At 40.6% G+C, this 288,358-nt stretch overlaps 3 protein-coding genes and 1 long non-coding RNA gene across 10 annotated transcripts; 1 reads left to right on the plus strand and 3 right to left on the minus strand.

Moving 5' to 3' along the window:
- Positions 1–97,123: 97,123 nt before the first annotated feature.
- On the minus strand, positions 97,124–104,565 carry RPS15A (ribosomal protein S15a). 2 transcript variants are annotated; one of them, XM_064295639.1, is made up of 5 exons: positions 104,465–104,562; positions 103,112–103,249; positions 102,471–102,550; positions 98,194–98,279; positions 97,124–97,257 (listed from the first exon to the last, which is right to left on the minus strand). In XM_064295639.1, exons 2-5 carry the CDS (start codon positions 103,242–103,244, stop codon positions 97,164–97,166), a joined length of 393 nt encoding a protein of 130 aa, XP_064151709.1. In that variant the 5' UTR covers positions 103,245–103,249; positions 104,465–104,562; the 3' UTR covers positions 97,124–97,163. The 2 variants fall into 2 exon arrangements, with proteins under 2 accessions (XP_064151709.1, XP_064151710.1); XM_064295640.1 differs by lacking the exons at positions 97,124–97,257; positions 98,194–98,279 and adding an exon at positions 98,313–99,025 and having other exon boundaries at positions 104,465–104,565.
- LOC135232973 (uncharacterized) lies at positions 104,522–120,163 on the plus strand. Its single transcript, XR_010323645.1, has 2 exons — positions 104,522–107,237; positions 108,158–120,163. It is a non-coding gene; the product is annotated as an uncharacterized LOC135232973 (long non-coding RNA).
- Positions 108,457–116,894, minus strand: ARL6IP1 (ADP ribosylation factor like GTPase 6 interacting protein 1). The gene is made up of 6 exons (XM_003418796.4): positions 116,842–116,894; positions 114,642–114,775; positions 113,637–113,756; positions 111,217–111,334; positions 110,599–110,683; positions 108,457–110,164 (listed from the first exon to the last, which is right to left on the minus strand). Exons 1-6 carry the CDS (start codon positions 116,875–116,877, stop codon positions 110,046–110,048), a joined length of 612 nt encoding a protein of 203 aa, XP_003418844.1. The 5' UTR covers positions 116,878–116,894; the 3' UTR covers positions 108,457–110,045.
- SMG1 (SMG1 nonsense mediated mRNA decay associated PI3K related kinase) lies at positions 116,759–220,914 on the minus strand. Of its 6 annotated transcripts, XM_023558796.2 has the most exons (64): positions 220,509–220,913; positions 199,782–199,839; positions 196,461–196,618; positions 195,812–195,967; positions 193,238–193,374; positions 191,838–191,896; positions 190,590–190,803; positions 189,648–189,773; positions 188,971–189,043; positions 187,956–188,053; positions 186,172–186,345; positions 184,223–184,447; positions 182,582–182,683; positions 181,649–181,918; positions 179,941–180,071; positions 179,669–179,830; positions 178,942–179,060; positions 173,929–174,016; positions 173,740–173,841; positions 173,116–173,256; positions 169,161–169,360; positions 168,527–168,723; positions 168,177–168,341; positions 167,302–167,456; positions 165,449–165,591; positions 165,109–165,310; positions 162,063–162,172; positions 161,117–161,264; positions 160,568–160,727; positions 159,637–159,757; positions 156,302–156,550; positions 155,659–155,958; positions 154,097–154,241; positions 153,841–153,979; positions 152,581–152,811; positions 152,298–152,475; positions 151,614–151,775; positions 150,851–151,068; positions 150,376–150,530; positions 149,736–149,958; positions 147,425–147,671; positions 146,754–146,983; positions 145,319–145,567; positions 144,744–144,882; positions 144,547–144,656; positions 144,203–144,421; positions 143,395–143,585; positions 142,499–142,671; positions 142,072–142,351; positions 141,346–141,618; positions 140,890–141,124; positions 140,346–140,572; positions 138,530–138,680; positions 138,241–138,430; positions 137,400–137,869; positions 134,948–135,085; positions 130,280–130,432; positions 128,998–129,177; positions 127,969–128,196; positions 127,083–127,294; positions 126,813–126,919; positions 125,853–126,032; positions 125,666–125,772; positions 116,759–124,210 (listed from the first exon to the last, which is right to left on the minus strand). In XM_023558796.2, the coding sequence occupies exons 2-64, from the start codon at positions 199,793–199,795 to the stop codon at positions 124,133–124,135; spliced, it is 10,917 nt and encodes a 3,638-aa protein (XP_023414564.1). In that variant the 5' UTR covers positions 199,796–199,839; positions 220,509–220,913; the 3' UTR covers positions 116,759–124,132. The 6 variants fall into 6 exon arrangements, with proteins under 6 accessions (XP_023414564.1, XP_023414563.1, XP_023414562.1 ...); XM_023558795.2 differs by lacking the exon at positions 199,782–199,839 and having other exon boundaries at positions 190,590–190,800; positions 220,509–220,914; XM_023558794.2 differs by lacking the exon at positions 199,782–199,839 and having other exon boundaries at positions 125,853–126,029; positions 220,509–220,914.
- Between the last annotated feature and the right edge of the window lie 67,444 nt (positions 220,915–288,358).

Genomic DNA, 288,358 nt, shown 5'->3' on the forward strand with positions numbered 1-288,358 from the left:
ATATACATTGCTCAAGCCCTGAATTTAGCCATACCTGAAGTGAGATTTACTCTTGGACTTGCCAGTAAAGTAAGCTGGTAAATTCTTTTCTTAAGCCACCTGAGTTGGATTTTCTGTTCCTTTCAACTAACAGTCCTAGCTGTTACATAGGCCCTGTCTTTTCTACTTTTATATCTCCAGGATCAAGGAGCCCTGGTGGTGCAGTGGTTAAGTACTCAGCTGCTAACTAAAAGGTCAGCAGTTCAAACCCACCAGCATCTCTGAGGGAGAAAGATATGGCAGTTTGCTTCCGTAAAGATTAAAAAATCCATTGTCGTTGAGTCGATTCCAGCTCATAGCAACCCTATAGGACAGAGTAAGACTGCCCATACAGTTTCCAAAGAGGCCCTGGTGGATTCAAACTGCTGAACTTTTGGTTAGCAGCCTAGCTCTTAACCACTACACTGCCAGGGTTTTTGGTATCTGTAAAGATTACAGCTTAGGAAACCCTATAGGGCAGTTCTACTCTGTCCTATAGAGTCACTATGAGTTGGAATGGACTCGATGGCACACAACAATAATCCCCAGGATCTAGGTTTAATGAGATTGTTACAACTCCCTCTCTCTCTCTCTCCTTATCCCAGGAGCTTCTCAGGGAAGGAATACCAGGTCCAAAGGACATGCTCCACTCCTGGCTCTTCTTCTTTGGTGGTGGTGAGGTCCCCTCCTTCCTGCCTCTGGGGTGGCTCATTTTAACCATAGTGGAATGGCAAAACTGACCAATCCCTTTGTTAGGGTCCCATAGACCTTATTTGCATGGCCCCACCCCCACTCGGGGGCCATGAACTTTATTTGCATTATTATCAAGCTATCTAGTCCCCTTGGTGGGCCACAATTACCTTATTTGCATAGTTCCACCCGATCACTTAGGGGGAAGTTACAAGATCATGGCAAGAAAGACCATATAAAAGCGATCCCTCACACCGCAGTATGGTGTATGCAACATTCCCCCTCTCTTCTGCCCAAGACAGTCACCAACAATCACCACATCCTTCAGTAAATATGGCTACAGAGATCTTCCTAACATGGTGAAGTACTTGCTCTTGTTACAGACCGAAATCCTTCCTACTCCTTCTCTTTAGCAAGCTCATTCTAAGATGTCCCCTGGCGATCCTTGCCTTCTGTGTAATTCCTTTCCTTTTAGCATAGAGAGGACCTGTGACTTACTTCTAACAATGGAATATGGAAAAGGCGATGGAATATCACTCTGTGATTAGGTTACATAAGATTGTGACTTCTATGTTGCTAGAGGACTCTATTGCCCACTTGGCTTGCATGCTTTGATGAAGCAAGCCGCGGTATTGGACACACCCACATTGCAAGGAACTGAGGAAGGCTTTCAGCCAACAGCCAGCTAAAAACTGAGTCTCTCATTTCGACAACTCTTGGGGAACTGAAGTCTGCCACAACCACGTGAGCTTGGACAGGGATTCTTCCCCAGTTGAGCCTTCAGATGAAATCCAGCCCTGACTGACACCTCGATTGCAGCCTGTGAGAGACCCTAAAGTAGAGTACCCAGCTAGTTTGTGCCTGGATTCCTGACCCACAGAAACTGTAGGACAGTAAATGTGTGCTGTTGTAAGCTGCTAATTTGTTTGGGGAGGGGAGGAAGTAGTTGTTATGCAGCAATAAATAATTAATAACACTCCCCCATCACAAACAATTTCAAAAGACACAGGTAACTATGCACCTCACAGAGAGAATGCTTCATAACATTTTTTAACTGTACGTTTATCTGATAATTATTAAACCTCACTTTGCTGACCTGACTGAGGCCTCTAAGTTTTGTCCTAAATAACTGTGAACTTATTTCCTCAAACTAAGCAAAGAGTCTCTAAACACATTTTATCTTTTTCTTGCTTTTTTTTTTTTTTTCTTGATACCCTAATAAAATAAAGCAAGCTAATCTCTGGGAGCTAAGTGGATAATTCTTGTACTATAGATTAAAATTAATTCAGCTTGCCTTTTTATCGGGAGTGTCTGGCAAGTTGTACCTGGAATGCCATGGTAACCAACACCATTTTACTGAATCCCTCTCTTAACCCCATTTGTTAATGTAGAAAATTTGCCATCTCTATTTTCCCTCTTTTAAAAAAAATGAGAAATAAAAAAACAGAGGTAGTTGGAATAGAAAAGTAAAGCTGGGTTTTGTCTTATCATCCTTATTACTTCACACACCACAGCTCTTTTTTTCTGCCCATTTCTAACTTTGAGCAAAACATGCTTTGCATAGAGAAGTGTTTATTGCCCTGGTATTCCTGGGCCCATCTGCCCCTCTAACACTCTAGCTGGGGATGTTATAAAGCAGGGACCAACAAACCACAGCCTAGAGGCCAAATCCGGCCTACTATCTGTTTTTTTAAATAAAGTGCTCTTGAAACACAGCCACATCCATTCATTTGTATATTGTCTATGGCTGCTTTCGCATGACAACAGCAGAGTTGAGTAGTTGCAACAGAGGCCACATGACCCACAAAGCCTAAAATATTTCCCTTCTGGCCCTTCACATAAAAGTTTGCTCAGGGGACATCTAGGTCAATGGGTATAACATAGTTCACAAAGAAAATGATATACATCCTACTTCACTAAGTGGTGTCTGTGGTCCCAAAAGCTTGCAAGCGGCCATCTAAGATACATCTATTGGTCCCATTCTGTCCAGAGCAAAGGAAAATGAAGAAAACCAAAGACTCAAGGAAAATATTAGTCCAAAGGACTAAGGGACCACATGAACCACAGCCTCCGCCAGCCTGAGCCCAAAAGAACTAAATGGTGCCTGGTTACCACCACCAACAGCTCTGACAGGGATCACAATAGAGGGTCCCAGACAGAGCGGGAGAAAAATGTAGAACAAAATTCAAATTCACAAAAAAAGACTAGACTTATTGGTCTGACAGAAATTGGAGGAACCCCCAAGACCACAGCCCCTGGACACCTTGCTAACTCAGAACTGAAGCCACTCCTAACGTCCACCTTTCAGCCAAAGATTAGACAGGCCTATAAAACAAACAATAACACACGCAAGAAATGTGCTTCTTAGTTCAATCAAGTATGCAAGACCAAAGGGGCAACACCTGCCCAAAAGCAAAGATGAGAAAGCAGGAAAGGACAGGAAAACTGGATGAATGAACACGAGGCACCTGGGGTGGGAAGGGGGAGAGTGCTGACATATTGCAGGGATTGCAACTAATGTCACAAAAGAATTTGTGTATAAATTTTTTAATAAGAAACAATTTGCACCATAAACTTTTACCTAAACTACAACAAAATTAAAAAAAAAAAAAAAAAAAAAAAGGGTTTGCACTCCTGTCATAAAGAAAGTGAAGCTTCAGAGAGTGGCTGGATTTCTCCACCTGGCTGCAGGACATTTGCGAGGAGCCCTGAACAGGGATCAAATGTGCGTGCTAGTTCCAACTCAGCACCTGTGTGACCTTCCATTAATCAGAGCCTTGGTTTACCCATCATAATTTCAGTGGGTGGAGTAGACTAAGTTTGTTCTGGTTTTAAATAACAGATAATGAATGCAAGCAACTTTGAGCATGACATTAATACAAATAGTCCAACTGTTTTTATATGAAACATAATAGTTTTGTTTTCTTCCCTTTGTTTCCTGCACTAGACAGCTTAAACATGAAGTCTAAACTCGTCCTAGCTTCCAGGAAAAATAAGAACTAGTTTCCATTTAGTTAGGGCTTTGGGACTAAATGGGCCATTAACATTTAGTGCAAAAGAACCAGAAGGGAGGAGTGGGTTTCTGTAGAGTAACGCTTATCATCATCATCATCATCACATACATTGCACTTAAGATGTACCAGGCACCGTTCTATGCACTTTACATGTTTTAATTCATTTAAATCCTTACAACAAACCTATGAAATTACACCATTTTACATATGGAAAATTGAGAAGGGTACAGAGAATGTAAGCATCTTGCCAAAGGTCACAAAGCTAGTAAGTAGCAGAGCCACTATTAACTATTAACCGTGGTCAAAGAAGAATTGATGCCTTTGAATTATGGTATTGGTGAAGAATATTGAATATACCATGGGCTGCCAGAAGAATGAACAAATCTGTCTTGGAAGAAGTACAGCCAGAATGCTTCTTAGAAGCGAAGATGGCGAGACTTTGTCTCTTGTACTTTGGACATGTTATCAGGAGGGACCACTCCCTGGAGAAGGACATCATGCTTGGTAAAGTAGAGGGTCAGCAAAAAAGAGGAAGACACTCAGCAAGGTGGATTGACACAGTGGCTGCAACAGTGGGCTCAAAATGGTAACAACTGTGAGGATGGCACAGGACCGGGCAACGTTTCATTCTGTCGTATGTATGTAAGGCTGCTATGAGTCGGAATCAACTCGACGACACCTAACAGCAACAACATTAACCATGAGAAGGAGAGAACATGAGAAAGACATGGAAGAATTAAGAGGTTTGGCTGGACCATAAGCAGCCTCACTAAGATTCATACTTCCTGAGTTGTGGCCTCACATCTTTAAGGGAAGGTTTCGAGTACCCCAAGTGATCTGTGGCCCGTAGATGGCCTCAATCGAAGGACCCTCCCAGCTGTCCTCTATGGGTGTCAGCAGCCAGGGCCCCACCTAGGAATTTCTCATTCATGCCAAAACTTTGCTCAGTCACTATCTAACTCACCCAAATGTGGGCACACTCCTTGGACACCTAGAGGTTCGGAGTAGGAAAGAAACCCCTGCAGTGTACTTCTGGGGGTTTGAATGGAAATAGTGCTCCTCTCCAAGCAGGACAGTGGTCCCTGAATCCCCAGGACTTCAGCAGCTGTGATTACAGCACAGTTGATGATTCCCAGGCACAAGAATGAAGTTCTCACAGTGAGTTGGAACTTAATTCTTGAGCTGAAAAAAATAAGTAGAAGAAGTAGAGGTGTTTAAGGAACGTTCGTCCTTACCATGAAAACAAGATAAAGGGGGCTGATGTATGTAAAAGGATGACTGTTTTACCTTTAGTAAACAATGTAAATGGTAGCAAACACTAAAGAGATTATCAGGGATTTTTATGTCTTAAATTAGCAGCAATCGGTACCATACAACTCATTTTCCATTTTCTGCCTCAAGACTGCAGGAAATGTCTCAGGATCTTCCTCTCCTGCTTCTGCAATAAGAAGCTTACAAATTTGTTTTGCTTTGTGCAGATAACATGCATGCTAAAAGGCATTTTTTCCTCACTATCACTGTATATCCATCCAAATGTGCCTTTTCTGATTTTATGACTTCAATTTCTTAACATACGGCCCCCTCAGGGTCTCTCTTGTGTCCCAGAGACACAGAGCTTGTAAAATCCTCTTCATTTGATGTCCTTAATAGCAGCTGACATTTATTAAGGCATAGTATGTGCCAGGCATCGTGCTATGTGCCCTAGGGCTTTTACATCCTATAATCCTCACAGCCCCGCTGTGAACCTACAAGCTGCTGGGAACACCCCTTCTGTGGCATTTATCCCCAGATGACAGATGAGGAAATGGGCTCAGAAATATGAACATATCCTAGGACACCCAGCTAGCAAGCAGTAGAGCCAGTATTCGAGCCCAGGGCTGTCTGACTCCAGAGAAAGAGCCTCCAGCTACAAATCTGTATGGCCAACTCCACTTGACCCAGGCAAGTAGCTCTTCCTCCAGCTCAGGATTCTAGAGCTTTAGCTGTGCTGCTGATAACTTAGGCCAGGCAGTGCTCAAGGCGTCAGTCCCTGTTACACACAGCTCAGGAGCCTCCTCCCACAGACCAGGTTCAATGCCAAAACACTCATAGGCATAAGATTGCTTTCCTCTCCAAGGCTCATTCCAGAATTTCTGCTTCTGCTCCACCACCTTCATCACCTTCCCTTTCCACTCACCACCTGCTGTTTTCCCTTTTTGAATTACATCCAACAGAAGGGGCTTGCATCCACTTAACCTAGAACCAAGATTCCTCCTCTTCCAAGAAAATGTTCGGTGCCTTTGCAGTTTTATGACAAAGGCATTAATTCACACTGTGATCTAAGAGAGGCAAAGATGGGACAATCTCTGGGTGGCATTACACATTTGACCCACTTAGTACCAGATAACATTTTTAAGCACTTACTATGTGCTTACTACTTATTCAATCTGCATGCTGAGCAAATAATCTGAGAAGCTGAACTATACGAAGGAGAACTTGGCACCAGGATAGGAGAAAGACTCACTAACAACCTGTGATATGCAGATGACACAACCTTGCTTGATGAAAGTGAAGAGGACTTGAAGCACTTACTGATGAAGATCAAAGATCAGAGCCTTCGTAATGGATTACATCTCAACATAAAGAAAACAAAAATCCTTACAACTGGACCAATAAGCAACATCATGATAAACGGAGAAAAGACTAAAGTTAAGGATTTCACTTTATTTGGCTCCATAATCAACACCCATGGAAGCAGCAGTTAAGAAATCAAAAGACATTGCATTGGGCAAATATGCTGCAAAAGACCTCTTTAAAGTGTTAAAAAGCAAAGATGTCACCTTGAGGACTAAGGCGTGACTGACCCAAGCCATAGTATTTTCAATCACCTCATATGCATGTGAAAGATGGACAATGAATAGGGAAGACCAAAGAAGAATTGATGCATTTGAATTATGTTGCTGGCAAAGAATATTGAAATATGCCGTGGGCTGCCAGAAGAATAAACAAATCTGTTTTGGAAGAAGCACAGCCAAAATGGTCCTTAGAAGTGAGGACAGCGAGACTTCATCTCATGTACCTTGGACATGTTATCAGGAGAGGTCAGTCCATGGAGAAGGACATCATGCTTGGTAGAGGGTCAGCGAAAAAGAGGAAGACTCTTAATGGGATGGATTGATGCAATGGCTGCAACAATGGGCTCAAACATAGCAACGATTGTGCGGATGGCACAGGAATGGGCAACATTTCATTCTGTTGTACATGGGGTCACCATGAGTCGGAACTGATTTGATGGCACCTAACAACACAACATGTTTTCAACTGGCCATAGTGCTTTTCGTACATTAGTTCATAGAACTCTCCGGACTACCATGGAGTGTTGGTACTCTTATCGACCCACTTTACAACGGAGGAAATTAAGGCACAGAGTCCATAAATAACTTGTCTACAGTCCTTTAGCTAGCAGGAGGCAAGGAGTGAAAGAATGGATAACCAGGAAACAAGAAGTAAAACTGCTATTCTCCACCACAAAGTTGATGCCGAAGGGATTAGTCTCTACTTGTGCAGTCCTTTAAAACTCACGGGCCAGCCTTGGGGAAACGATTACTCTCATACATCACTGGTGGAAGTGAAAATGGGTGCCACCACTATGCAGGATGATTTGGCAACACATATCAGAATTACAAATGCATACACACTTTGACCTGGCAATTCCACTTCTAGAAATTTATCCTAAATATATGTATAAATGTGCATCTACAAGGTTATTCACTGTAGTGTGTTTAGCCTAACAGTTGGAAAAAACTCAGTGTCCATCTATAACCAGTTGCCATTGAGTTGATTCCAACTTATGATGACCCCATGTGTGCAGAGTAGAACCTTTCGAAAGTAGGTCACCAGGTCTTTATGCGAAGATGCCTCTGGGTGTGTCTGAACAGCCAGTCTTTCAGTTCATAGTCAAGTGCTCAACTATTTGCACTATCCAAGGACTCCCAATGTCCATACATCTATATTAGTATGGTTCAATAAAGTATGGTACAACCAAATAATAGAGTAGTACTATGATGCAGGAAATAAAGAACGGGGAAAGCTCTCTATCTATCTCCAGGGGATATTAGTAAATAAAAACACCCAAGATGCAGAACTTTGTGAAATAAATAAGAGTTGAAATTTATATTTGCTGACATGGGCAAAGACACTCTGGACAGATGCATGAAATTGATGGCTGTGGTCACTTATGCAGGGCCGCAGTGTAGAGACAGAGGTGGTGGTATGGATTAAATTGTGCCCCCCAAAAATATGTATTGTAAATACTAAAACTCTATACCTGTGGATGTAATCCCATTTGGGGATAGGATGTTTTTTGTTATGTTGATGAGATCATATCAGTGTAGGGTTGTCTTAAACCAATCGTCTTTAGGATATGAAACGAGCAGTTTAGGCACAGAGAAGCAAGCACAAAGGGAAGGTACATGACACATGAAGATCACTAAGGAACCGAGGAACAGAAGCTAGAAAGAGACAAGGACCTTCCCCCAGTGCCAACTGAGACAGAAAGCCTTCCCCTAGAGCCTACACCCTGAATTCAGATTTCTAGCCTCCCGAATTGTGAAAAAATAAATTTCTGTTTGTTAAAGCCACTCACTTGTGGCATTTCTGTTATAGCAGCACTAAGACATTACAGCAGATGAGAATAAAAATTTTCTGCCTTTTTTTTTTTAGTTGTTGACCCATGCAAATGTATTATTTACATTCAAAAAAATAAGGAAAATAAAACGTGCTTAAAAAAAAAAAAGTTGACCTGAATTTGACCAATAAAAAAAAGCATGCAGCTCCTGTATTAAAGGCAAACTTTGGTTTTGTAGGAGTCCTACTCCTGCCTTGGCTAGCATCTTGATCAGACACTTTCTACATCTGCCTGGAATTTTACATCCCTCTCCTTAACCATGACACCTTTAAAGACAGATCCTCCAAAAATTTTAGCAAAGGGAACATGGCTGTATTCTATTTTGTACATCAGATGGTTTTAACTAGCTTAACATCCCATTCCAAATGCTGGTGCTACTGAAACGTAAAGAATTACATTAATAGCAACTACATTTTAATAATTGATGATCTGTTTGCTTAACATTCAGCTATTACTTGATGCAAAAATCTCTAGTGCGAAATATTCTCCGCTAATAACCCAAATAAAATTGATCAAGTGAGGTTGAGTGGTTTGTTGTTCACTTGTTTTTTTATTCAAATGCCACAGCATTTGCCAAGTTCTTTATCTGTGGACAAGAATATTCCAGAATATGCATATGTGACATGCTTATGGTCCACAGATGAAAAGTGCCCCACGAAGAAAATATTTGTATCCTTCAACAAAACGTAAAAGCCTACGTCTGCTTGAGCTACAAGAGTCCAGATCTTAGATTTATGACAGAACTGTCAAATTAGACATGGGAGAACATTGCCCAGATAAGAAACATGAAGAGAAACTCCCAAGGGCATCAAAAGAAGATGGCTTAAGCATTCCAAAAAAAAAAAAAATACTCTCCAGGAATTCGGGTCCTGAAATTCTTTACCCACATACATGCATCTGGAGAACAGGGGTCCCTGTTCTTGGTACTTCTACCACTCAGGATCCAGAGGCTAGCACTTCACAGCCTAATCCGTTACCCTAAAGATCCTCTCTCCTGAGTAATACCAGTCAGGCCCCAGAGAAACACTTCTACCCATATCTTGACCTGTGTCCTCAAAAAAAAAGGCAACTGCGCCCAAACACCTTGAAGATTTATGTGTGGTGACACTTGCCCGAGAGAGATGAGCACTCCTCCACAATGCTGGGATGGTTTGAGTGGCAGAAGTGCTTAGGAAAGAGGAAAGACAAATTAACTTGTCAAATACTGCCTCTCGGACAGTGTGAATGTAATAGATTCTTGCATACAGTAGTATCATTTTTCGGTAGTGCTGACTGCCTATTTCTTGCTTTTCTTTGTGTTCCAATTGTGGTTCTGGACCTACCCAGAAATTAGTATGGTATTTGCAACAGTTGCATTTTGTGGCTGAGGAAAAGGTTGCAGTATTAAACAATTCACAACCCATTGCTGTAGAGCCAATTCTGATTCATAGTGAATCTACTCTTAATTTTGTGTATACATAAGTCTAGGCATCATAACACACTCACATTTCTCAAGCTGAAAGAACTGAAGAAAAAATTCAAGCCTCGAGTTGCAATATTGAAAGATTCTGTGGGGAAAATATTAGACGACACAGGAAGCATCAAAAGAAGGTGGAAGGAATACACAGTCACTATACCAAAAAGAATTGGTCGACATTCAACCATTTCAGGAGGTAACATATGATCAGGAACCCATGGCACTGAAGGAAGAAGTCCAAGCTGCACTGAAGGTATTGGCGAAAAAAAAGGCTCCGGAAACTGACTAAATGCTAATTGAGATGTTCCAACAATCAGATGCAGCACTGGAACTGCTCACTCATCTATGCCAAGAAATTTGGAAGACAGCTACCTGGCCAACGGACTGGAAGAGATCCATATTTTTGCCTATTCCCAAGAAAGATGAGAACTGCCAGAAATTCAAGCTGGATTTAGAAGAGGACATGGAACCTGGGATATCATTGCTGATGTCAGAGGGATCCAGGCTGAAAGCAGAGAATACCAGAAGGATGTTTACCTGTGTTTTAGTGACTATGCAAAGGCATTCAACTGTGTGAACCATAACAAATTATGGATTACATTGTGGAGGATGGAAATTTCTGAACACTTAATTGCACTCATGAGGAATCTGTACATGGATCAAGAGGCAGTCCTTCGAACAGAACAAGGGGATACTTTATGGTTTAAAGTCAGGAAAGGTGTATGTCAGGGTTGTATCCTTTCACCACACCTACTCAATCTGTATGTTGAGCAAATAATACGAGAAGCTGGACTATAAGAAGAAGCATGGGGCATCAGGATTGGAGAAAAACTTATTAACAACCTGCGTTGTTAATAACAACCTTTCTTGCTGAAAGCGAACAGAACTTGAAGCACTTACTGATGAAGATCAAAGACCACAGCCTTCAGTATGGATTACACCTCAACATAAAGAAAACAAAAATCCTCACAACTGGACCAATAAGCAACATCATGATGAACTGAGAAAAGACTGAGGTTGTCAAGGATTTCATTTACCTGGCTCCACAATCAACACCCATAGAAGCAGCAGTCAAGAATTCAAATGAGGCACTGTATTGGGCAAATCAAATCGACTGCAAAACACCTCTTTAAAGTGTTGAAAAGCAAAGATGTCACCTTGAGGACTAAGTTGCACCTGACCCAAGCCATGATGTTTTTAATCGCCTGATGTGCATGCGAAAGCTGAACAATGAGTAAGGAAGACTGAAGAAGAATTGACATCTTCGAATTGTGGTGTTAAAGAAGAATATTGAATATGCCATGGACTGCCAAAAGAACGAACAAATCTGTCTTGGAAGAAGTACAACCAGAATGCTCCTTAGAAGCAAGGATGGCGAGACTATGTCTCACATACTTTGGACATGTTATCAGAAGGGATCAGTCACTGGAGAAGGACATCATGCTTGGTAAAGTAGAGGGTCAGCGAAAAAGAGGAAGGCCCTCAATGAAATGGATTGACACAGTGGCTGCAACAATGGGGATAGCATAGCAACAATTGTGAGGATGGCACAAGACCAGGCAATGTTTCGTTCTATTATGCATAGGGTCGTTATGAGTCGGAATCGACTCGATGGCACCTAACGACAACAGGCATCATAAAAGGAGCCCTGCGGGGGTTTGGGGACTATGGCTTAAGGGGACTTCTAAGTCAATTGGCAAAATAATTCTATTATGAAAACATTCTGCATCCCACTTTGAAATGTGGCGTCTGGGGTCTTAAATGCTAACAAGCGGCCATCTAAGATGCATCAATTGGTCTCAACCCACCTGGATCAAAGAAGAATGAAGAACACCAAGGTCACACGATAACTAAGAGCCCAAGAGACAGAAAGGGCCACATGAACTAGAGACTTACATATCCTGAGACCAGAAGAACTAGATGGTGCCCGGCTACAACCGATGACTGCCCTGACAGGGAGCACGATAGAGAACCCCTGAGGGAGCAGGAGATCAGTGGGATGCAGACCCCAAATTCTCATAAAAAGATCATACTTAATGGTCTGACTGAGACTAGAGGAATCCCGGCGGTCATGGTCCCCAAACCTTCTGTGGGCACAGGACAGGAACCATTCCCGAAGACAACTCAGCAGACATGAAAGGAACTGGACAGTGGGTAGGAGAGAGATGCTGATGAAGAGTGAGCTAATGATATCAGGTGGACACTTGAGACTGTGTTGGCATCTCCTGTCTGGAGGGGGGATGGGAGGATAGAGAGAGTTGGAAGCTGGCAAAATTGTCACGAAAGGAGAGACTGGAAGGGCTGACTCATTAGGGGGAGAGCAAGTGGGAGAACAGAGTAAGGTGTATATAAACTTATATGTGACAGTCTGACTTGATTTGTAAATGTTCACTTGAAGCTCAATAAAAGTTAATAAAATAAAATAAAAAAATTGAAAAAGGAGCCCTGGTGGTACAACAGTTCAGCACTCGGCTGCTAACCAAAATTGGTGGTTCAAACCCACCCAGCAGCTCCGTGGGAGAAAAATATGGCGATCTGTTTCTGTAAAGAAAATTCTGTGGGGAGAAGGAAGGAAGAGGCAGGAAAACTGGAGGAATGGAAATGGGGAAACTGGGGTGGAAAGGGGGACAGTGTTGACACAGTGTGGGAATTACAACCAATGTTACGAAACAATTCGTATATAAATTTTTGAATGAGAAACTAATTTGCTCTGTAAACTGTCACCTAAAGCACAATAAAAGAAAATAAACAAACCCTATGGGGAAGTTCTACTCTGTCACATGGGGTCACTATGAGTCAAAAACTGACTCAATAGCACCCAACAACATCAAGTATCATAAATGATACGTAATACTGACTCTTGATAGGGACAACTAAATGGATATATTAAGCTAGACCTATAAGTAATTTTTAAACAAAAAAATGTAATTAGACTTGATTAAATTTTCAAAAATTAAAATTTACAACTTGATTTAAGTTGTTAAGATTTATTACAATTTGCATTTTGTCTTTTAATTTTAAGAGGTTACCGTTGCCCACCCACCCCCTCCCCCAGCTGTGGGTTCTGCATCGATAGATTCAACCAACCGCAGGTTGAAAATACCCGGGGCGGTGGGGGAGCAGTAATGGGAGAAGTTCTAAAATGCCAAATTTGAATTTTCCAAGTGCCAAGCACTATGCTGAATGCATGAGAATGAAGAGACGTGTAGGCATCCCCTGCGGCTGCCTCCCGCCATTGCATAGATGCTCAGTCTCTCTCCAGCACTTGTTCAAGCATTTTTGCCTCGTGTCTTGTTCATTCATTCGCTACTTGTGTTGCATACACCCTTTGTTTCTGTGAAAAATGGCTCCTAAAAAGCCATGAAGTGGTCAAAGCAATCCCTCAAAGGCTGAGAGGCAGCATAAAGTGCTATCTCTGGATAAGAAAATAAAAATCTTATATCTTTTGACAAGTGGCATGTTGCTTGCTGAAGTGGGCCATAAGGTCAGTAATAACGAATGAAGCATTCACTCAATAAAGCAGAAAGAAGCAGAAATTCATGGAAGTGTTGGTGCTGCCCCTGCAATGGCAAAAGTGGTCTCTCTGGTTAGTGATAAAGTGCTTGCCAAGACGGAGAAAGCAATGAGTGTTAAGTGTAGGCATTAACACCTATTTGCATAGCATTTACATTGTATTAGGTATCATAGTAATTTAGATGTGATTTAAAGTACATGGGAGGATGTGCCTAGGTTCTATGCAAATACTACACCATTTATACAAGGGACTTGAGCATCTGGATTTTGGTATTCACCGGGGTCTTGGAACTAATTCCCCATGGATACAGAGGGACAACTGCATTTTAAATTTTTAGAAGGAAAAAACTGTTTTTGAAAACATAAAGAAAAAATAATTCTAGTTTAAAATTTTTTGCCTTAATATACTTTTTTATTAAACTATATCCAAATTTTTAATACCTTTAGTCTAATTACACTTTATTTTTTAATCATTAAATCATTACTGTCAATAGAACACAAATGTGTGAAAATTTTTATTATACCAACATTAAGGTGGATTTATTCAAATGAAGACAAAAAAATTTATAACATATAATAATTTTTGAATTATGTATATATTTTATTCATCCAAACACTGAAGGCTCATCAACAGAATATCCAGAAAGTACCCAATAATGATTTAATTGAGTGGTCTTTGATATTGTGCCAACTTTCAGTCACATAAAAAACTTATCTTTATTTGTATTTTTTAATTCTGTCATTATGGAGGTATATTTGTCAATGTGGAAGGATAGAACATTTATTCTATGGATTTATAATTTATAAATACGTAAACATAAAGTATGTGGGCCTCCGTTTGTACTATTGCCCCAGATTCCATGGATAGTAGGTAAGGGCCTGCACATCTGGACCGGTAATACAGTTGAAAGAGACAAGGTAACTTTGCATTGTTGAGCACATTTTCCAAAAATGTTCCCTTTTCAACAATTTACTAGGAAATATGTTGATGGAATGGTCAATAAGACCATGGTAAGCACATATATACATATATATATAATGGGAAGCAGTGGAAAGACAAGAAACAGCATGTTTATTTCCTTTGATGTCTATTTATGGAGCAACTACTACATGCCAAGCACTGTTTTAGATTCTGAAGATATAATAGTGAAATAGGCACAGCTTCTGCCCTCATGGAAGGCATCTGAGTTGGGAAGGCAAGAATAAGATAAATAAGTAAAATGCATATTATGCTGAATAATGAAAAGTGTTAGGGTTAAAAAAACAAGGAAGGATTAAAAAGGAAGGAGGAGAGGAAGAGTTGGTGAGGGAGAAATTTTAGGTAGGATACGTAAAGAATCCCACATTGATAATGTGATTTTAGAGTAAAGACCAGAAGAAAGTGAAAGAGGGAGCCATGAGGATGATATGACCTTCCAAGGCAGAGGGAACAGCAAGTGTAAAGGCCCTGAGGTGGGAGTGCTCTAGGTTTGTTTGAAGAATAGCAAGGAGAAGACCAATGTGGCTGGAACAGTGTGAGTGAGGGAGATTAGTAAGAGATGAGGTCAGAGAGGGAACTGTGGGGGAGAGGGGGCAGAGGGCAGATCCCATAGGGTCTCTATGTCATAGAACTTAAGATTCACTTTGAGTGAGAAGGGAAGCTATTAGAGGGTCTTGAGCACAATATTGAAATAATCTGATTTAAAGTTGTATGCCTCTCTCTCTAACTGCTGTGTGTGGAGAATAGACTGTAGAAAGATCGAGGGCAGAAGCAGGGAGCCCACTGAGAGGCCACTGCAATAATCCAGGCAAGAACTAATGGCTATTGGAACCAGGCTGGTAGCAGTGGAGGTAGTAGGGAGTGCTCAGGTTCTTGATCTATTTCAAAGGGAGACCTGGCAAGATTTGCTAACAGACTAGACACGAATTGGGAAAGAAATGGGTCAAGAATGGTTTTGGCCTGAACAACACGATGAATGGAGTTATCGTTAATTGAGATGGTGACACGAGACTGAAACATCAGTTTCAACAAATGGTGCAGGGACAACAGGATCTCCATATGCAAAAGAATAAAGTTGGGATCCCTACCTCACGCCATATATGAAAATTATGACTCATAGACCTAAATGAGCTAAACTATAAAACTCTTAGAAGAAAACATAGGAGTAAATCATCTTGACCTGGACTTAGGCTAAGCCTTATGATACCAAAAGCACAAAAACAAAAGAAAAAATGGATATTCTGAACTTCATCCAAATTTAAAATTTTCATGGTTCCAGTGATACCATCAAGAAAGTGAAAAGATAACTCATAGAATAGAAGAAAATTTTTGCAAACTATGTATCTGATAAAGGACTTGTATTTGGAATATATAAAGAACTCTCACAACTCAACAACAAAAAGACAAACAACCAAATATTTAAAGTGGGCAAAGTACTTGAAAAGACATTTCTCCAAAGAGGATATATAATGGCCAATAAGCATATGAAAAAAATGCTCATCATTCATCATTAGAGAAATACAAGTCGAAACAAGTCACACCCACTGGGATGGTTATAATCAAAAAGACAAAAAACATATGTTGGCAAGGATGTTGAGAAATTGGAGCCCTCATACACTGCTGGCTGGAATTTAAAATGGTACAACAATCTTGGAAAACAGATTGGTAGTTCTTCAAAATGTTAAACATACAGTTACCATTAAAAAAAAACAAAAAACCAAACCCAGTGCCGTCGAGTCGATTCTGACTCATAGCGACCCTATAGGACAGAGTAGAACTGCCCCATAGGGTTTCCAAGGAGCGCCTGGTGGATTTGAATTGCCGACCCTTTGGTTAGCAGCCGTAGCACTTAACCACTATGCCACCAGGGTTTCCAGAGTTACCACAGAACTCAACAATTCCACCCCTAGGTATATACAAAAACATAAATCCACACAAAAACTTGTACATGAATGTTCATAGCAGCATTATTCATAATAGGCAAAGATGGAACAATCCAAATATGCATCAACTGATGAATGGGTAAATAAAACGTAGTATATCCATACAATGGAACATCATTTGGCCATAAAAAGGAAGGAAGTACTGATTCATTCTACAACACGTATGAACCTTGAAAACATTATGGTAGGTGAGAAAAACCAGTAGCAAAAGGCCACGTAGAGGCCAATCTCTAGAGATAGTAGATTAGTGGTTGCCTAAGGCTGGAAGGTTGGGGAGGAATGGGGAAATTTCTAATTGTACAGGATTTCTCTTTGGCTTGATGAAAATGCTCTAAAATTGACTGCGGTGATGGTTGCAGAGCTCTGAATATACTAGAAACCATTGCATTATATACTAGAAGTGGGTGGATTACATAGTATGTGAATTATATCGCAATAAAGCTGTTTAAACATCAGCAGGAGACATAGGAGCAATCGAATGGTTTTGTCTTTGTTACAGGCTGGGGCTCTACCAACTTCGTCCTTGTCCTGCCCCCTCAGCTGGCTTCCTCCCCCAATGGTGGAACCCCACCACCCCAGAAAGAGTGGGGAAATTCCACTGTAACCTCACCTCAATTTAACAGGGAATTAACCTGAAATATATGTGTGAGCATTAAAGCTAGCCTGGCACATCATCCCCCACAGATTAGAAAGAGCCAGTGAAAATGAAATATTGGTCTCTAAACTAATATGTAATCTTCATAGATACCATCTTATTAAAGTTTGAGGAGCCATGCCTTTAGGACAAGCCCACCTATCGATTCCTGAGTCTGGCTGGGTTTCTCATTATTAGTTCTCTCATATTTGTTTTCCTCCAGTCTCCAGACCAGTATCGTCTGCCTCTCCTTCCCCACCCCCAAAGCTGGTCACCCCTAATTCTCTAAAATCCTCCTGGTTGGATGGGGGTGGGGGATCACTTTCCTTGCCAACTCTAGGCCTGTGTGTATTAACGGGGCCACGTGCTTGGATTTGATGGAAGTGGCGGCTTAGACACGTAAGCTCCTCACATACGGATGAATAATCACAGATAAAAACTACTTTCAAATATGATTAGGCTCTAGCGGAGGCAGACAGAGGCCAGAGAGAGCACAGCTCACAAAGAGCAAGGAGCTGTGGCCTCCAAAGCTGAGGATAGACGATTAATGCTCCTAAGAGAATCCCTGGGACTTTCCTAGGGAAAATATTACAGTGATGCATGGCACCCTTTGCTGTCCTCTTTCCTCAGGCCACGGACCCACCCTCCTCCCTAAGCTTTATGCCTCTTCTTTCTGCAGGTTGTCGTTTTCCTCTGGGAATGAAACAGCTCTTCCCACTGTGATAACTCTTTAATCCAGGTTGCCAGTAACTGACACATGTGGGAATCCAAAAGGGCTTTTATTTGCCACACTTTCATCTAGCTGAGATTAGCCTCTGTTTCCTTACTCATTCACATGTTGGCAGCGATATCCAAGCCCCACAACAACAGCTAAAACTGAGTGAGAATTATATGCCAGCCATTATAAGCACTTCATGTATATTAGCTTCTGGAACCTTCATAATAATCATATGAGTTAGGAACTGTTATCCCGTTATACAGTTGGGGAAACTAAGCCACAGAGAGATAAAGGAACTTGCCCAACATCACATAGCTAGTAAGTAGAAAGCTGGGATTTGAACCTAGACATCTTAGCTCTAGAATACATGATCCTAATCACTAGGCAATATGGCCTCTCCACGACAACCGTCAGCAAGTATTGATTTTAATTACATGCCTGGCCCCATTCTAAGAGATTTATGTGCATTAGCTCATTTAATCCTCTCAATAAGCCCATGAAGTAGGTATACTCACTGCCCTACTTTTACAGATGAGGATATTGAAGCTTCCCCATGACGGCAGGCATTTTGCCTTGCTCGCCTCTGTTCATCTTCTGGAGCAATGTATAGTAGGGTCTCCATACATATTTGCTAAATACTAGAATGAATATTAGCCCATCCTACCACCACCATCCCCAAAGCTCCTTAAAGCATTTTCTTTCTTTTTTTTTTTTATGAAGGATTTTAGGCAGGTAGACCTGGGTTCTAATTCTGGCTCTGCCAATTCCTATGTGACTTTGGACAAGTCAGTTTACCTTTCTGGGCTTCATTGTGCTCATCTGTAGAACAGGGATCATAATAGTACCTACCTCAAAGGGTTGGAATAAGGATTCGATGAGATACAGCAGGCAAGGGGCTTAGCATCCTGCATGGCACAGAGCAGATGTTCAGTAAATGTTGGCTGCTATCATTATTCTTATTGTGGAATTATTTTTCAAACACTAATGCAAAGCAGAATTAATTTTAAATAGGCTCTTGAAAGTAGGTGAAGGGAAAACAAGGGACCTAAGTTCTTGAAACACTCTCAATTGGCTTCCAGATTACCCATGCTCCTGGTTTTCCTTCCCACCTAATCTGACCTAGATTTTCCCAAAAATCAATGCCTTATACTTCAATTTAAAAAGAAGAATTCTAAACTGATGCCATATTAAAAAAAAAAGGGGGGGGGGCGGGGAGCTGTGCCAGTTCAAGAATCAGCAAACTACAGCCTACAGGCCAAATCTGGCCCACCACCTGTTTCTGGCAATAAAGTTTTATTGAAACACATCCATTAGTTTATATACTGTCCAGGAATGCTTTCACACTACAACAGTAGAGCTGATTAATTGCCACAGTGACCATATGGCCTGCAAAGCCAAAGATATTTACTAACCAGCCTTTTACAGAAAAAATTTACTGCTCCTGGAATTGGAGGATATGGGATGTGTGGCTAATTGCCTCCATAAACAGCTGCCTCCTTTGCCATGAGACCAGAAGAACTGGATGGTGCCCAGCTACCATTACTGAACATTTTGATCAAAGATTCTATAGCAGAATCCTAATGAAAATGGGGAAAATGCAGAACAGAATTTCAAATTCTCATGGAATCCAGACTTTCTGGAGCCATGAGGGCTGGATGAACCCTGAAACTATTGCCCTGAGATCATCTTTAAAACTTAAACCAAAAATATCCCCTGAAGTCTTCTTAAAACCAAACAATAGATTAGCTTAACTAGTAAAAAAAAAAAAAAAGTCTGCCTTTGCATTATACTCTTTAAGAACTATCTATATGGGATCAGAGTGACAACAGCAACTTGAAAGATTAGATAGGAACCTTACAGGGGCAGTGAATTTATGTTAATGAGGGAGAAACAACTCAGAAAAGGAGGGTGAGAATGGTTTCATAACTCAAAGAATGTAATCAATGTCACTGAATTGAACATGTAGAAATGGTTGAATTTGTGTATGTTTTGTTGTGCATATTCTCAACAAAATATATTAAAAAAAAAGTTTACTGACCCCTGTTCTCAATTGTGACTAAAAAGACATAATAACAAAACACAACGTGTATACCTTGATTGAATCCAGGTTCAAAAAGAAAACCAGAAGGACATTTAGGGGCCAAATGGGAAAATTTGAATATGAACTATAAAAAAGATTACATTAGGTAATTATGGTTAATTTTCTTAGGTGAGAAATGGTATCATGATTATACTGTAAAAGATATTAGAAGGTGCATGCTGAGGTATTTAGGGGTGAAGCACCATACAATCTACTTTTGAATGGCTACACACACACACACACACACACACACAGAACAAATATGGCAAAACGGAAACCGGTGAATCTAGGTGGAGGGTATGCAGGTTCATGGTACTATTCTTTCAATTATCTGAATGTGTTGAAACCTTTCATAATAAGAAGTTTCATAATAAAAACTTTAATGTGTAGATGAATCACCTGGGGACCTTGTTAATACACAGATTCTGACCCAGGAGTTCTGGAGTGAGGCCACAGGTTCTGCACTCCTAACAAGCTCCCCAGCAGTGTCAACGCTGCGATTCTGTGAACTGTAGATTAGTAGGAAAGTTTATGATGTTCCCAAACATGCCTGATTATAAAAATCACCTGGGGTGTTTGTCAAAATGCATATTCCTGGCTTCCAACATGATTGGGTCACATTTTAAGTGTTGCTAGTTTTCCAAGTCAGAACCCTGGTGGGTCAGTGGTTAAAAGCTAGACTGCTAACCAAAAGGTCGGCAGTTGAAATCCAGTAGCCACTCTATGAAAACCTTATGGGGCAGTACTACTCTGTCCTATACGGTCACTATGAGTCAGAAACACTTGACGGCAACAGAGGTTTCCAAGTGGGCACTTACGTCTAGGCCCAAAGGCAACATAAACCAGCCTACTGAGAGGCTTGGTAAAGATGTGGACTCTTCCTGGGTTAGCGAGAGCACCAAAGCCTGAAAGCACCTCTCACATCCTTTCCCAACATTTCCTCATGTCAATACCAGTGACTATTCTTGGTTCAAAAGCAGCTGGCAAGGCATTAAAAGAAACCAAGGGTTACAAGAGAAAACATTCATTTAGTCGAACAATTCTTAAGAGAATGTGATTTTGACCCCTCTTCCCCAAGAGCAGACATTTGGCAATGTCTTTTTTTTTTTTTATATTTAGAGACAGTTTTGGTTGTCACAACTAGGGGTGGGGGGAGCGCCACTGACATCTAGAGGACAGAGGCCAGGGATGTTGCTAAACACCCTACAGTGCTTCACAACAAGGAATTTTCTGGCCCAAATGACAATAGTGCCAAGATTGCGAAACCCTGATTTAGAGACTCCTAAGAGGTCCCTGGGTGCCAAAAACAGAAACCCTGGTGGCGTAGTGGTTAAGAGCTATGGCTGCTAACTAAAAGGTCAGCACTTTGAATCCACCAAGCGCTCCTTGGAAACTCTATGAGGCAGTTCTACTCTGTCCTATAGGGTCGCTATGAGTTGGAATCAACTCAACGGCAATGGGTTTGGGTTCGGTTTTTTTTTTTTAACTAACCTAAAGGTTGGCGATTTGAACCCACTCAGCAGCACCACAGAAAAAAGGCCTGGCGATCTGATCTTGTAAAGATGACAGCCAAGAAAACCCTATGGAGCAGTTCTACTCTGTAACACATGGGGTTGCCCTGAGTCAGAATTGACTCAACGGCAACGGGTTGAAGGCAAAGGGCTCCCTGAATCAGATATACCTACACATGCCCCGCCTCCACACTGAACTAGATCAGTCAAGATCTCTGGGTCTGAGTGTCCCCAGCCTCTACACATCATCTCCCACAAATCTTATGAAATAATGCTAATATCTGAATGTCACCAAGGACTCACCTGGCCCTCTTGCTCAATGCTTCACATGTATTTGCTCATTTAACATCCACAACAACCTTGTGGTAGAAGTACTATGATGCTCTTCTTAAGGTGCCCTGGTGGTGCAGCGACTAAGCGCTCAGCTGCTAACTAAAAGATTGGAGTTTGGAACCAACCAGCCGCTCCACAAGAGAATGATGTGACAGTGCACTTCCATAAAGATTACAGCCTTGTAAACCCTATGGGGCAGGTCTACTCTGTCCTATTTGGTTGCTATGAGTTGGGATCAAATCGACGGCAATGGGTATGCCCTTCTTGTAGATGAGGAAACTAAGTCTAAAAGAAGGGACGTTCCTTGCCAATTGTCACACAGCCAGAAAGCGAAAGAGCTGGAACTGTAACTCAAGCAGCCTACACCGGGTTCACACTGTTCTAGCTGAGACTCTAAGCCAGCCCCAAGCTGGCTGCACGAAACCCCGGCTGGGGAAGGCCTGCACAGTTGCTCTTCGGCCTCTCCTTCCCACCCAAGTTCTGCTTTTATCCCTCTTGGAGCTGATGCTTCCTGATGGAATCAGAGCATTTCTGTGGCTCCACGTTGCCTGAGGGCTCTAACTTCACACTCCACTTCTGAAATCAAGGAGGGATGTAGGGAAAGTATGAGGATGGAAAAGCTTTTTAGAGGCACTGGGAATGTTGCTGGATTCCCTGAAATCACAGCATAAATGATACAACTTTATTCCTTAAATACATCACGATATTATCTCAGGTAAATGAGGCATTGCCTTCCTAACCACTGGCATCTTAAGTTGAGATGGGCGGTTCCTTAAAGAGTTAAACATAGAATTCCCATATGACCCAGAAATTCCACTCCCAGGCATTTACCCAAGACACTTGAAAGCCGGGACTCAGATATGCATACACCAGTGTTCATTGCGGCACTTTTCACAACCACCAAAAGGTGGAAACAACCTAAGTGTCCATCAACAGACGAACTGATAAACAAAATGTGGCATATATGCCTAATGGAATAGTATTCGATGATAAAGAGAAATGGAATTCTGATACATGGATAAACCTTGAAAACATTACACTGAGGAATAAGACACAAAAAGACAAATATTGTATGAACCTGCTTATATGAAATTTCTAAAACAGGCAACTAACAAAAGCAAAGATGACCAGTCCTTGCCCCTTGTTCCTGGAGTAGCCAAGATTCCAGAGGGAATGCTAACAATACTACTGCTGCTGACTGGGGGTCAGGTTCCCAGGCAGAGAACCCTGGGAATGAAGCCACGATGGGTGGATTCCACTCTGGACCTCAGTTTGGGCCTGGGGGACTGAGATTGCTAACAACCTCCATTCTCTTAAGTTTAGTTTCCTCTTCCTTATTCTTTACTAATATAAACTTTTGAAGAGGGTATCGCTTTGGGGATGTTTAGAACAGCTGTAAAGATCTCTATTAACCATCCTTTATCAGTGAGATAAAGACCAGCTGTTTCACTAATTGCCTTTAACTGCTTGGGCTTGATTATTAATGAGTGCCCTTGCCTTGAGTTCAAACAGCTTAATTAGCTAAAGTTAAGTGTTCCCAATAAATGTACTAACCTATGATAAGCTTTGCTTTAATAGGAAACGTGCAGTTCTTAATTAAATAGAATAATTTACAACTCCACGTCTATTATAAGTAATGGTTGCCCAGTTACCATGTTACCTAATTAGGTGATATTGAAATTCCTCCAAAGGGGAACTGAGGGTACAGTTAAACGTGCCCTTGGACAAACCAATTTGTTATTAGCCCATCAGTTGCGTGCAGCATGACGTGGTGGACAAATCTTGGGGTGGGAGTCAAACACCCTGTTGGAATCTCCTCTCTGTCGCTGGCCAGAAGCCTGCTCCTTCATCTGTAAAATGGGGACCTCACTCCCTGCAGAGATTGTGGGGAGTGAGTTGGAGAGCATTTGCAATTGCTTAGATAAAGAAGAAAGAGACAAGTTCATGCCTTCTTTAAACCCCTCTGGGGTCACATCTTTTTTGGGGGTCACATCTGTATAAGCAAAATTATTCCAGTTGGGATTAGTCTGGGTAGCATGTACAAAGGACAAACTGCTCCAGTGTAATCTTGAGAAAAACATCAGACAAACCCAGATTGGGGGGCTTTCTATAGCATAAAAAAACACCAAATCTGCTGCTGTCAAGTTGATTCTGACTTGTAGCAACTCTATATGTCAATGTAGAACTGCCCTATAGGGTTTCCAAGGCTGTAATCTTTACAGAAGCAGACTGCCACATCGTTCTCCCCCAGGAGTGGCTGGTGTATTTGAACCGCCAACCTTTCAGTTAGCAGCTGAGTGCTTAACCACTGTGCCACCAGGGCTCCTTTTTCTGCAGGATAACTGGCCAGAATTCCCCAATACTATCAAGGTCATGAAAAATTGCCATAAACCAGGGACGACCAAGAAGTCATGACACTTAAATGGAATGTGGCACCCTGGATTAGATCCTGGAACAGAAAGAGGACATTGGAAAAACTGGTGAAATCCAAATAAAGCGATATACCAGTGTCAGTGTCTGATTCTGACAAGTGTCCCCTAGTGACGTGAGATGTTAACAGTGGCGGAAATGGGGTGGGGGTGGGGAGGTACATGTAAACTCCCTGCACTATCTTTTGTAACTTTTCGGTAAATCTAAAATTATTCCCCCCCAATTTTTAAAATATTGCTTACCTCTTTAGACAAGCTTAAAAATAGGTTTGTCCAACAGATGAGTGGACAAACAAAAAGTCATCTATCCGTACTATGGAATATTATTCAAAAATAAAAAGGAATGAAGCACTAATACATGCTACAACATGGATGAACCTTGAAAACACGATGCTGCGTGAAAGAAGCCAGACACAAAAGACCAGGTATTGTATGATTCTATTGATAATATGAAATACCCAGAATAGGCAAATCCGTAGAGACAGAAAGCGGATGAGTAGCTGCCAGGGGCTGAGAGGTGGGGAGAAAGGGCATGACTGCTAATAGGTACGGGGTTTCTTTTTGGAATGATGAAGATGTTCTAGAACTAGAGAGTGGTGATGGTTGTACAACACTGGCAATGTACCAAATGCCACTGAATTGCAGTTTGGTTAAAATGGTAAACGTTATTTTATGGGTACTTTACTACAACAAAAAAATAAATGGCTTTGTCATATTATTGGGATGACTAGCACATTAAGGACATTTCCTAGGGCTTTTCGTTGTGAAACCTCGCTTTTTTTTTTTTTTTTTTTCCTTTAAGGAGAGCCTTGAGCTCATCCTCTACTGGAGGCCAGTGACCCCCCCAACTCCAGCGTGCAGCTGGGTTTCTGTCTGGTGGGAAGTAGAGGAGGCTAACAGACACTGGCTCTAAGCACGACCCATGGCAAGTTTGAGCTCTTCCATGAAACAGTTTGCCCGTCTGCCGGGAGCAAGGAACGTGCAGTCTGGAGGTCCTTGGTTGAAACTCTCTATTTGCTTAAAAACTAGTCTGTGCCTGCAAGTTCTTTGTCTCCAGAGTCCTCTTAGTTTTAGAGTTCATGCTTGCTTGCTTTTCATGTTTCTGCAAAAATTAAGGAAAACCTTACTCATCAGGGTATCACATAAGATCAAGAAAAATCGTGATGAGACGTTGCCATCAGTCCATAGTTTCTGCTCCAATTAGAGCAGTAAAAGTTCTCAGACCATTCCGCCCCACCCTTCCTCCCTCCTTGGAACAGTGGCTTGGTCATAATCACAGGTATCAGCTGCAAATCTCTACAATAGGCAATGCCAGCCCCAGGGCTCTGTGAAGGCTCCCCCCACCTTCAGGCAGAAGACAGGGAGCAGCAAATAAAGAGAGAGTAACAGCCACTCATGCGTCAATGTCCTCCACTGCCTGGTGACTACCATTTCACTGTGATCAAAAGAACCCAAGCGTGGTGTGGCCTGAGAGTCTATATCCCCTGTGTTGGCAGGATCAATAATATTGAGCTCTTTTATTGTGGTAAATATATATATAACATAACAGTTGCCATTTCAGCATTCTTCACATGTACGATTCAATGACATTGATTATGCAACCATCACCTTATCCATTTCCAAGTTTTTCATCACCCTTAACAGGAGTTTAGTGTCCCCTAAGCAAGGACCTAAATGTTCATCAACAACAATATTATATTAAAGGTGGGGTGGGTGAAATGCCGAAGGAGAGAATGATGTAGTCAGAACCAAGTGGATCATGCTGTGGCTTGCATCATGGCGGAGCACTGTGCATTTAATAATGTACAAACCTACAGGTATCCGGACAGACTAGTTCACCTGGAAGGACACCAGCTAGTTATTATTATTTCTGCTAATAGGCAAGACCTTATGAGGCCCAGAATAATCAAATTATTTGCTCAAAATCACATCACTATTATAAACATCATTTGCACGTTATAATAAATTCACCATTGCACATTTGGACAGAACCTTGAACGTTTCCAAAAAAGCCTTTTTGCATTGTCCCATGGAATCCTCACACAAACCCTGGGACATAAATAAGAAATTTCTATCCCTGTTTTTCTGATAAAGCAACCAAAGTCCAGGCGAGTAGTATTTTTTTCTTCCTCTTTTTGCTTGTTTTCCCAATCCTCTCTCCCTCCACACCACACCACCTGCCCTCTCTCTGGTATTCCCTGTTAACAACCTAGAATATATTCTTCCAAATTTGTCTTCACACTCATATGATCGTATACAAATACATGTATTTGCACACCAGGAATGAAACATGGGCGTTTGTCATTTTGTACACAGTGTCCTGGCTCTCGTCTCCTCATTCTGCAATATGCCGTGGAAATCCCTCCAAGGCATCTGGTGTTGCTTTAATTCATTGTTTTTTAATGGCTGCGCAAAATTTCATGGTGTGGATGTCCTGTCATTTATTCAGTCATTAACAAGCATTCACTCGTTTCCCGTCCTTTGCTACTACAAACAATGCTGCAATAAACATCCTTTCCACAAATGTCCTTGGGTATTGTCACTTTTATTTCCAAGAGGTGGAGTCCAAGGAAAGGGATCACTGCATCGAACACTATATGTATGTCTTTGTAACTATTTTTAAAAGAACAAAACAAGAGAACAGTACAGTGGTTACTCCCGGCTGGGGTAGGCAGAGGGAAGGGGCTGGAGAGGAGCTTGCAGGAACTTCAACAGTACCGGTGAGGTTTTAGCTCTTAGGTTGGAGGAGGGCTCATGACGGTTTATGCTATCATTATCCTTTATCATTTGGATGTGTTATTACCTCTATTATTTGGTGTACGTCAAGTACTCTATAATTTTAAATAATGTGTGTGTTTTAATTTTAATAAGTAATTTATTATATTTTAATCTTCAGCCAGAACAACTGAAATCATTCCCATCTTCACCAGCAATGTAGTAGAGTAACCCTTTCCCTATTTTTCCATGAGCAATAGGTGTTATCAGTCTTTGCCATTTTTTTGTCTAGCCTGAGAGATAATATATCGCGTTACCTTAATGTGCATTTCTCTGACACAGGTGAGTCTGAGCATTTTTCATACATCTGTCGTCCACTTCAATGGATATAAATGGCATCTTCATTGATCTATAAGCTGTTTCTCATTATGTAAAAAGGGGAAAGCTGATACTCAGTCCCTACAATCTAAAAGATAAAGTTCAGAGAATCTTGAAATGCCACCAATGAAAAAAGTTAATCCGCATGAATTGGTTCTCTCTCACCTGAGTTTCATGTGCCATGATGACAAAAGCAATCCCCAGGGAACCACCCAAATGGGACACAAAATGAAACACTAGGCACAAATGTTTCCTCCCTGTGGGAATCGACTAGCAGGTCATGGCCACTGCCAGGCTTGGGGTGTCCTTTCCTGTGTCAATCCATCTTGTTGAGGGTCTTCCTCTCTTTTGCTGACCCTCTGCTTTACCAAGCATGATGTCCTTCTCCAGGGACTGGTCCCTCCTGATAACATGTCCAAAGTACGTGAGGCTAAGTTTCACCATCCTGGATGTACCAAAATTTATCCAGTCACTCGCTATGGATGGACATTCGGGCTGCTTCCAATGTGTTTTGGTTTTCATTGTTACAAACAATAAAGTAATAAATTTTCTCGTACGTGTATCTTTTATGATTCTAGGTCAGATTCCTCCCCCTCCAAACATGTAAATGTATACACACATTTATATAAATTTTAATATATTAAACATATACACATTAAGATTTATAGAAATAAATTTTGTTTTTACATATAAATGTTAATAAATCTTGCCAGATTACTTCCCCCGAAACTAGTCATTTGCACTGTCGTCAGCAAGGTTGCCCTTTTCACCACTCTCTTCAGCACCAGATGTTACTGATTTTTTTTTACTTTTGGCCAAAATCTGAAGGGTTAAGGTTAAAGGGGGGAACGCCATTGTAGTATTAGATTCTTTGGAGCCCCTGGGTGGTGCTCCACAGGGTTTTCAGTGGCTGATTTTTTGGAAGCAGATTGCCAGGCCTGTCTTTCAAGGAACCTCTAGGTGGATTCAAACCTACAATCTTTTCTTCTGCTTAGTAGCCAAGTGTGTTAACCATTTGCACAATCCAGAAACTCCATCTCTGTGGGATGCCTCCCAAAAATCCATAACCAGAGTCTAAATCATGAGAAAAACATCAGACAAACCCAAGTTGAGGAACATTTTACAAAACACCTGACCAGTGCTTCCCAAAACTGTCAAGGTCACGAAAGACAAGAAAAGAGTGAGAAACTGTCAGAGTTCAGAGGAGACTAAGGAGACATGAGGACTGAGTACCATGTGGTCTCCAGGATGGGATCCTGGGACAGAAGAGGGACATTAATGGAAAACTGGTGCAATCCAAGAAAGTCAAGAGCTTAGTTTGAAAAATAAATAAATAAATAAAGTTGGACAAATACTATAATGAAAAAATCACAAGGTGCAATGGGAGACACAAAGATTTCAAAGAAGAATAAAAAGCTGGTGTCATGATTAAACTATGCCCCCCAAAAACGTGTGTCAACTTGTCTAGGCCATGATTCCCAGTATTGTGTGGTTGTTCTCCATTCTGTGATCTGATATAATTTTCCTATGTGTTGTAAATCCTAATCTCTGCCTATGGGTGATGAGGCAAGTTTAGGTTATGTTAAAGAGGACTAGGGTGGGGTGCAACACCCTTACTTGGGTCACAGCCCTGATCTGAGGTAAGGGGAGTTTCCCTGGGGTATGCCTTCATCACCTTTTATCTTACAAGAGATAAAAGGAGAAGCAAGCAGAGAGAGAAGGACCTCCTACCACCAAGAAAGAAGAACTGGGAGTGGAGTGTATATTTGGACCCAGGATCCCTGCACTGAGAAGCTCCTAGACCAAGAAAAGATTGAAGATAAGGACCTTTCCCTAGAGCCAACAAAGAGAGAAAGACTTCCCCGGGAACTGGTGCACTGAATTCGGACTTCCAGCCTCTGAAGCTGCGAGAGACTAAACTTCTGTTTGTTGAAGCCACCCACTTGTGCTATTTCTGTTGTAACACCACTAGATAACTAAGACACCTGACTATAATTTTTTTCAAATGAAAAACTCTGAGGTGTAGAATCTGCATCTAGAACCAGGCAACCATTACCAGGGTTAACTGATTTTTATTATTTTTTCTCTCTTTATTGTGTTTTCGTAACTAAAATATGACCTTTGCTCATTAGGACTAGTCAAACAATACAAAGGGGTACAGAAAAAAACTTACACTTTTCCCTCGCCACCACTCTCTAGTCAATCCCTTGCTTCTGAGGACATTTTGTGTTGGTTTCCACAATCTCTCTGTGTTTATATTAAAATATACATGTTTTTCCCCCCCTTTTTAACTACATAAGTGGTATATTTACTCATTGCTCTGCAGCTTGTTTCTTTCATGCAAATGTATGTCTACTGCTATGTTATAAATATCTCCAGGCCAAATATATATAAATCTAACTTGTTCTTCCTTAAATCAACTTTAAAAAAAGAAAAAAGTTGCCATCAAATCGATTCTGACTCATGGCGACCTTACGTGTCCCAGAGTAGAACTGTGCTCCGCAGAGTTTTCACTGGCTGATTTTTTGGAAGTTGATTGCCAGGCCTGAGGCTCCTCTGGGTGGATTCGAACCTCCAATCTTTCAGTAAGCAGCTGAGCATGTTAACCATTTGCATCACTCAGGGACTCCAAATCAACTTTACTAGGGTGTAATTCATATAGAATAAATACTCATTTTAAATGTACAGATTGATGAGCACACTTATTGTGTATGCATACATGTATATATTGAGCAACCACCAGCACAAAACCTATTCCTTTTAAATCATGTTCACCAATGGTCTTGCCAAATCCTGGATCTTCCTTTGGGGTGGGAAGCAAGGGGAGGTAGAAACATCCATGTAACAGTGGGGAATGACCAATGCAAGAAGACTTGCTCCTCGCCATCAGGATATATTTCAAGAAGATTCTGATCCACTGGAATAATTCTCCATAATGGTGCTGAGAGAGGCATTTTGGCAGAGACTTGGATGGGGAGCCCATGTGGTGTCCCTGAACCAACATGGAGGCACATGGAACTGAGGAGAAATGGCGACACAGCATCCTCACCTTCTGGAAGCTTCCTTTACAACTCCTCAGTGGCCAAGCCTGCCAGATCCCCAGGGACAAGGCCAAACCAGCCACACTGCTGAGGACCAGGGAAGACCCTAAGGATAAAGTGAAAAGTAGAAGCCTCTCCCCAAGCTCTTCCTTGAATCCAGACACCATCTTTAGAAAGCAGATAAGAAGGGTAGAAACAGTCCCTAAATGGAGTTGAATCTTTGAATCAACTAAATATTTTCCTGAAAAAAAGACTATTTCGTGTATAAAACAAAAAGACTAAGCTGGAAAAGGCTAGCATTTTCCGTTACTCACCAGGATGGGCACCTGAGGAAATTTGGTTCAGTTAGACCAGCACTATCCAATAGAAGTATAATGGGAGTCACATACATAATTTTAAATTTTCTAGTTTTTATTAACAGGCACTGTCCAGTCGATTTCAACTCACAGTGACACTATGTACAACAGAACGAAACACTGCCCCTTCCTGTGCCATCCTCAAAATTGTTGCTACGCTTGAGCCCCTTGTTGCAGCCACTGTGTCGGTCCATCTCGTTGAGGGTCTTCCTCTTTCACTGAACCTCTACTTTACCAAGAATGATGTCCTTCTCCAGGGACTGGTCCCTCCTGATAACATTTCCAAACTATGCTACATTTAAAAAAACAAAAACCATGTGACCCAGCAATTCCACTCTTGGGTATATGCCCAAGAGAGATAAAAATGTTTGTCCAAATAAAAACTTATACATGAATGTTCGTAACAGCATTATTCCTAATAGCCAAAAAGTAGAAACAGCCCACGTGTCTATCAGCTGATAAATGGATACATAAAATGTGGCAGATCCATTCGACGGAGTATTATTCAGCCATAAAAAGGAATGAAGTACTGAATCCTGCTATAACATGGTTGAACCTTGAAAACATTAAACTAAGTGAAAGAATCCAGTCAAAAAAATCATATATTGTATGAATCTATTTATATGACATATCCAGAAAAAGTAAAACCATAGAGACAGAAAGTAGATTAGTGGTTGTCTAGGGCTAAGGGGTGACTGCAAATTGGTATGGGGTTTCTTTGGGGAATGATGAAAATGTTCCAAAATTGATTGTGGTGATAACTGCACAACTCTATGAATATACTAAAAACCATCAAATTGTATATTTTCAATGGTGAATTACATGGAATGTGAATTATATCCCAACAAAGTTGTTATTCAAATTATTAGCGATATTTTGCATTTTTTAAAATCTGATGTATATTTTATACTCGCATCTCAATTCACAATTAGGGTGCTAAATTTTCATCAGAAAAATTTGATACATATTTAGGTTTCATAAAGTTTACAGTTGAAAAGTAAATTCACATATCCAAGTTGTTCCAAAAATACTTAAAAATTTTCCAATAACTGAGTTGGGTAGGATTAGACAGTAAGATAGATGATAGATAGATTGATCGAGAGCAGACATACACACGTACATAACCTGAGGTTGGTGTGTTAAAATTTCAATCCCTACTATGTACACAAGAACAAAACTAAACTCCTTACACGGCCTCAAAGCTACATAATATAGCCCCACCTCATGTCTAATCTCATGTCATGCCACTATCCTCCTCCCCCACAACGCTCCACCCACACTACTCTTTCTATTTCTCAAACCCTCACTCCTACCTCGGGGCCTTTGCACTTGCTAATCCCTCTACCTGGAGCACATTTCATCAAGATCTCATACTTGGCTCATTCCCACCATCCTGGTCTCCCCTGACCACTTTATCCAATGCTGTCCCCATCAAGTCATTTTCTAGCCCACTATCCTCCTTTTGGAGCCTTGATGGCACAGTGGTTAAGAGCTCGGCTGCTACCCAAAAGGTCAGCAGTTGGAATCCACCAGGCCTTGCAAACCCTATGGGGCAGTTCTACTCTGTCCTATAGGGTCGACAACGAGTTTCGGGTTTTTTATGCTCCTTTTATTTTCTTTGTAGCACTTATCACCATTTGAAATTATTTTCCTCATGCTTATCATTTCTTTCTTGCTACACACACACACACACCATGAACACAGTAGTAGCATGAAAGTTTCATGATAAAGAGACCATATCTATATTATTCACTGCACTATCTCCAGTGCCTAGGAACAATTCCTGGTACATAGCAGAGCTCAAAAAATACGTAAAGAATGTTGAAATGGCAAAGGTTTTGATACATACATATTTACCATAATAAAAATACATATATATGTGAAGAGTGAGTGAATGGATACTACTCCGCAGAATCAGAGGCGCCATAACATATTCAGCTGTTCCCCTTTTAACAGACGTTCAGGTTGTCTCCAGGTTGGTTTTGTTGTTGCTGTTCTCCAGTGCTGTAAGGACCAACATATCCTTGCCATTATCGTCAAGTCGATTCCAACTCTTAGTGACCCTATAGGACAGGGTAGAGCTGCCCCATAGGGTTTCCAAGGCTGTAATCTTTATGGAAGAAGATTGCCCCATCTTTCTGTCCCAAAGTGGCTAGTGGATTCAAACTACCAATCTTTCATTTGGCTGATGAGTGCTTAACTACTGTGCCACCAGTGCTCCTTTTCCATAAATATTCCAAACCAAAAACCAAACCCATTGTTGTGGAGTCGATTCCGCCTCATAGCGACCCTACAGGACAGAGTAGAAGGCCCTGGTTGCACAGTGGTTAAGACCTGGGCCGCTAATCAAAAGGTCAGTAGTTTGAATCCACCAGCTGCTCCTTGGAAACCCTATGGGGCAGTTCTACTCTGTCCTATAGGGTCGCATGAGTTGGAATCACCTTGATGGCAACAGGTTTAATCTTTACAGAAACAGACTGCCACATCTTTCTCCCACGGTGCAGCTGGTGAGTTCAACCCTCCAGCCTTGGCCTTCGGTTAGCAGCCGAGCTGTTAACCATTGCGCCACCAGGGCTCCTTTGCTAAGTAAAAAAAAAGTAAGCTGACTTTCAATTCTAAGATGAACCTTCGCTACTCAGACATCTCACTTGGCAGGTCCCAAGCACAGCCCTTCAGGCACGAGCCATAAATTCACTACCAGGCATTTCAGAGGCCATCTTCCCAAAGGGTCTGTCGACTTCTCTTTCCAGATGGACTTGGAGACACATTCTTTGGCCACAGTGTGTTCAATGCCAATGATGCCAACACCTTTGACCATGAAAATCTGAAAAAGTGATTGCCACCAGTGCTGCCGTTTACAGAGAAAGAAATCGATGGGAAAAGCCTTTTTTAAAGCTGAGGGCGAATTGAAACCCCCTTGCTATGACTGGGACCACACAGAAACAATTTTTTCCCAACTTTTAATTTTTAAAAACTTCAAACTTAAAGAAAACTTGTAAGAATAGTACAACAAAAAACTATATATTCATTATTAGATTTATATTTGAGTAATTGTTAACATTTTCCCCAATTTTTAATCACTTTTCCTCTATACACACACATATAAATAAACATGTGTGTGTACTTATTTATTTTGCTAAACCATTTGAAAATGCGTTGCAGATACTTCAATCCTACAGACATCAGCATGTATTTCCTAAGAATAATGACGCTGTCCTATAAAACCATAGTACACTTATCACACTTTGGAAACTTAATATAGATACTAAATTAGATTATTAAACTATTATTCTACTATTATCTAATAATCAGCCCATATTCAAATTTTCTCAATTGTACCTATAATGTGCTTTAGAGCAGAGGTGTTTTTTTTTTTGGTCCAGAATCCAATCAAAAATCACACATCACATCTACTCGTCCTGTCTTTTTACTCTCCTCTCATCTAGAATAGTCCCCAAACTGTTTTTTGTTCATTTTATGACATTGACATTTTTGAAAAGTCCAGGCCAGTTTTTTGCGCAATGTTCCTCAATGTGAATTTCTCTGATTGTCTCCTCGTAACTACAGTTTTTCAGGCAGGAATGTTGCAAAGCTGATGCTACGATGTTCTCAGTACCTCACATCACCAGGCACGTGGTGGTAAATCTGATTTCTCAGCTAAGGTGGTGCTTGCACATTTCTCCATTCTAAAGGTACCTTTACTGTGAATTAATACATGATCTGCAGGGGGATACTTTGGTACCGGGTACCATACTGTTCCCAACAATATTTTACCTAATGATTTTAGCCTATGTGGAGGATTCTTGCAGGGATTGAGTACTTCCATGGTGGTTGCAAATTATGAGTATTTAACTCTACCATTCTTTCTGTTTATTAGTTGGTGTCTTAATTATCTACTCCTGCTATAACAGAAATACCACAAATGAGTGGCTTTAACAAACGAAAAAAAATTTTTTTTCTCACAGTTTAGGAGGCTAGAAGTCTAAATTCAGGGTTCCAGCTCTAGGGGAAAGCTCTCTCTCTGTCAGCTCTGGAGGAAGGTCTTTGTCTCTTTTGAGCTTCTACTCCTGGGCGGTCTTCATGTGGCTTGACCTGTCACTTTCCCCATCTCTGCTTCCTAGCTTCTTTGTTAAATCTCTTTTATATCTCAAAAAGATTGTCTTAAAACACATCCTACACTAATCCTGTCTCATTAACCTAACAGAAACAACCCATTCCCAAATGGGATTATAACTACAGGCATTGAGGTTAGGATTTACAACACTTATTTTGGGGGGACACAATTCAATCCATAACACTTGGCATTCTTCAGTAGAGAAGAGCTTTCCCTTCTCCATCTCCCTCCCACCTCCGCCTTTTTTTTTCTCAGTATTAGCATAAATTCGTGGATTCTTCTTTTAGTCCATGTGTTACATTACTATCATGACTAATTTTAATGCTCAGATTATCCCAGATGGAGCCAGGTGGAGCCCGTTCAAACTGGCTTCTGTATCATTGTGACATGTCCCCATTATTTTTTTTAGCATTTCATACTTTCTGGGAAAACGGATGCTTCAGACATACCTTGTACCTTTCCTGCCCCAGCCCTGGAATCAGCCATTTCTTCAAAGAGCTCTGATCACTTCTAGTGAGCGATGATATTTAGGAGCCAAGATCTGGGTATGAGAAGTGCTTGTTGTTTCTGGGGTGTCATTTCTTCAGCAGAACAAATGCACTTTTAGCAAACAGACATGGGAAGTCAAGTCGAGACCATCTGAGCAGCTATGACATCAACAGAGGCTGAGTTTCAATACTGGAATGAAATGTTAGTTCTCTAAATTCAGGGGGAATTTGTTGTTTTCAATTGCCCAGCATCCACTTCACATTCTTCTGGTAACAGCATCCCTGTTTCCTTTTGAGGAGTTATCTTCTTCCCCTCTCTGAACAGATTTGCTGAGACTGTAAATCCCCATATCTAAAAGGTGGAGACAGTCCCTACATCAGACAAGTGCCCCTGAAGATTACTGAGACAGATATGAGAAGAAGAGGGTTTGACCACACATCCAGACTGACAAAGCCAAGTGCTCTACAAGTTGAAATTGAATGCTCCTTTCCAAGGTCTGTTGGTTTCTCATTTACGGCAAGACTTTATCTCACACAGCTAAAAGCTTCCCTGTCTTTTTGGAAAAATCCTGACACAATAGAGCCCATTTTGAACTTCTTTCCCAAGGATTGGTTCTTTCGTTCATCCTTTCCACTTCACAGAATTCAGTTGTTTTGACAAATGTCTAGATGGCCAGTGATACATTTTCATCTCCTTCCAAATCCTTACAACAGACACCCTGCTTGTAAATCAGCATGGGTTTTCTTCTGAAGAAAGGCTTTTAAAACTTTTCTCATCTTGCATCAATCCCTGCAGGGTTTCTTTATTTTCCTGTGTGCTTGTTTTTGTGGGGAGTGAAAGAAAAGTCTGAAATCCTGGTACTCCTACCTTCATAAATTATAAAATCTGTTTACCTTCCATTTTCTTTACCTTGAATCCTTTTTCCCTTCTCTGCCTTGTTATTGTTCTTATCTCCAACATATGGTTATCAAACAAAATGGCAGATATAAGTGAAAAGACAGAAAAATTATGGAAGGAATTATGGAAAGAACTATAGAAGGAAGGAAAGAAGGGAGGGAGGGGAGAGAGAGAAGGTAAGGAAGAAAGGAAAGGGGAAGATCAAAGAAAGGAAGATTCTTAAATTCCTCAGTGCTTCATAATGTAAAGACACAATAAATATATCTTTCAGTGCATGCTTTTTGTTTGTTTGATTTTTGTTTGGAGTCACTCAATGCTGTGACAATAGATTTTTCATAGCAAAAGGAGTGTAGTCATCGTGTAATGCTACTGCTCTGGGAGACGGGGGCAAGTGGAAGTACAAGGATGCTCAACTTGTGAAGGCCACTTGCCCTTCCAAATGAACCGAAGACTTGGACTTTGATATGAGCCTTGGGAATAAAAGTGGTAATAAACACAGTTATTTCAGGGTTATAGCAGATAGCATCTGCCAGAGCCTGAGGGCTTCTCTGTCTGTCCTGGCTTTATAAATCTGGGCTTATAAGACAATGTTGGTGAAAGTTCAGTGTTGGGTGATGATTTCAGATATATATGGAAAGAAATAAAACAGCATTAATACAATTTTTGCCAAGAGCCTTAGGGAGTTGGGGAGGAGAGGTTTGTAGAAGTTACAGTCAGGTTTTCTGAACCTTGGGATGATATACAGGCCTCCAACCAGGAAGGCTGTTTAATTTCCTTCTCGCTTAAGGCACTTTAGCTCAACAAACATTTATGGACGATCAGTGCCCTCTGGCAAGATAAAAAGGAGCAAGCTCTTGAATTTCTGCTCCTAAACTAGCAGTGGAAATGGCCATATACACCCTCATCAATGTAACAGCTTACATTTATGCTGTGCAAAGTTTACAACCAATGGTGTGCTACAAACCCTTCACAGGTGCACTGCCAAGTTGTGATCCCTGTGCAGATGGTATTGTTTTTTCCTATAGCTGGGGATTCTTAGAGTTACCATGATTTCTGTATGATTTCTGTCTAGCTGAATAGGTCATGTGAGACTATATAAGGTGCAGTATAACTTGAGGCAAGTAAGCAGAAGTGTAGTATAACATCAAGAGAGCTCCAAGGAAAGATATCCTACTTCCTAGGCTCTTGCTATTCAAAACGTGATCTTCAGGCCAGGAGCGTGGGCATGATCTGGGAGTTTGTGGGAAATGCAGAATCTCGGGCCCCGCCCCAGATCTACTGAATCAGAACCTGCATTTTCACAAGATGCCAGGTGATTCATGTGCATATAAAGGTTCTGAGAAGCAATGGCCTAGAATATGGAAGTTTTTTTTTTTTTTTTCTCATATGAATGCGTAAGAGACTTCAGGGCATTAAACAGGCCAACTCACATTCAAGATGTTACAGATTGAATTGTGTTCTGCAAAAATACATGTTGAAGTCTTAGCCCCTGAAATTGTAAATATGACCCCATTTGGAAACAGGGATTTTCTTTTGTTATGTTAATGAGATCATACCAGAGTAGGGTGGGTCCTAAAACGAATCCCTTCTGAGTGGTATCTTATAAAAAGACCAGAACAGACATAGACACACACAGGGGGAAGAGAGACTCCAGGTGAAGATACATCTACAAGCAGCCAAGGAATGCCAAGAAGTGCCTGGGGCTATAGAAGCTGAAAAAGAGAGAGCCTAGCCCTGCCAATGCCCAGAATTCAGACTCCTAGCCTCCAAAACTTGAGACAATAAATTCCTGTTCTTTAAAACCACCCAGTTGTAGTATTTTTTATTAAGGCACCACTAGGTAACAATGACAGTAGGGTACAACAAATGATTAGTAGATAAAAATATAACATTTGTGGTTAAAATGTAACCCCTTTTTGTGTGCTGCCACAATTTCTAATATCTGAAGGCACAGACACAAACCCAGACAGTTGAGAATTACAGTTTACCCAGAGCATACATTACATTACCCCCTTTGATACCCAACACAACCCTTGAGGTAAGTAGTACAGCCTCTAGTGCCTTTCCTATTTTACACGCGGAGAAATGGAGCTTCTAAGAAGTGAAATGGATTGCCCAAAGCTCACAACTCTCATGAGGTCCAGCTGGGACCTGAATGTTGCCTGCCTGGCTCAAAGAAGGCACTTCTTCTTCTGAACTAGTGTGATAAAGACCAGGCTAGTTGTATGACTGAAATGAAATGGATGTGGCTTAAGTTTATAAGAACCTAGGATTTCTTTACTGAAGAATGGGGAAAAGCAGAAAATCTGACACAATTCTGAGGCTTCCGATTTCAGTTCATAGGGTCTGGCTCCATGAAGAATCCATCTCCGCATTCATGGCCTTCCTGGCTGAAGATACACAGGTTTGAGATGATATCAGCAGACCATCCCACTGAGACCTTGAAACCACCCAGGACAACTCACATCCCTGAAATCTAGGACAGGTGCCTTCTTTGGTGATAATGGCCTATTTTTCTCCTCAGCGTGACTGACTCTTGCCTTCATCGACAAGCAAGGCTGAAAAAGAACTAGATTTAGGGCTTCTTGCTGATATGAACTAACTTGAATGGAAAACCCATTGTTCAGCCTTGTTTCCTCAGCTGCCTGCCTAACCTGATTGTAGTCACTTAGAGAGAAGTTCCCTGCAGAGAAGCTGAAGAGCTTTGCTTAAAGTAATCAACAGAGACCTTGGGGGCTGTTGCAGACCTCAGAAGACATTTTAGCAACTGTGCCCGGGTACCTTTTTTTCCAGTCCTAATCACTCCTCCTGACGTCATCTGCAAAATTCTGGATCCTGATGGGCTTCAATAGAAGGGTCCATGTGGACTCAAGAAATAGGTTAGCTAGGACAAGGATGAAGAGCTAAGGGCATTTGTGTCAAAAGGTCACCATTTTGTGGGCAGTGTAGCTTAGCACTTAGCTTGCATACATTCTGGGGTCACTAACTTCATGTGGGAAGCCAGGGTAGGAGAGAAAGAAGCAGAATTCCTGGATTGGTTGATGCCCAATTAAATTAATGCAGTATATCACTGGTTCATTTCAGCCTGTCTTCAGGACAAAATAGAAAGTAAAAGTCCCAAGGAAAGTCTTAGAATCAATTACCTGGAATCCTATTATTATCTAATTACCAATTATCATTGAGCAGCTGTGTTCAAAGCACCAATAATAATAAGTAATTAATACAATTTGGGGCCCTCCTGGGCCTGTAGAATTAAGGTTAGCCAATTTCTTTCTTACACATAGAAATGGGCAATTTCTCATTATTTCCCTCTTCCTATCCACCCCAGGACACATGGTTTCCTATGCTCATGTTTCAGAAAACGATGGTACACCAAAGTAGAAACTACTCTAGGTATTTCAAACAAAGGAATTGGTTATGAGAGTTAGGGGTGGGTAGAAGAGCAATTGGAAGAAGAGGTCTGGGGAGCAAAAATGAAAAAAGGGTGATAACGAAAGATCAGAAGCTTTAATGCCCCTAGGCTGGAGCCCATGAGTCCCCACCTAATCTTGCACTGTTGGAGATTTGCTATAGTCAGTTCTGGATTTAACAAAGAGGAGCCACCTCAATCAGGGCCAGGACTACATAAAAGGTGCTGCCTCTGCCTGGGCTACTGGAGTCTGGAATCACACCACCCCTGCTGCTTCTACAGCTACAAAAATTTTCCTCTTTTCCTAACTTCTGATTTCCTGCCAGGCCACTGTATTGTCAGAACCTAAGAGAAAGCCAGCTTCAGAAACTCATGGGGAATATAGTCTGCAAACTCCCAGCCCCAACAGTCAGAGCAGATTACAGAGGGGCAGATGTTTACAATCAGCACAGCAACCAAGCTGTCCTAGGTTGATAGCGCCACCTGATGGCTAGCACTGGTAACAACATGTCCCATCGCCTTTTTTCTTTCTCTTCAGGTAACAGAGACGGCCAGCCATTCACTCTATGTCTCCTATCATTTTTTAAAATATTCCTAATACAGTACTTGCCATTCATCAAATTCCTAATATTGGGTGAGTTACTTCACTTTTCTGAACCTCAGGTTCCTGATCAGTAAAAAAAGGTGAATGATAGTCCTACTCTCCTAGACTTATTATGAAAATTAAACAAGAGAATGCATATAAGGTGTTTACCACAGTTCCTATTACATGGCAAATGCTCAATATGTGGCAGTTAGCATCAATATTACATTTTACTTTCATTATTTGTTTCTGTCTTTATCACATATATAACTGTGAGCTCCTTGAGCAAAGGACCATAATATTCATCTTAGCACCTGCACCCAACAGATGTTCAAACAAAGAATGAATCCCACATTTATCTTTCTCCCTCTTTTTTCTGTTTTTTATCACTCATATTGTAGGTCTCCGTCTCACTTGAGCTTACACGTAAATCCTCTTTTTCCTCTTTCCTTCTTTTCCTCTCTCCTCCCATTCTTGCTTATATTGCCTCAGGGGAAAAAATACCTCCCTCCTTCTCATGGTTCAGTTTGTGAATCAACAACAGACCCAAGCTGAAGAGACAACATATAGGTTGAAAGAAAAAAATTGGAAACCGTATATGAGATAAAAGTTTCATATCCAGAATATATAAAGAACTCTTACAACTTAACGACGAAAAGACAAACAACCCAATCAAAGAATTGGCAAAGGAACTGAAAGAAATACAAAAATATCAATAGGCACATGAAAAGATATTCAACATCATTAGTTATTATGGAGAAGCAAATCAAAAACCACAATGAGATATCACTTCACACTCACTAAGATGGCTATCATTTTTTTTTTTAAAAAAAGAAGACAATGTGTGTTGACAAATATGTGGAGAAATAGAAACTCTCACCCATTGCTGATGGGATTGTAAAATGGTACAGCCCCCTGTGAAAAATAGTTTGGCAATTCCTCAAAAAGTTAAGCATAGATCCAGCAACTCCACTCCTAGGTATAGACCCAAAATAACTGAAATCAGGAATGCAAACAGATACTTGTAACCAAGGTTCATTGCAGTACTACTCACAAAAGATGAAAACAACCCAAAGGACCACCAATAGATGATGAATAGATATGTAAAATGTGGTACATACATACAAGGAAACATTACTCTGCCTGTAAAGAAAAATGAAGTCCAGATACATTCTACAACATGGATGAACCTTGAAAACCAGTGAAATGAGTCAGTAACAAAAGGACAAATATTGTATTTTTCATCCCACTTACATGAAATATCTAGAAGAGGCAAATATATAGAGAACAGAGTTTATCAGTGGTTGCCAGGGGTGGGAGGGACAGAGGAGAAAAGAAGGTCTCAATGCTCAGGGGACACTGAGCTTCTGTTAAGGGTGATGTTATAATTTGGGAACGAATTAGGGTAATGGCTGAACAACGTGGTGAATATAATTAATGTCACTGAACTGTACCTGTGAAGATTGTTGAAATATCAAATGTTTTGTTACATATATATTTACCACAATTAAAGACTGGGGGGCAAAAAAACCACCCAGACCTAAGTCATGTGTGGGGACATTCAGGAGTGATCCTGGATTTACAGCAACAGCCATCTAAACTGTCTCATCACTACCGTCCCTACTTCCTCCTTTGAATTCTCCAAAGAGCAACCAGAGGGGTCTTTACCAAACCATAAATCTGATCCTTTCACTCCCCCAGCTTAAACCTTTCAATGTCTGTCAGTTGCCCCTCATACAACATTCACGCTTCTTACTATGGTTTACGAAATCTTCGTGGCCTGGCTCCCGACCCTCTCTTAGTTCCATTTTGCACCATTCATCCACTTGTGCTCTTTGTTCCAGCCACTGTGGGTTTTTATCAATGTGCCTCCAGGCCTTGCACAAGCTCTTCACTCCCCCAGAACACTGATTTCACCCCTACCCAGCTAACTCATACTCATCAGCCAGGCCTTAGCCAAAATGCCCCTTTTTCAGAAAGATCTTCCCTAACACTCTGTCTTAGTTATCTAATGCTGCTGTAACAGAAATACTACAAGTGGGTGGCTTTAACAAACGGAAATTTGCTTCCTTACAGTTTAGGAGTCTAGAAGTCTGAATTCAGAGCGCTGGCTCTAGAGGAAGGCTTTCTCTCTCTGTCGTCTCTAGAGAAAGGTCCTTGTCTCTTCAGCTTCTACATCCTGGTTCCTTGAAGATCTCCATGTGTCTTGGCATCTATCTTACCCCATTTTCTGCTTGCTAAACCACCAAAAAACCAAACCCAGTGCCGTCGAGTTGATTCTGACTCATACCTACCCTATAGGACAGAGTAGAACTGCCCAATAGAGTTTCCAAGGAGTGCCTGGTGGATCTGAACTGCTGACCTCTTGGTTAGCAGACATAGCACTTAACCACTACACCACCAGGATTTCCAGCTTTAGTTTAATCTCTGTTATATCTCAAAAGAGATTTACTCAAGATACACCTTACACTAATCCTGCCTCATTAACATAACAAACATAACCCATTCCCAAATGAGATTATAACCACAGGCAATGAGGTTAGGATTTAGAGCACATATTTTTGAGTGACATGATTCACTCCATAACACCCTCCTAGGTGGGAATGGTCCTTAGCTAAATACCTGTGATCCTGGGCAAGACACTTAATCTTTCTGAGGTTCAGCGAGATTATCTGAAAAAGTGGGTAAAATAGTAATATTCACCTCTTGGGCTGCTGTCAGAATTAAATGAGGTAGTGTAGGCTGCAACAATGGGCTCAAGCATAACAGTGATTGTGAGGATGGTTCAGGACTGGGCAGTGTTTTGTTCCGTTGTGTACAGAGTCACTATGAGTCAGAACCGACCCGACGGCACCTAACAACAACAACAACAGTGTAGGCTAGGTCTTGGCACATGGTGTATGCCCCCAAAAGTCGGTTATTATTGGTAAATGTGTGGCCTCAAACAATTTCATCACTCTGAACCTCAGTCTCCTTGTCGAACTTGCAGTAGTATTGTGACGGTGCAACAAAACCGTACGTAGGAATACTAACACAGGGTTAATGTACAATAAACGTGGCTTGCTAGCTTTCTTATGTACCCTGGACCCAGTGTGCCATTGCCCAGGCACGTGGAAGAATGGCATATTCAAGCTGCCCACACAAAGCACGTCATGAATGAGGAGGACGTATGAGGTCTCAGTCTCCTCTTACAGCCTAGAACTTGATCTGCAGGCCTGGCCCAAGATGGCAGACTGAGCACATGGTTATACTCTCTCGCCTGTCCCAAATGATATGGAAAGACAGAAAAGGCTGAGGAAGAAGAAACAGAAATCCCTGACCTTGCTGAGAAAAAACGAAGAGTCCCATCAATAGACAAGAAATACTAAGGAATCCCTAACAGATTGAATGTAAGTAGGATCCAGTCTCCTGAGAATGAAAAAAAATTAAACAGACAGAAAAACTAGCAATGCCTGAAATGGCAAATGACTTGTTGCATATATATTTACCACAATAAAAAAAAAAAACCCTAGCACTGAGATTGCAATAAAAAATTTGAAAAAAAAATTTCTATATATAAATATAAAACACACACATATATAGGCTAAGACAACTTAGGGAAAACGACTTGGCAATCCACTTCTGAAATAAATTAGCCAGTGAAAACCTTATGGGTAACAACGTGGTTTAAAATCGGAAAAGGTGTGCTCCGGTGTCATAGTCTTTCAGCATTCTTGTTTAATCTGTATGCTGAGCAGATAATCCTAGAAGCTGAACTATATAAAAAAGAACATGGCATTGGGGTTGGAGGAAGACTCATTAACAACCTGTGATATGCAGATGAAACAACCTTGTGGGTGGAAAGTGAAGATAACTTGAAGCACTTACCGATGAAAATCAAAGACCACAGCCTTCAGTATGGATTATACCTCTACATAAAGAAAACAAATATCCTCACAACTGAACCAATAAGCAACATCATGATAAATGGAGGAGATTTAAAGCTGCCAATTATTTCATTCTACTTGAATCAACAACCAATGTCCATGGAAGCAGCAGTCAAGAAATCAAACAACACATCGCATTGGCCAAATCTGCTACAAAAGACCCCTGTAAAGTGCTAAAAAGCAAAGTGTCACTTTGAGGATTAAGGTGCACCTGATCCAAGCCATAGTATTTTCAATCTCCTCACATGTATGTGAAAGCTGGGAGACCGAAGAAGAATTGATGCATTTGAATTATGCTGTTGGCGAAGAATATCGAATATACCATAGACTGCCAGAAGACCAGACAAATCTGTCTCGGAAGAAGTACAGCCAGAATGCTCCTTAGATTTGAAGATGGCGAGACTTCATTTTGCTTACTTTGGACATGTTACCAGGAGGGACTAATCCCTGGAGAAGGACATCATGCTTGGTAAAGTAGAGGGTCAGTGAAAAAGAGACCCTCAACAGATTGACACAGTGGCTGCAACAATGGGCTCACATATACCTACCATGGTGAGGATGTCACAGAACCAGGCAACATTTCGTTCTGTTATACACAGGGTCACTATGAGTCAGAGCCGACTTGACGGCACCTAAAAACAACATAACTTAAAAGTTTCACAAAGCAATACTTATTTACCCATATTATATGCAATGCACTCTGATATGCACTTTTTTTCATGCTTGTCACAACCTGGAGCTCTGGTGGTGCAGTGGTTGAGAGCTTGGCTGCTAACCAAAAGGTCGGCAGTCCAAATCCACCAGCCGTTCCTTGGAAACCACGTGGGTCAGTTCTACTCTGTCCTATAGAGTCACTATGAGTCGGAATTGACTCAATAGCAACATTTTTTTTTTTTTGGTCATGACCTACTAAATTGATTGCATAACCTACTAATGGGCCATAGTTTGAAAAAAGGCTAAAAGATGGCCACAGAGGTAGCACCAAGTTTAGCAGATTCAGGAACAGGAGGGAGCCCTTGGGCATTTGTCAGAGTGATTGATTAACTGGAAAAATGCCCAGCCTGGAGGAACCTGTCTCCACCTGCAGGGGCATCAGCAGCAGCAGTGTTTGTATCCAGAGGAAGTGATGAATGTGGGCACTGGGGCCATGGGATCTCCAGAAGGAAAAGATAGTCACACACAGAAGACAGACCACAGGCCAACTGCCCTTCTCCACGGCATCTCATCTGGTCTCTGCCTCACCATCATCAGAGGAAGTAGAAGGATCCAAAGACAGGCTAAAAGAGAATCTAAAATACAAAAGTGCGCACCAGCAGAGAATCATCAAACATTCCAGGGAAGCCGAGGCCATGAAAAAGACACACCAGATAAACAAAAAGAGAAAAACACCGAAGGAGCATGAGTATTACCCTGCATCCTAATGTGTTATTCCAGAACCAAAACCCGTTGCTGCCAAGCCAATTCCAACTCATAGTGACCCCATAGGACAGAGTAGAACTAACCCATGGCTTAGCATACTTCCATTAATGAAAACACATCATATCAAAAGAAATTCAAAGCAGAAAATAAAAGGTCTTGAAATGAAACATAAAGCTACCATACCCATTGCTGTCGAGTTGATTCCAACCCCAAGCAGCCCTACAGGACAGAGTAGAACTGCCCCATAGGGTTTACTACTGTAAATCTTTACCAAAGTGGACTGCCACATCATTCTCCTGCAGAGTGGCTGGTAGGTTTGAACTGCCAACCTTCCAGTGAGCAGCCAAGTGCTTTAACCACTGCACCACCAGAGCTCCTAAAGCTACCACACAACCCAGCAATTCCACTCCTGGGAATCTACCCAAGAGAAATGAAACATATGTCCACACAAAACCTGTACGCAAATGTTCAACGCAGCATTGTTGATAACAGACAAAAAGTGGTGACGATCCAAATGTCTTACTGACTGGTAAATGAAAATGCAAAATGTGATACATACATACAACAGGATGCTATTCAATAATACAAGGGAATAAATGACTAATACACGCAAAAACACAGATGTACCTCTGGGAAGTAAGAGAAGCCAGATTGAAAAGACCACATACTGTATGATTTCATTTATATTTGAAATGTCCAGAAAAGGTAAATTTATAGTGACATAAAACAGACTAGCGGTTGCCGAAGAGGTAGGAATGGAATCCCTGGGCAGTGCCAATGGTTAACAATCTCTGCTGCTAACAGAAAGGCTGGAGGTTCAAGTCCATTCAGAGATACCTCGGAAGAAAGGCCTGGCAATCTACTTCCAAAAAAATCAACCATTGAGAACCCTATGGAGCGCAGTTCTACTCTGACATGCGTGGGCTTCCCATGAGTCGGAGCTGACGCCATGGCAACTGGTTAGGGGTAGGAACGGAGATTCAATGCAAATGAACATGAGGGATTTTTTTTCTGGAGTAACAGAAATTCCTAAAACTGGATTGTGGTGATAGTTGCATGACTTTGTAAACTTACTAAAAGTCATTAAAAAGTATGCTTAAAATGGTGAATTCTAATAAAATCTAAAAAGGATCTGGATTCAAATCCTGGCTCTACCACTCACTAGCCATGTGACCTAGGGCAAGTTATATAGTGACATAACCTCTCTGAGCCTCAACTTCTTCATCTGTAAAATGGGGACACCATAGCCCCCACCAAGAGGGCCGTTAGGGATCAGTGAAATAATGCAGGTGATGTTCTCAGCACACGGCCCGACATGCATCTGAGAAGCTGTTGTAAACTCTCCACGTCCCATCCCAAGCCCAACGTCCAACCCGTGTTTTTATTTAAGTTGTTTTATTAAGTTGTTCCCAGATACCCTTGGGAATAGACTGATCTCTGCCCTGTCCCCAAATCCCTGGTTCAAGAACTACTCAGAATATTTCTGTGCCAGAAATAAGGATATGTCAACTTCATCCAATTGGCAGCTCCAGAAATCAAGACACTTCCAGGCTACTAACCTAAAGTTTGGTGGTTCGAATTCACCCAATGGTGTCACAGAAGAAAGGCCTGGCCTGGCATATTTCCATAAAAGATTACAGCCAAGAAAACCCTATGGATCGGTTCTACCCTGTAACACATGGGGTCACCATACGTCAGCATCAACGTGACGGCAAAGCGCTTGATTTTGTTTTATTTTGGGTATTGGTATGAAAGAGCCCCTACCAAACACACACATTACTTCTCCCCTTTTTGTTTTACCTTTTTTTTCTTTTTAAAAGAAAAAAACCTTGGCTTAGTGGGCCTGGACAACTTAGAGCTGATCAATGCTCTAAGCAGGTCGCAGGCAATATCCCAGCCCTTGGAGTGGACCTTTGAGGAATGTGCCCCAGTGAGAAGAGGATTTACTTTGAAGATTACTTCCTGCCGAGGGCTTGAACCAGCTGCGGGCTGAGAAGGCTCAATAGAAACCATAAACAAAAGGGCACGTGGGTGTGAGTGCTCCACATGGTGTCCGGAGGTCCCAGAAGCCAGAAAATGAGATGATAAGTCTGAGTTGGCTATAGGTTTGTCACTGACACTGTAAAAGGTACAGACCTCATCTGCCAGGGACACTTGTGGTCCCATGGAAACAGATTGTGCCTGAGAACCAAGTGGAGGGGGGGCATTCCTTGGATTCCTCAGGCCTGGATTTGTGCGGAATGGGGGTTGGGGGAAGGTTGCCTTCCCTAATAAAATAAATTTCAGAACCTCCGAGGATGACCCTGGATAAGGACTCTTCTGGGAGCCGCAGCTGGATGCCTCACCTTTCCAAGCGCCTGGCTTTCCACCATTAAATCCCCGTTTGGAACTTAATGCTTTGTCTTCTGATACAACGTAACATAGATCATCATGGTGTCCTCTCACTCACTCATTTAATGCCTCTGCCTCCTCTTAGTGCCAGTATCATTAATTCCACTGGGCTCGGGTCCCCTTTGGAAATAATACAAACTTCAAAGCATTCCTGTGATGCTGAGGATTAAGTGAGATAAAATTAAACAATGAAAACAAAACAGCAACAACAAAACCAAGCACCTTAGCACATGCCTGCTACTTCATAATGCTGCATAAGCAACAGCGACATAATTTCTCACTAGCTAAGCCTTTTCTCATGAAGGGATTTAATACTCACATAGTACTGTTTATAATAATAAAATTAATAGTAATATTTATTACTATTATTAATAATGGTAAACTGTTTTGTGCCAGACACAGTTCTAGGCACTCTTGGGGAATTCCTCTCATTCAGGGGATTTTGATGCTAAAAACATATATATATAGGTTGTTATATATATATATATATATATATATATATATATATATATATATATATATATATATATATATATCAAGATGGGGTCCTGGTGGCACAGTGGTTAAGACAGTTTGAATCCACCAACCACTCCTTGGAAACTCTATGGGGCAGTTCTACTCTGTCCAATAGAGTGGCTATGAGTTGGCATCAACTCAACAGCAACGGGTTTGGTTTTACACATCAAGAGAGTATACAGTAAGAAGACAGAAGTGATAGGATCCGTAGGGGCAGTAAGTTTATATTAATGGGAAGGAACAACTCAGAAAAAAAGGGTGAAAATGGTTGCACAACTCAAAGAATGTAATCAGTGTCACTGAATTGTACATGTAGAAGTTGTTGAATTGGTGTATGTTTGCTGTGTATATTCTCAACAACAACGACAAAATAAAAATAAAAACTTTGGCTACTACATGGAGAGTGGATGATAAAGAGGTGGGGGAGGGTGCAAGGAGAACATTTAAGAGGCTACTGCTGTCATCCAGGCATGCAGTGATGGGCCTGTACTAGGGCACTGTCTCAGTCATCTAGTGCTACTATATCAGTAGGCTAGAAGTCTGAGTTTAGGGCACCAGCTCCACAGGAAGGCTTTCTCTCTCTGTCGGTTCTAAAGGAAGGTCCTTGAGATACATTAGTCTTCCCTCGGTCTAGGAGCACCTCAGCGCAGGAATCTCAGGTCCAAAGGACACGCTCTGCTCTTGGCACTGCTTTCTTGGTGGTATGAGGTTCCCAACTCTCTTGAGAGATAAAAGGTGGTGCACACCATACCCCAGGGAAACTCCCTTTACATTGGATCAGGGATGTGACCTGGTAAGGGTGTTACAATCCCACCCTAATCCTCTTTAACATAAAATTACAATCACAAAATGGAGGACAACCACAGAATACTGGGAATCATGGCCTAACCAAGTTAACACATTTTGGGGTGGGGACATAATTCAATTCATGACAGGCGGTGATAGGAGATGCGGAGAAATGCATGGACCTGGGCCGAGCTTCAGAGGCAGAACCAATAGGACTTTCCAAAGCATTGGATTGGGGAGCATGGGGGTGGGGAGGAACAATGGTGACTCCTGGTTTCTTGGCATACAACCCAGGAGGAGGTTGGTGCCATTAAGTGAACTGACGAGAAGAATTTCAGGGTTAAGGGGGAAATTGTAAAATGTAAAATAATATGAGTCTAGGTCATAATTTAAACCTTATCTGTCATTTATTTCTCTATGTGAATAATTGCTGTTGTTATTAGGTGCCTTCAAGCTGATTCTGACTCACAGCTGCCCAACATGACAGAACGGAACTGCCCCACAGGCCTCTAGGCTGTAATCTTTATGGGGGTATATCACCAGGTCTTTTCTCCTGCCGAGCAGCTGGATGGGTTTGAACCACCAACCTTTCGATTAGCAGCTCAGTGCTTAGTCATTGCACTACCAGAGCTTCTATCTTCTATTAATTATAGCTTTACAGTTTATAAGAAATTTTCATCTCTACTATATTACATTGATATATTGACAGTACATCCCGTTGCCATATTATATAGTGTATGTGTGGTATACATACTATAAAATATACTATATGCAATATAGTATAGATGAAAAGTTTCTTATATATTAAAATACAATTATATGGTGAATATATAATAAATAAAATAGGACATATTAGTATGTTTTATAGAGAGAGAAAGAGAATATATTACATTTAGTATAAACCAAAAACCAAACCCACTGCCATCGAGTCAATCCCAACTCATAGTGACCCTATAGGACAGAGTACAGCTGCCCCATTGAGTTTCCAAGGAACACCTGGTAGATTTGAATTGCTGACCTGGTAGATTTGAACTGCTACCAGGGTTTCCTGCATATAGTATACTATACACTATTTCTTTGGGCCTGAAAAATTCCCCACTCTTCCCCCGGCTTCTCTTCCCTGCCAAATTAACAGGAATCAGTGTCTCAGACAGAAAAATAACTTCCCCCTATGTCCCAAAGGTGGCCAGATGAAAAGATGGAGCCAAGTCTGTAGGACTCCACGTCCCTGCACCACTGTATGAGCTTCAGAACACTTTCAAAGGAAAAAGTTGTGATGCTAAGAAATTTTTCCTCCTATTTATAGAACATAAATATGCTCCAGACACCATGCTAAGAATCATTAAATTTTATCTTATTTAATCTTCCCCACCAAAATAACTCCATAATGTGTGTGTGTGTGTGTGTGTGTGTGTGTGTGTGTGTTTCTTTTCAGGGTCCCCTTTCCACAGACAAGGAAGCTGGTGCTCTGAGAGGTCAAGTACTTGCCCAAGGTCACAGAGTTGGTGAGCAGCAGAACTAAAGCTCTCAACCCATCACAGTCTTCAGATAAGAACAGAATCCTCGTGGATCCTTTCCATTCCTCTGGATGGAAAAGTTCCAATGCCTGTTACAGATCTTGCTTCTGCTAAGTCTCTGGAAAGAAACGTGCAATTTTTCTCCAACGTTTTCCTCCTGGACTATCTTGTCTGCAGTGAGAGATTTCCAGTTTGGGCTTCAGTGCATTGTTTACGTTACAGAGTTAAACTTTCTTCCTGGGGAAAAAAAGAAAACATTAAAATTAAGCCTGAGAAAGAAATGACTAGAACCCAGGCAGCGAAGTTGGAGTTAAAGCCTTCAAAGATGGAAATTACAGAAACAGCAGCGTGCATTCCTAAAACGTCCATTTGTCCTATCCAGGTTCTTCCAAATCTCCAGAGACTTGAAGGGAAACACCCGTAAGTAGACGTTTGTTACTTATTTTCCCCTCATTGCCTAGGCAAACACATCCTCCTAAGTGACATGGTCCTTTATCTTCCCCTATTCTCCAACACGTCAGTTGCCTGGAGCCTGTATTTCTCCATTTTTTATCTCTCAAAACTGCACAAAGAATTTCTTAAAGCAATCGCCCAGTGCCTTTGGCTTGAGACTCATGTATGTTCTGAGCTACTGGCTAAAACAGGGAGGGAGGTGGAAGGATGAGGAGGCAAAAGAGAGGAAGAACACAAGCCTTCCCCACAAAGACCAGAAAACTGAGCATTTGTTTAGATGGGCCGATGTGTGGTTGCGTGAATTTTAAGGGTGGTGTGATGCCTCTTTCTAGAAAGAACTTAGTCTCTTGGAATTGGCTCCAATAGTTCTTTCCTGCATATATAACGAGACTTCTTGGGAGACAAAAGAGATCAGGAGCCAACATTTATTGACCACCTACTATATACCAGGCACAGGTTTCCCTACTCTTTACAGCAAGCCTGAGAGAGAGGTAGAATCATCTCCTTGTACAGATAAGAATAGTAGACTGTATACACCATTACAGCAGGAGTTTTGTCTGCCTTATTTGTCCACACCACCAGCATAGTGCCTAGAAGCTAGTAGGTGCTCAGTAAATAATTGGTGAATGAATGAATGATGAAACTAAGAAACTACAGTAGCAATGAAGAACAAGACACTAGAGGAGAGACCTGGGTTTGTGTCCCAGCTCTATCCTTCACTGGCTGTATAATTTCTGAGTTTCATCTACAGAATGGATATAACAGAGATACCTATTTCCTAGGTTTTTGTGAGGATTAAATGAGACAATGCTCGCAAAAGTGCTTGGTAATTAAGTCCTCAATAAATGGTAACTATCTTTATTATGGAACCCTGGTTGCACAGTGGTTAAGAACTTGGCTGCTAACCAAAAGGTCAGCAGTTCAAATCCACCAGGTCCTCCTTGGAAACCCTATGCAGCAGTTCTACTCTGTCCTATAGGGTCGCTATGAGTTGGAATCAACTAGACGACCACAGGTTTGGATTTTTTTTCTTTTTTAGTATCTTTATTATGATATTAAGACTTGGTCAAGTCCACATTTGAATTAAATTTATGTTTGATGATGATGACTATGATGGAGGAGGAGGTGGAAGAGGGAGAAGAAGAAGAGGAAGAGAAGGAGAACAAGGACATAGAGAAGATATAGAGAGTCTCAGAATTGAGTATCTATGGAAATAAAAGAAGACCATGGCTTGAAAGCTCATGGAAGATTTGTGGGTTGGTGAAAACTTCCCAGTGAGTGCCCAATATATTCTTATTGAATTGAGTCAGTCTCTATAAGAGCCACCATCTTGAACATTCCAGGGACCTGGAATTCAGGCTTCTCCTTTCCCTGCTTCAGTCAAGTGGAGCCAGATGTGAGTTTTTCCTTTCTTTATCCCTTTAGGAATGACTTCTCAAGTTTTGCCTTTACTCCCTTTAAGGGCATTCCACACAGAATGTCTGGATTAAACGCTTCTCAATTACAATGGCTTTAAAGTGTGGTTTCCAGACCAGTACCATCACCCATGAACTTGTGAGAAAGGCAAATACTTAGGCCCCACCCTAAACTTCTTGAACATGAAACTCTGGGGGTGGAGTCCAGAAATCTGCCTTTTCACAGACTCTCCAGGTGGCTCTAATGCCTTTGAAGTTTGAGACCACTACTCTGATGAATGGTAAGCAAGGAGCCAAAAACTAGTCCCCAAGAACTTTCCTTTTTTTAGTTCCTTAGGAAGAGTGAAATAGAAGCAAGACTCCCAACAGAATGAGTGTCTTGTCCAGCAAATTTTAAGGAAACTTTACGTGGAAGGAGCCAGGAAACTGTGTTGCTGTTGGTCAATCAAAAAGATTTGAGCATCTGCTATGTTCTAGGGGCTGTGCTAAGTACCAAGGAAACAGTGGTGAACAAGATAGATGATTTCATCTCTTCTGGATCAAACATTTGCTGAGAAAGACCTGCATTTCACACACATCAAACTAGCAAAGACTACAAGTCTGACAAAACCAAATGTTGGAAAAACAGAAACTCTTATGTACTGTGGGTAAGAGTATAAACTGGTACAACTGCTCTGCAGAGCAATTTGGTGAAATCTAGTAAAGTTAAAGATGCATGGAGTCTATAGTCCAGCGATTCTGCTCCTGGGTATATACCCTGTGCCTAGAGAATCACCATCAGTGTGCACAAGAAGAAAGGTACAGCGATATTGACTGCAGCGATGCTCATGACAGCAGAAAAAAGAAACAACCTAAATGTCCATCTACAGAATGGATACATAAATCACAGTAGAGCTGTATAATGAAACACTAACAGTAATGAATTAATTCTAGTGTAAAATAAGTTAAACAACTTATATCAACGCAAATAAATTGCAAAATGACAACACTTAGCTAAAGACAAGCAAGTCCTGAAATGATATGTACGCTGGGATTCTATCTAAAGTTTAAAACTATGCAACACAATTATTGTTGTTGCTAGATGCCGTTGAGTCGGTTCCAACTCATAGCGACCCTACGTACCACAGAACGAAACACTGCCTGATTCTGCGCCATGCTCACAATCGTTATGCTTGAGCCCACTCACTGTTGCAGCAACTGTGTCAATCCATCTCATTTAAGGTCTTCCTCTTTTCTGCTAACCCTGTACTTTGCCAAGCATGATGTCCTTCTCCAGGGACTGATCCCTCCTGACAACATGCCCAAAATATGTAAGATGCAATCTCGCCATCCCTGCTTCTGAGGAGCATTCTGGTCGTACCTCTTCCGAGACAGATTAGTTCGTTCTTTTGGCAGTCTGTGGAGTATTCAATATTCATCGCCAACACCACAATTCAAAGGCATCAATTCTTCGGTCTTCCTTATTCATTGCCCAGCTTTCACATGCATACGTTGTGATTGAAAATACCACAGCTTGAGTCAGGCGCACCTTAGTCTTCAAGGTGACATCTTCACTTTTCAATGCTTTAAAAGGTCCTTTGCACCAGATTTACCCAATGCAATGTGTCTTTTGATTTCTTGACTGCTGCTTCCATGAGTGTTGATCCTGGATCCAAGTAAAATGAAATCCTTGACAACTTCAATCTTTTCTCCAGTTATCACGATGTTGCTTATTGGTCCAGTTGTGAGGATTTTTGTTTTCTTTATGTTGAGGTGTAATCCATACTGAAGGCTGTGGTCTTTGATCTTCATTAGTAAGTGCTTCAAGTCCTCTTCACCTTCAGCAAGCAAGGTTGTGTCATCTGCATATTGCAGGTTGTTAATGAGTGTTCCACCAATCCTGATGCCCTGTTCTTCTTCATATAGTCCCCCTTCTCCGATTATTTCGCTCAGCATACAGACTGAATAAAAAAAAAATAGGTATGGTTAAATGATACAACCCTGATGCATACCTTTCCTGACTATAAACCATGCAGTACTCCCTTGTTCTGTTCAAACAACTGCCTCTTCATCTATGTACAGGTTCCTCATGAACACAATTAAGTGTTCTGGAATTCCCATTCATCATAATGTTATCCATAATGTGTTATGATCCACACACAATGCCTTTGCATAGTCAATAAAACACAGGGAAACATCCTTCTGGTATTCTCTGCTTTCAGCCAGGATCCATCTGACATCAGCAATGATATCCCTGGTTCCACATCCCCTTCTGAAACCAGCCTGAATTTCTGGCAGTTCCCTGTCAATATACTGCTGCAGCTGCTTTTAAATGATCTTCAGCAAAATTTTGCTTGTGTGTGATACTAATGATATTGTTCTATAATTGCCACATTCGGTTGGATCACCTTTCTTGGGAATAGGCACAAATATGGATCTCTTCCAGTCAGTTGGCCAGGAAGCTGTCTTCCATATTTCTTGGCATAGATGAGTGAGCACCTCCAGCATTGCATCTGTTTGTTGAAACATCTCAATTGATATTCCATCAATTCCTGGAGCCTTGTTTTTCGCCAATGCCTTCAGAGCAGCTTGGACTTCTTCCTTCAGTACCATCGGTTCCTGATCATATGCCACCTCTTGAAATGGTTGAATACTTTTCGGTATAGTGACTCTGTGTATTCCTCCCATCTTCTTTTGATGCTTTCTGCATCGTTTAATATCACAACACAATGCTGTGTGTTAATAATCATAAGCAATAAAAGTATAAAAATATGCATGGCAATAAAAGACACCACTTAAGGATAGAGGTCACCACTGGGAAGAGAGGGAAAAATGAAGGGGCACAAGACTAGAGAGGAGGCCACAGGGGATTGCATTGGGCTTGTTATATTTCTTAAGCTGAGCAACGTTATTCTTTGTGGTTTTTTGTATGCCTAAAATAAATAAAGTAACTTTAAATAAGTCATTTCAAGTAATGAGTCAATAATCATAAATATGCAAAGCATGCAAAGCAGGGCTCCAGGGTATCCTAAAAAGATACATAACAAATTATCACTTCTTTATCTCAACCCTGGAGTTCCCAGGTGGTGTAAAAGGTTAACATGCTCGGCTGCTAACAGAAAGGTTGGAGGTTTGAGTTCACCCTGAGGTGCCTAGAAAGAAAGGCCTGGTCATCTACTTCCAAAAACTCAGCCATTTAAAACCCTGTGGAGCTCAGTTCTACTGAGACACACTTGGGGTTGCCATGAGTTGAACTTCAACTCCGTGACAACTGGTGTTATGTTTTGTTTTAATCTCAACTCTACTATTAACCTGCCTCCTTAAAAATCTTACTGTTGGCCCCAGCCAATCATACATTTTGTTTTATTTTTGCTTGTCTGTATTCTTTCATTTTCCTACCAAGAAAACAGACCATCTGCCTTTCAAAATATCTAATTAATATTTTTTAGCAAGGCAGTCAAAATCAGCTTATAAAATTTGCCTAGGATATTCCAGTGTTCTAAATGTTTAATGCATGCTTATAAGTATAAATACATTTGTGTGTGTGGCAGGGGAGGGAGGGTAAGCCTGAAAGGATTTACATCAAGAAGTCAACAGTCATCATTTATGAATGGTGGAAGTATTGGCAATTTTTATTCACTTCTTAGAGTGACTCCCATTGTTTTTGTTAATTCATCCCCTTCTCTTCTGGAACAGAATCCTTCCTTTCTTGGGGAAAGCTATTCTTTGTATTTCAGTTAGGACTCACCTTGATCTCACTTCCAATGGCTCACTGACCTGACCAATCAGAGCACCTCACTCCTAGCCTTAGGGATTGGCTCAGAGATATACACGTGATATACACCCAACCAATCAAGTCCTTTCCTGAGATTTTTCTACCTGAGCACTGAGAAAAAAACTTTTCTAGTAGAGTTGTTTAGTTGATAGAGATTAGTCCAGAGTTAATCATGTCCATCCTGTCCTTCATCTAGAGAAGGCCTATTGGAGAAATGGAGAGAGAGAGAGAGCACAAGATGGTGTCCTGCCAGTATTGCTTGAGGCCTGGATATAGCCATACCTGATTCACCCCTAGAACATCCCTCTGATATGAGCCAATGTAATCTCCTGAGTCACTGAAAAGGTTCGAGATTGATTTCTGACACTTACAACTGAACAAGTTCTGATTTACATACCTGCATTCTGTTCTTCTCTGTCTTCTAAGCATTATCACATGTAGAACATGTTTCAGATTTGAAAAAAAAAAGCAAGAAAGGAAATGAGGCAGATCTGTATTTGTCTGCAGATGGCTGACTCACGGTCCTCTAAGACAAAGAAGGAGCCTCCCTAATTTGGGAGAGGCCATGGTTTGCCTCTAGCTCCATGATTCCCCCGGTTCTTCTGAGGTCTCCAGGCTTGACTCAACACCTCCAGATGAAAGACTTTACTCCCCCCAGTCACAAGCATTGCCAAATCCACCTTTTTAAGCATTCCCCCCACCCAATTGATCCCTGCTTTAAAGTGATGTTTCATGTAAAGTTGGGTGTCGTTTTCCCTCTGGGAGAAAAATTGTTTAACAGTGTGAAGTAGAGCGGAGTGTGGGTGGATTTAACAAGGAGGTAAGGAAGCTTATGTAAGTGGCATTATTATATATGATTATATCACCGGGGTAAGAGAAACTCATTCCTGTTTGGGTGTTAACACTGATCATTAAGTTTTAAGCTTATGTGAAATAAAATCAGAAGGAAAAGCAATGAGGGCCTCTAGTAGCCCAAATTTGCTCTCTCTCTCTCACCCAACCCTAAAATAATATCAACATTTTTTCCACCTTACTAAGCCTATGCACTGTTCTAAGCTTCTCCCATTTATTAAATCCTCACAGCAACCCCATGAAGGAGGTATCATTACTACCCCCATTTTACAGATGGGGAAACTAAGTTCCAAAGACATAGCTAGCAAGTGAGAGAGTTGACATCCCACTCCATGAAATCCAGCTCCCCAAGTCCACATTCTTAACCTGTTAGCTAAACCAACACAGAAGTTGTGTATAAAGCCAAAAATCAACCAATCAGATCTCTCAGTTTAGTCAAATAAACTATAAATTAGTTATGGGGTGGGGAGGGGGAGATCAACCCAACTGTTTTGTTGTCATTTTAATTAAATTCACTTCCCAATTTATGTAAACTCAGAATACCAGGAATTACTATTGTTGTGGATTGAACTATGTCCCCAAAAATAAAACAAATAGGTGTTGTAAATCCTGATCCCTATACCTGTGGTTACAATCCCATTTGGGAATGAATTTTCTTTCTTAAATTAATGAGACTGTATTAGTGTAGGGTGTGTCTTGAGTCAATCTCTTTTGAGATATAAAAGGAGCAGATTAAGCAAGGAAGTGAAGGAGCAGAGCTGGGAGAAGATAGAGGACAAGGACTTTCCACCAGAGCAAAGAGAGACAGAAAGCCTTCCCCTAGAGCTGGCACCCTGAATTCAGACTTCTGGCCCCCTAAACTATGAGAGAATAAAAGTTTCTGGTTGTCAAAGCCACCCACTTGTGGTATTTCTCTTAGAGCAGCACCAGACAACTAAGACATTAGACCTGTAAGACAGAGGTTTCAAATTGAGGGCCAGAGGCCAAATTGAGCCTACAATGTGTTTCTTTGGCTGCATCAGGTTTTTACTTTGCAAACATTTTTAGACAGGGCCTGTGCTCGTTAGTTTACCACAGTCCCCACCACTTCCTAATGTCTTATGCAGCCCACTTCACACATTTCCAAGGCATCTGAATTAGCAGCCTCTGATATAAGGAATGCTTGGTAACAGAAGGATAAGGAAAACTCTCATCTGTTGGGTCCAAAAGAGTATCTGGGTAATGATAAGAGTTACAATGTGTTGCATGCTTTCTCTATACCAGGTGTCATACAAAGTGCTTTGCACACCTTGCCTCATTTGACTGGAGTAACACCCTGTGAGAGTTAAATGGTAGCCAGGAGAACGCCCCTGACAGACCTCCTGCTACAAGGAGGGGCTCTGGCTGCTGAGACGTGATATCCATCGCACTGCCAACGACTGAGTGCAGCAGAGGTACCGAGGTTCCACGAAGGCCTGGGACACCCCTAATAGCTGACTTTAGCTTAAGGACGTCCCACCACCCTTAGACTGCATGATAGTCCGGGACACCTCCACCCAACCTTTTCTCCCTCCCTCCTTCACTCGGGTCAGACTTGAATCATGTCTGACTCCTTTCGCACAGGTATCCGCCCTAATAAAACCCTTGCATGTTGCTGCTCAGAGCAACATCTGCTTCTCGGAGGACCCACACTGACATAGTGGCTCTCCTAAGGCCACACGGCCAGCAAGTGACAGAGCCAAGGTTTGGACCCATCCACCTGACTGCACAAGCGAGCGCTTTTAACCACTACTATGGACAATTATTTTATCTGAGTTCTTATTTCTGCAAGTCTCTTGGTCCAGAGCAGCTGGAAATCACCATGTGAATCCAAGAGTGAGCCAGGGACAGGAGGGGCACAGTTTTAGGATTGATGCTCTTGCCTGAATTCCTAGCAGTCTCCTTGGTGACCAGGAAAGAATCTTGGCTGCCCAGAGCCCAAGGAAGAAAACAAACATGACTGGGAAAGGGACATATAATGTGCTTTTCTATAATGTGCTTTTCCCTTTTTCCTGCTAAAGGTTGGTGGTTTGAACCTACCCAGCAGCCATGAGGAAGAAAGGCCTGGCGATCTCTGTGGAGAAGTTCTAATCTGTTAACACATGAAGTCGGAATTGACTTGAGGGCAATGGGCATTTTTTGCTTCTACAGGCAAGTTGGAACCCTGGCGACACAGTGGTTAAGAGCTCAGCTGCTAACCAAAAGGTCAGCAGTTCAAATCTACCAGCCACTCCTTGGAAACCCTATAGGGCAGTTCTACTGTGGCCTATCAGGTGCTACGAGTCAGAATCAACTCCATGGCAACAAGTTTGCAGGCAAGTCAGTCTCAGGGCTGTGGAGAAACATAAAGCCACACACCGTAAGAGAGAGCACTTGACTAGAGACACACCCAGACTACTCCACAGAGAAGCACCAACAAGCGTCATGTGCAACCAAGGGTTTTGTAGTCCATGAAGCATTTTAATGTCTACCATCGTCACATTAGATCTTAGGTCATTTTACGTATAAGGGCTTAAATTTTTTAAAGCATTTTCATGTTTAGTTTCACCCCTGCAAACTGAGGGAGAATTACTATCATTAAGTAAATCTCTACAGCAACTCCTCCTGGCACAGTCATGTAGAATTGCCCTTGTGAAAAGTAGCTGGATTGTAAATCAATTTGGCAAGAGTGTCCTAACAACTTTTGTTGTGGGATCATATTTATCACCATCCTTTGACTTCTCTGACCAGAGCAAGTCTCTCTCCACAAGCAGTCACACTGTCCTCTCCTTGTTCCTCATATGTCAGCACCTTGAGAGAGGGACTGCCTTTCTCAAGTCCCCCCCCCCAAAAAATAAAAATAAAAACAGGTGCTGTCCAGTTGACTCTGACTCACGGCCACCCCACATGTGTCACAGTAGAACTCTGCTCCACAGGGTTTTCGATGGCTGAGTTTTCAGAAGTAGATCTCCAGGCTTTTCTTCTGAGGTGCCTCTAGGTGGATTCCAACTGCTAACCATTGGGTTAGCAGCCTTACGCTTAACCGTTTGTACCACCCGGGGACTCAGTGTTCCCAGGGCCCCCCAAATTTACTGTCACTTTTGCCTCAGAGTCCATGTTGTAAGTAACATCCTCAGCATTTGATGAAAATCCATCTAACTATTCTCCCATGATATGGTATAATTTCATTTTATGAATTTGATCCTAAATTCTTATATGTTACACGAGAAAATGTTATCTGCCCTCTTGAACCAATACAGATACTTAGGCCCAAAAAGTTTACAAGGACTTGCCCAAAGATACCTCCTGTCTTCCCAGACTCTTTCCCTCCAGTCCGTTCTCACAGCTGCCAGGATAAGCATTCTAACCTCCAAGCCTGATCTTACAACCTTCTGTTTAAAATCCTCTTGATGCCCCATAACCTATACCAGTTATCAACCTCTGCTTTCTCCAACAGGACATACATGACAGGTCACGTTTATATGACCAACACCCTCTTGTGGGTGTAGCAATGGGAAGGTACAATTCCCAGCATCCCAATTCCATCTCTTTCTCTCTCACTCCAGGAAGCACATTGAAATGCAAGCAGAAGAGAGGGACATTATCACGGGCATAAGTAAACACCCATTCCATGTGCTTACTACTTGTTGGCAAGCTTCCTTCCAGGTACCATTATCACTCGTGAGACGCTTCCTAACGGGATGCTGTGAGCTGAAGTTCAGTCTTTGGCCCAGCACCCAGTAGGTGCTCAGTAAATGTGGGTTGAACAAATAAAGGCACGAACATCAGAAGAGTGGAGACAATGGAGTATAATGGGCTTATACACTATGACCTAGAGATGACAGTGGCTTCTTGGGTTCACAAAGACCCCAATGATGCCAGATGCAGAGCTCCCAGGACCCAAGGGAATCACTCAAATTGCAATCACTCAAGAGCCATCATTTGCCATGCCTGAGTTTCACCTGTACAATTATTTATTTCTGAGCCCTGGTGGTGAAGTAGTTAAGAGCTCAGGCTGCTAACCAAAAGGTCCATAGTTCAAATCTACCAGTTCCTCCTTGGAAACCCTATGGGGCAATTCTACTCTGTCCTATAGGGTTACTATGAGTCAGAATTGACTCGATGGTACACAACAACGTTATTTACTTCACAGGTTTATTTTTACGGCAACGTACTTCCAAAAAATTAAATATATTTATTCCAAATGGAAGCTTTATAACACCAATAAATAGAAAACATCATTTGTCATAAATTGTAGGCAACCATAAACAAATACAATGAAGATGCCAAAAAAGAGAAATCAAATTCTCAGTAGAATTCTCTGCTGAAAGCTCTATGCCTTGAGGTCTCCTCTTCCTTTGCTAAAATAAAAAGGGGGGGAGTGTTAGAGACATACTAGTAACAAATTGAGATAGTCTCCTTGGTATAATCAGGTTAAAAGACATTGAAAAGGGACTGACAGCTTCACTTCAAAATGCATCCCAAACAAGACTGCCTTAACTTCTGCATTGATTCCACCTGCATCTGTTTCCTAGCGTTGCCATAACAAAGTACCACAAAGTGAGTGGATTAAAACAACAGAAATTTGTTGTCACACAATTCTGGCATCTAGAAGTTCTAATTCCAGGTGTCAGCCAGGCCATACCACCAAGAAAGCAGTGCCAGGAGCAGAGTGCGTCCTTTGGACCCAGGGTCCCTGCACTGAGAAGCTCCTAGTCCAGGGGAAGATTGATGACAAGGACCTTCTTTCCAGAGCCTACAGAGAAAGAAAGTCTTCCCCTGGGGTTGATGCCCTGAATTTGGACTTCTAGCCTACTGGACGATGAGAGAATAAACTTCTGTGTGTTGAGACCATCCACTTGTGGTATTTCTGTTATAGCAGCATTAGATGACTAAGACAGCTGGACCATGTTCTCTCTGAAGGCTGTAGGCCAAGATTCTTTCTTGCCTCTCTCTAGCCTCTGGTGGCTCCTGGCAATCCTTGGCGTTCTTTGTCTTATAGATGAATCACTCCAATCTCTGCCTCCAACTTCCTCTCTCTCTCTGTATCTCCTCTCCTCCTTTCATAGGACACCACTCATATTGGATTAGGGCCCACCCTGCTCTAGAATGACCTCATGTTAACTGATAACATCTTCGAAGACCATATTCCCAAACGAGGTCATGTTCACAGGCATCAGGGGTTAGAGCTTCAACATATCTTTTGGGAGAGAGCACAATTCAATCCATAACACCATCTTAGTGCAAGTCCCACCATCTCCTAGCCCTTTGCTCCTCAATGTGTGGTGGGGCCACCAGCATCAGCATCACCTGGGAGCTTGTTAGAACTACAGACACTGGGGTGGGGCAAGGAGTCTGTGTTTACTAAACGCTCCAGGCAATTCTGCTTCATGTTTAAATTTGCCAGTCACTGCCCTAGATTGCAACAGCCTCCCGACTGATCTACTTGATTCCCTTCTGCCACCACCTCCTCCACCCAAACTCCCTTCTCTACAGAGTGGGCAGTCATCTTTTTAAAAATGTAAATTCATATTGCTTTGTTTCCCTGCTTAAAATCCTCCAAAGCTTCCACTCAGTTTAGAACAAAATCTAAATTTCTTCTCCTGCAAGGGTTAGGAGCTAACCCCTACCCCACTCTCTGAAACCCACCTCCTACCACTCTCCTCCTCGGTCCTGTGCTCCAGATACCCTGACCTTCTTTAAGGCCCTAAAAACCCCAGGAATACTCCTGCCTCAGGGCATTTACACAAGATGTTCTCTCTGCCTAGAAAGCTACTCTGCAGATATTCCCATAGTTCACTCCTGTAATGAGGAGTCTGATTCCATTATTTAACATTTGACTGCTGACAACTTTTAAGCTCTGCCCTCTGTGGTGAAATGAGTTCCTTTATGTGGCCTTTTGCCTTGGTTCTTTGGGAAAACTGCTTGGGAGATTTTTTTCTCTTAAACCTTTGCCCTAGTTCTTTGGAGAAACAACTTGAGGCAGGAAGCTCCTAGGTTGTTTTCTACCCCAGAGGGTTTCCTTTTGTCCAGGTTGATTGGCATCTCCTGGGAAAGCTGTAAACAACTTGAAGGTTTGATACGTTTTGTCTAGCTCTGGGCTGCAGTCTGCCACGTGATTGGTCTATTTTATGAACATTGTAGGGACTGGTCCCTTTACTATGGAAATTGAATGACTTGCAGTCCACCAAGGGAATTGGGGGGTGGTTCGTGGTCCTTGAAACTGACAAGGAGTTTACTTATATAAGCAGCCAATCTCACAGAGGTTTTCCAGAGGCAAGGAGAGAGAAGAGAGATGTAGAAGCAGAAGCAGAGAGAGAGAGGAGACAAGGAACCTCCTAAAAGAGCTGTAACATGGGTCAAGGACTGTAACACTGAAGACAGTGAGAGGCCTAGAAGGAGCCCTGCAGCACAGCCAGTGGTGATGGCAGAAAGCTGCTGCTAGCAAGCAGCTAAGAGAGCTGAGCAAGCTGCTATCCTGGCTATAAGCAGGGCCAGTTAACAGTGGAGAGGCTGACGATGGGGATGCCAAAGGCAAAGAGGCCTGCACAGCTGAGAGGAAGCCTGTCCTGAGGGGGCTGAGAGGAGGCCTGCACAGCCAGGAGGAGATATGCATGGCTGAGAGCAGGGATACACAGCAGACAGAAGGAGCTTTTTGGTTGCATGGCTGAGAGAAGCTGAGAGAGCTGTCCTGCACTGAAGAAAGGAGGGTATGTGCTCTCCACTTCAGGGGAGCCTTCTGAATCTCACCTATGTGATTTCTGATCCTGATCCCAAGTTGCTCCTGTTACTTCCAAGTTATAACCTGTTACTTTCTTTATAAATCACATAACTGTGTATGGTCTGTGAGTTCTGTATGGCCATTGCAACAAATTATTGAACCCAACAGAGAAGTAGAGAGTGCCATGGATGGGGTGACTGGTGTCAGAATCGGTAAAAAGTTTGAGGAGTGGAGGTATGTATAACCTCCACCTCATAGGAACCAGCTTTGTGCTAATCCTGATTTTTATGCCTCAGAAATTAGGCAAGTCCAGATGCTAACTTATACCCTTCCCTTGGGCCCGACATCTGAACAGGCTGATAAGAAAGCCTGGGTGTCCCTTTTTGCTGCATCTACTGTGAGAATGAAGACCATTCTCAGCAACCAGACCATTGACGTTCCAGAAAATGTTGACATCACTCTGAAGGGGTGCTTAGTTATTGTGAAAGGCCCCAGAGGAACCTTGTGGGGTTACTTCGATCACACCAATGTAGAACTCAGTCTCCTTGGAAAGAAAAAGAAGAGGCTTCGAGTTGACAAATGGTGGGGAAATAGAAAGGAAGGGGCTACAGTTGACACTATCTGTAGTGATGTGCAGAACATGATCAAGGGTGCTACACACTGGACTTCTCTTACAAGAGGAGGTCTGTGTGGTCACTTCCCCATCAATGTTGTTATTCAGGAGAGTGGATCTCTTGTTGAAATCCAAAACTTCCTGGGTGAAAAATACATCTGTACGGTTCGGATGAGACCAGGTATTGCTTGTTCAGTATCTCAAGCCCAGAAAGATGAGTTAATTCTTGAAGGAAATGACATTGAACTTGTATCAAATTCAGCTTGTTGTGACAGTTAAAAACAAGAATACCGGAAAATTTTAGAATGGTATCTGTGTCTCTGAAAAAGGAACTGCTCAACAGACTGATGAGTAAGACCTAAGAGTTGTCCAGTTATGGAAACAAGCCTGGATGATTCCTAAGGCCTATGGGTGATATTTTTAAGATGCAATAAAATTCATCCATTCAAAAAAAAATAAAAAGAAAGCCTGGGTGATCCCTCCTTTGGCACCAGTGGGAGATTCAAACCACACAAGCCCTACCCCCTACCCCCAATATAAATCCAGGCCAATCTCCTTTCCTGGCTCTCAACCAGTTTTGGACCTGCTTGAAAGGCCTGCACTCTCCCCAGAGAGCTCCATTATGTAAGTAATAAACCTTTTCATGCCCTCTTGGCATGTGTGGCCTCATCAGTCTCTCCGTGTTGTTGATAGCTGCTGTCGAGTCAGCCCCCAACTCGTGGCAGCCCCATGTCACAGAGTAGAACTGCTCCATAGAGTTTTCTTGGCTGTAATCCTTAAGGAAGCAGTTCACCAGGTCTTTCTTCCACAGAGCCCCTGAATGGGTTTGAACCACCAACCTTTGGGTTAGCAGCTGATTTCAAACCACTTGCACTGACATAGAAACCAAATTTTGGGTCAGGGACCATCTACCTCTGCAGGTAGCCCTAACAACTCCTCAGCTTCATTTGGTCCCTAGTCAAACACCACCTCCTAAAAGAGGCCATCTCTGACCACCCCATCAAAGGGCTGTCCTTCTTAGGGTGACCAATTCATCCCAGTTTGCCCAGAAACATCCCAGTTTTAAAACCGTTAAGTCTCACATCCTGAGAACACCTTCAATCCTAGGCATACTGGATGGCTGGTCGCCCAAACTGGGAAGGAAGCCACTCATTGGCATCTCCACCATATAATCCTACTTTGTTATTCTTCTTCGTATTACACATTCATATCTTTGCTGATTCACTTTCTTTCTCCCTCACTAGACTGTAAGCCCCATGAGGGAAAGGAGTTTTATACGTTTTGTTCACACCTGTATTCCTGGCACCTAGAACAGGGCCTGGCACACGACTGGCACTTAATAGATATTATTGCAGGGGGTGTATTCAAAAGAATGACCCCCATGACTCATTTAATCTATTGCTTAGAGTTTGGTTGTTTCTACTGATTGGCTGCAATAAATAAAGCTTTCTCCAGATTTAGAATTATTTCCTTAAGCTAGGTTGCCACAAATGGACTTACTGGGCCAATGAGAATACCCATATTTAAGGTTTGATACACAGCCTTAAATTGTTTTCCCAAAGGGCTGGACCCCCCAAAACCTACAGCCACCAGGGCCCTCGGGACCCTCACTCTACCCTGGCCAAGGCTAGGAATTACTATTTCATAAATCTTTACCTGGTAAGAATGTAGCTGTTTGTTGTTTGAATTTGCATTTCTTTGATTACTAGTTAGGCTAAACATGTCTCCCATGTGCATAGCGAATAGTATTTCCCTTGTTGTGAGTTGCCTGTTCACACTCTTTTCCTTGTTTTTCTACCCAGTTTCAAGATTTATCTTATTGATTTGTTTGAGCTCTTTGACAAATAAACATATTAGCCCTTTCCCTCAAATATTAAAGGCTTAATTCTTCATATTTCCTGAGTCCTCCATTCATTTATGTCTTTTCCGTATTCCTTTATTCCCTTTTCACGTGTTCCTCCCCTCATTTTGAATTTCTCTTTTCATTTGTTGGTTTTAGAGTTTGCTTTTTTTAATAGCCAGTTATTAAACATATACTTGGAGAATCCCTCCAGTAGCTTCCTATCTCATTCAGAATAAAAGACACATTTCTTAAAATCATTCACAAGGCCCACCGTGATGGGCTTCCCACCTGTATCACCTCTCTGACCTCAGTTTCTACCATTCGGACCCTGGATCTCTCTGCTCCAGTCACCCTAGTTCCCTTGCTGATACTCAAAACACACCAGCCACACTCCTACCTCAGGACCTTTGCACTTGCTGTTTCTTCTGCCTGGAAGGCTCTTTCCCCAGATATCCACATGACTCCTTCCCTCACTTCTTTCCAGTCCTTACTCAAATGTCATCACAATGAGTCCTTCCCTAGCCACCTTATCTAAAACTTCAACCCCCGATACCTCTCATCCTCCTTGTCTGCTTTCTTTGTTTTTCCGTAGCATTCGCCACTCTCTAAATTACTCTGATTATATAGATTTTGCTCTTTTTATTTTTGCCTCCCGTGATGGAGAATGTTAGCTCCATGAAAGCAGGAATTCGTGTCTGTTTTGTTCACTGCTACATGCTCAGTACCTAGAAAAATGTCCGGCACATGTCAGATAGTCAATAACCACTTGTTGAACAAATGAATGGATAAAGGAATGAAAATGAAGGAACTTTTGTCCTCCTATGAAACAGAAACTCTTGGTCATGTGAAGTGCTGGAAGGTCATCGCATTCAAATAGGCCATTCTGGGTAGAAGGAAATCTTGGTGAAGATACCAGGCACAGAAACAAAATGAGTCTGATATTCCAGGGAACTCCTTGGACCTGCTCCATCCTCCTCACTCCAGATAGGAGTGTGGAACACATCTCAGCATCAGCTCCAGACTCAGACACCTGGGTTCATACTCTAGCTTAGCACAGTCCACTCTCATTCTATTGCAAATCACTTGTATAATTATAAACTTTCTAGTAACCACATTTAAAAAGTAAAAAAGAAAGTGAAATTAATTTTAGTAATACATTTCATTCAACCCAGTATACCCAAGATATTATCATACAAAAAATTATTGAGATATTTTACATTCTACATTCTTTTTTTTTCAGACTAAGACTTCGAAGTCCCGTGTGAATTTACGTTCTCAATTTGAATGTTAGTTTTTCAACAGTTAAAGTGAAAATCAAGTTGTTTTTCAAAGAAAAAAAAATATTTTGTATTGGCTTGGTTTTAAATTTTAAATATAAATTAAAGTTAAATAAAATTTAAAACTCACTTCCTCCACGGCACCAGCCATATTCCAAGTGCTCAAGAGCCATGTGTGGCTGGTGGAAACCATACTAGAGCCCTAGCTCCATCACCTGTGAGCTGTGTGACCTTGTGTACATTAATTAGACTCTCTTCCTTCATCTACAAAACAGGGGCTGGTAACGGTAGCTATTTTTGAGAATTAAATAAAAGCTCAGGCAAAACTAACCAGTACACAGTAAACACTTTATAAAGTGCAGGTATTGTTACCATAGAGCAATTTCTTATCTTTCCGAGGGAGGAGCCCCTGTTTCCAAAAGAGGACACTGAACTGACATTTACTGAATGCCTCCTGTGTGCCCGGCCCTGAACTTCAGATCTGAGATCTGCTTTGAATGTCACAACAGCCTTCAAGGTGGCAGTTATCACCCCACCTGCCCACTCCACCAAACTGCCCCAGCCAATCTGGTAGAAGCTGCCAGTTTCACTGCTGCGGGTGGGAGGGTGGCTGTCTAACAGAAAACCTTTGGGGAGATACAGCTATGCATTTCAGCTACCTTCAAAGAAGTCTGCATGGGAGGCTGTCTGCTGGCTCCTCTGCTCTTTCCCACTCTCCCTCCCTTGCTCCCTTCCTCCCACTCCCTCTTCCTTCGTTTCTCTCTCTACCCCTTAGCCTCTTCTTGTCTCCCTCATCCTTTGCCAGAAGATCCTGGAGCTATTTCTCCAGTCTCTTTAAACCCAGCCAAAGCCCTGTCTCAGAGATTTCTCAACTCGGTGCTTCTCCCGCAGGGAATGGGTAATGGTAGATGCCTGCGAAAACCCTCACTGAAAGGAGGAGGGCCACCTCCCACTGCCACTCCAAGTCTAGACTCCAGCTTCCCGAGCAATGAATAATCAGAGAAACCCAACAATGGAATGCCAGTAAAAACCCAGCTGATGTCTTCAGCATCCAAACTGTTGTGGCAGAAGGTGGGGACAGAGCTCCTCCTGCCTCCCCCAAAGGTCAGGGTGGAAAAAGCTTAGATGCTGGAGTCCAAAAGATGGGGCCCAAAGCCTGACCCCACCACTTAACTCTGTGACCTCAGGCAAATTGCTTCATTGCTCTGAGCCCGGTTTCTTCATCTATAAAATGAATATAACAATCTCCTCTTGAAAGGTCTCTATAAAGATCAAAGAAAGCATCACTAGCACCATGCCTGGCATGTAGTGTGTGCTCAATAAGTGGTAAGTCTGTAAACTCCTTGAGGGCAAGGACTATGGCTGTGAACATCTCTTCCCAGCTCCATCTCCAGCATCCAGAGCACAAGTATTTTTTATAGATAAGATACAGATGGAAACCCTGGTGACGTAGTGGTTAAGTGCTACGGCTGCTAGCCAAAAGGTCGACAGTTTGAATCCACCAGGCACTCCTTGAAAACTCTGTGGGGCAGTTCTACCCTGTCCTATAGAGTTGCTATGAGTCGGAATCAACTCGACGGCAGTGGGTTTGGTTTTGGCTTAAGATACAGACATAGACATTGACGTAGACATAAACATATAGGCAGACATAGACATATAGACATAGTTTTTTGTTTTTTTTTTTTATAGACGTATAGACATAGATACAGATATAGACACTTGAGTGTTGCTTACTTGGTGCCAGGTACCAGGGCTGGGACTAAGATGAGGCAAGTGAGGCACTGTCCTTGGGTGCAAAATGGAAGGGCACACCCAAAAACTCAGTCATCAAGATACATAAAATTTTAATGCAATATTTTAAAAAGCTGAAATGAATGCCAAAAATCCCATGATAAAATATCAAAGCTTTCCATAAAGACGGGGTCCAAAAAAAAAAAAATACTCAACCCACTGGTGTCAAGTTGATTCCGACTCATAGTGACCCTGTAGGACAGAACAGAACTACCCCATAAAGTTTCCAAGTAGCAGCTGGTAGATTTGAACTGCTAACCTTTTTGGTTAGCAGCCAAGCTCTTAACCACTGGTTATCATCGCTAATTTGTCCTCTTGCCTCAAGCTCCACACGGCACTGCCAGGCACCCTCTAATACCTTTCTGATTTCATCCTTATCGCCCCCCAGTGAGGTAACAACTGTTGTTACCCTCATTTCTCAGGTGAGGAAAGGGAGGCACAGAGAAGTGAGACAACTTGGCTGAGGTCATTCAGTGAGTAAGTGGCAGAGCTGGGATTTGAACCTAGGCTGTCTGGTTCTAGAATCCATGTTCCTAACCAAGAATCCGTGCTAGTTTTCGAGGCTGCTCAGCCATGAGTATATCTATCATTAGGTCAGGTACTCTAAAGGAAGCTTGGTAGGTAGGCAAGGCCCTCTTCTACCATTCAGATCACAGACATTTGGGACCCCACCTTGTACTAGCCCTTGGGCTATGCTCTGCAGACCCAGAAAACTAGAAGGCAGTCCCTGCCCCCAGAGTGCAGAACCCCAGGCCAGCTGCTCCTAGAGACTGGACAAGCGCTCTGAGAGGCTGCAGGAGGGTGTGCCTAACTCCTGTGTCCAGGAGGCCGCTTGAAATGTGAGGAGTTTCCTGCCTCCCGGTCCTGTGAAAATTGATGTGCCTTTGAGAGATGAGTAAGAGATTGTCAGCAGGAGAAAGCCCAACATCACTGTCACCATTTGACATACATGGAAACCTGGCTCACAATGGTATTTACCAAAGGCACACAGCTTAAGTGGTGACAACCTCACTGTCTTCACTCCCTGTTCTTCACTGGTTACCAAATGACCCTGAACTCTTGCACCAAGAAGGGCTGAACCTTAACAAGCAGCATGATATGACGGGCCCAGCTCCCCACCCTGCTATGGAGTGACTGTGGGCAAGTCACAGAATCTCTCTGAGCCTCAATTTCCTCACCAATAAAATGGGGGTGCAACCCCACAGTTGTTGAAGGGATTAAACGCCATAATATATAAAGTGCCTAGCACAGTGCCAGGCATGAGGAAAGTACTCAGTAATTACTACTATGAGCTTCAAAAATGGGTTGCCATGACCACTGCCAAGTGGAGCCTGTGTTTACAAAACAATCCAGCAACTCAATCCCTCTGTGATAAATGATCAGTGAAACAGCCTGCTCATTGCAATGGAACGGTGACTTCACTGAAAAACCCAAGCACAAGGACAGCATTACCCGAAAAATCAGGAAAGCTCACTGAGTCTCAATCCTGACTGCATGTGAGAATCACCTGGGCCCCACCCAGGAGTTCCGTTCTAATTGATCTAGAGGGAGCATGGTATTGTTGTTTTTTTAAGTTTTCCCAGGTGATTCCATGGGCAGAAAACTACCACCGAGAGAGTGGGAGGGAAGGAGTTAATTTGGAAAAGTACTTCTGGAAGACGGGTAGTAACCTAGTAATAGACACACACTGTTGGCTTGAATAATTATTCCTTCGCACTATGTTCATGTTTTATGCGTTTTCCACATGAATGTTATATTTCATAGTTTTAACTTTTTATTATGGAGAATTTTAAGCATACACTAAGTAAACCCCGGTGGTACAAACAGTTAACACACTCAACTACTAACTGAAAGGTTGGTGCCTCAGAAGATCGACTTCGAAAAAAGCAGCCACTGAAAACCCTGTGGAGCACAGTTCTATTCTGACACACAGGGGGTCACCATGAGTCAGAATTGACTTGACAGCAACTGGTTTTAAGTAAACAAAACAGTATATTGCATCTCTGTGTGCCATGACCCAGTCCCCAAACCACCTACCCATGACCAATCCTGCTCCATTCAAGTACTGACTCCTCCCACTTTTTTCAAACAAATGCCAGATGTCAAATCATTTAACCTGTAAACGCTTCCATGTGTAACTCTAAAAGATAAGGGCTCTTTTTTAATACAACCACACTACCATGATCACACTTCTAAAAATTCATAAATCCTTAACGCCATCAAACATCCATTAAATGTTCAAATTTCTTAATGTCTTATCAATACCAGGCACTTTTTTTTTAAGCTTTTCTTTAAATCAAGATTTAAATAATGTCTGCATGTTGGCAACTGGCTTGTTTGTCTCTAAGCCTCCTTTCACCTGTCTGTTCCGTTTCAGCACTTCTCACGCAGTCACGTGCACATGATCCTCCTGGGGTCTGGTTAAAATGCAGATTCTGAGGCAGTAGGTCTGGGACGGGGCCTGAGGTTCTCCATTTCCGCCAAGCTCCAAAAAAAAAAATTTTTTTTTCTTTTTTTCCCAGGTGATGCTGATGCTGCTAGTCCATGGACAGGTTTCAAAAACAAAAAATACTAGCATATTCGGACAGACCCGGCCTGGTATAAAATCCTGGGACTCAAACCACTCCCAGCTGGGAAGAAGGACCCTCATCTTCCCAGGGTGTGCTCTTGATCACACCTGCTGTAGGTATTCAAATGCCAGAGACAACCTCTGAGGCCTCCAAAATTGGCACCTGACACTCTGGCCACCCCAGGGTTCATCCTGGCAGAGCCTGGCCCTCCGGAAGCCACAGGCCACCTCATCAGGATCCTTGCGACCCCGGGAATGCATGAATTTGTTCAATCCCTGGCAGGCAGACAGAAACGCAAGCTGCAGAAATAAGAGTTACCTTTTCTCACTATTACGGGTTTAATTAAAAAGCCCCGTGCTGCCAGATTCCAAGCACCCTCCACTGATCTGTGAGACCTATTGATTGCTTAGCTCTCCCCTCAAGACACAACGGAGAGAAGACTTTATCTTCCTTTAATCAGACCTGCTTCTCTCAGATCTGGCTCTGACAGGGCTGCTGCCTCCTCTTCTCTGGCTTCCATAGGCCAGCCCGCAGCCAGTTGAATCAGGGGACAGAGCCGGCACAGTGAGGAGGGAGGAGGTCTGCACCCCCAGGGAACTGCCAACCTAATGCTCCCATCGTGGTGATCAGTCGGCATCAACATCGTCATCACCATCATCATCACAGCCAACATGTACTGAGCATACAGAACCAAGCCAGGCACTGTGCCAAGTACTTCAAATATATTATCTTATCTTCCACATTGCTGTCATTGTTAGCTGCTGCTGAGTCGGCCACAACTCATAGCGACCCCATGGACAAAGGAATGAAATGCTACCTGGTCCAGCACCATCCCCGTGGTAGCTTGCGGATTGGACTGTTGTGATCCACAGGGTTTTCACTGGCTAATTTTTGGGAGTTGATTGCCAGGCCTTTCTTCCTAGTCTGTCTTCATCTGGAAGCGCCACTGAAGCCTGTTTAGCATCATAGCAACACACAAGCCTCTACTGACAAATGGGTGGTGGCTGCACATGAGTTGCATTGCCCAGGAATAGAACCTGGGCCTCCCACATGAAAGGCGAGAGTTCTACCACAGAGCCACCACTGCCTTCCCTTCCCACACATTAATATCATTAATTTCTCTGTATGTTATTATTTCCTGACTACCTGATCTAATGTTGCCTACACCAGACATTTGTTCTCTATCCTATCCCCTGTTTTGTTTTATTTGTAGCCCTTGTTATTACCTGAAATTATATTTACTTATTTGCCTACTCATTCATTGTCTCTGCTCCTACATTAAGCTCCATGATGGCAGGTGTCTTGCTTGTCTCATTCAGGACAGTATCCCTAACACTTAAAACATCGCTAAGCACATAGAAACTTCTCCATAATGTGTGCTGACCTTGATTTATCCCATTTCCTCCTCCCAGAAGCCCTATGAGGTGACCAGTCTATACCCATTTTACAGATGAAGAAATTGAGGCTCAAGCAATTTACTCTAATACACCTACTTAGGGAGATGCATGGCAAAGCTTAAAGCCCAAGTCTGTCTTAACTCCATGAAGGGATTATAATGTAAGGTAGGTGAACTTAAATGGGGAAAAAATGACCTCTTAATTTTACCAACATCTAATGGAAACCCTGGTGGCGTAGTGGTTAAGAGCTATGGCTGCTAACCAAAAGGCTGGCACTTCGAATCCACCGGCGCTTCTCGGAAATGCTACGGGGTAGTTCTATCCTGTACTTCAGGGTCGTTATGAGTTGGAGCCAGCTCGACAGCAACAGGTTGTTTTGTTTGTTTGGTTTGGTTTTTAACTGAAATGTAGCATTTCCTTCCGTTATGAGCAAGCAATAAACTGCAGTAGTGTTGGCTACACCCGTGACTGCCACCAACGGGAATCACAGCTATTTTCAGGCCCTGTTCCATCAGCTACAGATATCTTGGAATATCATTTACACTCATCACTGATTTGAAATTGCAATCGTAATTACATCACCGACCTGCCACCACATCCTATTATTTAGTATGTCAATAAAGAAGCACACGTATTGCTATACCACGATTTTGCTCTTAACATTTTGATGCGTGTATTTCAATAGAACTGGTTGCCTTTGTAATCCTATGGGTTTTATATTTAAAAACAGTCCTCTGAGGAGGGGCGTGCAGGCTCCCGCAAGTGCCAAAGGGGCTCACTGCATGGAAAAGGTTAACAACCAGGCTCCGGAGCCCAAGTTCTAACTACCTGGGTACGAATAACTCGTGACTTAAAGACTGAAGGTGAGAGTTAAAAGGAACCCTGGACACTATTCCTGCTCACCCGATGTCAAGGATGGGCACGCCCAGGCCAGAGGGGAAACTCTCACAGCAAGGAGGAGACTGGGTCTGGACTAGACTCCAGGCTTGCCCAGCCCAGCCCAGCCCCTTAACAGCTGTACCACGCTGCCACCTAAGGGCACATAGCATTTCATACCTGTCACAACCCAGCGTTTGTGGGGTGCTGGCTGGAGTGCTGGGCCACAAGGAGGCAGTTTGCACAGTGGCTAGGAGCTCTGGCTCACCGTCCTAGAAGGACTGGTGTTCTGCAAACCAGTCACTACTTGCTGACACACTGCTGGTGGGGGTGCAAATCCATCCAGGCCCCCTGAAAGACAGTTGGGCAACGCCTGGTAAAAGTGAGGTGTGCACACCGTTTGAGACGTAATTCCGCCACCACCCCACGGATCTCAACCCTGGATACACATTCGAGCTCCCTGGGAGTTTTTGAACTACTGGTGCTCAGGCCTTACCCCTGACCAAGTAAGTACCAATCTCTGGGAGTGGGGTCTAGGCACTGGCATTATTTTAAAAGTTTCCAGGTGATTCTATCTGCCGCCAAGTTGAGAGCTGCTGGCCTAGGGAAGCTCTCCACATTAGGCATGAGGATTCCCGTACCATCTGCTCATTGACGTGCTGTGCTGTTGGCAATAGCAAGGAAGCAGACACAAGGTAAATGCCCACCAACACAGCAATAGCTTGAAAAAAGAAACAGCAATGACTGACATGGTGAAATGCTATGCGGAAGTGAAGAGGGATGAACCAGCTCTCCACGAATCGGCAAGGACTCACTTCAGAAACACACTGCTGAGTGGGAGAAAGAAAAAAAGCAAGCTGCAAAATATATATATGGTGCGCAGTACGGCTTTGCGTTTTTAAAGACAATACTAAAAATACAAGGAGTTGTATGTGAGAGTATTTTAAGTCTTTAAGGCTACAGATCAAATTCGTAACAGTAAAGAGGGGTGGGAATTGGGACTGCTGTTTAAAGGAATTTTTAGTTTTATGGTCTTTTTTTTTTTTAAAGGAGAACGTATTTTTATTTTACACGAGCAAATAAAATTGATTCTATCCCGGACAGAGTTGGAGAAAAATGTAGAACATAATTCTAACTCACAAAAAACAGGACCAGACTTACTGGTCTGACAGAGACTGGAGAAACCTCGAGAGTATGGCGCCAGATACCCTTTTAGCTCAGTAATGAAGTCATTCCTGAGGTTCACCCTTCAACCAAAGATTAGATAGGCCCATAAAACAAAATGACTAACGGGGTACACCACCCCAGGGGGAGGAACCAGAAGGCAGAAGGGGACAGGAAAGCTGGTAATGGGGAACCCAAGGCCAAGAAGGGAGAGTGTTGACATGGCGTGGGGTTGTTAACCAACGTCATAAAATAATATGCGTACTAACTGTTTAATGAGAAGCTAATTTATTCTGTAAACCTTCACCTAAAGTTCAATTAAAAAAAATTGATTCTAAAACTTAGTATATGCTAACTTTTTCCAGTGCCTTCTATGCATTGCACTAGGCTCTGGAGAAATGAAGCTGAATATAAGACTCTACAGAAGTTACAGTCTAGAGGAGGAGAAAGATAAGTAACGGGTGACTCGAATTCAGTGTTCTCAGTTCTGCAGTAGGGGAATGCTGGGAAAATTACAGTGCTCCTATCTGTACTGGCCAGCAAGTGCTGTGTAACAAACCATCCCATCAGTTAGTGCTCAGGGACTCTGCAGGTCTAGGATTTAGGCAGAATGCAGCAGGGATGCTCCATGATGTCTGGGACGTCTGCTGAGCAGATACAAAGGTTGGGGGCGGCTTGACAGCCATCTGGAATCATCCGGAGGCATCGCACTCACATCTGCTGTTTGATGCTCTCTGTGGGTTAGGACCTCAGCCAAGCTGTTGTCCAGGACGTTTATACGGGGTCTGTCCATGTGGTCTCCAATGTGGGCTAATTTGAGCTTCCTCACAGTGTGGGATTGGATTCCAAGAGGAAGCATCCCAAGAGAGCAAGATGGAAGCACACGGTGATTTTATGTTCTAGCCTAGGGGTCACACAGCATCACTTCCACTGAACTCCTTGGGTCAAGGCAGTTACAAAGCTATGCCCAGATTCGAGGGCACATGGATCCCACTACTCAACGGGAGGGATGTCAAGGTCACCTTTTAAGGACAGCATGTAGGCTGGGAAATAGCAGCCATCTTTGTGAAATTCAATCCTTTGTGAGGGGAGAGGGAGGTTGGAGTCAGAGAGGGCTTCCTGGACTTAAAGGATGACTAGGAGTTGGCCAGAGTCCCTGGGTTATGCAAATAGTTAATGCACTCGGCTGCTAACTGAAAGGTTGGCAGTTCATGTCCACCCAGAGGCATCTCAGAAGAAAGGCCTGGCAATCCACTTTGAAAAACTCAGCCATGGAAAACCCTATGGAGCACAGGTCTACTCTGACACACATGAGGTCACCAGGAGTTGGAATCAACTCCACGGAAACTCTTAGGAGTTGGCCAGACAAAGGACGACGAAGAGCATTCTACGGGAGGGAAATAAAAAAGGCAAAGTCCTACCTAGAGTCAAGAGAGAGGGCACAGTCCACGTGGCCTAGTTAGGACTGATCATTCACTTGGGCTGGAGAAGATGGTGACAGATGAACCTGAGAAGTAAGTAAGGGCCAGATGCTGTAGAATCTCTTAAGTCAAGCTAAGGATGTTCTGGTGTTGTCCCTCACGGCAATGCGGGGCCACTGAAGAGTGTTACACAGCAAAGTGTTGCTATTGCATTTGTAGCCTGTCATGCGGGGAACAAAGGCAGGGGGTAAGAGAAGAAGCAGGGGGCCAGCTAGGCAGCCACCGTGGCCACCAGATGAGAGCTATGAGGCAGTCAGGGAGGACAGAAGTGGACAGATTTGAGGGATGCTTTGGAGGATCAATGTAAGGAGTCCATGAAGATGCCCTTTCAACCAGGCAGCTTCTAGCCCTTCTGGGGCCCAGTCAGAATTCTGAAGGCATAAACCCAGGTTGCATCCTACCCTCCCCCAGATTCTGGCCAGGGTCCCTCCAGATTAATAACACCCTGGCTGAGAAGGAGCCTTCCCATAAGAAGGAGGATTCTGAGACTCAGCACATCACAGATCAAAGATCAAAAATGACACTCTTGGCTCTCCACATCCTAGTCCCTTGTGCCCCAAACCTCATTATCCTGCCATGGCACCAGGTGACAATTAGGAGGAAATTGTATCGACAGCTCCTGATTGGATGTACTTTTTTTAACAGGAAGCATTGTGAATCGATTACTCTCGACTTTAACATCTTTGACTCTCCACCCCCATAAATACTTCTTTCTTCCCAATGAATAAATTTTGAACTGTTTGTTTATAGGGACCAGGCTGTTTCCATCCATGATTAAAGAGGCAGGCCCGCTCCCCCAACTAGTGGCGAGTCATGGATGATTCCAACAACTGGGGTGAAGGGCTCCAACACCCCAGCATTGGTCCCAGACACTGCCCAAGGAGTGGAATATCCCCTCGCCCGCTCGGGTCCTGAGAGTCCACAAAGCCAGACCCCCTCAGAACAGAGCTCCGAGTCATGGGAGACACTGTCGCTTCAGCCCACCATTCCAAGGCGTGTAGCTTCATCTGGGATGACTTCATTCAAGAGCACATACGGACGCCAGCTCCATGCCAGGCACTGGGGACACAGCAGTGAACACATCAAAAATGCCCCACTCTTGTGGAGTTTACATTCATGTACAGGAAGGTACACAACACACAAAAATATACAGCACGAAGGTAGTGAGGAGTTCCGTGGGAAAATTTAAATAAAGGGGGTAGACAGGGTTTCCCGGGGGGAGGAAGAGAACGGATGTTGCAAATTTTCAGTAGTGTCATCAGACACAGGCTTGTTGAGAAGGTGACCCTTGAGAACAGACCTGAGGGAAGCGAAGGGCAAGCAGGAAGGTGACTAGGAAGAAAGCACTCCAGCATGTGCAAGTGTCCTGGGGTCTGGCTTGCTGGAGAAACAACCCAGAGGCCAGAGCAAAGGTAAAGCAGGGAGGGAGAGGAAATTAATAGAGGTAAGATCAGAAAATTAATGGTAGGGCAGAGAGCATGGGACCCCTCAGGCCACTGGGAAGACCTTGGCTTTGACTCTGAGTGAGATGGGAAATCATCAGAGGATTAAAAGACAGCTCTAATTAAAAAAAAAAAAAAAAATTTTTTTTTAATTATGCTCTTTTAAGGTGTATCTTAATGATGCTGGAAGCTAGGAACAATTGTGAGGATGGCATAGGACCAGATAGGGTTTCCTTCTGTTGTACATAGGGTTGCTATGAATCGGAACTGACTCAACATCACCTGACCACAACAAGATCTATCCACGTGGGATCAAAGCGACAACAGTGACTCAAAACATTAGATAGGAAGCTTAGGGAGCAGTGAGTTTATGTTAAGGAAGGAGAAACAATTCAGAAAAAGAGTGTGAGAGTGGTTGTACAGCTCAAAGAATGTAATCAATGTCACTGAATTGTAGAAACTGGTGTACGTTTTCCTGCATACATTCTTAAATAAAATTTTAAAAATTATTTTAAAAAAAAAGATCGCTCTGCCTGTTGCTGCTGTTCCTGATGATAAAGACGGTGGTGGTAACAATGGTTGTCACGGGCTTTGTTGCTATCAGTCGGAGCTTTGGCTTTCTTTTTTATATATATTTTGTCCAGTATCTTATCTTGTAACCAGATGGCTCCTCTGGGAACCTCCATTATGAACGGCTTTGGAAGATGGTGGCCTCCACCCACCATTAGGGAAACCAGAGCACCCCAGCACTCTCCTCCCCAGCCTTGCCCAGCCAGGGAAGGTCAGGTGAGTTAACTGGGTGGGTCGGCAATTCTCTCTGGGCTCTGTGTCATCGGCCAGTAGCTCAGGGCAGCAGGAGGTCTGCTGCATCCTGGTGTTGTGGCTGTTTAGGACCAGGCTGCTCCTGCCAGGGCCTTTCCTGTGATTCCTGCCACTCAGACCTCCACAGCCTCCTTGGCTCCCACCTCCTTTCCTAGCCTGGACACCCCCAACCCCTGGCCCCAGCCTCCTGTCAGTTCTGTGGACCCCTAGAGTTTTCAAAATTCCCTTTTTGCTGAAGACAGCCCAAATTTTCTGTTGCTTGCGACCAAGAACCATGACTGACGTGATGATGATGCTGACCAGCCAGATGCTGATGACAACTCCTATATCCAGGTCTCCGGTCCAGATTGCTCCACTGGACTCCAGACCCATACACCCAAAGTGCCTCCTCCACACCTCCCACTCAGCATGTCCACCACACTGCTGACCCTGAAGAGCTCCTCCTGAGGTCCTTCCCATCTGAACTGACAGCGACTCTGTTCTTCCCAGTGCTCAATCCAAAAGCCATGACTCCCCTTCCTCTCTCCTCGCCCTATCAACTCTCCTTTCAAAATATACCCAGAATCTGATCACTTCTCATCATTCCTATTGCCACCACTCTTGTCTAAAACACCCGGATTACTGCAGTAACCAACTGCCTAATTTATCATCCTGCCTCCGCCCTCGCCCGCTTTGTCCTATTCTTAACACCACAGCCAGAGAGAGCCAATAAAAGCCTCTATCTAATTGTGCCACACCTCTGCTGAAACTCCTCCGGTGGCTCCTTTTCTGACCCAGAGAAAAAGCCAAAATCCTTCTAGTAGCCTACAAAAAAAAAAAAAAAAACAAGGCCCTACAAATTCTATCTCATCCTCACCACCTCTGACCTCATCCCCTCCAACTTCCTTCCTCCCTTACTGGCCTCCCGTCCTACTAGCCTCCACACTATTTCACAAACATTCAAAGGCAGGTTTTGGCTTCAGGGCCTTTCCACACTATTTTACAAACATTCAAAGGCAGGTTTTGGCTTCAGGGCCTTTGCACTTGCTGTTCCCTCTGCCTGGAATGCCCTTCCCCCAGGAATCAACATGCTCTGTTCCCTTACCTACTTCTTTATTCAACAATCAACTTCTAAATGAGCCCTTCAAAGGCTACCCTATCTGAAATGTTACCCTCCTCTTCTCTGACACTGAATATTATGTCTTTCCTACTTTACTATTTAGCATACTCTATACTTTCCTTGTTTGGTGTTTTTTTTTTTAATACTTTCCTTAGGGAGCCCTGGTGGCACAGTGGTTAAGTGCTCAGCTACTGACAGAAAGGTTGGCAGTTCGAAACCACCAGCCACTCCACGAGAGAAAGATGTGGCAGTCTACCCTATGGGGCAGTTCTACTTTGCCCTATAGGGTCAGTATGCATTGGGATCTACTCAGTGGCAATGGGCTCAGTTTGGTTTTACGCTTTCCTTATTTGTCCTACATATTGTCTCTCTCCTTAAGGCCAGGGACTGTGGTTCATCTGGTTCATGGCTGTACTCCAAAGCCTAGAGCTTGCCACATAGTTGGCACGTAATAAATATTTATTGAATTTAATCATCCATCCGTCCATTTATTGAACATCTGTCCTGGGCTGGGCGCACAAGTAAGTTTACAACTACCCAATAAGGGAGGTATTATCATCTCCATTTTCAATGAGGAAACTGAGGCTCAAAGAGGAGACGCTGGCCAAGGTCATCCAACCAGTAAGTGGCAGGTCCAAGACGGACACCAAGGTCTGCATGCCTCCAAAACCACTCCCTCCTTCTGTACAGCCTCTCAGGAAGGACTTCTGCAGATCTGACTTTCGGCGGAAACCTGCTGTCTCTGACTTGCTTTGAGGCCCTGTTCTGAGGGAAGTGGACGCGGTGTGCCAGCAATGGCTGCTCTCTCCCTTTCTGCACATGGTGACAACACAGTGAGACCTGGTTGGAGATTCATCTCATCAATCCAAAGTGTTCGAGCTGTCTCCAGATCTAGTCACCAGGTGAATTTAAGACCTTCTTCTGAGAAATAATCACATTTATTCGGGGACTTCCTGTCCCACTCTGCGCACAACTGCTTCCTTTACAAATTCTGCATTCACTCTACAAAGCAAAGCCTTATTTCCTTCTGGTTTTCAGCTGAAGGAGGGGTCATTGGTACTTTCCAACTTCTAACCATAATCTTGAACTCCTGTGGTCCCAGGTGAGCGCCACTTCCCTTCTCAAGAAACTCAACAAAACAGAATGGGAAAAAAAGGGACCAGGATACAAATTCTTAAAAAGTCCAGGCTTATTGGACTGGTTGAGACTAGAGAGCTCCTCAAGACCAGCACTGTGAACCGAAACTATCTCCTGAGGTCACCTTTTAGCTAAACAACCGATTAGCTCATAAAATAAAGCATATCACCTGTGAATACTATGCTCCTTTAAAAAATCATCTATGTGTAACCAAACGGTCAACAATTACTCTAAACCAAAGATGAGAATGTAGAGGGGCAAGGAAACTAGAGTACTGGAAGTGGAACAACCGGAATAGAAATAATGAGAACGTTGACACGCTGTGAAAAATGTAACCAATATCACTGGACAATTTGTGTAGAAACTGTTAAATGGGAACCTAATTTGCTGTGTAAACTTTCACCAAAAACACAACAAAATATTTTAAAAGAAATTCAATAAAGACTCCCACCCACCCCACCTACCTCTTTTTCCCAGCAGGTAAACGGGAGCCCCCTGACCAGGGCCCTCTTGTCAGCCCAACCCTCTCCAGTCTTGGGTCTGTGTCTCAGTTTGGAGGCATCCCCTGACATTTCCTGACCCCAAGACCCCATGGGATCCACCACCAGCTTTCTGTCTTAACCAGTGAGCTCCTCTCCCTGTTAGCATCATCCACCCCCCGTTTTTCTAGAATAGGTGTGTGGGGCTGGATGAATCCCACACTGAAAAGAGCCCAACATCAGGTCAGACACACCTGGGTTCAAGTCAGGCAAGTCACTTCACCTCTCTGAGCCTGACCACTACTGGGTTTCATATTTGATAGTCTAATAGGCCATGATGAGACCCCTCAGTGCCCCAAGCCAGACCACAAAAATCCTAGATCTCCTAGATTTTACATACCAGATTATGGGAAATATTCTTTACCTGTCCCGCTCTGCCTTGTTCATAGAGGCTCCAGTGACTGTGGGCAGAGTTACTGAACACGTGATCTAAGTCAGTTAGCTGTGGAAGAGAGAAGCAGAGGGGTACTGTCATTCAGATGCTGGGTCCTCTCACCACCCTGATTTAGAACATCTAAGGGAGCAAGGAGCCCTGGTGGTGCAGTGGTTAAGTGCTTAGCTGCCAAATGAAAGGTCAACGGTTCAAACTCACCAGCCACTCAGAGAAGGAAAGATGTAGCAATCTGCTTCCTAAAGATTACAGCCTTGGAAACCCTATGGGGCAGTCCTCCTCTGCCCTACAGGGTCGCTATGAGTCCGAATTGACTGGAAGGCAGCGGGTTTAAGAAAGAAGCATATTTGTCTGAGGGCTCAGACCCCATCCAGGATCACCATCAGACCTCTTGCTGTGTGTCAACAAAGGCACCCAACCTGACCAAGCCAAGGGGGGTGAGGTAAGCTTCCAAGGGATGTAAGGCAGGAGTTGAGAAGCAAAGGGGGCAGGGCGGACATGCACTACAGCAGTGCCGGGGTCAGTGGGCTCTCCTTTCCTGAGAGGTGGACCAGCAAAGCCCACAGACACCCGCTGACCACTGATGGTGACTCCCAAGGCTGCTGCCTGCACTGGCCCCTCCCTTGGACAACAGACCTGTGCACCCCACATCTCCTTGCTGATGTCTGCTTGGCCTCCCAAACTCCACGTGGCCACAGCCAACTCCTGATGGTTTTCCTTCCTGAAACTGTCCTTTCTTCCCCATCCTCTCACTTTCTCAGGTCAAACATTTGGCTTCACAGCCGACGCGTTGATCTGCCCACGTGAGCTTCCAGAGGGCTTGCTGCCCCCGCTTCCAAGGAACTCTGGTCCTCCATGGGCAGGGCGGCATACGGAGGCAGAGGAGCAAGAAGGGGGAGGAGGCCAGAGATGGGCTGCAGAAAAGTGAGGGTCACTGGGGCGGCAGAATTGGAAGGATGAACAAACTCACTACTCCTGTCCTCCAGCCCTCAAATAACTCGAACACCCCATTTTCCTTCTTCGGCCCTGCTACATTCTCCTTTCACTCTCCTCAAGTAAACGTTCTACCCCCAGGATCTTACAAACCCTCTGTAGTCCTCCTGAGATCAAGGAGCACTATTCCAGGACATTCGTGGTCATACGCTGCCACCTACAGGGTGTCCTTGGTACTGCAGCATGGAGCCCCCATTTGAGTCCTAAGTGTTCTCACCTATTCTCATACCACAAGAGAAACGAAGCTCTAAAAGGGGAAAGGATTTGGTGAAGCCCATAGTCGATTAGTAGCTGGTCTAGGCTTAGAATCTTCTTCCACAGGATGAAAACATTCGGCTACTTTCTGTTTTCATGGATTTGCAATTCTGGACATTTCAAATAAATGGAATCATGCAATGTGTGGTCTTTTGTGACTGGCTTCTTTTGCTTAGCATTAACATTTTCAGGGTGCATCCACGTTGTGGCATATATCAATGCTTCACTCCTTTTTGCTACAGAATAATATTCCGCAGTGGTTAGGTATATGTGTCAGCTTGGCTAGGCCAGTTACTTGGTCAAACACTAACCTCGTGTTCCTGTGAAAGTATTTTGTAGATGTGGTTAGCATCTGCAATCAGTTGGCTTTAAGTAAAAGACATTACCCTCAGTGGTCAGAACTCAACAAATCAGTTGGAGGTTAAGAACAAAAACTGAAGTTTCCCAGAAAAAAATTCTGTCTCAAGTCTGCTGTGTCAACTGCTGAGTTTCCAGCCTGGCAGCCTGTCCTACATCCTATCCTATCCTACATCCCACCCTACAACCCACCCTATATCCAACTCTACAACCTTCCCTACATCCTATCCTATCCCACATCCCACCATACAACCCACCCTTCATCCTACCCTACAACCTACCCCACATCCTACCCTCTCCTACATCCCACTCTACAACCCACCCTATAACCTATCCTATCCTACCATCCCACCCTACAACCTTCCCTACATCCTATCCTATCCTACATCCCACTCTACAACCCACCCTACTACCCACCCTACATCCTACCCTACAACCTGCCCTACATACTATCCTATCCTACATTCCACCCTACATCCCACTCTACAACCTACCCTACATCCTATCCTATCCTACATTCCACCCTACATCCCACCCTACAACCTACCCTACATCCTACCTTACAACCCATCCTACAGTCTACCCTACATCCCACCCTACAACCCACCCTACATCCCACCCTACAACCCACCCTACATCCCACCCTACAACCTACCCTACATCCCACTCTACAACCCACCCTACATCCCACCTTACAACCCACCCTAATCCTACCCTACATCCCATCCTATCCCACATCTCACCCTACAACCCACCCTACATCCTATCCTATCCTACATTCCACCCTACGACCTACCCTACCCTACAACCCACCCTCCATCCTAGCCTATCCTACATCCTACCCTAAAACCCACCCTACATCCTACCCTATAACCCACCCTACATCCTACCCAACAACGCATCCTACATTCTACCCTGCATCCTACCCGATATCCTACCCTACATCCTACCCCATAACCTACCTTACATCCTATCCTACATCCTATCCTACCCTATTCTACTCTATCCAATTTATCCTATTATGTTGTTTCAGTTCTGTTTCTCTGGAGAGCCCTAAACATTGTCAGATATGCCATTTTGTTTATTTCTTTATCCATCAATGGTAAGCATTTTGATTGTTTCTACTTTTTGGCTATGAATATCGCTGTACAATTTTTGTGTGAACACGTTTTCATTTCTCTTGTTCTTTTCGCTTTTTTTTAATGGGGTTACCAGGAGATTTAAAATTACATGTGTCGTTTCCATGATAGAAAGACAGGAACATGGACTTTCCCTCCCATCAGGACAGCACACAGCAGGGGTGGGGGTGGGAGTGGAGGTAGGGAGGGCAAATAATTGCCCAAAAGGAAAGAGAAAGGATAGTAAACATGGAGGCACTACAAACCCCTACATGGCCTACTATGGTGAAGTTGAACTGCGTTCAGTGGAATGAAATCCAACCTCATAAACATCGGCCAAACATCTACTGTGTGTTCCAGGCACAATGATCAGTCTCCTCTTTTCCTGCTTCCCCCAATCCCAGGCCATGGCCTCTCTGGGCTTGCAGCAAGAACCTAGTAAAGACCACTTTTGCCTAGAGAAGCTTGGGGAACTTCTCTGACCTAATGATGTCCGCTGGGATCATGACAAGACTCCAAGCACAGCTAGGTGACCCAAATTCATAAAGACCACACCCTCTCTGCTCATTAACACCTTTTGCAGCCTTGGCTCACTCCAAACCCTCCCATCACCATAACAACTGTCATCCCATAATAAGCCGTGAGGGCCATTGCCAAGGGAGGTGAGAACAGAAGGTTAAAAATTCTCCCTTTTCTCCTAACCTCAGAGGGGTTTGTTCTCAGGGTTCTCATTCATTCACTTTGAATATGCCAGGTTTCCCCTTGTCATGATTTATGTCCCCTAAAAAATATGTGTATTAATTTTGGCTGGCCTGTGATTCCCAGTATTGCATGATTTTCCTATATGTTGTAAATCCTGCCTCTATGATGTTAATGAGGGAGGATGGGCGGCAGTTGTTAGTGAGGCGGGACTTAATCTACAAGATTGGGTTGTGTCTTGAGGCAATCTCTGGAGACATAAAAGAGAGAAGCGAGCAGAGAGATGGGGGATCTCATACCACCAAGAAAGAAGCACCAGGAGCACAGCGCATCCTTTGGACCAGGGGTTCCTGCGCAGAGAAGCTCCTAGTTCAGGAGAAGGTTGATGAGAAGGCCAACAGAGAAAGAAAGCCTTCTCCTGGAGCTGACACACTGAATTTGGACTTCTAGTCTACTAGACTCTGAGGAAATAAATTTCTCTTTGTTAAAGTCATCCATTTGCGGTATTTCTGTTACAGCAGCACCAGATAACTAAGACAACCCTCAAGACTGAAGGCAGACAGCATACCTAGTTTGCTCCGCGCTGTGCCCCTAGATCCTAGCACAAAGCCTGCTGCCTAATAGATGCTCACTGTTAAGATTAATGAATGAGACAGGAGGCATGGGCCAACCTGCATTGGAAGCAGTCTGTGTGGCACGGCCTCTTTAATGCTTGGCACTAGGGATGTTCCTCGGAGCCAAAAATGCCCTGCCCATCCACTCAGATACCCAGCATCAAACAGTTAACACCCACATCCAGATGGCACAAACTGCACTCCTCTTGCTTCATTACAAAGAGAGATTGTAAAACGCTCCAAGATAAGAGGGAATGCTGGATGTGGCTGAAAGATGAGAGATGTTCTCCTCAAGGGCAGCGATGAGGGATGCAGGCCAAGCAAGCTTCAAATCTCCACTGACCACTGACTTCTACCCCTTTGGGTGCCCAGAATAGCCCAGCCCAATTCTGTCTGCACATCCTACTTTTTAGACCTTCCCAGGATATGGGGTAGGCACTGTGTCAGGACCTTTGGGGAACAGGTAGGATCCAACACACAGGGCCAACTGGGCATGTAGTAGGTACTTAACAATCTTTGAAAAGATGGATATATCAGTTGGATGGATGAATTATTGAATTATTACATGGACAGATGGATGGATGAGTAGATGGCGTAAGGGGAGAAAGCAAGGGAGAGAGGGGTAACTGGCTGACCTGCCTTCAAGAAGCCTACAGTCTGATGGGTTGAATGAGACAGAAGGGAGAGAAAATTCATTGAATCTAATCATTTGGCTTCCTAGATATGGCCCTCCTCAAAGCTCTACCTCCAAGGCAGCAAAGTTTGTTTCTAATCAGTCCAAGCTGAGCACACTGGGTCCGACATACTGTTCTGTTCTCTTCACATATTGTCTCCACTGACCCCAGGCCCAAGATGTTTGAAAGATGTGGCTTGTGCGACCATGTGCAAAGCTGATGGATTGAAGAGCACGGGTTGGGAGCAAATTTTCACCCCAGAGCTGGTAGACATGCATTCATCCTTGCTCACAAGGACAAGGTCTACTGAAGTGGTTTCTGATCCAGGAGTGAGTTTTGCTTCCTCCTGAGATAGACAAGGACAGTGGAAAGAGAGGACATGAGAGGGATCAACTACTCAGAGAATCCAGATGCCTTCCACAGAGGAAAATCCCACTTGTAAAGATAAGAGGATTATTTGGCTGTGAAATTTGCTTAACAATTGAATAGGAAATGTATTTTGATTCCCAATGAAAAAAAAACAAACATTAAGTAATGCAAATTCCTATTCAGCCAAGAGCCAAATAAGCAGAAAATATGAGTCACTGGTTTCTTTTCCCACATTCCAGATACATATTCTATTTCACCAGAAAGAGACAAAAAATAAAATTCTCTGACACCTGGGTTTTGCTCTAACAAGCAAACTGTCAGGGTGAGCTGGAGAGGGGACTGCCCACATTTGCCCACTCTCTTCATTCTCCCTCTACACGAGGGCCCCTCTGAGTCACCCCAAAAGGACCAGCCAGACCCTGGGTGTATCTCCTGTGAGCCACTCGGATCTTTTCAGGGTTAGTGGGAGAGACTGGCTCATGACCAGAAAGTTACACAAATGCATGGCCAATGTCCAAAAAGGGGCAACACAAGGGCTTAGGAACAGAGAATGAGATCAAACCACCCAAACAAGTAGGGCTGGGACTGGGTGGAATGAGGGAAGGCTTAAGCAAGTTTTATCGTCCACACAGCACAAAGGTATTTGGATCTGTTCTAGGTAAATATCTGAGTTCAGTTCAACACAGTTTAGTTGAAAAACATGACATTCCCCATTCCCGTTTAAAAGTGGCTGAAAATACAAGTACATTTGCTATGAGATATTAGAGTTGGAGAAAGCCCCACTTGTATGTTTGGTTTCTGATAGAGATCATAACAGCTATTACAATTTTCCAGCACTTACCGTGTGCCAGACACTGGAATAATCACTTAACTAACATATTCACTCATTTAATCTCATGACAAGCCCATGAGGCAGGTGCAGTGGTTAAGACAAACATCAGAGTTTGAATTTGTCTCCTCCAAATACTAGCTGTATGACCAAGTTACTTGACTTCTCTATGCCTGAGTTTCCTCAGCTGTAAAACAGGAATTATACCCAATGCATAATATTGATATGAGAATTAAATGAGTTATTACAGGAAGGGTGCCAGGCACCTAGGATACACAAGGGTGGCTCTTATTGTCGTCATCGTATCAAGCTCAAAAGAAGGTTAAAAATTTCCCCCAAATCCCACAGCCCCCAGTCCGCTGTCAGGGTCTGTGTCAAGCCTCTGCCCACCCACTCTCCCACTCACACAGCAACTCAGTCACACTCAACTAGCTTCTGTCATTTGGACACCTCAGGAAGCTGAGGCATCATATCTGCCGTCTGCTTTGGGAGAAATCATGCTGGAACACAGCTGGGCATGGACCTCCTCTCCTTGGACACCTACTCACCTGCCTGTTAGCACACTCCTGGGAGTTCAATCAGTTCCCGTTGCCATACTGCACACTTCCCTATAGGATGTGGACCTGAGCCCCATCTCACTCAAGCCTGTGCTGTTACTTTGGTGTTTTTTTTTTTATTGTGCTTCACGTGAAAGTTTACAAAGTTAATTGCTCATACAAAAATTTGTACACATATTGTTACGTGACAGTAGTTGCAATCCCTATAACATGACAGCACACTCCCCCTTTCTACTACGGGTTTCCTGCATCCATCCAACCAGCTCCTATCCCTTCCTGCATTCTCAGCCTCTAGTCAGGGGCCACCCATTTGGTCTCTTGTTGAGCTAAAAAGCACACTCTTCATGAGTTTTATAGTCCAGTCTAATCTTTGAAGAGTCGGCTTCGGGAATGGTTTTAGTCCTGGGTTAACAGAGCGTCTGAGGGCCATGTCTTCAGGGGTTCCTCTTGTCTCGGTCAACCACTAAGTATGGTCTTTTTACGTGAATTTGAGTTCTGCTCCACACTTTTCTCCTGCTGTGTTAGGGACTCTCTGTTGTGTTCCCTGTCAGGGTGGTCACTGGTGGTAACGGGGCACCATCTAGTTCTTCTGGTCTCAGGCTGATAGAGTCTCTGGTTTATGTGGCCCTTGCTGTCTCTTGGGCTCATATTTTCCTTGTGTCTTCAGTGTTCTTCATTCTCCTTTGCTCCAGGTGGGTTGGGACCAATTGATGCATCTTAGATGGCCACTTGCTTAGTTTATAAGACCCCAAAGGCCACTCATCAAAGTCGGATGCATAACATTTTCTTAATATTTGTTATGCCAATTGACCTAGATGTCCCCCAAAATAATGATCCCTGGACCCCAGCCCCTGCTACTCTGTCCCTCGAAATGTTTCATTATGTTCAAGAAACTCCTTAGCTTTTGGTTTTGTCCAGTTTTCCTGAGTTTTGTGTGTTGTCCTTCCCTTCTCCTATGAAGATTCTTGTCTATCTAGTTAGTGAATTCCCCTCTCCCTCCCTCCCCACCCTGGTAACCACCAAAGAATGTTCTCTTCTGTGTTTAAACCTTGAGTTCTTATAATAGTGGTCTCATACAGTATTTGTCCTTTTGCAACTGTCAAGCCTGTATAGTTACTTGAACAAGAGAACACATCAAGCAGTCCTAGTCATGTGTGTCGCCTCTTATTGGTACATTTATTCTGAACACACTTCCATTTTCCTGGCCCCAAAGACCTTTATTTTTAGTGAAGGAAGAGATGGATGAAAGAAATCTGGTAATTCAAACCTGTTTTGCTTTAGTCTTTCTTCCCCTCCATACATTTTAAGACCCTGGGTCAAACAGCTTGCTCTCATCTACTAACCTAAAGGTTGGGGGTTCAAACTCCCCCCCAGCAGCACCATTGAATAAAAGTCTGGCAATCGCTTCTGCAAATACTAGAGCCAAAAAAACCTCTATGGAGCCGTTCTACTCTATAACACACGGGGTTTTGGTTTGGTACCTTCCTTTCAAAACAAAAAGAAACTTTGGTGGTTATAAATACCTTACTCTACAAATAACACTGTGGGTGCAATCATTTATTCAAGAAATATTTCTTGAGGACCTACTATGTGCCAGACGCTGCCCAGTAAGGGATTCCACCTCTGCTGGTAGTAATGGATTCTGTCCCATTTAAAATAACCCTTGTAACCCAAAGCAAATGGCAGACGTGATGACCCTGCTACCCAAGGCGTCCAAAGGACAGGAGCTTGAAGAGTATAACCTAGCCACTGTGTGTTGCAGTATTCGCAAGATTCATTATCTGAGGTTTTCATATCCATACAAAAGGATAAAGTTGGACCCATACCTCACACCACATAAAAAATTAACTCAGAAATCATCAAAGACCTAAAACCTATAAAACTATCAGAAGAAAGCACAGGGGTAAATCTTCATGACCTCACATTTAGCAATGGATTCTTAGATATGACACCAAAAGCATAAGCAACAAATGAAAAAAACAGATAAATTGGACTTTATCAAAATGAAAACTTTTGTGCATCCCAAAGCATTATAAAGTAAATGAAAAGACAACTTACAGAATGGAAGGAAATACTAGAAAATTATATACCCGTAAGAGTTCAGGTTCTAAAACATAAAGAATTCTTAAAACGCAATAATAGTGGGAGAAAGATGTGGCAGTGTTCTCTGAAGATTTACAGCCTTGGAAACCCTATGGGGCAGGTCTACTCTGTCCTGTGGGGGTCGCTATGAGTCAGAATTGACTTGATAGCAGTGAGTTTTGTTTTTTTCTTTTCTTGATTAGGCCTATATTAATTTTGGTTAACAGAAACTTTTTCACTCGTCCCTCCTATGAATAAGGATACTATTTTATCTAAAATATTGGTGATAACGGAAGATGTCAGTCAGTAAGCAGAGTTCTGACCAGTATTTTGTGTAAGTACAAGGTACATGCAAAATCCAATAAAGGATGAAAAAAAAAAAAAAAAACCCAATGCCGTCAAGTCGATTTCGACTCTTAGCAACCCTATAGGACAGAATAGAACTGTCCCATAGGATTTCCAAGGAGTGCCTGGTGAATTCAAACTGCTGACGTTTGGTTAGCAGCATAGTAGTAGCTCTTAACCACTACGCCACCACGGTTTCCAATAAAGGGTATCAGGCTTTTAATGGGAAGTCTATGTAGGCTTTACTTTTTCCTTCCAGATTCAGCAAACAAGTGCTGCTAGTGATTAATTTACCAGAAAAATTTCATAGGCTGAAACGTTTCATATTATACATGAACCAGTTATTTTATCATCTTTAACATCTTGATATACCCACTTTGTCCCTCTCACCCTCCCAACACACACCACTTGTATTTGTATTTGCTTCTGGGTAAACTTTGGAAAGGAAGCTTAAGATGTACCTTGAAACCCGTACCTTCAGATGTATACATTATAAAGTATGTTGGTGTTAGAGTTTTGCTGGTATTTCAGTTTTGATCCCCATAGGCTTAGGATCTACGATAGATGTTTTAAGACTCCACAGTATATACTTTAAGTCTTTATTGTAATATTTGTATCTATTGACACTCTGCTAATATCTGAAGACTGGAATAACGGACTTGAAATGTTTGTACAAAACTCTGAAGGACATAAGTGTTTAAAACTATTTTGTATAACAAAACAAGCTAAAATATTTTGAAAAAAATTGCAAATTTAAGTAAGACTATCTTGAGAAAAGCTGCAACTCTTAATAATTTTGTTTTTTCTAAGTGTTCAAGATTTATGTTGTATGTTTGACCAACAATTCCTTGAAAATTAGACAGGATTTGGGAAGAGAAAGAGATCGGGAGGAGAAATTGGGTTTTATCAAAAGGTATTAAAAAGTGTTTCAAAGGCAAAAAAAAAAAAAAAACCTCAGTAACAAAAAGGCATCCCAATTAAAAAATAGGCAAAATACATGAATAGAAACTTCTCCAAAGAAAATATACAAGTGACCAACAAGCACACGAAAAGATGTTCAACATCATCAGTCATTCGGAAGACGCCAATCAAAACCACAATGAAATACCACTTCAGGCCCAGCAAGATAGCTTGGTGACGATGTAGAGAAACTGGAACCCTTGTACATTGCTGGTGGGAACATAAAATAGTGAAGCCGCTGTGGAAGTCTGGTGGTTCCTCAGTTAACAGAAATTACCCTGAAACCAGAATTCCACTATGTATATATATTCAAGAGAAATGAAAACATGTCCACACAGAAACTTGTATGTGAACGTTTATAGCAGTATTATTCATAATAACCAAAAGGTGGAAACAACTTCAACGTCCATCAACGGACAAATGCATAAACAAATTGTGGTATGCAATATTATTCAGTTATAAAGAGAAATGAAGTACTGATACATTCCAGAACATGGATGAACCTCAAAAACACTATGCTAAGTGAAAGGAGGAAACACAAAACATCACATATTACATGACTGTTTTTGTATGAAATATCCAGAACGGACAAGTCCACAGAGAAAGTAGATGAGTGGTTGCAGAGGTGGGGGAAAGGAGGATGGAAATGATCACTTCATGTGTGGGGTGTTCTGGTGTGACAAGGAAAAGTTTTGAAACCAGTGAGGCGGTGGTCAGCACATTATGAAAGCACTCACAATGAATGAATTGTATGGTTACCTCAATTTAAAAAAAGACAAAGGAACATTTTGCAATTTCTGCATTTCATATCACTCTAATTTGTATGTGATCAAGACACAAAACAGGTGAAGCGTGTAAAACCAGCTCTTTGTATTAGCAATCAGATTGACAATGGACACTAGAACTGCAAAAATTATTTAATAAAAATATTTGATGAATTTTAGTTTTAATATATTAAATTAAAAATATCAACTTCAAATAATTTTATTTTAAAATTTTAATGTTTATTTATAATTTGTATTTTGCCGTTAATTTTAATAAATTCTTTTGACTATATTAGAAAACAACTTTGAGTTTTAATTTTTTTATATTTACTCTTATTTATACTTCAATGAAAATACATTCAAATGTTCGTATTTTGAAATTAACTACATTTTTAGCCTTTGGATCATTACTGTCAGTAGAACACAAATTATGTAAGAAATTATTATAACAACATATTTAATGATTTTCCACAAATGAAGGCAAGAGAAAAAAATTATACTGAATATATAATCGTTTATAAACAGCATTTTCTCATCCAAATATTGTTGGCCCATCAACAGAACACTGAGATAGGTAGAAAAATTAAACTCAATCTTGTTTGGTATTTCGCCAACTTTCAGTCATAGAAAGCCAGGGTTTTAAATGTCGTTATGAAGGTAAATCTTGTCAAGGTAGGACAGAACATTTTACAAAACAGCTTGCTAGCTTGGTTTGTAACTTCTAAATATGTAGACATATGGCACATGGGCCCCATTTGCACTCTGGCCCTGGACGCTGTGTTAGGGACAGGTCTGCGTGCAGCTAGAGTCAGGGTATTAACCAGGCACGGACACCCATGTGTATGTCCCTGTGATCCACTAGTACGGTGCTTCTCAACTGGCGCGATTTTGCTCCCCAGGGGGACATTTGGCAATGTCTGGAGAATTCCTGGTTGTCACAACTGAAGTATGCTACTGGCATCCCTGGGAGAGACCAGGTATGCTGCTAAACATCCTGTAACGCATAGGACGGTCCCTCACAGCAAAGACACATCTGGCCCAAAATGTCAATTGTGCCGAGGATGAGAAATCCTGCTTAAAAGGTAACATGAAGAAATCAGCCCATGGAACCAACGCTAGTGAGGGTGACGGAGAAACATCAAGCTTCAAGGACAGCAGGGGCAGAGGACCCGTGAGCATAACGGAGACACAGCATCGCAGAGGAAAGTGAAACAGTGTCACTCAGTGGAATCAGCCAGAGGTATAATGGAGATAAGCATTCCTAGCTGCAAAGCCCCAAACCTAATTCACTGGCCCTGTCAGTGGTTCTGAGTTACTTTATATTCAATAAATTAAACCAGCTAGAGTGTTGTTCGTAACTGAGAACACTGATACAAACAGTAGGGCCAGTATGGCAGCCCCCATTTAACAGGAGAGGACACTAAGCCCAAAAAAGTCTCAGAGACAAGCTGGAAGTAGAACTGGGTTAGTCTGCTTGAAAGTGACTGGAATCTGGCTCAAACCAGTTTAAGTAAAAAAGGAGAACGTTTTTTCTTATTCACAGAATATAAACATGGGAAGGCACGGTTGCAAATGTGTCTCACAAACAACTGAAAGCAGACTAAAACACAAGGATTATGATCTACCTCACTTCACCTCTCTGTGGCTCACACAAAGTCCTCTTTGTTATTCCTCCCTTCTAAATACTTTTCCACATGACGGAAGCTATTGACAATCAGTTGTACCAAGGTTTATATCCTATAATTTCCATCCTTTTAGAGAAAAGCCTCTCATCTCCCAGGTTCGAAATATCCTGAGGTATCTTCCAACCAGTTTGATGAGTCAGATGCCCACTTCAGGACTGAGTATCTGTGTAAGACGGTCCGGGTGGGCAAGTATTTAAAGAACCATGAGGATGGAGGCTATTATGGATTGACTTCTGCTCTCTCCCAAAAAATATGTTGGAATACTAACCCCTATACCTGTGGAAGGAAACCCCGGTGGCGTAGCGGTTAAGAGCTATGGCTGCTAACCAAAAAGGTCAGCAGTTTGAATCCATCGGGCACTCCTTGGAAACCGTATGCAGCAGTTCTACTCTGTCCTATAGGGTCGCTATGAATTGCAATCGACTCAACGGCAGTGGGTTTGATTTGGTTTTATACCTGTGGATATGGAGCCCTGATGGCGTACTGGTTAAGAGCTGGGCTGCAAACCTAAAGGTGAGCAGTTCAAATCCACCAGCCACTCTTTGGGAATCCCGTGGGGGCAGTTCTACTTTGTTCTATAGGGTTGCTGAGTCAGAACCAACTCAATGGCAATGGGATTTTCTTTTTTTTGTATACCTGTGGATATAATCCAATTTGGGAATAAGACTTCATTATGTTGATGAGGTCTTACCAGTGTAGGGTATTCTTAAACCCATCATTTTTGAGATGTAATTAGGCACAGAAGGAACAGATGGGCAAAGACAAGTCACGCCATATGAAAACTGCTAAGGAACCCAGGAACGAAAGATTAAAGAGGATCTCCCTACAGAGTCAAAAGACAGCAAGCCTTCCCTTAGAGCCAGTGCCCTGAATTCATACTCCTAGCCTCCTCAGCTGTGAGAACAGATTTGTTAAAGACACCCACTTGTATTTCTGCTACAGCAGCACTAATAAACTTACAGGTAATAGAAGCAAGTCCTGGAAAAAGCCATGTTGAGAACAAAGGGTGCTACAATCTCCAGGTGTCTACTCAAAGCCTGACCCCCCTTTTATTTTACTACATTCCATCTGTTTGCTTTCTGTAACCTAATAAACCCTACTACCTTTTATCATCAGGATAGGTTAGGTTAGTAACAAACCCCAATTTCAGTAGCTTAATACATCGAAGTGTTGTTTCTGGCTCATGCTACACACCTATTGCTGGACAGCTGGATTCCTGCTCTAAGTCACTCCTCACTCCCGGGCCGAGGCTGATGGGAGCAGCCATGTGACACATCGCTCATCGTGGCAGAAACGAGCCTGGAAAGCAACACACGACACTTCAGCTTACAGCTCATCAGCCAGAACTGTCGACATGGAAAGTGCCCTCCTACTACCATGTGCCTGGAGGGGGAAGAGCCTGAGTATTTGGCAAACAGCTCTAATTACTGGCCCAGCACTTCACAAGCAGTATTTGTTAATCTTCACAGCTACTGGAAATAAGCATTATCCTAATATTAAAAATGAGGAAGCTGACGCAGAGGCAAGGCTAGCGACCCAAGATCGCACAGCAAGCAACTAACCGGCTGGCATGTGACTCCAAACTCCATGCTCTCTGCTGTTATTTTACTGCCTCCCTTGGCAGCCACTCTTTTCCTGCTGGTTTAGCTTTGTGCTCCAGCAAAGTAATTCTCCCCAATCTCAGAATCACTTTACCACTTTTCACTCTTGCAATACTTTAACAGTTTAGGCACAAAAAAGCGATCCCATGGAACAAGGAAATCAGCATATGACGTTCTCCACAAAGGTGCCAAACAGAAGTGAGGAATCCCACTTCCCCACCTATGACAAATTTACCATAAAACTGCAATTTCTAGAGATGCGTCTATAAACAACAAAAAAAACATCATTTAGGAACACATACTGGTAACATGTGACTGACATGCTACCCAAATTTACTTTGCGATTATGTGCGTCGGTGAGCTGCAGGCTCGTGGACAACAGCTTTCAGATGTAAGCCCAGTGGATCTCACCCACAATGAAGAAGTATCTGACTGACAGGCATCTCCACTAGTGGGAACCAGAATCAAGCTTGATCCCCTCTCTTGCTTCCTTTCGGGTAACAAAGCCATGTTATCATTTTAAGAGTAGGCTCTATGACATATTACCAACAGGTCAGTGCATGATTTTCTCTGGTGGTAGGGGATGGCGATTCATTTTTAAAGTAAGACCCCTTGGAGCAAACTGGATCTCCCAACCCTGGCCTTTGAGTAGCTTCAGCAGGAGCTGCGATGAACCACTGCAGCTACTTTCATGCTACCTGCATTTGGCTCCAGCTGTTTGCAACCTGCCTGCTTCCTTATGGAGCACTTCCATAGTTAGTTAACCAAATTTTTAAAGCTGTTAACAACAGGATAGGAACCTCCTTCCAGGGGTAACTAGGGTTGCAGAAAAGGATGGCTTCACCACCTGGACCCCCCAACCCAGATCCAACCATCCAGGGCCAGACAGACCCTCCTCTTGTGGGCCGTGACGGTGGTGGTAGTGTCAGACATCTCAAGTTAAGACTTTCTTGTTTGCTTCAGGTTAATGCCTGCTATGGAAACAGCATTCACCAACTAACAAAGTCCACAGGTGCTCTCACTACACTGACATTAAGGTGCAAAATGACCGAGGGGAAGCAGCAGAGTCCATTGAGGCATTTTATTTGTACGTATGTATTACATCCCTAGAAAAAGAATCCCAGGATTTTCCCTCCTGTGTGTTTTCGTCTTGCTTCCTCGTGGTCCATGATGCCAGCTGAGGTCGTCAGTACAATGAAACTATGGAGAGAAGAAAAAAATGTTTGTCTGAGTTCAACATAAAGCCACTCACTTTCTGGTGGAGAAAGCCCAAACATGCAACAGGGTTTAAGCAGACCTTCCTGTAAGGCACACAGGACTGATACTTGGCCACACGGACCGCGGAGTATCTGGGTTGCCAGTGCACAAACACAGCTCCTGGAACCAAAAGACCCAAATGCAGAGGCCCCAGCTACACTAACTCACACAACCCTGAGCTCTGCCAAAACAGGGAAACACTGCCATTGCCCTCTGCCACTTACTGTATATATGCTCACAGCAAGTTAGTTGTATAGAGAATGCATTTATACAATGGGAGCCCCAACCTGACCTAGCAACTTCATGACTTACCGTGATAATCAAGGTAACACACCTCTACAAAGCCTGAGGTGGTGTGTCAACCATGAGGCCTTAAAATTATAATTACCAAGAAAAATAGTTCTTATAACACTGTACTTAAAATACAGTTAACTATGACGTAGTGGGAATATATTCCAACCATGTCACCAATCACAACTAGGGAGCTTCAATTTAGCTTTAACGGAGAGCTAGTTAACTCAGGGTCACCTAGCTCAAGCTGTTAACAATGAGAACGAAGATTTCCAAACTGAGTCTCCCCATAGGCTTAGGGTTCAAAAGTGATTCAGGCCACAGGAGGAGGGCAAATCAAACACCTGTAATATGAACTGTAAGCAGTGGGACAAAAGAGGGGACAGGAAAGGGAAGACAAATCTGCCACACTCTCAGCCAGTCTCAGTTCTCGCATGCCTCTCCGAACCTGAAGCCTAACACATTAGGAGTTGTTGGGAATGGAGCCAATTACTACTGCTTTAAAAATCAAGAAACTCAGCTCAAGGCAAACTATATCACAGCAACCCTTAGTATTAACTTCTTTAATTGCGGAAAATCAACTCTTACCCAAACTGACGGGACGGGAGCAGATTATTCTGCCACTTTTCTAGATCTTTGAGTTGCACATCAAATCTGGGGCTGATCACTCCACACTGCAAAAGGGTAACAAAAAATACTGTTTGTACTTCACCAACAACAGGAAAACTGGGTAACACAAAGCACCATTTTTAATTGCTGAATAGTCACACATACCATCAACGCAATTTAATGTGTGCCTATTCTGTACAATCTCTCATAAATGCCATCTAAAAAATATAGAGGCAAAACTATACCCACCTGCCTAGTAAAAAAACAAAGACTTGAAAAAGTTAAAGAAGTATTTCCACACCTCACATTAGAATGGCAATCATCAAAACAACGGCAAACATGTTGGCCAGTCTGTGAAGAAGCTGGAACCTTCACCCACCACTAGCGGGGATGTAAAAGGGTGCAGTCACTGTGGAAAAAGTCTGGTGGTTCCTCAAACAGTTGAAGACAGGAATGCAAACAGAAACCTGTACACCAATATTCACTGCAGCACTTTTCACAATAGCCCCAAGGTGTTTGATGGTTAAGGTTGTGTATCAACTTGGCTGGGCCTCGATTCTCAGTGGTTTGGCAGTTATGTAATGACATAATCACCTCCAAGATGAGATCTGCTTGCTATGAGCAGCCAATCAGTTAAAAGGCGTTTCCTTAGGAGTGTGGTCTACATCCAATCTGTATGGACTTTCTGGCAAAGCTCGCTGGCTTTTGCTCTGCTCTGGATCCTGCCTTCTCGGCTGTCATCAACTGACCTCTGGGACTTGAGCCTGCAGTTCGGCCGATCTTGGGTACTTGCATTTGTCAGTCCTTGCACCTACATGAATCAGAAGCCTCCAGCATGAGTCCTAACCCACAGATTTGGGACTTTCCAGCCTCTACAACGCGTGAGCCATTTCCTTGACACAAATCTCTATGTATATATATAGGCTTCACTGGTTTTGCTTCTCTAGGGAACCCAGCATAAGACAAGGTGGAAACGAACAAAATGTCCTTCAACAGATGAATGGATAAATAGAATGCAGTATATACATACAATGGAATATTACTCAGCCATAAAGAGAAACGAAGTCCTAATACATGCCACAACATGGATGAGCCTTGAGAACACACTGAGTACAGTCAGTCACCAAAGGACAAAAACTGTATGACCCCATTGATATGAAAAAAGCAAATATACAGAAACCACAGATGATTCCTGGTTACCAAGGGTGGGAAGGGGGAAAAGTGGAGCTGCTTCTTAGGGGTTATTGAGTTTATGCTAATGATGGTGGAATGATTTGGAAAAGAATAGTGAGCCTGGCCTGTACAACTTGTAATCAATGTCAAAGAACTACACATGTAAAAACTGTTGAGATGGTGTTATCTCTTATGAATATTTTCACCACAATAAATTTAAAAAAAAAAAAAAAATTAATGAAACTAGCAGAACACAAGGCAATTCACTGCCAAGTAGGACAGGACATACTTATGTCAGGCCATCAGCATCCACCCTGCGGGCTGGGGACCTGTCCCAGAACAAATGACAAGATTTTAAGAACTAGGAAGCCAAGTGTTAATTAAGATTACAGTCAGCTGTTTTACAGTACGGTTGAAATCAATTTGTAGGCTCTCTAATCTTCAGTCTATTAAATAAAAATGCAAAATATCAGAATATCTAAGGAACAAGCTTCACAGATACTAACTAAACTCTAAGAACTGCTATACTTCCATATGGCCAAAGAGGCACCACTCTACATGTCTAATCTTTTGATCCCAGACAAGTTTTAGCAAAAAGTTGTTTGCTATCGGCACAAAGCAACAACTAACCCTCCAAAGCCAAAGTACTATAATTTAACATCCAATTATATGCAAATCCTAACACATTAAATGGTCAAACATCCACCAGCTTAAAAAACAGGCTACGTGATTTTGCCTGTGGATTCCTACAACATGGGTTTGGATAAAGGAAACTGATGGGATTAAAAGCCTCTTTAGGACTAAACGGCCCCCTGCTTTCATCACTACCCTACGAATAACTTACATCACTGTGTAAAGTTTCCTTCCCACTGTTTCCACATAAGAACCGACCATGTGAAAACAGGATTACCACCAAAGTGACAACTCCAGAGGGCTAAATAGTTGGGTGTGCACATCCATACAGCTACCTAACAAAAAAAAAAATTTTTTTTTTTCCATTAAAAAGAACCAAGGTGCCTGCATGTGAACAAAAGGGAGGGACTATGAGGTTAGAGAATAATCCTTTGGACCAGTTGCAAATCAACTCAGCAAAGATGCAAAGCTACAGACACTAAAAGATGGGCCTATCAGAAAGACCCAACCAGGCGAGAAGCCTGCTCAGATTCTCCATTTTCTACCATTATTCCATAGCTATGCTATCACTTGACTAATACAGCCAAGGACAATCCCATACCAAACAGAATACAGAACAGAAAAAAGGGAAAATTAGTTCTCCAACCAAGCTACAGTGGCTTCCATTTCTCCAAGCTGCCAAGGCCTTCATTCCACAGTAACAAGGCAAAACCCGTCTCATTCAGCTAGTAGAATTAAAGCAGTATACCTTTCCCCTAACCAGAATTTTCTTAAATAATCTAGTCTCCAAACACTACCTACTTTATATCCCACTCCCATTACATTTCTATAGCAAGGATAAGAGAAGACAGACTCATTTCTTACATGAGGGAATCTGAGACACCCTTCTTTACAGATGAATAAATAAAACTCGAATAGATTTCAACTGCCTCTTAGCTAGAATTTTTTCAAAACTAGTATACCAAAGAACAAGGATACAATAAGAGTTCCGTTTGAGAAATGCTGTTTAAATTTACTTCTGAAGTTATTCTGTATATATTAAACATCCAAGAGGAATTTGGTACGCAGCTTTTCATTAACTTAAATCTGCAAGACAGTTTAAGTGCTAAGCTATATACAAGGTCCATGTGTGGTACAAGGACACCTGGTAGCGCAGTGGTTAAGCACTTGGCTGCTAACCAAAAAAGCTCCATAGTTCAAACATACCAGCGGATCCACCAAAGATGTGGCAGTCTGCTTCCATAAAAATTACAAGCCTCGGAAACCCTATGGGGCACTTCTACTGTCCTATACGGTTGATACAAGTCAAATCGACTCGATGGCAATAGGTCTGGTTTTCATTTTGCTTCTTCTGTAGTACAAATGGTTTGTGCTTGACTACTAACCTAAAAGGTTGGTGGTTCGAACCAAAGCAGTGGCACAGGCAAAGAAATGCCTGGTGATCTGCTTCCTTAAAGATCACAACCAAGAAAACAGTGCTCTACTCTTAACACATCCACTGGATAATGGGTTTTTTTTTTTTTTTTAATTTACATACTGGAACCAGCTCTCCAGCCAATTACTAGTTACAGCCTACTGGACATACCCTAACCTTCTCTAAAAATTGGAAAAATACTAACACACATCCCCTTCCTCAGAATAAAAAAAAAAAAAATAGTAAATTCAAATCCCACTTTAGGGTGCAGCCAGCAAGTGATCTCTTACAAAGTCTTCACATCCAGTAGTATTATTTACTGGAGCATCACCTCTATCCACACATGCAGTAAGTACACTCTACAATGAAGCAACTATGTAAAACATGAACTGCTGAACTCAGTTACTAGGCAACTACCTGATCAATATGGCCACTGCCAGCAGAACTCGCTTTCTCTCTGGGCCAGTTTTCTCCCCATCTGTGTTGGACTAGTGGATTTCAGATCCCTTGCAAATCTGAATGCTACAAACCTGAACACAGAAAGCAGGGGTAGCAACTCTGGGACCTTAACTAGCTTAACTGGGACCATAACTGCTGAAAAACTACATGCAATCAGGTATATCACAAAGTTAAAGAGATCTACTCGGTCACACAGATGACAAATCAAACTGAAGGGCAGCACTGACCTCAAACATATATATAGCCTATGCCAGCAGAACCACAAGTGTTAAGAGTCTGTTCAAAACTCAACACAATCACCGAGTAGGACAGTTATTTATACGTGATGGGCTATAATGCCTTGGGGCTGCTAAGGTACAAGCCAGTGGGGGGGGGAGTGGTGTAACACTGAAGATTCAATACCACCAGGGTCATTCACCCCAACCTCCCACCTCCCTTCGGATAGCCTGTATCCCACAAACACTGATACTAACTAAAGCAAGCACAGCGCCACCATTCAGTATTCACAAACGCAATTACAAACACCATGTTACAGAATCCTTAAGGCTCTTAAATGTGTAGAACAATCAATTCTTACCTTGTTTAACCTGCCTGTGAGGTTCACAACAATTTTCCCAGCTCTGTGATCATCAATGATTTCAAATTCGCCAATGTAACCTACAGAACACAAATGACTGTATTAAATATTATTCTGACAAAACTAAATCTTTATGCCCCTCTAGTATTCCTGTTGTTTGCCTCCCAAATACTGAATACTTTCCCCTCAGATCATCGCAGGGATTGCACTTTAGGGAGAGAGAAAGACATACAATCTAGTAATATGTAAAACTCTTGGCACAACACTCTTCAATTCTGGAAGGATTATTTTCCCTTTACCTCATCATAGCTTCCCACTCCCAAAGGCTTATTTATGCACAAGTGCAGCAATCCTCTCCTCCATCCCAAAGGGCTCTTAGAAGAGCTCAGGAGCCCTTCCAATGACGTATGTTACAAAATTACTCAAAGAACACTTTCAATTCCAAAACACCCAGCAAGTCAACAGTCAAAAACACAAACTCGCTCCTTTCTTCAACAGTCCTACTTCACTCAGTGATTCTTCAGCAAGTTTCATTTGCTCGCCCACCTTCCCAGTCTCACCCTCCCTTCCGCACACGACTTTTAACTTACAAGACCGATTCCTTAAGTATATTCACATCAGAATAAACCAGCAACACTTACCATGCTTCATCATCACAGTTAGAAACCGAACAATGACCTTTGAGCATGGCCTGATAAGAACCTGACGTTTGCCTCTCTTCTCGGCATTATTGATGCTCTTAAGGGCATCGGCCAGGACATTCATGCGCACCATTATGGCTGTTCAGGGGAGACAAATCAGAGTTTTACTCACATTGCCAATATCTGCAGACACCCAATCATTCTACTCCAAACACATCCTCTTCTTTCTAACCCTAAGCAAGCTTGTTTCTCAGTATCCCAGCACCTATGAGAATTCTTGATGTTGGACTTTGAAAGCAGGTAATGAGAATGTCAGCTTGCACAATTTGACCCTCCCTCATTCACTAACCATACTCTTCTATGAATCATCCAGTACACTAAAGATGGGGATAGAAAATAGAAAAACCTGGGGCAAAATCACCAGATAAACCTAGAACTGGCAGAATATGGCACCTACCAAAACAAAACTACCAACTATGGCCTACCAGTTACAGGAGCTGGCAATCGCCAGCAATATATTCCGAACTTCTGAAATCCAGTAGCATCTGTACTATTAACATTTGCCTTCACATCAACTCACTTTCGGTCTTGTCCCAAATAATATCCCTGAAATGCTTAGTTTTCACCTACACCGATAACTACTTATCTCAAACGTCCACCCTTGTGCCACCTAAAATTGTGTCCAACAGCAAGCGTACCACACACTGACCAGTAGGTACAGATTTATTTCACACGGCAGCCGACTGAACTCGGTATTTCAATCAGAACTGTAACGCTCCTAAGGTTAGCGGCCACAACATGTTTCCAGGGCCAACACTAGAGATCCAACCTGCTTCCTGAACCTCAGCAGTTTCTAAAGGGAAAACCCCAGCTCCCAGAACACTCAGGTCAGTTCCCAGCAACCGAGAACACCCGCTAGGATACAGCTTTCCCTGCGAGTCGCCTCAGCCTGCCAATTTCCGAGAATTGCTGCAGAAAAGCGAAGCGGCAAGGCCCACCCCAGCCACCGTCCCCGAAGCATACCATGGCCTAGAGGCAAAACGGTACCTCAGCCGCCAAGCGAAGGTCTATGCCCGCAGACCGCGCCGGGGCTGCCGCCTCTCCGGGCAGTGAGAGACCCCACCTCCCGCCAGCGCTGTGGCCTGCACGCCACAAGCCCGGCTCCTCAGAGTACAGAGCGTGGGGAGCCCGGGCACGGCTCTCCTCTTCGCCTGCCCAGGCCCGCTCAAGGCCAGGATCCCCGACCCAGGCGGGCCCCGGCGCCGTCGCAGGGCACCGCAACGGAGCCTCAGCCTGCGGGATGGTGCCGATAGCCAACGGATGGTGCTGGAGCCCTCAGAAGTAGTTACTTACCGGCACGGAAAGATGGCGGAAAGAGGAAGAGAGAGGCAAGCGCACGGAGTTATGGGAAGCGGGCGGGCTATCGCGAGACCTACAAAGGCGCGCTACTTTAAATAAAAAAGGACCTCCGTGTGAAAGAGGTGGATGAAGGGGCGGAACCTCCGCAGGGGTTAGCAGTGGAGAGTCGATGGAATCGACCTCCCTTGGCAACGCCAGGCCGACAAGGTAAGGTTTATCACTAGTTGGTTCGACTCTCTTCTAGCGTTCAATTTGTAAAACTAAAAAACTGACAAGGGCCTAGATATTTGCTAATTTTTATTGCAGTAATTTTTCGCCACTTAAAATAAGGAATAGGCATGGAAGACTTGCTTTTAACGGTATACGTTTTTGTTTTGTTTTTTATTGTGCTTTAGGTGAAAGTTTACAGCTCAAGTTAATTTCTCATACCAAAATTTATACACATATTGTTATGTGTCAGTAGTTGCCATCCCTATTTCCACCCCGAGTTTCTCGTGTCCATCCCACCAGCTCCTCTCCCTTCCTGCCTTCTCATCCTGCCTCCGGACAGGAGCCGTCCATTTAGTTGAACTAAGAAGCACTCTCTTCACGAGTATTATTTTATGTTTTGTAGTCCAGTCTAATCTTTGTCTGAAGAGTGGGCTTCCGGGAATGGTTTTAGTTCTGGTTTAACAGAGCATCCGGAGGCCATGGCTTTAGGGGTTCCTCCAGTCTCAGTCAGACCATTAAGTCTGGTTTTTTTACGTGAATTTGAGTTCTGTTCCACGCTTTTCTCCCGCTCCGTCAGGGACTCTGTTGTGTTCCCTGTTGTTTTATTTTGGTTTTTAAAACGTGTATATATTACTCTTTCCAACCAGTTAGTTAACAATATATTTTTAAATTATTGGCACCTTATTGACTCACCTCAAATCTTAGAAATTACTTGCCGGGGCTCTAGACGTTCGAGTTGTGGGATACACAGTTTGGAAGAAAGCCAAAAATATTTCTAAATAAACACTCGGAATTCTGAGCCCGTGGCTTTTATCTTTTGCTTTACACCCAGATAAGAAGAAATTTGGGCAAGTCTGTCATCCTTCAAACCTCGGTTTCCCCAGATGTAAACTGGAAGTAACAGTAATAATGCCTGCTTCTCAAACGTTATTGCGAGGGTCAGGGGAGATAATGGCGGTAAAGGTCTTGTACAACGTCTGCCATGTCGTAAACAAACAACAAAAACACCCATTGCCGTCAAGTCATAGCAGCCCTTTAAGACAGGGTAGAACTGCTCCATAGGATTTCCAAGGCTGTGATCTTTACCGATTTATAAGGTTGCTATGAGTCGGAATTGGCTGCACAGCAACGGGTTTTTGGTTTAATCTTTAGGGAAGCAGACTGGTACATCTTTGTCTTGCAGAACAGCTTGTGACTTGGAACCACCGACCTTAACAGCTAAGCACTTAACAACTGCACCCCCAGGGCTCCTTTCCTCGGCCGCATAAAAGATGCTCCCCATAAGCTTTTGTAAGACATGACAAAGTAATTGCCATATAGTAGATGCTCAACATATTTTGGCTGTGGAAAGAGCAAGGTATTGTGGGTACAGCTTGGAGTCCTAGGGCCTGATCACCTGAGGAGTTAATTCTAGCTCTGCCCTCTTTGGAGACAAGTGACCTGAGGCAAATTACCTAACACCCAAAATATTTGCAATAGCCTCCTTATCTGTCTCACTGCTTTCACCTCTTCCCTCCCCTCTACTCACCCCGTAGACTCTGTGTGGCATCAGGTTTTCCACTCTCCCCAGCAAACCCCGGTGGTGCAGTGGTTAAGCGCTGGGCTGCCAACCTAGAGGTCAGTGGTTTGAATCCACCAGCCACTCTTCAGGAGAAAGATGTGGCATCTTTCCATAGATAACTTGCAGCCTCAGATAATCCTATGGGGCAGTTCTACCCTATCCTATAGGGTGGCTGAGTCAGAATCGACTTGACTGCAATGGGTTTGGTTTGTTTGTTCTTTGGTTGCTGTGTATGTTCTCAACAACAACAAAAAAGCTTACAGGGTCCTTCCTGGTGTGCACACTTGCCTCCTTGCACAGACATGCCAGACCTCATCCTCCACTGTTCTTCCCTGGCTTCCTGTTCTTTAGACACCCAGGAAAGCTCTGCCTGGCTCAGGGCCTTTTCCCTGACTTAACTTTCCTCCACTAGGCTTGCTCTCCCTGGCTTTCTTCATTCAGCTCTCCATTCAGCCATCACACACACATTTTTTTTCCCCATGGCACTTACCACCTGAAATATTGGAAATGTATTTACTGTCTCCTAGCTCTAACCCATTCATTTTCAAGCAAGCACGGAGCTCATCAGTGTTGTTCACCCCTGTATCCACAGCTTCTTAGAGAACTATCTGGAATGCAGAAGGCTCTCAGTACATATTTGATGACTAAATGAACAGGCAAATCTGTTTCCCTGTCTTAAAATGGGTATGGTACTACCAAACACTTGAATTTGCTGTGAGGATAAATGAAATAATCCATATAAAAGAGATTAACTCAGAGTACTCAGTGTTAGTTATTAATATATTGTCTCAGTCTATATCCTGCCACCCCCTTTTCAAATCACAGGTGAACCTTAAGGAAAGCAAAGCTCCCAATTTGAACATCTCGGGGATACAGAATTCCCTGGTTCTAATTTACTTTATAAAAGGAGTGCGTCTTTGGAGGAACCATGCCAATCTGGGCAAGAAGCCAGCTAAATGAGCTGCAAAGTGGAAGATCTGCATTGCAAGACATCAGGTGACCACCCAGAGGAGACCGGTGGTAACATTGGGTAGACTTTCCTTTCTGGACATGGAGAAACCCCTGGGAGGCTCCAAAAAAAGATCTTGGATTTGGGGTAAGGGGCTCAGGATTTGGTACAGAATCTGTTCCCAGGACCCAACAGGTATTAAAAAAAAAAAAAAAAAAAAACCCAATTCCAACACATTGCGACCCTGTAAGACAGAGTAGGACTGCCCCATAGCTTCTAAGGAGCACCTGGTGGATTTGAACTGCCGATCTTTACGGTTAGTAGCTGTAGCACTTAACCACTATGCCAGCAGGGTTAGACAGGCCCAAAAGATAAAATATCCAATTTCAGCCCAATTCTAGGAAGTGTTTTAAGGACAGACAAAAGTCATCTGACAATTACTGAGCATCTCCTATTGCTAAACTAAGCTGGACCTTGGGGTCACAGGTGCCCACAGCAGGCACTCTCTCCATTGAGGCTGCTCTGTACCCGCCCTGTGTCCCATCTTGGCCCTTTGACCCAATATCTTTGGCCCCATCTTATTCATCAGTCTTTCCCCTCCCATCTAGCATGGTGCTCGAATGTTTGCTGAATGAAAAGGATTTAAACCTTTTATTTCATTTTGTTCTTAGAAGAGTACCTTATAGATGTGTAATAATCACACAGGGTAGTTCATTAATCTGATTCTTAAATGTAATCATGTACACATTTGTCATGGATTAAATTATGTCCCCCCCAAAATTTATCAACTTGGTTAGGCTACGATTCCCAGTATTGTGTGGTTGTCCTCCATTTTGTGCTTGTAATTTTGTTAAAAGGATTAGGGTGGGATTGTAGTACCATCCCTTACCCAGGTCATCTCCCCGGGAGTCAGTGTAAATGGAGTCTTCCTGGGGTGTGACCTGTGCCACCTTTTCTCTCTTAAAAGAGAAGCAAGCAGAGACTGGGGGACCACACACCACCAAGAAAGAAGCACCAGGAGCAGAGGGTGTCCTTTGGACCCAGGTTCCCTACGCCTCGGCCAGGGGAAGGTTGAGGACACGGACCTTCCTCCAGAGCTGACAGAAAGTCTTCCCCTCGAGCTGACACCCTGAATTTGGACTACTTTACTGTAAAGAAATTTTTCTTTGTTAAAGCCACCCACTTGTGGTATATCTGTTATAGCAGCACTACATAACTAAGACAACATTATATTAGCTAAACTATAAAGAAAGTGGGACACAAGGAAAGATTCCAACTTTTATTTTTCTCCCTTTACATAAAGTAGAAGAAAGAATACAGGATTAAACTGTAAAAGTGGTTAATCAGTAGAACATGTATACACAAAAAAAAATTCAGATAGGAAGACAGGTTTATTTACAATGAGGAAACACATGTAAAATTAAGGTAATTTTCATATGCAACATTAAAAAACAAAACATGCTACATGGGTGCTGCTGTCTACAGCAGTATAGAAGGAAGGAAACACTTATTTAGGGATAGATATACCACAAGGTCCAAGTTTTACAGTTTATCAGTGCAATAAATTCACAAGACTATGACACCTAGTTAATCAGAGTTTAAGAACTGTTCCCAAATATGTCACATTTTTTGGCCCTCAGAGGATCACTCCTACAGAATGCAACTACTTTAAATTTCTAGTTACTGAGAGACCGATTCTAAGAAGCTTTCCAAGGAATTACAAAATCTTTGTAGACCAGAGGCCAACAGTCATCACCACCAGTTGGCTCTAACCAACAGCCTGTGCATTCTAGAGAGCAGTATCTAGAAAAAGTCAGAGGCCACCATGGTCCCCACCCCCTATTCCAAATCTGTGGGAACCAAAAGAGCCAGTACTGCCATAAAATGAGAATCCTGAGGCTTACTTTTAAAGACTTACTCTGGTCTTGAAAAATTAGTAGGATCAACTGTTTTCTAAAGAAATGAATCCTGACTAAACCTAAGAAGACTTCTGTCCTTCATTGGCTGGTCTTGGAGTGAGAGTAAAGGTCATAGACATGAGTCTTAACCTACTACGTACTTTAATTTTAGTTAGCTGAAAATCTGCAATAAAAACTATGTTAGAAATCCTAAATATAATCTTCTGGAAGTCTGCTAGTAAACTCAAGTCTACATGGGAGGGGACAAGAGCTCTACGCCTGTCAGAGTCCCCATTTGGGACAAAAGATCAATGTTTCCTACAAATTGCTAAGTTTTACTCAAGGGAGAAACCAACACATACCAGGGACATGGAATCAGTTTCATTTTATCCCATGGGGATTCTTCCTCCACGGTAAAGAAACACAATGTGGAATGAATCTTAATTGGTCTCTTCATCAAAAGTGGTAAAAATGGTCTCTGTACTCACGAAGCCAAACAGTTATTGTAAGCACGCTGGGGAAGCAGACTGCAGAACCAGCTTCCTGTAGCCACAGACCACAACCTCGTATCTAGCCCAAGCAAAGATTAACTTGAACAATTATCAAGAGTCACTGGTAACTGTACTAAAGGATAAAGTTCACTACTATATTACTTTAAGGGAAATTGCCTAAAAATAAGAATTCAATTAACTGTGGGTGAGAAAATTCAAAACAAGTCAGTACTCACTGAGTTGTCCATATAAGGTCAACTGATGAGAATATACCCAGCTACACTGGACATGAAGACACTATGCACAAAGCCTTACTCAGCAAGTCTTGAATTTCTATTAACTAAGGGCAGAATGAGGGAGGGCAAAGAGCTACTTCTGTAACATTTGAGTCTACAGATAGCACAGCAGAAACTGTTCCCAGGGACAATATATACCCCCATCAATCACTCTGAAGAAAGCAGCTGCATTATTCATTCTTCTTTTCTTTTTGTTTAAGAAGCTTGTTTATCTCCCTCTTGGCCATTCCAATGTACTTCGAAATGATTCCATGTTGGTTTAGTCCAGGAAGCAGCAATGCAGAAGTTACTGAAACAAACAAATTAAATTAAGGAGCCAGCAAGGACCTTCCTAAAGGTTATTACATTTTACAGAAGGGAGTTTCCCAGACACCCTAGGTTATCAGACACTAAATGGGAGGGCACCATACAAAATCCACTAATTCCACTAGTATTTATCCCCAGAAACTTCTGTTATATCACTCCAACCTCACATACCACACCACTGCCTATTTTTACCTCTTGCACATTACTTTCTACCTTGGTTATATTCTGTCTTAACTTCCTCTAAGACTACAAACGTTCTGGAAACAAGTAACTGGGTCTTGGTCATCTCTCTGCACCGCCACAGACCCTTGACTGGTGCCTTAAACTTCGTGAGCACTCACATAGGTGTTTACTGAGTACATTACAGATAGATTTAACTGGCCAGGACCTGTCTGTGCTTCTTCCTCAAAGACTTACCAATCAGGTAGGTGAGAAAAAGGTTGTGGACTTGCTGTCCCACCCAAGCAACCGCAGCAAGAAAAATGATCATGGTCATGAAGTACTAACAATAAAAATAATAAGAATTTATCAACTCTTAGAAGCAGACTAAGAAACACAGCTATCATTCTAGGAGTTTGTTTCAAAAGATGTAAAATCATTCCACTTTTATTTAAAAATACTTAATACCTATATATTACAGAAAACTCTATTACATGTAACTTTATAAAACTTAGATACATTTTCCCTCCTAGAATTACTCACTCCAGTGTAAATTAAGCTACTCTTACAATTAATAATTACACATGGTAAACTCATGTGAAGCTGGAAGAGAACAAACGCTTTCTAAGGATACGTCTTTTAGTTTTATTTCAGTAAATAAAAAATTTTTGTTCTACTAGAGTAAAAAGGGCAAAATTTAATTTTTAACTTCCAGTGATTCAATCTAATATAAAGACTTATGAATGTAATCAGAGGAGTTAAAACAGATGATAAACATCAAACTACATTAAAACAAAAATGATTATGCGCAATGAAGCAAAATTACTCAATCTTAAATTTTTCCTTTAGTTAAACAAGTCAAAGCAAATTAAGTACCATTTTAGGCTTTTCTTCCTTTAGTGTGAAGAGGCGTTTCCACCAGCCCACAGCTCTGCGTCGAGTTTTCACTAGATTGCTGCAAATTTCATGGAATCTTTGCTGTTGCTCAGTGGTCCTAAAAAAAACAATTTTCCCCATCACTGTAAACAAATCCCCATAGTAGAAATACATCATTCTCTTAAAGTTAAAAAGCTATCTTCTAAAGATGGTCTAAATAAAAAATAGCAATGACTCACCATTATCTCACTCAGGTGAAAAGTATCTTACGCCACTGAGACATCTTTTATGGCACAGGACTATGCTGCTACATAAAGGGGTGTATGTATATACATATCTTTAGTATGTTATTTGTTGTTGTTAGGTGCTAGTAATAGTAAATTATGGCTCTGAAACCACATTTGGTTAATGATAGTCACAAAAGACTCATGACTACTTTGGGCCATGCAGAAATCTGTATAAATTAATTTCTCTGCTCATTTATTATTTTTCAGATCCTAACGAACCCTGGGAAACCCTGGCGGCATTTAGCAGTTAAGAGCTATGGCTGCGAACTAAGGTCGGCAGTTTGAATCCACCAGGCACTCCTTGGAAACCCTATGGCACAGTTCTACTCTGTCCTACAGGGTCGCTATGAGGTGGAATCGACTCGATGGCAATGGTTACAGGTTACGGGTTAACGAACCCTGCAGGTTGTAGCCCATCAGAGTCCCACTATTCTGAGAGGGCATTCAAAGCGTAGATAGCCCACAGCAGGAGTAAAAAACAGTTCAAATCCAAATTCTTTATTTAGTCCCAGTAAGGGAAAAGATGATCACAAACAAAACAGTAGCAAAAATCCAAACAGATCCTCTAAGAAAGTTCTTTATATACATAATTTTCTCCTTGGTTCTGATAAAAAGTAACTGCCTCTGTACTGTCTTTGGTACACAGACATAATGGCTAGTACAGTAACATCTGCAAAAGCCAGAACCTGTGTAAGGCGGATGCCAGTCAGAGAAAGAAAACTCAAATATCTTCCACTAAATAAAGAGTGACAGAAAAATGGTGACTGCGCCCTGTCAAGGCAGAAACCTTGCAAGACCCAGAAAAACAAGGCAGTCTCGTCGAGTTCTGGCTCTCGCTGGTTTCACTGTACTACTTAGTAGGCCTACCCTGAGGATGTGTGGCATTGTTTCCTCCAGTCCTCATCCTTGTAAAACTGCAGTGACAGATACAGTAAGAGGCTCCTGCTCAGCCCTGGAACTTCTTGCAAACAATCAGGCTTTATATGTTGCCCATGGTCAAGGCTAGATTGTGGCAATGCAACATAGTATTCCTCCTTCCTCAAAGGATCAAAAAATAAAATTCACTTTATCGATAACTGAGTCACATACTGATTACCACGAAACTATCAGTGTTTACTTCTGACAACTTTCCTCCAGGAGTTAGGAATTTAGCAGATTAGAATGTCATCTGACTAATAAAGTCAAGGTCAGAGGGTGATTCACTATGCTAGTTAAATCTGTTACAATGCACGGTCACAAACCTCCCCCCAAAACAGCATACTTCATTACTGCAAGTGAAAAACAATTCAAAGCGCGGTTCCTAACGCTAATCTTTTCTGCTCTGGGGAAAACATTTTAAAACACACGTGCTCAATTATCTCATGACTTAAGCAAACTCCTCTACAACATATCGGTTTATTCTCAAAGAATCCATAAGACACACACTTAAAATTCTTACTTTCGTGGAGCAGTGGCTGAGCTCAGGTTGCTAACCAAAAGTCAGCAGTTCAAATCCACCAACTGTTCCTTGGAAACCCTATGTGGCGGTTCTGATCTGTCCTATAGGGTCGATGATTTTTTAATTTGCTGTCATCTGAGGACAAAAAGCTAAAGGCACAGTCTACCAATCAAATTAAAACAACCAAGAGAGACTAGGCAGCTAAGGGGAAATCTATTCCATCATCCAATTTTGTTCATTATTTAGATCCAAGGTGGGAAATATAACATTCCAGAGGGAAGTTAAAATACTCTAATATGATCCTTAGCCACTTTACTGTTTTAGGACCTCATAAGGAATAAATTCAAAGAATGGTATAAAATAGACAGCCCACTTTTATATACAGTTTGAACTTATTCTGAAGCACTTGCTATGCATTTGGCTGCCTACCTACCACTGCGCTGTCTCAATTTTTCAACCTTAAACACAAGGTTTTGTAAGTCAAAATAAATGGTAACCCTAAAAGGACTATGGAGATGTAAGAACTGGAAAGTCATTGTATCTGAATCAGCTAAGAAATTCTTCACAGAAAAGCAAAGAAATCTAACCCCTTGATGTCTGGTGATTAGACAATTCTTTGTGCTAATTGCAGCATACTAATTACAGTCACTAGGTTCAGTAACTTCTCAGAGATTTCAAATCATGATTCCACCTACCATTTATTGGAGCCAAAAATTCTAGGCGCTAAAATGGGAACAAGGTAGTCAGCCAAGCACAGAAACATAACAAAACAGGAAACACCTGACAGAACAGATGGATCTAGGTAGTAGATTGTCCTGTTTAAAAAAAATAAAAATAAAGGTTAAAAACATAGTCACTATTACTCCTAGCTGAAGATTTTTAACTACACATGTAGTCCACTGGTTCTCAAAGATGTTATTGGCCCTTTTCATTCAGTTTTCCAGAAGCTTCAAGGCAAGAGATCATCATTGCAATAGCTAATGGAATATGTGCTTATATAAAAAAAAAAAAAAAAAAATTTAATTTCAAATACAGGCAGTCCCCGGGTTACTAACATCCGACTTAACAAACCCCTACAAGCCCTATAAACCCTCCTCTCCCTGTAAAGCCTATTATATTAAAAATTCGAGGTACATACAATGGTTCCTAATAATAAACAGGTGCTACTTTGCAACACGCATCAAAACATTATTATTACCGTATTATTACGTTAAAGACATTTTAGTGTATCTGGAAGTGTGTCTTTAATGTTTTTACGCAAGAAAGGTACATTATGTACTCTATACTAGCAGAAACATTTGGCTAACTGAAGTTAGATACAAACTGTACCTAACTGTTCCAACTTATAAATTTGACTTAAAGACTGACTTCGGACAGGAACTCATTCCTAATCCAGGGTCTGCCTGTACAGTAAAAATCAATAGACAAAAAGGTCTCTGGGGTCCTCGACAATTTCTAAGAGTATAAAGGGTCTTAAGGCCAAAAAGTCTGAGAGCCACTGATTTATTTAACTGCATTAGGTTACGAGTTTACATAAATACTACAAGTTCTGAAAACTAGGCAAACTGCTCTAAGAAAGAAATGGCATTCTCTACAGAATATACCTAAGATTTAAAACACTTTCATAAACGGAGGCTGTGCATTACCTGAGCCCTTATTAACAGCAAGCACACACCACAGTAACGCAATAGCTCACTTACAGAAATACCAAAGAAACCACGCCCATGATAGCAGGTGGAAACCAGGCTCTTTCCCATCGGAGGACTTTGTCGGCCATCAGCATCACTTCTCCCCAGCCTTGCAGCTGCTCTTCCAGACTTGCTGTCTCTGCAGCCTACATATCATCAACATTCAAAGCGATCACTTTACCAATCTCAACATTTCTGTGATTCCTAGGGAGTTAAATTCTTCAAAGGTACCAAATATGTAAAATCGCTACCTCACAATTAGTTTCTGAAGACCCTGTAATTTTGGTTTCACAGAAAGAAACCAAAGGGGGAAAACCTATCGCTTAACGGTCCCGTTCCAAGTCCAAGCACTGGGCTACTTTACATACATGATGTAACACCATGTTACATAGAGCCCTTGAGGTAGGGACAATTAGGTCTATTTTACAATTAAAGTGAGCTCAGAATGTTAACTTTCCCAGCCTCATACATTACTAAGTGGTAGCGCCCAGAGTATTTATAAAATCAGATCACTTAAGGTTCACTCATTTCAGGTGCTTAGAGTTGATCTGTTGTTCTTGTCATTTCATTGATTGAAACCCTTAGTTCGAAATGCATTAGGAAAGCCTCTCTCTGAACAGCATTCAACTCCTAAAATAGTTTTTTGGGTAATGGAATCACGTAGATGTTACCATCATTGTACAATCAAGGAAAACTACTTTTGCCTAATTATATGTGGCATTTTAAGCTCAATATATCTCCTCAATACTGTTATTTATTAGGACATTCTGGTTAGACTTCAAATTCCTCTGCAAATCTGGCAACTGGCTGAAAATGGACCTCTAGGATGAGCTAATGCGGCAAAAGCCCTTAAATTGATTTTGGTAAAAGAAAAACAAATTGAAACAGAACACCTAAGCATCCTTATAAATGTCATCACTAGGAAATAGGGAAATGACAGGGGGCAGTTCTGCTTAATCTCGATAAAGATGCTATTCATGCCACATTGCTCACTCAGGTGACCTGAATGTTTCTGACTTTAAGCATTTTATATGCTTATACTTCAAATAATCCTTCCAACAACCCTAAAAGGAAGGTGTTATTATTCCCATTTTACAGATGCAGAAACTGAGATACATACACAGAGATGAACAGATCTGAACCAAGGAAACCCAAGGCCAAAGGCTCTGCTCACCTTACAAGTTATTCTGCTCTGCTGGAAAAGAGTAGTTGAGTGCGGGATTCCAAGGTCTAGACTAGAATCTGTCATTTCAACAGCTGTGTGAGTTCTTTGTGCCTCAATCTTCTTAAAAGGCAGCCCAGAAGTTGTGTGCTCTGTATTTTTAAGGGGGCAGGCCATGCATTTCTAAAAACCACTACAAAGTGAAAATCATGCACAATCAAAACTGCCTGGGGCAAAGTCACTTAATTCGTTAGCACCTGGACTGTTTCAAAAACAGATTTAAATGCTTCAGTTCCTCTTTTCTTTGCTGTGTGGTGTGGCCAGCCTTTCCCGGGAGTAGGGTAACGGACAAAATCCAAGATTTCTCTCTTGTTTTTGCCTAGCTCTTGCAGTTAAATTTGTGAGCCTGGGATACAACCCCACTGTAGTTCCTTCAGGTTCCTGCTTATTCTAAAGTTGTCTCCAGCCGCCCTATGACCCACAGCCTTTCAAAGTCCAGGCAAACGCCAAATCTTCCTATTGTCCTTCCAGCTGGACCCCACTCCCAGTTCCCTGCGGTGACCTCGGAGCCTCGCTGCCGTTTTAAGTTGTGCCAGCTTTAAAAGAAACTGGGCAGCAGCCCTTTGACCTTCCACCTCTGTCCCAAGTATTAGAGAAAGAGAAAAAAGCTACATTCCAGTCCGGGTAATACCAAAGAGGGGGAACCCCAGATCCGCCTGGGGCCCCCGCGCCCTCCGCCCGGCCTGCACCCCGGCTTCCCTGCCGATCCCCCTTTCTCACATTTCCTCCCCAACCCCCAATCGCGGAGACAAATCACGCGCCCTTCTCGCCCTGTCGCGCACCTTCCCCAGCTAACGACAGGGGTCAATACGACCAGTGACCGCCACCCAGGAACTACCCAGGAAGCCCGAGAGGCAGGCAGCGTCGCCTGCGCCTTAGAGCTGGGCCCGCCGCGAGTGACATGAACGAGGCCGCTGCAGTCGCCGGTTTGGGCCCGCCGAAATCCGGAAGCCCTGCTCAGTTTCCTCGCGATGGCCCGCCGCTACTCACCAGCAGGTTGGTGCTGCGATTATCGCCCTCCGCCATCGTCCCTGAGGTGCCGCCTAAGCCAGCTCAAGGCTCCTTCCAGAAAAACCTCGCCCCGAGCTTTCACGGCGACCTCAGCGCCAGCGTACGGCCCGCAAGTGCTTATATAGGCAGGCTGCCTTTCCCGACAGCCTCCGCGAGGCTCCCTCCTCATTGGGCAGATCGAGCTCAAGCCGAAGGGTAGCCGGACCAACCGTTGCCCAGCGCATGGCTTGAAATCGAGGCCAAAGGAGAGACAGGCTGAGCCGGCCGAGGAGGCTGGGACAGGGAGTAGCCAATCAGCGCCCAGGAAATGTGCTCGGCCCACCCTGAGCTCTCGGAAGCGGTTGAACGGTCGTTGCCAGGGGCTTGTTTCAGCGTTGGTATCCCTGTAATTGACGCATGGGCAGCTCTCGCACCCTCTTCCCCTGAGCCCCAATGCGGTTAAGGAGCCCCTCTGCTGTGCAGGACCAGGCGGAGAAGGGGATGTGGCCCTTAACCTCATTGTGGTTAGGGCGGTCGGTGGGCACCGGAGCCCATCAGACCAGTACCCCTCCACGGCCCCGCCTAAAAATCCCTTCTCTCTTCCCCTTGGTATGTCACTGAGCAGTTTAGCTCAGATTTGTGACTTGTGCCCACATCGTGATTTTTTTTGTGGACAAGTAAAAGCATTTACATAGATTTTGCTGCAATTTTTCTCTCCTACCGAGTTAGCGATAAGGCCTTGGCTTGGGGAAAAAAAGGGTGGTGGAGAGGGGTCGTAGTCTCTTGAGAACCCGTGAAAAATGCACCGATTTATAAAGTTGGCTTATTTACATGAGGACTTTGGGGGAAACTGTGGAGCGTTTTCTTAGAGAAACTATACGCTCCATCTCCAAAAAGGGATTGGTTTTACACGAGAGGTCATGTTAAGATGTAAACCCCTTTACAAGCAATTTAGGAAGTAGAACTATGAGAGACACTTTTAAGTCTTTTTCTATTTAGGATTTCAAAATGTATTAACAAGTGCTTTGATTATTATTCAATACCAAAAAAAAAAGTTGCCTGGTCAGATGTTGTTTCAGGTAAGTTAACCACAGTGTTTAACTTCCAACTTTTATCCTTTTTTTTTTCTTTTAAGCATATTCATTAATTACCAGGTTCTTAACAGTTCAAAGAAAGGAAGGCAAAAAGATACGTTAAAGAACATAGTTCGGACCACATACTGCCTCAAGAAAGCCAGGCAGAGGCAGGAGCATTGCGAATTTCATGAAAGGCTATGAAATTTTCTGTGTATCTTGGAGAAAAAATTAAGCATTTGGGTCTGATAAAACACTTGCGAAACAAGCTTTGCAAGGAAAAGGAACTCCCCAGTAAGTTCTCCTTTGGGAGATGTTGAGGAAAAAAATACAGACCCCATTTAGGGGTATTTGAAAGCTATGGAGTTTGAGGGGCAGGCCCTCCCCCACCTCTTCAAAAGAAAGATAAAAGGCAAAAGGACCTAAACAATCAGCAGCAATTCACATAATTAGTAAAAATTATGAGTGCACAATCTCACTGTAGGCTCAGCAACACCCATATCCAGAGAAGACATAGAGCTTTTAGTAGGCTTTAAAAGCCGACATTTCTTGAGAAATCCGCTTTTGCTACCAAATGCTTCTGGTTTCACCCAAGTTCCCTGTGTACTGCTTAAGACGGCTTTCTTAAAACCAGATTGTGAAAGTGAGGCAGCTGGAAAAAAAAAAAAGAAAAAAAAAGACAACTCAAAGAGCATGGGTTCTCCAAGGAGTATTGTTACTCAAGGAATGTGTTCCCAAACCTATTTCCAAATTCACAGCCTAGGGGCACTGCTATACAGTCTGTCACTAAGACTTTGAATTGGCCTAATTAAAAACAAAAACTACACAGTAGCTTTCCTTCTGAGCTGTATCTGTACTCTAGACAGGATGTGAGCTTTTGAAATATGCCACGTGACTGAGCAATTAACACAAATCCTGTTGCTTTTGTTAGTCGCCACTGAGTCGACCCCATGTGCAACAGGAAATGTCCTCCAGTCCTGTGCTATCTCCCAATTGTTAGCATGCTCAACATGCTTGAGTCCCTTGTTGCTGCCACTGTGTATTTTGAGTGAACTTCCAACCCAAGGGACTCATCTTTCAGCACTGTATCAAGACAATATTCTGTTGTGATCCACAGGGTTTTCATTGGCTAATTTTCGGAAGCAGACCACCAGGCCTTTCTTCCTAGTTTCTTAAGTCTGTAAGATCCACTGAAACCTGTCCACCATGAGTGACCCTGCTGGTATTTGAAATAACCAGTGGCAGAGCTCCCAGCATCATAGCAACATGCAAGCCACCACAGTAAGGCAAGCTGGCAGATGGGTGGTAGTAACATCTAGCACCAAGAAATGTCAACTTCAAATACCAAAACAAGTTGGGCATTTTAATGCCATTTTTCTTCAGAACTTTCACATCCGAGGGAATATACACTTCACATCTTCTTTTATGCCAGTAATGACCTTTGGGAGTATTGTTATGAAGTACTGCCAAAATTAAGCTTAATCAAATTGATCCTTAAGACTAAGAACTTTCCCATTGAAGTAAAATTTCCACTGCTGTTCAATTATAGAACTTTGAGGGTAAAAAAAAATTTTTTTAAGATATTGCTGCTTTAAAAAAAAAAAAAAAAGGCAACCCATGTCCCAAAGTAGAATCTACTTTGACCAATAAATCCAGAGTTTAAATGCTACATCTTTTGAGACTGAACCTTTATTTTTTTGAAAAACAGGTATTTCATACAATCTTTGCCATGTTAATGCAAATCTGCACGAAGTAGGCAGGTATTTTTGTTTTCCAAAAGATGCATTATGAACATTTTCAGGAAGCTGGTGTGATTTATTCAACTTTTAATCTTAAATACAATCACAAAATTATATCCATCAGGAGGCATTACCACCTTTTGTACAGAGAAGCCACTTCTTTCATTTATTTATACAATGTTACTAGGACAAGGAAGATTCAGTTCAACTCAATTTGCTCTTATAAGGGTAAAAAGTAAACAAGTATGATGTCACTGCCACTGACATTACAGGTGGAAATATAAGGAAAATTTAAACCAGAAAAATAACTGACACAAGAACTTTAAATAGGAGCTCAAACTTTGCCAGGGGCGGAAAAAAAAACAGCAAAACAATATATGTAATCAGCCTGTTTTAAAAGAAAAACACTCTATAATTCTGCATTTCAGAACAACATGCAATTCCTTAAGCTTACCATCTTTTAAAAAAAAAAAAAAATCAAGCTATTTTAGGGCCTTTGTATGTTACTTAGCACAACAATTTTTCCCTAGTAAGTTCAGCCAAATTCCCATGGAAAGCAGGAGACTCTTAAGTGGTTCATGTTGTACAACTAACCTTTTTGGACCTATCAAGCTTCTCTCGATTAGAGTCAATTTGCCCTTTTGTAAATAAGGAACGGTGACATTGCTATCCGGGCCAAAAAAACAGGAAAACTGGAATAGATCCTCAGAGTTTCATAATGCCATGCATTTCCCCTCCCCAATGTTTGCAAAATGTTGTGACGCTAGCTAGTTTTTTCCCATAGGAAGAACCTTCCTGATACGACCCAAATATTGAAAACAAAATTTACTTGCTTTAGTTGACCCTTACGTTAATAATATATTCTACCTCCTTGATTTAAGGGAGGGATGGGGGAGTGGGTTTCTAAATTACTGGCATTTTACAAGTCCAACAAGATACAGAATGGAAGGACATTGGTTTTTATCCTCATGTAATTTTCTGTAACAAAGATACTTAAATGTGCTAAAAAAAAAAAAAAAAACCTTCACTGATTTTTGATGTATGTATATGAATAGAACCTACAGGCTAATTATGGGTGTTTTCTTAAATAAGAATTGAGAACACAAGAGGAACCAGCTCCTTTGATTTTAGCACTGCCAAAACAAGTAAGCCCCTAGAGTAACTACAAAAATGTGGGGCAAAATAGGCCAGGAAGACTTTCCCATTTAAAGTACTGCCTATAATACCCCAGATTAAAAAGAACCTAAGACTGCACATCAACTCTAATATTTGGCTGTACTTGCATTGCCCTGCTCAGCATTTTTTAATGGCTCTTTCCTTAAATTTCACACATTAGAACAACCACAATTAAAAAACAAAACAAAAAATGCAGATAACACCAAACATTGGACGATATTAAGAAAACTACTCCTTAAGTAACAGAGGCAAGTGTTAAGGGCAGAAGTGATCAAAGTGTTTCTTTGCATGACAAACTATGGCCCTAAACCTGGGGTTTGGGCTCTAAGAAAGCAATTTAAGGAAGCAGATCAAGAGCCTGATTATCAGTTGTCACACAGAAATCTTACATAAAACAACTCACCACAAGTACTCAGACACAAAAGAATCTTCATATTATCACCTAGCAAACTAAGAACTCATGACCAGACACGGCAAGACAAACCAAAGAAAGAGTAAAAGAGAAACACAGACAGCTCCATAAACTGCTACGCCGCCAGAGCTTTGTAGACAAAAATCAATTTTAAAAATTAGGTAAATCTAGCAAATTAAACACTGAAGATAAACTTCTGTTTCCAAGGGTACTTTCAGTAGAAGCGGTTGTTTGAAAGTTATTCTGTACCCCTGAATCTTAGAAAGACAGACAGGGAGGGAGAGAAAAGGGGATGGGTGACAGAAAAAGAACACAGGAGAAAGAGAGAGGATCCCTGGTTTTCCACAGGTATTTTGTGTGTCATCAAAAATCCATGACTTCTTAGTGAAGCACTCTAACTAGATTACTTTATAAGATAATCCCCAAAATATAGCCCTGTCTCTCAATCTGAGGTATCACCAGGACCGTTTACCTCCGATTAAATCCCTAACTGTTGAGTTCTCTTACAACAGTCCAAAATAGTAAGGCTACTTGCAGAATGACATCCCAGAGGAAACCAAGCTGTACAGACTAGAGTCTGCTTGTCCAGAGTGCGGTAAATACCAAGCTTTGAAGTCATCGCTTACCCCTGTCTGCCCCACAACTAAACACATAGAGGCCACACTATTCTCTGAGGGACCACTTTAAAATAAAAATGATGCATAATTTACCAGAGGCACGTTTCCTTTTTGCTCGGATAAGGAGCCAGGTGCCTGCCTCTGAAGCCTGACACTCACAGGCAATAAAATTCACCTATTTCATTTATTTTCTTTGCCGAAAAGGAAGCAATGTCTGTCTGAGTACTGCCTATTGGGACAAACTAGTGTGAACAGGTTTTTTAATTGTGATAGAAGGTTTCTCTTGTGACAATAAAGAACGTTACTGAGAAGACATTCCATCTCCAGAGAGCAGAGGTAATCCAGTGATGGCTGCAACAGCTCCTACAGCCGCCGGGAAATAAAGCAGTGTGCAAAATACAATATGGCATTGTTATTCCAGCTAGGTTGTTTTGTTTATAAAAAGAAGGTTCAAAATGAAAAAAAATAAAATTTGATGTGATCGGTTCCTTAACTTGCTATAATACAGGGTATTAAAAAAACACCACCTTTCTTCCAATACTTGATAAAGTATTAAGAAAGCACTGATACTGAAATGCATTTTCTCATGGGTATTTAAAGATTATAGGTTACTGTGGTAATAAGAACACAGAAAAGGCCCAGAGCTACATGGAATTTTTCCTTAATACTTCTCAAATTTGTCTGTGAAGCCTGGCCACTAGAAAACAGCCACTGACCTGATCTCTAAAATGCAGGAATTGTGTTTTACTTTGAGTTAACACGTGATTTTGAGAATCCTATTCAAGCCTGGATTTTTATCTTGGATCAACGATTTAGCTTACACAGCCAGTCCAGTACTGAAATGCAATGCTAAATTTAAGGAAACCTTGATCATGAATTTGCTATAATGTATTACCAAACAGTGAACTATTAAAATTGTGCAGAAAATGAAGTACTTCACAGACTAATAACTGAACTTAATATAAGATGTTGGTGGTTCTCACTTTGGCTGATGTTTCATGTGCACGTCCTAAAATGCCAGGTAAACTAAAGCACTTTTAATTTACACCTTGTAAATTAAAAGTATCAAACGAGAAAACTGAATTAAAAAAACATTTCACTCTACCTCCACCAGAACATCGCTTTATTGTTAATCTGTCATCAACAATGTAAAACTGTAATAGATACTCTATCCTGGCTTTTAAAAAGGTAAAAGATTACATTAGATTAGCTACTTCCTATGAAAAAAAAAAAAAAACTACAGCAATCACAGAAGAGGGAAAATCTGAATGACCCCAAAAAATGTACACTAGAAGAAAAGGGGGTGTACATGAAATCAAATGTCTGTCAGATTCATTGCTTTTGAATGCACAGTGACAATTCTGGGAAACTGTACATGATAGGATCACAGAAATGACTTAAATAACCAGAATTACATTGTGTGATCATCAGACCTTTAAACAATCCTTGAATTTTCCATGTAAAATCAGTGGTTGTGGAGAAATTTCTGTTTATCACTCCAAATACAAGTTGTTAACAGCATCGAGATGGAAGTATATAAAATACATGGATTGAAATAAAAGTGAATTCGAAAGATGGCTAATCTACTAGATTGGGTAAAAGGGGAACGGGTGGGAAGGGGGAGAAGTGGGGGCAATAGGGTGGTTTTTTTGTTTTTTTTCCCCTTCATTTCAGAAGTAAGTTCTTCCAATGTAGTGTATCTGTTACATAGCTCTCCATTTTCAGTCCATTTCTGAAATTCCAATCGCATAGCCTTTTTGTACTTACTGGTCAACCCAACCAGTACTGTTGCCGAGCAACAAGTGTAACTCGAGAATCTGAATGCATCAAATCTTCCTTGGCTGTGATTTCTTCGCGGCCCCAGTTTTCTCTGTTTCTGAGCGGGGTTTGTTTTTTCCTGGATTGTACACACAGGGTCAGGTGGAATGAAGTTCCAAATCACTCTGTGCTCCGCGGCATCCTTCTTCCTGCAGCTAACCTCCTGACACGTTTGCAGCTGTTCTGTGGCAGAAAGACAATCTCCGTGTTCAGGCGGTGAGCTTTCTTTCTTTCACCCTTGACCCTGGGGTTGCAGGCCATGGTGTTGGGCGTATCCCTGAGTGCAGCTGTCCTGCAGGATTCACTTCCTAGTGCACCGAGATTTCCTAGGTTTCCTCAGAGTAAGCCCCCAGTTGCATCACCACCGACTGTGGTGTGGCTTTGGATGCCTGAGGCTGAGTTGATTCTGGTGGATGTCTGACCTCGCTTAACCAGACTTATCTCCTGTCTTCCCATTCATACCCAGGCTGTCCAACCTTCATACAGCTGAGCCAAGTTATCTAGATTAGTTGCTTCCTTAATGACATAGTCAACCTGTAAAAAACAGGCAGGACAGTAATAATAAAAGACATTTAAAACTTGAAAGGACACGCTTCACCTGTGAGTTATATGAATTGTTTGAGTGCTGTTCTAATCACTAATCATTATTAATTAAAAGGATGTGCAGTAGTAACGTGAAAAGCAAGGTTAAGTAAGCTGGGCTTCCCTCATAATTCTAATGCTTATACGACGTGTGTGTCTCAGGAAAGTCCCTGCCCCTTTGAGCCTCACAACTCCTTAGGTGAGGAGTCCCACTGACCCAACAGGTGCGCTCAGGGTTAAACACGTGAAGTCACTGGGTAAATGCTTAGATAATGCATAAACAAGTGCCTGGTACAGGTTCTGGAACACCGTGGGTGCTAACCAATGTCCACTGACTCTGGCTTGGCTAAATTTTCTTTTACAGTAAGAAATACAGTCTTCTCTATATCCTGAGCATCCATCAGGGCCCAATTATGGTAAATGCTCAATACCTGTCTGCTGAGTTACAATCAATACCAAGAGTTGTGTGCAAAGGCCTCGATACTTGCCCTGCCCCTGTGAGACCCTTAACTTTCTTTCAGAGAAAATAATTATTGGAATAAAAAGCACAGTAGTCAAGCATCTATTCCCTTAAATTGACCGTACATGGACAGTCATAAAGATATGAAAAGCACAAAGCCCGTTAACATATCGGCTAGTTTCTGAAGTAAAGATACCACCCCTGATTCTAAAAATCATCCATGGTTTTTGACAAATTTTTTTCTAAAGAGTATCTCTTTTTCTTAAGGAGACACATGTTTTAGGAGATACATGCTGAAGTATTTAATCATGAAGTGTTATGATAATCTGCAACTAACTTTCAAATGATTTCGAAAAAAAAACTACTGTGCATAGATATATACACAGAGAAAGAAAAAATAAATGTGGGAAAATGTTCACAAGGGGCAAATCTACATGAAAAGCATACAGGCACTGCTACTACTTTTCTGTAGGTTTGCAATTCTTCAAAATAAAACGGGGGAATCATTTTCAAATTCATATATAATCTTAATAACAATAATGAGAAAACATTAATGACTTCAGATAAGCTTTCAGTGATACCTAAGGACATTGTACAGGTAACTATTCCTGCACCTAAAATGTCAACCTCATTTCATTTAAAACCTTCAGGATGTCCTTCTTTAAACTGCAAATTAACTGTAGTTTGGTGGAGGAAGGAGGGTCAGGTCAGACCTTAAATTTCCTTAACAGGGTTGTGGGGAAAGCAAGTGCTAACAGGGAAAGGCCAGGGTACACTGGAGAATACTTGACAACTCCAGCTGTTACTCAAATTCTTCTGAATCCTGACTACAGATTTAAGTTCCTTACTTTTTTGATGAGCCACCAAGGCAATGGATGAGGAAGATGTTTACACCTGTACTTTTTTGGCAGCATTAAAATGTGTAACTCAAGTTACAAAACAGTCACCTGTTCAGCAACTGACATCCTCCTATTTGGATCGACATCTCGGCCCTCTAACTTGGCTTTCACTCTCTTCCACACGCTCACCGCATACGAGTTTCTCTCCTGCACAGCTACGAAGCAATGAAAACATCTCTAAGTCAAATTGCCATCTTGATTAAAAACATAACGCATCCTTATTTTAACTAATTACCTTTCCCAGTTTTAGGATCTCTGACGGCCTTTTTAGGACTACAAGCAACACTCTTGCCAGTTCCTGGAACAGCGCTTGGTGGAGTATCTGCTGATGTAGCAAGGTTTTTCTGAATCAGCTTTTTCGCATTCTGTGACATGACATCAGGCTGAGTCTTCTGACCAGTGTTGCTCCGGACTGCTACAGAGAGAGTTGGCAGTTCAATTTACATGTATACAGAAGATGGAGGGGGCAAAAGAGAAAGAGGAGAGGTGGTGGAGGTAAATATCCCAAAATAAATCAACTACAAATATACAGCCTTGAAAATAAACTTAGTTTTACAACCTTCAAGTCCTTATCCCTTGACAGAGTAACTGTCTTCCTCAAAAGCCCAAACGGACATGTTCACTAGCTTGTTGTGACACCAAAAAACTATAAACAACTTAACTGTCCAAGAGTGGAAGATTAATACAGTACACTCATAGAATGGCATATTAGATTTGGCAATTAAGTTATTTTCCAAAAGATGACTTAATGACTAAGAAATAATCAATGTAATATTAAGTGGGAAAAGCAATAAAAATTGTATTCACAGAATGATCCCAATTTGTGTGTGTGTGGGTGTATACACACATGCAGAGAAGTCAACAAATAACAAGTCAACAAACACACAGCAGCTTTACCTCTACTTAGAACTACAAATTTTTCTTTTCTGTCATTTACTTCTCTAAATCTCTCTGACCAGCATGTATTTTATAACCATAAAATAATTTTTACATGGATATTTGAATATAAACTATTTTTGAAGCTGAGATAAAACTGGTTCAGTTTGAGATATGACAGGGCTTAGGAAAACCCTTTAAAAAGGTGGTAACTCTAAACATATTAGATAATTTATAGTATAATTAAACATCTAGCATCTGTATGTGGATTTATTAATAGCTCCAAGATTCAGGTCTTCTTGAAATAGGAAAGTCCTACCTGCAGCAAAGGATGGCTGATAAGTAGCAGATGATGTTGGACTTGAACATTCATTTGTTGCATCGGTGACTAAGGGTGATGCAAAACTCACTAAATTATTATAGATACTGAAATACAAAATCAAATGGTTTATTTATCAAAGGTGTTACCGGATAACTTCTTATAAATAGAAACAGAACTAAAAAACATTAAATCTACAGACAAAACTTCTTACTACAACAGATGTTTTGCTTATATTTTAAATTTAAGCCAGGATGGCAGTATTCTTACCTCTGACTTTGTGTTTTCAGCTCTTTTAAGGTGGGAGTTATTTCCTGGAGCATTTCAACATGTTCTTGACTTCGAACCTGACCCATGGCCTGGACTAATGTAAACAGCACCGTCTGAATGTTGTCTTGCCATGATTTATATTCACCCAAGAACTGCCTAACACTATTCTCATAGGGAACATCTTCACCATCTGCCAGAGCAGCTTCTTCATCCTAGAATCAACATATTAACAATTTTTCTAAAAAAGATTTTTGCTTCAGCAATTACTTTCAAGAGTTTGATTGAGAATTAATAAATATTACAAATTTCAGTTAATGTATTTAACCTGTTTATTACAGTGCAACTCCTTTTCTACAAGAATCTTGTTTCCAGTATAAATATAAAAACTTCAAGTAAAAATTAATCCTAAAATTCTATTATTTACTGTTTTGTGACCATGAAGTAATTTAGCTTTTATTGGGGCTCAGTTTCCTGAACTATTTAGATCATGTATCATGTAAGAGACTTGAGAAAGAAGAGGCAATATTTCATTCATTTTGGAGGAAAACGTATATAGGTTTGGGGGTAAAGACAGGGATGAGGATGAGCAACTGGAGATCTAAGCCTTCTGAGACTAGGCTCAAGTCTCAACTCTGATACAAGTTATGTGACCTTGGGTGAGTCGATTAATTTCTTTAAGTCTCAGTTTTTCTGTGTATAAAATCAAAATAATACCCTGCCTAAAAATATGGTTGATGAAAAAAGACAACTCAGTTACAAATAAACTGGAAGGTGTGACTTGAGATAATTTTTGTTTACAAAATGTCATTTTCTCATAAACAAAACTACTTGTAATTTTATAAAAAGGGAAAGGTAAATGTGAGGGTGTCGATGGTATCGGTCTTACCTTAGCCATTGCTTTCAGGAGATGTTTGACATCTCCAAGCTGTCGGTTATGACCAGTAAGCACAGTCTTTATATTATCAACCAGATTCTGAATTGTTTCACAGATTGTTTCTATCTGCTGTTCTTTCTCTGTCTGAACTGCCCTCTGAGTAGACATATCCTGGGTCAATTGTTTATGTGCAGACAAAAGCCATTCAGAGCTGCCAATAGGATGTTCAAGACTGGTGTCCTAAATAGAACAATCATTTGTTTGATTTTAAGTCTCAGCTGGAATCATCTGATTCCTATCATCATCATCATCAAAAGGTATAAGTAACTCAAGCTGGCATAAAGAGAACCTCAGTTGCTAGAGTCATGCATTAATTACCCTATAAAATAGTGCTTAATTTCAACAAATTATGAAATACAGACTAAGATTTCTAACTTTTCTGCATAATCATTCAAAGTACAAATGCTTAAAGCTTAACCTGAGAAATATGTTTGGAATGACAAACACAATCCACATCCAGGTGCCTAAACTCACTCTAAACCATTCTTTAAAATGAAATCAGATATATGAATATCTCTGCAACGTTGTTAGTAATAAGCCAAATGTACCAAACAAAACAAAGAAAAAAGAATTCAGAGCTTCTCGATACACAGCCTAAAGCCTTCCCCACACTGTATAAACTCCAAGCTTATCAGCTTGGTATTTCTGGACTTAACTCATCTTTCCCATCTTCATCTCCCACTACTATCCTATGTTCAGTGCATCTGAATCACATGCTATACGCTGTCTTTCCCTTCCTCTCTGTAGCTGAGGATCCTTTTTACTTTCTCATTCATTGTTTGTGTACATGTAAGTTCCTTGAGAGCTATGACCAAGATTTTAAGTGTGATGTATCCCTGATAACAATGTTTTACATACATAACATTCTCAGTACATGTAAACAGAGTGAATGTATTCGTTAAATTCATTTTCAGGGTGTAACACTGGCTTTACCATTTTAAACACTGAGCCTCTTTACTCTCACCAGGATTCAAAACTCACCACTCTCTGTAATAAGCGAAGCTCTAACTCAGAGACCGAGCTGTTAAACTGGGATGCAAATGAACACATTTGCTGACACCGTTTGATTAGTTCAAATAACGCTGCATCCAGGTTTAAGGCTTCTGCAGTTCTAGTTCGTAAACTTTCAAAATGAATGATGTTGCTGCAGAGGAAAGTGACCTGTGAAGAAGCAAAAGAGGAATGGAACCATTTCCACAGAGAACCAAGCTGCAATTAATGACACAAACAATCACTATCTGCTTATTTCCAGAATTCAGCACCAGAACTAAAAACGTATGACTCTTTTTGGTCAACAGATGAAATTCTTACAAAGGCTTTAAATAAATGCACATTTTCATTTTTGTTGCTTTTGTTAGGTCTGAGATGGCCAAAAGCATTTAAGAACAATTACGTAAATATATCTTCTATATGCTTGTTTTTACATAGAAAATTTACTCCGTAATAAAATGGCTATTAATATTCAGCTGCAATTGTGTTACGTCGGAATTTCACAAAACATTTCTGCCAGAACATTCCCCTTCTGAGTCTGCCCCTGCTTAATTTTATGATAAAGATCACAAAACATTAACTGGACATCTGATAATAGTAAGCACATTTTTAAAGGTGATAAGATTTTTATAACAGTACTGTTATGTTTTTAAATAGTTCTTTATCTTTATAAATACATATGGAAATATTTACAGATAAAATGATAAAATGTTTGGGATTTCTATTAAATATGGGAAAGGAATGGGGACATAGATAAGTCAAGTTAGAACTTAAGTCAATAATTATTATACTTTGGTGACAGATACTTGGGTATCATTATACTAGTCTAGCTTTGCAACAATGGGCTTAAATATAGCAATGAAGTTAATCCACAACCTTTGGTAGTACACAAGGCCATAAAACATTTTTATTGCCGTGTGGAAAAAATAACATTCGGAATAACTTTTCAAACCTTTGGATCATCTTGGTTGCAAATAAAGATAACTTCGGACACATGGAATTAAAACTGTGTTTCTTTTTCAATATAGGCTTAATCCACTTCCTTAACAATTAATTGAAAGGCAATAAGGGCCTAGGAAAATAACAAACTGTGGGCTCAGCCTGGGGGAGGCTCCCCAAGGCCTATCCATCTTTCCCCCTCCGCTACACAGTGCTGTGAACTCTCAAGCTCTCCCTGGTTATCCCACAGGTAACTTCAAATCAGTTCTATAGGTTAACTCAATTATGTCATTCTATAACTGAATGTAAAGATGGCACACGTGAGTCACAATACCTGACTTGCTCTTTGGCTCTCTTTAAGGACAAGATTTCTTCTTTCGGCTATTGTTGCTTCAAAATCTTGTAGAACAGGTGCCAATGCAGGATTGGCACCACCTGCCCACTTGAGTCGCTGCTCAATACTTGCTTCAAGTGTTGCTAGTTTTTCCTACAAAAAGTCAGCAGCATCTCAGTGAATGTTTACAACCTCTCCACTTTCCAAGGGTTGATCGTTTTACATAATATGAAAGAGAGTCAACAGAAGCAGGATGGGGCATCTCATTCAGAAATCAAACCTTTAACCTACAGTCACCTTTTAGAATTAATCTTGATTTCACTTTGAATATTTGAGCCTAAACATGCCTGGGGAGGTAAGAACTGGTTTTCAGTTTATCATCCTGAAATACGCAGAACCAAGTTTCATCTCATTTTTTCTTTAAAAAGGTCTCCAAAAATAAAACAAAGCCTGCTGCACCAAAGTCCTACTGCACTATATGGACTATCTAAGAGAAAATCTATTTATACTTTCGATTACGAAAGGTGCAAGTCAGATTCCCACAGGTTCATAAGTAAATAATGCTAAAATTCCTTCCAGATCATAGTAACAAAGCTTTCTTGCAATTTAGTCAACATTTCAGGCAGAGAAATTCGCTGTCTGACTCTCTCCCTCTCTCACACATGTACATGCACACTCCCCTAAAAAGAAAGAGGACAAGGGTTCATTCTTCTAAATGGAAAATACAGCTTTTCTCTAATATACTGTATAGAAAGATTATTTCAATCTTCAAGGAAGTGAGCTCCAGAAATAATTATACTTGTGTTTTCATTAATATCAATTCATTTAAAGAGCAGAAAAATGTCAGTTACTACTACTGGATACAGGAGGTATACAATACAAAGACACATGCAGTCACCATCAACACTAGCTTCTCTTATTTAAAAATAGGGAAGATGGGAAGATTAAATATTTAGCTGAAATGGCAAAGACAACTAAATAGAGTCAATAATACTAGTCTGGAAAAAGGTTCTGCTGTCTTTTACAACACAGAATTTCATTATCTATACAATAGAGATAAGAAATGCCCAAGCTAGAGGCAGGGCCAAGATGGCAGAGTAGTCAAGACGCTTCCAGTAAACCCTCTTACAACAAAGGCCAGAAAAACAAGAGAAAAGATTACATTCATGACAAGCCAGAAGCCCTCAACATCAAAGGCAAGGTTAGAAAACGGACTAAGCGGCAGGGGGAAGGAGCTGCGGCGGGCTGGTGGTAGCGTATGGGCTGGTGGTGGTGGCGTTTCGCCGCAGTTTCCTCAGGCAGAAACATCCACCTGCACAGCCTACTCGCACCTCCGAAATCAGAGAAGAAGGGAGCTCTTGGCAAAAGCTGAGTACTTGCGTATATTTTACCACGCCCCCGCGCCCCCGCGCCCCCCGCCTGCCCCGAAGCCAGCTTCTGTGGCTGTCAGTTTCCCTGGGCCTGAGATAGGTCCTGATGTACAACCTGAGCCATTATCTCAGCCTTGGAGAAGGAATAAACCCACAGTTGGGGAAAAGCTAATCTGCCAGCTCCACTAACCTGGGGAGCTCAGGACAGAAGTGGTCCATGGACTTTGAATACCTTTCTCCCCACACGGACCTGTGCAGGCCTATTTCAGGAGAACAGGCCCTTGCTGGCAGGCTGCAACTGTTTCAGCTATGTAGTAGAAAGGTGGGTGTTTGATGTTTGACACTGCTTTGCCTATTAAACAGGGTCCTCCTCACCTACCCACCTCAGGGGCCTAAGGACTGGTGGCTCCACTCAGGTCATCCAGCCACCCACAACTGGGGTCCAAGGATAACTGGTACCTCCCTGTCCTCACAACCAAAAGCATTGGGTACCCAAGGTCCGTCTGCAGAACCCACCCACCTGTGCACTCGGGACGCACTTTCCTCATGGACACTCGGGGGACGGCTGTCAGCCCCCTGCCTTGTTCAGAGCGTGAGCCCCTGCTGCAACCAGATACCAGTACCTGTACCAATCACCCCCGCCCCCCTAAGACTGCAGGACAGAGCCTGTTTCACACACTTGATGACCAACTACCTGGACACCTGAGCTGAATCCATACAAGAAAAGTGAATGGACTGGACTCTTAGGCTCATACACCTGGTAACAGCTCTAGCCATCTGGTGTCAGGAAGTTAAAGCTTCAAAGGTGAAAATAATCAGCCTAGCTGACTCAAGCAACCTATCTGGGCATATCAAAACAAAAAGCAAGAAGCTAGGATACTTTTTTTTTTTTGGATACAGTAAGCAAACATACACTAATACAAAAACTTATAGATGACTCTGAGGCAACAGTCAATATCAAACCACATAAAGAGACCATGATGGCTTCAACAAGCTCTCAAAACAAGGAATCAAGGGATCTTCTGGATGAAGGTACCTTCCTGGAACTACTGGATGTAGAATATAAAAGGTTAATATACAGAACTCTTCAAGACATCAGGAATGTGATCAGGCAACATGCAGAACAAGCCAAGGAACACACACATAAAGCAGCTGAAAAAATTAAAAAGGTTATTCAAGAACATAATAAAAATTTAATAAACTGAAGAATCCCTAGAGAGACAGCAATCAGAAATTCAGAAGATTAACAATAAAATAACAGAATTAGACAACTCAACAGAAAGTCAGAGGAGAAGAATTGAGGAGGTGGAAGGCAGAATTTGTGAGACTGAAGATAAAGCACTTTCTACAATATACTTGAAGAAAAATCAGATAAAAGAATCTAAAAAATGAAAAAACCTTAAGAATCATGGGATTCTATCAAAGAAATTACCTACGAGTGATTGGAGTATCAGAACAGGGAGGGATAACAGAAAATACAGAGAGAATTGTTGAAGATTTGTTTGCAGAAAACTTCCCTGATGATCGTGAAAGATGAAAAGATATCTATCCAAGATGCTCATTGAACTCCACGTAAAGTAGATCTTAAAAGAAAGTCACCAAGACATATTATAATAAAACTCGCCAAAATCAAAGGTAAAGAGAGAATTTTAAGAATGGCTAGGGATAAGCGAAAAGTCACCTACAAAGGAAAGAATAAGATCGGACTACTCGGCAGAAACCATGCAGGCAAGAAGGCAGTGGGATGACTTATATAAAGCACTGAAGGAAAAAAACTGCCAGCCAAGAATCATATATCCAGCAAAGCTGCCTCTCAAATATGAAGGCAAAATTAGGACATTTTCAAATAAACAGAAGTTTAGGGAATTCATAAAAACCGAACCAAAACTACAAGAAACACTAAAGGGAGTTCTCTAGTTAGAAAATCAATAATATCAGGTATCAACCCAAGACTAGAACACTGGACAGAGTAATCAGATGTCAACCCAGATAGGGAAATCACAAAAATAAATCAAGATTTAAAAAAAAAAAAAAAAAAAAACTCAAAACACGGAAACAGCGATGTCATTGTGTAAAAAAAGACAACATTAAAACAATAAAGAGGGACTAAAAAATGTAGTCGTAGATCTTTCATACGGAGAAGACAAGGTGATATAAAGAAATAAAAGTTAGATTTAAACGTAGAAAAATAGGGGTAAATATTAAGGTAACCACAAAGGAGAGTAACTATCCTACTCATCAAAATAAAAAACAAGAAAAAAATAGAGACTCGGCAGAGACAAAATCAACAACGAATAAGAGGAAAAGACAATATATAAACTACTCAGCACAAAAAATTCAGCAGGAAAAAGAAACAGTCGACAGCACACAAAAAGAGACATCAAAACGACAGCACTAAATTCATACTTATCCATAGTTATGCTGAGTGTAAAATGGCCTAAATGCACCAATAAAGAGACAGAGAGTGGCAGAATGGATTAAAAAACATGATCCATCTATATGCTGCCTACAAGAGACACGCCTTAGACTTAGAGACACAAACAAACAAAAACTCAAAGGATGGAAAAAAATATATCAAGCAAACAACAATCAAAAAAGAGCAAGAGTAGCAATATTAATTTCAGACAAAATAGACTTTAAAGTTAAATCCACCAAAGAGGAGAAAGAAGGACACTATATAATGATTAAAGGGACAATATACCAGGAGGATGTGACCATATTAAATATTTACGCGCTCAATGACAGGGGTGCAAGATACATAAAACAAACTCTAACAGCACTGAAAAGCGAGATAGACAGCACTACAATTATAGTAGGAGACTTCAACCCACCAAAACACATATATGATCTTTATATACAAGAGTATTTTTTAAATAAAGTACTTCCAAATTAAAAAAAAAAAAGAGCCCATGCTTCTTGGATATTAATAATCAGATGTAACTGCTTACATACATTCCAGAAAACATATTAAATATTCAAAGTTCTTCTAATCATAATGGTTCCCTTGATGTACAAAGGCACAATAATTTTCACATTTGTTAATAACCTGAAATATTTAATGTATCTCTACTCCTGATTTGAAATATACTGCTACTGCAAGACCCAGTTTACCTTGAACGTTAAGAAATAAAAAACATATAAAAAGTAAAAACAAAAGTGAAAAAGAATTATGCTTTTCTGGCTTAGAAGCCAAGGACAGTCATGTAGATACATACCGAGCAGAGTAATAACATTTAATCACAGTATAGGTTATTTCTAAAAATAAAATATGCTCTGAGGAAGATCTGACAAAACACACCTGAACTGTTGCAATTGAAGTTTCAATTTGGCTTAGAGTATGGAGTTTCTTTTTCATGCTGGTTAGGATAGCAGACCGAGGTGGAGGTGTGACCGACATGGCTTGTGGTCGGTTGATAAGGAGATCTTCATGTTGCCACTGTTTAGAGAAAAAGAAATGCAAGAAAATTAGCAGGAAAAAAGCCTCTAGATAAATAGGGGAGAGGAAGTGTAAGTTAGCACTGGGGGAGAGGAAAAACAACAGCCAGCAACAGCAATGAGGGTGAGGGGTGGGAAGAGTAATATAAGAAACAAAAGAATCACAACCAGGTAAGAAATTTCCTGAGGTAGAGAATAGCTGATACATTTCTAGGATCAGTGATACGCAACATTTAAATAGTAATTCTGACCCTAGAGACTCCACAAGAAAACCACTGAAGCTAATAGAAAAACTCAGCAAACTGAAAAGATTTTTACAATGTTTCCCCTAAAATTGCCGATTTCTAAGGAAGTAAATCTTGCAAAATCTGCTGCAAAAGACCTGTTTAAAGTGTTGAAAAGCAAATCTGTCACCTTAAAGACTAAGGTGTGCCTGACCCAATCCATATAGTACTTTCAATCACAGCATAGGCATGTAAAAGCTGGACAATGAATAAGAACACTGAAGAAGAATTGACCCCTTTGAACTGTGGTGTTGGCAAAGCATACTGAATATACCATGGACTGCCAAAAGAATGAACAAATCTGTCTTGGAATAAGTACAACCAGAATGCTCCTTAGAAGCAAGGATGGTGAGACTGCGTCTTACATACTTTGGACATGTTGTCAAGAAAGATCAGTCCCTGGAGAAGGACATCATGCTTGGTAAAGCACAGGGTCAACGAAAAAGAGGAAGACCTTCGACAAGATGGATTGACACAGTGGTTGCAACAATGGGCTCAAGCTAACAACGATTGTGGGCATGGCGCAGGACCTGGCAGTGTTTCATTCTGTTGTACGCAGGGTTGCTATGAGTTGGAACCGACTCAACAGCACTTAACAACAAACTTTGAAACATATAAAATAATAAAACTTTACAGTATTAACTTTTTTAAGAAGGAATAAAATACACACAAAAAAATCAATGTACTATATAAGCAGGACTAATAGTAAACGCAATTTTAGAAGTTCGACTCCATTTTTTTTTTTAAGCTTATGAGCTAAGAACATAGCTACTGATAAAAGTCCAAAGAGAAAGAAAAACGCTGGTTCCATGCACTGAACTGAAACCACCAATTCCACTATAGTGTTAAAAAAAAAAAAAGCCCCCGTTGCCAATGAGTGGGTTCCAACACATAGTGACCCTATAGGACAAAGAGTAGAACTGCCCCATAGGGTTTACAAACAGCAGCTGATGGATTCGAACTGCTGATCTTTTGGTTAACGGCTGTAGCATTTAACCACTGCACCACCAGGGTAGCAGCTTCAATATAAATGATACAAAGTAACCACTGTAAAACAATCCCTAGAAATTTAGTTCTCCAAATATTTCTCCATGTGTTAGAACATATTTGAAGCCACTGACAATTCTAGAGTTTATATTTGAATAAGAACAAATTTCTATTGTGCACAGTGTCTTACATAGGACATCATATTCAGCCCTCAGTCATTATCCTTTGAGAGAGAGATTATTCCCATTCTACATATAAGAAAATCAGAGCTTAAGGAAATTAAGCTCAAAGTCTAATTTGAATCCAAATCCATCTCACCCTAAAGCCTATACTGTCATAAAAAAACCAAACCAAACCCACTGCTGTCAAGTCGATTCTGTCTCATTAAAAAAAGAGAAAAAAACCCACTGCTGTCAAATTGATTCTGACTCAAGAGTGACCCCATAGGACAGAGTAGAACTTCCCCATAGGGTTTCTAAGGCTGTAATCTTCACAGGAGCAAACTGCCACATCTTTCTCCCATGGAGTGCCTGGTATGTTTGAACCACTGACCTTTCAGTTAGCAGCCTAGTGCTTAACCACTGCACCACCAAGGAGTAAGGACAAAAGCAGATTTCTAAAAATAATTCCAAAATGAAGACAGATTTATGTACAAAGTTTTCATCACATCATTACAGTAACAGGGAAGTAGGCTCACTTCAGAAATAACCTTAATTAAATGCCCTACAGGAAGCCCATCCACACAATGAACTAGTCAACCACTAAAAACTGTATTTACAAAGAATACTTAATGACACGGGTATGCTAACCACACAATCTTGATGGAAACAAATTCAAAAGACACAAAGCTGTAAACACAGAATAATCTAAACCATGTAAAAGAAAAAACTGGAAAGAAAACATCAAAGTGCTAAAGACAGGTCCACTCTAGGTCGGCACAACTGCAGGCATGTTAAACATTTCTCTATATTGTTTATATTAATTCCTCCAGTTTTTCAAATTTCCTACATTGAGACAAAATACATTATAATGAAAAGCACTTACCTGAAACATGGCAATATGCAGCTGAACGCGCTGCAGGCTTGTCTTACAGGAAGAAATGCTGGTTTCCAGCCTTCGCACCAGGTCGTGCTTCTTCCAGGCAGTGTCGTAAGAGCTCGCTAACACCGTTGCCCTGTTCATGACCAACTGAGAGAACTTCCCAACCTGGATGTTTTGCTCCACCGCTTTCTTACACAGATCGTCCACGGAAACTTTGCTTTCAGCACCAAAGTCCTTTGCCTCTACTTGCGCGATGATGTCTACTCCCAGAGCACTGATAAAACTGCAAAGTGTGAGCCCCAGGGCTTGGTTTGGCAGTCCAATTAAAAGCTGCCTCACAAAATCAGCTGTGAAGGCCTTGATAGGTTTGGCCATTTGGTCTTCACTAAAACAAGAGTTTCTAAACAAGGTTTTCACATTGACAATCTGTACAGGTCCATTTACAGTATTTTGATCTTCAAGTGAGCTTGATCCTAAAAAAGGAAAATATTCTTAAAGTCTGTTATGCAAAATGAAAATACAGTAATAATGCTGCTCATTTAAAAGTACTGTAAAACCTGTGAAAGCTGGAACCTGTATAAAGCGGAAACCTGTCAGAGAAGGAAAACTCAAATATTTTCCACCAAAATGAGCGACAGAAAAGTGGTAAGACCGCACCCCGTCAAAGGCGGAAAACTCACAAGACCCAGAAAAACAAGGCAGTACCACTGAGTTCCAGCTTCACAGGTTTCACTGTATTTAAATTAAGGTTTTATAAACGTACAATTAAATCAAGCCCGCTCCACTCCGCCACCTTCCGAAGTACATGCAACTGAATCCAGCATGTGGAAATACGGAGTATTACCTGACAATGTTTTTGAAAAAGTACCACAGAGCCTGAAGAACTCCTTAATTGTCTGCAGTCTCTTTAGAAAGAAAATCTCTTCTAGCACCTGCCGGTGATTATCATCATCAAAAAAATTGACTTGGGTACTCCTGGCTTCCCTTATAATGTCAATCTTTCGCCAAGCTATAGGAATCTCCATCTTGTTTAACTACGTAAATAAAAGAAAATAAAGTTTATTTCACTACTCTTCACACACGGAACAACTATCTTATGTCACCTGCATTACTCGTACCAAGTGAATATTTACCTTTTCAACTAATAAGCCAAAAGCAGTTTCAACTTGGGCAAACATGCCATCAAACGCTACCAAAAGCATCTGGCCAGCTGACATTTTTGGTGTTTCATCAACTGAACCATTCCTTGGTTGGATTAACTCACCATACTGAGCATGCAGTATTCTAGGGGAAAAGAAAACAGAATTAAAACCCACACTGAGGAGTAACGCACTTTCAGGAGAAAAAAAGATCAGCAAGTTTCCCAGCTGGCATGTAAAGTCTAGGAAGCCTTTTGACATGAAGGAAGAAGTATTCTTAATACAATGGTATTTAATGTCAATCACACTCTAAAGCCAATGGTTCTAGCTCAGTATCTGCAATTATTCATGTGATTACATTTTATGCAAACTTCAATTACATCAGTTTTAAAAAGCACTACATAAAATATTAAAGCCTCACTTTATGCACAGAATGTGAAATGGTATGAGCTCCCAATATTAAAATGTCAGGAATCACACAATTCTAAAGCTGGTAGGCCTAGCAAATTGCCAAGTGTGTTCACACTACTGCCACAGGGTAAGCCAAGCATGGACAGTAAACTGAAGTACCTGCCAGTTTTGGCAGGCTCAGTTTTGAACTATGCACATTTTGCATATGAGGTCTTCAGAGATACATCCCTCACATTATCACTAACATGAGACTTACAGTGTTGAAATACCCAAGTGCTATTCTAAACATTTAATATAAAAAACAAAAATACAACTGCCTGGTTCCTACAATTACTAACAGTAAAAATAATGTTAACTAGAACTTTAACTTTATCACACACACCACACAGAAATCATTTCAAATAGCTATGGAACCATTAGGAGTTGTCAAGAGAATAAAAAAACTAAGCTATCAGAGAAATTCCTAATGAAAAAAGAGCTGCAAAATGATATAAAATTTTCCTTAAGCTCATCAAAAAAAAAGTTTCTGAAACAAGCTACAAACAGGCTGCCATAAAACCGGGGATGAAGTTTGTCACCCAAAGCATAAATGAAAGGAAATGTTCCTACATATAAGCTTAAGGGAAGCCTGGATCAGATGATGATGTTAAGTACCATTGAGTTGATTTTAGACTCACAGGGACCCCATGTGGCAGGACAGAACTGCCCCACAGGCTTTCTATCTAGACTGTCATCTTTACACTAGGTCTTCCTCCCATGGAGCTTGCTGGGTAGGTTTGAATCACCAACCTTTCAATCAGCAGTCGAGCTCTTAACCATTGTGCCTCCAGGGCTGCAGTTTAGTGAGAAAGATAGGTGTATAGATTTAGCACCTAACTTCTTCAGGTCCTTTAGGGACAAAGGGGCCGAGAGCTTAGCTATGGGTATAACGAATGTCTGGAGGAACTGCCCGACCTCTACAGGTTTGGCTTTAAAAAACAGCACACTCCATTGTGTGTGTATCTGTAACCACAGCACTAAAATGATAAACGTACACATATGATAAAACTGTATAGGACTATACATATACACACACGCACACCAGTGCACATATAAGCGGTGAATGTTGAGTACGCTCCATGGATTGTACCAATGCCAATTTCACAGTGTTGCTACTGTACTACAGTTACGGGAGGGAGAGGGTGAAGGGTGCACAGGACCTCCCCGTGTAACTTCCTACAAATCTAGATTCATTTCGCAATGAAAATTTTTTTAAGGTAATGTATGTAAGCATTCATAAATAATTGTACTTGCTATAAAAATTAAAAAAGTAATCTTCCAGTATAATCAGCTAGAATCCTGTTAGCTGGCTTCCCCATCTCTTCCACAAGGAGACACAACATAGCTAGAGTTCGCTTGCCTGGCAACATCAATGTAATGAGCGTGTGTTTCTTCTTCAAGTCCCATAGCTGCATTTCTCAAATAGGCTTGAAGAGATTCAACCAGAGTCTGCAGGGGAACACCATCAGTCGTCTGTTCAATAAGAGTGTCCAGTTCATGAAGCATACTTTCTAACGTGTATTCCCCTTTCATTAAACATCTGAGCGCTTCTGGAAATATGATTTGCCGGAAATTTGAATTCAACTCCTATAAACATGTGAGAAATAGACTGTAATGTTTTCTGAGTTTAGATAAACAATAATTTAGATAACACAGAGAATGAAGTGTCATTATCACAGAAAAAAATTTATGAGAAGTGTAGTAAGTCACACATCTGGAGACTTGATGCCATATATTAAGAACAAACTTCTGCAATCCTAACTGCATTATGGCTACAGACCTCACACTCATCTGTATTCATTCAAAGGGGGAGGTCAAACCGCTTTTCTGACCCAAAGAGATGAGAAACATAGTGTTCAATATTGAACACAAATATAAAATTTAAGCTCATTTCAAGTGTCCACCTGAAGTGAGGTGTAGACTCCATTGGCCAAGTGAACGGCCTCGGATGCTTCCGCAGGGTTAGGTATGTCCAGGTCCTGTGGCACGAGGCGGCACTGCTTTAGCAGCTGAACTAGGCAGGTGACATTTCCACTCATACTGCAGAGCTCTTCCAAGAACCAGGCCCCATCGCGAGAGGTCAGATCCACCAGCTGCTCCCCAGCACTCGAAGCCGCCCCTTCCATCATCAGGTTACGCCTAATGAAGTAAACACGGGCACAGTCAACAAGTAGACCACTACTTTGAAACCAAATAAGCCAAAGCGCCCACGAAAGAGGACACCTCCACATCAGAAAAGAAATAAAGTAGCTGTAACATGGGCAAGAGCTCAAGAAGAAACACAGGACACATGAAATGTCAACAAGCACAGATGTTTTTAAGACAATGTAACAGTCTCAAAAGGAGGCTAGCCGACTCACCTTGTAAGGGTACAAAGGGCAGAAATAATAACACTTGCTAGACTCAAAGAGCCTTCTTCTCCATTCTCATGAAGAAAAACTTTAATGCAGCGTTCAATTTCTTTCAGCTGATCTTCACAAACTGGCACAGTGACAGCTTCTTGTTTCAAGCGTTCCACCTGTCTAATAAGCCTGCTGTTTATATCTGCAGCATACCGCTGCAGGGTCATTTCAGTGGCGGTGATGAACTGACACACTGTTGGGGGTGGCTGGGGAGCATACTGCATTTCATATCTATAAAAATAAAGGGGTACATATGTATAACATAACCACCCCCTGCTTGTGAAGAAAGTTCACACTTTACAAAATAAGAGAGAATATTGCATTTGATCCTCAAACCTTGAAGAGTAGGAATCATTATTCGTTTTATAGGAAAGAAAGTCTCGAGAGCTTAAGCAACTTCCTAAGGATGACTCATTAGGGAGTAACAGAAACAATGTTTGCTTCCAGCTCTCCTTTCGCTAATCCCACTGCTCTTATGCTGGGATACATTTTAATTAGGAAAAACACACTGTTGTATAAGGGAAAATGTGAGCTCGGGTCCTCTTAAAACCACGACAAAGATGACTGCATTCAAATACCATCAATCCTTTCAGAAAAATAAAATACAAATGCAGTTTTAGAAGTTAACAGTCACTCTGCTTCCCGTCCCAAGGAAAAGTGAAAAAATGAAGTGCTATGACTCACTTCCTATAGAGCTCCTGACAGCGCTCTACAGTGGTGTTACAGATGAGCTCTTCCATCCAGGTCTTCCACTGCTCAATGCGATGTTTCTGGAATATGGCCTTGGGATACTGCAGGGCTACGGTTGCATAGTGATGCAGCTGTTCTAGGCAGCCGCGGAGGACTGAACGCCTCTGCTGTAGAAAACTGCCAACCTCCCCCTCCAGTTGCTCACACTGGCTAATCAAGTGGGCCTGACCAGCATTCTGCAGAAACGCTGTCGCTGGCACATAGCTTGGGGGACCTTTGGGTAAAAGACAGTATTAATCACAGTGAAACCATTTCAAGTCAGCCGTCATTGAAAGGGAGCACAAACCAGAACACCACACATAAACACACACCTACAAAACTCACATGCTCATACGTGTATCTAAAATAAGTCAATCCATACCAAGATCCATTTGGGTGCTTATCTCCTGAAGCAAACTTGCAAGCTGTGTTGCTTCTAAATTATTGAATGCAGCTTGATAATGTGTTATCCACTGTTCAAATTCATTCAACTTCACCTGGATTGCTTCCTGAACAGCTCTTTGCTGAGTCTGTAGCTGTGTGTGTTCAGAATACCTAATGGGGGGGGGGGGGGGGGGGATAAAAGGGTCACTTGCTGTTCTTTCTTCTATGCACTTTTACGATCCCGACTCTTTGCTCATACTTGGTCTACCTGACACATTCTTTGTTGAAACGTCCCTGATTTCTCTGGTTTTTCCCGACTCCACAGTTCTATCAACTATGCCCACAGCATTTTAAACAAAACTCTTAACACACCAGGCAGGCTTTGAGTTCCTTGAAGGTAAAAGACTGATGCTTTATAGATTTTGTCGTCTAAAAGCCCATGCAATGTCTGGCACTTGCATATTCAACTAATCTTTACTGAACACCTGCTCTGTACAAAGTTCATTCGCTTATATCACCGTATTTCATTTAATGCTTAAAAAAAAAAAAAAAAAAAAAAACTTGGCAAAGGAGATGAAACAGCTGCCGTTGTACAAATGAATACAAACTATAGAGAGAAAGCCAAAATCCTGGTTTTCTGAATCGAAGTTCAGTGTTGTAACCACTCTACCACCTATCTCTCGGTCACCAAGCACTCAAATAAAGCAGAAAATTTAAATGAATTATTTATTAATACTCTGAAATTACAGTCCTTAGGAGAACTTTTATTACTTAAGCAAGTGTTGCAATAATTCTTATCCAAGTCAGCAGTATTTACACAAACATAAGGTCTCCCTAATGGTATAATTTTTAATAAATTATTTGTAATAATAAAAATCCAACACTGTTTTAAACCTGTGTTGTAGAGTGTGAGAAGGATGATCCACCTCTTCGGCTCCTTCTAGAAACTCTATCTCCTCCAGCAGTTTGCCCTGTAGTTTTTCCACATCTGTCAGTTGCTCCTGCAAGCTTAGGTATTCATCTAAGCTGCTGTCCAGCTTGGGCAACACAACCAGCATCTCATCCCTGTTCTTAAACCAGTTCACCTGTAAAAAGGTATTATTAGGAAGATTCTTACAGGGTCAACTGTAACATATGAAGATGCCTGTTAGAAAGATCACATTACAAGGGCATTCCACACGTATTATTCTATTTAATCCTCAACAAAAAAAAACCTTGAAGGGTCGATGGCGTCAGCCTCATTTTACAGACAAAGATATTCAGAAGTTAACTACCTCGTCCAAGTTCATATAACCACGAATTGACAGACTCGATTTCATAACACCATGTAGTTACCACACCACCACGCTGACCAAGATTAGCATCGCTGGCTACCAGGATACTTAAAATCCAGGAGGGGGAGGTATCCAGTTAAAGAACACTTACAACAGTCACTGCTAACTACATAATTACACACTTAAAAAGTTAGTCTTTTCAAATCATGAGCACACCTCCTAGGAGTACGTGTGAGACCGCATGTGTCTTTGTACAGGAGCATGTTCTACTAAAAAGACTACTGAATTGGCATATGTCACTGCCCTGTCAATATCACACATTACAGTCTGGCAAAAATGTCATGTTAGAGAGTATCACTCAACTTCTCTATGCTGGTGTTTAATAACAAAAAGACGACAATGAGTTATTATTACATCCTTGACTTCACCTTAATTTCGGCTACTCTGGAAGAGAAGAGGCTGCGGGTGATCTCGCGTTCCATCTCCCTCTTGCTCTGCTTGCTCTCAGCCTGCTGGCCACCTCCACCATAGACAGCACCAGCAAATCCTGCCTCGCCTCCAGCTGTCCAGTCCACCAGGGGGTCATACACAAACGCCTCCAGCAGTGTCAGCAGAGTCTCTCTGCCACGCCGCATAATGTGTAGAACCTATTTTGAGAAGAATTTTTAAGTAAGTTGTGCCTTAAGTTTCTTCATTAAGATGCATTTTTTCAATCCCACAGATTTTGTTAATTTAATAGGTACACTAAGAGGTGTAACAGAAAAGAGCATACCTGTTCACAAGAAAGCCTAAAAACACCTTCTACTCCAGTTACACCCAGTGCTGTTTCAATGTTTTGCGTCATTCGAAAAGGTACTTTCTCAGGAACTCTAAGGCTTTTACCTTAAAAAGACAAATGGTTATATTTTTGCCCTTACACTAAAAAACATTTGACCTGTATATACATATCAAAATCCACTAAAATCTTACCTTTCTCAAAGCAAACATTGTAATCTATGTGAACAACTTCTCCTGTTGTCATATCTATGAGAACATTATCCAGATGTCTATCTCCAAGGCCAATTATGTATCCGACCATAGACATGACTGCAGTAGATCGTGCATAAGACTAAAAAAGGGAGGAGGAGCAAGTTAAACACCGCTGACAAACTTTGTTCTCCATGGACTTGATGCCCTGAAACTAAGAAGGCCAGCTTCCTAATTTAAAAACAAACAGAAAGGACTCCTCAGGGTGGCAGCATGTGGCCAGGCAGGCTCTGCACCAAGCAGCTGCATACGACATTGTGCTCCTGGCCCCAGTTTGCCTTTACCAGAATGCTGGATTTAAATTAAAAAAAAAAAATTTTTTCTTCAGCTTCCCTAGATTTTTCCCTTTCTGATTTTTTTTATTTTCCTTTTCATTTCGCCCATAACCATCCTGCTCCCATACACTGCCGTGGCTTTGTGTTTTTAAGACAAGTCCACAGGGAGGTGGGAAGGGGGGCGGGGAATGGTCAAGACAGGCAGCAGGCAAAGAAATACTAAGTCCAAAATAAAACACTTACCTGTGTAACTCTCCACCACTCATCAGGCGTTGTACAAGAGGACCACAGCTCTTTAGCAAGGAGATTCGGGGGCGTGGCCTCCATTAACTCCTCTAACACTGCCTTCATCACATGAAGAGGCCAATCCCGACGAGACACATCCAGACTAAGTCCAACTGCTTTCAAAGCAGGACCAATTTTACTATAATAAAGTTCGCTAGGACGGGGTACAATTCCAGGATTCTGAGGAGTTTGGTAGGAATCTTGGGCCTTTAAAAGATATGTTTTTTTTTTTTAAGGTAAAGTTTATTTAAATAAGGACAGAGATTATTTCTCATTGAAAGGAGTATTTTAAAAACTGATTTTTTCAGTAGCATTCTCTACCTACCCAGCTAAATGTCAACCACCAAATAGCCAATTCTTCTGGACATCATCTTTCTTATAATCGATATATCTTTCTTTTAATTAAGTACCACTACTTGATTGAAAAACTGGTCTAATGTTAAATTTTGAAGTTTCAAGTCAAAATTCAACACCCAAGTTACATTATTCTTTGTAACGTATCATTCCACTTTTAAATTATCATAATTCATCTATGTGGACACTTTACATTCTTCCCTCATATGATTTATCAATATAAAATTCACAACAGATATTCAGAAATCCTTTACATAAAAATTTTGATAGCTGTTCTCCAATTCTTACCTCTAATTCATCCTTCAATAATTGTTCTGTAGTCTCCTATGCCTACTTTTTTTTTTTTTTGGTGGGGGGGTAAAATATATGTAACATAAATTTTGCCTTTTTAACTATTTTTTTAAGTGTACAATTCAGTCCCTAAGCCCACTTTTAAAACTTGATTCCATTCAAACTCTTGCTCCTTGCATACCTGCCCTAATCTGAAGCATTTTCTTAGGCCAGGCGTGGATATGGAGGCCGAAACTGTGTAAGACTTATCTTTATATGCTTAGCACCGTCCCTGACATATATTTAGCACTCAGATATTTGGCTAAATGAATTCTAGATTAAGCTCCTAGTCTAGATCAAAGTCAACATTTCCCATATACACAGGATGCTATGGTGATGAACTCTAAATTCAAAGATGTTTCTTATTTACAAATTTAATTTAAAAGACCCTGGTAAGCCTGATAAAAGCATTACGATGTGAAATATCAAGTTACTGCGTGATTAACAACCACCCCCTCCCCCGTATGCACCTAGAGTAAGTTTAAGCTGATGCCAGCACTTCTGCCTCATAAAACTTTGTTTTTATAAAATGTGGCTCAAGAACACTTTCTTAGATACCTCAAGACTTTTTTCCTTCTTTAACCCTGATAAACGTGTATAAGTGTAGTAAGCCTAGAAATAGTTCACATATAACAACAGAGAATAGGCTAAAACATGTATGTTTAAGAACATTCAAATAAAAATACATGCGTATTTAATTTTAACAAACCTTTTGTGCTTGCAGGGCAGCTTCCCGCTGCTGCCATCGTTTATAAAGACCAAATAAGGGTGTGGCTCCATCCACCCACTGGATTAATCCTGATCTGGTTCCTAGGGGTGTTACAGAATAGTGTCGAGCATGGAAACGGGGTGTTTCCTGGCGATTAATCGTGGCAAACATGGTATTCACAATTGACAGAAATTGCATTATTCTCTCATCCAGATGTAAATCCTCCAGGCCTAAGAAAACAAAGCTAAATTAGCTAAAGCAGGTGACCAAGTGGGGTGGAACAGGATGGGGTGGGGTTGGGAGTGCAACACTTTCGGTGTCTTGAAAGCAGCAATAACACTGATTGTCATTGAAACACATTGACAGCATTACAGAACATTCTATTCAGTGATAAGGTATGAGTACTAGAGACCAGCATTATTAATTGGTTCTTAATTATTCTGCTTCTACAAGCTCACAGGCAAAGGGAGGGGAGGAACAGAAAGTCTTTCTACACATACCCTCCAACCACTGCCATTCAAAATCACATGGGAGATACATAGGCCACCTCAGGCTATTCATGACATACAGAAATTCATCTGAAACTACCCCGCCTGCCACACACAGACACACAAAGCATTAATAAACAGACTAAGGATCTTCTTAAAGACAGGGAAAGTTTTAAATTCTACCTTTGAAAAGATAAGGATAGCTCTTCCCATCGGATCCTAAAAAGAGAAGTTTCTTTGGCTTGGTCTTAGTAGGCAAGATAGTGATGGTTCCACCCACACTGTGGATTGTGACAGTGTCTCTGGCTGAGACTTCTCCAGGAAGAGCAATTTCAGTGTTAGTCATGGCAGCCAGCCATGGACTGATTTCTTCAAGACGCAAGATGTAACTTGCACGTTTCTGTGCTCTCTGTTGTAAACTCAGCATTATCTATATTTATAAGATGGGAAAAGTAAGTTTACATTATTACTAGAACACTTAATTTTATTTCACATTCAATCTGGCATAAAAGTAAACCGAAAGACCAAAAAATACCTTTTGGTCTAGTTCATATATTTATGAATATCACATATTTGGGTCATGAGGGGAAAGAGAAAACACAGTATGGTGATGAGCTCTAGTGATTTCTTTCTGTTTGTTAAGATCCCTCCCTCCTCCTCCATCCAAACAAGCAACGAAAATACCATAGGAGGAAGGAAATCATTGCTGTGATCACCAAATTTTGGGCTTTTATCAAATTAATATTCCCCACTGCTAAGCTATGCCTGAACAATGCCAAAACAAGTCAATTCATCCCTTGCAATAGGGCAAAATATACAGCCAGTTGTTGGCTGATAGTGGACACCCTTAGGAAGCGACTTGAAAAGTTATTAACATGAAATTACAAGAAAAAACAAGGCTCAATCTACTCTTAAGTGGATTTAGAAATCTCGTTCAGAAGAGAGTTAAAATAATCGGCCCTTCAATCAATGAACTCTGGGCTCTGCTTTCATGTGAAAATTGTAAAGCAATCCTCGAGAAGCTTTGTTCATAAAAGGAACAACTAGAAACATCCCAAATATCCACTGAGAATGGATAAACTGTAGTACTTTCAGCTTCACACAAAATGTGGGAGAATCATTAAAAAACATAATACTATTCAAAAAAAATATGTTAGTAAGAAAACACACACAGAGGATAGCTCATTTATAGGAAGTTCAAAAACAGGCAGAAACTAAACAATATTATCATTTAAGATACATACATAAAGTCCTAACTACTACTTTTTTTTTTTTTTTAAGTAGGTAATGATTAATTCCCAACAGCAGCTGAGGAGAAGGTATGGCTACGGAAGGACATACGGGGCTTCCAAAAAGTTTTGTTTGTTTAGCTAGTTCAATTTCTGTTTTCAGCTCTACTATAGCTACAAGGCAAGGGATACAGATATTCTTTATAATTTTTTAATTATTCTTTAAAATGACACAACCATCATAAAATTTTTTCTCTATTATTTATTTCATATGTATACACACGCGCAGACACACACACACACACACACACAGGCTTTAAAAAGTATTCCTCCTGTCTCCTCCTCTGGCTTTCTTGGGTGATTTACTGAGAAGCAGCACAGGCAAAGAAGCAAGAAACTGGTGTTAGCCTACAAAGAAGCTGGAATTTGGGCTGAGCACACAAAATCAAGTTTATCCTTTCTGTTCACTGTCTTGTGCTTCTAGCTAGTTGCTTTGAATTTAGCAGTTTGCATCTGTGATAGTTAAAGTTTGCTGTACATTTTTTTTTCTATATTGTGTGTTCTAATAGTTTTCTCATTTCTAAAGTTCATTAAAAAAAAACCAGTTGGGAGCAATAAAGGTAAGGGATTAAGGAATCAGGAAAAGAAAAAACTGCAGGGTAGTAAATATTGGCTCTCCCAACTAATGGGATACTGCTGTAACAGACAAAACCAAAGGGAATATAGAATTACAGGGAACAAAACAAAAACGGTACTGATTTTTCAAATATTTAAATACATGAATCATCTGTAAGTAAAATTAATTTCAAAACAAAGTATTTGTAAAAATTAATTTTGTTATGTTTTTTGTCTGCTAGAAATATTGAATACTGCCCCTTCCCCCAAAGAAAAATTATATAAGCACAAGACTAAATTTCTTAATCTTTTAAAAGAAGAACAGCAGAAATACTTAATCTCCCGCAGACCAACATTTAGCTCAAGGCCAGAGCCCCTTCCTTGGCTAATTTCTTGAAGTGAACCTTCCTTCACTCACGAGAGAGTACAACATTTGCCACCCACTCACTCTCCCACTGCTCCCCTTAAAAGTTCTCAAAATGAAGACAACACCTTTCTCTGCATTGCTTGTAACCAACTGGTCATGGGCTGCCTTCCATGGGCTTCCGGAACCTTCTCTTATGCCTCCAGTAAGGAAAGTCCACCTATTTCAACTTTGTACCCTGTAGGAAATTTTCCATTTTAGAAGCATTAGTGAGATTTTTCTGTACCTCTTTAAATGGAATCCAGCTGCTTCCTGGCTTTGCAGGGTTTGACGGTGTCTTCAACTTTTCTAGGGCATTTTCAATTGCATCACCATAGTTGTCCTGAAACCATTTTTCGTGGGGTGTTTCCGCAGGGGCCGCCGTGATGCTCTTCACATGCTCCAAAGCAAACACAATGGGCTTCATCAAAGCTGTGTGCTTCTCCCGCATGATCGCGATTTTCTCTTCTCTGGCCAGGGAGACGTTTTTATTCAGAAGCTTATCTTACATTAAAGAGTCTTACACACACACACACACACACACAACATGTTAAATGTATCAAGTATAAGTAAACAGTATCAAAGAATAAGTCTAAAGTAACAAAGAATCACCAAAGTAACTTACTAACATCAACCAAAAAAACCCACTGACAGTCGAGTGGATTCTGACTCATAGCAACCCTATAGGACAGAATAGCATCATCCCAGAAGGTTTCCAAGATTGTAAATCTTTATGGAAGCAGACTGCTGGTGGGTTCGAACCACCAACCTTTAGCAGCCAAGCACTTAACCACTGCGCCACCAGAGCTCTTCACTTAGCACTGTAAAAAATCAGGCACAGAAAAGCAACAGCTTCATTTTCTGAGTAGAGATGTATGAAAACATACTTGCGTAAGGTGTTGTTGTTCTGGACCCTCTTCACCTCATCTTCAAGCTGCTGAATTCGTCTCAGGACATACATGTGTTGCTGTAACAGAACTCCCAACCAGAGCTCGTCCCAGAGAACCGTGACCCGGCGCAGCTCAGCCACGAGCATCTGAACCTGCATACACAGCACAGCCACATGGGCTCAGCTACAGCTCTAACACAGCACCGTGCTGCACACACTGGGCATTACAAGTTAGGTGTGTGCATCCTGTTCACTCTACAGTCACAGAACCCTGGAATCAGTGATTCTATCAATACAGGTTTGTAAAACCAATATTGATTATTCCAAAATTTTGTTCCTCAAATGTCATTTCTGTAACAGTTTTTGTGGGAGGCTTTTCTGGGGGAAAGAGAGTTACAATAAAAATTGTTTTAAACATATAAAGTTTTAAAAAAAAAAAAAGATAAGGTTTCTAGTTTTTTGGGTTCTTTTACCTGTAGCACCATAGTAGGGTTTGCAGAGGACAGTTTATCTACAATTTTGCTGTAGCAATCCTGCATCATGGCTTGGTCTTCATTTAGTCCACTTTTTGGCTCATCCTTACTGCTATCCTGAGAAGCAGGAGGACTTCCACCCTCACATTCAGAAACTAGTAATTCTTCTCCTTGAATATTGCCAAGCAAAGTGGGGATTGCAGAAGAGAACTTATTTCCTATAACAAAAGGGAAGAAGAATAAGGTATACTTGGACTGTTTCTCCCAGGTGAACACGCTGTGTTAGGGAGAACGATAATCTATTCCACTCCTGAAGTACTCGTGTAACTAGCTTGCCTTCCGTGCATTAAATTCACCAAAGATTGTGAACATTCTGCATTTTTACAAGTTGAGCTGACTATTTTATTTGTTGATATAAGGCAATGGAAGAGAAACGTGAAAAAGATAATGTGTCTATAACAAAGTGTTCTACCAGCCAGAATCCAGGAGTTGGAGCCACATATACATGAGGTTTCAATCCTTATCTGCCATTTACTCAGCTCAGTGAAGCTGAGGGAGTTATTCAATCTCTCCAAGCCTTAGGGGGTTATTGTAAGGACTGAAGATAAAAGGTAAAGAAAGCAGCTACTCATTCAATAAAGGTCAATTATTTCTATCAAAAAAAATTACAAACAACTGACATGAAGTACAAAAAACACTACCTAACAAAAATTATTTGTATGACAACTTATAAGTAAAGTATCAGTATTTTAATATTCCATACCTGAAGCCTGGGATTCACTACTAAGAGATATGGTACCCACTATTGCAGGATACAATATGAGATGTGGAGAGTCCTGAGCCACACGGCAGAGAAGGTTGCAAATACTTTGGCGCACATACACTTCAGGGTGGTTTAAGCGTGAGAAAAGCTGTGGAATAATTCCTTCGGGATAAGAAGAAAGATGCTTAAAGTTATTAAAACTGCTCAAACAGTAGGTGCAAAAGGGTAAAACTTGATGTGCGTCAGCATCCACATGAGTCCTAAGGACCTCAAATTTCTCCCTATAAAAACAAGGTACCATACACAATAGTTCCTGATTTACAAGTTTGATTCAGGTACAGGGCCGTAATCAATATCCAGAGCAAATCAAAAATGCTCTAGAGAAATGTATTTTCTTTGAATGCCTGTAAAAGGCGGCAAATTATAGGCAATTTTTAAAAAGGGTATATAACCTTTTTGGAAATTATTTTCAGTACCTGTTCCAATTTTTTTTTTCTTTAATGTAAAAAGCTGCTGCCTTTTCACCTCTTGTTCCTCAAAAAGTGGGAGAAAAGGTCTTACTGGTCTAACAAGCAGTCTAGGGTACTCTATGAACTAATGGGGCTATTCTTCAGCACATTCTTATGATTTTATAGATCCTGTCCAGAAATAATTTCTACTGAAACATCTGGTTTAGACTTTCACCTCTCCACGGAGCGGTAGGTGTTCTTTCCAAGCCACGCTCCAGGAACTGCCTCAACTCGCCAGCGTGCTTAACAAGCAGCCGCAGCAATCGTAGTGTTGCCATCACAATCACATCATCAGTGCTCTGCTCTGCTCTATTACTTAAATGTAGCCTGGGGTCATCTTCGTCTAAAGGAACCTAAGGGAAGAAACGAGAAATCACAATTTGGAATACTGATTGTGGTCTACTGGGAAAGAAATCCCAAGTAAAATTTTTTTTTAAACAGCACAACGTGCTACCTACCTGGCCCGCATTGAGTTTAAGGAAAGTAAAATACGCGCTGCAAGACAGTTTATACAGGCTGAAGATTCGATCTACAACTTTCCTCCATACTTTAATAACTCCTTCTGTTGCACTTTCGTCAAGTTCTGAGAGCCATGGGCAGCTTGAAATTAACTGGCGCCAGATAACATCAACCATATCATCTTCCTCGTTGTCTTCACTTTCTGTTATCTGAAGCGTTATGTCTTCATCCTGAAGAAAATGCCATCTTTAACACAAACTGAACAGGGATAAAGCTACGTGGTTTTACTGTCATATGAAAGCATTTTTCTCGTTTATGAAAGACCAAGTTATCCCACATTTAGTGTTGTTAATGCTATTTCATGCTAGTATGTGTCTCCTTATGATACATTTACTAATGTAGCCAATGCAGACAGATATAAGCATTTAGCAAAGATTAAAGATGGTTTTGAGGGGTTTTTTTGTAGTTTAAATGCCTCCAACTTATAATATTCTGCCAGCAGAAATTTAAACATAATCTGCTGAAGTTTGAAGCTGAATGTACACAGAATACAGTATAGCAGACCTCACCCTTTAACAGTACAGTGCATGTACAATAACACCATTTTTGGCAGAAACTGACATACGCTGTGATCCAGAACAAGAATTGATTCAATACAGTTTACCTCAGCAAGTAACACCCATGGTTTTTGAAGGCTGGAATTAAATGCTCCATAGTTATAGCATTCTAGAATTGACAGAGCTTTGGGGCAGGAGGGGGCTGTATGTGAGTCGGACAGATCATCTAATCCACTGGGTTTTCCACTCTGGCTGTATAACAGAATCACCTAGCAAACTTAAATGTGTATGTGTACACACACAGAGGCCCCATCCAGAACATCTCAGATAAGGCTTAGGCACCAGCATATTTTAAAAGCTCCCAAGGTACTTCTAACTTACAGCTAAGCCAGGGTTGAGAATCTAACTTCTGATCACAATAGCAATTAAAAGAAAAAATTTAATTAAGATAAAATAAATTTGACCTATCTTTAACAGGACCCTAGGGAAACAAAGTGATTTCTCAAGGAATTAATCTCCTTAGAAAAATACTACAACTTGCTTTCATCTTAAAACTCAAAAAAAATTTTTTTTGAACAATAATTGCCCAAACTCCATTCAACATTTAATCAAGTACATGTGATCAATTTCCTCGAGATCGCTGGGTTAAAACTGTGATCTTGACACTATTTCCCTCCAAACACTGTATCATGTTTTCCTTGCCTGAATTCCCGCTGGCCGACATACAGCCTGTCCAAGGATACCATATATCCTCTCCTTTTCTTCATCAGTTATAGTGTCCGGAAGCAGATTTTGAACTTCAGATTTTTCTCTAGGCAGCAGACGAACACCTTCTCCCTGACTATAAAAATAAACAAATCATCATTATTTCTGCTACCAAAATTTTACCATATCATCAGACATTTTAAATCTCTGTTTTGCAATGCATCAGATAAATTACACATTTACACACACATACCTGGCATTGTCAACCACCTTTCTGCCCCATCTATAAGCCCAGCTAGCCAAGGCTGCCCAAGATTTGGCTACTTCAGGTGCCTGTACTGAAGACAGGTGATATAACTGTCCCAGAATGAAGTCAGGTTCTCCAACTCCAATATGCACTGCCATGGTGGAGGAAAAAAATAATAAAGGATCTCAGCAATGTTATATTCACAAATCTCTGATGGCAATTTCATTAATATTGCAGGTTTTTACTAACTGCAAGCAATCAGTAAGTTCCATGATGTTACAGTATAAAATTTTGGTAAGGCACAAATTTTAATTATATTTACCTTCTCAAATAAGCTTAGATTATCACCCAGTCAAACACATCCATGTCTTTCACGACACTGACCTTTATAAACAGCTCGGGTATGAGATGTGTTGCAGAATATCTTGCATTCTGGATTTGACTGGCTATTTCCTCATGATTAGATTCAGATTAAACATTTTGGCAAAAATAACACATAGCTGATAAGTATAAAATCTTATTCAATCACAGAGATACATGAAGTAAATATCTTTACCCCCAGTTTAGAGGTGAACAAACTGCCTGTGATAGTGCTATTTGCCAATGGAAGATTTATAATGATCAAGACATATCCCTTATGAATATCAAGACCCTACAGTACATACATTATTTTACAAGGTGTAATTAAAACCCTAGGCTTCACAACAAAATTAACGTACTTTCCCATGTTTTAAAAAAGGTTAATTATGTCCCAATCTTTAAAAATAGGACAACAATGCCTGCCATAAGAGGCATTCAAACCTTCATTGAATGAAGTAACTACCATATTTGTCAGCAGAGAAAATGCATAGGTATACAAGACATCCCAATTATAAGGGACATTTGCAAGTACAAAGTGTTCAATGATTTTTTCATCTCGCTTGTAAAGTGGAAGTGACTGAAACCAGTTTTAGTGGAGGTAAGGAGACACTCACCTGGTTCACATAAATTCAGTATTCATATACTACATTCAGTATAAAATCATAAATTCTAGATACAGAATGTCTCAAAAAATACAAAAAAAATCAAATAGTTAGAAAAATACATTAATATCAGTGAATACTAACCCATATCAGGGTTACGGTAGAAATATATTTAAATCTAAAATGTTATGGTAAAATCTTCCTCATCAACTGTATGATCTCTGACTGACACTTTCTGTTACTAGTAGGAGTGTCAGAATGTGCAAAAACTTGAATCATTCTGTAATTGCCATGCTCCACCAGTAGAGGGGAGCACAGTCTACTACTTTCTATCTCTGCGGCTTCTTGTACTGTGACTTGAAATTTTTAGATCTCTGAGGCAGGACCTTATTACCAGCAAAAACATTCTAACTCCATAAAAGCAACTTGAATCTGGAAGGCTGGAAATATGGCCTGCAAAAAGAGTTCAGTGACTTCCACGATATACTAAATTTTCATAGACAGTCTTTGTGGCAAAGTATAGCCAGCATAACTTGTAAACTTTAAAAAGAGGGGGAAAAATAACTTCTAAAATTAACATATTAAAGCTAATAAAAGAAAACCAACCTGTAGATTCGCTCTCAATCCGAGGATAGACTTCTTCCATTGTATTAACATCCACTGTATTAAGCGTCGGCAGTTCTATTAAAGTGAGTATGTTTTTAGACAAAGTAGAAAGACCTGTGAAGTTCTGTTGTTGCTGAGCTCTGTAAACCTGTTTCAGCTGCCCTGAAATTTCTTTCCATTCTGCCTGGATCCATTTAGCCAGTGTCAGAATTGACTTAGCAACTGCATACTCCGCTTTGGCAGACTTGCAGAAAGATATGGCACAAGAACTCAACATTTCCATTGCATGTGCTGACTGACCTGTATAAAAAAAAAAAAAAAAAAAACAGCACTTATAACCCTTAAAAGCAAGACTGATATTACCCCACTGTAAAATAATGAACTTTTAAAAGCACGCAAATTCAGTGATAAACAACAGTATCCGAAAACATTTCTTACTCTGATACATTGTTAACAAAACTACTTCTTTAAAAAGCAATGAATTATAAGTCAATTACAAATAATTTATTATTCAGGACTCGAATGTTCTCCAACAGCTGAAAATAAGCAACTTTTCTACTATTGCCTTGCACCATAACCAGAAATATTCATGCCTGTGATTTTTCTTATTGGTTATGTATTAACCATAATTCATTTTACTAACCTGCTGTATATAGCAATTTGGTTTTTTCAATATCGAGTTCAGGCCCCCATTTTTCATCCACTTGCCCCTGAGTTGATAGTTTTTTAAAGTGCTGGACTAAATCCTGAGCAGTGGTGGTCTTTCCCAGCTGGACCTCACTACACTGTGCCAGCAGTCTTGTTGCAAGTGACACATTCCCCCGTTTTCTAGCAAATTTTGCTGCTGTTAGGCCTAATTCCATGAGGTGACTTCTAATCGGAACTGCTTGCTCTGCAGAGAAGAAAACATTTTATTAGTCCCTGATTTTGTTACCCAGATTGCACAGAGATGTAGCCAAAAATTTCTTCCCAACTAACTCCCCCTTCCCACCACCCCCCTGAAGAGGTAACTCATATTTTCCTCATGGAATCTCTGGCAGCTATTCTATTGCTTGGCATACAATAAATAAACGTTGAATAAATGTATACAATGAAGTAGAGAAGAGTAAAACTCATTCACAGTAAGAAACTGAGTTTTTAGTTTCTGAATCTTTTTAGTAAAGTGCCTAAAGGGTAGGAACGATGCTAAGGCTAGACCATTCCACCTTCTTCTGTAAGTACCCTCTGCCCTTCCACCGTGTCATTCTCTCCTGGTTCTCCTCCTGCCTTTCTGATGAATCCTTCTCAGTCTCCTTCTCTTCCACTACCCATCCATTAAAATTGTTCATCTCATGTCAGTCCTAGGCTCTCTACTCTTCTCACTCTGCATACTCTCCCTGGACAATATCACCTGTTCCTGTGGCTTCAATTACCATATAAATGCTGATGACTCTTGAATCTTTAGCTCTAGCCCAGACCCTCAAGTTACCTCCACTCAGACATTTCAAGAGCACTTAAACCTGTGTCAAGTTGGACTCGTTTTCCACCATCCTCTAAACTGTTTATATTTCTCCTCATTTGCCCTTCTCAGTTGAAAAGCACATGATTCACCTGGCACCAGCAAGTGTCTAGTAGTCATCCTAAGCTTTTCCTTCAACCCTCATATCCCATCTGCTTTTTTCTATCCCAAAGGCTACTACTACTCTCATTACCTTTACTGGGGACTTCGGTCTAATTTATCCTCCTAATTAATCCCATCTCCAACCCGTAGCTGATCTTACACAAAGGTAAACGTGAACATTTACCTACCTTCCTTGTTTATGGCTTCTCACTGCCCGTCTGAAAAAGCCCAAATTCCTCAATTTAGCTTGTAAAGCCCTGATGCCTTGCATTCCATTCCAATCTCAATCTCACACAGCTTCATCTCTCCCCTACTCTCTTTCTTAGGTGAACTAAGTCATCTAAGAATTTTTGGTTATTTTCTTCACACTTGATGTTTTTTCTAAGTCAATCTGCCTTCTTTCTCATCTCCACCTCCCTCGGGTCTCAGCTTAACTGTTACTTTCTCCCCCAGGCACTTTAGTCTAGAGGCCCAGGATTGCACCAGATGTTTTTGTTATATGTTCTTTTAGCACCATGCATTTGTGCTCCCATTCAGCACACCGTATGGTTTCTCGTTTAATGTCAGTTTTCTCTGATAGACTCCAGAATCCCCCTGGTTCTAGGAATGCAGAAAAGAGGCTTGTCTTGTTCATCATTGTATCCCAACACCGAGCAGAGTATATGGCATAACACGTATCTAAAAATCCTGCATGGAGTTGTACCTCTGAATTTAACTGCTAAGTTACTGACATTTTCTTCTCTGTTTTAAAATGTGTTTGATATAGGAAGGATGGAAAAGGAGATGATGATACTCAAAGCCCTATTATATGCCATGCTCTGTGCTAGAGTGTTTATATCCATTGCATCATCTCATATAACCCTCACAAGAATCTCATGGGTAGGGCAATCCCCGTAATACTGAGAAGGAAAGTGACTCAGAAGTTTAATGACTTGCTCTGTTGTTGCGTGCTGTCAAGTCTATTCTGACTCACGTCAACCCTATAAGACAAAGGGTAGAACTGCCCCACTGGGTTTCCTAGGCTGTCATCTTTCCGGGAACAGATCGTCAGGTCTTTTCTCCCATGGAGTGGCTGGGGGATTCAAACCAATGAGCTTTTGGTTAGCAGCCGAGTGCTTAATCACTTTGCCACCAGGTCTCCTTAATGACTTCCTGTAAGGTCCCTCAATTTGCAAATACTAAGCTAGGGATCCAAACTCAAGCCTGCTTAGCAATAAAGGGACAGCTAAGTCACAGCTGCCAGTAACCACTGTTCAGTTAAAGTCCATATCCCAGCACTTAGCTTCTTTGAAACTTAATGATCAGATTTACTCAGTAACTCCAGCTACCATGTTTTCGACTAAAATTCTATAGAGTTCTGGCAACTTTTTTATTTTTGACCAATAAAGTAAATTACCAGCATTACTTTAACATGACAGGCCATTTCTTTCTCAAAAATGAGACTTATATAAATATTATTTATAAATACTAACTTTCTAGCTATTCATTTGGAGTGTTGAAAACTTAACATTCGCAGTACATTACATCTGACAAAAAAATTTGTCTCTAGATACATAAAGTCTTAGACTTAACAAGACAACCCAATAAAAACATGAGAGATTTGAGCATTTTACAAAGTAAGACACAGAATGGCTATTATGCAAATGCAAAGATGCTCAAAATCACTAATCACCAGGAAAATGCAAATAAAATGAGATACTACTACATACCCACTTCAATAATTAAAAAAGACCAAAAACACCAAGGATGTGGAGCAGCCGGAAGTTTCATAAGTTGCCAGAAGGAATGCAAAATGTACAACCACTTTGTAAGAATCTGTTGAACTGTTTTGAAAGTTAAACCATATGAACCCAACCAGTCCACTCCTAGGCATTTACCCAACAGAAATTAAATTTTATGTCCACCCAAAGACTTGTACATAAATGTTCACAACAGCTTTGTATGTTAACAGGCCAAATCCATCAAGGGGTGAATAAACATACTGTACACTTTATCCATACAATGGATTTCTACTCAGCAATAAGAAAGACCACAGTACCGATACACACAACACGGATGAATCTTAAAAATATCATGCTGAGCAAGAAAAGCCAGACACAAGAGTGCATACTATATGATCCCATTCATAAGAACTTCAACAGAGACAACTATGATATAAAGCTCATCAGTGACTGCCCAGGGCACGGGTAGATGGGCAAGATGGCTGAGATGAGGGACAGGGAACCTGCTGGGGTGAAAGAAATGTTCTGTATCTTGCCTGGATTGGTGGTTACACAGGTGTATATATCTTTGTCAAAACTCATCGAACTGTACACTTAAAACGTGTAAATTTTATCTCAATAAAGCCAATTTTAAAAAAAAGAAACAAACCTAGTTACCTTTTATTTTCTCCAACAACTGACTCTGGTACATGGTATATCTCAATGCCTGCATCCATGGCCTCACATCATGCTGCTTACATGAACGCAAAGCTTCGCTGAAGAGTGGAATAAGACAGTCCTGCCACAGAAAAACAAAAACGACCTAATGTAAGATAGGCTCCTTATATGTTTGTAGGATGAGTTCAGTTAAAGCATACTGCTAATGAGTCCAAGACTCCACATCCATGTAAGTCAGTTACTTCAGACCCAATCCAGGCTTATCTATTAAACTCTCCTTTTTTCATCACGAAGTTTCTAATCACAAAATGGAAGCACAGAATAACTACAAAAGAAAACCTTATTTTTGGCACCCCCCAAAAATCTTTTAAACATTAAGTCCAATCTATCATAATATTATCAATAAAGCAATTAAAAAAAAAAATAAGCATTGCAATTTACTATAAAGCAGGAGCTAAATTATAGATAACATAAAAACTACTGCTTTATAATCAGATTCTGAGATTATAATTCCTTTGGGAAGGCCCCAACTTTGGTTTAACTTTACCTTTTTGGGGGCAAGGGAACCTATATTTTGGTCAATCATAAAAATATCTGCCTAAGGAAAATATGTTGACATATCCTCCCAAACCCCAGCTCAAAAAGAAAAAATTTCTCTTTAATCTCTTAGAAAGAACAATGGTTATTTTCTACACCAGAAGTTGTACCTGTCACTATCCTTTCAAAGAGGAATAAGGTATCTCATTTGAAGGCAAAAATTAAGCAATTAGCCACCTTTGAGGTTATGCACTTCACATGAAAATTTGCCTGAAAGTGGCATTTGAGATTCCGGATTTACTGGCTTTCCCAACTACAAATGTTATTTCAAAAAACTCTTTGTTCCATACCAGTGTTAGCTAGAATATGCTTTTAAAAATGCACATACACACACCTCTGTTGAAAGTCTGTTAGAAACTGTGTTCTCCAAAGCAGATGAGCAATACAGCTGTAAGGTGCTCAGAACTGGCAGAGACTGTGAAACCGTTAAAGTGGAAAGTCTCAGTGGTCCAATAGCTATGCGAGAGGTTTGCTTCAAGTACTTTACCACGTTTCTGAAACAAAATGTTTATGGTCAATTAAAAAATGCGATTTTTCAATTTGTAACCACTGACGGGATAAAGCATTTGGTAAGATGCTACCAACAGCGGTGTCCAAAGGGGTGAGGGGGGAATAAAAGGAACAGCCTGCTCTTTAATAAAATGATACGAGCAAGTCGAGACATTTGCTTTTGGAAATTTTTACATTTTACCTGGTTCTGACCCCAGTTTATGTAGGCAAGTGGTATTCACATATCATAAGACCCCCACAACTAAAATGGAAGCTATGAGGACTAGCATTGTAGTCATCTGGTGTACTCCCTGTCCCCCGGCCAAGTATAGAGATCTATCATACTCTGTCACATTCAGATCTATCACATTCACCTCCTGAAGATGAAACTTACTCAGTTATAGACTGCCACTTCTGATCTTGTTCTATATGGTTTAAAGCAGTTGCCAAACAAACAGAGCTTCTCAACAACTGAACTTCAATGGATTTCTGAAGTTCCCTTGGATCAGGACTTAACATGTTAGGAAGCAGTTTTTTCATATCTACAGGAAGTTAAATAAATTTCATTAATTTGCTTTTATGTATAAGACTGATAAGGTATTTGGACAGTATTTAAAATAATGCCATTTAAAATACTGAAAATGAGAATGTGCCTTCATATTTAAATTGAGACAGCTGAACCACTGCGATTAAACATTTCCTATAGCTGTATGAAAATTATACTCCTAGACACCCAAAAATCAGCTGACTTCACAGGCTCAAAAATCAATAAACAAACTGCTATTTAAGTGGGCAAATCTAGACCTACATTGGCAAACCTTACTGAATGGAGCAAATCAATGTTAATACACAGAACGCTCACACTACCATATTTTTTTGCAACTAACACACCCATGTAAATAACGCGCCCACACATATAACACGTGGCATAGCTCGCTTACGAAAATAGCGGGCGGTGGGGAAGAGGTTGTGTGGTTGGCAAAATCTGTATAACCTGTGCATTACTTGCATTAAAATATGGTAACTTTAGATAATTTTCAAAATGTTCCAGCTGTGATAAAGAAGTTAATGAACCACATCAAGTTACCAATCAAGACTTCAAATTATCAAAAAAAAAAATTTTTCAGCTTAAACACTACTTTGTAAAATCTTAAATGTTAATGTAGCCTTCTTTAGCTTGGGAAATTTTAAACTGGTTTTCATTTGCCAGATCAAGTGCATAGAAGTCTTAAGTTTGTTATTCACAGGGACAATACCTCTCAGATTTTTCAGTAAAATACACTAACCTAAAAATTTTAAATAACTTATTGGTAAAAATAATTAAAATTTTTCTCAAATACCTATTTTTTCTTTTGATCCTACAGCAAGTAGATTGATATTTTCTCCTGGCAACAATTCTAATTGCTCAGTACATTCAACGAATTCTCCAGACTCAAAACTGCTTAGTGATCTGTAATTAAAATATTGGTTAGCTCATTTTAAAAAGTATTACACTGTATCCAGCTTATGGCACCATTCAAAGAAGTAGAACAAATTCGGGGGGGGTGGGGGGACACAGTACAGTTACACCATCTTCTTTTGAAGAAGTTCCTTCCATCCATGCTACTATTTTTATTTTGATGTTAACTATTATCTTGATAAGCACTAAAACTACAGTGACAAATCAGAAAGTCACAGCTGCAGGCATCTAGCTAAGCTTCTTCCAGGTCTCCTTCCTCTTTTTGCCTGCTGCAGCAGCCTGTTATCGCTCTGGGCCTGTCCAACATGGACAGTAGACCTCTGCAGGGTAACCTCTCCTAGCTACATCTAAACTCCCTGCACTACTTTATACCTTACCTAAAGTATAAAAGCCCGCGTAGTTCTCCTACCCTACCATCTCAATCTTCTACCCTAGTCTTGCCTTCTTTGACTGCTGGCCTCCTTCCCTCTCTCCCTTTTTCATTGTGTTCTATGGAACCTGTTTCTCTTCTTTCAAAGAATTCTTCCTTTGCATTTTCTCACCTTATCTTAAAAATGATACTGCCTCTAAAACTCTTACCTATTATCCCTGCAGTATCAATGCCAGGATGGGGGTCTGCTCCCATTTCTACATCTGGTCTCCAATCATGAGGTTTCTCAATCTCTCTTTTCCATCAGTTTACCTGCCCCTCTCACTGTGTCACTTCCTTTACAACTCAGCCTGGATCTAGCACTGGAAATGTACATCACTTGGCTTACTCTATGCCTGCTTTCACCTTAATACTCCCTAACTCTAAATGAATATAACCACCAGCTTCTCAGGGGAGTTGAGGTTTGGTGACCAACACATTGTTTCTGCGACTATGGAGTCTTGAGTTCTCTTCTGGAACAGGTTTTCCATGTTCCTATTTGGTTCCCTCTGGGGCTACAACAAATCTTTACAATGCTCTACAACACCCTTACACTTTGTTCAGCTAAGGACTGACTCCTCGGGGGGGCGGGGGGGGAACAGACTTTAACTTCCTCTATCCTTATCCCCAAAATCACCATCTATTCCCAAAACTCTGTGTCTATATCCAACATTAACTACTTTCCTTGAAAAGTGGGGCCCAGTCAGTCCTTCTATCAATGTCCTTTATCCTGTTTCTTAGGTCTCTGCTTTCTAGTGGCTCTTTCCCCTTTACGTAAAAGAGCACTTAATCTCTTCATTATTTTAAACAGGTACACAGTATTCTCCTTCAGCCAGCTTTTTCTGCTTGACTCCGAGAAAAACTCACTGACGAAATATCCTACCACAAGTCTTTTCCAAATTTCTCCAGCACTTAATATTCAATCTGGTTTCTTCTCCTTACCCCTCCACAAAACTTCTTGCTTATGGTCTCAAGCATCTAAACAAGGTTGACCACTCCCATCTGGTTCTCCAACATCTAGAACAATTCTTTTCCTTAATGCCCTCGTGTTTTCCTCAATGTCTTCCCCTAAAGGATTCTGGCCTTGGCCCTCTGTCCTTTTCACTCACTATTCTCCTGAGACTCTTCTGTGATCTAGAGCCTTTACTTATTATCTATATACTTTTTATCCCCAAATCTCTCTCAAACTTAGAATTTTCTTAGTTCCAAATCCAATTCTTCATTGCTTACTAAGCAATTTCATCTGTATATTTCATATGCATCGTGAACATGACCTACTATTCCCTATGTATTCCTATTTCAATTAATACCATCCTTTCTCCTCCCTCTACCTTCTCCCCTACAGAGGGATGGTCTACCCACTTCCTCCCCTTATTTTCAGTCTCTTCAGGACATAACAGATTGAACTACTCCTCTGCTCAAATCCCCAAGATTTTCTATCTTCCTCAGAGTAAAAATCAAAGTCCTTACCATGGTTCTGAGCTACTTCTCTACCTTTATCTCCTATTACACACTCTGATCCAACCATACTGGCCTCCTGGCCATTTCTGGAATGCTCCAAGCCCATCATTCTTATATTGGGTCTGTTCCCTCAAGTCTGTGCTCAAACAGCCTTGAAGATTCGTCTGTTTGTCCTCCCTCTCCCTATAAAATCAATTCTTCAAGAATTAGAATTCATGCCTCTTTTCTATACTGCTGTATTCTTCTAACTGGCACATAATAGATGTTCAATGAAGAAATTACCCATGGACCCATTTACTCACTAGAAGCTAAGCTCCTTGATGGCAATAATAGCCCACAAAGTCTAATGAACCTTATCTTCCAGCCAAGGTTCTGAGATACAGTTTAAAAAAAAAAAAACCAAACCCAACTCAGCAGCAACCCTACAGGACAGAGAACTGCCCCATGGGCTATCTAAGGGGACTCTGGTGAATTCGAACTGCCGACCTTTTGGTTAGCAGACGAGCTCTTAACTCCTGTACCACCAGGGCTCCATAGGTACTTAAATTTTGAATTAAGGGATAAATTAATGCACGGAGGAAAAGGAATAAAAAAGAGAAGTGAGTTTAATTTTAAAATGTTCACAAACTCAGTCCTCTTTAAGACAAATGTTTTTGATATATTCAAACTCAAATTAGCAAGAAAATCAGAGCATGTGATCATTTCCGAAGCAAATTTCTCTCCATTCATTCTGACGTAATTTTCAAAGTGTATTTTTTTTTTATATATATAGGTTTTAGAACAATAGGCTCTAAGAACCAATTCCAAATTACCTTCTCAACAGCTAAAAGTCTGTCTTCCCACTGCACAAATACCTTCCTCACCTATATCGTTGGCTTCCTATTGCAGTCATTTTTATAACAGCAGTATTATTAGAATTACAACCATTTTATGTTAGTAGATATGACCAATGCTAGTATTTTTCTGCCACAGAGAAAGAATTTACAGTTAATAAAAAGTTGCTTAATCAGGTTAAGTATCATTAATTTTTTATTTAAAAAAAAAAAAAAAACCTTACTTTATGTAGTTGAAATCAGCTTTTAGATTGAGGGAAGTACTACTGGTACTCTTTTTCAAGTCATGGATAGCATTCTGCCAGTCTTGTACAGCAGCCCAGTCAGCAATTGAAATGTAGCACTCACAGGCTTTATTTCCCAAGTAATTTATAACCTCAGGGGAAGAGTCAGTTGGTTTGGACAGCACAGTTTTCCTGGATTCACCTGAGTGAAAGTATTTTATAAAGTAAAAAAAGAGTTCCAGAGCAATTTTAAAAATTTCAAAAAACACAGAAACCCAAAAACATACAATAAGACAATCAGAGATAATATTCTTTACTTATTTAAGTACCGAATGCTCACCATTCAGAGAATGTTTGGGACTGGCACTGTTACGCCCAGAGTTGGCCAACGTGAGAACAGACTTGTCGAAGCCAGAGATGCAGCAGTCGACGCCTGTCATAGCACACAGGTGTTCCTGGTACTCCACAGAGGCCTTTTCAAACCTTAAACGCAAATCAAAGCTTTCTTATTTTTAAATACTCCACATATGTCATTTAAAAAAAAAAAAAAAACTGTTGAAAGAACAGATACATTGAGCTGAGACAGTAAGTTAATTATTGGGGGGGGGGCAAGTACAAATTAGAGCTCTTCCTCACAACAAATGAAAATACATTTAAAGATAGTTACATGTCAGAAAATAATACCTAGTAGAAAATACTGGTAAGTCTCTGACCTTAATGTGTGGGAAGGCTACATAGAAAGAAATACGCAAAAAAAAAAAAAAAAAAAAAAACACCCCACAAAGAGATTAACTTCCTTATAATTTGACTTCTGGGTGTCAAACAAACCCATAAACATTAAAAGTAAATTATAAATCAAGAAATTAGCATCAATAATCTCAGCATATAGTAAAATCTCACAGATCATTAAAAAGAAAAAATATGACAGTGTTAAGACATAATCCATTATTTAAAAAAGCATAAATGAACAACATGACATGGGGGAAGCTCTACTATTAGTCATTAGTAAATAAAAGAATGTTAACTAAAACAAAGTTTTCACTGTTGATGGTGCAAGGGTTCTTGTTTTTCAATAACCCCCAGTATTCACAAAAGTGCAGGGAAGGGGGATATCATCTCGGTAGATGGTAGAACCATCTTCTGTAGGATAAGTTAGCAATAGTATGTATCATACACATTATGGTCTATAATCTTTCATCCAGTGCATCAACTTGTAGGAATAAATTCAAAGAAAACAGTCATCAAAATGAGCAAAGATTTCGGCGCCATGGTGTTCATTACAGCATAAATAACCTTTATGGACAATAAGCAATGTTAAACTGTGCAACATTCACAGATAAAAACAATTGTGCCAGTAAAAAAATCATGTTTTAGAACATTTAACATGGCAAGATATTTGTTTTAAAATACTGTCAAGTAGAAAAAGCAAGTCACAAAACGATGTGCCTATGTGCACTGCTGTTTCTGTGAAAAAGGGAAAGACTACATATGAAAGAAAAAAGAACTAGAAAGGCATGCACACCAAACTAACAATTATCACCAGGAGGTAGAATTTTGAGTTATTTTCCAGATTTGCTAAAATTAATGTAAATGGACATGCTCGCTCTCCTAGGAGAATCGCAAGAGTCTGAATGTTGAGTTCACAGTGCTAATGAAAAAGTATTTCAATGATGAAGAGTAATCTGTACCAGACTCTAAAGTGGAAGGTTCTCAGTTAAAGATCAAGCATACATGTATTTACACAACAAATTATTTCACAGATCTTGTTTTACAATATGATTTGCTTCTAATTATCTAAAGAAAGGCACTCAAGTATTGCTGCTAATTAAAGAATAAAGATGCCTCCTGGTAAAGTGATTTACGGCAGGCTTCAACCACTGAAATTAAACAAAAGTGTTTTAACATATAATTACAACGTTAGCCACTAATAAACCCAAAAACCAAACCCATTACCATTGAGTTGATTCCAACTGTCAAATGACAGCTGTCCCATGGGGTTTCCAAGGCTGTCATCTTTACAGAAGCAGACTGTCACATCTTTCTCCCACTAAGAGGCTGGTGGTTCGAAACACTGACCTTTCCGTTAGCAGCCAAGTGCCTAACCACTGCACCACCAGGACACACCTTAGCCACTAATACAAAGGATTTAAACATGAAGTAATCATATTACCCATGTCCTTCCTTCCAGCTTACCTCCCTTCAGCCTGTTGGGCCACTGAGTTAATCCAGAGAAGGTTTTTTCCAACAACGGAAGATGACCAGACAGCAATCCCCTGTATAGCTTCAGGACAATGAAGTTCACACAGAGCCTCTACCACCATCATAATGGTTACTTCTAGTTCATTCCCCTGAAAATAGCATTCAGAAAAATTATACCTCAATACCATTAAAATTCAAATCCCTAGGACTACAGATCACAATCTAAGCATATTTAATTCAAGTCAAATGTATTTGACAATTGTTTTCACAACAATGGTATTATTTAGCTTAAAATGCTTAAAATGTTACATGTAAAGTAGCCACAATCTATGACTTGACAGAATCTGAACGGCACCTGGGTATCAGTCTTCACCAAGATTTAAAAAAAAAAATCTCCCAAACATTTTAATTATGGCATCTGCATGGGTTACATGTGAAGTAAATACAATGCAAAAATTAAAGTAACATGAATCAAAGAATGATTAACTTCATATCTACTGATATTGCCTTAATTAGTAAACATTTTCTATATTTGGGTTCAACCATAAACATTTATTGGGAACTCATTTACAAGACAAGAACTGTATAAGCACTTTCCCATCCATTACAAAAATTATTTCCCTTACTGACAAATTTCTTAGAATTACCTTTAAACTACCAACCCTTAGGAGCAAGAAATACATATTTTGAACATGTTCTAAATAGAAATCATAAATAGATAACTTCAGCACAAAATACTGGAACCAAAGCTTTGAAAACAAATGGAAGTTATAACTCATTCTGTCCATGTATTAAAACCATAGCAAAGAAATCAAGCCAACTTCTTCTAATTAACAGATTTAAAATGAACTGCATACACACTACTTTACCTGAGAGACATTATTTGTTTTCATTTCTGTGAGCAAATCAAAGCCATGTCTCACTGTCACGGCAGGCTGGCCTGCCAACAATCCAACCCTCATGATAGAGAGTCGGATCCGAGTGAGCCAGTCTTGACAAGTTTGGCGATTGGTATAGAAAAAAGTCCTGATGACCTTTAGAAGAAAGAGAAAGAGGAGCTCAGCATTGGTTCACATTATCAGTATACATGCCCCAAATGCACATAAACCAAGTGTGATCTTTCTTTTAAGCACCAGTCTACTGTGATTTCAGCTCTGCGTATACCGCCAGGTTTGCCAGCGTGGCCTACTACGAAGCAAACTCTTCCGCGGAAACCAACCTTGGGGGGTGATGTTAATGCATTAGCACATCCCTCATATGCGTTATACATTAATTTTTCCAAGTTTTCCAGATACTGCAGTAGAAGAACAAGTCTAAGCTGGTTGCTACTGTGGCCTTCATCGTTGTCTGCAGTTGTCCACTGACTGACATCTTGATCAGGGTTTAATGTGTGAGCTGCGAGACTTCTAATGATACCTAAGAGCAAACACAACATTCCAAATTTTAAAAAATCTCCCAAGTTCTTAGGCATAATTTCACAAATCCACATTTATCATGTATCCCCATCTATCATTTAAAAATAAAACAAAAAAATCCCAACATTAAAAATTTTCATTTCGGGGGAAAAATGTTTTCTTCAGACAAATCCTCTTAAGTTTTTGAACAAAAACAAATACCCATATTGCTGCCAACACAATTATTAACAAAAGCTTATTCTAACAAATATACCTAAAAGATTAACTGATAAAATGTTACAGTAAAAAAAGAAAGATCACATACTCTCAAGCCTTTAAGACATCCATTTTTTTTGCTTTGAATTTTTAGAAATCCATAATTTTTTAGTTAATATATTCTGAATATGGCAAGGGAGTATTCGCATCACAAAGTTTGTAAAAGCACAAAGAGTTGATTACCTTCAATTGTCTGGAACGTGTCTTGTGCTCTGCCCAGTGGGGTTCTTAACTTAGAAAGGACAGTGAACTGTGCTGCCTCCCAAATAGCCCACTGCCAAAGGACAGCATCTGTCTTTAGGAGATTGCGGGGAATTGTCGATTGGTCACGCTTATCCAGTCTCTGGCAGCTATAGAACAATCTTTCTAACCAATTGTCCTTCCTGGGAAAAGGAGTTTGTTATTTAACAGACAATGACAACTTCATTTTAATAATTCAAAAAGAAACTTGCAAGGGCAATGGGAGTGGAGGGCTATAATTTTTCCTACTCTAAAAAGGCAAAACCTATGAAATTTAGAAGCATTATATCCCCCGCTCTCCCTTGAGGAAGTCTTTTACAGTTAAAACAAGACAGGGTATGGTATGGGAAGATTATACGGTGTGTGGCTCATGACGATTTGGCTGTCAGGATAAAATGCATTCACTATAACTAAGCATAACCACCCCCTCCCCAAAGCGTTGATGACTACATCAAATCAATGAACTGTCAACCATATGTCAGCACTCTATTTCAAAGCTCATTTTTGTTTCTTCAGATGCTGTAGTCAGAGCAGTATTTCCTACTGCTGAAAACTAAAATTACCCATCTGAGAAGAATGTTAATTTCTATTCTTCCTCCATAGTTCCTCCTCAAAACTGGAGCTAGGGTCAAGATAGTCAGGCTGTTGTTGTTGATAGGTGCCGTCGAGTGGGTTCTGACTCATAGCAACCCTACGCACAACAGAACAAAATGCTGCCCGATCCTGAGCCATCCTTACAATCGTTGTTATGCTTGAGCTCACTGTTGCAGCCACTGTGTCAGTCCACATCGTTGAGGGTCTTTCTCTTTTCCGCTGACCCTGTACTCTGCCAAGGATGATGTCCTTCTCCAGGGACTGATCCCTCCTGACAACATGTACAAAGTCTGTGCCTCTAAGGAGCATTCTGGCCGTACTTCTTCCAAGACAGATTTGTTCGTTCTTTTGGAAGTCCATGGTATATTCAATATTCTTCGCCAACACCACAATTCAAAGGCGTCAACTCTTCTTCGGTCTTCCTTATTCATTGTCCAGCTTTCACATGCATATGATGCGATTGAAAATACCATGGCTTGGGTCAGGCACACCTTAGTCTTCAGGGTGACATCTTTGCTCTTCAACACTTTGAAGAAGTCCTTTGCACCAAATTTGCCCAATGCAATGCGTCTTTTGATTTCTTGACTGCTGCTTCTATGGCTGTTGATTGTGGGTCCAAGTAAAATGAAATCCTTGACAACTTTGATCTTTTCTCCGTTTATCACGATGTTGCTCATAGCTCCTATTGTGAGGATTTTTGTTTTGTTTATATTGAGGTGTAATCCATACTGAAGGCTGTGGTCTTTGATCTTCATTAGTAAGTGCTTCAAGTCCTCTTCACTTTCAGCAAGCAAGGTTGTGTCATCTGCATAACGCGGGTTTTTAATGAGTCTTCCTCCAATCCTGATGCTCCGTTCTTCTTCATATAGTCCAGCTTCTCGTATCATTTGTTCATCATACAGATTAAATAGGTATGGTGAAAGAATACAACCCTGACACACACCTTTCCTGACGTTAAACCAATCAGTATCCCCTTGTTTTCTCTGAACAACTGCCTCTTAATCTACGTAAAGGTTCCTCATGAGCACAATTAAGTGTTCTGGAATTCCCGTTCTTCGCAATGTTGTCCATAGTTTGTTATGATCCACACAGTTGAATGCCTCTGCATAGTCAATGAAACATAGGTAAACATCCTTCTGGTATTCTCTGCTTTCAGCCAGGATCTATCTGATATCAGCAATGATATTCCTTGTTCCACGTCCTCTTCTGAAACAGGCCTGAATTTCTGGCAGTTCCCAGTCAATATACTGCTGCAGCCGTTTTTTGAACGATGTCCAGCAAAATTTTGCTTGCATGTGATATTAATGATATTGTTCTATAATTTCTGCATTCAGTTGAATCACCTTTCTTGGGGATAGGCATAAATATGGATCTCTTCCAGTCAGTTGGCCAGGAAGCTGTCTTCCATATTTCTTGGCATAGACGAGTAAGCACCTCCAGCCCTGCGTCTGTTGAAACATCTCAATTGATATTCCATCAATTCCTGGAGCCTTGTTTTTTGCCAATGCCTTCAGAGCAGCTTGGACTTCTTCCTTCGGTACCATTGTTTCCTGATCATATGCCACCTCTTGAAATAGTTGAATATCGACTAATTCTTTTTGGTATAATGACTCTGTGTATTGCTTCCATCTTCTTTTGATGCTTCCTGCATCATTTAATATTTTCCCCATGGAATCCTTCACTATTGCAACTCGAAGCTTGAATGTTTTCTTCAGTTCTTTCAGCCTGAGAAACGCCGAGCATATTCTTCCCTTTTGGTTTTCCATCTCCAGCTCTTGGCACATGTCATTATAAAATTTTACTTTGTTTTCTCGAGAGGTCCTTTGAAATCTACTGTTCTTTTATACTTCATCAATTCTTCCTTTTGCTTTAGCTGCTCGACGCTCAAGAGGAAGTTTCGGAATCTCCTCTGACATCCACTTTGGTCTTTTCTTTCTTTCCTGTCTTTTCAGTGACCTCTTGCTTTCTTCATGGATGATGTCTTTGATGTCCTTTCACAACTCGTCTGGTCTCCGGTCACTAGTGTTCAATGCGTCAAATCTATTCTTGGGATGGTCTCTAAATGCAGGTGGGATATACTCAAGGTCCTATTTTGGCTCTTGTGGACTTGCTCTGATTTTCTTCAGTTTCAGCTTGAACTTGCATATGAGCAATTGATGGTCTGTTCCACAGTCGGCCCCTGGCCTTGTTCTGACTGATGATATTGAGCTTTTCCATCGTCTCTTTCCACAGATGTAGTCAATTTGATCTCTGTGTGTTCCATCTGGCGAGGTCCATGTGTATAGTCGCAGTTTATGTTGGTGAAAGAAGGTATTGGCAATGAAGAAGTCATTGGTCTTGCAAAATTCTATCATTTGATCTCCGGCATTGTTTCTATCACCAAGGCCATATTTTCCGACTACTGATCCTTCTTCGTTTCCAACTTTTGCATTCCAATCGCCAGTAATTATCAATGCATCCTGATTGCATGTTCAATCAATTTCAGACTGCAACAGCTGATAAAAATCTTCTATTTCTTCATCTTTGGCCTTAGTGGTTGGTGAGTAAATTTGAATAACAGTCATATTAACTGGTCTTCCTTGTAGGCGTATGGATATTATCCTATCACTGACAGTGCTGTACTTCAGGATAGATCTTGAAACGTTCTTTTTGACAGTGAATGCAAGACCATTCCTCTTCAAGCTGTCATTCCCAGTACAGTAGACTATATGATTGTCTGATTCAAAATGGCCAATACTAGTCCATGTCAGCTCGCTAATGCCTAGGATATCGATGATTATGCATTCCATTTCATTTTTGACAATTTCCAATTTTCCTAGATTCATACTTCGTACATTCCAGGTTCATATTATTAATGGATGTTTATAGCTGTTTCTTCTCATTTTAAGTTGTGCCACATCAGCAAATGAAGGTCCCCAAAGCTTTACTCCACCAACGTCATTAAGGTCGACTCTACTTTGAGGAGGCAGCTCTCCCCCAGTCATCTTTTGAGTGCCTTCCAACCTGGGGGGCTCATCATCCAGCACTATATCAGACAATGTTCCACTGCTATTCGTAAGGTCTTCACTGGCTAATACTTTTCAGAAGTAGTCTGCCGGGTCCTTCTTCCTAGTCTGTCTTAGTCTGGAAGCTCAGCTGTCCTCCATGGGTGACCCTGCTGGAATCTGAATACCAGTGGCATAGCTTCCAGCATCAGAGCAACACACAAGCCCCCACAGTATGACAAACTGACAGACATGTGGGGGGATAGTCAGGCATATTTAAATTATTTTTCCCAGATATATTAGTCAAAGAAATATCTTACCCTGTTCTATGAGAGTTGCCATACAAAATAAAACTAATAACATCAGAGAAATCTTGTGGGTGGAAGGTGTTACTTGGTGCTTTACTCATATGACTTCTTAATGCTAAAGAAATTTCTTGAATTTCTGTGTGATTGTTATTGCTGTAGACAGAAAATGAGACACTGTCATGCAAAATGTTTTAGTTAAAAGGTTAACACATACTGTAAATGGGTTATTTCCTTGCTAACTAAATTAGAGGTAAAAAACATAATGAAATTAAGACTTCTAAATGGATATAGAGATGTTATTACGACTTCAAAATTTTAGGTTCTTAAAGTTCCCAAGTCAACTCAATCGAAAACAATAAAAGATTACAGTTTAATTTGTCAGCTATGTGAACTGCTTAGAAATACATTTTTCACACTATATGAATTATTCTGTCCTAATTCTTGGGACTTTATAAAGCACATAAAAAATATATAAAATTCTATTTTCTTCAGGAACTGCACACTTTGATCCTTAACAAGAAATGCTTTATAAAACAGAGTAATTCACTAACAGATTCTTTGTTTTTTCCTAATGTAGACAATTATGCAGCAATGAAAACATAGCAGGCTGTCTTTGCCCCCAAACCACTGTTATACCTTAGGACAACATCTAAAGGAATCGACTTCAACAGCTTTCCAAATGCCTGTCGAATACGAGTTCCACTATGGACTAGTTGAACACGGCAAACGTCAACACATCTACAAAAAAATGAAATACATATGCAGATGTGGTAATATTTCCTAGGTACCAGGGCCAAGGTCAAAATGTGGATCTTTAGTACATACCTGTGTAAAAGATCATCGGGCAAGGAAGAGGACAGAGCATGTAGACTGCTGCATGCTTGCAGACAGATATTCACATCTTCCACAAGAGCTATTAAAAATTAAAAAACAACACCAAATGTGGGTAAAGCATGCACAGCTTGATCAAGCTAAGTCACTAAGAAGTACACAAGAAAAAAGGAAGTTTTTTGGTAAACACTATGACACAACTGGAACAACAACTGAAAAAACAGGAGTGTGGTTAGATGTGTATGTACTTATGCATGTGTGTATATGTAGATATATATATAACTGTATGCATCCATATATTTTCATATATACAGTAAAGCACATAGGGGCACAAACACTGACACTTCTTAGACTTAATCAAGTATCTTACGGGATTGGTTTACCAGGTCTGAAGGCTTAGGGACCACTCTCGTGGGACAACTCAGTCAACTGGCACAACACATGTAGTGCATAAAGTTTGGTGAGTAGCATCTGGGGTCTTAAAAGCTTGGGATCAGCCATCTAAGATACAATTGTTGGTCTCTACACGTCCAGGGTAGAAGAGAAAGAAGGAAACCAAAGACTCGGAGAAGAAACTAGTGAACCATGACCTCATCTACCCTGAAATCAGAAGAACTATATGGTGTCTGGCTATAGCTACTGACCAGTCTAATCAGGAGCACTACAGATTGATTCTGATAGAACGGGAGCAAAATATCAAACAGAACTCAAATTCTTAAAAAGTCCAGACTTACTGGACCAGTTGAGACTGGAGGACTCCCCAAGGCTACCACCCTGAGATACTCTTTAAACTTTGAACCAAAACTATTTCATGAGGTCATCTTTTAGCTCAGCAATAGACTGGCTCATTAAAAAAAAAAAAAAAGTATTGTAAAATAAACATGTGCTCCTTTAAAAAATCATCTATATGAGACCGAACTGTCAGCGTGTACTCAAAAGCAAAGGCAAGAAGGCAAAGGCGCAGGGAAACTAGATTCCTGGAAATAAAGCAAGCAGAACAGAAGAAATGAGAAGGTTGACACACTGTGAAAAATGTAACCAACGTCACTGAACAAATTGTGTAGAAAGTGCTAAATGGAAACCTAATATACCAAAACACAATAAAATACTTTAATTTAAAAAAAAAAAAAGACAATTACTTTCAGCTTGCCAAAAGATGTCATACATCAGTATGTCATAATTTTCTCAACTCATTCATTTATTCAATAAACAGCGAGTATCTGCTATGGACTAGGCACTGTTCTTGACCAGACTCCTTACTGGCAGCAACATTTGGCAAATCAATACATTCCATAAAACTCCTTTAAAGTGACTAGTAACCCAAAGCTTTTTCTAAGACAAATTTTAAAAGTATACACAATGTATCAGGAATCAAGGGGTGGCTCAACATAAGAAAATCAATGTAATACATCACATTAATAGAATGAAGGAAAAGACAACATGTTCATCTCAACTGAGGCAAAAAAAAAAAAAGCATGACAAAACTAAACACTTTCTCATGATAAAAACATACAGCAAACTAGGAATAATAGGGACATTGTTCAAGATGATAAAAAGCATTAATGAAAAACCCGTATGTAACAATGTACTCAATGGAGAAACACTGAAAGTTTTACACCTAAGACCAGGAAAAAGATAAGAATGTCCCCTATCACACTGCTATTCAACACATACTGGACATTCTAGCCAGAGCTATTAGGAAAAAAAAAAGGATCCAAATCAGAAAGGAAGAAGTGAAACTATCCCTATTTTCAGAGAACATGATCTTATACACAGAAAATCCCAAAGAATCTTTTTAGTGCTAATATATGAAGTCAGCAAAATGTCAGTGTATGAAATCAACACACAAAAATCAGCTGGGTTTCTGTTCACCAGTAATGAACAAGCCAGAAAGGAAATCAAGAAAACAATCACATTTACAGTAGCATCTAGAAGAATAAGATGCGTAGGAATAAAGGTAACCAAACCAGGGAGGTGAAAGACTTGCACACTGAAAACTATAAAACATTGCTGAAAAAAATGAAAGGAAGACTTAATACTATTATACAGATGTCAATGTCACCCAAAGCGAGCTACAGATTCAACGCAATTCCTATCAAAATCCCACAAGCCTTTTTTGTAAAAACAGAAAAGCCGATTCAAATTTACATGGAATTGTGCAGACCCCAAATTCTCATAAAAAGACCAAACTTAATGGTCTGACTGAGACTAGAGGAATCCCGGCGGCCACGCTCCCCAGACCTTCTGTTGACACAGGACAGGAACCATCCCCGAAGACAACTCATCAGACATGAAAGGGACTGGTCAGCGGGTGGGAGAGAGATGCTGATGAAGAGTGAGCTAATTATATCAGGTGGACACTTGAGATTGTGTTGGCAACTCTTGTCTGGAGGGGGGATGGGAGGATAGAGAGAGAGGGAAGCAGGCAAAATTGTCAAGAAAGGAGAGACTGAAAGGGCTGACTCAAGAGGGGGAGAGTAAGTGGGAGTAGGGAGTGAGATGTATGTAAACTTATATGTGACAGACTGATTGGATTTGTAAACGTTCACTTGAAGTTTAATAAAAGTTATAAAAAAAAAAAATTCACATGGAATTGCAAGCAGCCCCAATTAGCCAAAACAATCTTGACATGCTGATTTCAAAAGTACTGTAAAACATAATCAAAGCAGCTAATATAAAGACAGACATACAGAGCAATGGAACAGAAAGCAGAGTTCAGAAATACACTCCTATCTATGGTCAACTGATTTTTGAAAAGGGTGCCAAGTTTACTCAATGGGAAAGAATAGTCTCTTCAATAAATGGTGCTGGTACAACTGGATCTCCACATGCAAAGGGATGAAGCCAAACCAATACCTCACACCATATATGAAAATTAACTCAAAATGGATCAATGATCTAAATTTAAGAAGTAAAACCATAAAACTCTTAGAAGAAAACATAGGGGTAAGACATCAACATCTTGTTTTTGACAATGGATTCTTAAATACAACACCAAAAGCATGAGCAACAACAAGAAAAAATAAACCGGACTTCATCAAAATGAAAAATTTCTGTGCATCAAAGAACTTTATCAGGAAAGTAAAAAGACAATTTACAGGGAGAAAATATTTGGTAACCATATATCTGGTAAGGGTGTAATATCCAGAATACATAAAGAACTCTTACAACTATACAACAAAAAGACAAACAATCCAATTTAAAAATGGGCAAAGGGCCTAGATAGACATTTCTCCAAAGTAAAGATAAAAATAAGCGATAAGCACATGAAAATATGTTCAATGTCATTAGTCATCTGGGAAATGCAAATCAAAACCACAATGAGATACCTACCACCTCACACCTACTAGAATGAGTATTATCAGAAAAACAAAATAGCAATTGTTGGCAAAGATGTAAAGAAACTGAAACCCCCGTGCATTGCTGGTAGGAATGTAAAAGGAGCAGCTGCAGTGGGAAACATTTTGGCGGCTCCTCAAAAAGTTAAGCACAGAATTACCGTATGATCCAGCAATTCTCTTTTCAGGTATATACCCAAGAGATTTGAAAGTAGGGTCTCAAACAGACAGCATGTGCACCAATGTTCACTGCAGCATTCTCTACAACAACTAAAAGGTGGAAACATCCCAAGTGTCCATCAACAGGCTTAATGAATAAACTAAACCCAATATATACATACGATGGAATACCATTCAACCGTAAAGAAAAACGAAGTTTTAATACAAGCGACGACATGGATCAACCTTGAAAACATTATGCTGACTGAAATAAGTCAGACACAAAAGGACAAGTAGTTTAAGACTCCACTTATATAAAATACTTAGAATAGGTAAATGCAGAGAAACAAAAGTTTATTAGCAGTTAAGTAACCAGGGGCTAGGGAGAAGAGTGAATGGGAATTATTGCTAAAGGGATACTGAGTTTCTGTTTGGGGTGATAAGAAATTTTTGGAAATGGATAGCGGTGATGCCGTACAACATGGGGAATGTAATTACCATCGCTTAGATGTATTTTTTTTTAGGTGTATACTTCAAGATTATTAAAATGGCAAACATTTTGTTTATATGTATTTTATCACAATAAATATTTTAAAAAAAAAAACCAAATCCATTGCCGTTGAGTGGATTTGGATTCCAACTCATAGCAACCCTACAGGACGGAATAGAACTGCCCCACAAGGTTTCCAAGGAGTGGCTGGTGGATTCGAACTGCAGACCTTTTTGTTTAGCAGCTGTAGCTCTTTACCACTGTACCACTAGAGCTCCAGAAAAAGAAAGTATATGCCATGTATAAACTTGCACAAGCTTAAAAATATGACAATCACTTAAAACAACTTATGTATACTATTTTTCAATACTATACATATTACACGTACAGTGAAATCTGTTGAGAGCTGGAACTCAACAGGACTGTCTTGTTTTTCTGGGTCTAGCAAGTTTTCCACTAGGGCTTTAAAATGACTCATTCTGGTTTGAACCCATGCTGAGAATTTCCAGATGATAATGAGAATTTAACCAGTTGCTAATACTGCTAGTTAGGGACCAGTTTTGAGAACCCATAGTAGAGCTGTGGGTCTCAAAATTCATCATGCATTAGAATCATCTGGAGCTCTTGTTAAACTATAGATTCTAATTCAGTATATCTGGGGTGGAAATGCAAATTATCAGCAGCGGTTCAAACTGGAACAAATCTGCTGAAGCCCTGTTTTCCACCTTTGACAGGGTGCCGTCATACCATTTTTTTAATCTCTTGTTTTAGTGAAAAGTATTTGAGTTTTCCTTCTCTGACAGAAGTCTGCCTTACACAGGCTCCTGCTTCTGCAGGTCTTACTGTACATAAATTATGATACAAAGAATGATGCAAAATTAAGACTGATAATGCATCTGTCATTAAAATGGGACTTATACATTTTCATGCCAGGAAACGTGCTCAAGTTACTCCCTTCTCCCATTACCAAAGATCCACCTTTTAAGAGCTGATTAGTAAAGTCAAATTATAGACTCTTACTGTTGGCCAAAAGTCCTTTGCAAAATTTATGGAAACATGACAGAGAGAATAAAGGCGCATATGTTTCAGACTTCTTCATTAAAACAGCCACTTCCAACGCCCAGGTCATTAACAGTTTCCTGAAACAAAATAATGCAGTTGGTTTTACATTAAATATACAAAAACAACTAAAAACCCTATTCTTCTTGCATTGGTTTTGTTGTTTTAAACATCTTGAGCAATAAGCCACAAAAACTGCAAATATAGAACTATTTTGCCAAAACGGTTGGATGCGTTTTTAAAAAAACTTCCCCAAACAAGAACTGTAGTAAAGAACATTAAAAACCTATACAAATACATTCTTCTATAAAACACTGGGAAACCCTGGTGGCATAGTGGTTAAGTGCTACGGCTGCTAACCTAAAGGTCAGCAGTTCAAATCTGCCCAGGTGGTCCCTGGAAATTCTATGGGGCAGTTCTACTCTGTCCTATAGGGTCGCTATGAGTCGGAATCAACTCGACGGCAACGGATTTATAAAACATTAGAAGGAGAGAAGCAGGATGCATCACATAATTCTTTTGGGAAAGAAAATGAAATCCTAGATTAAATACTAAAATCAAATTTTAAAGTGCTTGATCACAGTGAAGAGGCTACTCTAACCTACCTCTATAACCTACATTTCTCATGAAGTAGCTTACAGAGTAGCTTATAAAGTTAGAAGAGTTAATATGATAAAATATTAGTTACCTTGTGTCCTGGTTAAGGTTATCTTTCTTAAGCAATATTCCCAGAAGATTTAATATAATTGAGAAATGTTTTTTTGTAGCTGTAGTTACAGTACTAATCACAGCTCCATCAAACAAAGAAGGGGATGAAGAACTAAGACTACTGGATATAAAGTGATCGTGCCTGAAAGACAAAATATGGATCATCTCTTCTTTTAATCAAAAAAAGAAAACAACTTAAAAGCTAAATCAACACATTCTTTTCCTCTTATGTAGTATGCGTCAATACAGTACCTGGTACAATGAGAATACAACGTGTAGAGCACGGCATACTGAATGGCAGGGAAGTGAACAGCCAGGTCACCATGCACAATCATCAGATTCTTACTTAGGAGTGCAAATACAGTTGGAGATAGCGCCCACATCTGATGATGTACAAAAGAAAGTAAATGTTTGGCTCCTCCATGTCCAAGACACATATAAGCATACAAATAGTTTATCCTTCAAAATAAATGTGTTTGGCTTTTTTTTTTTAATTACAATTACAGATTTAAACTTGGGAACAACACAGTGGACCATGGGTCAGCAAACATTTTTGTGAACACAGGTCAGTAAATACTTTGGGCTTTGAGGACCACAGACCATCTGACCCCACATCATAAACTCAACTCTGTCACTGTAGTGAGAAAAGATCCATAGGCAAAACATAAAAAATGACAGTGGCTGTGTTCCAATAAACTTTCTTTACAGAAACAGGTGGTGGTATGGTGATGGTTGCACAACTCTGTGAGTATACTAAAAATCATGAATTCTATGGTTGTGAATTACATCTCAATAAAACTGTTATCTTTTTAAAAGGGGAGGGAGGTGAGAAGGGGAGGCTGGATTTGGCCCAAGGATAGTCTGCTGACCCCTGGTCTAAACAAAGTCCTTTGTACCCTTTGGTGTAGCAGAATGCATTTTCTCAATTTTCCCTAGACAGCAGTTGACAAGGTGGTCCATCCGATATGAGAAGAGGCGCATCCTGCCACTCAAGACTCTTCCATCCTTGCCTTTTTCTACTGCTAAGCCATTCCACTCCACCTCACTACCCCAACTCCACCCCCCCTCTGCCTCCATAATACAGGATATAAACCTTCTCCTCAAATCTGCATACAATGTGAATGTTTCAAAAGCCAACTTTTAGAGTATAAAGACAGGAAGAGTTTCCGTTCACCCTAACACAAAAGCCATAACTAGCAATGAAGGAGGGTGCAGCGATGGAGTGACATGAGGCAATCTGATCAAACAATATGGGAAGCATGTCAGCACAAACATCAAATTTTGAGTTTTTCTTTGCTTGTCTCTTACAAACTATATGCCTTAGTTATAATCTATTATCTCCTATTAAACGTAATGTTTCTCAACCCTGCACAGTCCAATAGGAGGAAGAAATATAAAAATCACAAGCAATGATTACAAATCAAAAGCAGGGCTGCTTTAGTTTTCTTAAAGCGAAAAAAAAAATCTTTCCTTGTTTTCCAAAATAAAGGCTATATGAATGCTCCTATAGAAAAGTAAGCAGTTAAGAAGACAGACCAAATGCAAGCACTCACTTTAGTGGAAGGAAGGAGAACAGTACCACAGAGGAAGAAGAGGCAGCTGCAAATTAAAAGAACTATACAAACTTGAGCTGTGAAAAACACTGACAAATTTTTTATAAACATGCTAGAGTAAATAGGAGAAATTAATAAAAAGCATTTTCTGGAAAATAAAATCAATATTTAAAAAACGTATCAAGGGTTGTCAAGTGAGAACAAGAAGGGCGCTAAACAGAGAGGCAAGAAACTCTTCCTCGCAGTTTTACTTATCCAGATAACAAAAAAAATAGATCCTAAATATGTTCTCCTGCTGTTGTTGATTCTGTAGATGCATCAATATGATGGTAAATGGAATTCAGAAAGATGCAATGAGAAAAGGCTTAACTGCGGAAAACACAAAGTCATTATAATTAAAGACTCACCCCTATCAGTGAGTTTTTGGCATTTCCAATTGTCGTCAGGGCACTGAGGTCGAATATAACTACAAATTTTGCATTGTCTACATTGAATACATGATTCTTAAAAGCCTCATGTTTTATTTCAGAACAGGCATCAGGAAGTTGTAGACTATGTAACAGGTTGTTTAGGGCACAAGTCATTTCTCCTAAAATTAACTTATAGGCCGTCTCCAAAACAGGGATATTCTTCAGGCCCAGCACTGCTTGATAAACAGCATGGGCTACAGCCACAACCTTAAAAAGAGAAAATTCAGGGAAATCCTAAGTAAATGGAAAATAAAGTCACTATTTGCATAGCGATGATCATACAAATCAATTTAAGATTTTAAGTTCACAGTCTAGAATGCTAGAGCAGAAGTCTTAATTTTTTTAAAAAGTAACCTTAGGAAACCTACACAGATCAATGGTCTATTTTCAATCTACAATACTTTAATACAAACAGGAGGTACAGTTAATTAAAACTGCCAGTAAAGAATTTCTCAAACAGGAATTTTTTTTTTTTAATGGCTAACATCAAATGAATATACAAAGAACAGTGTTTTAAAAGATGTTTTCCTACATGGAAGTCTATGGTAGATCTGACTAGGGTCAGTTGAGAAGAAGTTAATTACGTTTACAACATACACAATACTTCTGAATTCATAGCTTCAGAAATACATTTTCTGGTTTTACCTTTATGAAAATTTAATAAAAACCAACAATGGATATTATGAGATGAATATCTGACACATCACTCATCAACAAGGTATACAGTATGACAACCAACAAATGTGAAGTTAAGAGAATCATTATAATCACTCTATTCCAAAGCTGAACAGTTATCATTTCACTTATGTAGCCTACTGACAAACTCTTCAATGACCAAAATTATCACACCATTATCAATGTATCACTTACCTCTTTCTCTTTATGATAGCGCAAAAATAGTAGTTTAGATGATGGTATAAACAGTTTTTCTACAAATGATGATGGTAGTTTTGTATTTATCTGTTCAACAATCTTAAAGAATAAAATAAAAAGTAATATATGTAAGTTATGTTTTAATTCCTTACATTGTGCCATTAAAAAGTTTAAACCTTTGAACAACAAATAGACAAACAACTCAGTAAAAAAAAAAAAATGGGCAAAAGACTTAAAGAGATTTTCTCCAAATGGCCAATTATGCTCATCATCATTAATCATTAAAAATAAAACAAACCAACTGCCATCAAATCAATTCCAACTCATGGAACCACAAAAAAAAAGAAAACAAGTGTTGGCTAACAAAATAACAATTGAAACCCACTGTTTGTGGGAGTGTAAAACAGGGCCGTTCCTGTGGAAAAGAGTTTGGCGGGTCTTCAAAGAGTTAAACATAACTTTAAATATAGAATTACCATATGGTTCAGCAATTCTGCTTCTAGGTATATACCCAAAAACTTAAAAAGGGGGACTCAAACAGATACTTGTACACCAATGTTTACTGTGGCATTATTCGTAATAGCCAAAAGGTGAAAATAACCCAAACGTCCATCAATGGATGTATATGTATCAATGGATGTATGTGGTATGTACATACAAGGGAATATTATTCAGCCATAAAAAGGAATGGAGTTCTAATATATGCTACAATATGGATGAACCTTGAAAAGATTATGCTAAATGAAATAAGCCAGACACAAAAGGGTAAATATTCTATGAGTCCATTTGTGTGAAATATCAAGAAGAGACAAAGGCATAGAGACAAAGTAGATTAGTGGTTACCATGGGCTGGGAGGTGGGGTGTGGGCAAGAATGGAGAATTATTGTTTTATCGGTACAGAGTTTCTGTTTGGGGTAGTAAAAAGTTTTGCGAATAAATAATGGTGATCATTGCACTGGGCAGTACGATTAATGCCACCAGACAGAAAACTTGAAAATGGTTAGAGGGGCAAAGTTTGTATTGTGTATATTTTACCACAATTTAAAAAAAATTTTTAGATACCCAAATAGGATGTGTGTATTTACACTGAAAAACAGGCATTTGTTACAATGGAAAAGGAAGGTATAACTTTGGCATAAATGCTCAGCAAAGTGTCACCTAGAACTTGCTTTGAAATAATCCTACTGGGGATGGAGGGACAGCAAGGAGGAGGCAGAGTCTCAGGGGCACAGGTGAACCCAGATGGACCACGTGTTTCTAATTACAAAAGTCAAGTATTACGTATGCAGAGATTCATTATACTATTCTCTTTATTTTTATATATGCTTCAAAATGTCCATCATAAGAGGGGGTAGATATTTATAGTAAAAAAATTGAAGGAATAAAAAGTAGAAAATAACTTCATATCTGAAACAAAACTAATAGGGCCTCTCAAAATAGCTACCAAGAACCTTCTCATATAGTATTTATCAGGAGTAATAAAAACGGATAATAGAGCAAAAGTACATTATATAGTAAGACTGATTATTTCACTCTAAAAAGAAGCAAAGTCCTTAATTTTCTCCACATCAATTTAAATTTAAGGGCCTGAATAAGCCAACATATTGAAAAGCAACAAAAAAGAAAACTTCACATACCAATGTAAGTAAATTCAAGACTGAGATGATATAATCTGTACCACAAGTCTGGCAATTCTCCAGCTGATCTAATCCATATGTAATGACCATGTCACAATGTATAGTCATGCTAGGATCCAAGCTGCCGAGCAAAACACCAACACACTCATTAGCAGCTGTCAACACAGCCTCAGAAAAAAACACTTGGTTTGCAGCCGTCACACATCTCATTACTCTGTACAGAACCTGCAAATGGGGAAAACAAGCATCTTTTTAAAAAATTCACATGCTTCCACACAGCAAGAAAATATTTTCTATTTAATACCGTTTCAACTGAAAGTTAACTGCCTGCCTTGCCCGCAGTCTCTTAATATTCTAGTTCTCAGTAACAGAATAATAAGCAGTGTAACACACAAAATGGCACTGGCTAAAAAATTCCAAAGTACTATTGTGACAGAAAATGGAATTTGTCATCCTCTAGCTCCCTTATACCCACTTCCTATCTCCCCGAAGTCAATGAGTGACCTGACACTGAGAATCTTTATAATCACAAAACACACCAGAACTTAGAACATTAACAGTACCAACAGCAGGGTAATGATCCATCTATACTTCCTGCAGTCTAACTCTCAGGCTTTTAGTAATCAATCTTTTAAACTAAACGTCAAGTCACCTTAAGCTTATAAAAGACCATGTATTTATGGTCTCTCTCAAAGGAACGTAGTCTCATTCTTACCATATTTACAGAATTATGAAAATTACATAATTTTCAACAACAGAAACACTAATGCATAATGATCAGTATTTATGTACTAAATGTCTAATCACTAAATTTTATAACTTTGAAAAAATAGAACAAATTGACGGTGAAAACTATTTCTGTAATATTCAGCAACCACTATGTCATTTACTTACTTAAATAATTTGCAAAGGTCTAAAACGGCTTTCAAAACAGAATAAATACGTATCTTGACAAATACTTAGGTTCATTTCTTTTGTTTTACACCTGGGTCAAGTGTCTTTATTTCAACACCGACACAGTTTCAGACAATCATCTCTTTACACAGCTAGAAATAGAACCGTTTCGATCGGGTTTAAAATATAACCCAGTCTAACCAGGTTTACAACGTCAACATTCTTGTTTTAATTACCTGCAGAATCTGACACTTCTGCTCAAACACACAATTAACTACCGAGAGTTATATATGTAACGTTCTATTCCATGTAGCAATGTGGTCAACAAAAATAAATGCTCCTGAAAGCTAGAGTTTTATCCGAACAGAATTTTAACCATTTGAACTGAACCTTTTATGCCTCTTCCTCTCATTCAGGCAGAGTACAATGAGTGGGGTTCACTTCATACATCTATCACACTGAACCAGTCACTGGACTGCAACACAGTGTGCCTAACGTTTGCGGCTTCTAAAGGGTGGCAAGCCGGCTACCTCCTACAATTGGTCTCAGACAACAATATATTTTAAATTTTTATATCTTAATATCCTTTGATGTCAAGCTAGCAAGCAATTTCATGCTGTCATGCTCAGAGAAAATTACTTTCTCAGGCTTTATCATGTGTTATTCCTAGTATGTTGAAAAACTAAAAGGAGACTCAATAATTTAAAGGCAAAATTATCATTAATATTACTAAAAATAAAAGAGTAAGATTTTAAAATGATGTAGAACAGCAAGAACAAATGGACTGGTTAAGGGTCTCCTAAGAGAAAAGTTCACGGACATTTTAAAATTGAGCGGCCTTTTTGTCCTGGGTGGGGCAGGAGGGAATGAGATATAGTAGAATTCCCTACTTTTCTGGATTTTTAAGAATGTGCCAGACACATACATACATACGTGCATACATAAAGCTAAACAAATGAAGGATTAATAATACAGTTCCCTAGATGAGGAGAAGAATTTAAAATATGAAATAACTTTATTTTTGAATGAAACCTGAAACAGCCAGCAACACTTACATCTGTGACATACGCCTCAGTAATCGGAGGACCTCGAACTGGGCTGAAGCGTTCCCCAATGCTCCTGACCACAGTACTGAATACCCGGAGCAGTGCTGCCAGCTTTGGTAAGGACACTGATGGGGGGGGAACATCTTCATCCACAGACTCCCCAGAGGCCACATGGCTGAGGTCCTAGGTGTGAATTCAAGCAGGACATTGTTTTTAAAAAACACCCCAAAAACCAAAAAAAACTCCCAATTCTTAAAAATCAATTAACTTTATAATAGATTTTTATAAATAAAGAGGAATTTTATACTATGAGAAAAGGAAACATTAATCTAAATATAAAGGGTGGGTTTTCCTTCCCCAATTATTTAAGTAAGTCAACATTAAGTCCACTTGATTCAGGAAATCTCTTGTACTAACTCCAACAGATGTTGGAAAAAATAAATCCCAGTACGCATACTAAGGAACCCTGATGGCAAAGTGGTTAAGGCGCTCAGTGCTAACTGAAAGATCTGTGGTTCAAACCTACCAGTTGCTCCGCGGGAGAAAGATGTGGTAGTCTGCTTCTGTAAAGATTTAGTCTTGGAAACCCTACGGGGCAGTTTTACTCCGTCCTACAGAGTCACTATGAGTCGGAATCGACTCGACGGCAACGGGCTTTTTTTTTTTTTTTTAAAGTACATATACCATACAGTTACATGTAGCTATAAATGGAACCAGAGCTTTTGCCATTCCTGAATTAGTATATTGATAGAACCCATTTCAAGTGTTCTTTGAGCTACTCAGTGTAACAACTACTACTACACACCAATACTATGCACATGAAGAACAAAGTGGGATGAAAAAATCACAAGAACTGGTCTACAAATTTATAATCTAATTGGTGAAACAAGATGTACTAAAAGGAAACCAGCAAAAGATGAGATACTACAGCCAATTTAAATCTACATACAATTAAGCACCAAAATAATAGAAGAGAATTAGGTCTGAAAGATATAAAAAAATAGAGAAATCTCTAGAAACTAGAACAGGTGGCTTCTGAGAGGCTGATCAGCTTTACAGGTGGGCTAGGAAAAAAAAATTCTAGGTGTTGGGGCAAAGAAAAAAATGCGGAAACAAAATATTCCTGCATTTTTCTCTGAAAGAGAGTAAACCGATCACTATGGTTCTAAATAGTGAGTTCTTGTTGAGTAGAAGTAGCAAAGGTATAACGAAAAGATGAAGCCAAGTCTTTATTGGATCCCTGAACACCAAACAAGGATCCTGGTAGATCGAAGTAAGAAAGAAACAAAGAGATTTAGAAAGGAAAGGGCACAGATCTAAAGCCACGACAGTGGGGCCAGGGGAGCCAACCACCACTAACAGAGGCCTCAGCAGTACCCTCAGAGCTGCCACTTTGTAGTCATACAGCTACACATGTTGGCTAAAACCAAGTCTTGTCCTCCAAAGCCTGACCCAAGATCCCCAATACACGTACTAAAAAAAAAGGCTTTAACACAAAAATTAATTTGCCTTACTTTTAAGATTCTTTTGGTGACAAAAATGAGAATGATTACAGAAAAGTCTTCAGAAAACTACCAGCTACCAAGAGTGTTTTATGCTTTGCAAAGCATTAGTCTTTTCAGTGATGAGTCTGTGTCAACAACTTAAAAACATGTGAAAAAAAATCCAAATATTGAATGGTCTTATAGTATCTGCTTAAATTTCAGGTGGTCTGAATTATTTCAAAATATCTCTAGCACTGCATGAGATTTGCATTTTTGTTTTTTCTTAACTGAAATTTTGTATTTGCTTACCTCAGCATATGCCTCCATGTCCTCGAGAAACTGACCAAGCAGAGTGGTAGAAAATGCAAGATCAGCTACCCAGAATGGCTCCAAGCTCTGCAACCAGCCTAGGAACCACACACGAAATTTTGAAGGAGCAGGAAAAAACACAAAAATCAAAATTAAAAAAAATACTCAAGAGTTGTTTTAAAAGGTATCTGGTTTTCAAACTGCCTGCCCTTAAAAACTGTCCCAGATCACGGAACTGTTAAATCTGCTGATCACGATTAACCAATGCAGCTTTTGTGCTGCACATATTAACATTTCCCCAGAATTAGCATGTAAATCTCCTAGCCTTAGTCTTCAGCAGGGTTACCATCCATACTGTTACTATACACCTGGCTTGGGTTAAAATGCCACCTTCTACCACAACATGGCTTTCTAACCCTGGCTCACAGCCAGCCTTCAAAGGTGTGCACACTCATCTCCCCAGTGGAACTGGAACAGAACCACTCTTGCCTGCATATCACATTTTCAAAAGTTTATTGCTCCAAATAAGCTAAAAACAACTACAGCACCTGGGACAAGTTGAAGTGTCCAAGTCAGTCACGCTAATCATTTAACTCAAAAAGAAAAAAAAAAATCACTTATTAATTGACAAATTTCCAAATTAATCTTTTTTTTTTTTTTTTTCCAAAAAATAATCAGCAAAACAGAAAGTCACAAGTATCCAGGCTCTTCTACTGACATTTAGGGTATTAGCACTACCATGTCTTTTCCTACCAGTACATGCTGCAAGCAGCTCAGAAAATGGTCTTCAAGTCCTCGCAGGTGCGTTACAGTCTGTACTTACTCTCGCCACCTACTTACTACTAACTACGATTTTCCTCTGAAAAGATAAATTTAGCTAGTAAGTAATGCTCATTTATATAACCAAAATATTTCTCTGAGGCAATTAATCTTCTCGGGTTACCAAAGAATTGGTATTAACAGCTAACGCCCCTTCCCACAATATCTACATGACTAGTGCATGCTAAAGACTTACCAGACACCTGCTGTGTGAGCGAAGGTTTCTGAGTATGATCTATATGCCATCCGACTAATATATCAACCGTATCCTTGACAGGGAAGAGAGAGGGGGCTAATCATTTTAAGGTCATATTGCTATTTCACCTGCGGACCGGTTCAGAGTAAAAGACCCTAAAAAGAGCACCTATGTTTTACCCACTTGACATTACAGAAACTTAAAAAGGGGGAAGGGGACAGGAGAACAATGGAGCTGCATTTCTGACACTAATGAAATGATACTTGGTTTTCTTTTGATATCTTAGGAGCCTTGGTGGCACTTAGTGGTTAAAAGCTAAGCTGCTAACCAAAAGGTCAAATCCACCAGCTGCTCCTTGGAAACCCTATGGGGCAGAGTTACTCTGTCCTATAGGGTTGTCATGAGTCAAAATAGACTCAACAGGAACCGGTTTGGTGTTTTGTTTTGTGTTTTTCTTTTTTTAAGATATCTTAAGGTATTAATGCCAGGAAGAAAAATACAGATGGCATTTTTTATAAAAAAAACTTTATTGTACCATTAAACCTCAGACCCTCAAAAATCCCTGATTATACTCAAGGGAATAGGAGCATTGTTTTCTCCCTGGTTTCTCAGTTCCTCAAGCACACAGCCATCCCCTCACCCTACTAATCTGGAAGGGGTGGGGGGTGAAAACTCACCCTGAAATTAGTGCTGAAAATATGAGGGTAACATCGAGCCACCAAAAGAATGCACTTAACACATCTGCAAAGTAATTCTGGTGTATCCACATTTTCAAGAATGGACTGCAGGCTGGTCATTACAAGCTTAAAAATAAAAAGTTCCAAACCCAAAACATTCAACAAAACAGAGAGAAAATGAGCAAATTAGTTACATCATTTAATAGTGACTGCATCCAAAACTGATTACAATACCAAGGAAAATATGTTCTATAGTTTGAATTTAAAACAAAAAATGTTCTGTTTTTTTTTTAACTCTTTAACCAAAATATGTCATGAATCATAAAGCAAAAAGATATCAGATATTCCAAGCACACCAATGTTCTAATTTTTTAAAAACGTCAGTGCAACAAATATTTAATTACTTATAATCTTACTCAAAATTAAAAAAAGGAATGCTTTTTAACGCATTTGGAAACACAAAAATGAAACAAAACTGCGTAGGCTGGTATTCATTTATATACAATTGTTTTATATCACTTGGCATAAGAATTTTTGACATTTTATCAAACCAAAAAAGGCTTAAAATAAGTAGTGACGTTTCATTTTTGGCTCCCTCAAAAAATGTGAAGCTCCCTCCTGTTCACCAGCCAAGACAGGCATTCCAGCTCTCCTAATAGAGTTCCTATTTCCAAACCTATAAATGAATCTAGCACTAAGCAACTTCAAGGGAAAGCTGCTTAAAGGCCAAAAGCTAAAACAAAAAAACCAACTTACTTTACATCTACCTTTAGAGTGCAGTCTTTACTTTGTTTCAGGCAGAGAAACTTTATTTGCACAATATTTACTAACAGCAGATAACCCCTGTTCTAAATTTCCTTTCATCAAACTCCCCTCCAAGGACATACGTTAAGGACAATTTTCTCCCTAAGCACAGCATCTTTTTTTTTCCCCCATTCTTACCTGCATTACAGATGAAAAGGCTTTCTTTTCTCCTACAGTCTCTAGTGCTTTGTAGGTGGCACATAAGTAGAGAAGTTTAACTTCATCTTTTGCAGATGAGCTAAATTTGCTAAAAATCCATTTGAAGATCTTCTCAGCCTCATAGCTCAGAGAAGCACAAAGAAGGCCAAGACAGCAAGCTCCCTCCTGTCTCAACTCCTGAAGCAATTTGCTACTGTGTTTATTTTAATACAAAAAAAAAAAAAAAAAAACATACAAAAAAGGCTTAAACTTTTCATAGATGACAAGGACACATCTTACAAAAGAAAGTCCTACATGATTTTTTTTTAATTTCTATTCAAACTACATAAAAGGGAAAAATAGTATCCATTCAAAATACTGTATCCTCTCTATCCTGCGGTGCCCAATGGTACCTCTGTCAGACATTAGATTTTCTTTTACAAAAATCAGTGATTTGCGAACAGTCAAGAAACGCCCAGAAATGCTAAAATTCTGGCTTCAAAACCCATCTCAAACTACATTTAATGATTCACAGAGAAGGGTCGCAATAAGTTATCAGACAAAATACACTATAGATAACTACACTCTATATAATACTCAATAGAAAGAACGGTAAAACAGGAAATGGTAATGGGTGAATATCATGGACTAACAGGGATAACAACAGTGATTTAAACATAATAAGTAACTATATAAAACAAAACCATGAAAAAAAGCTAGTAAGGTTAGGGACCTGCTGGATGAGTTTTGGGTGCTTTCCAATTCTGCAACTCTTTGGGAATCACCATTTGGAGAAATGACTGTGTACCTTTGGAGAATCCCAGGAATCTTTTAGAATATATGGTTTGAATCCACTTTTGCCAAAAAAAGGAAGCTCTCTTTCACTTCTATTCTCTGTTAAGTAGTTTCAAAGTTCTCCAGTTTACAAAATTAATTGCATTCATTCATACATGCATTAAGACCTTATGCTATTCTACAAGCCATGCTCCCTTATGCAGTCAGGCTGACAAATAAAAGAGGGGAGGAGGACAATCCCTTTCGAATGGATTAAATTTGTATTCAGTGGCAATGAATACAAAATATAAATACCTGTGTTAAAATATAAATACTTTAACACAGATAAATATGACAAGAGGACCCAGAGCAACATTAAATAGATGTTCATAAATGAAGTCAATGGGTTTATCTTCTTGTATATTTCTTAATAAAATTTGAAAAGTCATTAAACTTAACCATTATGTTACTTACCTTTCATTAAGCACATCATGTACAGCAGCCAAGATATTATCCAATTGTTTAACTAGTACCTTTAAAAGAACACATTTATGAAAACTTCAAATTCCTATACTTTAAGAACTGCATCACGTTTTTTTTTTTCACTTGTCAACCTCTCTAAATTATAAATGGATAGCACCTCACTTTCCATTATACTCCCAGGTGCGAACTGGCATGTATCAGGAGCACCATTAAGTTTCCCATTAGGCTATATGAAAGAAACTCTCCCATAGGAAGCATAGAGCCATGGGGATCAATGAAAAAATATAACTCAAAAAGTTTGTTTTATTTACTTTGAAATTAATTAAAAAAAAAAAGACTGATGGATAAATGGAAACCTTGGTGGCGTACTGGTTAAGTGCTACAGCTGCTAACTAACAGGTCGGCAGTTGGAATCCACCAGGCACTCCTTGGAAACTCTATCAGGCAGTTCTACTCTGTCCTATAGGGTCGCTATGAGTCCGAATCAACTCGAGGGCAGTGGGTTTTTTTTGGGGGGGTGGGGGGGTGGATAAAAAAAGAGATATGTAATAAAATGTTAACGGCAGAATTTAGATGGCAGGTAATGGATGCCCAATGTAAAATTTTTTCACCTTAATATATATTTGAAATCTTTCATAATAAAATGTGTGTGGGGGTGAGGGTGCTACAGCATTCTCATTAATTTTCTCCTGCTCCATATCAAGTTCTTAATTTAGAATTAGGAGAGCAACTTGGGGTGGAAAGTTGTAATTGCTCCCACACTTTATTTTTTCAAAGAGCTTCTGCATTTACTTAGCCCTGGCCATCAGACCAAACATACACATGAACAAAACATGTACCCCCAAGTCTTTGTTTCACAATGAAAAACAAAGAGATGTTTTATCTTAGAACACAGTAAAAAAAAAAAAAAAAAAACGCAAAAGAAAAATTCTGAGGACAACAGAATTGCCTACAGGATAAAATGTGTTAAAAATTAAAAGCACCTTATTGTAGAAGGCACCAATGTGGATTTAACAAGGGACAAAGGTAGATAAATTACATATTAAAAAAAAAATTCTAGATCACAATATAAACCAAAAAAAAACCAAACCCACTGCCGTCGAGTCAATTCCAACTCATAGCGAGCCCACAGGACAGAGAAGAACTGCCACATAGAGTTTCCAAGGAGCGCCTGGCAGATTCAAACTGCTGACCTCTTGGTTACCAGCCGTAGCACTTAACAACTATGCCACCAGAGTTTCTAGATCACAATATAGGCCACACAAACCTGGAATAAGGAATCCTGTTATTTTTCCCAAGCCTTTTCTCTTTTTAAATCAGTCCAAATACCATTATCTTGTTTATTCTGGAAACACACAAATTATCGACATTTCCTAACATACCATACTTACCAGCTTATTTTCTGGTTGCTGAATAAATTCTTTTAACTGCTTTACAGTAGCCAGTCTTCGGTCTCTGTCGTCTTCCCGGGTAATCCTCCGAAGAAGATTCGACAGTCGAGACTCATCAGAATAAGACATCGATCGCTCTGTGAATATAAACATTTTTTGTCCATGGTGTATAAATAAGCATAGAAACTTCATAGCCTAAATATTTTAAAGTATACCAAAAGCATACTTGAAGCACTTACTATGAAAATCAAAAACCACAGTCTTCAGTATGGATTACACCTCAACACAAAGAAAGCAAAAATCCTCACAACTGGACCAATAAACAACATCACGATAAACAGAAAAAAGACTGAAGTTGTCAAGGATTTCATTTTGCTTGGATCCATCATCAACACCGAAGAAGTCACCATCAAGAAATCAAAGGACACGTTGCATTTGGTGAATCTGCTCTAACAGACCTCTTTCAAGTGTTATAAAGCAAAGACGTCAGCTTGAAGACTAAGGTGCACCTGACCCAAGCCATGGCGTTTTCAATTGCCTATATAAATGAAAAGCTGGACAATGAATAAGGAAGACCAAGAACTGACACTTTTGAATTACAGTGTCGGCGAAGAATACTGAATATGCCATGGACTACCAAGAGAAACAAATCTGTTCTGGAAGAGATACAGCCAGAACTCTCCTCAGAGGCAAGGACGGTAAGACTACACGTCTCACATACTTCAGACATGTTATCAGGAGGAATCAGTACCTGGAGAAGGACATCACACTTGGTAATGTAGAGGGTCAGTGAAAAAGAGGAAGACCCTCAACAAGATGGACAGACACAGTGGCTCCAACAACGGGCTCAAGCATAACAATGATTGTGGGGATGGTGCAGGAGCCGGCAGTGTTCGTTCTGTTGTATATGGGGTCACTATGAGTCAGAGCAGACTCGACCATACCTAACAACAAAACAACAATACCAAAAAGCATAGTCCACTGGACAATAAAATTCAATAAACACAGACACCACCACTCCTTTGTTCATCACGATATACCAAGCCCCAGGAGAGTGCCTAGGACATAGCTGACACTCAAAAAAGATTTGCTGAAGGAAAGAACGAATGAATAAGCCTAAGCAAACTGAACACCTCATTCCAAAAGACAAAGTAAGAGACAAAAAGAAAAGCTTAGAAAATAATTTATTTAGGTCTGTTCCAAAACGCTTTCAACACCCAGGTAAAGAGCCTGAGTACAGGTAAGTAACTGCTACACATTAAGGATAACATCTCAATGAGGCAGAGAAGGGCTACAGGCTTCCATTTTTCAGAGAGGTATCCCACTGAGTTGAGACTCTTGTTCACAACATCATTTCACAAGGAGAAAGTTTTGGTAACTACAATCACACACCAAGTTCAACAAACATCTGATCACCACTTACTATATACAAGGCATGCCACCACCAGTGAGGTGGCACACCAGAACCTTTCTTCCCTTTATTTTTTAACAAGAATGAGCACAAATGCTCAAATAATGCTGGACACTGCTGACAAAGAGGCATTCAAGTACTAAATTTTTTAAAAACGTAACTCCATTTCAGCTCTTCTGTGTATTTGTAATTAGCAATTATGCTAACAACAAACCACATCAAAGGATCTGACAGTTTCATTTCCCTAAGGCATGAAAAGGAGACTGATAATAATCTACGACTATGTGAGAAGGAACAGGCTTCTGCCAACTCCCTCGTCCACAGAGCATTTCGGTAAGGATTCACACTGAAAATGTCATTAGGTTACCAATCAATAAATCTAATTGTGTCATTAACAAAGTGTGTTAACTCGGAGCCTGTAAAGAAGAGTTGGACTAAATTAGCTTTATAGCTGCTTCCTAGCTTCTCATCAGATGATACGTTTAACACTTCAAACATTAAGAAACCGTATAGCCTTTGACTTAGTCATTTCACTTGGGGATATTTATCCAAAAGAAATCAGTTTCTTAAAAGCTAACGCATGAAGCAAAAAAAGAAGGAAAAAGCTACAGACACAAAGGTGTCCACACACACAATGGAAAAAAATGGTCATAAACTAAAATGTCAAAAGAGTAACTACACCCAACAACTAAGCTTTACCAATAAAATTTTCTTGTAAAAAAAAAAAGTCATTATTACCTCTAATCCACTAAATTTTCAAGGCACTTTATACAGTGAAGCTTCTACTCACACGGCAGAAAGTAGTATTGGTGCCATTTAATTTTAGAAAAGAACCCACTCTGTTTAGATCCACATTCTCCTGTACACCACTGTTTCAGTATACATGAAAATAAAGACAACCTTTTCTTTAAAATTTCCTCCAGTCTTCTAATCTTAAGAGAATTCTCTCTTAAAAAAGTATCCAAACCTTTCTCCTGAGAAATTGCTTTAAGAAACAGTTCACAAGAAAAGAAATGCAAACAATTACCATGTTTCCAAACCATAGTGAACTCATCAACTCCTTCATGTGCAGGATATTAGTAGGAAATGAGATGCCCAGGATAAGCGGTATCTTCATGGAGGAAAATGTGATTGATTGGTTCTCCAAGTTTTCCTGGACTTACCCTGTGATTTCCTCATGTCTTTGTTGGCTAACGCACGACTGCCATGCTGAACACTGGTGAACTCAGGGCTGGTCACATTGTTAACCCTCAGCTCTTGCCCCAACGACTTCCGACCATAAGTATTTTCCCCAGATCCTCCATTGACACCATAGCCACCTAAAAACAGAAACATTTATGTTATTTTATTTTAATCGTGTTCTCTGTCTCTCTCAATTTCGGATAGTTTAGGATCTTATTACCTAATTCCCTGTATTGCTGTCCTTGAAACCACTGGAAGATTGGCAGAGAAATAAAAACCAAATTAAGTCATATTTTGCACTTTGTTTAAAACTTGTTAGAGGACTAGAGGACAGATGGTAGTCAGGTGGAACCTCAGTCTTAATTTTTTTGCAGGGGAAAGGGGCAAAGAAAGTGCTAGGTGTACAGATAAAAAAATTTTTTTTAAAGACATAAGGGGGAATTTATGAAGTTTCAAAAATAATACTGTATTTAATATTCCTATTTTACACACAAATTAATTGAAAGAAAAACAGGAAGAGATGGAAGAAAAGAAGTGAGAGAAGGAAAAAGGGGAAGAGAAAGGGAAAAGGAAAGGAAGGAGGGAGGGAGACTGTTTTTAAATGTCTCTAGCAATTACGAATATATGTACCCTTTTCGTCATTCTGTATGTCAGCGTGGACTCTGGTATCATCGTGCCTTTGCCGAGACACCACAGCTGAATGTGAAGATTGCAGTCCATAAGAACCACCTCTATCTCTGGTTGAAGAATATTTTAAATTATCTGGGTCGGCTGATGCACTATCAGTTCTGTAAAGAGAGAGAAGTATAAGATTACAACTTTAAACATTTTAATAGCCCAAATCATACATCCTTTTTCTCTCTTCTCCCCACCTTTTTGTTTTTTAACCATTACTGTTCTAAATAAGCAACTCCAATGTCTAGTCAATAGACGAAAATGCCAACTCTTGAGCTTCTTCTACCATTCTAAAGACTCATTCAGATATATAAGTAACTACCAGGATTTTTTTTTTTTTAGTACAACAAATCCGGTGTCCCAGCAACTCCCTCAGTCCCAGAAATGTTTGCCCTGGACTGTCCCAATTTTAAAGCTCTGCATCCTGGTAACCACCTCAGTCCCACACAAACCAGGATAATTGGTCACCCTGGTCTAGGATTCTCTTCACAGAACTTTTAATAGAAAGAATAATTCTCCCGAGTATCTTCCCTCAGGAGAGGGTTAATCAGTAGAAATTTTTTGGTCTTCTCAGTCATAAAAATAAAAACCACTGGCAGGAGCATATTATTCTAAAAGTACTGTCTCATGGCAATGTGCCCTAAATCTCACCTGAATTCTTAACGCTATTACATGGTGGGAAAATAACTTATAAAATGATGTTTTAAAGCAAGAGCAATAGGATATAAGAACAATGAGCTACAAAGTAAAAAATTATTTTTATGTACAGCAGTACTGAAGACTTCACCGAAGATGCCTAACTCTAAAGAATATCAATTAAAATTATAAGAGAGGAAATAGTTTTAAGAAAATAAAAGTACTAGGAATCCAATAAAGCAGAATTTGAAGGTTGTAGTTAACAACCTGTTTAACACTTAAGTATTGTTTAAAATAATACCTGATACTTGGATATTATTAAAGAACTAAATTAAGAGTCCTTTTCTAAGTACACACTCAACCACTCTATGCCTCAATTTCCCTCATCAGGGAACTGAGCTACATAATTTCTTGTTGAGTCTTAATTCTTCTAACTACTGAATATAAACTATCAAGAAATAAGCCGACTAGATATTTTGTGGTGGCACATGAAAAGTACAAAGAAGAAGCTCCTCTCCTACTGAAATTTCTTCTGAAAGGCATAACCTTCCAAAAAGAAATCACTTCGACTGTATTTACTACTACTAAAAACACCTTCTGAAGTCAAAATCATTTGGAAAAGTTTAGGACACTGACAAGAGCAGAAACCATCCTAATCCTCAACTCCCATGCCCCTTTCCTGCCATGTGTAAAAAAGACAACACTGCTTATACTTAAGAGTTTATATCTTTGCCCCACCAACAAAAATACTAAACATGAAACTGCAGAAGCCCAGTCCAACACCTTGGTCTGTACTTACTACAACCACTGCTAATACAGAATGCAGACAATATGTCCAATTAAACTTGGATACATAACTGCCACAAGTCTAAATTACTCCTAAAAGCTCTCGAATCGTAACAAAATGCAGTATCCCTAGCATGCTAAAATAACTGTGGTTGCACAATGAAGTATCTTCTTCAAATATCCTGGGCTTTGATTCACAAAGCTCAGTACTTTCAACATATGGAAAAATAAAATCTATGGAATTTCAAGAAAAAAATTATGAAGATATTTTCTTAGCATACTAAATCTGTAAGCATTTAAATACCTTTAATACTGAATGAATCATGAGAACTTCCCATTTTTACTAGAATTAGACATTCCCCATATATCTAAAAATATCACATTAAATGTGCATCTGTAATAAATCACAACACACCATTAATTTCTGAAAGGGGACTGAAAAATAAAATGAAAGGCTATGAGAGTTTCTGACAGTTCTGAACTTGTCTATATGTACAGCACCTAACACAACCTGCAAAAGTAGGCTGTTAACAAATGAATGAATAAACACATGACTAATTCTGAAACACTTAGATAACTGAAGTCCACCAATATTTGTGCATGCCTTCATTTCCTGTTTTCATTATGTTTATGCATCACATATATTACCCTTACTATTAATAGCTAAAATATCTGTATCATTTTCTGGTGACACAGTAGTAAACATAAGGCAGCAGAGAATACAGGTTAAAAAAAGATCTGGGCTCAAATCCCAGCTCCATCACTGAAAAGGTATGTGTGCCTTTGCACAAATAACTTGATCTCTGAGCCTTGTTTGTCTCTTGCATAAAATGGGGATAATATCTATCTCACATATTAAGATTGCTGTAAGGCTTAAATAAGATAATGAATTCTTAAAAAATTTTTGGCTCAGAGGGTACAAAATTATTATGGTCAAAAACTACCTACAAAATTAACTCAAGATTTCCAGGCTAACAGTTAATGTACAAGCAGTTTATGTGTATATGAATAAATCAAAACAACTTTTTACACTCAATATATAGCAGCTGATTTTAAGTTCTTGAATGAAGAAATTAAGTAATCTACTGCTACCAACATACCTATTGCTAACTAGTGTTTGATTTAAAACTAAACTTAAAAAAAAAAAGAATGATTTCCCAATTTGTTAGAGATGCAGGTTTAAAAATCTCATGAATTATGAAAACTGAGCTTTTTTCCCCCCAGAATTTAGGTTTTCAGAAATTTAACAGATAAACTCATTCAGATAGAACTAATGTCTCGGAACTGCCTAAAACTCCCTAGTTGCCAAGTTCTTTTACTACAAATTGATCAAAGCATTTCCAGTAAGAATTCAGATTATAAGTATACTGAACCTCAAAGCACAAAATGGTTCAGCGTTTACACGAAATCTTTATTTTTATAATATCTAGACAGCTTCGGTCTTCAAAAAAAAAAAAAAAAATCAATGTCAGGCTGTTAGCACCAACAAGAAAACAGAAAACTGTTGAAGAACAGAAATGAGCACTTAAAATGAGGCAATCAAAGGCACAAAATAGAAAATGCAGATTTGAACTCAGAGAGGCGGGCATAAAATGCTAAGCTAGTTTTAAGGACTGAAAAAGCTATCATCTGCCAGAATTAGTGTCTCGATTTAGTGAAAGAGAAAATATATCTGTTAAGGCTAAGAATCCTAGCAAGGACCCAAAAATACATCCACAACCCCTTTTAATACTCAAAATATTACGGAGAGAGAAAAAAAAAAAAAAGAAATGCATAAATCTTCCCGGAATGATCAAACTGAAGTCAAAGCCTGATGTACATGCCACATGAGAGGTAAGTTTCTAAAGCTCATACCTCAAAAATCGCATACTGTATAATATGGAGCCTTTGTGATGTTTTGCATCAAGTCAATCTGTAAGACAGTAGTTACAATATTAGTGAAGACAGTGGGTTAAAACATTTATTGTTCAAACATGAAGCAAATATCATTCATGGGTTAGGTGCTTTTAGTTGAACTATGGGCCCCTAGGGTTTACTATATTGACTTGAGATGGAGAGCCACTGAGTCTTAAAGGATTGAGAGATTTACTCCGAGGTGGCAACCAAAAAAATTTTAGTACATTAAAAATTTAAATATTAACCATTATATACAAATCACATGCAAATATAGTTATCACTCATTTTAGTCGTCTATTCTCAATATACAGAAAATGTGATAAATCTGAGAGGTCATTCATTTTGAACAACCCAAATCCTTGGATCTCACATCAACAATCCACCATGTGTCAGGCAATAGTACCTCCTGGCTAAGTGTTGTCTTGTGGTCCAGTTCTTAAAAGCAGTATACAGAGCAACCAAAAAAGAAAGAGCTATCTCTGGCAAGAGTGAATGAAATCAAGGAACTCCCTATCAGGAAGCATTTCCATAAGCACTTGATGCAAACACCAAAATGACTTGATGCAAACACCACACCTAGTGGTGTCACTGGAATAAATATCATCTGAAAGTCGTTTTTAACGAGGCTTAATAAAGGATTTTTGCTTTCATGCTGAGATCTAATTTGTAATGGATATCAACCAGATATCCATTTAGAGATCTGCACTAAAGCCAAGGAGGTGGGACTGCATTCATTCTCTAAAGCAGTCGTTCCCAAAGACAGTGCCCCCGTCACCAAACAGTTGGAAGATATGCTGAGTTTTCTATAAAAATACTAAGAGTTAATACTGCTTGAACATGATTTACCTTTAACAACAAATTCAAGGTTATCCCTGTAATATCTCTTACTCACCTGGATTCAGACAGGTTTTCATGAGAGATAAGAGATGGTGAAACTGCATAACCTTGCACTCTAAGGTATGAGTCTATGGTTAAAATATTTGCAGGGCTTTGGGAGGATGAAAGAAAAAATTTCTAAGGACTTCGTTATACAAAACTCTTCCCACAAGAAAAAATAGGAAGTTCTGTTTAATAAAACAGAACTGAACCATCCCGTGCCAAAATTATAAATTGTCAGCTTTGTAATATTGACCTATTGAACAGTTAATGTGTTTTTTTAGTGGAACTTCCTTAGCTACCCAAGTGTCCATAAATATCAAATCTTAATTATCCATTTATGGGTTCTGTTACCAATTTTTGACCATAAATCAAGCTCTCAACTAAATAGCCACTGCAGGCTCATAGAATATAAAAATAAATTTAACTATCGTGAAGTAAGAATTTAACCTTGGCCACAAAGAGGTCTGGCCTTTGCCTTCAAACTCTGGGAAGTAATCTCTAAACTCTTGGTACATCATGCCTAGTAAGAGTGTCTTTGTTTACCTGGGGACTGTGGACTACGCCAGAAAGTCTAACACTGTGATTTATGGTGGGGGCTTTGAGTCACATGGTTATCAACTCAACCTCCAGAGGGCTAGAGACTGAGGTTAGCCACATGGGCAGCCAACCTTGAGCCCCAGAAAAGACTCTAGACACCAAGATTCAGGGGAGCTTCCCTGGTTGGCAACAGTCCACCAGTACTGTCACACATCAATATCAAAATGTAACACTGTCCTCAACTCATTTAAAAGATTTTAAATTTTCATCTTTAATAACATCTTTAGCAAATATAATAAAGATTTGACTGCAGTAAAGTTTATTTCCCTTTCATGGAATCTCAAATACCCTCTATTAGCAGACCTCTATTCAAATTAACCAAAAGGGACAAACAAAATCAATAACTGTAAGAGGGTACCACTTCAGGTCTCAACTTTTCCCTCATGTGTACAGTCGTCTTCAGTGAAAAGGTTGCTGAACAGAACACCCACCATGTTCATCACTCCTTTTCTCTGACTACAGCTGAACCTTTAACAATGCCCATTTATTTCCCTAACCAGGGGTCTCTCCTTTCCAAACAGCTTTTGAACTCTCCACACCCTCCTCCTCCTCAGACCTTGACTCCACCACCTCCTCCTTCCCTCACTGCTACCAGTGGATGACTTTACAGAATCCAGCTTCATGAGAAAACAAGCCATGTGACAGCACTCTCAGGAATAAAACTAACAATGTTGAGCACCTACGAAGTGCTGGATTCCTCCCCAAGCGTTTACCTTATTTAATCATTAACACAACCCTATTGGGTACCATTTTATAAATGAGGTAACTAAGGTTTCATAACTGACCTAAGATTGCACACCTATAAAAGGCAAAGCAAGAACTCAAATCTAGTTCTGCCTAACTTACAAGTTCAACACTCCACACTGCCTGTCAACGTCCTTCCAATAAACCTACAAATTCACCTGCATTTGCACACAAAGCCTGCTTCCCATCACCCTAATATACTGGAACAAGTAAACCGTCTATCTACAGTATTCTTCCTTTCCTCTGGGCCCACGTATTTCCCCATCGTCTGAGGTATGTGTTGAGGTATTTCCCCATGTGTTGAAAAACCTACTTTACTACTGTTCATGGCCACACCAACATGTGAGCACTCTCAAGACTTTCCTTTAAAAACATAAAACCTTAACTCTCTTCCTCCTAGTTCTAATTGCCCAGATTCTTCACAGTCAAAACCTCTTGAAAAACCTATCTCCCTTGACTTCGATCACTTTTCAACCCTCTGTAATCTGGGTTCCACCCTCAGCACTCCACTAAAACTGTTTCTGCCAAGCTAGGAGCTGCCACTCACCTCCTTGTCTCTAAAATCCCACGAACCCTTTCCACATCTTCATCTTATTCGATGTTCCCTGACGGCTTGCTTTTGACCACCGTCTTCTCACACTCTCTCCCAACACCACTCCAAATTTGTTTTAGTTACTAATTCCGGTGACTCTCTTTTTTTTCCCAATCCAGGTACTCTCTTCCGTCTTCACTTTCTTCTCTAAAAAGCTTAAATATGATCTATCATTTCAACAACACTCTTGCCAATCTCCTTATGATCCCTTAAGATTTTCCTGACATCAATCTGGCAAAACCCTGACCATGGACAAACCTGGCTATTCATCATCCACTACACTCCCAGATCTTCCAATGTCTATCTTCCACTCTTTCCAGGTACCATCCAGACCTTCCCCATCATCCTCTTCAAGTTCCAGAGTACTCTCCAAACACACAAACTCTCTCACATTCTCTCTACTTCACCAAGAAAAAAAGACACTATGACACATCTGCACCCAACTTTAGGCCTTGATCAGGATTCCATCTACTTCTGCCTCTCATTACTTTGTAAATACTTATTTTTCCTGTGGAGTCTGTTTCCCACCGAACTGAATGTAAATTTAATTTTCTATTATCTCCCATTTAAAAATATAAAAACAAATTAAAAAAAAAATTAATCCCAATGTCCCACCACCAAACAATTTACCTCCAGGCTTTGTAGTCAAACTAATAGAGTTGTCTATGCTCCCCACTTCCATTCCTTTACCTTCTACTAGCTCCTCAACCCACACTGATCCAAAACCTGCCCCATCACGCTTAGCAAAACCAACTATGACCTCCAGGTGGCTAAATCCAGATGTTACTATTGAAGGAGAGAAAGATCTGGCCATCTGCTACCATAAAAATTACAGCCTGGAAAACCCTATGGGGCGCCCATAAAATAATAACACCCAAGAAGAACATGCTCCTTAGAACAATCAATTACATGAGATCAAAAGGGCAACATTTGCCCAAAAGCAAAGATGAGGAGGCAGGACGGGACAGAAAATCAGGACAAAAGGGAGCAGGGAACCTTGGAAAGAAATGGGGAGAGTGCTGACACCCTGTGGGGAATGAATTCAATGTCATGGAGCACTATGTGTACAAACTATGGAATGGGAAACGAATTTGCTCTGTATACTTTGACCTAATGCACAATAAAATTTAAAATTAAAAAAAAAAAAAAAAAACCCATGGGGCAGTTCTACTCTGTCGCATGAGGTCACCAGGAGTCGAAATAGACTCAACGGCACCTAACAACTACAACAGTATTGAAGACACTACCTTATGTAACATTCACTTCGGCAGAGAAAAGAGAGCAGCATAGTGGTTGGTGTAAGGAAAGGGAAGTGGAACTGACTAGAAGATGACCTTGATTCAAAATCCATTATAACTATTTAAGTAAAAGTTTTATATTTTAGGCTAAACTTTCCATAACTAAAATCTGTTCTACTGTTAACCTTAAGAGTTACTTTTCTGAACACATTCCAAAAAAATGGAACCCAGAAGTATAAAGGACCAGCCTTATCAACATACTTAAATTAATTCTGAATTTTGTCTACTTAATATGCATTTTTAAAGCCTTATTTATTTTTGTGCATTAAGAGGTTAAAAAGGCAACACACAGAATGAGAGAAAATATTTGCAAATCATATATCTATCTGATGAGGGTTTAGTACCTAGAATATATAAAGAACTCCTAGAACTCAACAACAAAACAACCCAATTAAAAAACGGACAATAAGACGTTTCTCCAAAGATATACAAATGCCCAATAAGCATGTGAAAAGGTACTCAACATCTTTAGTCATTAGGGAAATGAAAATCAAAACTACGACGAGATACTACTTTAGAACCACTGAACTAGTTGCCGTGGGGTCAATTCCAACTCATGGTAATGCCATGTGTGTCAGAGTAGAACTGTGCTCCACAGGGTTTTCAATAGCTGATTTTTCCGAAGCAGACTGTCAGTACTTTCTTCTGAGGTACCTCTAGGAGGACTCAAACCACCAACCTTCCAGTTAGCAGTCCAGCGTGTTAACCATCTGCACCACTCAAGGACTCCTCACACCCACAAGAACTGCCATAATTTAAAAGGAAAAGAAAATAAGTATTGACTGCTAGGATGTGGAGAAACTGGAGTGTAAAATGGCATAGTCACTGTAGAAGGCAGTTCCAGTTTCTCAGCAAGTTAAATCCAGCAAATCCACTCCTAGGTACATACCCGAAAAACGAAAACAAGTGTTCAAATAAAAACTTGTACATGAATATTCATAGCAGCACTGTTCACAATATCCAAAAGGTGGAAACCAGCCAAATGTCCAATATGTGAACGGATAAACAAAATGTGGTATATACATACAATATTATTCCGCCATAAAAAGAAATGAAGTATTGATACATGCTACAGCATGGATGAACCCTGAAAACATTATAAAAGTGAAAGAAGCCAGACGCATAAGGCTACATGATGACTCCATTTATATGAAATATCCAGTATAGGAAAATCCATGAAGAGGAACGCAGGTTTTTAGTTGCCAGGGGCTGGGGAAAAAGGGGAGTGGGGAGGGAATGCTCATGGGCGGGGGGGGGGGGGGTGAGGTTATCTGAGGTGATGAACAAGTTCTGGAACTAGATAGGGGGCATGGTTGCAAAACATCATGAATACCACTGAACTGTACACTTAAAAATGGTTAACATGGTAAATTCTATGATCCGTATTTTACCCCAATTAAAAAAAAAATCTTATTTATGATGTTCTAAAAAAGACAAAATTATAGGGAAAAAAAGACCAGTGGTTACCAGGGATGACAGTGAGGAAGGTGGGGGGTGACTAGAAAGGGGCACAAGGGAACTTCTGGATGATGGCACTGTTCTACAGCTTGACTGTGGTACTGCTAACATGACTATACGCACTTGTCAAAATTCAAGAAACTATAAAAACTAGGTGCTGTCGAATGGCTCCATGAGTCTCAGAGAAGAAATGTGCTCCACAGGGTTTTCACTGGCTGATTTTCCAGCAACAGATCACCAGCCCTTTCTTCTAACCTTTCAGTTAACAGCCAAGCATATTAACTGTCTGCACCACCTAGGGACTTCCAAAGAACTAAAAGAACTGTACACCATATAAATTACACTGCAATGAATCTGACTTTAAAGGAAACATAATACTTTACAGTAAAAGTATAAAAAATAAATAGAAGACTATTCATTTAATAGCTTAGTATTTCGTGTCCCATATTGCCTACCATTTTTAGTCATTCTAAATGGAAATGCAAAAATGTAGCACTACCTTAAAGTCATTGTGCTTTTCAATGAAACCAAAAACTGTAGGCGTCTGAATTCATTAATCAAGCATAAGGAGAGCTGGAACTCAAAGTTGAAAAGGATTAACCTAGCCAAAGTACAAAAAGAAACAAAACGGTGCACTTATCAGTGAAAGACAACTGTTACCTATATTAATAGTAAAAAATTCTAAATTTCTAGTATAATGGCAATTTTACTCTCTATCAATGACTGAGAAATGTCTGAGATAGTCCTTGTGGCAATTTAAAAAAAAGAAAAAGAAATGCACTAGCAGTTCTTAATATTTTACTGCCTACCCATTTTGATGGCTTCCAAAGTTCTGGCTAAACTCTCATTAACTGGCCACTGAGGCAACACAAAATAAATAAATAAACGTCAGAGTGCTAAAACCAAAAAACCCAGGGCCGTCAAGTCGATTCCGACTCATAGCAACCCTACGGGATAGAGCAGAACTGCCCCATAGTTTCCAAGGAGCGCCTGGCGGATTCGAACTGCCGACCCTTTGGTTAGCAGCCGTAGCACTTAACCACTATGCCACCAGGGTTTCCGACAAAGCGCTAGGCTGGTAAAATCAGAAAATCCTTGGCTGAGACAGAGAAATGAAATCCACCGCTAGTATACTTCGTGCATTTAAGTATTCTGAGGTTCTGTACCTCAACTGGCATAAGTTAGTATCTTATTAGCATTAAGAATGCTGGTAATTGTAAAATCTGGTATGTCTTAGTCTTCATCACAAATGTGAATCCAGTGTTCCTTTAAAAATAATTCTATTTATGCTAAATAACTGTTCACCTGAAGTGCCAGAATCCAAGACATCACATTAATTTCACTCACTTTCTCCTTGCCTTTATTTATTTCATAAACTATTTTATTGTATTTTAGGTGAAAGTTTACACAGCAAATTAGGTTCTCCTTCAACAATTTTTATACAAGGGAATAATTTTTATGCAAATTGTTCCATGCCACTGGTTACAATTTGTACAATGTGTCAGTATTCTCATTATTTCCATTGTTTATTCTGCTTTCACTGATCTAGCTTCCATCTCCCTTCTTGCCTTCTCACACCTTTGGTTTTGGATAACTGTTGACTGTTACAGTTAATTGTGTAAGGGAGCACAATATCAAGAGTGATACTGTTTATTTTATAAGCCAATCCATTATTTGGATGAAAAATGACCTGCAGAAATTGCTTCAATTCCAAGTTCAAAGGGTATCTTAGGTCGATAGTCTTGGGGATTCCTCTAGTCTCTATGCATTCAGTAGGTCTGGCTTTTTTTAGGAATGAGTTTTGCTCTACATTTTTCTTCTGTTCTATTCAGGACCGTTTACTGTGTCTCTGGGTCAGAACGATCAGTAATGGCAGACCGGCACATCCCTGCCTTTATTTTTAACCCAGGCTAGCTCACTGCCTTAAAAGAGACCCTGCTTTAGCTCCCGTTTGCATCACTTATCTTCCCCTTTTGTCAGCAAGTCCTGGAAATATTCTAGAAACATCGCACCCAGCCTTGGAAATTGCCAAGATTGAAAGGAAATCTCTTACTTCATGACCTCCCTAGTAAACGAGGACGAAAAAACTGAAAGGCTACAAACTCCGCCCTCCCCAACCCCAGTTCTGTAGTTAAATGTCAAAATAGCCCATTAGGACAGAGAAGATTAATAATCAGTAAGAGTTAAACACTACAGAAACCCTAAAAGGACAAGTCTTGCAACCAGACTGGGACTCTATAATCAAAGAAAAGACAATGATTTTTTTTTTAATGATTATTTTAAGAAAAGGTACGCAACCATCTTTAAACAGTCCTTTAAAAAGGCAAATTATGACTAAAGTTATTCTGATATAGTTTCTCTAGCCAATATAATCAAGCAAATACCCAAGGAACTCACATGCTTGTAGGAGCCCTGGGGCTGCAGTGGTTAAACACTCGGGTGCTAACCAAAAGGCTTGCAGTTCAAATCCACCAGCCACTCCTTGGAAATCCTATGAGGCAGTTCTGCTCTACCCTACAAGGTCACTCACTACCAGCCAGAAATCAACTCAAGGGCAATGGGTTGACATGCTTTTAAGATTCTCTAACACTTACATACTTAAATGTTCCCTTTAAAATGCACTGTGGTCTCCTTCAAATATAAATGTGCTGTGTAACAGTTAACATCATTACCACTTTTTTTTTTAAACTGGTGAGACTGGTCAAGAAAAATTATAAGCACCAAAAAATTTCTCATAACACATTTTTTTAAAAAATCAAATATACTATGCAATTTAGACAGAGATTCTTCTAAAGCAAATTATACTGTATCAAGTTAGACATTACTACCACAAGATGGTTTGGTGTACACTACACATCTTGGGCACAGCCAAGGTTTTTGAGCACCAAAAGAGTTACAGTCTACCAAGCAAACTACCTACACATTCCTTAACACGTAACCCATCTTAAATGTACTGGCAAACATGAAAAGTCACTTGCTGAAATTGTGTATTCGGTGGTAAGGATTTCCAACAAAGAGGAAAACTTTACCAGAAATCTATAGAGGGCTTTTTCAAATTATACGTATGACCTCCTTTCACCACCTTCCCCCTCACTCTGATACCTTTCAATATCCCTAATCACTCCTAAAGGGTGCATCTCCTCAGGTATACCAGGTCAGGAAACAGGTTTAGAATCACTGTTAAAAACAGCAAATTAGTAAAGAAACATGTTAATCAGAAGTAAAATATGCATAATAAACCCTCCTATTTAAGCACTGGGGCCTCTTTTTCAGGAGTGATACTAGGATAGCCATCTCCTTACTGATCAAAACAAAACAAAGTCTCAGACGAATCCTGAAAAATATGGTCCCTTAAAAAAATAGTTGAGAAAGGACAATATGGAATTAAACTATTCTTCTAACTCTAGAAAATTTATTAAATGAAGATGGGTTTTGGTAGCTACTGAAACGTATTAGTAAGCAGCAATCAAACCAGGAAACAGTGCTCAGCAGTAGCCAGAAAGTAAGTACTTAGCCTTAAGTTTTAAGGCTATGGAACAATTCAAAATTATCACTTAAGCCACTTGAAGCCCACAAGGCCTGCACAAGCCCTACTGTTTTCTTGTTGTTACATTTTATACTAAACACACTGTAATCGGATTAACTGGGAAAAATAAGTAACTTTTAAACCATGGTGGTGTAGTGGGTAACTGCTACAGCTGCTAGTCAAAGAGTAGGCAATTCGAATCCACCAGGCGCTCCCTGGAAACCCTATGGGGCAGTTCTCAGAATTGACTTGACGGCAACAAGTTTGGTTTGCCTTTTTTTTTATACAGAGAAGAAAAACCAATGATTCTAGATACGAAGTTCCTTCGAAGATGGCAATCATTTACTCATTGAGTAAATTTATAAGTACCACAATTCAAAACAGTACATTCTTATAATATGAACTTTCATTAATTCTTATATTTGTTTAGAAGATTTTTTTAAGTAGTTAAAAACAATTACACTGCCAGAGTATAACCTTTCCATCCCCTTACAAAAAAAAAAAAAAAAAAAACACATACATATATATATATATCAAAACTAAAAACCAAAACTGTTGCCACAGAGTTGATTCCAACTCACAGCGACAGCCACCCTATTTTAGGACAGAGTAGAACTGCGCCCTAGGGTTTCCAAGGAGCGGCTGGTGTATTCGAACTGCCAATCTTTTGGTCAGGAAACAGCTCTTTAACTACTAGGCCACCAGGGCTCCATACATATATACACGTACACATTATATTAATAAATACATAACTAGATTGGGAAGAAAAGCAATGCAACATTCTATTTAATTCCATTTGCACCTTACCCTGATACGTTCAAATAGAAAGATTAGATTATTTTTCCTAGCTCATAATTTCAACTGGTATCAAAGTCTTAAATAAGATACGGACGGAAAAAATAGGTTTATAGCCAGCAGAAGCACACTAGAAAATGCAAAAAGAGAACCACTATGCTGCAGAGCAATTAATTCCATCCCTATCATTTTTTTAAGTACGTATAAACATTAATGTCATATACCACGCTTGATAGAAATTTAGCAATTATAAGACCTTCTACTGATATATCCTCTAAGAGAACTTGTCACAAATATGCCTTATGAAATTTTGAAAAGTTACTACAGATACACATATTCTAGTATTCTAGTTCAAATTTCATTTTTCTCCTCTCGAATTTTTGAGGAAGAAAGCAATAAAAGAGGAAGGTTCCTTAAAATACCAAAGTTGATTCAGAAATGGCATCATAAATAACATTTGTGTTGCACTTTAACAGCTTTTAAAGAAATTTTTCAAACTTTATTTTTAACCTTCATCACTATGTCTTAAGGGAGGCCTGAATTACCTCCTCAAAGGCACAGCCAGGACAAAAGACCTCTGTCTTCCCATTTCTTAGTCTACTGTTATTTTCAGGACACCAGCCTCTCCTAAGATAAAAATCTGTGAAGGATCAATACCAAAAAATGCACACACTCTTAAAAATAAATACACCTTAAACAGAAACTTAAAATACCTTGGTCCTATTTCTAACTTCCCAACTTCAGCAACTATATTAAGACAGCACGTAAATTTTTTAATGAACTAAAAGGTTTGGGCGATGGAGCAATATTGGTACATTTATGTCCTTGGAAACGCTGGTGGCATAGTGCTTAAGAGCTAAGGCTGCTAACCAAAAGGTCGGCAGTTCAAATTCACCAGGCGCTCCTTGGAAACCCTATGGGGCAGTTCACTCTGTCCTTAATAAGGTTACAATAGAGCACAAGGAATACTAGCACTGTTTTAACGATACATGATCGGTCACTTTAACAAACAGGCTTCATTTACAAAACTTTGTTTTATAATCTGTGAACTGATTACCCCACACACACATACCTCGACCATGAGACATAACAGCTTCATTTTTTATTTCAATATTTTCAAAAAAGACACAAGACATCACATATTAACATGCTATCAATGTTTCAAATAACGGAATTAATCATTTTTAATATTCTAAATTCTAACTCATGTCCTTTAAAAACACCAATTGTCTTACAGTAGATTCCTTTAAACCTAACTAATAGAATAACCACTAAATCTCAAGTTTCATAGTGCCGGTGCTGGAAAACCTGCTACATTTTCATCTTTCCTCATGTTTACATACCCAAAGAACGTAAGGACAGGCAAGAAGAATGATAGGTCTTTTTAAGGAAGACATTCCAGGATGTGTTTTCAATTAAATATGCATTTACTCAACTATACCAGGTTGTGTGATACCGGTGATCACTTTTGGATCTCTTTACTCATCTAAGCAGGAAAGAGTCCATTCGATAAAGAGGACAGAAAAAAAGATTTGACATCTTTCTTCACATTAATAGACTCGTCCGTCTAAACTCTGACAAATCTCAGGAAGCCAAAGTAAAATCTGTCATTAGAACAATGAGTCCCAATTCCCAGTGTCAGAATCAAAGCAAACAGTCTGGGAAACAAATGGTTACATTTCAGACAAGAAATCCCAGGGTTCATCTCATTAGTAATACAAACTATGAAGACCCTCAAGAGGCTAAAGAGTAAGAGTCATGAGTCACTTCAAAGAATTAAATATTCTAAAAAGATAAAGTTTTAAATTCTACACGCACATATACACTTCAGTTAAAATCAGAAAATTAAAGTGCTAAGGGGGGCAGGGTGGACAAGTTTTCAATTAACAAATTTAAATGAGCAAAAACTTTCAATTCAAAGGGCTTCATTAAAAAAAGAAAATGCTGCCAGTGCTGTCAAATTTGAGCAGGAAAAACTAATATGCCACCATACAGTCCCAGATATATTTATTAGTGGTGATTTTTCCCTAATCAAAAGGTTACTAGTATACTGGATACCACCTGTCATGGACTGAACTATATCTCCTAAAAATATGTGCCAATTTTCCAGTATGCTGTGAATGCCCACCATTCTGCCACCTGATGTGACTTTCCTATGTGTTGCAAATCCTACCTCTATGACATCAATGAGGCAGAATTGTTGTTGTTGTTAAGTGCCCTCGAGTAGGTTCCCCTCAAGTCAGTTCAACTCTCAGCATCCCTATGTACAAAAGAACAAAACACTGCCAGGTCCTACGCCACCCTCATGATCATCGTTATGACTGGACCCATTGTTAGCAGCCACTGTGTCAATCCATGTCACTGAGGTTCTTCCTCTTTTTTTGCTGACCCTCTACTTTACCAAGCATGATATCCTTCTCCAGGAACTGGTCCAAAGTATATGAGATGAACTGAAGTCTCACCATCCTCACTTTCTAATGAGCATTCTGGTTGTACTTCTTCCAAGACAGATCTGTTTGTTGTTCTGGCAGTCCACGGTAAATTCATTATTCTTCACTAACACCATAATCCAAAGGCAACAATTCTCCTTCAGTCTTTATTTTATTCATTGTCCAGCTTTCACAGGCATATGAGACAACTGAAAACATCATGGCATGGGTCAAGTGCACCTTAGTCTGCAAAGTGACTGCTTTTTAACACTTTAAAGAGGTTTTTTGCAGCAGATTTGCCCAATGCAATGTGTCTTTGATTTCTTGACTACGGCTTCCATGGGTGTTGCAGATTCAAGTAAAATAAAAATGCTTGACAACTTCTACCTTTTCTCCACTTATCATGCTGTTTATTGGCCCAGTGGTAACGATTCTTGCTTTCTTTATGTTGAGGTGTAAAGGTTGTAGACTTTGAGTTTCATCAGTAAGTGCTTCAAGCCTCTACACTTTCAGCAAGCAAGGCTGTGTCATCTGCATAACACAGGTTGTTAATGAGTCTTCCTCCAATCCTGATGCCCTGTTCTTCATATTGTCCAGCTTCTCGGATTAACTACTCAGCATATCAAACCAACCAAACCCACAGGCTGTCCAGTTGATTCTAACTCATAGTGGCCCTACAGAACAGAGTAGAACTGCCCCAGAGTTTCCAAGGAGCACCTGGTGGATTCGAAATGCCGACCTTTTGGCTAGAGCCATTGCTCTTAACCACTGCACCACCAGGGTTTCCACTTAGCATAAAGACTGAATAAATATGATGAAAGGATTCAACCCTGAAGCACACCTTTCCTGACTTTAAACCAGGCTGTATCCTGGTGTTGTACAGGTTCCGCATGTGCACAATTAAGTGTTCTGGAATTCCCATTCTTCACAAATGTTAAAGCTTGGGAAGCAGGATTAGAGGCAGTTATGTTAATGAGGCAGGATTCAATCTACAAGATCAGGTTGTGTCTTCAGTCAATCTCTTTGGAGATATAAGAGAGAAGCGAACAGAGTGACATGGGGAGCTCATACCACCAAGAAAGTAGTGCCAGGAGCGCATGTGCCTTTGGACCCCGGGTCCTTGCAGTGAGAACCTCCTAGGCCAGGGGAAGACTGATGACCTTCCTCCAGAGCCAACAGAGGGAGAAAAGCCTTCCTCTGGACCTGACACCCTGAATTTGGACTTTCAGCCTATTAGACTGTGAGAGAATAAACTTCCCTCTGTTAAAGTCATCCACTTGTGTTATTTGTCTTACAGCAGCACTAGATAACTAAGACACCACCCAAAAGTAAAGATTTAATAAATACAGAGTTTAACAATTTTTCTTCAAATCTGTAGTTCCTCAAGACTTATACATGAGTATTAAACAGTTACCTTAGGCCACTGCAGGGCCACCAGTAATTTTCTTGTAGATCTGTAAGAGCCCTGCTGAGGCTGTTTATGACAAAGAGTAATGCAGGAAAAATAATAATATCTGTCCCTATAAACAGGAAACAGTGTAAGTTAGGAAGTTCTATAACAAAAAACGATCCATGATTCTGATACCAGAAACCCCTGTAAAAAAGGTTTTTAAAAAATAAACAAAAAAAAGTTTTAGAAGGCTTTTTTTTTTTTTTTTTTTAAATAATAAACACAAGATAAGGTCCTTGCCATACCACAGGAAAAGCAACATCGACCTCCAAAGGCATAACTGCTAACAGGAATCCAATTTCCTTTTTTGAAAGGCTATGAAGATGAACATGAAAGCAGTAATTCACTATGTTTAGAAATCTGTTGATTGTGGAAAATTTGGGTTTCAGTCATTCCCCAATCAGCACACATACAACTGGCAAGAAGTTTGTTTCCTCAGGCATCCTAATGGAATGCCAGAAGGCTCAACCAAGTGCTTGCTAACTTTTTAGTGATCAAATTTTTTAATGTACGTAACAGATATGCCATACTGAAGAAGACGATGTGCAAAAGAACTTTAAATAGGTGACTAAGGTATTTTTCGAGATGGATAAAATCTATGAATCTTTTAAATTATCGTAATCTTTTTTTCCAGAAAAGACCTGGTCACCTCAGTCCACTAGAATATCATCCCTTTGAACCTACTCAATCAGCCTGCTGTCTCAGGCTAACTCAGCAATACAAAGGACAGTTCCCCTCAAAATGCTTCCTACAGTAAACTCTGGAGTTAGCTCAAAATACACAAACGTGCAGAATCACATTTTCATGCATTTATTTGAAGAAGAATACTTAAAAAGTGTATACTACTTATCAATGCACTAGTAGAAATGAAGGGGACACAGAGATAAAACATTATACAACACCGATGCATTTATGAAAGTTAAGACTTGGAGAAGATACACATGAAAATTTCACATAGTGGTAATCAAGTACTATGTAGAAAACCAGAGTGATGTGTTAGAGAAAGCTCTTCTCTCTCACTGAGGCTTGACATTTAGGCTGAGATGGCCAAGGGGCAGCCAGGTCAAGAACACTGAGAGGAGCAATCTAGGCAGAAAGACCAGCACACGCAAAGGCCTTAAGGCAGGAATGCTCTCTTGAGGAGTGCAGAAGCGCAAGTGAAACCTAAAGAAGCAGGGGAGAAAATGACTCAGTCTCAGCCCTCAGGGACTTAAACCAGTTGGGAGGACAAAACAGATAACTGCAGTGATCAGCAGGCTAGCCAGCTTCATTGTAGATCCCTTGCAAGATTCAGAGAGGAGACAGATCACAAGAAGGCAGAGGTACTGGAGAAGAGATCTTAATGGGAGCACGAGGTTTAGATGGGAGAGAGTGAAAAGCAGAGCTAAGCCACAGTAGGTACTGAGAGGGTAGAGAGAAGCCCAGGAACATGTAACTCATAGGAATAAACTCAACCAAGTAGAGGGGCTTCCCTGTGTCCCAGGACTTGAATGCCTGAAAATAGTAGACCTACCATCTGAACTATTTTCATGGAGCTCTTCAAAAACCACAATGTTTGTAGCAAAAGAGGGTTATTAGGAATAGGTTAAAGATAATGAAGTTATCCTCAGAAACTGAAATTCGGTAACAACTTTCACTTTTGTTTACAGATTTCCTAAAAAAAATTTAAGGCAAGATCTGCCTGTGCACTCTGAAGCTTTTCTGAGGTATGGGGAAGTAGAATCCAGCTGAAGTTACTGTCATATTGGGGTTGTGGTTACACAGGTGCATACATTTGTCAAAACTCATAGAATTTAAGACTTATATACATATATATACATTTTTTACATTTATACATTGTACCTAAAACAATAAGTATATACACATACACAGGATGTTGTCCAGAAAGGAATGGTATACTAATACAACTAACATAAGATGTAGCAGAACTAACACACTAAAAACACAAACATCCCTGCATGAGCAAACTACGCAGGAGTCTAACAGGTTACACTCTACGTTAAAAAGAAAAAAGAAAACAGGAATTAAACCACAAATTATCTCCAATCTTTACTGTCAGGCCTCTATACAAGAAGGAGTATGTCGAACTTCACAGTCCCCAAAATAACAACAAAAATAAAGTCTGGAAAGGATTATCCACGCCTATGAAAAGACACCAAATAAATGACAGCTTGTGCAGATCCGTAAAAGCCAGTCCCGTGAAAGAAACCTCCAAGATTCATTTTAAGTGATTAAAAACTCATTGCCATCGAGTCGATTCTAGCTCACAGCAGCCCCATAGGACAGAGAAGAACTGCCCCATAGGGTTTCTGAGGAGCAGCTGGTGGATTCAAACTGGTGGCCTTTTTGGTTAGCAGCTGAGCTCTTAACCACTGCACTTACCAGGGCTCTGCATTAGGTGATTAGCATAGGGAAAGAAAGAAAAGCTGCAAGTGCCTATTATATGCCAGGCAGTGAAGGCAGGAAATCCTAAACTAAAGAGTCGGGAAAATTCAGTGTTCCCGAAAGCCACCATGGATCACACTCCATTTTATGTATATGACATTTCATATAACGGAAGTACCCTAATGTGAAGAGTGAGCAGGTTAAAAAGTATCACTTTCACGATGGTCCTCAATCAACACAACAGAGCAAACGAGGGGCTTCTGCTTACGGAAATTCCCACATATTGGGCTGAATATTTTTGTACACCAGTCTCCTACTTTGCTTACAAACACACACATCCCTGATGAAGCAACTAGATCTAATCTCCCTAAATTATGCCACTTCCCTGCTGGTAAAAGTCCACAGGTTCCCCAAAGTCATTCCAAATAACACTTAAACTATGATTCAAAATCTATAATATAGCCTCAATCCAGCTCCTCAGTGTTACCCTCATTCTTATTACTCCTCACAAGTACCCTATCGCTCTAACCAAACAGATTTTTTTACCAAGGACAATTTACATTTTCCCATCTTCCTACTTTATTCTGTTGGTTTTAAGAGATCCCATCCCTCAAATTTACTCTACCAAAATTGTACAGTCCAATTTCATGGTCCTGCTGTCCTCTACTTTGGCTTTACAGGTTTCCCTCCTTTAGCCTTCAGGTTTTAAACTCTATTAAATCACATGTAAAAAATAATTATACCAAGAAATATATAACAATTATTATTTATATAACACTTTACCTTTTACGAAGTCCTTTTTTATCTTCCATACCAACCTATACCACCTTGAAGACCGTGGCTTTATTACTCATAAAAATCTCTAAAGCAACAATATTTATTGAATTATAATATTTTCAGTGAATTGGAATATTTCATAATCTCCTAAATTATCCAAAAAAGGAAACTTTCAGTGTACTCCCCATTTCAAAAGGAACTGAAACAGTAGGCGGAAAACGCTCAATTTAAAAATACAACTGCTAAATTTTTCACAAGGAATGTTTTATTCTATAATGGAAAAAATAAGGTGTTCCCCCCCTCCAAAAAAAAAATCAAACACCCATAGACAATTACTGAAAAACTTCTTTACTGTACTTGGAAATCTGTGGTACAGATTTGGTAATCACTAAAGTCTATTTAACTAAAGTTCTATTTGTAGCTACAAAATATGTAATGGCACTTAATTTTATCCTTTATAAATTTCATTATGTACCTTATGGGTATCAGACTTACTACAGATTCATAAATGGCTGAATAGACAACCGTGATTTCAAAAATTCAGGTTCTCATAACGTCAGACATACTAGTATCCGGCTCTTCCATCTTCACAGTAATCTCCCCTCTTTTGGTCTGCCACAATGGAGAATAAAGGCATCTGCACTTTTAAGAACTCTGATCTGCCTATATTTTACCAAAAATGAAGGTTATTTTTAATATACAGTTTCATCCTTTTAAAAGTGTAGAAAGACTTTCAGTTTGGGCACGGTAGGGCACCCAATATATACCTGTGTTAAATGTTAAGTCCTGAGACACCCAGTTCAGAAGTAAAATCTACTTGTTTTCTGTTGACCTGAATGCTTTCTCTTATTTGTTGAAATTAATTAATCTATATTTGACTTCAATTCCAAATTAATCAATGCTATTTTGGAATATTAAAATGTACAATTAATTTTACATTTATTTCTAAAACAAACGATTCTGGTCTGTCTTGATTGGTACAACTAGATTACTTCACAAAATGAAAAGTCGGGAAAAGGACAGACTTCAGAGAGTGGTAATGAGAGTTCTTTTTTAGGGGGGATAAAAGAAGTGAGGGGCAACCATCTCCAAATAGGTCAGCCACCACTCCTGTTTCTCCACGTGAAAAAAATGAGATATCCAGAGGCTCCCAAAACCCTCCTTATCAACTTCACGTTAGAGGGACCCAAAGATTTCAAATGATAATACTGACCTCAAAGCACACATTCGGCTGACCATTCTTAGATATTGAGAGTGCACTGAATGAAAAGGATAACTATAAGCCAGTGCTATAAAAATGCTTAATGTTAAAGATATGCTTCCAGCGCAGGTGGGCTTGCTCTGTTGCCTTATGACACTGTTTAGCCACCTGGAACACTTCCTGTCGATATGTGTTAAGTATCACACGTGGCCTGGATTGACTCAACAGTGGTTTCCACACACTAACTGGCAAACTAACACTAACAGAAATGGACAAGAGTTGCTTTTATAAATCCTTCTTTTACAAAAACCTAAATCAAGAAAAAAGGAACAAAAATATCAGGGAAGAAATGGAACAGAAAAGGCCATGAATTCCTTTAAAAATCAAAATGATTCAGATGAACCCTAAGGTGTCTGCCTACATTTGAAAATGCTGTGCAGAAATAAACGAAATCCAGATCCACTCTGTCAATGAACTGGAGTCTGTCACCTTTGTGAAGAGGGGGCAGAATTAACAGCCTCATTTAACTTGTGAATATTTATGACTTGACAAGCATCTGAGGTTTTATACTGGCCATTTAAAAAAAAACAACTATCACAACCTTGCAAAAAAACTATACTAACTACGGGGTATGTCCATACTTTGTTCCCTATTCTACAACAGAAGAAAATATTTCCAACTTCCAAATACACTGTTACTCCATGTAACCAGGTGCACCTTACAGTATCTGCCACACAGGCATTAGGTTCTGAGACTTTGTTACAGAGCACAGCTTCAAAGAAAGGTTCTATCCCCCTCTCCCCTCTGCTCCAAAAAAGCCAAGAAATAAAGCACTTGAAAGAAGAAATGATGTGAATAACATTTATCAACAACTGATATATATATTCCATAACTACATATATAAGCCATGCTGTTTCATACCTGTCAGCAGTGAAGTAACCCCGTTCTGTGCCTACTAGTCCATTTATTCAGAACTACGAACTACAAATTTTCTTTTCCAAGAGGTCTAGGACTATTTGTGAAGGGCACTTCGGCCCTCTAAAGGGATGCTAACTTCGCTTATGTGTTGACCACAATACTAAAAAGGTAATGGAAAATCCACTGTCAAAGAGCTCTCGAATGTCAAATTCAGATTCATTTATCACCTAATGTTAGATGCCAGAAAGAAAAAAAATTCAGTTTCACACATTTCAGTGAAAGTGCAAAACAACTAAGAAAGTCAGTTACAGATAAAAATACTTAAACTAGTCAACTGATTTTATTTAAAGCACTACCAAACCCGATCACAGATTGACAAGTCAAACTATGCTTTTCAATTTTTTTCCTACTACCTAAGATCTCAATTCTAGATTTAAGCAATAATTTCTAAAATCACCTAATCATACACATAGTTCTCTGACTCAGATGTGCCAAGGCATATTAAACAGGATGAGAGGTGTACCACCCATTAGCCAAAAGATTATTTCAGGTTTTCTATCAATAAAGGCATTCCGACAACGTACTCATCTTACATTTATTTTGCGAGTTTCTGGAAAATCACAATACCAGTTCACTTCAAAGTATGAAAAGCTCCATGAATCAAGTAACCCTAAAATATTGCATGCATTTGGGAGTCCTTCTAGGCACTGGGTTAAATTCCAAATAGCCTCTGAATTATCACAAACACTAAGAGGTAAGAATAAATCAGTCCTAAATTAGGCACAACTGCCCCATGATTAATCAAAACGAAAGTTAAATGTATATTCAAAAAAAAAAAAAAGTTGATGCTCCTAACAAGCTCAAATCCAGCTGGTACCAAAGCAGTATGAGATCAAATCCTCTTTACATGGGGAATTCTCTACTCCTCTAATCGAGTGCCCGAAAGGTGCCCTCTCAAGCGTCCAGGTACGAAATGTTCTTCACCAGAGTAACCAACTGCCCCCGTACTTGGGGAAAACTTCATTTCCTAAGACCTGAGCGGGTCGACCCCATTAACAGTCAAAACTCACATGTCCCACAAATGCCATGCCCAAAGTCACAGTTAAGCCTCGGTTGTAGTTTTTTGTCCTCTTAAGATAATTCTATGAACACGTGGGGGTCAAAAGAAGGTAACACAGTTGAGGAGGTCTTTCACGTGGAAGCCAAGAAAGTGAAGGGCTAAGGAGGTGAGTGGAGAATAGGAAGGGTCCTGGGCTCTAGGATTCCAACTCAAATGCCAACTTTTGTAGGGGCAGAGTGGGGCGGGGGGAGAGGCTCGAATGTTCCCCCAGGAGCAGGCCCCTTTCTTCGCCCCCCTTGACCCAACCCCTAGGTCAGTGCCTTCGTCTGGCGCCCAGGGTCTGGGCTCTAGCCCCGGGGCTGAAACGGAAAGTGAGGGGGGGCATTTAGGCCTCTCCTCCCAGCGGCCTCCCTCCCCCAGCCCAGGCGGGAGGGGACCCAGGAAACCGCGCCCGGTTCCCGGGGGGGAGGGGGTGGAGGGCCTAGGCCGCGCCTCCCAACCCCGCGGCCCTAGGCCTCGGCGGCCCCAGGCGGGGTCCGGAGGTCGGGGCGGCGCTCTGGGCGCCGGCTCACCCACCTGGGTTGCCAGTCATTCCAGCTCCGCGGGTACTTGGTGCCGCCGCCGCCGCTGCTCAGCCGAGACCCCGGGGCTCTGCGGCTCATTACCTTCCCCGACACGACATGGCCAAGCGCCGCCGCCCGAAGAAGCGCGAGTCGCCGCCCGAACCGGCCGCCGCCGACACTCCGCTCCGGCCCGGGGCTGAGGAGGAAGCCGAGGACTGGGAGGCGGAGGAGGAGGCGGCGGAGGGCGGGGGAGGCGGACGGCCGTTCCGGGTTCCGCCTGAGCCCGCAGCGCAGAACGAGGAGGCGGGAGCGGCACTGCGAGGGGGAGGAGGAGGAAAGGGAGGCGACGTCTCTTCCAGAGCCGTGCGCGGCCCCCGACGCCGGGGCCCAGGAGGAGGAGGACGGCGACGAGGAGGCGGTGGCGGCGGCTCCTCACGCTCACACGGCCACGGCTTCCCCGCCTCCCGACTCCGCCCGCCGCGCCGCCGCTGCCGCACGGCATGCTGGGAGCGACGGGCGGTGCCGGCGCCCTCCGAGCCTGGGGAGAGGGGCGGGGCGGGGGCGGGGCCGGCTCCGAGGGGCGGGGCGGGGCCGGGCGTGGTCCGCGAGCGGACCGCCCCCCGCGCCCAGGGGCTCGCCTCCACTCCCCGCGGACCGCGCCAAAGTCCGGACAGCGCCGCGGGGCATCATGGGACAGGGGATCTACATCGCCGCCCTCCCCCCCAACGCTCACCCTGCCTAACACACTGCGGAAAACACCGGACCCCCGAGGGGCGGCAGCCGGGTGTGGACGGACGTCCAATCGAGTACCTGAGACAAGGGGGCTGGGGCCCTAGCGCGCGAACACACACTGGCGTGTCCTTTGGGACTCATGTGCGCCCACCTTCCCCGCCCTCCATAGTAAAAAAAAGTGAAAATACTAAGAGAGGAGGTGGAGATCCACCTATCCAGCCCCCACCTGAAATGTGCACGTGGAGTCCTGCCTGACACCTTGACCGTTTATTCACATTGTAAAAAACTAGAAGGAAGAGGAGTATCCACGACTGCCAACGTGACACAACGTGACATGTGCCTTCATATCCCGTCACTCTAACGCTTGCCCGTCTTCCCCACCAGGAAAACGCTGGGCTAGAGAAGGTCAAACATAAGCGCTGGCCCCCCCGCCATGTCCCCGCACTCCCCCGAAGATAATTCACCAAAGAATCTGATATGTAATGTGAATTTAGATGCATAGAAAAAACGTGGCTTATGCACATTAAACAGGTAACTGGAGTAACCTTTGGCAAGGAAACTGAGTTTACGAACGGTGGTCTAGAGGGTCTTTATCTACATAAGGGTGAAACCTATCATTTTATTTTACAAGGAGAAACTATGTATAGCCTGTGTAATTAAAAATTGTTACCTTTTGTTCCTGAAGATTGTGAGGAGTTGCTATCTCTCCAGGCATAGCCCTTCAACCTTGGACTCCACCCTTATGGCCACCAAGCCCTCACTAAGGTAGGGTCTGCCTGTTGTAAAGGCTGGGAAGTTAAAAAATTAACGTTCCTCCTCATCCCGCCACCTTCCATTCAAAGAAAAAGAAACACTTTCTCTGCACTGGTGCAGATATTGGACCTAACACAGAAATTCCCCCGAGGAGTTGGTCAGACTCAAGGATAGTCACACATTTGTGTAAAAATAGATTCAATAATACACCTAAGTTAAGAGTAATATATCACACATGCACACACACCACCCTGAAATTTCCCCTAGGAACTATATGAAAAAGAATGTGACATTAGGATTGGAGGAAGACTCATTAATAACCTGCAGATAACACTCACTGCTTGGGGAAGGCAAAAAGGACTTGAAGCACTTACTGATGAAAACCAAAGACTACAGCCTTCAGTATGATATACACCTCAACATAAAGAGAACAAAAATCTTCTCAACTGCTGGTTGAATGGACACAGGGAATACAGGGCAAAGAGGAGGCATGTGCTGTCTCATTATGGGGAGAGCAGCTGGGAGTCTATGGTAGGGTGTGTATGGCTTTTTGTATGACAGACTGACTTGGTTTGTAAACTTTCCCCTAAAGCACAATAAATATTTTTTAAAAGTCCTCACAAGTGGACCAATAAGCAACACCATGATAAATGGAGAAAAGATTGAGGTTGTCAAGGATTTCATTTTACTTGGATCCACAATCAATGCCTGTGGAGGCAAAAAAAAAAACCTGTTGCAGCTGAGTCGATTCTGCCTCATAACGACCCTATAGGACAGAGTAGAACTGCCCCATAGATTTCCAAAGAGAGTCTGGTGGATTTAAACTGCCGACCTTTTGGTTAGCTGCCGTAGCACTTAACCACTATGCCACGTGAAATCAGCAGTCAAGAGATTAAATGACATATTGCCTTGGCCAAATCCGCTGCAAAAGACTTCTTTCAAGTGTTAAAAAACAAAGATGTCACTTTGAAGACTAAGGTGTGCCTGACCCAAGCCATGGTGTTTTCAGTTGCCTCATATACAGGCAAAAGCTGGACAATGAATAAGGAAGACTTAAGAAGAATTGGCTGCTTTGAATTATGGTGCTGACGAAGAATATTGAATACCATGGACTACTGAAAAAACAAACAAATCTGTCTTGGGAGAAGTACAGCCAGAATGCTCTTTTGAGCGAGGATGGTGAGGCTTCATCTCACGTACTTTTGACGTATTATCAGGAGGGACCAGTCCCTGGAGAAGAACATCATGCTTGGTAAAGTGGAGGGTGAGCGGAAAAGAGGAAGACCCTCGATGAAATGTATTGATACAGTGGCTGCAACAATGGGCTCAAACAGCAATGATCGAGAGGATGGTGCAGGACTGGACAGTGCTTTGTTCTGTTGTACATAGGGTCACTATTAATCTGAGTTGACTCAACAGCACCTAACAAGAACAACCCACACACTTGCTTACCTACCTTTTGTTGAGGGGAGGATGTGAAGAAGGGTAATACCAGTTGTAAAAAAAGGACCTACAGGGGTGTCCTTTCCTCCCTATTTATCATCTCTTCTCCCCTATTCTCCACTTGAATCAAGTTCCAATATTAGGATCCCCTCACTCAGTTTGGTCCTCTCTGGGAGACTGTTCGACCCGCTACAAAAGGTATGGCTACTATACATGTGGACCTCACTGGAGTGAAAACACGGGAATCAAATCAAATCTGTGGAAAGAGATGACAGAAAAATTCAATACCATCAGTCAGAGCAAGGCCAGGGGCTGACTGCAGAACAGACCATCAATTGCTCATATGCAAGTTTAAGTTGAAGCTGAAGAAAATTAAAACAAGTCCAAGAGAACCAAAATACAACCTTAAGTATACCCCACCTGAATTTGGAGACCATCTATACAATAAATTTGATGTATTGAACACTAATGACTGAAGACCAGATGAGTTGTGGAATGACATCGAGGACATCGTACATGAAGAAAGGAAAAGATCGTTAAAAAGACAGGGAAGAAGGCCAAAATGGATGTCAAAATTCTGAAACTTGCTCTTGAACGTAGAGTAGCTAAAGCAAATGGAATAAGTGATGAAGTAAAAGAGCTGAAGAGAAGATTTCAAAAGGCGGTTTGAGAAGACAAAGTATTATAATGAAATGTACAAAGGCCTTGAGTTAGAAAACCAAAAAAAGAACACACTTGGCATATCTCAAGTTGAAAATACCCAAGAAAAAGAAAAAATTCAAGCCTTGAGTTGCAATATTGAAGGATCCTGTGGGAAAAAAAAAAAAAAATTGAATGATACAGGAAGCATCAAAAGAAGATAGAATACACAGAATCACTGTACCAAACAGAATTGGTCAATGCTCATTTATTTCAGAAGGTAGCATATGATCATAACGTGTGGTATTGAAGGAAGAAGTCTAAGCTGCACTGGAGGCATTGGTGAAAAACAAGACTCTGGAAACTGACAAAATACCAATTGAGATGTTCCAATAAACAGGCACAGTGCTAGAGGGGCTCATTTGTCTATGGCAAGAAATTTGGAAGACAGCTACCTGATCAGCTGACTGGAAGAGATTCATATCTGTGCCCATTCCAAAGAAAGATGATCCAAAAGAATGCAGAAATTATCAAAAAATATCATCGATCACACGCAAGTAAAATTTTGCTGAAGATCATTCAAAAGCAGCCACGGCAGTACATCCACAGGGAACTGCCAGAAATTCAAGCTGGATTCAGAAAGGACTTGGAATGAGGGATATCATTGCTGATGTCGGATGGATACTGGCTGAAACACTGAATACCAGAAAGATGTTTTATTGACTATGCAAAGGCTTTCAACCGTGTGGATCATAACAATTTATGGATAACATTGAGAAGAATGGGAATTCTGGAACACTTAATTGTGCTCATGAAGAACCTGTATTTGTGCTCATGAAGAACCTGTACTTAGACCAAGAGGCAATTGTTTGAACAGAACAAGAGGATACTGAGTGGTTTAAAATCAGGAAAGGTGTGCATCAGGGTTGCATCCTTTCACCATACTTATTCATTCTGTATGCTGAGCAAATAATCCGAAAAGCTAGACTATATGACGAAGAACGGGGCATCAGAATTGGAGGAAGACTCATTAACAACCTGTGATATGCAGATGACACATACTGCTTGCTGAAAGCAAAGAGGACTTGAAGCACTTACTGATGAAGATCAACGACTATAGCCTTCAATGTGGATTACACCCCAACATAAAACAAAAATCCTCACCACTGGAACAATAAGCAACATTATGATAAATGGAGAAAAAACTGAAGTTGTCAAGGATTTCATTTTACTTCTATCAACAATCAACACCCATGGAAGCAGCAGTCAAGAAATCAAACACCACATTGCATTGGGCAAATCTGCTGCGAAAGATCTCTTTAAAGTATTAAAAAGCAAAGCTGTCACTTTAAGGACTAAGGTGTACCTGACCCAAGCCATGGTGTTTTCAATCACATCATATGCACGTGAAAGCTGGACAATGAATAAGGAAGACCTAAGAAGAATTGACCCCTTTGGATTATGATGTTGGCAAAGAATATTGAGTATACTGTGGACTGCCAGAAGAACAAACAAATCTGACTTGGAAGAAGCACAGCCAGAATACTCATTAGAATAGAGAATGGAGAGACTTTGTCTTACATACTTTGGACATGTTATCAGGAAGGATCAGTCCCTGGAGAAGGACATCATGCTTGGTAAAGTAGAGAAAAGCAAAAAAGAGGAAGACCTTCAATGAGATGGATTGACACAGTGGCTGCCACAATAGGCTGAAGCATAACAACAATTGTAAGCATGGCACAGGACCAGATGGTATTCTGTTCTATTGTACATAGAGTTGCTAAGAGTTGGAACCAACTCCATGCCACCTAACAACAACAATTGCATGGAGCAAATCTGCTGCAAAAGACCTCTTTCAAGTGTTGAAAAACAAAGATGTCACTTTGTGGACTAAGATGTACTTGACCCAAGTCATGGTATTTTCAATTGCCTGATATGAATGCAAAAGCTGGACAGCAAATAAGGAAAACCAAAAAAGAATTAACCCCTTTGAATTATGGCGTTGGCAAAGAATATTGAATATTCCATGGACTGCCAGAAGAACAAACAGGTTTGTCTCAGAAGAAGTACAGCCAGAGTGCTCTTTGGAAGTGAGGATGGCGAGACTTTATCTCATGTACTTTGGACATGTTATCAGAAGGGACCAATTCCTGGAGAAGGACATCACGCTGAATACCAGAAAGATGTTTTATTGACTATGCAAAAGCTTTTGACCGTGTGGATCATAACAATTTATGGATAACATTGCGAAGAATGGGAATTCTGGAACACTTGATTGTGGTCATGAAGAACCTGTACTTAGACCAAGAGGCAGTTATTTGAACAGAACAAGGGGATACTGAGTGGTTTAAAATCAGGAAAGGTATGTATCAGGGTTGTATCCTTTCACCATACTTATTCATTCTGTATGCTGAGCAAATAATCCGAAAAGCTAGACTATATGAAGAAGAACGGGGCATCAGGATTGGAGGAAGACTAACTAACAGGTGTAATCATGTACTACAGATTAGTAAGTAAGCTCGAGTAAGCCTGTGCATACTTTGCTTATTGCATAATCCATCCCTGCCCTCATCCTTTGCTGAATTAAACCATCACCCTTAACAGAAGTTCAGTGTCCAGCACTGGGTGCTTTTGAAGGTTCATTGTTTCTATGGGAGAAGTACAAAACCAATGGGAAATAAGAAATTGTTTGTGTAACTGGACTTTCAACCTCTAGTTTTTGCTCTTGCTGTTCCCCCTTCCGGAAACCCTGGTGGCATAGTGGTTAAAGTGCTATGGCTGCTAACCAAGAGGTTGGCAGTTTGAATCCACCAGGCGCTCCTTGGAAACTCCATGGGGCAGTTTTACTCTGTCCTGTAGGGTCACTATGAGTCAGAATGAGTCACTATGAGTTGGAATCGACTAGATGGCAGTGGGTTTGGTTTTGGTTCCCTTTTCCTGGAATGCCTTCCCCATACTTTCTCCTATCAGGGTCAGGGCTGGGGTGAGATGAGTGAGGTGCCTAGGGCACAAAATTTAAGGAGGCATTCACTTGCAGAGTTGACACTTGCCTGACTGCAAGAGTGAGTGCCTCCTTAAATTTCACACCTCAGGCATTTCATTTACCACAACCTTGAGCCCTTTTGAGCCCTGGTGGTACAGTGGTTAAGAGCTAAGGCTGCTAACGAAGAAAAGTTTGGCAGTTCGAATCCACCAGCCATTCATTGGAAATCTAGTGAGGCAGTTCTACTCTGTCCTATAATGTCATTATGAGTCAGAATCGAACCAACAGCAACAGGTTTGATTTTTTGTTTTTTGTTTAGTCCCAGCCCTAATAGTGACCCTATAGGACAGCATAGAACTACCCTTTGGAGTTTCCAAGGCTGTCATGTTTACAGAAGCAGACTGCCACATCTTTCTCCCCTGAAGCAGCTAGTGGATTCTATCCAATGACCTTTCAGTTAACAGCCTAGCATTTCATTACTGTGCCACCAGGGCTCTAAACTGAGCTCTAGGGTCACTATGAGTTGGAATCGACTCAAAAGCACACAACAACAGTCCCAGCTGCTTTCCATGGTACACCTTATCTCTTCAGAGAGGTTTTCCTTGACCTCTCTGCCTAAAAAATCTCCCTGCTGGTGTAAATGGTTAAGTGCTCCACTGCTAGCCAAAAAGCTGGCAATGCTCATGCAAAGGTGCCTTGGGAGAAAGGCCTGGTGATCTGCTTCTGAAAGGCCAGAGCCTTCAAAATCCTGTGGAGCAGTTCTACTCAGATACACATGGGATTGCCACGAGTTGAAATCATGGCAACTGACAACAAGCGGCCTCTTCCCAGTTACTCTCTGTCACACACACTAGTTCTTTCCTTTCTAGCACCCATCAACATCTGCAAGTATTGAGTTTGTCTGACACATTTATCTGAAAAGCCATGGTGGCGCAGTGGTTAGGCACTGGGCTGCTAAGTGAAAGGTCCCCAGTTTGAACCCATCAGCTGCTCTGCAGGGGGAAAAAGTTGTGGTAGTCTGTTTCTGTAAAGATTCCAGCCTTGGAAACCCTATGGGGCAGTTCTGCTCTCTTCAGTAAGGTTGCTGTGAGTCAGAATGGACTTGGCAGCAATGGATTTAAGGAGCTCTGGTGGTATAATGGTTAAGCCTTCCTTTTATCGGTAGAAAACCTATTCTGTCATATAGGGTCGCTATGAACTGGAATCAACTCCATGGCAAAGGTTTTTTTTTTAAGTATCTATTATATCCTCAAGATACGAGCTTAATTGGTCACGTTGTGAGAATAAAGTTTTCACCTATCCCGCTACTACCACCTTTATCCGCAGCACACAACACAGTGCCTGACCAGGAGTAAGCACTCAAGAAATATTTGTTAACAGAAGGAATGAAATGGACCTAGAACATGGACCAAGAGTAATCTATAACAGCGCTAATTTCAGTTATACTCATTAATAGCAAAAAATTGGAAATTGTCCGAATTCCCAGTAATAGGAGGCTGAGTGGGAAACAGTACATTTGTAATTACAATTTTCTTCAATCATGAAAATTGGTCTTTAAGAATTGTTAATGAAATGGGGAAAGCATTATGCTAACATGTTAAAAAAAAAAAAAATGAGGTTCAAAAGTGAACATGTACTATGACCTCAACTCTGTTTTTTAAAAAAGAGAGGGTTCCTAGAACAAAGATTAGAAAACATTTCATTTTATTTACCTAATAATGATGACCTGTGAAAAGTGGGGTCATGTGTGAGTTTTCTTGGTATTTGCAAAATCAAAAAAAAAAAAAAAAAAACTACAAGTAAGCATTCAAATAAATGTGTTGAGTGTAAAAAGGACAAATACTCTCGGGGCGTAGTAGTGACCCTCACAGACCAGTTAAGTAAACTTTGGCCAAGGCATAGAGCCTTTGCTCTAATAATAGTGACTAAAAAAAAAAAAAAAAAGACTAGCTAATATTTATTAAGCGTGTACTGATGCCAAGCACTGAGCCAAATGCTCATGGGTTGCTTCGTGGAATCTTCCAAAACCACACTATGAAGTAGGTACCGATGAGGCAGTGTACACACTGGGTCTCTGATGCCAAGAGAAGTGAAGCAGCCTGGCCAAGGTCACCCAGCTAGTAACAGGCAGGGCCAGCAGGGACTGACACAGGCAGAAACAGAAGAGACATTTGGCCACAACCTCACACGCATCAAAGGCCTCAGATATAGACCTTTGACGCTATTGCCTAATGAGGTTGTACACAGACTCCCAGAGACCCACTGACGGGAAGGTAGTCTGGATTTTAAAACTGTGTCCCCCATTGCCAGCCCACACACGTAGTGGCTATGTATTCATATCTTATAATAAATCATGTTATTACCTGGTGAACAGTTAATTATATTGCATTGTAGTTTTTTCCCCCTTGTGTTAAATGTTTTCATTTGTTGAAAGGGAACTGCTAAAATGTACCACAAATGTTGTACCCCGTTTGGTATTTCTTACATTTTTAATGTACTCAGAGCCTTAAGAACTGAGTGGCCTGAGCCTCTCCTAACTTTCAAAGGCCCTGAAGTTAGGATTTGATCTCAGACCAATCCCAGAATCCTTAACCACCGGGATTTTCCTAGATGGCTCTTCCAAATTTCGTAGATAGATACTCAAATTTATTTCCTGAGTAATCAGAAGATAAAGCTCTCTCTTTTGCTTTTGTTTTTTTTCTTTTTTTTTAATCCTCAAATCTGACTCAGGATTAACCCCTATTAAAAATAGGCACCAAGAATGGAGAAACCACATTCTCAAACAAGAGAATCAAGCCCAAGAGTGATTTTTAAAACATAATCTTAAAAGCAAATCCACATCATAGAGATATTAAAACAGATTAAAAAAAAAAAAAATGCAGGCTTCTTATTCCTGCTCCCAGCTAGAAAATCTTTGTTGCAGGTCAGGCTCCCTCAGTAGGGGCTATATTTATAGTTGGTGCAGTAGGAATTTGGCTTGGAAACCTCATGACACATTTGAAATCTCTGCTCAGGCTGCCTCGGCTAGAGGCAGGGCCCGTGCTTCTGGGGATCAGGGTATAGGCTCTGGTGCCCAGTGGCTCAGGCAACCTCCAAACAATAAAACAGGACAACAATGACGCTCATCTGAAGCTTTTGTGACTTATAAAGTGGAGCATGCGGGGTGAAAACAGGAAGGACAGACTCCCACATGATTGGCCCTGCAGGGCTGAAGGGTTTGCATGGCCATTCTAATGGGGCCAGCTTTAATAGAGACCAAAACACCAAACCCGTTGCCATCAAGTCAATTCTGACTCATAGCAACCCTGTAGGACAGAGTAGAATTGCCCCATAGGGTTTCCTAGGAGCAGCTGGTGGATTCAAACTGCATACCTTTTGGTTAGCAGCCGTAGCTCTTAACAACTCCCAGGATTAAACCAGTGTCACTGATATGTGTAAATAAAATGCAATCCCCAGCGGCAAGCCACTGCCTGTCTTAGCTTCCTACTGCTGCTATAACAACAACAAAAAAATACCACAAGTAAAACCAAAAACCAAACCCATTGCCGTGGAGTCAATTCTGAATCACAGCCACCTTATAGCACAGAGTAGAACTGTCCCATTGGGTTTCCAAGGCTGCAATCTTTACGGAAGCAGACTGCCACATCTTTCTCCTGCGGAGTTACTGGTGGGTTCTAACTGCCTGTCTTTTAGTTAGCAGCCAAGTACTTAACCACAGCTTCCTAGTGTTGCTGTAACAACAACAACAACAAAAAAAAAAAAACCACAAAGGGGTAGCTTTAAAGAGCAGAAATGTATTGTCTCACAGATCTGGAGGCTAGAAGTCAGAATTCAGGGCTTCAGCAGGGCTCTTCTAGGGTAAAAACACCACAAAGTTATAATAAAGCAAGAAGAAAGGTTTTAGTCAGCATATATTCAAAGAGGCAAAAGTGGGAAACAGGCAAGCATGCTGCAGAGCCATGTCTGTCCAAATACAAGAAAATATTACAGAATCAACAAAAGTGGGAAACCCTGGTGGCGGAGTGGTTAAGTGCTACGGCTGCTAACCAAAGGGTCGCAGTTCGAATCCCCCAGGCGATCCTTGGAAACTCTATGGGGCAGCTCTACTCTGTCCTATGGCGTCGCTATGAGTCGGAATTGACTCCATGGCACTGGGTTTACTGGGTTAAACAAAAGTGGGAAAATGGACAAACATGCTGCTAGAGCCCTGTCTGCCCAAGTCTAAGGAACTTTATAAGTCATCAGTATATATTAACATTATAAAATGGGCAAAACTATTGAAAGATTCACTTTTTCACAGATTGGCTAAAAACTTAAGTCACTGTGATCCTACATTTTAAATCCTGTTCCTTAACAGTCATTGGTACAGGTTTCAATAACGACAGTCAGGAGGGTCTTCATTGGTCCAGCAAATCTTACTATTTACTAAATGCTAATAGAAAAGGATAAAAGTGGAAAGTATGTGGGTCTTTCGTGCTCTGTTTTATTAGTTTATGTGAAAGATTCCCCAAAAGATGTTTCCCAAGATTATCCTAGCTATTGTCTTTACACCTCAGGGCTCCGTTGATGAGTCCTTGTAAGTCCAGCTCCAGCTGGGTCCCATTCTAGGACAAGAAATAATGGCTCCAGTACTATCTCCTAAATCAGGGCCATGCTCTCTCTCTGCTCTCCAGGAAGATTCTTTCTTGTCACTTCCAGCTTCTGGTTATTGTTGTTGTTAGATGCTTAGAGCTGATTCTGACTCATATGACCCAATAAGACAGAGTAGAACTACCCCATAGGGTGTCCAAGGCTGTAATCTTTATGGAAGCAGACTACCATATCTTTCCCCCATGGAGCAGCTGATGGGTTCGAACTGCCAATCTTTCAGTTAGCAGCTCAGTGCTTAACCACTGCACCACCAGGGGTCCTTCCTATTTCCAAACAGGGTCATATTTACAGGTATAGGGATTAAGAGCGGCACATAACTTTTGGTGGGACACAATTCAATCCATAACTATTTGTACAGTTATCCTTTAACATTTAAAAATGCCTCTTGTGTGTGTCTCTTTCCTGTACCTAGCAAGTGTCTCTCTGAAACATGGGATTGTATGGGGGCAAACTTTTTACTTTGAATGCTAGTCGACAAGCGTTGTGACAGATTTCATCTTCTGTTCTCTTGGCTTTTGGTAGGTGCTGCTAGCAATGCACCTTTTGGCTTTATCCTCACGTTTTAATCCTGGCTTCTTGGGTATTTCCCAAGTTCCTTCCCAAATCCACCCTTCTTGAGCATCTTACCTGAGGAGAGGACGACCCACCAGGATTGTGCTGAAGAAAAAGGAAGTTAGTGTGCGGTGGGGGTGGGAAGGGAAGGTGTACAGATGGAAGCGAAAGCCAGGGTAAAGGAGAGTGGTGTTTTTAGTATTTATTGTCACTCCTTGGAAGTCACCCAAACCAATCTCCTGACAATGATGGTGATAATAATACAATTCATAATCACAAATTGTTGTTGTTAGTTGTCATCGAGTCAATTCTGACAAATGATGATCCCATGTATACAGAATAGAACTGCTCTGTAGGGTTTCCAAGGCTGTGACCCTTCTGAAGCAGAGCACCAGGCCTTACTTCTGAGGCATCATTGGGTGGGTTTGAACCTCCAGCTTTTTGGTTAGTAGTCCAGTGCTTAACTGTATATACTGCCTAGGAAGACAAAGCTATTGATCTGCTTCTGAAAGATCAAAGCCTTTAAAACCCTGTGCAGAGAGGCAGGGCCAAGATGGCGGAATAGTCAGATGCTTCTGGTGATGTCTCTTAGAACAAAGACCTGAAAAAACAAGAGAAATGATTATATTTATGACAAGCTAGGAGCCCTGAACATCAAAGGCAAAGTTAGAAAGCAGACTGAGCAGGAGGGGGAGGGAGAGATGGTTCAGAAGCAGAGAGGAGTTGCCAGACCTGAATCGCCAATAACCCTCAGGCACCATTCCTGGGAGCTACTGCAGCGGGCTGGTGGTAGCATTCGCTTTCAGTTTCCTCAGGGAGAAATAGCCAGCTGCACAGCCTACTCACACCTCTGGAACCAGAGAAGAACAGAGCTCTCAGCAAAAGCTAAGTACTTGCATCTATTTTACTGTGCCCCCAGCCCCCCAAGCTGGCTTCAGTGGCTGTCGGTTTCCCTGGGCCTGAGATAGGCCCTGCTGAGCACTCTGAGCCATTATCCTAGCCTTGGAGAAGGAATAAATTCACAACTGGAGGAAAAGATAATCTGCCAGCCTCCCTAACCTGGGGAGCTCAGGACAGAAGCAGCGCCTGTCCAGGCATAAATGGTCTGTGGACTTTTGAGTACCTTTCCCCATGCATGGACCTGTGTGGGCCTATTTCAAGAGGATAGGCCCTTGTTGGCAGACTGCAACTGTTTCAGCTATGCAGTGGAAAGTGGGTGTTTGATGTTTGACACTGCTTTGCCTATTAAATAGGGTCCTCACCTACCCACGTCAAGGGCCTAAGGACTGGTGGCTCCACTTGGGTCACCCAGCCACCCGTGACTGGGGTCCAAGTATAACTAGCACCTCCCTGTCCTTACAACCAAAAGCATTGGGTGCCCAAGGATCGTCTGCAGAACCCACCCACCTGTGCACTCTAGGGAACAGGGATGCACTTTCCTCACAGGCGCTCGGGGGACGGTTGCCAGCCCAGTACCTCGTTCATAGTGTGACCTCCTGCTGCAACCAGGTACCGGTACCTACACCAATCACCTCTAACCCCCTAAGACTGTAGGACTAAGCCTGTACCACACACTTGATAAGCAACTACTAGGACACCTGAGCTGAATCCATAGAAGAAAAGTGAATGGACTCCTAGGGACTCCTGGTAACAGCTCTAGTCATCTGGTGACAGGATGTTAGAGCTTCAAAGGTGAAAATAATCAAGGTAGCTGACTCAAGCAACCTATCTGGGCATATCAAAACAAAACAAAGCAAGAAGCTAGGATACAGTAAGCAAACATAAACTAATACAATAACTTGTAGATGGCTCAGAGACAACAGTCAATATCAAACCACATAAAGAAACAGGCCATGATCGCTCCAACAAGCTCTCAAAACAGGGAATCAAGGGATCTTCTGGATGAAGGTGCCTTCCTAGAATTACCAGATGCAGAATACAAAAGATTAATATACAGAAGTCTTCAAGATATCAGGAAGGAGATCAGGCAATACACAGAATAAGCCAAGGAACACACACGTAAAGCAGCTGAAGAAACTAAAAAGGTTATTCAAGAACATAATGAAAAATTTTATAAGCTGCAAGAATCCCTAGAGAGACTGCAATCAGAAATTCAGAAGATTAACAATGAAATTACAGAATTAGACAACTCAATAAAAAAATTTTTTTTTTTTTTTTATAGAAAGTCAGAGGAGCAGAATTGTGGAAGTGAAAGACAGAATTCATGAGACTGAAGATAAAACACTTGGCACCAATATATTTGAAGAAAAATCAGATAAAAGAATTTTAAACAATGAAGAAACCCTAAGAATCATGTGGGACTCTATCAAGAGAAATAACCTATGAGCGATTGGAGTACCGGAACAGGGAGGGCTAACAGAAAATAAGAGAGAATTGTTGAAGGTTTGTTGGCAGAAAAATTCCCTGCTTTCATGAAAGATGAGAAGATATCTATCCAAGATGCTCATCGAACTCCATATGAGGTAGATCTTAAAAGAAAGCCACCAAAACATATCATAATCAAACTTGCTAAAATCAAAGACAAAGAGAATTTTAAGAGCGACTAGGAATAAATGAAAAGTCACCTACAAAGGAGAGTCAGTAAGAATAAGCTCAGACTACTCGGCAGAAACCATGCAGGCAAGAAGGCAATGGGATGACTTATATAAAGCATTGAAGGAAAAAAAATTGCCAGCCAAGAATTGTATATCCAGCAAAACTGTCTCTCAAATATGAAAATGAAATTAGGACATTTCCAGATAAACAGAAGTTTAGAGAATTTGTGAAAACCAAATCAAAACTACAAGAAATGCTAAAGGGAGCTCACCAGTTAGAAAATCAATAATATCAGATATCAACCCAAGACTAGAACACAGGACAGAGCAACTGGATGTCAACCCAGATAGGGAAATCACAAAAACGAATCAAGATAAAAAAAAACGCTCAAAACAGGGAAACAGCGATGTCATTATGTAAAAGAAGACAACATTAAAACAATAAAGAGGGACTAAGAAATGTAGGCATAGATCTTTTGTATGGAGAGGAAGACAAGGTGATATAAAGAAATAAAAATTAGGTTTAAACCTAGAAAAATAAAGGTAAATATTAAGGTAACCGCAAAGGATACTAACAATCCTACTCATCAAAGTAAAATAAAAGAAAAAAATAGAGACTCAGCAGAAACAAATTCAACAACAACGAGTAAGACGAAAAGACAATACATAAACTACTCAGCACAGTAAAGACACGGAAGGTCTAAATGTCACAATCAACCAGCTTGACCTCATAGACATATGCGGAAGACTCCATCCAACAGCAGCCAAGTATACTTTCTTTTCCAGTGCACATGGAACATTCTCCAGAAAAGACCACACATTAGGTCATAAAGCAAGTCTTAAAAGAATCCAAAGCATCAAACTATTACAAAGCATCTTCTCTGACCATAAGGCCTTAAAAGTGGAAATCAATAACAGAAAAAGCAGGAGAAAGAAATCAAACATTTGGAAACTGAACAATACCCTGCTCAAGAACAACTGGGTTATAGAAGACACTAAGGATGAAATTAAGAAATTCATAGAATCCAATGAGAATGAAAACATTTCCTATCAGAACTTTTGGTACACAGCAGAAGCAGTGCTCAGGGGTCAATTTATATCAATAAATGCACACATACAAAAAGAAGAAAGGGCCAAAATCAAAGAATTATCCCTACAACTTGAACAAACAAAAAGAGCAACAAAAGAAACCCTCAGGCACCAGAAGAAAAAAAAAAATGTGCTTTAACAAATTTGAAACCCTGGAAGAAATGGATGAATTCCTAGAAACACACTACCTACCTAAACTAACACAAACAAAGGTAGAACAACTAAATAGACCCATAACAAAAGAAGAGATTGAAAAGGTAATCAAAAAACTCCCAATAAAAAAAAGCCCTGGCAGAGATGGCTTCACCGCAGACTTCTACCAAACTTTTAAAGAAGAATTAACACCACTACTACTAAAGGTACTTCAGAGCATAGAAAAGGACAGAATACTCCCAAACTCGTTCTATGAAGCCACCATATCCCTGATACCAAAACCAGGTAAATACACCACTAAAAGAGAAAATTACAGACCTATATCCCTCATGAACTTAGACGCAAAAATCCTCAACAAAGTTCTAGCCAATAGAATTCAACAACATATCCAAAAAAATAATTCACCATGACCAAGTGAGATTCATACCAGGCATGCAGGGATGGTTCAACATTAGAAAAACAATTAATGTAGTCCATCAGATAAATAAAACAAAAGACAAGAATCACATGATTTTATCAATTGATGCAGAAAAGGCATTTGACAAAGTTGAAATTCCATTCATGATAAAAGCTCTCAGCAAAATAGGAATAGAAGGAAAATTCCTCAGCATGATAAAGGGCATTTATACAAAGCCAATAGCCAACATCATCCTAAATGGAGACAGCCTGCAAGCATTCCCCTTGAGATCGGGAACCAGACAAGGATGCCCTTTATCACCACTCTTATTCAACATTGTGCTGGAGGTCTAGCCAGAGCAATTAGGCAAGATAAAGAAATAAAGGGCATCCAGACTGGCAAGGAAGAAGTAAAAGTACCTCTATTTGCAGATGACATGATCTTATAAACAGAAACCCCTAAGGAACCCTCAAGAAAACTACTAAAACTAATAGAAGAGTTCAGCAGAGTATCGGGATACAAAATAAACCTACAAAAATCAGTTGGATTCCTCTACACCAACAAAAACAGCAATGAAGAGAAAATTGCCAAGTCAATAACATTTACAGTAGCCCCCAAAAAGATAAACTACTTAGGAACAAATCTTACCAGAGATGTAAAAGACCTATACAAAGAAAACTACAAGACACTAATGCAAGAAACTAAAAGAGACCTACATAAGTGGGAAAACACACCTTGCTCATGGATAGGAAGTTATAAAAATATCTATTCTACCAAAAGCCACCTATAGATGCAATGCAGTTCTGATCCAAACTCCAATCACATTTTTTAATGAGATGGAGAAACAAATCACTAACTTCACATGGAAGGGAAGGAGACCCTGGATAAGTAAATCATTACCGAAAAAGAAGAACAAAGTAGGAGGCCTTACTCTACCTGATTTTAGAACCTATTATACCACCACAGTAGTCAAAACAGCCTGGTACTGGCACAACAACAGATACAGAGACCAATGGAACAGAATTGAGAATCCAGACATAAATCCATCCACATATGAGCAGCTGATATTTGACAAAGGCCCAAAGTCAGTTAAATGGGGGAAAAGACAGTCTTTTTAATAAACGGTGCTGGCATAACTGGATATCCATCCATCTGCAAAGAAATGAAACAAGACCCATACCTCATACCATGCACAAAAACCAGCTCAAAATGGATTAAAGACCTAAATATAAAATCTAAAACGATAAAGGTCACAGAAGAAAAAATAGGGACAACGCTAGAAGCCCTAATACACGGCATAAACAGTATACCTAACATTATTAACAGTGCACAAACACCAGAAAAGAAACTGGATGATTGGGAGCTCCTAAAAATCAAACACCTATGCTCATCCAAAGGCTTCACCAAAAGAGTAGAAAGATTACCTACAGACTGGGAAAAAGTTTTTAGCTATGACATTTCCAGTCAGTGCCTGATCTCTAAAATCTACACGATACTGCAAAAACTCAACTAAAAAAGACAAATTTTTTGTTGTTGTTGCTGTTAGGTGTCATCGAGTTGGTTCCGACTCATAGCAACCCTATGCACAACAGAACGAAACACTGCCAGTTGCTGCGGCATCCTTACAATTGTTGTTATGCTTCAGCTCATTGTTGCAGCCACTGTGTCAATCCGCCTCCTTGAGGGTCTTACTCTTCACCGCTGACCCTGTACTTTGCCAAGCATGATGTTCTTCTCCAGAGACTGACCCCTCCTGACACAGTCTCACCATTCTTGCTTCTAAGGAGCATTCTGGTTGTACTTCTTCCAAAACAGATTTGTTCGTTCTTTTGGCAGTCCGTGGTGTAGTCAAAGTTCTTCGCCAACACCACAATTCAAAGGCATTCAGCTCTTCTTCGGTCTTCCTTATTCATTGTCCAGCTTTCACATGCATATGATGCAATTGAAAATACCATGGCTTAGGTCAGGCACGCCTTAGTCTTCAAGGTGACATCTTTGCTCTTCAACACTTTGAAGAGGTCCTTTGCGGCAGATTTACTCAGTGCAATACATCTTTTGATTTCTTGACTGCTGCTTCCATGGGTGTGGATTGTGGATCCAAGTAAAATGAAATCCTTGACAACTTCAATCTTTTCTCCATTTATCATGATGGTGCTCATTGGTCCAGTTGTGAAAAATAACCCAATTAAAAATAACCCAGTTAAAAAATGGGCAAAGGATATGGACAGGCATTTCACTAAAGAAGACATTCAGGTAGCTAACAGATACACAAGGAAATGCTCACGAGCATTAGCCATTAGAGAAGTGGAAATCAAAACTACAACGAGATTCCATCTCATTCCAACAAGACTGGCATTAATCCAAAAAACTCAAAATAATAAATGCTGGAGAGGTTGTGGAGAGACTGGAACACATGTACACTGCTGGTGGGAATGTAAAATGGTACAACCACTTTGGAAATAGATTTGGCACTTTTTTAAAAAACTAGAAATAGAACTACTATAAGATCCAGCAATCCCACTCCTTGGAATATATCCTAGAGAAATAAGAGCCTTTATACAAACAGATATATGCACACCATGTTCATTGCAGCATTGTTTACAATAGCAAAAAGATGGAAGCAATGAAGGTGCCTGTCAAAGGATAAATGGATAAATAAATTATGGTATATTCACGCAATGGAATACTACACATCGACCGAGAACAATGATGACTCTGTGAAACATTTTATATCATGGAGGAATCTGGAAGGTATTATGCTCAGCAAAATTAGTCAGTTGCAAAAGAAGAAATATTGTATGAGACCACTATTATAACAGCTCAAGAAATAGTTTAAACAGAGAAGACAATATTCTTTGATGGTTACGAGTGGAAAGGGAAGGAGGGAGAAGGGTATTCACTAATTAGATAATAGACGAGAACTATTTTATGTTGAGAAAGACAACACACAATACAGGAGAGTCAGCACAACTGGACTTAAACCAAAAGCAAAGAAGTTTCCTGAGTGAACTGAATGCTCTGAAGGCCAGCGTAGCAGGGGCAGGGGCTTGGGGACCATGGTTTCAGGAGACATCTCAGTCAAATGGTGTAATAAAATCTATTAAGAAAACATTCTGCATCCCACTTTGGAGAGTGGTGTCTACGGTCTTAAACGCTAGCAAGCAGGCATCTGAGGTGCATCAATGAGTCTCAACCCACCTGGAGCAAAGGGGAATGAAGAATATCAAAAATACATGGTAATTATGAGCCCAAGAGACAGAAAGGGCCACATAAACCAGAGACTACATCAGCCTGAGACCAGAAGAGCTAGATGGTGCCTGGCTACAACCGATGACTGCCCTGACAGGGCACATAGCAGAGAAACCCTCAGGGAGCAGGAAAGCAGTGGTATGCAGACCTCAAATTCAATGTGCCACCAGGGTTCCATAATAATAGCTAACTTTTATTGGGCTCTTACTGTTTACTAAAGCACTGTGCTAAGGATTTTACAGAACTAACCCATTGCTCATTTAACTGTCTTCTTATTCCCATTTTACAGATAAGGAAGCAGAGGCTGAGAGAGGGCTTAACTTGCCCAAGGTGACATAGCTAGTAAACAACAGAACTGAGAAGTAAACCCACATGTGATTGCTTGTCTCCCTGCTGGTCTATAACTTATTTTAACTAACAGATCAACCTAATTTATCAATTTGTATGAGTTTTTTTTTTTTTTTTATGAGTACCCTGTTTCCTAAAAAGCAATCCAGTCTCACAAATTTAAATCTTTATAGAACCCCAGATGCCACTTTCCAAAGTGGGATACAGAATGTTTTCTTAATAGATTTTTTTATGACAAACCCATTGCCATTGAGTTGATTCCAACTCATAGTGAACCTATAGGACAGAGCAGAACTGCCCCATAGAGTTTCCAAGGAGAGCCTAGTGGACTTGAACCTTTTGGTTGGCAGCTGTAGCTCCTAACCACTATGCTACCAGGATTTCCCTAGCAAGTGAGGGAGGGGTAGATATTTCACTTTCGAACTTCCTGTTCGGCTCCTTTAGTGCGCTGCTGTATACGTCTTACTGAAATGGTTCCTTTGACCCATGCCCAGGAGGCAAATGAAGCCTTATTCTATTAAGCCTTTTGTGCTAGAATGATATGAAGGTTACACTGCTTGGCACAGTGTTTGGACCATCCCTCAGGCATGTTACCTCACAGAGGATCCTCCCTGCTGGGCCCCAGAAGAGGCTTCTCAGAAAAATTGTGACTTGAGGTGGCTTTTGAACGAGGCGGGAGCAGATGGCTGAGAATTACATCACCTCGGGTAAGAGAAACAGGAGTATGAAAATAACAGGATTGCAGAAAAATAATAGCCCAATCTTGAAATCATCAGCAAGCTTTTGGGAAGTATTTACTCCCAGCAAACACCGGGGATGGAGGAGGGCTAATAAATAACAAAATCTGCCCCTGGGCTCCTGAATTTAAAAGCAGTTACCACCATTTTCACTATTTTGTCAAAATAATAATAATGGCCACTTACTGAGAATGCTAATTATATTTATTACATAATCACCACCCAGTTCAAACTCTGGGAGGTAAATATTATCAACATCCCCATTTCACATACAAATAAACTGCACCCAGAAAGTTTAGTAAATGAATTGCCCCAGGCCACACAACTGGTAAGTGGCTGTAATGGTTAAGGTCGTGTGTCAACTTGGCTGGGCCATGATTCTCAGTGATTTGATAGCCTTATCACGGTGTGATCACTTTCATGATGAGATTTGATATTATGTCATCACCTCTACGATGGAATCTGCTGTGAGTAGCTAGTCAGTTGAAAGGGAGTTTCCTTGGACATTTGTCCTGCATTGAATATAAGTGGATATTCTGATAAGGCTTGTGGGCTTTTGCTCATTCTGGATCCTGCAGCTGCCTCCTGTTCATCTGATCTCTGGATCTTGGGACTTGAGCTAGCAGCTTACCTGCAGTCTTGCCTGCCAATCTTTGGAATTCGTTGATCTTCACAGACTAACAAGTGCCCTGCTCTTTGACTTGCCGATCCTGAGTTCATCAGCCCCTGTGGCTATGTGCATCAGGAGAAGCCTCTATCCTGATCCACGGACTTGTGATATTCTAGCCTCTACAACTGCATGAGCCACTTTCTTGATATAAATCTCTCTCTCTCTCTCTCTCTCTATTTATACGCTTTACTGGTTTTGCTTCTATAGAGAACCCAGCTTAAGACAGTGGCAGAACTTGGATGTGAACCCTGGGCTATATGATGCCAGTGACATCCCCTATCTGAAAACCAGCTGAGGGAAGGAGGAACATTTTTCTGACTGCCCTACAGTGTATCAAAATGATGCATGAAATTCCAAACATCTAGTGATTTTTACCAGTTGGATCTTTTTCAGAGAATCAAGTTCTGACTTGTTTTTTTTTTCTTAGCATGTTTCACCTTGAAAAGATTGTGGGAATACTCTAAAAGCGTACAGTTAAGGTAGTGGGATGATTAGTGTCTCTTCGTTGTGTTCTCTAAAGAGCCCTGGTGACACAGTGGTTAAGCGCTTGGCCACTAACTGAAAGGTCTATGGTTTGAACCCACTAGCAGCTCTGTGGGACAAAGACCTGGTGATCTGCTATAAAATGTGTTTCTATAACAGCAAGTAAATTGATAATTAGCAGATGTCGACAGTATAGGATCCCCTGGGTGGTGCAAATGATTAACGAACTAGGCTGCTAACAAAAAGATTGGAAGTTTGAATCTACCCAAAAGTACCTTGGAAGAAAGGCCTGGCCATCTACTTCCAAAATAAACTGCCATTGAAAGTTCTATGGAGTACAGCTCTATTCCAACACACATGAGGTCACCATTAGTTGGATAGCTGGTTGGTGACAGTATAACCCAGAAATTATATTGGTTCAAACACTTTTTTTCTAGGCAAAGGAATGGGGAAGATTGAGGAGATGGAATGGGGGCTATTGCACTGACAGGGGTCTGTCCTTTCTCTATTTTTAAGAAAATTTGAAAAGAGTGACTGGGATGGGGCTCCCTCCCCGAGAGGCTCACACCAGCCTTAGGGACAGGGAAGGGGCTCTCAGCTACAGACAGGTCACACCAGTTCGTGGCAGGTTGCACTTCCTCCTGTGCTCTGGCCCTACTTCATCTTTACTGTCTCAGGCCCTTGAACTGGCATTTCCACACTATTGTTTTTGTATATTTTTAACATCCCCTGAGGCAGCCTCCAGCCACAGGTGGGGTTACCTGCTTGGGCTCTCGGTTTTTTTGTTCTTTCTTGTTAGGGCTCTGGACACAAGCACATAGGTTTTGAGTGATCTGGCCTGAGACAACTTCTTCCACCAGCCCCGTGAATTTTAGTGCTTGTGGTTTTGCCGAACATGAGAGTGTTCAGGAGCTCATACATTGCCCTATAGCAGAAACTCCTGTACTTACCTCTGAGGGATTAGATTTATGGAGGGCTGAGATTTTCACTTTATCCCCTTTGGTATTATTAAGGAGATACAAGGGCCTAACCCCAAACCTGCGATGTAATGAAACCTTCCCACCGCCCACCTCAAAAAAGAAAAAAGTTACTGTTGAGTTGATTCTGACTCATGGTGACCCCATGTGTGTCAGAGTAGAACTGTGCTCCATAGGGTTTTCTTGGCTGTAACCTTTATGAAAGCAGACTATCTGGCCTTTCTTCAGCGGCACTGCTGAGTGGGTTCAAATCGACAGCCTTTAGGTTGAGTACAAATCATTTGCGCCTTCCATGGGTATTTCGATGTAATGAAAGAAGGCTGTAACTCGATGTTTCCCAAACTTTTTTGAAAAGATTATTGAAAAATTATAATGTATTGGCAAAACTCCAAGATAAGCTTGGAAGGTATAATGGACACTTGGATTAAAGTAGATGCCTAAGATAAAACTGTTTCAAAAATTGAAGAATTACTGTTGCAAGAAATGGTCACAATTGTATTCATGTCACAGATACATGTATATTGAAAGCATGAGAGAAGATACATAATACAGGCTAGCAGAAACACAACAATTAATTGACAATTGCTGCCTACACATGCTAGGCCCAGATCACACAATCACACTTCATATGTACATGCACCGTGCAATCGCTCATTAGGGAAGGCTTTCTGGGCATGCGACCTGTGCATCTGCACAGGGTCCGATACTTAGAAGGGCCATGAGTTTGGTTTAATGCTCTGCTGTCGCCATCTTGAAATTCTTAATGATTTTTGAACAAAGAGCACTGCATTTTCATTTTTCTATAGGACCTGCAAATTATGTGACTGGTCCAGGCTGCTATATTGGGTATAGTACAGGAGTGAGCAAACTTCTTCTGTAAAGGGCCAGCAAGTAAATATTTTGGGCTTTGTGGGTCATGTAGTTTCTGTCAAAACTACTCAACTTTGCCTTCATAGTGCTAAATCGACCATATTGTTTTTGTTGTTATCTGTCATCAGGTCAGCCCCCAACTCACGAAGACCCCATTCACAACTGAACAAAATGCTGCCCAGTCCTGTGTCATCCCCATGAACAGATGAAAACCAAACCATTGTGGTCCATATGGTTTTCATTGGCTAGGACAACCCATAGGTACCCTGCTGATTATATGTACAAATATTACAGTCCGCCTACCTGAGGACCAATGGCCAATATGGGGATCTTTTGACGTCAAAGTTAATCTGTGTGACAAAATTAGAACAGAAGCTTCTAAGAGACAACAGGAAAGCAGAATTGCTTTACTGCAGGTTACTGTATCCAAATTAACAAAACAAGGATCTACAATGTCAAAGCCCTGCTCCTACCTGCCTCTTTAAAATCTGTCCTAATATAGACCTTGATGGTACTTTTCAATTAGAAAAACTAACATGTTTAAAAGGAAAGACTAGGTCTCTAGCTGGCAAAATGAGTTAGGTTCAAAGAATGCCCCATACGTTTTGTATTGTATTATATAAGCTTGGTTTTTGAGCTGGCCTCACAGACAAATTTATGTAATTTTTCTGTCTCATTTTGTGTCTAAGTTCTTTTGTGTGTGTGTGTGTGTGTGTGTGTGTGTCTTGTTTCAGGAAGCTGTGACTAGTTTTTTTTTTTTTCCCTCATGAGGTAGGCTTTTTAGTCTTAGGAAAACTATTTATTGTGCATGGGTTTCTAATAGCTACTTTAAGAAACTTTAAATGGAAGTATTTGAAAAGTGGAAAACCTGGTGGCATAGTGGTTAAGTGCTACAGCTGCTAACCAAAGGGTTGGCAGTTAGAATCCACCAGGTGCTCCTTGGAAACTCTGTGGGACAGTTCTACTCTGTCCTATAGAGTCGCTATAAGTCGGAATCGACTCAACGGCACTGGGTTTGGTTTTTGGTTTATTTGAAAAATGTTCTAAAAAAGGATAAATTATTCTAATTTGTTTCTCTAAAGAATCTTATAAAGCGTGCAGGAAATAGGGTTATAAAAATATGACAATCTCCTACCTCTGGATAGTATTACTAAATTAGATCACAATATTTCTTCAAAGAACTTACTCTGATTGTTTTAGTGATAAATAAGCATTTATGTAAATTTAATAGTCCAAATATTTCCAGGAATTAATAAAAATGAATTTGTTCTGACAAAGATTTTTATGTTCTGTAGTATGTCAATCTTAAAAACAAAACTTTTCTAAGAAACTTAAGATAGATATTCTATGAAATATATTTTATTTAAAGAAAAAGAGCAGTTTTCAAGAATTAAGAGGTTCATTTTTGCTAAAGAGCTTTGGTATTTACTGGGTAGATAAAAGGCTATAATAAAGGAAACCCAAAACTGCTTACAAAGAAAGTAATAAAAGAGAAAGAATTTGGCTCCAACAAGGCTGGCATTAATCCAAAACACAGAAAATAATAAATGTTGGCGAGGCTGTGGACAGACTGGAACACTTATACACTGCTGGTGGGAATGTAAAATGGTACAACCACTTTGGAAATCGATTTGGTGCTTCCTTAAAAAGCTAAAAAAAAAAATTATTATTATTTTTTTAAAGCTAGAAATAGAACTACCATACAACCCAGCAATCCCACTCTTCAGAATATATCCTACAGAAATAAGAGCCTTTATACGAACAGATATATGCACACCCATGTTTATTGCAGCACTGTTTACAATAGCAAAAAGATGGAACGAACCAAGGTGCCCATCAATGGATGAATGGATAAATAAATTATGGTATATTCACACAGTGGAATACTACGCATCAATAAAGAAATCTGTGAAACATTTCATAACATGGAGGAACCCGGAAGGCATTATGCTGAGTGAAATTAGCCAGTTGCAAAAGGACAAATATTGCATAAGACCACTATTATAAAAACTTGAGAAATAGTTTAAACTGAGAAAAAAACATTCTTTTGTGGTTACGAGAGGGGGGAGGGAGGGAGGGTGGGAGGGGGTAACCACTAATTAAATAGTAGATAAGAACTACCTTAGGTGAAGGGAAAGACAGCACACAATACAGGGGAGGTCAGTACAATTGGACTAAACCAAAAGCAAAGAAGTTTCCTGAATAAACTGAATGCTCTGAAGGCCAGCGTAGCAGGGGCAGGGGTCTGGGGACCATGGTTTCAGGGGACATCTAAGTCAATTGGCATAATAAAATCTATTAACAAAACATTCTGCATCCCACTTTGAAGAGTGGCATCTGGGGTCTTAAACGCTAGCAAGCAGCCATCTAAGATGCATCAATTGGTCTCAACCCACCTGGATCAAAGGAGAATGAAGGACACCAAGGACACAAGGTGATTATGAGCCCAAGAGACAGAACGGGCCACATGAACCAGTGACTACATCATCCTGAGACCAGAAGAACCAGGTGGTGCTCGGCTACAACCGATGACTGCCCTGACAGGGAACACAACAGAGAACCCCTGAGGGAACAGGAGAGCAGTGGGATGCAGACCCCAAATTCTCTTAAGACCAGACTTAATGGTCTGACTGAGACTGGAAGGACCCTGGTGGTCATGGCCCCCAGACCTTCTCTTGGCCCAGGACAGGAACCATTCCCAAAGCCAACTCTTCAGACACGGATTGGAGTAGACAATGGGTTGGAGAGGGATGCTGGTGAGGAGTGAGCTTCTTGGATCAGGTGGACACTTGAGACTATGTTGGCATCTCCTGCCTGAAGGGGAGATGAGAGGGTGGAGGGGGTTAGAAGCTGGCGAAAAGGACACGAAAAGAGAGAGTGGAGGAAGAGAGCAGACTGTCTCATTAGGGGGTGAGTAATTGGGAGTGTGTAGCAAGGTGAATATGGGTTTTTGTGTGAGAGACTGACTTGATTTGTAAACTTTCACTTAAAGCACAATAAAAATTATTTAAAAAAAAAGAGAAAGAATTTGGTTATCTTTTGTCTTTCAAAATACCTAAGCCAACTTAAACATATGTAAATAAATTGGGATGACTAATTCTTGTCTTTAACCATGAGCCAGAAAATAGAGGATGAGACAGGTAACTCCAGGGAAATTTTTGAAATGCCCCTCTCAGCTAAATAAAGACCTTTTAAGAAAAAAAGAAATTAAGATGCTGTCTTACTATAGTTATCAGAAATTAGGTAGATATCCAATCATAAAAGAACTGTAAACATGTTCTCTCTATTATGGAGGAATTCTAAGAAGCCAAAACATAGAAATGACATTAAGCACACTGAAAATGAAATGGTAAAAGCTTAAATAACAGTATAAACTCTTGCTGTTGAGTCCATTCTGACTCATAGCAACCCTATAGGACAGAGTAGAACTGCCCCATACAGTTTCCAAGGAGTGCCTGGTGGATTTGAACAGCTGACCTTTTGGTTAGCAGCTGTAGCTCTTTACTATGCCACCAGGTTTTCCAAAAAAAAAAAAAAAAAACTAGTGCCATCGTTTCCAAATAATAGTATAGACTATTTAAACAAACTTTATTTCTACAGTAATTATGTTTTGTGGCATATAGGCCTAAGATAATTTCCAAGATCTTTAGGTAATTTACTGATATAAAATTGAGCTAATATCCAAATTTATACTTTTTATCTTTACATAAAAAAACCAAAACCCAGTGCTGTCGAGTCAATTCCAACTCATAGCGACCCTATAGGACAGAGTAGAACTGCCCCATAGAGTTTCCAAGGAGTGCCTGGTGGATTCGAACTGCCGACTCTTTGGTTAGCAGCCGTAGCACTTAACCACCACGCCACCAGGGTTTCCTATCTTTACATATATATGTGTAAAGATATATACTTAGGTCTGCTGAAAAATATGTTCACTATTCCCTCTTAAAGAATTTTACAAAAGATAAAATTTGAAAAGTTTATAAAAAGGGAATTAACTTGATATAATTAAAGTTTTTATCTGTCTGCTAAAATTTAATAGGTTAATTTATAAGATTTAAACTTTTTTTTAGTATCAAATAACATATAAAGCAAAGAATTAGGTTTCTTGAGGTTCAAATAACAGAATCTTCTTCTATTACTGGTTTTAAAAGTTAATTTATTCTTTGTGTAACTGCCTCCAAGACAAGAATTCAGCCTGACTCAAAACCAAGCCAATAGCTTTGAGAAAAAAAAAAAAAAAAAGGTTTTTACCTTTAAAATCTTTGATAATTATTGTTTCTCGGTGATCTGTAATAAACTCCTGACAACTTTAAAACTTCTTAAAAAGCAGCAAAAAATTTCTTTTTTTTAAAAAAGGATTTATTTAATGTTATAAATTACATCCCCCATGTGTCTGTCAGTTTGTCATACTGTTGGGCTTGTGTGTTGCTGAAAGCTATGCCACTGGTATTCAAATGCCAGCAGGGTTACTCATGGAGGATAGGTTCCAGCTGAGCTTCCAGACTAAGACAGAGTAGGAGGAAGGACCCAGCGGTCTATTTCTGAAAAGAATTAACCAGTAAAAACCTTATGAATAACAGCAGAACATTGTCTGATATAATGGCAGAAGATGAGCCCCTCAGGCTGGAAGGTACTTGAAATACAACTGGGGAAGAGCTGCCTCCTCAAAGTAGAGTTGACCTTAATGGCATGGATAGAGTCAAACTTTTAGGACTTTCATTTGCTGATATGGCACAACTCAAAAGAAGAAACAGCTGCAAGCATCCATTAACAATCGGAAGGTGAAATGTACAAAGTATGAATCTAGGAAAATTGGAAGTCATCGAAAATGAAATGGAAGGCATAAACATCCATATCCTAGGCATTAGTGAACTGAAATTGACTGGTATTGGCCATTTTGAACCAGATAATCAAATGGTCTACTATGCCGGGAATGACAACTTGAAGAGGAATGGCGCCACATTCACTGACAAAAAGAACATTTCAAGATCAATCCTCAAGTACAATGCTGTCAGTGGTAGGCCAATATCCACATGCCTACAAGGAACATCAGTTAATATGACTATTATTCAAATTTATACACCAACCACTAAGGCCAAAGATGAAGAGATTGAAGATTTTCACCAATTTCTGCAGTTTGAAATTGATCAAACATGCAATCAGGATGCATTGATAATTACTGATGATTGAAATGTGAAGGTTGGAAAAAAAGAAGAAGGATTGGTAGTTGGAAAATATGGCCTTGGTGATAGAAATGATGCTGGAGATTGCATGATAGAATTTTGCAAGACCAATGACTTCTTCATTGCAAATACCTTTTTTCAACAACATAGAAGGCAATTATACGCATGGGCCTCAACAAATGGAATACACAGGAATCAAACTGACTACACCTGTGGAAAGAGATGATGAAAAACCTCAATATCACCAGTCAGAACAAGGCCAGGGACTGACTGTGGAACAGACCATCAATTGTTCCTATGCAAGTTCAAGTTGAAGCTGAGGAAAATTAGACTAAGTCTATAAGAGCCAAAGTACAACCTTGAGTATATCCCACCTGCATTTAGAGATCATCCCAAGAATAGATTTGATACGTTGAACACTAATGACAGAAGATTAGATGAGTTGTAGAATGACATCAAGGACATCATATGTAAAGAAAGCAAGAGATTATTAAAAAGACAGAAAAGAAAGGAAAGACCAAAATGGAAATTTAGAAGAGACCTAGAAACCTGCTCTTGAATGTCAAGCAGCTAAAGCGAAAGGAAGAAATGATGAAGTAAAAGAACTGAACAGAAGATTTCAAAGAGCGGCTCAAGAAGACAAAGTAAAGTATTGTAATGATATGTGCAAAGAACTGGAGATAGACAATCAAAGGGAAAAACACACTTGGCATTTCTCAAGCTGAAAGAACTGAAGAAAAAATTCAAGCCTCGAGTTGCAATATTGAAGGATTCTATGAGGAAAGTATTGAGCAACCCAGGAAGCATCAAAAGAAGATGGATGGGATACACAGAGTCACTATAACAAAAAGAATTGGTTGACGTTCAACCATTTCAGGAGGTAGCATATGATCAGGAACTGATAGTACTGAAGGAAGAATTCCAAGCTGAGCTGAAGGCATTGGCAAAAAACAAGGCTCCAGGAATGGACAGAATGCAAATCGAGATGTTTCAACAAACAGATGCAGCACTGGAGGTGCTTACTTATCTATGCCAAAAAATTTGGAAGATAGCTACCTGGCCGACCAACTGGAAGAGATCCATATTTATGCCTATTCCCAAGAAAGGTGATCCAACTAAAAGTGGAAACTATCAAACGATATTATTAATATCACACGCAAGTAAAATTTTGCTGAAGATCATTCAAAAGTGGCTGCAGCATTATATCAACAGGGAACTACCAGAAATTTAAGCCAGATTTAGAAGAGGACATGGAACCAGGGATATCATTGCTGATGTCAGATGGATCCTGGCTGAAAGCAGAGAATACCACAAACATGTTTACCTGTGTTCTATTGACTATGCAAAGGCATTTGACTGTGTGGATCATAACAAATTATGGATAACATTGCAAAGAATGGGAATCCCAGAACACTTACTGTGCTCATGAGGAACCTGTACATGAATCAAGAAGCAGTCATTCCCAGAGAACAAGTGGATACTGCAGGGTTTAAAGTCAGGAAAGGTGTATGCCAGGGTTGTTTCCTTTCGCCTTATTTACTCAATCTGTATGTTGAACAAATAACCCAAGAAGCTGGACTATATGAAGAGGAATGCAGCATCAGGATTGGAGGAAGACTCATTAACAACCTGCATTATGCAGATGGGACAACCTTACTTGCTGAAAGGGAAGAGGGCTGGAAGCACTTACTGATGAAGATCAAAGACCACAGCCTTCAGTATGGATTACACCTCAACATAAAGAAAACAAAAATCCTCACAACTACACCAATAAGCAACATCATGATAAGTGGAGAAAAGATAGAAGTTGTCAAGGATTTCATTTTACTTAGATCCACAATCAGCATCCATGGAAGCAGCAGTCAAGAAATCAAACTAAGCATTGCATTAGACAAATCTGCTGCAAAAGACCTCTTTAAAGTGTTGAAAAGCAAAGATGTCACCTTGAAGACTAGGGTGTACCTGACTCAAGCCATGGTGTTTTCCAATGCCTCATATGAATGCAAGAGTTGGACGATGAGTAAGGAAGACCAAAGAATAATTGGTGCCTTTGTATTGTGGTGTTGGTGAAGAATATTGAATATACCATGACTTGCCAAAAGAACAAACAAATATGTCTTGGAAGAAGTACAATCAGAATGCTCCTTTGAAGCAAGGTTAGCGAAATTATGTTTCACATGCTTTGGGTGTTTTATCAGAAGAGATCATTCCTTGGAGAAGGACGTCATGCTTGGTAAAGTAGAGGGTCAGCAAAAAAGAGAAAGACCCTCAGTGAGATGGATTGACAGGGTGGCTACAACAATGGGCTCAAGCATAACAATTGTGAGGACGGTGCAGGACTGGGCAGTCTTTTGTTCTGTTGTACATAGTGTTGCTATGAGTTGGAACTGACTCGATGGCACCTAACAATGGCAACAACATAAATTGCATAAAACATACTGTCAAATAAGGAAAGGTACCAGATTTTCTCTGAGTTAAAATTTATGTCAGTAATGTTTAATTGATACTAGACAACCAGCATGTGATATTATGTCATAATTTTATTATTTCAATTGCTGACTTGGTCAAAGCATTTTTTCCTTTAAATCGTAGATCATCAAAGCCACTTGTTTTTACTGGAGGAATTCACATAATTTATCCACTAAGTTTTTATTACCATTCAAATGTTTAGAGATTTAATAATCTTAATATATTCTTGATATATCCTGACTATATGGTTCAATGTCTCAAGATTATTATGCATTGTATCTAAAGCTCTTCAGAAGCGAGATTAATCATTATGTTTAGATACCTTTGTTTAAAAAATTATTTGGCTTTGCATTACTTTTGTAATTAATTCCCATCAAGTCTTTTCACTTTTCATTATAAGTTAACCAGAGCCATTTTTGTCATTCACAGATAAATTTTACCCTGCTGATTCACCAAAACACAACAGAAATGAACTATATCAGACTCATAAAGAGGATTATATTATTTTAAACATGGATGCCATTGGACAGAATCAGGATCTTTAGAACTCTTGTGTAGAAACTGGCAGGGTTTTTCAAGTTGTTGCTGGTCCAGAATAGCATGGAACCAAAACTGGCTACATTAGACTAAAAGAGTTACTATAATATTTATGTAAGAATATTACTAATATACAACATTCTATTTTCTAAATATAAGAAACCAATTTTTTTCCTTCTTTCCTTTTTTTTAATGTAAGAATCAACTATTTCAGGAACTAACAATATTATATTGGCTACAGAACGTCCTATGAATTAAAAGATGTTATGGCTCAAGCCATGTTCTGACTAAAATATATTCAGAAGTACCACAGACTCCAAGAAATGAACATTGAAATGACTGTGAACAAAGAAACAGTCTTTCACAACAAAATGGCCCTACCTATTTATATTGCTTATATTGACTCTAATGTTGTTAAATGTTGTCATTTTTTAATCCAATAATCTAAGGAATGTTTTTACAGGTTAAAGGAGCCTTTAACAACTGAAACTAAAATCCCAAACTCTGCTTGATAGTGTTCCAGGGGACGATGTATGTTAGGAAAGATATATTTAAAACATTGCCTGGACTCTCAGTGAAAAAGGACATACATAGTTCTCTTTATTAACTCTTGTGCTGCAAAATCACAGGGAGTTAAGACTTGGATCCATCTCTCCCAGTTAAAAAGGACCACAGCTCCTACCTGGATTGTCTGAATAATTGTAGGACTCAAACTGAAACTCAGCCACCCCAGTGGCCAGTAGAGAGCTCACCCCAAGATCACAGAACAAGATCTCATGAAAATTCAGGCAGTTGAAATTATTGGACTGTTTCCTACTTACTATGTTTTTTTTTTTTTTTTTTTTTTACTGTTTCTGTTTTCCTCAAAGTAGGTCTTATTAATTGGTGGTTTTGGTAATACTAACTGCAGAACTTGTTAACTTCTGTTTAATATTCATTACATTTGAAGTAGCTTTACTTCACCAGTTTGGATTTACTTCTTGGTAATTTAGCCTCTTTCTTGTGAAATCTGAAGAAGGAGCTTGCTTAGCTATAATCATTATTACTCTATTAGTTGTCTTGTTTTAGTATTGTTGGATAATTTTTCTCCATTATGAAATTTACCTTCAACATTTTCATCTTATTAAGTCTCACTTTGGTTAACTCTTGGAATGACAATACATTTGTTAGAATAGTACAGTCAGTAGCTAGTACCAGTAAGCTTCCCACTTGTTGGATTTGCCATCAAATTTCAAAATCTGGCCTCACAATTTCAGATCCATTAGCTTCTCCCATACTTTGTCCTGCTTGTTACCATCAACTTCAATATCACCTTTAGGTGAGCCATACGTGTGAGCCTGTGGCATCACCCCTGCAGGTTATTAGCTCATCCCCTGTTGCTATGTTTTAGTCTAACCCAGATTAGAGTTAAAGATTGTTTTGAGGCAGCCTGGAACACTTCAGACTGTAAAAATGAGCACATAGTTTCATATAGTGCCACATTCCAGATTTGGAAAGTGGTTTTCACAGGAAATTTAACAGCATGCCTGCAGGGAAAGAAGACTTTTTGTATTCAAATGTGGAATTGGCTAAGATTAGGATGATTGCCTATTTGTAATAACTCCTTGACAGAATATTGGCTTGAACAAATACATCAAACCATCCCTCTCCCGAATAAACACACTGGAACTGGCATAGTATGTGCCCCATATGGATACATATTTTTGTGTGGAGGATCAAGAAACTCAACCATTGCCAACCCAAATCCAAATGAAGAGTCCCATACCTGGGTTTCATCCTGTTTGGATGGTTGGAATACGGCAGGCCAATATATATTAGGCCTTTTAGGGGACTGTCTTAGGCTGGGTTCTCTAAAGAAGCAAAACCAGTAAAGCGTGTATATAGAAAGAGAGAGATTTATATCAAGGAAATGGCTCACACGGTTTTTACAGGTTGTAACGTCCCAAGTCCATAGGGCATGAAAGAGGCTTCTGCTGATTCACATAGCCACAGGGTCTGGTGAACCCAAGATCAGCAGGTCAGAGAGCAGGGCTGGTGCAGGCTGTGAAGATTGATGAATCTCAAGATCGGCAGGCAAGACTACAGGTAAGCTGCTAGCTCAAGTCCCAAGAATGGGAGGTCAGTTGAATAGGAGCTAGCTGCAGGATCTAAAACAAAACAAAAGCCCCAGCCAGGAGAGTAGGAAGGGCTAGGCCATGGAGAGCAGAGAGATGAAGTCTGAGGGTGTGGTGAGCTACCATAAGACCCCACCCTCACTGGTACCACTCACAGCAGATCCCATCATGGAGGTGATCATGTATCAAATCTCGACAGGGAAGTGATCACAACATTATATGACTGTCAAAGCACTAAGAATCATGGCCCAGCCAAGTTGACACACAATCTTAACCATCACAGAGACCTTCTAAATATCCATTCCTATGATGAAAGCATACATTGGACCGATGATGTGAACATCCTCACTCTTCATAAAAGAGAAAATGTTTCAGAATTTAATGAGAACCCTATAATGGACAGACTGGGAGGTGGATGGGCATTTCTTCAAGGCCTCCTACTTCTTGTTGGTATTCCTGAACTTGAAAAATTTATTCTCAATTTATCTGCTGCTATGCTCCAAATAAATGACAGACTTGCTGACAGCATAGATGCCCAACAGAAGTCCCTAAATTCTTTAGTTAAAGTTGTAGTGGATTATAGAATTGCCCCCGATTTTATTCTAGCCTAACAAGGAGGGGTCTGTGCGGTTGCCATTACCTCCTGCTGCACTTGGATTAATACTCTAGCAGAAGTAGAACAAGATGTCAGACAGGCCCACCAAAATGCCACTTGGCTTCAAGTAGCCCACATGTCAACCCCCCCTTTTCTAGATATTTTCAGCTGGCTATCCTCAGGGATTGGATCATGGATAAGATCTATATTGTTGACTGGATTAATGATACTTATGGTTACTGTAATTGTTATTAGAACTATCAAATGCTGTGTGAAAGTCGCCTCCAATGTTTTGACCCAGAAAACCAACATTTTACCCATGAGAAGAATAATCTACATTGACAAAAACTATCTTTCAGATGTGGTTGAACTCACTCCTTAGATGGGTTCCCTCAAATAACCAAACAGTTCCTCCTAATGTGGCATCATCCTTCTCTTTCTCTTTTGAGAATATCACTGAAACAGAATGCCAAAGCAATGGCACAGTGAAGGCCTCAGATGGTGCCTGGCTACCAAGAATAGTAGAGCCTGGGGTCTTAAAGGCTTGTAATAAATAAGTGGCCATTCAGAGATCCACCAAGTCCATGCAGAAGAAGGCATTCTTTAAAGTGTGATCAAAGAATTTCCCTAGAAATCCTTGATCAAAAGAATAGAATGAGAGCGAGAACCCTAAAATCATATGAGGCACTTGGTATAAGTAAAGGACCCTGGCCCAGGCCTGACAACAAGCCTCATTTTATGATAGCAGGGTTTTGTTTTCTTTTTCTCTTTTATACTTAATCTTTAGTCATGCTTAAAATATTACCCTAAAGGAAATATTTTTCTCTGTGGTCAAGCAGATGCAGAACGTCGACAGCTTATTCCCAGGGTGGCTTAACACACAACATTACCGAAAAATCTCCTTTACAGTGGAACCCCAGTAAAAGATATGCTTGTGAAAGCAGTTTTAATAGTAGGTTCCCAGAAAAGCATGTCCTGTCATTGTTCTGTGATTCCCTATGTACTCCCCATAACTGCACATACCTCTGCAATCTAAGGTAAGTTGCCAATCTCTGAAATCCCCCCGTGTGTTATCCCACGATCACTGAAAAGCGCCCATTTTGAGAAAGCCCAGCACTAACTTCCCTGTCTGAAAACCAATCCAAATATTGTAGCCCCCGCTCTTTGTTAAAACCCTATAAAAATGTTTGTGTGATTTTTGTGCCTCAGACATCGTGGTTTCATTTTCATGAGCTGCATACTTCTCCATTTGAACTGATTTGGAACCCTTAATAAACCTCTTTGTTTTACTTTTAAATAGAGTAGAAGTTTTCTCTACTACAAAAGGAAGTTCATACTCAATGGCTAGCAAACTTCAAAAGGCTATTTAGAGGAAATATTGATAACATGCATTAGAAAGAGCTCAAAATATTTTCCAGAAAACAAAAAACATGTCCTAAAAAAAGAAGTCTTATTATTTGTTCACTAGAGTAAAATATTAAGGATTCCTTCATTGTTTTAAGGTCCTGGGGTTGCAAATTCTTTGCTCTCATCTACCAACCTAAAGGTTGGTGGTTTGAACTTACCCAGCAGTGTCATGGGAAAAAGGCCTGGAGATCTGCTTTCAGAAAGCTTACAGCCAAGAAAGCCCTGCAGAACTCAGTTCTACTCTGTAGCACATGGGGTCTCCAAGACTTGGAATTGACTCCACAGCAACTGGTCTGTTTCTCCCCCCACCCCCATTGGTTTAACTTTTAGAATAAGTAACAAAGCTCTTTGACTACGAAGGCACTGATTTACTTATTAAAGGAACTCAAATTTTGAAAGATTAATTAATAAGTTAATGAATTGTTCTTATATGATATTTATAGAAATAATTTTTAGATTAGAAATAATCTCTAGCTCCTGTTGAATCCATCAGAACAGAATTGGGGGAAAACTGTTGAAACGTAGTTGGCTGTATTCAAACATTTTGGGATAAAGAACATATTAACAAGGATGTGCATGTCCCAGGTGGCTATCGGGCACTTGAAATGTGGCTAGGTCACATTGAGAAATCCTGTAAGTATAAAAGACAAACTTGCTTTCAAAGGGAGCCCTGGTGGCATAGTTGTTAAGAGCTCCACTGCTAACCAAAAAGGTCAGCAGCTGAAATCCACCAGCCACTCCTTGGAAACCCTATGGGGCAGTTCTACTCTGTCCTATAGGGTTGCATTGAGTTGGAACCAACTCAAGGGCACCTAAGAACAACAACAACCTTTTGAAGACTTGGTGCCAAAAAAAGAGCATAAAATATCTCAGTGTGATTGTTCAGGTTGTGTGTCAACTTGGCTGGGCCATGATTCTCAGTGATTTGGCAGTTACGATGTAGTTTGGCAGTCATATGATGATGTGATCACTTCCGTGATGAGATTTGATATAATGTGATCACCTCCATGATCGGATCTGCTGTGAGTAGCCAATCAGTTGAAAGGAAATTTCCTTGGGCATGTGGCCTGCATGGAATATAAGTGGACATTCTAGCAAGTCTTGTGGGCTTTTGTTCAGTCTGGATCCTGCAGCTGGTTCCTTTTGTCTGACATCTACTTCTTGGGACTTGAGCTAGCAATTTACCTGCCATCTTGCCTGCCAATCCTGGAATTCGTTGATCTTCACAGCCTGTGAGAAAGAGCCCTGCTCGCTGACCTGCTGATCTTGGATTCACCAGCCCTGTGGCTATGTAAATCAGGAGAAACCTCTATCATCACTCATGAACTTGGGACATTCCAACCTCTATAAATGTGTGAGCCATTTCCTTTATATCTATATATGTATTTATACACTTTACTAGTTTTGCTTCTCTAAAGAATCCAGCCTAAGACACTCAGCAATAGCATTTATAAGATTACAATTTAAAATGATAATATTTTAGATATACTAGGTCAAATAAAATACATTATTAAAATTATGGCTACTGTAGAAAACAGTTTGGGAGTTCCTCAAAAAGTTAAACATAGAGTTACCATATGACCCAGCAATCCCACTCCTAGATATATACCCAAAGAAGGGAAAGCAGGGACTCAAACAGATACTTGTACATCAGTACTTGCTGCAGCATTATTCACAATAGCCAAAAGGTGGAAACAACTCCAGCATCCATCAACAGATGAATGGATAAACAAAATGTAATCTGCATATGCAATGGATTATTATTCAGGCATAAAGAGAAATGATGTTGTGATACATGGTATGACATGGATGAATTTTGAAAACATCATGTTAAGTGAAATAAGTCAGACACAAAAGGGCAAATATTTTATGATCCCAGTTATATGAAATATCTACCATAGGCAAATGCATGGAGACCAAAGTAGATTAGTGGCTACCAGGGACTAGAGAAAGAGAGGAATGGGAAGTTATTGCTTAAGGAGTTTCTATTAGGGTTGATGAAAATGTTTTAGAAATAGATAGTGATGATGGTTGTACAATATTGTGAATATAATCAATGTATCTGAATCGCACACTTAAAAATGGTTTAAACGGCAAATTTTGTATTATATATTTCTTATTGCAATTTTTAAAATTTAAATACAAAAATTAATTTCACTTATTCTTTACTTTTTTTAATGTGTCTACTAGAAAGCTTAAGATTACATATGTCCATATTTCTATTGGACAGCCCTGTGCTAGGTAAAGTTAAGGATGAGAAAGTATCCTTTATTGAGCACAGTCTAAGAGGTACAGACATGGTATCTGGGTAGTTATCCCAGGACACAAGCTATCCCAGGGCATTAGCAGGTCATCAGCCATGTCTGCTGAGATTTATCTCCTGGGTCCTCCTCCCAAGACTTAACTCTTCCACTGTTCAAGGCCCAACTCAAGCTCTAACTTTATCTTTACCTTATAACTTGAAGGAGTTCTCTTTTCTTGGACCCTATAGAATTATCTTAACTATTCATTTTGTCACTTAAGTATATTAAATCTTAATTCTGCAACTAAACCGAACTGGTTAGTTTGTAAGAAGCCTCTGATTTTTGGTGAGGAAACACACAACAAGCAATCAATTCTTCTAACCTACACCCATAACACACATCAACAGTCACAGCACTACACCCATGACAAACGTTAAGAATCAACAAGATATTTTCCTCTCCAAGCTCAATGAAGGCCTTAAGATCTTTTTCAACACATTGTTCCAGGCAGCCACTACCCATTGATCACTATTGCCATGAGAGAAAGAACCTATTTACCATCCCTATATAGAAACGCCTAGCGTCATAGTGGTTAAGAGCTCGGCTGCTAACAAAGTTTGGCAGCTTGAATTCACCTTGAAAACCCTATGGGACAGTTCTACTCTCTCCTATAGAGTTGCTATGAGTCGGAATCGACTTGACTGCAATTTTTTTTTTTTTTCGTAGGGAGGAGTATAATAGAGGCACTTAGTGAATAGGACTGACAGAGTAAATTCAGCAGAGGCACAGGTTGAAATTTCTCTCTCTTTGCATTGCAGCCTATATAACTACAAATTGAGAGCAATAAATGGGATTTTATTAATAGTGTGACAAGAACGTTACCATTGCCCAATACCGGGCATATGGGGCAATCCCATGCTTCCGTGGAAGGCCAGGCATGTTGTGACACATCTTGTCCGTCTCCTCTGAGATTCTTTTGAGCAAGTACCACAATTCCCTTTCCAAGTAGGTACAAAGCAAAGGAAAATGTCAGTGAGTTCCAAGGAACACTAAAAAAAAGTCAAAATGATTCACTGTTTCTCTCCAAGAAGGAGTTCTAGTACGTTCCCAAACATTTTTGACCATAGAATCTCATTTTCATATCTCAAGGGGTTACGTTCTAAGAAACGTATCCTAGGAAATACTGTTCCAAAGATTAACGTGGGTGTTTTATTTTCACAAATGGGGGTGGAGGTGGGGGTGGGGGCAGGGACGGGGGAATGTTGGTGTCACATTTACAGGCAGTCTCTCCTTCATTTTCAAATTTATTTCTTCTAACACAAGGCATATGTTGCCATCAGTTTTCTGATTGTAGCAGGTGATAGATGAGTGATTAGAATTATTTAGAGCTGGAACACAACCAACCCATGACCCAATCCTACACCTTCATTCTGCTGATGAGGAAACTGAGCCACAGGGAGATAAAGTAACCTGCCCATGGTCACAGGATTAAAAAAAGATAGTTAAAACACTAGATGACCCAGAGACTACCACCTACATAATCTCTTGTCTCTTAGACCTTTCTCATCTATCATTTGCTTACCTGGAAGAGAAAATTACATTTTCCAGGAGGGTGAGGGAAGTAGAAACACTCCTTTCACCCAAATAGAAATAGAGATAAGATTTATTATAGCAGGAGGGACTCTGAGCTTTCTCAGCCTTCTGGAGGAAACCAGGCCAAGTGAAAACCCATATGGGAGTTCTTTGTAGTAACGAGGATACTGTTCAAAGGGTTTCCCTGGCCTGATTTCTAGAGTTCTAGACATGGCTTGACTGGGTTTGAGTTGACATTGTTCTCAAACCTGGGCTCTGGGACATGTAAAGAAAATTAATGGTTGGGGCTGGTCTCTCAATGCAGAGCTTTGCAGAGTTTCACAACTTTGCCAACCTCTGCTGGGGCCTGAATCCCACACTCTCATCAACAACACCAAAGAGGCTTCATTGCACATGTCCCCAACATTTCATTGGGTTGCTCTTATACAACCCAAACAACATTCTCCCTGGCAAATCTAATTGGCTAGGTCAAGGTGTTTCAATGTTGGCACTATTGCCATTTGAGGTCAGATAACACTCTATTGTGGGGGATGTCCTATGCATTGTAGGATGTTTAGCAGCATCCACAGTCTCAAACCACTGGATGCCAGTAGCACTCCCCCACACCTGTGACAACAAAAAATGTCTTCGGACATTGCCAAGTGTCCCCTGGGTAGCAAAATTTCTCCCAGTTGAGAACTACTGTTCCAGGTGGATGCATTTGAAGATGATTGCCACTTCTAACTAGATAGTCAGTTCTCACCAGACAGTGAACTCCTCAGGGAAGGGATTCAGGAAATGTGTCAATCATCTTTATATCATCCCTCCCTGGCACATAGCAGGTATTCACTCATCAACTCATTCCACAAATATTTACCAAGCACCTATTGTGTGCAAGGCACCCTTCTAAGGGGAGGGGATATAGCAGTGAACATGAGAGATAAGCCCTGGTCTCAAAGAGTTTACATTCCAGAGTGGGGAGACAGATAATAGAAATATAAATAAGTAAGTCAAACCAGACAGAGAAATCAAAAAAATAAGGCAAGATAAAAAAAAAAAGCTCAAAACAGGATAACAGCAATGTTATTATGTAAAAGAAGACAATATTAAAACAATAAAGAGGGGCTAAGTAATATAGTCATAGATCTTCCAAATAAAGAGGAAGATAAGCAATGCAAAGAAATAAAAGTTAGGTTTAAATTTAGAAAAATAGGGGTAAATAATAAACAAAGGAGACAAACCATCCTACACATCAAAATAAAATACAAAACAAAAGTAGAGAGTTCAGCACAAACAAAATCAACAACGAATATGAGGAAAGGACAATATATAAATATAATCTACTCAGCACATAAAATTAAGTGGGAAAAAGAAACTGTCAACACACAAAAAAAGACATCAAAATGATAGCACTAAATTCATACTTATCCATAATTACGCTCAATGTAAATGGACTAAATACACCAATAAAGAAACAGAAAGTGGCGGAATTAATTAAAAAACACAATAGCAATTGAATGCTTCAACAAATGGATACAACCCTGAAAGCACTCACTTGTCTATGCCAAGAAATTTGGAAGACAGCTACCTGGCCAACTAACTGGGAGAGATCCATATTCATCCCCACTTCAAAGAAAACTGATGCAAAAGCATGTGGAAATTACAGAACAATATCATTACTATCATATGCAAGCAAAATTTTGCTGAAGACAATTCAAAATCAGCTACAGGTGTACATTGACAGGGAACTACCAGAAATTCAAGCCAGACTCAGAAGAAGACATGGAATGAGGGATATCATTGCTGATGTCAGATGAATCTTGGCTAAAAGCAGAGAACACCAGAAAGATGTTTACCTGTGTTTTATTGACTACAAGAAGGCTTGATTGTGTGAATCATAACAAATTATGGATAACATTGTGAAAAGTGGGACTTCCAGAACACTTAATTGTGCTCATGAGGAAACTGTACATAGATCAAGAGGCAGTTGTTTGAACAGAACAAGGGGACACTGTGTGGTTTAAAATAGGAAAGGTACATGCCAGGGTTGTATCCTTTCACCACACTTATTCAATCTGTATGTTGAGCAAATAATACAAGAAGCTGGACTATATGAAGAACAGCATAGTGTCAGAATTGGAGGAAGATTCATTAACAACCTGTGATATGCGATGACAGAGTCTTGTTTGCTGAAAATGAAGAGGACTATAAAGATCAGAGAGTATAGCTTTCAGTATGGATTATACCTCGACACAAAGAAAACAAAAATCCTCACAAGTGGACCAGTAAGCAACATCATAATAAAGTGAGAAAATATTGAAGTTGTCAAGGGTTTCATTTTACTTGGATTTGCAATCAATGTCCGTGGAAGTGGCAATCAAGAAATCAAACAACGTCATTACATTGGGCAAATCTGCTGCATAAGACCTCTTTAAAATCTGAAAAAGCAAAGATGTCGTTTTAATGACTAAGGTGAGCCTGACCCAAGTGATGGTCTTTTCTGTCGCCTCCTATGCATGTGAAAGCTGGGGAATGAAAAAAGACCAATGAAGAATTGATGCCTTTGAATTATGGTGCTGGAGGAGAATATTGAATACGTCATGGGCTGCCAGAAGAATGAACGAATCTGTCTTGGAAGAAGGTGGCCGGAAGTGAGGATGGCAAGACTTAGTCTGGCTTACTTTGGACATGTTGTCAGGAGGGACCAATCCCTGGAGAAGGACATCATGCTTACGAAAGTAGAGGATCAATGAAAAAGAGAAAGACCCTCAGTGAGATGGACTGACACAGTGGCTGCAACAATGGGCTCAAACATAGCTACTATTGTGAGAATGGCCCAGGACCAAGCAATGTTTCATTCTATTATACGTAGGTTCCTATGAGTTGTAACCAACTTAATGACACTTAACAACAAAAACAACAAGAAACTGGACTTGCCTTTCCTTACACTTTTCAGAAACTACTGACCATACCTTATAAGTTATTGGGATACCCAACTTAGCTCCCTTATTTGCTCACCTAAAGGTAGAAATCTCACCTCATTCTTTTTTCTATTAACTATAGTTTCTGGCTTACAATGGCTGCACAATAAATATTTGTTGAAGAATAAACTAAAGACACAGACAAGACTATACAAACACACACACACACACACAAAACAGTAGATGCATTAAAGCGTTGAAACTGGATTTCTGGAAGAGTGCTGGGGTATCACTTAGGGTAGAGGCCCCAGGTGGAATATGGCCTCAGGAGTGTTTTGTGCAGTTTCCACAAACTGCAAAAAAAAAAAAAAGTATCAGTTTCCAACATTTAAAAACTGGAAAATTACAATTTTTGCTTCTCTTGAAATCTGGTAACACTGGGCCCACATTCCCACAGGTTAGCGGTGGGACAGGGGCTGAGTAGGAGTTGTTCGTAGTTCCATCTAGGTTACCTCCTAGGCTCCTGTAGGCACCTGTTATGGGTTGAATCATGTCCTCCAAAAAGATATGCTCAAGTCATAACCTTCATTACCCCTGAACATGATCTTGTTTGGAAATAGGGTCTTTGGAGATGTTATCAGTTAAATTACCATAAGATCATAGTGGAGTAGTGGGTCCTAATTCAATCATGGTGGTGTCTTTATAAAAGAGAAGAGACAGGGTAAGGAACAAGAGAGACAAGAAAAGGAACACCTGGGGCTACCAGAACCTGAGAGAGACAAGAAAGGATCATCCGCTAGAGCCTTCAGAGAGAACAAGGCTCTTTTGATACCTTGAATTCAGACGACTTGCCTCCTCCAGAATTGTGAGACAATATATTCCTGTTCTAATAAGCCCCCAGTTTGTGGTACTTTGTTATGGCGGCCGTAGGAAATTAATACAGCATTTAAATTTGTAACCCCCAGCTGTCAAAATTCCTGTTTTAGAAGTAAAAGAACTGAGGCCCAGCAGAACAAAGGCTTGATATCAGGGGCCCAGGGATCCTCACTCCTATTCCTAGCCTTTCCTTAGACTTTTCAGAAACTACTAACCATGCTCTACCCCACTGCCCGGGACACATAGGCATTCTAAACATCCCTACTTGTCACAACTACATGTAGACGCATAAGACATTGGTGATTCTAGTGGTAGAATTTTCACCTTCCGTGAGGGGGACCCAGGTTCGATTCCCAGCCAATACACCTCATGCTTAGCCATTACCTGTTTGTCAGTGGAGGCTTATGTGTTGCTGTGATGCTGTACAGGTTTCAGCAGAGCTTCCAGACTAAGACAGACTGGAAAGAAAGGCCTGGTGATCTACTTCAGAAAATCAGCCTCTGAAAACCCTATGGATCACAAATGGTCGGATTAGCAACCAGGACTGTTATAATGGAGCCCCCATAAGTCCGGAGCTGACTGGACAGCAGCTAACAACAAACACATAAACTTACCCATACAGAGGTGGGAAACCTTGGTGACGTAGTGGTTAAGTGCTGTGGCTGTTAACCAAAAGGTCAGCAGTTTGAATCTACCACGCCTTCCTTGGAAACTCTATGCGGCAGTTCTTGTCTGTCCTATAGGGTCACTATGAATCAGAATCGGCTCAAGGGCAACAGGTTATACAGAGTTGAGTGCAAGTTTAAAGACTTGACAAAAATATAGGCACTATGATCACTTAAAACTAAGGATAATGACTATGTGGATTGGATTAATGCAAAAGGTTCTTGTCAGTTAAGAAATTCCAAGGCAATAAAGTTCTTTTGCCTTTTGGTCACAAGGTCAGCCAATTCAAATAAGAGACTGTTCCCACTTCTTTAAGAAAATAGTAAGTCCAACCAAAAACCAAAACCCATTGTCATCTAGTCGATTCCACCTAGCGATCTTACAGGACAGAGTGGAACTGCCCCATAGGGTTTCCGAGGCGGCAATCTTTATGGAAGCAGCCCGCCACATCTTTTCTCCCACAGAGTGGCTGATGGGTTTGAACAGCTGACCTTTCTGTTAGCAGCCGAGCTCTTAACCACCGCGTAACCAGGGCTCCTACAGTAAGTCCAGGTTAATATTCACTTCAATTCTGAGCGTACTTTCAGAATTGGTTTCATACTCTAAATCACAGAGAAGTGATCTGGTGAGATGTAAGAAATAAATGAAGAGAAAAAATTGGAGGATGGAATGAAGTGGTAGTAAGAAATAGCTGGTTTATGGGGAGCCCTCCTGAGAGAAACTATTAGACAATGTGGTAATTAATAATATAGCAGAGAATATGTGCAAATGTTAATGTGTTTCCTTCTCCCTGCTCACTCATAGTGCCCCCTTGAGGCACTCATTGAATTTAGTTACTTCTCCCCCACAGAGCGTTCTCCCCTCCCCAGTCAGATCACCCACTGATTCGGAGCAAGAGGGAAGTGTCCCCACAAAACCAGAAAAACAAAAGCAATAACCTCTAGACCCTTGGGTTCGGTCAACTATTGATCTATGTCAGAGTTTCAGACACACAAATTGGATTGAGTTTTTGGTACCCCAGGTCAGTGCTTAGGCTGACACGTGCGTGCAAATCACCTTAGGATCTTGTTAAAGTACAGATTCTGATTCAACCCATGGGTCTGAGGTAGGTGGGGCCTGAGATAGGTGGGGCCTGAGATTCTGCATTTCTAATGAGCTCCCAGGTGGTGCCCACACTGCTGGCCTGGGGACCACATTTGGGGCAGCAAAGCCCTAAAGTGAACTGTTGGTTCTTAGGCTTGCCTGTCCATTTGATTCAACTAAGAAAGCTTTCGAGTCCTTGGGTGGTGCAAAAGGTTAAGGCACTTGACTGCAACCAAAAGGTTGAAAGTTCGAGTCCACCCAGAGGTTCTTTGGAAGAAAGACCTGGCGATCTACTTCCAAAAAAATCAGCCATTGAAAACCATATGGAACACAGTTCTACTCTGGCACACATGGGGTCACCATGAGTTGGGGTCAACTCGAAGTCAACTGGTTACTGGTTTGGTGGGCAACTTTAAGAAATACAGATGCCCATTTCCAGATTTGATTTAATTGATGTAGGTGAGACCTGGGCATTAGAATTTTTCGAAGCTTCCCAAGAGATTCTAGTATAAAGCCAAGTTTGAGAAGCACAGCCCTAAACTAGAGTAGTGGTTCTCAAACCTTAATGTCATCTCCTGGAGGGTTTGATAAAGCTCAGATTGCTGGGCCCCACCCTCAGAGCTTCTGATACAGTAGGTCTAGGTGGGGCCCTGAGAATCTGCATTTCTAACAAGGTCCCAGGTGCTGCTGATGCTGTTGGTCTGGGGACGACACTTTGAGAAGCACTGCCCTAGACTATGTAAAAACTATGTGGGCCGAGGGAAGAGGACGAGGGACCACACAGACTAGACCTGTGTCACCAAAGAGGAGGCCAATGATATTTACTTAAACAGGCACCTTAAATTGCCAGGCTCAGAAGCTACGTTAAGGGTGCTTTTCTTGACATCTGGAGACAACCGTCCCCCAACACAATCAGCCTATGCCCCCCCTCTGAAAACACAAGACTTGCATAGCTCTCCAACATACCCACTCCATATGGACAATCCCCCTGCCATGGTTCAGGACAGGTGTAACTCCTTCAGAACAGAGCATGGGAGCCTTGTCTTCAGAGATGTGGTAGTGATGGAGAGGTATACTCTTGTACCTAGGCAAGCGGGAGCCTCCCACCAAGGCAGCACAGAGGTAGAACATCCCCTCTCCCTTTAGGAAAATTCCACGGTTCCACTGGAAACCCTAGTGGTGTGTTGATTAAGACTTATGGCTGCTAACCAAAGGCTGGCAGTTTGACAAATCCACCAGGTGCTCCTTGGATACGTATGGGGCAGTTCTACTCTGTCCTATAGGGTTGCTATGAGTTGGAATCAACTTGATGGCAATGGGTTTGTTTTTTTGTTTGTTTGTTATTCCAGAGATACGGCTTGGTTACCCTGGATCTTAGGCAAAGGGTGGAAGAGGAGAGCTATACTCATGGGGACATTGTTTTCTGCTCCAAAAATTAAGATATAGTCTAAGAAGAAAGAATTATTTTATGGGGACCAGTGGAAAGAACACTCAGCGTCAGAATTGTCCCTGAAAATGCCAAGCTTGTTACTCCAAAGAGTTATTTTCCAAATCAATGTAGTGTTTTCTCCAGTTTGTAATTCATCTTTTACATAAAAGAAAAGAAAAAGGGAAAGGGCGCATTAGAGCTACAACTAAGTTTAAAATTTAAAGAGCAGAGGTGAGGCCCGGCAGCATTTTGTAAATATTCATTTTTATCTTCCTAGAAGAAAATTTCTTTTCTTCCCTACTTGGTTTCTTTCAGGGGCATTTCAAAATCAGTAGCCGGAGTTTGGAAGTGCTTTCAATCCCCTTAGAAGAAAATAGCCCAAGAGATGTGGGAAGGAAATTACCATTTGTCAATGACCTGCTATGTGTCATTATCTCACGTATTACAGTAGAAAGCCCTAATAATCCCATAGTACCAGTGCTATGACTGTCTGGAATATTTTCCAGGGAACTTTGCAAAAATAATCGTTTTTTAAACAAAATAGCCTATTCAAATAAAGCATTCCTACAGAGAAAATGATGCAGATATTAAAGAAGCCTATAGGGCTGAGAAGTCTATTGGTCATTAAGCCAAAGAAACTTTCTAGACTTCTCACGCTGGCCATTAAAACTTCTGTGGAGAGCAGTTTACTTAATTACACCACTTTTAGCAATTGCTCCCTAATGGTTTTTTCAGGCTGATGGGGGACTCGGGTCCTGATGGTGGGTAGTAAGGCTAATTTTTGTCTGCTGGCAGGGATTTAAGTAAAATACTATTTTTTCATTTTGCTATATTTAGACCATACATAATTTAGCAAAACAAAGTCATTCATTAGGCAAGGAACCAATTTCCCCCCCGAAAATATTTTATCAAACTTTGGCCTTGAAAACGACTGTGGTCATTAAATAAGTATTTTTGGGGGGTACCTCCTACAGGCCAGGCAGTGCGTTTACAATGGTGAACCAAACAGACAAATTCTGCCCTCAAAGAGCATCAAAGCTGGCACAAGAGTTACAATCCCATAAACATGTACCCCTGTTGTTTTTGATAATTGTCCTTGAGTCAGCTCCTGACTCATGGTAATCCTATGCACACCAGCCATTGTGATCCATAGAGTTTTCATTGACTAATTTTCATAAGTAGATCTCCGGGTCTTTCTTCCTAGTCTATCTTAGTCTGGAAGCTCTGCTGAAACCTGTTCAGCATCATAGCAACACAGAAGCCTCCATTGATAGAAGGGTGATGGCTGAGCATGAGGTACATGGGGTGGGAATTGAATCCGTGCCTCCCACATGTTGCTTTTAGGTGCCATTGAGTCTGTTCCGACTCATAGTGTCCCTATGTACAACAGAACAAAACACTGCCCAATCTTGTGCCATCCTCATGTTATGCTTAACCCCATTGTTGCAGTCACTGTGTCAATCCATCTCATTGAGGGTCTTCCTCTTTTTCACTGACCCTCCACTTTACCAAGCATGATGTCCTTCTCCAGGGACTGATCCCTCCTGATAACATGTCCAAAGTATGTAAGACAAAGTCTTATCATCCTTGCTTCTCAGGAACATTCTGGCTGTACTTCTTCCAAGACAGATTTGTTCGATCTTTTGGCAGTCCGTGGTATATTCAATATTCTTCGCCAATACCACTACTCGAAGATGTCAGTTCTTCTTCAATCTTCCTTATTCATCATCTAGCTTTCAAATGCATATGAGGCGACTGAGAACACCATGGCTTGTGTCAGGCACATCTTAGTCCTTAAAGGCAGAAGGTGAGACTTCTACCACTGAACTCACCACTGACCCCCACGTATACAACTGCAAGTTGTAATAAATACTATGAGAGAAAACAAACAGGAATATAACTTATATTGGGAGTCCAGAGGAAATGGTGTTTAAGCTGGGCCCTAGAGGAGGAGTCAAAGGAGCTAGGTGAGGAGTTGGTGATTCTAGCATTTCAGCTAGAATTAAAAAGTCCCCAAGGTGGGAAAGAACTTGGAAATTTCTAAGAACTGAAAGAAGGGCAGTGCGGAGGGCAGTGTAGGAGAGAGGGTAACAGTAGTGTCAGAAGAGTTGAGACAGGTAAGCAGGGTGATGGTGGTTTGTACTGTGTCCATTTGGTTAATTTGGAAATATGTTTCCCAGAACCCTCTTCCCTGTTAGACTAGGCAGGAACAAGTGAAGGTCCCCCCGGTCAGACACAGTGATAGACATGTGCTGGGAGCCGATGTGTTCCACCTTGTCCTTGCTCACCTCTGTTCTGTAGCTGTGGACCACTGACATGTTCTGACTGCCAATCCTTCTGGCCAACAGTGGTCCCAGGCCCATCCCCAGATGCTTGTGGCAGTAGCCACAAAGAGGCTCAGCCTGCCATAGAGGCCCCTTGGCTGTTCTATGTTGGTGGCTGAATGTGCTAAGATACTCTGATGGACTGGTTAGGGCCAGTTTCCCCCTGGACATTCCCTTCCCTGGCTCCTCCCGCAAGTATGTAAGGTCTAATTCCTGGAATAAACCTCTTATCCCATAATCCACAGTGCTTCTGTGTTGACTCCTGGCTGATACAGTGGGCCAGACCATGCAGGGCCTGGTAGGCCATAAAAAAAAAAAAAAAAAAAAACATGGTCAAGGCAAAATGAAGCTACTGGTGATCTCTCAGCCAAGCAGTTAGCCTATATCCATGGGTGGGGCTCCCTTGGGCGATAGCCAGGATTCAAGGCCCCCAGGATTCTAAATACAGCAGGGCACTGTGCAGAAAATTCTCCAGGCTATTTCTCAAATCTGCCCCACAGCTGGGTCATCATGCATTCCTACCTCACCAGTAAGTAAACAAAAACAAAGACAAAACAAATCAACTGCCCTTGAGTCGATTATGACTCATGGAGACCCCATGTGTGCAGAGTAGAGCTGTGCTCCATAGGGTTTTTGACAGCTGTGACCTTTTGGAAGTAGATCACTAGGACTTTCTTTCAAGGCACCTCTGGGTGAGTTTGAACTTCCAGACTTTTGGTTAGTAGCTAGCACTTAATCATTTGCATCACCCAGGGGACTTCTCACTGGCAAGTGCTCATTATGATGTTGTTCCACAGTCCTCAAGAGGTGTTCCTTGTATCTAACAAGTGGGAAGCCCGATGAGCAGGAGACAAGACTCCCAGTCCTTTGCAGAAGTATTAATATTCAACAGCTTTGGGGCAGGCAGAGGAACAGGTTAAACAAGCTGATTTTAAACTGAGAGCAGCAGGAAATCTGCCGTCCTTCCTCGACTATTGATCAAAAGGTTGGAGATTTGAGTCCACCCAGGGGCATCATGGAAGAAAGGCCTAGTTCTAGATCTATTTCTGTAAGATTACAGCCATTGAAAACCTTATGGAGCACAGTTCTACTCTGAAACACTTGGGGTCACTATGAGTCAGAATCGACTCCATGGCAAGGGGTTTGGTGTTTGGTTTTGGTAAGAATGGACAGAGCTCCCAGGATTATTACATGTGATGGCTACACCTTAGAATCACCTGGGGACTTTAAAAAAATACAGGTGTTTGGGCCCCACCACAGACCATTTGAATCAGGAATTCTGGGGTGAGGTCCAGGCATCTGTATTTTTTTCAAGGGTACGAAGTGATTCCTAAGAGTGGCCAGGATTGAGAATCCACGCAAAGGTCATGAAGAGGTTGCAAACAGAGGACCGTGGGTCATATCTGATCCAAGATGAGGTTTTGTTACCAATTGCCAATCTGACGCAAAGAGTCCTGGTCTTTTCTTGAGTAAGAGTACACGCAAAAGACAAACTTTATCTTCAGCAAGCTTTATTTTGCTTGAGTCAAATAAAAGGAGTCAAGAGAGATCTAAGCCTCCCCAAAAGACTGACTTGAAAAGGGAAGCAAGGCTAGGACTTATATGGGTTCCGTGGAGACAATAAAGTAATGAATATTTAGTGGGCTTCTTTCAAGGGGCTGGTACTTCTCAGAATGGCAGTGCATGTTAATTAGGTTGCGAGTGCATCTGGAATCCAAGATGGAACCCATTGGTATTCAAGATGGAGTCCTCTCCGCAGCCCTTGGCATCATTTATCATGGGATGTAGCACAAGTGCACTGATCTTTGGCACTACTTAACCATCTTTGGAGGGCTAAGGAAGGTTAAACAGCAGTCACACTTTGTTCTTCTGTGTATGTGTATGCAGAAACCTGTAAAGGGGAAGGGACTAGAGAGACACTAAGAAGGAGATAGTAATTCATGGGTTGTTTCAGCCTTATCTCATGTTGAGGGGGTGTGATTCCCAAGTTCTAGATGGTAATCTTTTAACAACTCTTTTGTTCCGCCAGCACAGTTAACCCTATCTGTCTCAGTTTGTTTTTGTTTTTAATGATTTTTACAAAATAATATTTTATTGAGTTTTTGGTGAAAGTTTACATGGCAAGTTAAGTTTCCTTTGACAATTTTCACACGAATTGTTCAGTGACATTAGTTACATTTATCACAATCTGTCAACATTCTCTCTTTTTTTTTTTAACAGTTTCTACAAGTACAATTTAGTGTCATTGATTACGTTCTTTGAGTTGTGCAATCATTCTCACCCCCCTTTTCTGAGTTGTTCCTCCCCCGTTAACACAAATTCACTGCCCCCTAAGGTTCCTATCTAATCTTTCAAGTTGCTGTCATCAACTTATTTCCATATAGGTAGTTCTTAAAAGAGCATACTGCTCAAGGCAGACCTTTTTTACTTAGTTAAGCTAAACTATTGTTTGTTTTTAAGAAGACTTCAGCAGATATTTTTGGTTTAAGGTATAAAGATTATCTCAGGGCAATAGTTTCAGCGTTTCATCCACCCTCCGTGGCTCCAGGAAGTCTGAAGCCCATGAGAATTTGAAGTTCTGTTCTGCATTTTCCCCCTCTTAATCAGAATTCTTCTATAGAATATTTGAACAAAATGTTCAGTAATGGTAGCCGAACACCACGCAGTTCTTCTGGCCTCATGGCAAAGGAGGAAGGTGTTCATGGAGGCAATTAGCCACACATTCCATAACCTCCTCCTATTCCTGACTCTCTTTCTTCCTCTGTTGCTCCAGGTGAATAGAGACCAATTGTTGTGCCTTGAATAGCCATTTGCAAGTTTTTAAGACCTCAGGAGCCACACAATGAACCAGAAGGCAGAACAGAAGCACTAAAAAAGTTATTAGGGCAATTAACTGGGATGTCCCAAGAAATCATGACTCTAAACCTCCAAATCGGGAAACCAAATCCCATGATGTGTTTTGCTGTATATAAGTAGCCTCAGCAGCTACTCTTTTTTGTTGCTGTTTTTGTCGTAAATATATCTATCACTCAACTTTTGCCAATTCAACTTTTTACAGATGTATAATTTATGGACAGCAATTACAGTAATTGGCTATGCAATCTTACCCTTAATCAATGCAATTTTTCCATGACCATTTAGTCCCCTTTTCTCCCTCCCTCCCACCCCTGGTAACCACTAATAAACTCTGGTCTCTACACATTTGTCTTTTCATTTAAGTGATATCATACAATATTTGTCGTTTTGTGATTGGCTTATTTCGCTCAGCATAATGTCTTCAAGCTCTAACCATACTGTAATATGTATCAAGACTTTATATCTCTTATTCGCTGAGTAGTTGTCATGGATTAAATTATGCCCCCCAAAAAACATGTATATCAATTTGGCTGGGCCCTGATTTCCAGTATTGTGTGGTTTTCCTCCATTTTGTGATTTTAATTTTATGTTAAAGAGAACTAGGGTAGGATTGTAACACCCTCTCCCAATTCACATTCCTGATTTAGTATAAAGGGAGTTTCCCTGGGGTATGGCCTGCACCACCTTTTATCTCTCAAGAGATAAAAACAAAAGGGAAACAAGCAGAGAGTTGGTGACCTCATACCACCTTAAAGAAGCACTGGGAGCAGAGTGAGTGCTTTGGATCTGGGCTTCCTGCACAGAGAAGCTTCTAGTACAGGGGAAGATTGACAAGAAGGCTCTTCCTCCAGAGCCCACAGAGAGAGAAAGCCTTCCCCTGGAGCTGATGTCCTGAATTTGGACTTCTAGCCTACTAGATTAAGAGAAAATAAATTTCTCTTTGTTAAAGCCATCCACATGTGGTATTTCTATTACAGCAGCACTAAATGACTAAAACAGTAGTGTTCCATCATATGAACGTGTCACATTTTGTTTATTCATTCATCTATTGATGGGCATTTAGGTTGTTTCTACCTTTTGGCTATTGTGAATAATGCTGCAATGAACATTGGCGTACAAGTCTCTGTTTGAGTCTTTCTTTCAAGTCTTGGGTATGTACCTAGGAGTGGAATTGCTGGGTCATATGGTAGTTCTGTTTTTAGTTTTTTGAGGAACTGCCACATTGTTTTCCACAATGGCTGTACCATTTTGCATTCCCACTAGCAATGGACAAGGGTTCCAATTTCCCCACATCCTCAGAAACATTTGTCAATTTCTGTTTTCTTTTTTTTTTTTTTTAATCTTAGCCATCCTAGTGGGAGTGATAAGATGTGTTTTAATGGACAGTATTTTCTTTCAGAAATTTGAATTTGTGCTAATATTGAAATTGGGAGATTTCAAATGAAAACCTGAATTTCCAGCTTCTCTCCTTTGAAAACCTGGAGGGTTAGCAACACTAGGCCTATGTTCTTACAATGGCTGAAGCTGAATAGGAGTATCCTTTAGGAAGCCATGGGCTCTTCCATTAGCTACCCAAAAACTAAAACCAAACCCGTTGCTGTCAAGTCAATTCCTATAGGACAGAGTAGAGCTTCCCCATAGAGTTTCCAAGGAGCAGCTAGTGGATTCGAGCTGCTGACCTGTTGGTTAGCAGCCTAACGCTTAACCACTGTGCCATCAGGGCTCCTCCATTAGCTACAGTCCCCACCAACTCCTAATGTCTCATAACCAGCCTGTTTCACTCATTTCATTATTTGCCTGTAGACATTGAATTTGGGGGCCTTGTGGTGATCAATAGCAAGGGTAGGCAAAGAACAATCCCTGAGCCATATTTGACTTACCGCCTGCTTTTGTACAGCCTATAAGCTAAGAATTTTTTTCTTACATTTTGAAATTCTTTAAAAAAAACAAGTGAAATAAGAATAATATTTCACGATACATGAAAAATTCAATAAAATTCAAAAGTCAGTGTCCATAAATAAAGTTTTATTGGGACAGCCACAGTCATTCACTTATGTAGTGTTTATGGCTGCTTTTGCAAAGTTGAGTAGTTGCAACACAGACCATATGGCCTGCAAAGCCTAAAATATTTACTCTGTGACTGTTAGAGAAAAAGTTTGTTGATCAAGCACATAGAGTTTAGAATCAAAGACAGCTAGGTTTAAATTCTGCATCTGACGATTATCTGTGAGAATTTGGGCAAATTACATCACTTTCCTGGTATCCAATTTCTTGTCCCTAACGCGGAGAGAACAGATCTCACTCTGTTTGGGGATTGTGATGATGTAAATTAAGATGATTTTGGTAAAGTCTTCAGCTTAGAGCCTCGAGAACATGGAGTAAATTGTACCCAATTCTTAACAGAGTGAAACTTTGAAAACTACCCTCTGAGAGGTTGATAAAACCCAAAACAAAACCAAACCCATTGCCATCAAGTCGATTCTGACTCATAGAGACCCTACAGGACAGAGTAGAACTGCCCCATGCAATTCCAAGGAGCACCTGGTGGATTCGAACTGCCAACCTTTTGGTTGGCAGCTATAGCACTTAACCACTACACCACCAGGGTTTCCAAGAGGCTGATAACCAAAAAACCCAGTGCTGTTGAGTTGATTCCAACTCATAGCGACCCCATGGGCCAGAGTAGAACTGCCCCATAGAGTTTCCAAGGAGCGCCTGGCAGATTCAAACTGCCGACCCTTTGGTTAGCAGCCGTAGCACTTAACCACTACGCCAGCAGGGTTTCTAAGAGCCTGATAGTGTGTTACAATGAATGATGTAAAAAGAAACAGAGTTCCTAAACTGCTAAAAAAAAAAAAAAGTTCACTATATTGAGTTGGAAACGACTCTACAGCACCAGGTTTTTTTTTTACTATTCCCTTTGCAATTAAAATAAATAAACAAATGTCACTTTGCAATAATTTTCAAAATGGAGTAATTTTTCTATCTTAGATATCTTTTGAATGTGAAAACTGCAGCATCTACAAAATACAAAAATCACCTTTTTACTTATTATCTCTTATTGTCTTTGTTATCATATAAAAGCCTTGGAAACAACCTATCCGGCAAGAGTAAGTAATGGTTTAATTTGTTTGAAAAGTGGGTTGTCCATTCAAAATTAAAGTTTTTTTTTTTCTATGCTATCGTTTTATATTTGAAATTAATAAATTATTTAGAGCTATTTCTTTTTTCACACAAAAAAATTGAATTTTCCTCTCTTTTGTCAAAGTTGATCAAAGCAAAGATTTGGCTATATTTATTTTTAGTCCATTAAATCTACAGAGGTAATCGTGCACTTAATTTTTACACATTTTTAAAGAACTTCTAATATCAAGTAAAAAACCAAACCAAACCCACTGCCGTCAAGTCGATTCTGACTCATAGCGACCCTATAGGACAGAGTAGAACTGCCCCACAGAGTTTCCAAGGAGCGCCTGGCGGATTGAAACTGCTGACCTTTTGGTTAGCAGCCATAGCACTTAACCACTATGCCACCAGGGTTTCCAATATCAAGTAAAGCTACAGCTGGTAACCAGAAGGTCAGCAGTTCGAATTCACCAAGCACTCCTTGGAAACCCTATGGGGCAGTTCTACTCTGTCCTATGGGGTCGCTATGAGTTGTAATCGACTCAACAGCACTGGATTTTTTGGTTCTCAGCCTCTTGGAAACCCTGGGGATTTATACATATAAAAAAGAACTGATGAGTATACCTTACATTTAAGGCAGCTTTACTTGGTAAATCCCCAGAAAACCAAACCCAGTGCCGTTGAGTCGATTCCAACTCATAGCGACCCCATAGGACAGAGTAGAACTGCCCCATAGGGTTTCCAAGGAGTGCTTGGTGAATTCGAACTGCTGACCTTCTGGTTACCAGCCGAACTTCTAACCACTACACCACCAGGGTTTCCTTTATATGTATATAACAACTTTATTGAAATATAATTCATATACCACACAAGTCACTCATTTAAAGTGTACAATTCAATGGTTTTTAGTATATTCACAAAGTAGTTCAACGGCTACCACAATCAATTTTAGAACATTTTCATTGCCCCCAAAAACAACTCCATACTCTGTAGCAGTCACTTTTCATTACCCCAGCTCTCCCAGCACCTGGCAACCACCAATCTACACTCTGTCTCTATGGATTTTCTTACACTGGACAGTTCATACAAGTGAAATAGTACAACATATGGGCTTTTGTGACTGGCTTCCTTCACTTATGCTTTCCAGGTTCCTCCATGTTGTAGCATGAATCAGTACTTCATTTTTTTTACAGCTGAATGATATTCCGTTGTATGTTATACTACATTTCATTTATCCATTTACCCATCGAAGGACATATTTGGTTAGTTTTCACTCCTTGGTTTATTCGAATAATGCTGCTATGAACATTCGTGTACAAGTTTTTGTGTGGACATACATATTTTCATTTCCCTTGGGTATACACATAGGAGCAGAACAGCAGATCAAATGGTAACTCTATGTTTAACCTTTTAAGGAACTGTCAGGCTGTTCTCCAAAGTGGCCGTATCATTGTATATTCCCACCAGCAATGTCTGAGGGTTCCAATTTCTCCACATCCTCTCAAATAAAACACTTAGCTATTATCTGTCTTTTGTATTGCCAGCCATTCTGGTCAATGTGAAGTGGTATTTCACTGTGTTTTTTTTTTTTTTGTCTTTCCCTGATAGCTTTCTGTCCTATAAGGTCTCTATGAGTTGAAATCAACACAATGGCAACGGGTTTGGTTTTAGTTTTTTTTTATTGGGTGACTGTGTATTTTCTCTGGAGAAACTGTCTAGTTAAATCCTTCACCCATTTTTTAATTAGGTTATTTGTTTTTTTATTATTGAGTTGTAAGAGCTCTTTAAATGTTTTAGATGTAAGTCCCTTATCAGATATGTGATCTGCAAATAATTTCTCTGATTTCTGTGGGTTGTCTTTTCGCTTCCTTAACGGTATCTATGGAAGCACAAAAGTTTTTAATTTTGATGAATTCAATCTATTTTTTTTCTTCAGTTGCTTGTGGCTTTGGTGTAATATCTGAGAAGGCTTTACCTAACTCAAAGTTAAGAAGATTTACTCCTATATTTTCTTCTAAGAGTTATATACTTTTAGTTCTTACATTACTGCTCAGTTTTTGAGACAAAAGCTCACTAATAAAATCCAAAAATATTAGTATTAAAAATTGTTCTGAAAAAAAAGGTCATGTTCCTTCCCTCCAAAGGATGCACCCAGTTGGAGGGTCAGAACATACCTGCATTTATCATCACTACTGGCCAAGTACCCAAGAGGCAGTCTTGTGTAGTGAGGGGCAGGCTGTGAAGTCAGACTGCCTAGATTAAGGGTCAGCCAACTAGCTGTAAAGGGCCAAGCAGCTTGCATGTCATAGGGACTCTGTTGCAACAGCTCAACTCTGCCTACTGTTGCCCACACAGTGGCAGACTCCCCATCCCTACTTGCATGGTCCATGGGCTTCTTGGGCTCAGTGTGGCCCACATCCAACTGGTCACCAACTCCCCTTCCTTCCTTCCTCAGCTCCTTGCCTGGTTCCATCTCCCACATCCCCGTGGCCCAAATCCCCTAGTGCCTGCTGTGGACCTGACGCCTCTCATTCTCCCCAACCTATAATCAGTCAGTCAGTCCTGCTGGTTCTTCCTCCAGAGTGTCGTGTGAATCCACCCCTTCCTCCCGCTCCAGTCTTGGGTCAGGCCTTGTAACAATAGCCTCGAACCGGTCCAACTGGCCCGACGGCCAGAGGACATTTCCCAAACAACCCACTTCTGGCCAGGAGACTCCCCTGTTGACCAGCCTCCCCATTGCCCTCAGGTCAGAGTCTAAATTTAGCCTTAGCTCTTAACTACCAGGCCACCAGGGTTCAGAACAATCCACCAACCTCTTTGCTTCTCCTCCTTCCTTTTTAAATGACATTGATTTTTTAAAGAATTGGGCCAAGTGTCTTGTAAAATATCCCATTCTGAACTTATCTGATGGTTTCCTCCTGGTGTTGTTAACTCCAGTCCCTGGCTTTCCTATAAACTAGAATTTAGCTGTAGAGGTTTGATTAGATTCAGGCTAACCATTTTTGGTAGAAGGGAACTTTATAGGTGATGTGGTGCTCCTCATAGTACTTCACATAAGGAAAACACAATATTATATTAAGACAGGGTTTTTTAGAGCCCTAGAGCCATTTTTCTTAGCCTGAAGACAGCCCCTCACCCAGCACATTTTCTAGAGTTCTTTCTTTTTCTTCTCAGAATCTCCTTAAAGAGAAACAGCCATCGGCTAGCTGGAATCGGCTGAAACAGGTCCTGCCCTCCATCCTGGCATTCCACATGACCTTTAGCTCATTAACTGCTTCATGCATGGTAAATTCTCCGCCCCTGGGAGGAGAGCTGACATGCTAATGAACAAAAATAATCAAATTCCTCCCTCGAGGGGAATCAAACTTGGGCCTTAGAAAATGCTTACTCATTCTAAAACTCTCTGCGCCTGTGCATATGCCATTTTGTATTCGGAAACTGACCCTGCCTATATAAACCTGCCTCGAGAAGCTTTCTGCGACGCAGTCTTGGATGGCAGGGAGCCCCATCTGTCTACTTGCGTGAGCAACCAATAAAGTTACATTTCGTTCTCCCCAACTCAGTCTCTGTCTTTTTGCCCCTGATGGAGTTACCCTGAGCAGAACCCGGAGTTCCCAGCAATGATATGACACAATCTTTTGGGGGCTTAAGGCTCCTGAAGGTTTTAATCTGGTCTTGAATTGAATGAAATCTTTGCTTCTCTAGTTCATTCTAGAGGGCCACCAAGCTGACATTTCTGCAATTTCTATAATTGTCTCCAGCAAACTTCGCGCTGAATTTTCTCTTAGCCCCTGGGTTCTGTCTTCAAACCAAGCATTAATCTTAAGCAGCCAGGGATGGGGGGAGGGGGGGGAATAAAAAAGGAGGAAATATTCAGATAAATTAGCTGCAAATGTACCCTGCATTCAGAAGTCTGCTTTAATCTCAAGATGCGTTTTTATCCTTTACCTTTTTGATCACTAAATGGATATGAATTTCTCTGCTTTGATTTTATCATCCTGGTGCTGTGGTTCTGGCTGAAGTCGATGCTTAATTTAAGAGACATTCAAAGAGTCATCTTAACATCCGGCCCCAATTTCAATCATTATATCTTCTAATTCATTAATCAGCAATACAGATGTCCAAATTGGCTGAAAGTCTGTGCAGAAGGACAGACACATGAAAAATACTCAGATATCTCTGTAGACGTTTGCAAAGGTTGGTGTAAGAGGCTGGTAACAAAGATGATAAAAATAGCTATTATTTACTGAGCTATAAATATTACTATTTATGACTGGCCCGTATTTCTTGAGTATCTACTCTATGCCAGAGACAGGGCCAGGGCCAGGTGCTAGAAATACAGTGTGGGGGGTGGGGAAGGAGGGGAGGCCAGGGAACAAGAACGACATGGTTCCTGCTCTCACTGAGTTTATAGTTTAGAGGGGGAGACAGATAAGTAACTAGGTAACTGTAATTCAATTTAATAAATGGCACAATGGAGATATAATAAGAGTGGTGGGAGCATGGAGGAAGGGCATCAAATGGCATTGGGAGGGTAGTGGTAGGGATCAGAGAAACTACACTATACTGATTTTGAGTCAGGCTGCTGCTACTTGGGAGTGAAACTACAATATTGTATCAGTTAGGAATGCTTTCAGGTGCAAATAAGCTAAACACCCACTGACTGTGGCCTGAAACATAGCAGTCAGAGGCAGATTTACTAAGAAGCTAATGGAACTGAAGCTTCAGGCCCCTCACTTGCTCGCATGGGTCCCTCCAACACTCTGGAAGGTACCTTAGCAATGTGTTCCCATGCTCATATGTTTTTGTAAAATTTGCAGAAGTAAGATGTTTAAATCACGATTGCTTAAAGACCTCTGTTTCTTTTCACTTTGATGGCCTTTTATCAGGCTTCCCCTTGTGTCTAGGGGTGCTGCAGGGGCCATGGGAAGTTTTGGAATCTAAGGGGAAGTTGAGTGTGGGATATACTAAGGGCTTAGTGGGATATATTTAGGCAGTTTACAGTCACTTCCACGTATAGTTATGTTACTGCCTGCAGTCCTGGTGGAGACTCACCAGGTATCATGACCCAAAGATACAAAGCCACAGGACGCATAACAATATGAGGGGAGTGGAACACATTGAGCATGGGAACACATTGCTGAGGTACCTTCCAGAGTGTTGCAGGGACCCATGCGAGCAAGTGAGGGGCCTCTTAAGATTTGAAATGTTTAGAGCCAGAAGTTTTTCCTGTAGCAAAATAAAGCAGAGACTTATCAGGCAGTTAATTAAAATTTTTATGCTATTTTTCTGAATTTCGTGATACCTGCAGTATTTGTCGGAGTTCCTGGGTGGAACAAACAGTTAATGCGCTTGGCTGCTAACTGAAAGGTTGAAGGTTCAAGTCCACCCAGGGGCCTGGTGATCTACTTGTGAAAAGTCAGTCATTGAAAACCCTGTGGAGCACAGTTCTCCTCTGACACAGATGAGGTCACCATCAGTCAGAACTGAGTCAGCAGCAACTGATTTGTGTGTGGTATTTGTCAGCTTTAAAAACTTGTAACAGGTTCTAATTTCTCAGCTCCTTCTAAATAAAATAATCATACACATACCAATTTTGTACTCATGGTTTTGTATTCTTTTTCTTAAAAGAAGCTCCTTCCGAATTGTTTAATTGTTTGATTGATTCCAACCCTGGTCTTACTTTTCTCACATAACAAGAATGCTGCAGTGGCTGGTTCTGACGTTAATTCAGTGGTTCAATAAGCCCCAGGTGCTGGGCCAGTGTCTCTACGATTCTTCTGAGCTTCTGAGAAAGTGGGAAGATGGCTCCGCAGCTCTGAGCACCATGTCCTTCTGTGAGAGTGTCCAAAGAAGGAAGTTACAGGGCAGCAACAGAGGAAATCTTTCCCCAAAGCCTCCTCAGCTGACTTCCTGTAGAACTCATTGGCCACTACTCCAGACCAGGGATCAACAAACCTCTTCTCTAAAGGGCCCAATAGTAAATAGGCTTTGTGGGCCACACGGTCTGTGTTCCCACCACTCAGCCTTGCCATTTTAGCAAAAAAGCAGCCATGGACGATACATAAATGAATGGGTATGGCTGTGTTCCAATAACAGTTTATTTACAAAAAACAAGTGTCAGGTCCAATTTGGTCCATGAACCGTTCATAGTTTGTCAGTCTCTGCTTTAGATCCATCACGGAAATGGGTGTCGACTTTTCATAAAGCCAGTTTAAGGTTAAAAACCAAATAATCAAAACCGTTGCTGTCAATGGGATTCGGACTCATAGCGACCCTATAGGACAGAGTAGAACTGCCCCATAGGGTTTCCAAGGACAAGCTGGTGGATTCAAACTGCTGGCCTCTTGGTTAGCAGCCAAATGCTTAACTACTGTGCCACCAGAGCCCCTAATTCAAAGTTAGAACCCAAAATACATAAAGAAGTCATAAAAACAACAGAAAAACAGCCCAATTAAAAAGTGAGCTAAGAACATGCACAGGCAAGTCACAGGAGAAGCCTAGGGTCCAGAAATCTATGAACAATTGTTTGACAGTGACATACGATTTCATACCGCTCAAGATGGTGAATTGTAAGAGTCTGGCAATACCAAGGCTGGAGAGGATCTGAGGAAGCAAGAACTCCCTCACAATCGTGGTGATAAAGCCAACTGGCATGACCACTTTGGAGAGCAATTTGGCAATATCTGATAAAGCAGATTTGTGGCACCCTTTGACCTGGCAGCTCAGCTTCTAGTTCTTTATCTAGAGAAATGATCTCGTGTGCAAAAGGAGATGGGTACAGAAAGGTTCACGGCAATATTATTAGTATTAGTGAGAAGTCAGGCACAACCAAAAGTCTACGTTAGTGTTCCTCCAGAAGCAGGTTCTAGGAGAAAGATCTGGGTGCAAGTAGTTCATTTGAGAGGCAATCCAGAAAGCCTGGTGAGGGAGTGAAGTTGAGTGGTTTTGAGATACGAAACGGAGGGAAGTCAATAAAAGGTGCTTTAGTGAGCAGGTTATCACTGTGGGCAATTGGAGCTCAATCTCCCTGGAGATCCTCTAAGAGAATATATAGAGCATACCTCTGGGTTGTCCCACTGAAGGGCAAGGAAACTGGGTATTTATCTACCAACTCCCATCACTCTTTGATTGAGACCACTCCTGGGAGTGATAATTTCCTGCCTTGTGGACACTGAGCATGCTCATGGTCAGAGAACACCCTTGGTAGAGAGATGCAGAAACCTGCTGATGTGTATAGGCAGTGGCCTCTGGGTGGCCCAAGAGGGGGAACTTAGAGCATCTGCCACAATGTCCATGCATAAAATAGATAATTAAATTGTGCTAGAGGAGCCCTGGTCGTGCGGTGGTTAAGTGCTCGACTGCTAACCAAAAGGCCGGCAGTTCAAACCCACCAGCTGCTCCCTAGGAGAAAGATGTGGCAGTCTGCTTCTGTAAAGATTAAAAAAAAAAAAAAAAAAATTTTTCTATGGGGCAGTTCTACCTACAGGTTTGCTATGAGTCAGAATTGACTTGATGGCAACGAGTTTGGTTTTTTTGGTTTTAGAGTCAGAGACTGGCCGTTTTGGGTGGCACAAGTAGTTTGCCATCAGCTGCTAACTGAAAGGTTGGCAGTTTGAACTCACCCAGCAGCTCTGTGTAAGAAAGGTCTGGTGAACTGCCTCCGTATATATTTCAGCCAAGAAATTATGGAACAAGATGTCATGGATTGAATTATGTCCCCCCAAAAATGTGTTTATCAACTTGGTTAGGCCATGATTCCCAGTGTCCTGTGGTTCTCCTCCATTTTGTGATAGTAATTTTATGTTGAGAGGATTAGGGTGGGTTGTAACACCACCCTTACTCGGGTCTCCTCCCTGATTCAATGTAAGGGAAATTTCCCTGGTTTGTAGCCTGCACCACCTTTTATCTCTTAAGAGATAAAAGGAAAGAGAAGCAAGTAGAGAGTTGGGGACCTCATACCACAAAGAAAGCAGCACCAGGAGCAGAGCGTGTCCCTTGGACACAGGGTTCCTCTGCCTGAGAAGCTCTTCAACCAGGGGAAGATTGAGGATAAGCACCTTCCTCCAGAGCCGACAGAGAGAGAAAGCCTTCCTCTGGAGCCAACACCCTGAATTTGGATTTGTAATCTACCAGACTGTGTGAAAATACATTTCTTTGTTAAAGCCAACCACTTGTAGTATTTCTGTTGTGGCAAAACTAGATGACTGTCATGGATTGAACTGTGTCCCCCAAAAAATATGTGTCAACTTGGTTAGGTCATGATTCCCAGTATTGTGTGGTTGTCCTCCATTTTGTGATTGTAATTTTATGTTGAGAGGATTAGGGTGGGATTTTTAACACCACCCTTACTCAGGTCACCTCCCTGGTCCAAGGTAAAGGTAATTTCCATGGGGTGTGGCCTGCACCAGCTTTTATCTCTTAAGACATAAAAGGAAAGAGAAGCAAGCAGAGAGTTGGGGACCTCATACTACCAAGAAAGCAGCACCAGGAACAGAGTGTGTCCTTTGGACCTGGGGTCCCTGCACCTGAGAAGCTCCTCGAGCATGGGAAGATTGAGGACAAGGACCTTCTTCCAGAGCCGACAGAGAGAGAAAGCCTTCGCCTGGACCTGACACCTTGAATTTGGACTTTCAGCCTACTTTACCCTGAGGAAATAAATCTCTCTTTGTTAAAGCCATCCACTTGTGGTATTTCTGTTATGGCGCACTAAATGACTAAGACAGTGACTAAGACGCAGGGGTTACCATGAGTCGGGGGTCTACTCAGCAGCAGCGAATAACAACAACAGTCATAGGCTAGAATGCTCTACAGCAACGAAATTGAGTGAGTTAGTACTTGATAGTTCATCCAAGATAAATCTCAAAACTTTTACACTGAAAAAAATTATGTTGAATGAAGAAAGCAACTTGCAAAATAATATGTTTAGCATGATATTATTTATTTACAATGAAAAACATGCCAAATGATAGTATATTCTAATTACGGCCACATCATGTGTAGGCTCACACCACGTGGCCCACATACATCTGTAGTAAAATATAAAAACATGTATGGGACTCACATCTCAGCCAATTCTGGTAGAGAGGCTATCTCTGGGAAAGGAGGGAGAGAAAATAGGAAAATACTGGCTTCAACTGTAACTACAAGTTTTGCTATTTGAAAAAAATCTAAAGCACTTTTAGCAAAATGATAAGATGTATTAAAGTTGGGTGGTGGGTGTATGTGTGTTTGTAATAGTGCCATTCTCTATGCTTATTTGAAATATCTCCTTATTAAAATTTTTTTTTAATAAGAAACATTTATAATAAGAATCCCAATAATGCAGAGTAAAATGGAAGGCAGAGTGGTAAGTGTGGTTACCTAGAGATTATAGAGTTATAGTCACAACGCCTTTAATGCTAAAAACATTGTCACATTCAACTTTGGGAGTGGTCTTCAATACTTATTACTTCTCTGGCAGAAGTCCCAACCTGCTGACTTGCTGGGCAGATACAACCCGTAAAACAAAAACCAAACCAAACCTGTTGCCCTCGAGTCGATTCCCATTCATAGTGACCCTACAGGACAGAATAGAACTGTCCCATAGGGTTTCCAAGGAGCACCTGGTGGATTCAAACTGCTGACCTTTTGGTTAGCAGCCGTAGCTCTTAACCACTACACCACTAGGGTTTCTGATACAACCCATAAAGATGTTTTATTTGGCCTGTACCATGTTATAATTCTTTTTTAAAAACGAGTTATTATCATTTAAAACTTGTGAGATTATTATATACAAATTCAGATTCCTGGTACCCTTGAAAAACAAAAAAAAAACCCCAGAAAGATCTGGTACCATCGAGCCTTCATTCCTACATGAAACCCATGAGCTGGAGCTGAAAAGCGGCTACCCTTTTAGACAGGACATGGCATGTCCTTTCCGGTTTGCCACAATTCCCACCCCTCCCTATTGCCCCTGACACCTAGGTTGCTGACTAGCTGCCATTTATTATCATGCATGTATTGTTGGAGTATATTTCTTATAGTGGAGTGATAAGTGGAATTAAGTTAAAAATTAGGTGAAGGATCTACATAGACATTTCTTCAAAGAAGATATCCAAGTGCCTGATAACCCAAAAAACCAAAACCCATTGCCATCGAGTCGATTCCAACTCATAGCAACCCTGTAGGACAGAGCAGAACTGCCCCATAGGGTTTCCAAGGAGCACGTGGTGGGTTCAAACTGCTGACCTTTAAAAGATGCTCAACAGCCTTTAGCAAAACAAACAAACCAAACCCACTGCCACTGAGTTGATTCCCACTCATAGCAACCTTATAGGAGAGAGTAAAACTGCCCCATAGGATTTTGGTTGGCAAACGAGCACTTTCACCACTGTACCACCAACAACCTTAGTCATAAAAAAAAAAAACATTGCTATTGAGTTGATCCCTACTCATAGAGATGCTGTAGGACAGAGTAGAACCGCCCCATCGGGTTTCCAAGGCTGTAATCTTTATAGAAGCAGACTGCTACAACTTTCTCCCTCAGAGGGGCTGGTAAGTTCAAACCACTGACCTTTCAGTTAGCAGCTGAGTGCTTAACTACTGTGCCACCAGGGCTCCTCCTTAAAAAAAAAAATCAAACCCATTTCCATTGAGTTGATTCTGTCTCACAGGAGCCCTATAGGACAGAGTAGAATTGCCCCATAAAGTTTCCAAGGGGCGGCTGGTGGATTCAAACCACTGACCTTTTGGTTAGCAGCCATGCTCTTAACCACTATGCCACCAAGTCTAGTCATTAGGAAAATGCAAAATCAAAACCACATGAGATACTACTTCACACAGACTAGGATAGCTATGGTGAAAAAGACAGACAATAACAAATGTTAGGGAGGATGTGGAGAAATTGAAATCCTCATGCACTCTTAGTGGGAATGTGAAATGATGCAGCCACTTTGGAAAACAGTCTGGCAGTTCCTCAAATGCTTAAACATAGAGTTACCATATGACCCAGCAAATCCACTCGTAGGGATATACCCAAGAGCAATGAAAACATATGTCCCCATAAAAAACTAGTTCACAAATGTTCATAGCAGCATTATGCACAGTAGCAAAAAAGTGAAACCCTCCTAAATGTCCATCAACTGATGAATGGGTAAATGAAGTGTGGTGTATCTATACAATGGAATATCATTCAGCCATCAAAAAAAATGAAATTCTGATTCACGCTACAACATGGATGAACCTTGAAAATTTTATGCTAAGCGAAAGAAGACAGATATAAAGGGCCATATAATGTTTGATTCCATCTGTATGAAATGTCCAGAATAGGTAAATCCATAGAGATATAAAGTAGATTAGTGAAAAATAAGGCATATTGATATGGGTGGGGAGAATGGGAAGTGACTATTAACAGGTACAGAGTTGCTTTTTGGGGTGATGGTTTAAATGTTCTGGAATTAGTGGGGATAGTTGCACTACTTCGTAAATATACTAAAGACCACCAAGTTATAAACTTTTAGTGGAGTGAATTTTATGGTATATGAATTATAGCTCAATCTTAAAAATTAAAAGAAAAAAAAAAACAGAACTCACCTGAGGATCTTGTTCAAATGCAGATTCTGATTCAGGAGGTCTGGGGCAGGGCCTGAGAGTCTGCATTTCTAACTCTCTCCCAGATGATGGTGATGCTGGTGGTCTATAGGCCACGAGACTCTAGTCTAGACTGTAACCAGCTCTTGATTTAGCAGTTCAGTTTATGTGAACACAACAGCTCCATCCTCTGAGGTCCTGAAAGGGCAGCTGCCCAACAACAAGCCCCTGAAGTCAAGTGCTCTTCGGCCCCTGCTCAGATGCTCCTAGGTCACTCCATGTAATACCTGCAGTCAGTGTAATTGGACAGTGTCATGAGAGCAATGTCTCCTGCTGTGAAAATGATCTTTGTGGCTTGGCCTGGGGATTTACTAGCAGCAGGAAACCACTACACAGCGGATGCCTTGTGTTACAGCCTCAGTGCACACATAAAAAGTAAAAATGAAATAAAGTACAATAAAATAAAAGGAGCGCACAGAGGCTGATTTAAGTTGCTTCTTCTTATGACTGAGCAAAGTGAATATTTTGATACCTTCCACGAATCTTTTGGTCACAGTTTTTAATCCCAAGCCAGAAATATCAGTCCTTTGAGTTTAAGGCGCATAGCCCATGTTGATGAGTGCCTGTTTTGGTTTGTTTCTTGGAATCTAGAATATTGTCATATTGAAAATAGGGCTTCATATCTGTTCTTTCTGGTTTGAACCCCTGTTGAGAATTTGCATTTCTAAGAAGTTCCCAGGCGAGGCTAATGCTGCTGGTTAGGAACCAGTTCTGAGAACCACTAGTAGAGCATTGGTTCTCAGAACTTACTATACATAAGAATCACCTGGGGATCTTATTAAACTGTAGCTCCTGATTCAGTATATCTGGATGGAAACGCAAATTCTCAGCAAAGGTTTGAACTGGGATGAACCGGTTTAAAGCCCAGATTGGAAAAATAGACACAATGGGAATGACTGAATCCCAGTTAAAAACTCATCAAAACAACCATAGACCAGAATCAAAGGCCAGCTATCACTCAAAGAAATTTATTCCTGCTTTAGAAATGATATTGCATGAGAGTGAAAAGAAAGCAACTGATATTTATTGAACACCTAATAGGAACCCAGGTGTCCCTAGTTGGTGCAAATGGTTAAATGCTGAGACCCACCCAGAGACGGCTTGGAAGACAGGCCTGGAAATTTGCTTTAGAAAGGTCATAGCCTTGAAAACCCTATGGGGCAGTTCTACTGTGCACATATGGGGGTCACCATGGGTCAAAATGGGCTCCACAGCAACAAACAACAACAACAGAAACCAAGTACTCTTCATGTCTTATCTTGTTTATATTTGTTAAGAATGCTTTGGGTATAAGCAACCGAAAACCTGACTGTAGTGGACTTACTCTTCAGTGAGTGCTGGATAACAGACAATACCCCATCTCAGAGGCATTTGCAGGCAACCGTTTTTTCTCATTCATACATTTCTGGGTTGGCTGGGATTGACTGCTTTAGGCTGGGCTTAGCTCCAGGCCATAGGTTGGGTTGAGTCCTGCTTCCCACACCTCTTTGAAGTTGAGCAGGTTTCTCAGCGCAGGTCCTCATGAAGATGGCAGAAACACAAGAGGACAAG

This window comes from Loxodonta africana, chromosome 12, assembly GCF_030014295.1.
Source record: "Loxodonta africana isolate mLoxAfr1 chromosome 12, mLoxAfr1.hap2, whole genome shotgun sequence".
In the NCBI taxonomy this organism is placed as follows: Eukaryota; Metazoa; Chordata; class Mammalia; order Proboscidea; family Elephantidae; genus Loxodonta; species Loxodonta africana.

Excerpts from the sequence above, each read along its gene's own strand:
- ARL6IP1 (XM_003418796.4), bottom strand. The coding sequence starts at position 116,877 with ATGGCGGAGGGCGATAATCGCAGCACCAACCTGCTG. Across the intron at positions 113,757-114,641 it reads GTGGTTTCTTTGGTATTTCT|GACAATCTACTACCTAGATC; the intron begins GTAAGTGAGCTA and ends TTTTTTAAACAG. Across the intron at positions 110,684-111,216 it reads AGGAAGAAAAGCCTAAAATG|TACTTCATGACCATGATCAT; the intron begins GTACTTAATTTG and ends TTTTATTGTTAG.
- RPS15A (XM_064295639.1), bottom strand. The coding sequence starts at position 103,244 with ATGGTGCGCATGAATGTCCTGGCCGATGCCCTTAAGAGCATCAATAAT. Across the intron at positions 98,280-102,470 it reads TCACAGGCAGGTTAAACAAG|TGTGGAGTGATCAGCCCCAG; the intron begins GTAAGAATTGAT and ends ACCCTTTTGCAG. Across the intron at positions 97,258-98,193 it reads CTCCCGTCCCGTCAGTTTGG|TTTCATTGTACTGACGACCT; the intron begins GTAAGAGTTGAT and ends TTCTCTCCATAG.
- SMG1 (XM_003418797.4), bottom strand. The coding sequence starts at position 220,594 with ATGAGCCGCAGAGCCCCGGGGTCTCGGCTGAGCAGCGGCGGCGGCGGC. Across the intron at positions 142,672-143,394 it reads TCTCACACTCTACAACACAG|GTATTCTGAACACACACAGC; the intron begins GTTTAAAACAGT and ends CCCCCCCATTAG. Across the intron at positions 126,920-127,082 it reads CTGAAAACACAAAGTCAGAG|TATCTATAATAATTTAGTGA; the intron begins GTAAGAATACTG and ends TTTGTATTTCAG.